General features: G+C 39.6%; 26 protein-coding genes and 1 non-coding gene across 38 annotated transcripts in view; 14 read left to right on the forward strand and 13 right to left on the reverse strand.

Annotated features, from left to right (window-relative positions):
• Positions 1-1,283: 1,283 nt before the first annotated feature.
• Positions 1,284-30,909, forward strand: LOC141784222 (active breakpoint cluster region-related protein). Its single transcript, XM_074661977.1, has 23 exons — positions 1,284-1,426; positions 4,877-4,967; positions 5,267-5,373; positions 5,671-5,775; positions 19,994-20,227; positions 20,865-20,972; positions 21,046-21,097; positions 21,171-21,223; positions 21,302-21,439; positions 21,527-21,648; positions 21,737-21,893; positions 21,987-22,082; positions 22,169-22,244; positions 25,511-25,606; positions 25,792-25,866; positions 26,009-26,106; positions 26,359-26,460; positions 28,498-28,661; positions 28,861-29,000; positions 29,236-29,370; positions 29,482-29,587; positions 29,679-29,820; positions 30,715-30,909. The coding sequence occupies exons 2-23, from the start codon at positions 4,916-4,918 to the stop codon at positions 30,814-30,816; spliced, it is 2,460 nt and encodes an 819-aa protein (XP_074518078.1). The 5' UTR covers positions 1,284-1,426; positions 4,877-4,915; the 3' UTR covers positions 30,817-30,909.
• Positions 7,651-15,022, reverse strand: LOC141784325 (multidrug and toxin extrusion protein 1-like). Its single transcript, XM_074662138.1, has 17 exons — positions 14,891-15,022; positions 14,697-14,798; positions 14,554-14,622; positions 14,324-14,472; positions 14,186-14,228; positions 14,065-14,109; positions 12,194-12,291; positions 12,005-12,102; positions 10,939-11,052; positions 10,789-10,856; positions 10,598-10,706; positions 10,435-10,510; positions 8,506-8,575; positions 8,267-8,399; positions 8,081-8,175; positions 7,946-7,997; positions 7,651-7,847 (listed from the first exon to the last, which is right to left on the reverse strand). The coding sequence occupies exons 1-17, from the start codon at positions 15,020-15,022 to the stop codon at positions 7,651-7,653; spliced, it is 1,650 nt and encodes a 549-aa protein (XP_074518239.1).
• A 6,601-nt stretch (positions 30,910-37,510) lies between the features above and the next one.
• Positions 37,511-57,668, reverse strand: ntn5 (netrin 5). The gene is made up of 7 exons (XM_074661824.1): positions 57,487-57,668; positions 50,630-52,074; positions 47,258-47,446; positions 44,641-44,790; positions 40,975-41,025; positions 38,644-38,724; positions 37,511-38,501 (listed from the first exon to the last, which is right to left on the reverse strand). The coding sequence occupies exons 2-7, from the start codon at positions 52,062-52,064 to the stop codon at positions 37,927-37,929; spliced, it is 2,481 nt and encodes an 826-aa protein (XP_074517925.1). The 5' UTR covers positions 52,065-52,074; positions 57,487-57,668; the 3' UTR covers positions 37,511-37,926.
• A 5,862-nt stretch (positions 57,669-63,530) lies between these two features.
• Positions 63,531-66,487, reverse strand: LOC141784563 (zona pellucida sperm-binding protein 3-like). The gene is made up of 8 exons (XM_074662408.1): positions 66,045-66,487; positions 65,813-65,928; positions 65,502-65,605; positions 64,425-64,599; positions 64,138-64,255; positions 63,965-64,047; positions 63,773-63,882; positions 63,531-63,635 (listed from the first exon to the last, which is right to left on the reverse strand). Exons 1-8 carry the CDS (start codon positions 66,420-66,422, stop codon positions 63,574-63,576), a joined length of 1,146 nt encoding a protein of 381 aa, XP_074518509.1. The 5' UTR covers positions 66,423-66,487; the 3' UTR covers positions 63,531-63,573.
• LOC141784561 (ubiquitin carboxyl-terminal hydrolase 50-like) lies at positions 66,117-78,915 on the forward strand. Of its 6 annotated transcripts, none has more exons than XM_074662405.1 (16): positions 66,117-66,194; positions 68,304-68,449; positions 68,543-68,646; positions 68,882-68,967; positions 72,486-72,520; positions 73,501-73,575; positions 73,699-73,820; positions 73,905-74,001; positions 74,599-74,714; positions 74,808-74,878; positions 74,992-75,117; positions 75,229-75,324; positions 76,046-76,174; positions 77,958-78,083; positions 78,181-78,250; positions 78,329-78,915. In XM_074662405.1, exons 7-16 carry the CDS (start codon positions 73,763-73,765, stop codon positions 78,901-78,903), a joined length of 1,464 nt encoding a protein of 487 aa, XP_074518506.1. In that variant the 5' UTR covers positions 66,117-66,194; positions 68,304-68,449; positions 68,543-68,646; positions 68,882-68,967; positions 72,486-72,520; positions 73,501-73,575; positions 73,699-73,762; the 3' UTR covers positions 78,904-78,915. The 6 variants fall into 6 exon arrangements, with proteins under 6 accessions (XP_074518506.1, XP_074518502.1, XP_074518503.1 ...); XM_074662401.1 differs by having other exon boundaries at positions 73,738-73,820; XM_074662402.1 differs by having other exon boundaries at positions 68,551-68,646; positions 73,738-73,820.
• LOC141784565 (E3 ubiquitin-protein ligase RNF19A-like) lies at positions 68,287-72,369 on the reverse strand. 2 transcript variants are annotated; one of them, XM_074662411.1, is made up of 5 exons: positions 72,262-72,369; positions 71,045-71,155; positions 70,757-70,857; positions 68,866-69,036; positions 68,287-68,739 (listed from the first exon to the last, which is right to left on the reverse strand). In XM_074662411.1, the coding sequence occupies exons 2-5, from the start codon at positions 71,139-71,141 to the stop codon at positions 68,287-68,289; spliced, it is 822 nt and encodes a 273-aa protein (XP_074518512.1). In that variant the 5' UTR covers positions 71,142-71,155; positions 72,262-72,369. The 2 variants fall into 2 exon arrangements, with proteins under 2 accessions (XP_074518512.1, XP_074518513.1); XM_074662412.1 differs by having other exon boundaries at positions 71,045-71,168; positions 72,262-72,327.
• Positions 78,916-84,874: 5,959 nt separating the features above from the next.
• LOC141784564 (putative E3 ubiquitin-protein ligase RNF144A) lies at positions 84,875-90,693 on the reverse strand. Of its 2 annotated transcripts, none has more exons than XM_074662410.1 (4): positions 90,604-90,693; positions 89,437-89,537; positions 87,732-87,905; positions 84,875-85,392 (listed from the first exon to the last, which is right to left on the reverse strand). In XM_074662410.1, the coding sequence occupies exons 2-4, from the start codon at positions 89,500-89,502 to the stop codon at positions 84,937-84,939; spliced, it is 696 nt and encodes a 231-aa protein (XP_074518511.1). In that variant the 5' UTR covers positions 89,503-89,537; positions 90,604-90,693; the 3' UTR covers positions 84,875-84,936. The 2 variants fall into 2 exon arrangements, with proteins under 2 accessions (XP_074518511.1, XP_074518510.1); XM_074662409.1 differs by lacking the exon at positions 90,604-90,693 and adding an exon at positions 89,750-89,909.
• On the forward strand, positions 85,267-91,376 carry LOC141784566 (uncharacterized). Of its 2 annotated transcripts, none has more exons than XM_074662413.1 (3): positions 85,267-85,347; positions 90,435-90,733; positions 91,193-91,376. In XM_074662413.1, the coding sequence occupies exons 2-3, from the start codon at positions 90,589-90,591 to the stop codon at positions 91,324-91,326; spliced, it is 279 nt and encodes a 92-aa protein (XP_074518514.1). In that variant the 5' UTR covers positions 85,267-85,347; positions 90,435-90,588; the 3' UTR covers positions 91,327-91,376. The 2 variants fall into 2 exon arrangements, with proteins under 2 accessions (XP_074518514.1, XP_074518515.1); XM_074662414.1 differs by lacking the exon at positions 85,267-85,347 and adding an exon at positions 89,386-89,464.
• Positions 91,377-94,853: 3,477 nt separating this feature from the next.
• Positions 94,854-98,484, forward strand: LOC141784513 (uncharacterized). The gene is made up of 5 exons (XM_074662352.1): positions 94,854-94,976; positions 95,064-95,192; positions 95,286-95,323; positions 97,011-97,051; positions 97,139-98,484. The coding sequence occupies exons 1-5, from the start codon at positions 94,854-94,856 to the stop codon at positions 98,482-98,484; spliced, it is 1,677 nt and encodes a 558-aa protein (XP_074518453.1).
• Positions 98,485-99,904: 1,420 nt separating this feature from the next.
• On the reverse strand, positions 99,905-102,729 carry LOC141784321 (E3 ubiquitin-protein ligase DDB_G0292642-like). Its single transcript, XM_074662134.1, has 4 exons — positions 102,411-102,729; positions 102,098-102,198; positions 100,787-100,960; positions 99,905-100,443 (listed from the first exon to the last, which is right to left on the reverse strand). The coding sequence occupies exons 1-4, from the start codon at positions 102,499-102,501 to the stop codon at positions 99,988-99,990; spliced, it is 822 nt and encodes a 273-aa protein (XP_074518235.1). The 5' UTR covers positions 102,502-102,729; the 3' UTR covers positions 99,905-99,987.
• Positions 102,730-115,099: 12,370 nt separating this feature from the next.
• On the forward strand, positions 115,100-120,286 carry LOC141784514 (uncharacterized). The gene is made up of 11 exons (XM_074662353.1): positions 115,100-115,405; positions 115,495-115,594; positions 115,685-115,794; positions 115,876-115,946; positions 116,295-116,417; positions 117,725-117,820; positions 117,937-118,068; positions 118,161-118,289; positions 118,383-118,420; positions 118,978-119,008; positions 120,242-120,286. Exons 1-11 carry the CDS (start codon positions 115,357-115,359, stop codon positions 120,284-120,286), a joined length of 924 nt encoding a protein of 307 aa, XP_074518454.1. The 5' UTR covers positions 115,100-115,356.
• LOC141784307 (uncharacterized) lies at positions 120,145-121,491 on the forward strand. Its single transcript, XM_074662087.1, has 2 exons — positions 120,145-120,282; positions 120,367-121,491. Exon 2 carries the CDS (start codon positions 120,381-120,383, stop codon positions 121,302-121,304), a length of 924 nt encoding a protein of 307 aa, XP_074518188.1. The 5' UTR covers positions 120,145-120,282; positions 120,367-120,380; the 3' UTR covers positions 121,305-121,491.
• A 1,015-nt stretch (positions 121,492-122,506) lies between these two features.
• Positions 122,507-127,620, forward strand: oxa1l (OXA1L mitochondrial inner membrane protein). The gene is made up of 11 exons (XM_074699402.1): positions 122,507-122,691; positions 124,456-124,590; positions 124,723-124,818; positions 124,899-125,193; positions 125,283-125,426; positions 125,503-125,588; positions 125,672-125,836; positions 125,920-126,024; positions 126,118-126,280; positions 126,372-126,452; positions 127,360-127,620. The coding sequence occupies exons 1-11, from the start codon at positions 122,581-122,583 to the stop codon at positions 127,464-127,466; spliced, it is 1,488 nt and encodes a 495-aa protein (XP_074555503.1). The 5' UTR covers positions 122,507-122,580; the 3' UTR covers positions 127,467-127,620.
• Positions 127,621-127,770: 150 nt separating this feature from the next.
• Positions 127,771-142,051, reverse strand: slc7a7 (solute carrier family 7 member 7). Of its 2 annotated transcripts, none has more exons than XM_074699401.1 (11): positions 141,903-142,051; positions 141,310-141,358; positions 136,868-137,488; positions 132,364-132,489; positions 132,116-132,260; positions 130,317-130,440; positions 130,138-130,241; positions 129,935-130,031; positions 129,671-129,820; positions 129,385-129,568; positions 127,771-129,294 (listed from the first exon to the last, which is right to left on the reverse strand). In XM_074699401.1, exons 3-11 carry the CDS (start codon positions 137,358-137,360, stop codon positions 129,224-129,226), a joined length of 1,494 nt encoding a protein of 497 aa, XP_074555502.1. In that variant the 5' UTR covers positions 137,361-137,488; positions 141,310-141,358; positions 141,903-142,051; the 3' UTR covers positions 127,771-129,223. The 2 variants fall into 2 exon arrangements, with proteins under 2 accessions (XP_074555502.1, XP_074555501.1); XM_074699400.1 differs by having other exon boundaries at positions 141,246-141,358.
• Positions 142,052-144,635: 2,584 nt separating this feature from the next.
• Positions 144,636-152,796, reverse strand: LOC141784556 (uncharacterized). The gene is made up of 3 exons (XM_074662396.1): positions 152,451-152,796; positions 147,498-150,832; positions 144,636-147,389 (listed from the first exon to the last, which is right to left on the reverse strand). Exons 1-3 carry the CDS (start codon positions 152,524-152,526, stop codon positions 147,159-147,161), a joined length of 3,642 nt encoding a protein of 1,213 aa, XP_074518497.1. The 5' UTR covers positions 152,527-152,796; the 3' UTR covers positions 144,636-147,158.
• Positions 152,797-154,909: 2,113 nt separating this feature from the next.
• On the forward strand, positions 154,910-156,942 carry ccnb1ip1 (cyclin B1 interacting protein 1). Its single transcript, XM_074661860.1, has 4 exons — positions 154,910-155,210; positions 155,292-155,438; positions 155,552-155,726; positions 156,600-156,942. The coding sequence occupies exons 1-4, from the start codon at positions 154,914-154,916 to the stop codon at positions 156,755-156,757; spliced, it is 777 nt and encodes a 258-aa protein (XP_074517961.1). The 5' UTR covers positions 154,910-154,913; the 3' UTR covers positions 156,758-156,942.
• Positions 156,943-157,051: 109 nt separating this feature from the next.
• On the reverse strand, positions 157,052-166,575 carry ttc5 (tetratricopeptide repeat domain 5). The gene is made up of 9 exons (XM_074661859.1): positions 166,059-166,575; positions 165,286-165,418; positions 164,991-165,202; positions 164,675-164,825; positions 164,468-164,559; positions 164,165-164,368; positions 157,758-157,972; positions 157,526-157,670; positions 157,052-157,436 (listed from the first exon to the last, which is right to left on the reverse strand). Exons 1-9 carry the CDS (start codon positions 166,119-166,121, stop codon positions 157,317-157,319), a joined length of 1,335 nt encoding a protein of 444 aa, XP_074517960.1. The 5' UTR covers positions 166,122-166,575; the 3' UTR covers positions 157,052-157,316.
• Positions 166,576-166,713: 138 nt separating this feature from the next.
• On the forward strand, positions 166,714-174,758 carry mettl3 (methyltransferase like 3). Its single transcript, XM_074661862.1, has 11 exons — positions 166,714-167,016; positions 168,109-168,305; positions 168,396-168,857; positions 170,166-170,341; positions 171,240-171,453; positions 171,531-171,718; positions 173,692-173,730; positions 173,809-173,917; positions 174,100-174,165; positions 174,240-174,352; positions 174,433-174,758. Exons 1-11 carry the CDS (start codon positions 166,914-166,916, stop codon positions 174,548-174,550), a joined length of 1,785 nt encoding a protein of 594 aa, XP_074517963.1. The 5' UTR covers positions 166,714-166,913; the 3' UTR covers positions 174,551-174,758.
• Positions 174,759-174,833: 75 nt separating this feature from the next.
• LOC141784136 (uncharacterized) lies at positions 174,834-184,316 on the reverse strand. Its single transcript, XM_074661861.1, has 3 exons — positions 184,124-184,316; positions 178,576-178,671; positions 174,834-175,680 (listed from the first exon to the last, which is right to left on the reverse strand). The coding sequence occupies exons 2-3, from the start codon at positions 178,658-178,660 to the stop codon at positions 175,508-175,510; spliced, it is 258 nt and encodes an 85-aa protein (XP_074517962.1). The 5' UTR covers positions 178,661-178,671; positions 184,124-184,316; the 3' UTR covers positions 174,834-175,507.
• Positions 184,317-194,336: 10,020 nt separating this feature from the next.
• tm4sf5 (transmembrane 4 L six family member 5) lies at positions 194,337-205,675 on the reverse strand. 2 transcript variants are annotated; one of them, XM_074661942.1, is made up of 5 exons: positions 205,197-205,675; positions 201,397-201,477; positions 199,245-199,384; positions 196,539-196,731; positions 194,337-194,636 (listed from the first exon to the last, which is right to left on the reverse strand). In XM_074661942.1, exons 1-5 carry the CDS (start codon positions 205,209-205,211, stop codon positions 194,619-194,621), a joined length of 447 nt encoding a protein of 148 aa, XP_074518043.1. In that variant the 5' UTR covers positions 205,212-205,675; the 3' UTR covers positions 194,337-194,618. The 2 variants fall into 2 exon arrangements, with proteins under 2 accessions (XP_074518043.1, XP_074518044.1); XM_074661943.1 differs by lacking the exon at positions 205,197-205,675 and adding an exon at positions 202,812-203,319.
• LOC141784202 (cytidine deaminase) lies at positions 205,253-207,788 on the forward strand. The gene is made up of 5 exons (XM_074661944.1): positions 205,253-205,293; positions 205,604-205,720; positions 207,157-207,268; positions 207,353-207,410; positions 207,650-207,788. Exons 1-5 carry the CDS (start codon positions 205,287-205,289, stop codon positions 207,761-207,763), a joined length of 408 nt encoding a protein of 135 aa, XP_074518045.1. The 5' UTR covers positions 205,253-205,286; the 3' UTR covers positions 207,764-207,788.
• A 333-nt stretch (positions 207,789-208,121) lies between these two features.
• On the forward strand, positions 208,122-210,910 carry fis1 (fission, mitochondrial 1). The gene is made up of 5 exons (XM_074661938.1): positions 208,122-208,224; positions 208,705-208,837; positions 210,200-210,276; positions 210,399-210,504; positions 210,596-210,910. The coding sequence occupies exons 1-5, from the start codon at positions 208,180-208,182 to the stop codon at positions 210,697-210,699; spliced, it is 465 nt and encodes a 154-aa protein (XP_074518039.1). The 5' UTR covers positions 208,122-208,179; the 3' UTR covers positions 210,700-210,910.
• Positions 210,911-220,293: 9,383 nt separating this feature from the next.
• On the forward strand, positions 220,294-225,552 carry cldn15a (claudin 15a). Its single transcript, XM_074662044.1, has 5 exons — positions 220,294-221,871; positions 222,109-222,273; positions 223,112-223,193; positions 223,294-223,401; positions 225,188-225,552. Exons 1-5 carry the CDS (start codon positions 221,655-221,657, stop codon positions 225,282-225,284), a joined length of 669 nt encoding a protein of 222 aa, XP_074518145.1. The 5' UTR covers positions 220,294-221,654; the 3' UTR covers positions 225,285-225,552.
• A 1,821-nt stretch (positions 225,553-227,373) lies between these two features.
• dnajc3b (DnaJ (Hsp40) homolog, subfamily C, member 3b) lies at positions 227,374-234,496 on the forward strand. Its single transcript, XM_074662043.1, has 12 exons — positions 227,374-227,904; positions 229,578-229,688; positions 229,829-229,953; positions 230,047-230,121; positions 230,210-230,353; positions 230,661-230,842; positions 230,937-231,056; positions 231,144-231,249; positions 231,332-231,452; positions 231,625-231,757; positions 232,397-232,545; positions 233,011-234,496. Exons 1-12 carry the CDS (start codon positions 227,820-227,822, stop codon positions 233,157-233,159), a joined length of 1,500 nt encoding a protein of 499 aa, XP_074518144.1. The 5' UTR covers positions 227,374-227,819; the 3' UTR covers positions 233,160-234,496.
• A 958-nt stretch (positions 234,497-235,454) lies between these two features.
• On the reverse strand, positions 235,455-238,167 carry naa38 (N-alpha-acetyltransferase 38, NatC auxiliary subunit). Its single transcript, XM_074661971.1, has 3 exons — positions 238,060-238,167; positions 237,535-237,712; positions 235,455-236,826 (listed from the first exon to the last, which is right to left on the reverse strand). Exons 1-3 carry the CDS (start codon positions 238,096-238,098, stop codon positions 236,702-236,704), a joined length of 342 nt encoding a protein of 113 aa, XP_074518072.1. The 5' UTR covers positions 238,099-238,167; the 3' UTR covers positions 235,455-236,701.
• A 641-nt stretch (positions 238,168-238,808) lies between these two features.
• On the reverse strand, positions 238,809-238,882 carry trnan-guu (transfer RNA asparagine (anticodon GUU)). The gene has a single exon. It is a non-coding gene; the product is annotated as a tRNA-Asn (tRNA).
• A 4,212-nt stretch (positions 238,883-243,094) lies between these two features.
• Positions 243,095-277,287, forward strand: part of chd3 (chromodomain helicase DNA binding protein 3) — a 41,258-nt gene continuing 7,065 nt past the window's right edge. Inside the window, exons 1-39 of one of the 2 annotated variants that reach the window (XM_074698880.1) lie at positions 243,095-243,537; positions 245,865-245,992; positions 246,079-246,267; positions 246,350-246,477; positions 248,756-248,994; positions 250,463-250,596; positions 250,702-250,831; positions 250,926-251,125; positions 253,488-253,763; positions 253,844-254,047; positions 254,190-254,413; positions 255,678-255,809; positions 255,921-256,032; positions 256,174-256,365; positions 256,448-256,648; positions 257,715-257,852; positions 258,134-258,255; positions 258,357-258,530; positions 260,269-260,410; positions 260,575-260,706; positions 260,835-260,952; positions 261,044-261,168; positions 261,253-261,484; positions 261,569-261,753; positions 262,699-262,876; positions 263,077-263,142; positions 263,472-263,557; positions 263,796-263,929; positions 264,023-264,167; positions 267,424-267,586; positions 267,704-267,855; positions 268,103-268,304; positions 268,392-268,508; positions 268,587-268,727; positions 270,260-270,368; positions 272,743-272,875; positions 273,381-273,576; positions 275,791-275,954; positions 276,264-276,390. In XM_074698880.1, the coding sequence (XP_074554981.1) occupies positions 243,375-243,537; positions 245,865-245,992; positions 246,079-246,267; positions 246,350-246,477; positions 248,756-248,994; positions 250,463-250,596; positions 250,702-250,831; positions 250,926-251,125; positions 253,488-253,763; positions 253,844-254,047; positions 254,190-254,413; positions 255,678-255,809; positions 255,921-256,032; positions 256,174-256,365; positions 256,448-256,648; positions 257,715-257,852; positions 258,134-258,255; positions 258,357-258,530; positions 260,269-260,410; positions 260,575-260,706; positions 260,835-260,952; positions 261,044-261,168; positions 261,253-261,484; positions 261,569-261,753; positions 262,699-262,876; positions 263,077-263,142; positions 263,472-263,557; positions 263,796-263,929; positions 264,023-264,167; positions 267,424-267,586; positions 267,704-267,855; positions 268,103-268,304; positions 268,392-268,508; positions 268,587-268,727; positions 270,260-270,368; positions 272,743-272,875; positions 273,381-273,576; positions 275,791-275,954; positions 276,264-276,390 (6,133 nt within the window). In that variant the 5' untranslated portion in view covers positions 243,095-243,374. Of the gene's footprint in view, positions 243,538-245,864; positions 245,993-246,078; positions 246,268-246,349; positions 246,478-248,755; positions 248,995-250,462; positions 250,597-250,701; positions 250,832-250,925; positions 251,126-253,487; positions 253,764-253,843; positions 254,048-254,189; positions 254,414-255,677; positions 255,810-255,920; positions 256,033-256,173; positions 256,366-256,447; positions 256,649-257,714; positions 257,853-258,133; positions 258,256-258,356; positions 258,531-260,268; positions 260,411-260,574; positions 260,707-260,834; positions 260,953-261,043; positions 261,169-261,252; positions 261,485-261,568; positions 261,754-262,698; positions 262,877-263,055; positions 263,143-263,471; positions 263,558-263,795; positions 263,930-264,022; positions 264,168-267,423; positions 267,587-267,703; positions 267,856-268,102; positions 268,305-268,391; positions 268,509-268,586; positions 268,728-270,259; positions 270,369-272,742; positions 272,876-273,380; positions 273,577-275,790; positions 275,955-276,263; positions 276,391-277,287 lie in introns of both variants that reach the window. The other variant, XM_074698879.1, reaches the window with a different exon arrangement.

The following is a 277,287-nucleotide window of genomic DNA, read 5'->3' on the forward strand; positions in this document are numbered from 1 at the left end:
AAGAGGCTGAGAATGTATGGGAGTGGATGATCCAACTCCGCACAAGCTGCAGCATTTGGGCCTCTCGACAAAAAAGGAAAAATTGTACAGCTTTGAAAATGTCATGAATGGATTCTTGACAAAATGTACTACCAAAATGTGTTATTTTCAGAGAGATTTGGCTTAAATTGTGGCATTTATGAGGAGGTGTTTCTGAAACTTCAGTCAATTTTACTCCTGAGAGGGGAGCAGTTGGTGATGATGTCACACACTAAGTAGGAGTTCCATTCAGCTGGTCACGTGACACACTGAAGGCGGGAAAATGTTTTGTATTTCAGTCACACAAATTATAAAGGGATGAAACCTTCACAATAGAGGTGAAACAGGCATGAAGGGACCATCGATAACGCGGGAACCGGTCGAAACTGCTTGCAGCTTTAATTCAACTAGTTTTCGGTAGAAATCTAAACAAGTTTTGAAAATACACTTCAACTCACTATAAAGATGTAGAGATGATGTTGAATGCATCCTTATGTTGCTCAGTATCTTATTTTATTTTCTTGAGTCAAAACTAAAGTTTCCTCTTATCTAAGACACGATATTGACCAAACATCTTCTTCTGTTGTTTACAAAGCTGAAAAAAGCCTCATTAAAACCACTAACAGCAGCAGGAATAGATTTGACAGGAAACATCTAGGGCTGTGTCTGTGTCTGTGGTTTCCTTGTGTTTTTTTTTTTTTTATTTTTTTTTTTGGTCGTGTCCAGTTTGCCAAGTGAGAAGAAGATGCAGTAAAAGAAAAATTAAAAAAACTCAGAAATCCCATGTCATAAAGAAAAATTAAATATATTCACACACCTGCACAAAGAGGTCACGGGATAAAGACTACGTTACCCATGAACACCTACAACCCACTGTTGAAAATTACTCGGGCATATTTGTTTTGAAGCAAATATTTTTTTTTACACTTCTTTTCTTAGTACAACTTTTTTCCCGACACAAAGTGACGAGGTAATGTGTTAATTTGTAGTTTCGTAGCTGGCTTTAGTTAGCACCACTCATGTTTCCCTGAAACCTGTTAGCTCAGTGTTTTTCAAATTGTGGTCCGCCAGCGCCCTCTAGTGGTCCGTAACGGCCGTGAGGAAATAGTGTTTTTTAATGGAACATTCGAGAAAGAAAAAGGGGAGAGGGTTGGCTGCTACACATATCGATAATATCTACAAAATTGTTTTTTTAAAAGCGGTGACGCAACAAATTTAATCGCCACTACACCGAGTCGCGCGATAATGACGTCCCTCCAGGAGCAGCGGAGCCGTCTCCGTCGCATGTAAACATTAGCGTAGCAGGGTGGAAGTGAAGTGAAGCCGCTGATTGATACACGTGGGATATCTAGCAGCAGAGAAAGCATCAAGGCCTAAAACTTCTTCAATGTGTTGGCGTTTACATCAGGTAAAACTAGAAAGTGTGTTAAAACAAACCGTGCATTAACTCTGTGGTCAATCACGGGTTTACCATAGTAATAAAACAACACCTGAGGAGGAGGGATGCTTAAATACTGGCAATTCAAAGTATTATAGAATAATATATCAGTAATGTAGTTATACTCAGATTTTCAGGTCCATTTTCTCCCTCATTCTAAAAGAAGATAACAAACCACAAGTTCACTTTGTTACTCTGTAGTCACTGTAATTGTAAAAAAAAAAAAAAGATTAGTTCTGAATATGTTTTAATTGAAAATAAAAAAGGCAGATTAATCAGTTATCAAAATAGTTGTTAGTTGCAGCCTTAGCAAGTTGTAACATGTATGATTCTAGTTTATAGTACATCCGTTTTTTTCTCTGGGGTGTTGCTCTGGGGCAACTTAGCCTGGTGGTCTGCGAGATTTTTCTGGGTGGATAAGTGGTCCTTGGTCTGAAAAAAATTGAGAAACACTGTCTTTGCTCGTGCTCTATCACTCTCCTGTTTAGCTTTCTTCTGCTCTCATGTCTTTTTCTGTCTGACAGTTAAGCTCTCGTGTCCACCATCACTACAAAATTAATCACAGAAATTGTTTTCAGCAGAGAAAAACACAGATCTCTGTGTTTTATCTCTTCTTACTACCAAACTTTGTCAGCAGACATGGTGTTGTCATAGAGAACTAGCCGTGCCATAAACCAATCCAATCCAGCTCAACCAGATCGGGAAGATAAGAGTAAGCAATTGAAAATAACCTTTAACCAGCAATATTGTTGTGATAATCTCATGTTAAAGTGTGGATTACGATCAGGCATATATCTAGAAGAGAGACTTTTTCAAGATTTCACTTTCAAACTCCTCACAGACCCTTTAAAGATTGCTGACATGTTAGACAACTATACAGACACAAAATTAAATCACGGGCAGATTTTTGGTGCCTAAAACAGTCAATTAGTTTGTAAGACCCTTTAATAAAAGTCATTTAATAGTTTCATCTACTCTCTGCATGAAAAAAGAATAAAAAAAATAAAAATGAATAAAAAAATACAGCTATAAACAAACACTAAAATAAAGGTCACAAAATGCATCTCTCCCTAATGTTTCCTCTTATCCGTGACACGATATTGACCAAGCACCCTCTATTGTTTACAAAGCTGAAAAAAAGCCTCATGAAAACCACAAACAGCAGCAGCAGCAGTAGATTTGACAGGAAACATCTAGGGCTGTGTCTGTGTCTGTGGTTTCCTTGTGTTCTGTCACATCACGTTTGCAAAGTGAGGAGAGGACACAGAGAAAGGGAAACAAAAAAATAAAAAACAAAAAAAAGCTCAGAAATCCCATGTCATAAAAAAAGTTAGAGAGGAAGGAGTTAAAGAAGCTAAAAAGCTGTAATGACCTCTCCCTTCCTGCAGGGTGCAGCAAAGGGCTGTTTAAAGGGGTTCATGGCTCCAACAAAATTGGTGAACAGTGGACACCCATGTGAGAACTTTTAACCTTAAAGACGTCTAATCTCAGTAAAATTGACTTTTTGTTCTTTAAATAACGTTTTCTATGGCTGCATGACTCTTACAATTGTCCTGCTGTCTGGTATAATGAAGACAAATATAATAAGCTTGATTTTCATAGGTTGTTTTATGAGATATCCTTATTCTAATGTATATACGGCAGCCCTAAGTGGACAAAAATACCTTTTCCAACATGGAAGCTGACTTACGTAGCCTAACACGCACCTCCTCCCAAATGTCATTTTCATCCAAGAGAAAAAAAAATCACACACCTGCACAAAGATGTGCTGGGATAAAGACTACATTACCCATGAACACTTGCAACCCACTAATGAGAGAGTGTTACTAACGCATAGCAGGTGAATGGAGAGCAATTTTTTTAACACTTCTTTTCTTTGTTCTGTAAAACTTTTTTCCAGACACAAAGTGACGAGGTAATGGGCTCTAATTTCGTGGCACAGTGTTAATTTCATGCTGCGCACCGCCGTGCGCTGCCAATTTGACAATTTGGTAGACCGTCTGCGCAGAGATGGGTGTGACTGCGCGCCAGGGGGAGGTGTCAGCAGATTCATGTTGGCGCAGTGACAATTTCGTGCCAAAAAAAGGGCGCTGAAAGCTCGCCAGCTCCAACCTGGTGTATCCTCGGCGCAAAGCGAAGTGCACCCTCCGCAGCTGTAATTTGGTGACAGGCGCACATGTGAGCACATGTCATTCCAATGTCCATTCTCCTGCTGCAGGGACAGCGGCTCTGACCATCTCCGCTACCGGGTCTTTCCAGCCAATCAGACGCTGCGCCTCGGCCGCAGCGCATTTAAAGGCGAGGAGAGGCGCTCATTTGATTGGTGAAAACAGCGCTGGGCTTTGTTAAACCCACTCACAGCTTTTCTCCTCCCTCTCTGCCATTTGCGCGGAGGGAGGCGTGGACGCGCACCTCTGCGCTCATCTGTGCTCCTCTGCGCTCCTCTGCGCTCCTCTGCGCTCCTCTGCACTCCTCTGCGCTCCTCTGCGCCTTGACTGAGCCTCTCTTGGCACTGCAGGAAACTTGCAAAGTGCGCCAGTCACGCCCTGTCCGCGTTTCATAGACCTGGCGCAAGGCAGGTGCGCCTGCACTTGCGCCAGGTCTATGAAATTAGAGCCCTATGTGTTTATTTGTAGTTACTCTGCGCTATTGTTTGCAACTTGACAACAAGCAAACTTTGTAAATGCAGTTTGTAGTGTAGTTTCATTGCTGGCTACTGTTAGCACTACTTATGGTCCCCTGAAACATGTCTTAGCTCATGCTCTATCACTCTCCTGTTTAGCTTTCTTCTGCTCTTCTGTCCTTTTTCTGTCCGACAGTTAGACTCCTGTGTCCATGATCACTACAAAATTAGTCAGAGATGTTTTTCAGCAGAGAAAAACAGCTCCATCTCCCCACTATATAACTTTGTCATGGGACTAGAGCTGTAAATAAATCCAGCCCCGTCCGACCTGAGATGAAAGCTGAGAAATAGCATTTAGAAACACCCTACTTTGGCAATAATAATCTCATTTTAGAGTGTTAATTACAACCAGGCATATATCTAGAAAGTAGACTTTTTCAAGGAACTCCTCACAGCCCCTTTAATATCAGAGTAAACTGTACCTCAGCAGTAACCTGTGACCTAAGCAGGGAATACCATCCTGAAGTCTAGTTTAGTTGTGAAATGTCAAAGTTTTACTGGTTTGTACTCTCTGCACGTGTCTACGTTGAAACAAACTCGCTAAGAGGAAGTACAGTGTTTGGATGGATTAAAAAAGAACTGTCAGGGCGCAGTTCTCATCGACATATAACTGGTTTCACCCAGGCAGGAAGTTGTATTTTCCCCTTTTGCACATCATTAACAGAAAGAGGAAGTTGTTTCGGTTTTTTTTCTCGGCTGCCGGCTGAGCGTGTTCACATGCTGAGATCTGATCTCAGTGCTCAGTCTGCTCTGTGAGGAGAAGCACCTGAGAGCTGATGGATGTGTACCAGGAGGCGCTGGATTATCTGGAGGAGCAGCAAGTTCCAGGTGAGGAGAGGGGGGAAGTGCTTCTCGTCTTTTGATCTGATGACACATTTTCTTTGTGTTTCCAAACTTTTCTGAAAGTTAGATAAAGATGAGTCAAGAAAACTGAAAGTGATTTAATGCATTTCTGTGGTTGAATTATTCTTTTATCTCCACTGAGGGTGTGACTGTTATTGTTGTGTGAAGGTGAATGAGCATGAGTTAAAAAACTGAGGGGGAAGTAAATATGGGAACTTATATGTAATTACCCACATACTTCTACATGCTGTGTATTCTGTGTGTGTGTGTGTGTGTGTGTGTAGTTGAAGCAGAGCCGGAGGTCCAGGATGAGGATGTGTTCCCAGAGGAGCCAGCGTCCTCTTTACTCTCTCCTCTCCACCCTGAGATCTGTGATTTTCCAGAAACGCCGGTGAGTTTGTCGTCTCTCTAATAAGTTAAAGAAAAGCTGATTCAGCTTTTTTTCTGACCTCAAACCCATGTGTGGAAATTTTAATGAAGACACCACGAACGTCACTAAACAAACACAGGTGTTTCACCAAGTAGGAAATTACAGCTGATGCCCCAACACCACAGATTTTTTTTAAGGCTAAATAAATTATTTAATATCTTTTGTACTTTTGTTGCTCATTGAAAAGAAAGCAGTCTGAATGTAAACTTTTACTGTCAAAAATCTTACTTAAAACCGTCTCTGCTGAATGTCCCTCAGACCTCACAAAGCAAGGAGGACATGTTGGAGCGGAGGCTGGTGGTCCTGAAAGGCATCCTGGAGAGTGAAGAGGTTTATCTCAGAGAGCTGGAGACCCTGCTCATGGTAGGAAAACCTATAAACATTAAAGCAACCTCACATCTTCCAAACTTTGAGGCTAAGATGTTAACTCATTTTTATTCCCTTCTTGTACCTCCTCTTCAAGTGTTCAGCTGGTAATTTCATCCTCATATTAAAGACATGGGAGCTCACTCTGTAGTTAGCAGTATCCAAGCTTTTTAGTTCATGCCCTATTGCTTTAATACCAACCAATTATTCATCGTCACAGCGAGCATCTTATTAGCTGAGGTTGAAATATATAGACTGCAAGCAAGACGAACAGCTAACCTGGCTCCACCTTAAATTAGCTTGTTAGCTTGCTGTATTTTGTGAGATTACGGTGTGTAAAGAAGTGTTAAAACGACTGTTTACTACTGATTGATGTGATAGCGTTTTTCACAGCTGGGACCAGTAAAGCTAGTAGCTTTTTTCTTTCATATTCATATATAGAAACTGCTCTTAGCCTAGGTCTCTATGACAACACCACGCTGGCTGATGAAGTTTAGTGAAGAGAAGAGATAACACACAGGGTTCTGTGTTTTTCTCTGCTAAAAATGATTTCTGTGACTAATTTTGTAGTGATGGTGGACACTGGAGCCTAACTGTCAGACAGAAAAAGGACAGAAGAGCAGAAGAAAGATAAACAGGAGAGTCATACAGCCCGAGCTAAAGGCTAATTAGCTGTTAGCTCGGGCTGTATCACTCTATAACACAGGAGCTAAACTGTTTGTGCTAATGTTCACTCCAACCCACAGTCAGCAGTTATTCTGCAGTGGTCTGTTCAAACTTGAGAGTCAATAAATAAATGAAGAGTGAGGTTACGTTAGCTCTGATTGGTAGATGACTGGCAGCACATAGCTAAACAGGATTTACTAACGTTACACATTACAGACTTTTCCTAAAGCACCGGGCTGTAAGCTGTGCTAAATATAAACGGCTACTAAACGACATACAAACTGACAGTGTTTACTTGTTGGCACGTTAGCCTACAGATACGTCAGAGCACTGGACTGCTGATAGTGCTACATATAGCCGGCTGCTACAATGTTTGCTTGATGTCACGTTTCAAACTGTAGCGCTACGTAACTGTATGAGTTCCTTACCTCGGGGCGTTGTATCCAGTAAAAAATTGTCTTGAACAAAGAACAAACACACGCCTCATTTAAAGGAAAAGGTGGTGAGGGAGTGCAATTAAAACAGATCCCCCTCACAGCATTTTAAATTAAAGTAATAGTTAAACATTTAAACCAGCACTTTAAGCATATGTTGGTATGTTTTAAAAAAGTAAAAATAACTTTGTTGCAAGTGTATTAGAGCTAAGCGTGGCTAGCAAACTGTTAGATGTAGTTTAGTATTAAATGTACAGACATTACCAATTTTAAATTTAGTAGCTCAGTGGCTAACCTTAGCTAGCAACAGCCCTTCAGTTAACCACTAGAAGAAATGTTATTTTTTTTCTTTACTGGTTTGGTGAAAATTAAATGAAGTTATAACAGGAGTTGGCTTGCTAACTTTTTATTGCTTCTGTTAATACACTTTAGAACCACACACCAAGCTAGCGCCAAGCTACATTCAAGACAACAACAGTTCTGTCAGGTATTTCAAAATAAAGGTGTATGTTTGACCAAAAAAATATGTCATGGTCAGACAACAAAACAACAGGGAGCCTTAATGCAATAGTGTACTGTAACATCCTGATCACACTGCAGGCACCAATTATAGTTTACATCAATAATAGTTTTACTTCCTTTGACCTTAAAATCTGAAACTTTAAATAAAAAGCATTATGTGGAAAACTTACGACAAAAATCCTGGAGGTCCCACTGATCTGCACAGCACTACTAACGAGTAACTTCACCTCACACACAAGACTTTCTGTGATCATGTGACTAATTTAGTGATTAGAAATTTCATAACAATTCCAGCAGCCAGGACGCAGAGCATGAGAGCCACAGCCAGACCTCGACGCAGGACCAGAGTCCTGAGAGGCAGCTCACGCTCTGCTGGTTTCACCACCGTCTCAGAGACAGCCTGGTCTGTGAGGCCTTGAAGGGTCTCTGGATCATCTGACTGGGAGCCTGTCGACACATCAAAGCTTTGTGTACATTCACATTTAACCACATTTAAATTCCTAAAAAAAGAAGCATCATTTGCTGAACAGGATCTTGTTTGCAGCTTCTCTTACTTGTATCCGTTGAGCTCGCCTGAACCCCTGCTCGAATTTGAGCCTAGAAGCAAAACAATTGATCAGGTTTTCTACTTCAAGAAAAAAAGTTGTTTAGAGTCTAAAGGTAATCCTGTGAATACCAACCTCCTCTGTAACTGTCCTCCAATCCATTCTCACCAGGTAGATGATCAGAAATGAGCACTGCAGAAACACGCAGGTAAACAAGCCCGTCCACAAACCTGAGGGGTCAGAGTTTCACATCTCATTTAAAGAAGAGCAAAGATATCGTAATTTAAAGAGACAGGAAACCAAAAGGTTGAATACTCTTACCTTTGATTCCCATCTTCGCTGCAAACATCAGAGGCACTCCAATAGGAAAACCAACAAAGTAGTACCCGAAGATACTGCAGATAGCCCCGATTTTCTGTTTACCTGCTCCCCTGATGATACCCCCTAAGGAAGCCTGGGCGTACAGACACAATAAAAAGATGTAGTGACGTGGTGTGGTTGAAAACTCAGTAAAGGCACGTCATGCAGGACTATGTCAAAAACATGGCGTGAGAACTTACAAATATTGCATCCAGGACGATAAACGGGGCATAGAGCGACATCACGTCAGCAACTCTTCCCCTGATTTGTCTGTCAAGGACATGAGGAATAACACCCGCTGATTTTACAGCTATGACATCATGTGTTTTCTATGTGTCACTCAGTGTGTTTACATGCACACAGCGGTCTAAGGTCATAGCTTGATCATAAAGTCTGAGTCCTTTCTTGAGAAGCAAAGCTTGCACATCGAACTGGTTCCTGTTGACCCAAAGAGAAAGCTACATTCTATCGATGGCTGAGCTGTAAAAATGCACCAATTTTTTTGTGTCTTCAGTGATATTTTCACTATTTTTGCTCCTGTGTTTGTCTGGAGATCCTACCTGCATTGTTTACATGTGAAATCAGCTGTTAGCAGCCTGTAGCATGTCAATGCTAACTGGTGCAATGCCGGATGTTTCCCCACAAGGTGAGGAGAAGGAGGTGAGGACGACGTGCTGGTTCTCAGGTGTGAGCTCAGAAGTGACCTCTAGTGAATTCTACCAAAAGCAGCCTCTGGACAAGACAGGTATAGCGCCGACTACAGGCCTGGCATGCTAACTGCAGTGTTTCCAATTCCCCAGCGTTTCTGTGTAAACACAGATTGTTTTCCACTGTGTTTTCACTGTGCTTTAGAGTTTTCAGATGAAAAGTTGACGTGTAAGTGAGGCCTTAGACCTGCCACAGAATCAGCAGCCTTTTCCACTTCATCCTCCCCTTTGTTGCCCAACCCCCTCATTCCCCAATTGTCAAAAAATGTGTGCTGAAGTGCTATTCTGGTTGGCAAAACACACTAAACTGCCTCTTGGCTGGTTAAAACATAAAGAACTGCTCTCTCTAGAGGCAAAAACATGAGAAAAAGTGCCCTCTTCAGTGGCAAGACCCCATTGTTTATGCCTTTTTTTTCCCTTTTGCACCTGCCCTTCAAAAAGTCTGCACACACCACTGTCAACATGTGTCGATCAAGCTTTGCTCAGTCTGATTCAGCAGTTTCCATTCGTTTTTACTGTACGGTCTGGTGCTGACTAAGCTCATGGTGAGATTTCTTGAGCTGCATGCAAACACACTGACTGGCTTATGATTAACCATTATACTGCTATACATCACTGGAAACACACCACTTACAAGCTTTGATCTGTGGTTAAAATGTAAATGACTGTGTGAGCAAAGTGCTCGGTAAGGCATTACATGAAATCATGATCCTTGTTTATTCGCTACACCTGTTACCTCCCAGAGGCAAGTAATGATATTGATAATAATTAGGGATGCACGATATATCGGTATCAATATTGGTATCGGGCAATATTTACTCATTGGCTTCCAACCATTTTTAGAGCATCTTGAACGATCTTTCAAGACTCAAATAAATTTTTTTTCTATGACTATGTAAACACCAAAACTACCTAAGAAGAGTGAACTATTTTCCTTTATGTCTCTCTTCCGGTTTTTGACCGAAAAAACAGACAAAATGTACTTCTTTTGATAGTGTTCATCTCAGGCGCTCCATCCTTTGATCCTCTCCATGGTCTTTTCTCACGGTTGTGTCGCTCTTCCTCTCTGAACTACCTCGACACATCATCTCAGATTGTTTTTTGCTTTTTTGTTTTATTTTTAACCAATATTAAATATTGGTTATCGGACATAACAGCAATATTAATATTGGATATCGGTATTGGCCAAAATTTTCACATCAGTGCATCCCTAATAAAAGCACTTCTATTTGTATAGCACTTTTCAATACAAGTAGCAAAGTGCTTCACAATGTACAGTACAAACAGGTAAAAATGAACCAGCAGACACTAAAAACCGACAAAAACAAACACTAAAAAAAACAATGGAAGCAAAACCAATAAAATCCAGATAAATAAGATAAAATACACTGTGGTTGACTAATAACAAGAAATCATACTCACTCGTCGCAGGTGAAGACGTAAGAAATATAGTGCTTCAGGCCCCCAACGATAATTGCCAGACACACAGACACTGACCCTGTAAACATGTGTAAAAGAACGAATCATCCTCAGACTGCAGCTTTATTCCTCCAATCACAGTAAAAGTGATAAACGACAAACTGACCTGCACAGAAAATCGTCAGTTTAGCGGACAGCTTGGCCTGCTTTGTGTCTCCGGCTCCCAGGGCATTCCCCACCCTCACGTTACCCGCTATGCTGAACCCGAAGGGGAACTAATGACAGACAGAGCCACGTTAACACGCAAACAAGAAGCGTTACTCTTTCAATACTCTGTTATGTTATGGTAGAAATCACCATGTAGGCAACATTTGCCAGTTGATATATGACTGACTGAGCTCCAATCTCAACCTCACTGATCAGACCTGTGGATCAGAAACAACAGTTTGAATGTTTTCCACTTTTACATCATTCACATCCATGTTTTACAACAGATGTGGACGTTACCCGCCAGAAAACTTCCAATCTCATTGGTCCACCATTCCACACACAACATGATCATGTTGGGAATGGCCAAGTTGATATAAGAGCCCCAGTCCTGCAGGCACTCTCTGGACCACCCTGTGGGAACGAAAGATGGATCAGTAAATCTTTACAGCTTCTAATGAGCTTCAGTATTTTCACTGAGTCACAGCAGCAATCAAGAAAACAAAAGTAAGAAAGTGTTTAGAAAGTGCAAAAAGGTCCATAAGAAAATAGATGATGTCAATTTGTCCATCATTGTCCAATCAGCCAGCCTCCACCTCCACAGGGTCCAGGACTGAGCTTCTTCAGCAGTCTGTTCAGTCTCTGTCTCCTGGATCCTGTCTGCTCACAGCAGGTGAAGCTCTTCCAATGTGGCGTTGGTGTCTGGTGTTAGCTCCATTAGCCATGTCTGTGAATAGCATGATGCTACTCTGCCTCCTGGTATTCCCTCTGTTGCTGGGTTAGCATGGCTAGCTCATCCATCTTATTAGAGATAGATCTTACGTTACCAATAACGATGGATGGAAGGACAGGTCGATGTCGTCACTTCTTAGCTCACACCTGAGAACCAGCACATCATACTCACCTCCTTCTCCTCATCTTGTGGGAAATATCTGGCCTTGCACCAGCTAGCATTGACATGCTACAGGCTGCTAACAGCTGATTTCACATGTAAACAATGCAGCCATGGTTACAAGTAGGATCTCCAGACAAACACAGGAGAAAAATAGTAAAAATATCACTGAAGACACAAAAAGTTTGGTGTCCACGACCAACAAATGAACCATACAAAGTAATGATCCACTCCAAATACAAAGATGACGAAAAAAGTTCTTCACAAGTGATCTGTACATTAACTCAAATCCTTGATGATTTTCTTATTTTCATCCTCACCTGATCGAACTTCTGTTTCTATGTACCGTATGTTTTTCAACCGTCTGAACGGCACAGCACTGAGATTTCCCTGATATCAGATTAACACATAATGATCTAAACTCTGGAGCCTCAGGTTGTATCCAGGGTCACGTCCCTGCTCTGATCATCTCACCTCCCCATGTCTCCTTATGAAGTCCTCTCCAGATGATGTAAGCACCGAGGACGGTAGCCAGGGAGTACTGGGAGAGCGTGTTAGCCAAAGCAGAACCTCTGCAAACAGAGACTGTTTCATGTAACTGGTTGGATGATGAAGGTAAATATCAAATATTATTACTTGAAGAGTTAAACAGGATGTACTCACGCCACTCCCAGATCCAGGACATATAGAAAAATGTAGTTGGTGAGGGCGTTAAAAAGGTTAACCACAATTCCTGTGACAACCTGTGGCCATATGATGCCCTGAAGGAGAAATGATATGTATTCGATATCCTCAAATCGACATTCAGGGGCAGTGGGGTGCACAGGGAGGACTAGGTGCCCTTTGGGAGCCAAACTTACATGACAGTGTCCCGTTAGTTGGCCAAAAACATGCTAAAACGCTTTCTTTGTTGTTAAAAACATTATATTGCCTTCTTGGGACCTAATATGTGCCATAAAGTGCCCTCTTGTGGCGTAAAATATGTGCTAAAGTGTCTTCGTGTGCTTTTTAATCCTTGATTGTGCTCAAGTGGCACTAACCGTCCTTCTTGGGCACCAAAACTGACATAAGCGCCCGAGCCGAGGTATGGGGCTCCGATTGTAAAGTTGCACAAGCTACAAATAAGATTTCTCCACATTGAGCCCTAAAACATCACTTTTAATGCAGATTCGGAGAAAGAAATTGACTTTTTTTTTTAACATATATTATATAATTTATCATATTTATATAAGATACCCTTTTCTAATGGCTGATTCAGCCTACTGTGTTTGACATTCTCAAAATCCTGCTTGGCTGGATCACTTCCTCAAACTTTTATTTTGGTGCTTCTGGTGGGCGGGAGTGTGAGTTTGCATATTAGCTAAATATTAAGAAATCCTACAACAATATGTAGAAATCTTGAATAAATATAAAGAAATCTCTGCTTAAAATTTATATATCTAAGCTAAATATTTGGTTTTAGCTAAATATGAAAAAAAAAAAAAAGCTAAAATTTTATGATAAAAACTAAATGTTGGAAAAACATGGCAAAAAAATAGATTTTTTTTCTATTAGAAATCTTAAATAAATGTTTAGTCTTAGCTATTTTTTTTCAATAACCTTTAGCTAAATACTTATAATGAAAACTGTTTGGAAACAAAGTTAATTATTTAGATTTTTTTTTTTTTTTTTGGAAACTTAGATAAATATTTGGTCATAGCTAAATATTTTAAAAACCTTAGCAAAATATTTCATCTTAGCTAAATATTTGAAAATCTAAGCTTAATATTTATATTGAAAACTAAATATTTATGTACCATAGCTAAATATTAAGATTTTTTTTAACTTGAGATATACATTTAGTCTATGCTAAATGAAAAAAAAAAGTTAAATATTTATTATGAAAACTAAATGTTTATGTAACATAGCTAAATATTTAGAAAATTTTGTTGTTTTAGAAATCTTAGATTTCATGTTTCGTTTTAGCTAAATATTTAAAAATCTTAGCTAAATATTTATTATAAAACAGCAAAATATTTAGAATCAGGACATTTATACCTAGCATTTAATATTTAGATATTACATTTTACATTTAGATAAAATATTCAACATTTTTATATATTTCACAAATATTTCTCTAAATATGCATTAAAAGTGACGTTTCAGAGCTAAATGTGGAGAAATGTTATTTACAGTGTGTGCAACTTTACAATCAGTGCCCTATACTGAGGAGAAACAGCAGTAAGTCAAAAGTCGACAATAACTTTACAGAGTATGTATTTAGTTAATCTTTAACTTTAGGCTTATAGGAGCTGTTCACTTTGTGGAGAACTGTGCCAACGCTGTTGGTGTTGACATCAAATCTAAAAGTAAAGGGTTAATGATCCAGGCAGTGGTTTATGTAAGGCAAATATTTAGAACTGGATATACAGGATGTACAGAAGTTTAATCTGACAATAGGGTTGGATTAATATGTAAAGCCTGTCCTGGTAATCTTAGCTGAGACTCCTTTAAGTCAGACATGAATGACTTTGTGTTATCTTTATTGAACTCACCTGGTTCTGTAGATACCTCGTCAATAATGCATACGTGAATGTGGCCTAAAGGAAAACAGAAAACAAAGATTAATCTCCAGAGAGGAGAGGATGAGCTGACTGAGCTGTTTGAGATACTCACCGGCAGCGCTGGCATGAAAATCTTCACGTACAGCTGAGCCAACCTGGAGAAAGAGTTGGAAAAGACTGTAAAGTCATTATTACTTCATCTTTCCTGACAAAAGCTGAAGATCGTGGGTCAGTCTTTGCCACAGCTCACCTGGCCACCTCTGGTTTCTGTTTGACCGCCAGCAGCAGGGGCTCTGTGTTGATGAGGACGGCCCAGCAGGGGAAACAGGCTAACATCAGGATTAAGACGGCCCTCTGCAGGATCACCCCGACTCTCAGGAGGTTACGTCCTCCATACGTCTGAAACAAACGTGAACCCTTTTGTTCATTTTTTACCTTTTTGGTATCACTTTGTTTTAAATATGGGCTGCCATCCTTTACCTGAGAGATGAGGGTATTACAAGCCCCCGCCAAACCAGCTCCTACAGATATTCCTGTCACGTTAATTACCTGAAGACAAATAAAGTCAGGTGAAATAATTCTGCTTTAGGTTGACTTTTAACTGATGCTTTCTGAGGACTTACTGCGATGGCTAAAGTCACTCCAGCCAGCTCCGTCGTCCCCAGGTGACCACAGAAAACAGTGCTGACAAAACCCACCGCCAGAATCAAGAGCTGAGCCAACAACTGGAGGAAAACAAATGAAAAGAGAAGCTCATTTATCTAAATTTGACATTAATATAACTGGGTAACTGACAGGAAACCAGTAGCCTACTCACCAGTGGACCCGCCAGTTTGCACAGCTCGATGATCTCAGCCTTGGATCCAACAGGGACCAACGTACGGATCCACTCAGACAGAAAACAGTCACTCCCTGAGGAGCGCGATGTACTCGATGAACTGCTCTCCATGATTCAGTCTGAGCTGTGTCCTTATCACTGAGAGCTGGCTCAGATCAGTTGAGGACACACCACTCCTCGGTAAACCTTGCAGGTGTTGTTCTAGTAATTTCTCAGCCATGTGGCTAAGAGCATGAACAGGTTAAATTACATAAGACTTGGGAGTTGTAATAAGTTTCCAAGCATTAAAGGTAGTATAAAGAAAATCTTGCTTTACTTAGACAGCTTTTTTCTCGTCTTGGGGGCCCAATGGGAAAAAAGTGAAAAAAGAAGACAAATAATATCAATGAAAGAGAAGGTCCGCCTGATGAGTAAGGAGCCAAGCATCAGAATGGGGAAGAAAGGTGATTTAAGGGACTTTGAACGTGGGGTGGTTGTTGGTCTGAGTATTTCAGAAACTGCTGATCTACTGGGATTTTAACCAACAACCATCTCTAGGGTTTACAGAGAATGGTCCCAAAAAGAGAAAATATCCAGTGAGCAGCAGTTCTGTGGGACAAAATGCCTTGTTGATGCCAGAGGTCAGAGGAGAATGGACAGACTGGTTGGAGCTGATAGAAAGGCAACAGTAACTCAAATAACCACTGGTTACAACCGAGGTCTGCAGAAGAGCGTCTCTGAACACACAACACGTCCAACCTTGAGGCAGATGGGCTACAGCAGCAGAAGACCACACCGGGTGACCCTCCTGTCAGCTAAGAACAGGAAACTGAGGCTACAATTCACACAGCAACACCAAAACTGGACAATAGAAGATTGGAAAAACGTTGCCTGGTCTGATGAGTCTGGATTTCTGCTCCACATTCAGATGGTAGGGTCAGAATTTGGCCTCAACAACATGAAAGCATGGATCCATCCTGCCTTGTATCAACGGTTCAGGCTGCTGCTGCTGGTGTAATGGTGTGGGGGATATTTTCTTGGCTCACTTTGGGCCCCTTAGTACCAACTGAGCATGGTTTAAAATCTACAGAAAAAGAACAAAAAAAGGGGGGGGGGGGGTAAAAAAAGAAAGAAAAAATAGAAAAAAAAGATAAAAATAGAAAAAAAGAAAGGAAAAAGGGAAAAAAGGAAAAAAAAAGAGAAAGAGAAAAGAAAAAAAAAGAAAAAAAGGAAAAAAAGAAGAAAAAAGAAAAAAATAGAAAAAAGAAAGGAAAAAGGGGAAAAAGAAAAAAGAAAAAAAGAAAAAAAAGGAAAAAAAAGGAAAAAGGAAGAAAAAAAAGAAAAAAAAAGTCCACAGCCTATCTGAGTATTTATTTATAGCATTGCTAGGCGCTACCCAAGTAGCTGCCTGTTGCAGCAGCTCTCTCGTCTTTGTCCGTTTCTTGTAATTTTTTTCATCTCTTTTTCGTCATCTTTGTATTTGAAGTGAATCATCACTTTGTATGGTTCATTGTCGGTCACGGACACCAAACTTTTTGTGGCTTCTGCAATATTTTTGACTACTTTTCTCCTGTGTTTGTCTGGAGATCCCACATGTAACCATGGCTGCATTGTTTACATGCGAACTCAGCTGTTAGCAGCCTGTAGCATGCCAATGCTAACTAGTGTAGGGCTTGATGATTTCCCTCGAGCTGAGGAGAAGGAGGTGAGGATGACGTGCTGGTTCTCGGGTGTGAGCTGGGAGATGACAACGTGGACCTGTCCTTCCATCCATCGTTGTTGGGAACGTGGGATCCAGCTTCGGGGGATGGACGAGCTAGCCGTGCTAACCCAGCGGCATCGTGCTTTTCACGGACGTGGCTGATGGAGCTGACATCTGACGCCGGCGACACATCGGAGGAGCTTCGCCTGCTGTGAGCAGACAGGATCCAGGAGACAGAGACTGAACAGACTGCTGCGGAGGCTCAGTCCTGGACCCTGTGGAGGTGGAGACTGGCTGGGCTGGAGAGTGGTGGACGGGAAGTCGTCATCTAATTTCTTATGGACCTTTTTGCACTTTCTATACTCTTTCTTACTTTTGTTTTCTTAAATGCTGCTGTGACTCCTGAATTTCCCCTCGGGGATAAATAAAGTATTTTCTATTCTATTCTATTCTATTCTATTGTTGCTGACCATGTCCATCCCTTTATGAGCACAGTGTACCCATCTTCTGATGGCTACTTCCAGCAGGATAACGCTCCATGTCATAAAGCTGGAATCATCTCAGACTGCTTTCTTCAACATGACAATGAGTTCCCTGGACTCAAATGTCCTCCACAGTCCCCAGATCTCAATCCAATAGAGCACCTTTGGGATGTGGTGGAACGGGAGATTCTCATCATGGATGTTCAGACGACAAATCTGCAGCAACTGTGTGATGCTATCATGTCAATATGGACCAAACTCTCTGAGGAATGTTTACAGTACCTTGGTGAATCTGTGCCACCGAGGATTAAGGCAGTTCTGAAGGCAAAAGAGGTCAAACACGGTCTTAAAGAAGTCAAAATGAGCATTTTTTTAACCTATCAAACCACCTTGACAGAAATTTTTAAAAAACATCAACTTAAAAACTGTCAACAGAAGAACTTTAAATAGCATCAGATGAGTTTTTTTTCCTGAGAGAAAGATTTTAATCCATTTAGAGAAGAAGGAATAAAAAAAACTAGCAATACTTTCGAAAATTTCTTCTTCCTCTTTACCGCATTTAAAAATAGCAACAGCACATCCTCACTTTTTCAGTCATATGCTTTGCATATGAGAGTTTAAAGGAGCTGACGCTGTTTTGTCTGTGCTGTGTTTTGTACACTGAGTGTTTCTTCTTCTTCATCTCTATCAGGGTGTATACACACGCTGCTATTTCGGTTTGTCTGGGTGTGCCAAAGTACACAGGCTGCTGACACACATGCAAAGGAAATGTAAAGATTGCACTCTGTTGGTTTCATTCTTTATGTGTACCTTTTCCTCTCTCTGTTTTTTTTCCACCCACATTGTTCAGTTGAGCCTCTCTTAACTGGGCCATGATCACCACAGGGTGACTCTGAAACTTTCCCATTTCCCCTCGAAACAGCAGAGACTTTCAGCTCAATTTCATGCTCATGGTATTAAGTAGATGTTATGCTGTTGGAAATGCTTATTGGTCAAGGTCCCACACTTTTTATAGATTAACTGTAAGCAGACACTGTACATGCACACAGTCCAATACGTCCACCCTGTCATGGACAGTTTCAAAGTAGAGTAAATACATAGGCTTGATTACCAAGTCGACACTTTAAGCTAGTGTTAGCATTTAATGGGCACATGGTAAACCTTCACTTAGCAACGTGGTTCAGTTTGCAAGTTTTTACACCAACTTTACACCAGTTTTCACCCCAACTGATGTTTTCCTTTGAGAGAGTGGAGTTTGACAACATCCAACTACACCCGCAATATAATAAAAATTATGAAACATAAGTGTAAATACTTACTGTGCAACTATGGTGTACAGAGACTTTTCACATGGCAGGGGTGAAAAGATAAAAAAAAGGGACAAACAGCGGGTGTTTTTGCCTCTCAAGAGGGACGTTTTTCATGTGATAATCAGCCAAGGTGGCAGTTTAGTGGGTTTTGCCAACCAGGGACAGTTTGGCGCACAAAGGGGTGGGAGAAAAAAAATCATGAATTGATGTATCGGGATTTTTTGTTTGACAGTATCAAAATCAGGATTCTTTGTTAAAAAATCTTTTTTTTTTAGATTCAAATTCTTCATTTCAGTCTTTGTTTAAAAACTGAATTGGAAAAAGTTACCACTTTTCTCCAGCAGAGGGCGAAATGTTACTCTCTGACTTACGTGATGTGCATTTTATGGGAAAATATGAGTGCTGGTATAGTCTGTAGACAATAACATCATCATTTTACTTATTCACATGGCTTGGTGTTAAAAAAAAAAGCCAAAAACTGCAAAAATCGCCAAAATGGCAAAAATCGTGAAAAACGTGAAAATCATAAAAATCGTAAAAATCAAACACTCGCAATTCAAATCAAATTAGCACACCAAAAATCAGAATACAATTGTGAGAATAGCATATTGTCCCAGGGCAAAGAGCAATTTTTCATTTTTAAGCAGCCAAGGTGGCAGTTTTGCTAATCAGGGCGGGAACTTTGGCATCCTTTCACCAGTGGTGCCTCACGATTTTTTCCCAGGGGTGGCCAGATGGGGCCATTGGAAATCTTGGGGTGGCAAACCAAACCAAAAAGCCATGATTAAGTTTTAGTAATTCAGTTATGCTGTTGTGGTACATCAACTAGTCCGAAACGATGGTGATATAAGAATCAGTTGCTGATATACTCTGGTTTCTTATTTCACAGTAAATGTTGCTGATCATCTGATTGCATTAAGTACTAATGGTGTTCTTAAGTCCAGCTTTTCTGTCTTTTTATACAAAATTTGAAGAAATGCACTGTTCTTTAAATAGTCTGATCTTCTTTTTAAAGGAGTACATTAATTGTAAGAAAAATTTACCTAGAAAATACCTACTCATACAGACACATCCATTTAAAAAAAAAAAAAGTATTGTATTTATAGACAGAAATTACAAACCAAGCAAAAAAATAAAAAAATAAAAAACAAAAAAAAGCAAAAACAAAAACAAAAAAACCCCAGCAAAACAACAAAAAAAGAACCTATCCCCGCCCCACCCCAAAAGGGAAAGAAAAAACAAAGTAACAAAAAAAGCACATCTTTTGCACTAACAACACATTAAATCATTAAAACCTTAACCTAAGCAGTTTTTATTGGAAAAAAAACAACAATAAAAAAATCTGAGAAAAAACAAAGACACATACCTGCAGCAAGATGGCACAACTAAGACACATAACATTGTTCTTTGCCACAAAGGGTCCCAAATCTTATTGAACACACTTCCCCTGTCTTCATTGGCATCTATCCATATAATTATTGGTATTCTGTAGAACCAGCTGAGCAAAACCTGGACATTTTAGAAAATCTTATAAAATCCCCTGAAAGCATGACCTGGTAAAAAAGGATGTATTATCATTCTGATCTGTTTCATTTCTGTGTTGAAACAGCCCATGAAGGCTCTGTGGGCCTCAGCGGGGACCTCCCAACCCGTCCTGTCCAGTCGTCAGGTCCAGACTGTTTTCTACCAGGTGCCCGAGCTCAGAGACATGCACCAAAGCTTCTCCTCGGACCTGAAGGACAGGCTGAGCGCACAGTGTCAGGCCGAGTCCAGGTCCAGTGAGGATGGGGAGATGGACCATCCAGGCTTTGAGCTGATGGTGGGGGACCTCTTTCAGAAAATGGTAGGTACAGTGTTGTTAAGCTAATGCTAAGTTGTTTTTTTTTTTATTCAGCCCTTAGACAATTTGAAAAGAAGAAGAACAAAACAAGTTGGCACAAAAGTGATCACAGGCTTTTTTATTTTTTTTACCCATGAAAATCAGGACTTAGAAGCTGGAACAGTTAATTTCTACTAATGTATTTAATTTGCCTTGGTGAGCATTTTAGCATCTTCATTGCTAACTAACTTTCTGGAAAACATTTTATCAGATTGGCAGAGAATGTCCGAGTGTATGGGAATGGCTATACACACTGTGATTGGCTCATTGTGTTTGGGGGCGGGGCTTAGTCATAGGTCAACGGGTGTCCTTGTTGAACTGCTTTAAAACCCAGTTCTTATTTTCATGCTGTGTCTGATTTTACCTGTGGCATATGTCACTGATGTGGATCTGGACTCCTGGGGGTCTTTGCTGCTGCTCCCCCTGCCTCGCTTTGAACATATGCACATGACATAGAGTGGAGGTGTGCTCTCCCTGCCCTTCCATGCTTTGGCATTCCACATAATCACATGGAAGGGCAGGGAGAAATCAGTCTCCTTGGTTTGGCTTTGCTTCAAAAAGTTGTTTTAAAAAGCAAAAAGATGGTCTCTTTTTGTTTCAGGTGAGCCAGATCGGTCTGTACGGAGGTTTTATTGAAAACTACACAGAAGCCGTTGAAGTCGTCAGAAAGAGTACACACTCAGATCATCGTTTCCGGACTCTGGCCGAGGTATTGACTCCTCCGTGATGAGCTGCACATGAGGTTGTTCACACCGGTCTAAATTTGTTTCTCTCTTTTTCAGAGCATGATGACTAACGGCTCTGACAAAACTCGGACTAGATACACACTGGAAGGTAAAAGCTCAAAATCTCTATTTCAGCAGCTTCATGCCTGAAAGTGTCTGACTGTTTTCTTTTATTTCTGCAGCTCTGCTCTACAAACCTCTGGACAGAGTCACCAAAACAACACTAGCCCTGCGCGTGAGTGGACTCAACTTTCCTGCTGCTCTTACTCAGCTTTGTCTCCTCACTCTTAACTTTCTGTCTCTGATCTCACAGGATCTCCTGAAGACGACGCCGGCAGAGCACCGAGACTACTCCTCTCTGCAGGAAGCTCTGAGATTGTCCCGCAGCTTCCTGTCTGGTGTCAACGAGAGTTCACTGAGCAAGCGCGAGGTCACGCTCAGTCACGGGATGGTGAGACTCTTAAGAAGCCTCAAATCCCTCAGATGTCTCATCTCAGCGGTAAAAAACATGTACGTGTGTTTGTGTTTGTTGCTTCAGAGGCGTCAGCTGATGCGTGACGGCTTTGTCGTCGACGGCAGCGACGGGGAGCGTAGCCTGCGTCACCTCTTCCTCTACACTGACCTCCTGCTGTGCACCAGATGCAAATATGCAGGCCGAGGGTGAGAGCCACAAAAGACAGCACAGCAGCCTCATGGGAAATGTGGTCTTACTTTGTTTTCAAGACATGTTTGATTGTGTTTGTTTCAGGAAACAGGACCAGTACAGGTTCTGCTGGTTTCTGCCTCTTGCTGGTTTGAAACTTCACTGGGCTGCAGAGCAGGAGCGTTCAGCAGACACACACCTGCGCTTACACTCCATCAGAATGAAGATGTACCAGCTCAGGAAGCAGCTGCGGCAGCACACGGTATATTTTCCTGAAATTAGAAGAAGAAATGAAGGATCAGCAGTTTGTTTTTGACCAATAAGATGATTTTTTTGTCTATTTGTTTAAACACAGGGCGCTCGCAGCAGAAAGAAGCTAGAGCAGATGGAGCTCATGCTGCTCACACTCTCACCTGTTTACAAACTGGAGATGCACAGCCCCAGTGGCAAGGTACACACACACTAACACACACAAATCCTGAAGCTGCCAGAAGAGACAACCAAAAAACAAAATTCTTTTCTTCCTCTCACTCACAGAGCCACAGTCTCCTCCTCTCCTCTCTGTACGAACTCGAGGAATGGAGAGAAGCCGTCCACAAACTCACCACAGACAGTAAGTTAAGAGGAAATACTTTGAGCCGTAGACTTGGTAAACATGAAGTGGTCTTTGTGACGTCAGACATTAGTTTCTGAAGACGCTGACTCAACCTCGCTGTGACCTAAAACAGAAAGCAACAAAGAGCAGGCAGAAGTTTGTTTTGTCTAACTTTGCACAATTCATCTTCCAATATTAAAAAGACGGGCAACAAAAATTATAATTATAATAATAATGATAATTAAAAAAAATCACCTTTTGTTCTTGTTTGTTAATCAGAGTAATGAGTTGCACAAACCCAAACCGTGTTTTATACCAGCAGACAAGCGAGTGTTCCTGTCTTATTTAAAGTAAAAAAAGACTTAACCTGAGCAATATTTACTGAACAAGTCTCATAAAAATGTCTTATATCAAGATATAAAAATAGAGAATATCACTTCTTTAGATTCTTGTAAGAAGGCATCATATGTTCCACTATTTACAAGAAACGAAAGCGTTATTTTGACTTTTTTTCATCCTGAAATGAGACATTTTTCATGACTTGTCAGGTGAATATGGCTCAGATTAAGTCTATTAAGGGGTGCAGATTACCTTGTGGTGTTGGTTGCGCCCTGTGAGGTTTGATCTCGCAGGTGGTCCAGGTTTGAGGATGGTCATTCCACACTCTTGCCCTGTTTCTGACACTATCTGCTGTTTGATCCTTTCAATTTAAGTCATAAAAGTCCCCAAAAAACAAATTAAAAAAAATAAATAAAATAAAATAATTTAAAGTTAAGTCTACAAAGTGACCCCCTCGCTCCCCTCTCCCCAAGAAAAATAAATAAATAAATATGTAAATGAAACAAAATAAAATAATAAAATAAAATGAAATAAAACAAAATAAAATGAAATTAAATAAAATGAAATAAATAATTAAAATAAAATAAAATAAAGTTAGATAAAATAAAATAAATAAAGGTAAATAAAATAAAATGAATTAAGTTAAAAAAAATAAAATAATATACAATAAAATAAGATAAGATAAAATAAAATAAAATAAAATAAAAATACAATAATAAAATGGTATGGTATGAACACTGAATCTACAAAAGATGAAAAAAATGCCTGAAAATTATGTTTCTTCAAACTGCTTTTAACACCTGGTTTCCAAGCTGGAGGACCCAGCAGTAAAATAAGGGGAAGCTTTAAAAGAATCCTGCACTGTTGACCCCCGAACATTACAACAGTTGTGACACATATATCAACAACATGACTCGTCTTATCCTGCCCTCAGTTTGACTTTCATCTCCCCACACTTTGATAATCAGCATGTTTCAAAAGCATTTTCAATCTAGTGTATTGTTCCTTTGAGTAGTTTTCATGTTGCAAACTCAGTATTTGTAAATTACTTCCGAGCAGACATGAATTTGTTAGCAAAGGACGTGTCTGTTAACAAGGTTTGTGTTTTTCTGCCTTACACAAACATGAATGAAAAAACATACAAAGCCAGTGTTTTATCAAAGAAACTTCGCGCACATTTGTCTCGCTCTGTGAAATGTGAAGACTGGTCAGGAAGCAGCAGTGCAGAGGCTTTAATAACCACACTGGTCTGTGAGCAGTGGAAACCACAGTTGTGTAGGTCGATGGTGTGAAGACGTGCTCTGGCTGTGACGAGCTCAACATTAGACGTAGGTAAAAACAATGTGTTGTTGTTTTCTTAAAGTGGTTAAATGTGTTGCATATAGCTGTTAGCTGACTGGGGGTGCTAAGTGAATAAGTGTACCTTAACTGCATGAAAGAAACCAAAGCTCCTGACAGTTTTCTCAGAAACAGAATTGGCAGCAGCCTCTGCCCAGTTCCTGTTTCTTGTTGGGTTTTGCTGCCTTTCTCATTCTGGTGAAAAAAAATTAGAGTGGATCCCAAAATGAATTATTTATGAGTGCTAATCCTAAGTATTGGTGGTCAGGTTGGACTTTCCCATAGAAAACCCAAAAGTTCACTCATTGTCACTTCCTTACATCAGTGGGTGATGGTGCTCATGGGAAATGGTGTCTTAACCCCTAAGATACTACGTTAAGATTCATTACAATAAGTATAGATCAAATAGAACAATACAATAAGAGTAACTTGGGGAAAAATATGTACATATAAAGCAAAACATAAAGGCACAAAATCTTCTGAAAGGTGTTAGACATGTTGTCCTTCTTAACTTGTCTGTTCAGTTTTGCTCTCCTTTGTCCTGTCTGGACCAGGAAGGTGAAATCCCTCCGATGTTAGCTCTGTTAGCCATGTCTCTGTGAATAGCATGATGCTACTCTTCCCTCTGGTATTCCGTCTGGTGCTGGGTTAGCACAGCTAGCTTGTACATCTTATTGGAGATCGCTCTTACATCCCACAGGTTGATGTTGCCTCTTCTTAGCTTGCACCAAAGTGGCACAGCAGGTCTATCCTCCTTCTCTTCAACTTGCAGGGAACATTGGGCATAGCACCGGTTAGCATCAGTATGCTACAGGCTACTAACAGCTAATCTCTGTGTTAACAATATGACCATGGCTACATTTGGATCTCTGGACAAACACAGGAACAAAAAAATATCAAAACACAACTGCAGATTTAAACAGTTTGGTATCAGTGACCAATAAATGAGACATAAAAAGCATTGACAGGCTCCAAATGCAAAAACTTCAAAAAAAATGGGAAAAAAAGTCAAGGAAGAGTGAATAACTTAACTTTGAATGAATTTTGAAAGATTCAACAAGAACAATACTGTTGATTGTGTAATGAGCACAATAATAACTCTGATTTTCAGCCAAAAACATGTTGATTTCAGCTTTAAAGCTCCTGTCCACTTGTTTAAATTTGCCTCATTTTTGGCGACCCCTGTGGACAAAGAAGCTTGTTTCATTTTTTTTCTACCAGAAGAGTTCAAAAATCCCCCAAAACCTAGAATTAGCTTTCTTTAACAATTAAATTAAAAAAATTGCTGACCTTTTGTGCATTGTTCCTTGTATCACACCCCATCAGACACCTACCCCCTAGCAACAGGTATTTAAAGCTATAGTGCTTAATTTTTTCTATTTGTCTCTATTTTTTTTTTTTTTTTTAGGTTTTGTTTTTGAGGCTCAAACGGAGGCACTGGTGTTAAATTCGCTCTGTTCCATGACAAGATAAAAAGTCAACACAGGAGCTTTAAACTGTGGGATACAGATATTATCAGTGTTAATCTCATGTGCTGTTTTTTCTTTCCATAACTGTTTTTCTGTGACCTCATTATTTTTTATATGTGCTCTGTGTTTGTTCACCAGACATAGAAACCGTCCCCCCAGACCTGCTCACCCTCACCAGCGCGTGTGTGAAACTGAGAATGACCCAGCAGCCACCACTGCACAGCTCCACCACCGGTATTTAAACCACCAACCCTGTCATCTTTTCCCTCGCCACAGAATCACATCCTGAGTCAGAAACACGACTCTTAACAGTCTTTAGAGCTTTTCAACCCTTCATTTATCTCTCATCCTGCTCAGTTTGTTCAGGATGATAAAGTCCAAAGAGTTTCAGGATGTTTTTGTCTTTTTTCTCTCACCAGGGGAGGACGAGGAGGGTTTGTGTGGGACACTGACTGTGGCGATCCATTCTGCCTGTGGCCTGCAGGAACCAGCCTGTTCGTTCACTGTTTAATCATTTAAAAGAAATAAAACAATCCACTCTTCTAATTCAGCGTCTGAATTTGCCTCTGCATGAAAAGGAGGAAGTTCTTGGTTCCTCTTGAAGCGACCTGATGTTTGGTTTTCTTTCTCTTTCAGGTGTGTATGTGTGTGTGGAAGTGGACGGGTACGAGTTTTACGACAAACAAGCCCAGACTCACTCGTCAGTCCACAGCCTCAGCCCACACTGGGATCAGGTTAGAGCCGATTGTTCTTTAAACTGATGTGAAAGGCAGATGATTCATCAGCTGCTGGTAAAGGACTTCTCCACGTCTAGACAGAACTCCACATGTCAGGATTTAGAGGATTTGAAAGTCAGATTTGGAGCAAGGCTTTAAACATGATCAGCAGTCAATCCCCCAATATATGACATGAGTCCTCCTGTTTCCAGCATTAAAGCTCCACTGTCTGTTTGACTACGTTAACGCTGCTTTGTTTCTGTTCAACAGGAGCTGTCGTTCCAGGTGGACAGGGCGAAGGAGCTGAGGGTGATCTGTGTGAGCCAGGGGGACGGTCAGGAGGACACAGTCCTGGGAAAATCTACAGTTCAGGTATACATCAAGAAAGAGTAAGGAAATCTGTGTTTGATAAATGATTCCTTTGTTGTAACGATGCTTCTTGACAATAAATCTTATAGCGGGAATATCAGTCTACGTCACCATAAAGATGTGCACGCATCTCGACCACAGAAGCAGCATTTAGCTCAATTCATTCAGACAAGTTAGTGTTTTTAAATTTGTTTTTAAGCAGACAATGGTCAATTTTTTTTTTTGTAAAGAGTGACTCTGAGGTGTGACTTTTGGTGTGTGGTGGTAGCTCCGTTAGCTCTGTTAGCCATGTCTCTGTGAATAATGCTAGTCTGACCTCTGGAATACCCCCTGTTGCAAGGTTAGCACCTCTCGCTAATCCATCTTATTGTAGATACATTTTACATCCCCTATAACGGTGGATGGAAGGACAGGGCCCTGTTCTACAAAGCAAGTTCAGCCTAGCGAGATAGCCTTGGAGCTACCTCGCTGAACTGAGCGCGGTAGCCGGCGGTCTCGCTACACGGTTTTACGACGCTGGTTATCAACCTCACAAGTGGATCCAGCTAGGCAATGAGCGCGTGCACAGATATAAGGCGGAGCCCGCTGCATCTGACCAATCGCTAACATGGAGCAGTCTGGAGCGTCAGAGCAGACTGGAGAGAGAAGGACGCATACTTCATACAGGAGGAGCAGGAGGTGATCATGAGGAAGTATGACGAGGTGAAGCATATAATTAACATTAAAAGCAGCACCGTCGCCGCTGCTAAAGCACGGAAGGAGTGCTGGCAGAAAATTGCTGACAGTCTAAATGCGTAAGTGTAGTGCAAAACAAATCTTTTGTGCCATTATCATCCTGAAATAGCACTGTTCACCATGCACTTTTACTGTAACATGCACCATACCTAATTTATTTCTTAGATGAATTTATTCATTTGTTCATTCCTATCGTGTTTACATTTTTTGTGAGACATGTAGCCCACATGAGCCCTACATGAATTCCTGTCACAATTTTAAAACGGGCAATAAAATATTGTCATGGAACAGAAGTGTTGGCATTGAAGATCTTACGGCAATGAGAGTTCTTCATTCCCTTTAACTACCTGTAGAAAGTGTCATGTACTACCAACCCCTCCCTGGAAAACCGGTACCTTTCATAAAGGTGGTCATCAGAAAAAGAGAGTGAATCGGGCTCCGATGTCCACGGGATCCTCTAAGAACGGACAACCCATTTTTCTGTGAGGGCTCATTGGTCAGTGGGCGGGGTTTTTATAGTCCGCGAGTTCAATCTGGAACCTAACCTGCCCCGGAGCAGGTTAGATGTTCAGCGTATGTTGCCATGGAGACTCGCCTCGCTGAGGAGTGATCCCGTGTCGTAGAACAGGGAATCCGGAACCTATCCTCAAAGCTACCTTGCTAGGCAGTAATCCTGCTTCGTAGAACAGGGCCCTGGTCGATGTCCTGTCTTATTAGCTCCACTACAGCACCAGCACAACATCCGCACCTCCTTCCCCTCAGTTTGTGGGGGAACATCTGGCCTAGCACTGGTTAGCATTGACATGCTTCAGGCTGCTAACAGCTGATCTCATGCCTAAACAATTCAACCATGGTTACACACATAGAATCCTCACAAAGGAGCAAAAAATAATAATAAAAACACCACGGCAGACGTAACTGATTTGGTTTTAATAGCAAACACATGAGACATAAAATGTAATGACGAATTCTAAAAACAAAGATGAGGAAAAAGACAGTAACGGTAGAAGATTTATTTCCAGGAAGCAACAATTAAACATTCTCTCAAACACTAATTGCTTTATTTTCTGTGCTAAGTGGTGGTGACCCAAAGTGGAGCAAAAGGGAGGTTAATAAGGTAGACAGGGTTTTGAGTCAGACATCATTTGATAGTTTCTGTTTATCAGTTTGATGTGAAAACAGGAAGTTTGTTAAGTTATTAAAGCGTCTGTAGAGGAGTGTAAGTGTCAGTGGCTCACCAAAACCCAAAGGGTGCTAAATAAAAGATATTTCTGTCGTGTTGTTTTCTCTGTTTCTGTCCATCAGTTGGACTGTAAAACCCTGACCAAGCGATGGAGGAGACAGACCCTACACCTACAGCAGGTGGAGCTGAGTCTTTCCCTGAAGTACTGTCCCCACCCGCTTGAACCGCCCAGCTCTACAACCCAAACACACCCTGTCTTCAGTGTCTCCATCGAAACTGTGTCTCAGTAAGTCCCAGTTTTAAGAAAGAGTTTTGATTTGTTCAGTCTAGACTTCAGGGGGGTTCAGGCGTGAAAATGAAAACTTCAGTTCAGTTTCGAGCTTTATTTCCTGTATGGAGAGTGAGCTGAAAGAGAAGCAAAAGTGTGGCAAGAGTGAACTTTCATAGTGGGGGATTTCTTTTTCAAGTTTTCATGTCATATCCAGACAGGAAGGAGTTCTGGTCCCTCATGTGGTGCGCTGCTGCGTGGAGGAGGTGGAGAGGAGAGGGCTGGACGAAGTCGGCATCTACAGGATTTCAGGGACTGCAAGTGAGATCAGCTCGCTCAAAGCAGCGTTCAACAGCAGTAAGAAAACACTCAACTAAAAAAGAAAATGTGAAAGTACAGTCATCAGGCTCATCCTCTGGGGAACACTGCTTTGGACAGCTTACATTTGTTAATCTGAAACTTTTTGATCACAAGTCAAAGAAAGACTAAGTTGGTCAAAAGTTATCATCACTGGTGCGACACATTGTCTCGAGCTTGAAGAGAGGAAGTGCCAAAAGAAGTTTACTACTGATGATTATCGTATGTTTCTCAGATCTGCGTGAAGCTGTGACCAGGCTGAGAAGTTCAGATGTGAACGCCGTCTCTGGAGTCCTCAAACTTTACTTCAGAGAGCTGCCAGAGCCTCTCATCCCTGCTGAGCTGTTTCAGAGCCTGGCTGAAACTCTGGGTAAGAGATATCCTTCATGGTCAGGTAGTGGGTTGTTTTATTTTTTAAACCTGTGAAGTGTGAGACAGTCAGACTCCTCACAGCCCTTGTGTCTTATTTCCTCCCCTGTAGACATCCAGGACATAAACTCTCGCCTCGTCACCATGTTCTCTCTGCTACAGTCCTGTCCTGACACCAATCGTCACACCTTCCTCTACCTGCTGCACCACCTGCAACGGTGTGACGACGACACACAACACGACCACAGAGTGAAACAGATTCTTTACCTCATTCAAAAAACTCATCAGTCTTCTCTCTGGTTTCTTCAGAGTCTCTCAAAAGCAAGAAATCAACAAGATGTCCCCCCTGAACTTGGCCACAGTGTTTGGTCCCAGCCTTTTGCGCCCCCCTGTGGCTGGACTGGGGCATGACGGGCCTATTGTGGATATCTCTCAGGAGGTGGTGGTACAGGTAGGAACAATAGGGTGAAAAAATACAAAATAAATAATGTCTGGTCATGAGGTTTGAATACAAAATAAGGTCTTTTTATTTTTCATTTTTTAGACCTAGATTTAACATTTCTAATCCAATCAAAACATTTGGACTCTTTTTTTGTGCAATTGCTTAATATTTTCCCTTTAGTAACCTGATTGTTTTCAAAATAGGGCATTTGTTGGAGGTTTTCTTCTCAGGAGAAACAAAGATATAACCTCAATTTATAAATAATTGAATTTCTAGGTGGTAAAAAATAATAAATAAATAAATAAATGAATAAATAAATAAAAGAAATTAATAAAAATAAATAAAAGAAAATGTTATCCAAATTCCAATATATAAATAACTGAATTTTTGTGTGGTAAAAAATAAATAAAAACAAATAAATAAATAAATGAAATAAATAAAAAATAAATAAAAGATAATATCTCAATTGAAAAAAAATTGTTTGAAAAATAAACAAAAAACTAGCATACGAAACAGAGCCATTTCAAACTCCACTCATTTGCCAAAACAATATAAAATTCTAATTATTAAAATGTAAAACACTACAGCAGTATGTGGTAAATGAACAACAACCCTAATTATTTATTAGTCAAATATTTATTTTTAATGGAATTACAGAAATTTTGCAAGAAAACCTTTTAGATTTGTAAAGAATACATACACTCATTCTTTCAGTAATGGGATTTAAATTAATTGAATTTAAAACAGAAAGTAATAGTAGAAACTTTGTTCTAAATCTAAAAGTCTACACTTTACACAATGTGTAAAATGATTCACATTCCTTTTCAATGAGTCTGAGTTTAGTTTAGTTTTTTTGTCTTACCTGCTCTCTGTGTTTGGATCCTCTCCTTGTGTGCGTTTCAGGTTCAGGTGGTTTTCAGCTACCTGCAGTGTGATAACCTCCCTGAAACTCGGACCTGTCTGCCACATGACACAGACGGTGAGGACGAGACCACCCACGTGTGAGACCACCATCAGGGCCAGACGCTGTGTAACAACAACACGTCTGAGCCAGGGCTGCTCTGACTTCATGTGACCTATTTATTGATTAAAGGATGGACTTCAGTCTGGGATTTCAGTATTTTATTTATTTTTTATTTCTTTACTTTTTGCCCTCAAAATATATTTTTAGGTTTTTTAAAATGCAACACTGTGTTGAAACACAGATTTTGATTGAAATATTTAAATTAAAAAATAATTAGATCTTATGGGCTGACAGCCTTAATATACCGATGACACCGTGTTATACCCCAAAATATATAGAATTTATTTAGTCATAAAATAATGACAAGAAATCTGATTTTATCGGCTTCTTAGGAAACGTCCTGCAACTTTTACACACTAACATTTTTTTTTTTTTTTTGCATTTTACATTTTTTTGGCCCATATTAATGAAAAAAGTTAAAGTTTAATTTTTTAATGAATTATAAACAGCACATAATTTACATTAAATTTGTTATTATTAACATCTATAATGGGATTGTGAAGTGAAATACAGACATTAAACACACGTGCAGCAGATGCTTAATGGCTGTACCTGTGAATCTAGACACAGCTGTTTTACAACTTATAGGATAATTCTTGAGAAATCGACTCAACTTTATTCAAACTCAGTCATTTCACTAAAGAAGTAAAACTTGACAGAGGAAAAGAGGAAAAAGAGGTCTTAAGTCAGAAGAAAGGGCAAAACAGAGAATGGGCAGAGAACGCTACAGAACCAGAACCTTAAGTTTTGATCGGACAGGTCGACACGGTGGCACAGGAAGAAATGTGAAGATGAAATATGTTTGAGAAGAAGTCAGGGGTGCAGATGTTGTCAAAAAACGGGGAAAAAAAAAACTTGGGGGTCGCCTCCCCAAGCCTGAAATCCTATCGGTCACGGTTCAAATCCAACTAGACGGAGTTCACCACAAGTGTACGGCCCATAAAAGTCTCTCATACACACACATGCTGCCCGAGCTCGACCCCTCCACACCACACATGTGAGCCTCTTTTCAATCACACCACCTGGGCAGCCTGGGCTAGAGTTACCCCCAACCTTTACATCAAAACACCCCCACCCTCTCTTTTGATGGCTAATCCTGGACCCTGACTCTCGCTCTGCGGTGCTAATAGACTGAGAACTGTGTGAAGACATAACAGCATCCAGAACAAGTCCTGAAACCGGTGGGTCTCCCTGTTGCCCCCTGCGTCATAAATCACCTGTCCCTTCTAACGCGGGGGCTGCCAAAATAACAGCCTCGCCTGACGACTACAAAGACAGAAAGAGGTTCAGACTACAAAGCAGAGGAAGGTCTGACACGTCGCAGACATCTGTGGCTGGAGCAGACGACAGGGCCACACCTGGGAGGTTAGGAACTCATTTAACAGGAGAGGTCGGGAGAGGTTTCTGGAAATGTGACACAATTGTTCCACACAGTCTGTTCTCCACATTCTCTCTGTGGTCACCAGCTGGATAGTTATTAAAAAACCCTTTCTGAAAGGAAGAAGTAATTTTTCCATGTAGGGTTAGAGGTACAGAAGAGGGTTAGGGTTCAGCACCAAGGTTAGGGTCAAGCATTGAGGGCAAGTCTGTGAAACACTGTTGCAAAGTTCTCCAGATAGACTGTTTCAGGGTAATAAGGGTTATGTGTAGCTGATGAAATGCATTTTATCCTTCATCACCCTTGCTGGTCAGAACAAGACACATTCACAAGAATACATACACACCAGGCCAAAACTAGTGGTCTAAGTTGTGGGCTCCATGAGAACAGACTTCATGGGTTGGCATGGGTTCGAGTCCAACCTGTGGCATCTTTCTTGTATGTCACCCCCAACTCTCACTCTTAAAAGCCTCAAAAACAACTTTTTTACATCCAGGTTAAATAAACCATTTAGGTCTGAATAGCTCATCTCCATCAGTAAACACTTATTCAAGAGGAAACATATTTCACAGCTCATTATGTTTGATTTTTTCAAACTTACATATTTGGATGTGTCCTGTAGCAGTTTTGCTTTTTCTTTAAGTTATTTATTTGGCGTTTTGTCTGTGTTTGGCTAGAACAGGAAAAAGCAGGAAACAGGGTGAGAGTCAGAAGTGACAGCTAGACCATACCAGCCAGCGAAGACTGATTGAATTTATTTCAAAAAAAGTAAACAACATGATAAAAGACTAAAAAAATGAAGAAAAAGAATCTATTTATTTTCATTTTAGCTCACTAATGTTTGTTTTTAGTATTTAATTAAATACTCTTACAATGACATCATATGGCTTAGTGTTTAAAATTTTTTTTTTTAAATAATTATGAAGAAAACAAAATCTTTTTTTTTTAACAATTTACTCAAACCCTTTTGGTCATCCTTTTTTTTAAATTTAACTTTATTTAAAGGTTTCATTTTTCCAAATCAGATTTAGAATCTTAATAGCTTTTATTTGACAAGTATCTCAAGAATTCAAGGAATTTGACCCTAGTTTGACCACACTCGGTATAATTATTGTAAATATACACTAAATATCACTAAATAGAAAAAAATAGAGCTTAAGTAGCAAGAAAGAAAAATAATAATAATAAAGTTAAAAATATAATAATAATAATAATAATAATTATAATAAAATATAATAATAATAATAATAATAATAATAATAGTAATAATAATAATAATAAATAACAATAAATAACTTTTTAAAAAGAAGAATACAAAAATACATATACATTCAAGTTGAAAATAAAAATAAAAATAGTGCACTGAAATGATGTTAGGAAAGCAAAGTGCTCCAAAAACACACAAAACTGCACAAAGTACGAGAGAGCGCAGTACTGAGGCAACCGTCCGTGGAGCCATCATGGCATAAGGATTTTATTAGATTGTAAAAAAAGGTAATAACATTATTTACCTTACACACAGGTATTAGTACAAAATTCAGTCTGATTTATTATCAGCTAAAAAAAACCTCCAGTAGAGCTTTGTTGTATGGAAAAAGAATCAAAAGAAGAGGTGTTTCTTCTCTTTAAAAAAGCAAACCCTCCTGCTGTCCACGTTTGAGAGAAGCACAAGTTGGAGTGTGTGTGTATGTGTGTGTGATGGTGTTGCTGCCCGGAGCTGTGCCATGCTTGATTAGTCCTAATCTTGCTGGGAGTCAGGTTGCGGTGTCGGCGGCGTGTCTGTATGGAAGGCATGTAGGCCGCGGATCACAGGGATTGACCCTCTGCCTCTCAGGTTAACAGAAGCCCTGTGAGTGTGTGTGAGAGTGTGTATGTGTGTGTGTGTCCTGGTACTTTCTGAACTTGACTCCTCTTGGGTGTGAAACAAAAAGTTAGAATGTGGGAAAAAATAGTTCCAGATTTAATAGAGAGCAAAGTGAAATTTAAAGTGTGTGATCAAGAAGAAAATGAGTGTGGTGTGTTCATGTCTTTGCGATGCTCTCGTTGGACTTTTGCTCTTGCAGGATTCACCTCTCGTAAAGCGTCCCCCTCGGCGGGTTGTAAACATAATACCACACACCTACAAACACACACTGCTGCGTCCCCAGCTAAAGAAGAGGAAGTTAAATCCTAGTTCCACTAAAACAGTAGAAGAGTGTGTCGCTGGTTTAAACTGAACAAAGCCGCAGATAACGTTACCTCCCCCTCCTCACCCCTCCTCACCCCTCCACAGAGCGAGCTGCGGGCTTAAGCTGTCTGTTAGTGTCTGTGTAAGTGTGTGTAAGTGTGTGTGTTTGGGGAGTTTTAGGATCAAACCCTCATGTCGACAGAGGCTGCACCCAGGAGACGACCGCTGACAGGTGCTTCCTGCAGCAATACAGCAGGTGCACAACACACACACACACACACACACACACACACACACACACACACACACACACACACACACACACACACACACACACACACACACACACACAGATATTTTACTGTGAGACAAGACACAGTCTTCCCTCTTATAGTTTTCTATCATGTTAGCTATATGCTAGCTGCAGCCGTGCTGTAGCCTCCATGCTAACATTTTTACACTGTCTTTCTGACATGATTTTTGTCTTGAGTTTTATTTTTAAGAAATATATTTTGACACCCCTTTGTGTTTTGTATACAAGCAGCTGAAATTTACTCTATTATGTAACTGCCATTTCAGTTTTTTTCTCAAGTTGGGCGTGCTAACGCTGTTTGCTAATGCTAATGCTAATCTAAACCTACCTCAACCAAGGGCTACTTATTCAGGGTTCCTAAAAAGCTACTGTCATTGACAGGACTTGAAAGATAAAAGATAAATTCTTTTATTTGGGCAGTTGTTGGTGTTGAAATATTTTAAGTAGTAGCCTAAGTTATTCTTTCCTAAGGCTCAACTGTTTCCACCAACTTCTGAGAAAAATGTCTTGTTTTGAAGCAGCTCGATCCTCTTTTGTAAGCTAACTGCTATAGCTAGTAGCTGTTTTAAGTTCAACTAAAGGTTTCAACTTCATTTATCTGACTCCTATTTTGATATAAAAGAGTTTGAACGATGAAGAAACGATCCGAACAGTTTTGCATGCAAACTGTACTCTTGCTAGCTGCTGCTATAAGTTTACCCGATGTTCTTTTTTTTACTTTATTAATTAAAGCCAATGCTAATGCTAAATTTAGCCTTTCTAGGAAAACTTTAAATCTGTATTAGCTTATATTTTCCAACACTCAGTGTACGTATCATCAAATATTTTACATGACATTCAATTAAAGTCAATGTTTTAGCTATTAGCAAACACTTTAAGCTAGTTTAGGTCATATATCTAATGGATTTGGCACTTTTTTGGTCTCCACCAGCTCCAAACTAAAATATTCAGGGCTTTAGAGGCGACATTCTCATGTGTGTGTTTAAAAGTTGTTTGCTTTTTTGCCTTTCCATTGATTTGGGCTCAAGAAGTGATGAACTTTGACCACTAAATAGCAACAATGACCTTTACTAAGACCACTAGTCATGAATAAAATTAAGTCATGAATGCAAATTAAACAGCGATGTAAGGTTTCAGATCTTGAATTATTTGGTTTTAGATTCTGTCTAGCTGAGATTTTACAGTACACAACTTTATTTTTCCACTATCACACTGTAAAGTCAAACCAGTTGTTTGTACAAGATTTAAATGATGTTTTCTCCTATTAAATAAAGCATATACTGAAGGTCTTGTGAACTATTCTGAACTTCTGCTGAAATTAGCTTTAGCCTCTTCAGTTTCCAATAAGAGCATAGTAAACAGGTAGGATTAAGGCTTCTTTTTCAACGAAAGAAATACAAATAGAGTCTACACGTTCGAAAGAGCCCATCACCCCCACTCTTCCTCACTCTACAGTCGTGACTGACCTTCAGTCAGCGAGTCTATTTTTCTCTTTTTATTTTCAATCTCAGGCTTCATCAGCATAGAAACAGCCAATCACTAACACCCCTGCTACAAAAACAACATGGCCGCTCAACAAATAGGAGCTCTCCCATCTGTCCTAATTTGCCCCCTCCACCTCCATCTCCACCGGCCCCAATCCCCACGGGCGATGACGCCACACCTCCGATATGGAAACACAAGTCATGACGTTATGTTGGAGTGATGCTTTTTAGATCCATATCAGAGCTCCTGCTGGATCCGAGAATTCTTGTTGGGTTAGAAAACGAGGCGGAGGTTAGTTTGGTCTCGGTGGCAGCTGTCCAAAACAAGAACAGATTGTAGATCGGGTCAGTTTCCACAAATAATGTAGATATAAGGTATATGTGTGATTCTGTATGTGTGTGTGTGTGTGTGTGTTTGTGAGATTGAGCTTGAATTTATATGACGCTAAATCATAAAGTAAAACATGTTGACAAACACACTTTAAAGGGGCTGTGGAGAGTTTGAAAGTGATCTTGAAAAAGTCTCCCTTCCAGATACATGCTTGATGGTATTCTACACTTTAAAATAAGATTGTCAGCAACAATATTGCAGGTTACTTTAAATTGCTACTTCTTAGCTTCCAGTTTGGGTCAACCAGGACCAGATTGATCTACAGCACGTCTAGGTCTTCATGACAACACTGATGTTAGCTCCGTTAGCCATGTCTGTGAATAGCATGATGCTACTCTGCCTTCTGGAATTCTCTTTGTTGCTGGGTTAGCACAGCTAGCTCGTCCATCTGATTGGAGATAGATCTTATGTTCCCAATAACGATGGATGGAAGGACAGGTCCATGTCGTCACTTCTTAGCTCACACATGAGAACCAGCACGTCGTCCTCACTTCCTTCTCCTCACCTTGTGGGGAAACATCTGGCCTTGCACCAGTTAGCATTGACACACTACAGGCTGCTAACAGCTGATTTCACATGTAAACTATGCAGCCATGGTTACATGTAAGATCTCCAGACAAACACAGGAGAAAAAGTAGTAAAAATACAAAATAATGATCCACTCCAAATGCAAAGATTACAAAAAAGAGACGAAGAAGAGAGAGCCGCTGCAAAAGGCAGCCATAGCTAACAGGGCAGTGCCTAGCAATTAATTATTTTATCAAAGAAATTCCAGTCTTGCAACATGGGATAAGCACCAATTTTCACAAAACTGTAAAGCAGTATATTTTAAAAAGTGTTTAAAGATTCAAATAAGATTTTTCCATGTTTTTATTACAAAAGAAATATAACATCACAAGTTGAATGGGCTTTTGTGTGTGTGTGTGTGTGTGTGTGTGTGTGTGTGTAGCATACGTAAAGAAACACATTGCTCACTAATAATTTGGTGAATCAGCAAGTTTTTGTATCTCTTGTAATTTAATTTAACATTCTGGTGTGCTACACGACCTGATCAAGAGAAGTTACGGCTCAACAATATTTTACGACAAACACTCCATGACATTTCAGTAACTTAAGTCAGACTTTTATTTTGAAAAGCCTCTTCAGTATAAAATATTGCAGCTATTAGTACATCACGTAGCACCAGTTTGGTTGGTGGAACTTTTAGATGTTTTAATAATTCCTGACACAGACTCTTGGATAATTCTCTTACGGTTGCGTCAGGTAACGTCACATTTTTAGACATCTCTCGACGCCTCGACCATCTGGAGAGTTGGACAATTAAAAAGTCTTTAATTTTTCTTTGTGGTTAAAGTTTTTCATCCTGGGCTCTGAGTGGAGCACACCATGGTAGGTGTAGTTGTTAAGAGGGATTTAACATCGCTGTGTGTGTAAGAGTGTGTGTGCGATGAGGTTTGAGTGTCCTCCACTTCCACAGAGTGTGTGTTCACGCTGTGACGCTTTGTCTGTGTCTCAGTCAGCAGGTGTGGGGGGATGTACCCAGTCTGGGGCCGTGTTTGCTCCCTGTGACTCTCCTGCTGCTGCTTGTTGGCTTTGGGTGGACAGCGCCCCCTCTTATCCTGCCCCCGGAAACCCCTCAGTTTGGGGCTCCAGTGTTCCCGCCACTGGAGGGCCAGAGTGGAGCGATCTGCCACCAGGCGACGCTCCTCGGGACCCCAACCACGCTCCCCTTCGTCGGCGCCAATCACGAGGAAGGTCCGGCCGACGTGGAGGGCGGGGCAGCCGCAGCTGAGGTCGCGATCTGGGACCCAGAGTGATTGAGGACCCCTGCGGACTCGGGAAGTGGACCCCGTGCGGAAGACGGTTTGGACTGAGATGGAAAACTGCCACCAGGGACCTGAACGCTCCATCCCTCTCACCTGTACCTTCAACACTGAGGTAAACGTTTCACAAAACATAACACATGTTGAAAATCATATTTTTTAATTTAAATGTACAAATATTGGTGCAAATCAATTTGTTGCATCAAAATCTGAAAAGTTATTTCAATCATTCTCACAAAATTTGATGCTTACCAAAGTCTTTGAGACAATAAGTCTCTAAGTTCATCCTGACTTTGACCTGAGAAGGTTGGCAGTACGACACACACTCCTCCGCTTTAACAGGGACAGAGAGGGGGAGAGGAGGAGGAGGAGGAGGAGGAGGGACAGCACATCAAATGAGAGGGTATCATTTCATAGCCAGCATATCAGCACATGTCTTTTCCCCTAATTACAATATGGCTGCTTGTATTTGTCATCACAGTATCCTGTGACTAACAGATGACTCCGAGTGCAGCAGGTGGGACATTCTGAACGCCACCACTAGGAGGGAGTGGTTAGCTGGTTTTGTTTTGATATATGAGCACACAGAGGTGGTTCGGTCATGTGTGTGTCATACATGAGGCAACACAAACATGGGTGGAAACGGTCGGTTAGAGAGTCACATGACATTACAGCGTTGGAGAATTCTCAATATTGAACAGTCTTTATTGAGATTTAACCCTTTCATATGACTTAAAACCACGACAGGTTTTAGAGTCTGACCGAGTGGTTCCCAAAGTGGAGGCTGGATCCTCTGTGTCATGAAACACTAATAGAGGGGGTCGTAGAATACTTTCCAAAATAAAAAAAACCCTATAAAAATATGTATATTTCATCTGTTATTGTGAAAACAAAATTGTAAACAAAAATATGGGTAAAATTTTATATTAAAATCACGTCGACCACATTTTTTTTGACCCTTTTTCCAGATTTCTTTGTTAGCACAAGACAAGGGTAGTGATGTTTTCAGGGACAGCAGATAAATTAACAAAACACAAGATGTGCTCATAGGTCATCCAGTTTCCCCAGATTAGCTAAATCAATACCTAATTTTTTTTTTTTTCATTCTTTTACATCTGTATTTAAATTGGCTTATAGTGGTAGGGATGGGTACCTTTCACATTTAAAATGATATTGTACCTGGTAATCAGTATTGATACTCAACAGTACCAATTTTGGGCACTTTTGTGTGTTTATGTGGTCAAAAAAATATCAATTTTTTTAATAACAAAATCAAAATTCTTTTCAATTTAACATATTTATTCTTCAATATATAACCTTGCAATGCTGTGTACAAGTCCAGCATGGAAAACCCCCTACTCTTTCAATCCCTCACAGACACAAGGATGCATTTAGGTACCTAAACATGGTACCTTTTAATTTTACGTGAATTGGTACCCGGTATTTTTGACAGAATTCAGTTGGTACCTATAAAAGTACCTAATTCAGTACCCATCCCTAGTAGCAGGGTGTTACTGGATATTTTTGGGGGTCGCAGACTGAAAAGTTTGGGAACACCTGCTCTGACACGTAAAACTACCTTGAACACAGTTCAGACGTCCTCATTAAACATCTCGTCCTATGTATCTTGAGGTCATGTTATTGGGATATGGCCTTTTATGGATCTTATTAAACATTTGAACAAAGTTACGATTAAAAAAAAATAAATAAAGGAGATGGAATTGATAAACAAAAAGTTTAAAAACTGACAAGCATACAAATTATTATGGCCAATGCTTGATATTAAGGTTGGGTGGCACCAGTTGTCAAAGGGTCCAACATTTCTTGCTATCATTTCACATAAATTTAGCACAAAAGTGTGTCTAGTGTCTAGTATTTGATAGATTAGCTCTTACACTGCAAAAAAACGAAATCTTATTGAGTGTTTTTGTCTTATTTTCAGTAAAAATGTCTTTTTAGACTAAATATGAGCCACATTTACTTGACCAGCCCAGAAAAGTGTCTTATTTCAAGTTATTTAAAGACAAAAATGAGGTCTGAATTGCTTGTAATAAGTAAAAAAAAATCTGCCAGTGGGGTAAGACAAATGTGCTTGTATTAAGACATTATTCTAATCTTGACAAACACATTTCTCTTACTCCACTGGCAGATTTTTTTACTTGTTTCAAGCAATTCAGACCTAATTTTTGTCTTTAAATGACTTGAAATAAGACACTTTTCTGGGCTGGTCAAGTGAATGTGGCTAATATTTTGTCTGAAAATATATTTTTCCCTAAAATAAGAGAAAAGTACTTAGTAAAATTTCATTTTTTGCAGTGAAGTTGTTCCAATGCTTCTTTACTTTATATCTTATATTTTATTTTGAAAATAAAAAAATATTCTGAATTTATTCAAATTCTTTTCGATTTTTTTTAATCCTGTCTATTTAAACTGTTCTTCCTTAAACATTAACTGGATCCGACCCTGATCAATCAAAAGATGTTTAACCATCAGGAAAAAAAACTTAAAAGCTTGACCTGAAACAGAGCTGAAAGTGTATGACATTAACAGGCTTGTGTCATTTCTGCCTGTTGGTCTGCTTACCTATGCTGTACTGAGGTTGAAACACTGGTGTTGGAGCGACCTCTTGAATTCCTGCAAACATAAACACAGTTTCAGACAGGTGATCGGAACACACACACAGACACACACACACAGGCTTCAACATACCCTCATGAGCCGTCAGGTTGTAGCAGACTGAACAAGTTTGTGTGTGTTATGTGTGCTATGCTCGGATGCCTCCCATTGCACGGTGGCATGTCTGCACAGAAGATAAGCAAGTGTCAAAAATGTGTGTGTGGTCTGTTTTTATGGGCGAGAAACACACGCTCTGAAAAGACACGGGGACCCAAACTTTACTTTTGGTAATTTAATAAGGTCGAAGCATCGCCTCTGGTATGGTTTTTGTCTCAAACTCTGAACAGAGTCTGGTAAACCTTGCTTGACTCTGTGCGTGTCTGTGAGCTTGTAAATGGAAAATGAACAACCTGCTGCTCCGTACGTATATTATCCAGGCCACTTGTAAAAGTGTGTGTGTGACAGCGCTGCCATATTTTACCAAGTTCACACTCGGTATCCCCGTCCGTGTCCTGTCCTCTCTGACACAACTGGGCCAGTGACACCCTACACCCCAACCCAGCTGGCTGCCCCCCTCTTCAAAAACCAGGAAGGTGCCATGTTGTTGGTGTATGTACATCAAGTACACAGTAAGAAGACGAGGGCTGTTGAATTTCTCAGTATCATAAATAACCTGAGTAATCAATTAAAATAATGTATAACTAGAAAAACACTCAGAGAGCACAGACCTCCGCCAAGCATATTGTGATTGTCTCCAACACTTTAGTCCGACTTTAATGTTATACTCCATTTCAGCAGACTGTCTGCTACAATTTGGTGTTAGTTGCAGGTTTGTATGATAATTTGTTTCCTGACAGTGTTGAAAATTATGATGACCCAGTACATATTTCATATTCCAGATCTCAGTATCCAGAATATTGCCAGGATCTGGATCGTACTTTTACATCTGTCAGAAATTATGGTGACCTTGTCTTGTATAGTTTTTCAAAGCCATCCGACCATTTATGGTGGCGTTATATACACGTATGGTGAAAACAGCCCTATCTCACAATGATAAAGAATCCTTAAAAACAATCCTGGATCCAGACAGTGATCCAGATCACCTCCAAAATTTAATCACTTCTTCCTTATCTCATTTTTAACATTCCTGAAAATTTCATCAAAATTCATTTGTTACTTTATGAGTCATGCAGTTCACAGACAAACGCTCCCAAAAACATAACCTCCGTGGCAGAGGTGATAATTCTATCTAAACTTTACCAAACAAAATCCTATTAAAGTCTAGAATTAAGTGAAAATTAATTCATAAAAGCACATGTGACCATTACACCTAAAACTCATTTAGTCATTTATTTTCTGGACCTGACTTGATTTATATAAAGAGAATAAATTTTGAATAAAACTTGAAATGTATTTATGTAAAAAGTTGCTGAAATCTAGTCGGCAAAATTATGTTAGCTAATTATTTAGCAAGCTTTACCCTACCCAAGCCAAGCTTTAGCTATCATGACCCACCTACCCGAGCTGGTGAAGCCATGTGTATAAATAGTTTTGTAATCAAATATAAACACCAAAGCAAGGCAACATAGAAGCTACAAGCCCAATCGTTGTCCTCTTTGCTACTGAAATCTTGTGAAAGGGAACAAACGAACAGACAACAAATTTAACGGTTTCTGCGAAAGTTATCAGATATGTCTCAACCATAAAAAATGTATAAATGTATTTTTAAAAACCAAATTAAAAAAACATCATATTTGTAGGACAACAGGCACAGTGGTTGTGTCCTTCTTCAGTGTTTTATGGTTAACGTCCATTTATTTTATTTTTGAAAGATGTTATTGTAAAGTTTGTCTCAGTGTGTTGTATGTTTTTATTTCTCTTTCTTAAATGTGATTGATTGTACAGACTGTGTGGCATTCTTGTTATTTTACATGTAAATATGTTTGTTTTTGGCCTGGACCCCAGGAAGACTAGCTCCAAATTAAATGGATCCAAATTAAATAAACAAACAAATAAACCAAGCGGAAACATCAGTCTAAAATGTATAGCCTGTTTGAAAGTGTTAAAACTATAGTTCCTTAAGTGTCCACTAGGGGCTGGCTGCAGCAACAACAAAAACCGCACACACACACATTCAAAAATGACTTTTTTTTTCTTGTTATTTTGAAAGGAAACTTGTTTGTTGTGTCCATGTGAGGGCATGGCTTACTTACTTTAAAGGCTGAAAAAAACTAATGTTACGATGCTCAATTCATTGATAACACCCTGCGCGTACACTAGAAGTATTCCCTCAAGAGAAGAATCAAATACTACTTGTAAAATATTATCTTCAGGCATAAGCATCTATTTTTGTCTGCTTAGCACAAAATTAGCACTAATTCCAGTCCAAACATAATCACAAGTTACAGTTACATAAATTTAAGGAGTTAGCTTTGCTAGCTAGGTCAGAAGTTATCTTTCCCTTCTTTTTATTTTAGCTAAGGCTAGTTTCTCTCAGGTTTTCTCAACCATTGTTGCATTCACCTACAGCCTTAATTAATTTTGAGGGTTAGCTAAAAGCACAAGATTGATAGATGAAAATAAAGATTAGCTTCAGCTTTAGCAAAGGCTACTCTTTTAGAAAGTGTATTTTTTTAAGTCTATTTATAAAAAAATGTAGTCAGTGCATCCTTTTCTGATATTCTGAGGTTTCTGATTCAGTTGAGGATAAAAAAATGAACCTGTAGCTAACTTCAGGTTTAGCATGGTGACTTATATCTGAGCAGAGTGGAGGATGAGGGTTGGTGTTCGTTGAGGTGGTGGGGGGTAAGAGATGCTATACATAGCCTGAGATGGTCTGGCAGTAAAAACAAACAAGGTTTTCTTTCACTCACTCCTTTCACTGAGAGAGTTATGAGTCTGGGCCCTGGGATGGGGGCGTTGTGAGCTACACGACAGGTGTGAAGCTCGCCGCTTCTGGCTTCCTATGTCACCTGATTGGGGCTTACACTGTGTCAGTGCCTGTGTAGTTGTCGGCACTCGTACGATTAGCCGGGGAAGCGCACGTGGATTAGCGCTCGGGGCTGGGGTTCGGTGCTGGCCAGACCCCGGGGTCAAAATATGAGAAGCAGCAAGCCACTTGATATGACTCTGATCCCAGATCAGCTGGTGATGAGGTTTCCTCGTAGGTTTCAGCTCATGTCAAGGCTGCTATGGAAACAGTCTCCAGGGATGATGAAAAGGGGACACGCTGCATGATAAGTCCAAATGACTCCGGACGGCAGCGGCTCCTTTTAAACCGAGCTACGATTTGATAAAGGCTTAAGAGCTTGATAGAAGGTTTAATCCATTAAGGCCAAACAAATAATGCTGAAGGAGAAATTAAAGAGATCACTTCGTCTTGACTGACAACCAACTATTAAAAAGTTGATTAGCTTCATGAGGATGGCATGTGTTGAATGCAAAGTTAACACTTCTTTAAGATTTGTAATCCCTCTTTAAACACTGTTGAACTGAAACAAAACAAGAGGCTGAATGATGACCTATACTTTCTGATCTGGTGCCAGGTTGGTCCTAAATGCCCTCAGAAACAATCTACCAACAAATATCAAACACAAGTGCTAAAGGTGTCTTACAAACTGTGGTTTGACTTACGTATGCAGGGTCGGAGAGGAGACCTTCCTTGTTTGAACCCCGGGGCACAGCGGTTACACCTGAGGCCGGTCACACCTTCTCGACACAGACACTGACCTGATGTTTGGTTACACCAGCGGCCCACTGCTCCCAGGGGATGGCACTGACACGCTGAGGGAAGGAGCAGAAGGTTGGGTAAGTGCGACAAATGTTGTAGTTTTACTGGACAATGAAGATGCTAACCAGAGGAAGATGTTTAATAGTTTTTGATTTCCTATCAAACACATGGTCTCGTATTACCATACTTTCAGAGAGTTGCTTTTCACTTAATTAATGTTTCATTGCTAATCAGCTGGCTAAAGGTGTTGTGCTCAGCGGAGGCACTCAGCTCTCCACAAGTTATTTTTTTAGGGAACGACAGACAACTTTCATCAACAACAACACGTTTAGGAAGGATCCAAACTTAACACAGGACATTTCCCCAGCATTGGATACAAAGCTTACAGAAAGTCCAGTTGGCACTGAGGTTACTGGATTGCTAACACATCTGCAGACCAGAAACTTCAGCACCATCTTCGTACATTTTCTGCCTCTGGACTGATTCTGACCACGTGGACATGGTTGTTTTTCACAATAAGAACAAGTAGACGGATAAACTGGGCCCCATGAGTCTCAGTGAGCCTTAGTCGATCGTAAACACTGCCCAAGATCAACAACAGAGAATACTTGAAGGGTGCTGGGAGATTTTGTGTTGACAGATGTGACACCGCTGGAAACTGAAATTGGTGGTGTTTTTCCGGGCTAAAGACTCCGTTTCCCATGAGCACCATCACCCACTGTTGTAGTAACTTGACTCTTGTTGTGCGTTCATTTGTACATGAAAGTCGGAATTTCTGATTTCTAAATGGGAAAGCCAAGCTGGGCACTTACACCACCTCCGAGTTCCCAGAAGGAAATTCCAAGTTCAGGTGTAAACAATAATTAAGCTCCTGTTTTCTTCTTTTATTTTAGAACTTCTGACTTGTGTTTGTCACAATAAATCAGAAATTCTGCTGTTATGGCAAGTTTTTCCGACTTGGCAACTGTGGAACACAGCATTACCAAGGCATGCATTTGTTTTGGAGTACAGGTCTCCCTTTAACACTACTTTTCTTTGTTCAAGACAACTTTTCCCAAAATGCAAAGCCACACCTTCATGTATTTATTTGTTTTATGTTGCGCTTTTGCTTGAAATGTGACAACAAGCAAACTTTGTACACTCAGTTTGTAGAGCCAACGTTACCTTACTCTACATTTTAGCTCAATTGTCCACCATTACTACAAAATAGATCAGATGGATCGTTTTCAGCAGGAAAAAGAAGTGCAACAAATGGATTTGTGTTCTCATAGGAAAACTCTGACCCAGACACAAGGAACTAAGAATTTTTTGTTTTAGAAATAACCAATTTTGTCCATGATAATCTTATTTTAAATCATAGATTATGATCAGGCAAAGATATAACAGTGAGAACATTTCTGAATAATAAAAAGTAGACTCGTTATTCTAAAAGTGAACATGTTTCATCACCGTACCAAGTCGTGACAACAAAGCAGCAACAAAGCTGCACAGAGGACAGCCAGGACAATAGACGGGCTGAGGAGGTCTATCCATCAATAAAGGAACCCAGGTTTAATCCTGCTTGACAGCCGCCGTCCTGAGGGAGGGAGCGTCCTTGAGCAAATATACAAGACCTCTACTAACGCCGTAAAACCTATTTTGTAGCTGTCGAGTGGGGTAAACAAAGACAAATTCCTCGGGCAGGACGCCATATGAAGGCTGAGAAGATGTTCACCACTTATCAATATGCGCCAGGGACGGAAAAATAAAGGCCTGGATTCATTTCCCTTCTCGTTGCATTTGTCACACGAGTCTTATAAAGATGGAGACAACTCTTTTATCTAAACTGATACACGTGATAAGTTCTTTTTTCTACTTTTGGATGAGAGAAAGTGTTCACTAACATGTTAGACCCAAAGAGAGGAGACACTCTTCTCACTCAGGCAATGTTTAGACAAATCCTAACAATGAATCTAAACAACTCGACTGCAAAAGTGAAAAATCGGTCTCTAAAAGCAACACAGCAACAATAAATCTGACCTTGAATGTGAGCTGGGGTGGTCGTAGACTTTTATGTGCATAAAAAGTGATAAAATGCGTCAACGTTAAATCATAATTCTTCATCCCCGCGTTCGTGTCAAACCTCAAAGGGAGCCCGTTAACTTGGGTAATATTAGGCCGGCAGTCAAAGCCTCACACAAGCATGCCAGAGTGTCACAGTCACTTAGGACATGTGACCAGTCAAAGGTCAAAGGTCAGCTTCCACATGCCGACCGGCGGTAAGTATGGGTGTACAGGTGGCAGCTCTGTGGGGTTTGTGTGTTTTTGTGGGACTAACAGGAATAGCTGTCCACTCTCACAATGTAACCAGCCCATAAACACTTCTGGGACACACACACACACTCACACACACATTTACTGAGTCAGACGCTACAATATCCGGTGGTACCATGACACTTCATCTGTATACGTTAGCTTTCAGTTAATGAAAATCCCGAACACTCATACAGTAAACACACACACACACAGGTGTTGACTGACGTTGGCAGGCCTTGCGGTGGTTCAGCGGTTTGCTGTGGTCACGCGTGTATCCGTTCTGGCAGTATTGACAGTGGCGTCCGGCTGTGTGGTGGCGACACTTCTGACACACGCCTCCACTGCGTCGACCTGACTGCTGGAACACCTCCATGCTGAAGCGACACTTGTTCGAATGGCCGTTACATTCACAGGCTGGAAAAGGGAAAGAAACAAAAAAACAGTAAGAAAAATGATCATCAAAAGATTCAGGGCAGCCCCTTAAAAGTTTTTAAAAATTATAAGCCAAGACAAATGCAAAAAGTAAGAAAACTTGTGTTTGGTAGTTTATGTCTTTGTTGTCACAATGCTTCTTGGCATAAATCTAACTCGGTCAGGAAGCCTGTTTCGTGTTTCCTTTCCTTGCCAGTGTCTTGTTTCTTATGACTTCAATCATCCAGTCCACCAAATATCACCAAACAAGGGTCAATAGTAGAATAAGCTGTTTGGTGTTTGTAGATTATGTACATTTCAAATCCATGTTTCTTACAAATTTGGCATCATTTAACAAGTTCTTTATTAACAAACAGGAGCCTTGATAGAGCTTGTTGGGTTAGCATTAGCAAGATAAATTTGTCTCTTTTTTGTTATCTTTGTATTTGGAGCGGATCATCACTTTGTATGGCTCATTTGTTGGTCGTGGACACCAAACTTTTTGTGGCTTCAGGGATATTTTTACGACTTTTTCTCCTGTGTTTGTCTGGAGATCCTACATGTAACCATGGCTGCATTCTTTACATGTGAACTCAGCTGTTAGCAGCCTGTAGCATGTCAATGCTAACTGGTGCAAGGCCTGATGTTTCCCACAAGGTGAGGAGAAGGAGGTGAGGACGATGTGCTGGTTCTCAGGTGTGAGCTAAGAAGTGACGACATCGACCTGTCCTTCCATCCATCGTTATTGGGAACGTAAGATCTATCTCCAATAAGATGGACGAGCTACCTGTGCTAACCCAGCAATAGAGGGAATACCAGAAGGCAGAGTAGCATCATGCTATTCACAGACATGGCTAACGGAGCTAACATCAGACACCAACACCACATTGGAAGAGCTTCACCTGCTGTGAGCAGACAGGATCCAGGAAGTCAAAATTATTTGCAAAACTCTCCTTTTGTTCAAGACACCTGTGGGAAACTGAATGTAGTTGTGTTAAACATTAGCACTCCTCAGTAGCCAACAGGTATTAAGGTTAGCTAAAGATGAACTGCCGCTAGCTTGTTTGATGGCTTAGCTAGCTTGTGTTTAGCTTAATTGATTCATGTTTCAAACCAAAAGCCAAATTGTCCTCGGGTGTCTCTTTTCTAATACAAATGGACTCAGTCTTTCACTTTGTACGCAGCTGTTTTAAATAAAGAAATTAGATAGCTAGCTTAGCTAAAGCTTTGAGGGCTGTACACTGAGCAATCCCTGGATCACTGGCTGATTAAGTCCCTTCATGTTAAAGTAATACAGACACTGACATGACTCTAAGCTTAGAAAACAAGAGTCTGGAAATGTTTAACTGTCAATTTAAACAAAGAAAACAGAACATTGTTTTCTCATACCAAAAGACCCTCTGACAGAATCCTTTTCAGGGCTGATTCTTTTCTAATGATTTCTTGGCAATCTTATTATTTGAGCCAGCAGCAAAAAGACGAGAAGGGAGTGACAGATGAGTGTATGACTGTGTAACTTCTCAGAAACTCAGATCCTGTTTGTTCAACATGAAGATGTAAAGAAGATGTAAATGAATTTGCTTATTTCAGCTCCTGTCCTTAGAGACGAGTGGTACAAAGAGAGTCCCAGTGTCACGGCATCTTCGTTGTCTCTAACACTATAAAACTATTGAGTTCGTGTGTGTCTGACTATCTCTGGTTAAGACCAGGTGTGGTAAGCCAGTACACACAGGTTCATCTCAGTTAATTAAAATAAAGAGGATAATTTATTTCACTTGTAAAATTAAAATATTGTGATAAAGTTGGTTAATGTAAATTAATAATGTTGTGCTCTAATCAGCTGAATAACTGAATATGCTGACACTGTGGAGCCAGCAAAGAAGCTAGCTGTTCACAAGGTGCTGTACCCAAAAATGTTACTAGAAACTTGAATAGAGAGAAAATGTATGGTGGAAAAAGTTGCAGTAGTAACAGAGATAAGCACAAGGAGCAAGCCTCTCATTCACTACTTCCTTGTGTTGTGTGAAAGGGTGTATGGAGGCCTATTTCTGCCAGGTTGGCTAAAAAAGGTGAGCTTTCGCTTCAATGAAGAATCAAAATTTTAGGTCAAATTTGTGAGATAATAAACCAAACTAAATTGATTTAAAACAAAACAACCATAAAGTAGTATTACTATGTGATATAAGCATGAATAGTGAAACAACAAGTCAGTTTTGGGATTAAACAAGTAGAAATAATGTGATAAAAGCCACAGAAATGGCATGATATGTCAAAAAAACAAGATAATAAATTAATGTTTTGAGATGTGAATCATAACGATGGAAAAGGAAATCCTAGTTATGGCATAAAAGAACAAAAATATTAGATAAAAAAGATAATTATTCATTATTATGGGAGAAAATTAAAAATTATGAGACAGTCAGTATTATTAGTTAAAAGCCAAAATAATAAGAAAGTTTAGTCTGGTGTGCATTTTTTAACTCACCTTGCTATTTGGGATGGGTAAGACCTAGTAAGTATAATAACTAAACTTTGTCATTTACAGAAAGTTTGATTATTTGTGTCATGAGTTCTCTATAAGTTGTTTGTTAGTAGTGTTATTAAACTTAAACGGATGTATATGTTGTGATTTTATCAAAACATGATGTGGGCAGTGTCCCTGAATGTGGCTAATAAGTCAAAGTTTTAAAACATAAAGTATCATGGGTCTGAGAGACAGGAATGTAATGTCCAAATGTGTGGACGCTGGGTCTTAAGAGGATAATATGACACAAAAAGACCAAATTATGAGATAAAAGCTTGTGACATTTTATCACATGATTATGAAAATCCTCATGTTGATCTTTCATCTCATATTAGGGACTAACTTTTTCATTATTCGACTTTTTATCACATTGTTTTGGCTTAAAATGTTGTCAAATCCAAGGCTTCCTCATTTTTTCAGTAACTTCTTTGCAACCTGGAATAAATTGGCTTAGTATAAATGTGTGACTGCAGATGCACCACCAAACCCTTTCTGCAGGTTTTTTCACCTTTCTTATCTTTGTCAGAGTTTTAGTTTGTTGGTGGCGGCCACTGAGCTTTTAGTGTATTGCATTTAATGTATTTACTCTCAATTTCTGGCTGATTGTTTTGTGGTTTGTGCCATATATCGCTGTCTTCTTACAATACATTGAACTAACTCACCAACACATGGATTTGGATGCGTTGGCGTCGCTCGATGCCACGGTCTGTCGCAGTAGAAATCCTCGCACACATCACAATCTGGCCCCGCTGTGTGGTGCTCGCACATACACACAGCCCGTCCCGTGTCGTCACGGCGACACTTGGAAGCATGTCCGTTACATTTACACCTGCCCCCAACCTGCAGGTCCGAGAGCGCCAGAGGAGCCCGGACAGCAGTCATATAAGCAAAGTGAGGGGCCACCTGTGAGTCCCTTTGTTTTGAATTCAGATTATTATTCCTCCTCTTCCTCAGCTCCTGTCCTCTGTTACCTCTACTCCTCCCCTCGACTGACCAGTTGCAACCTCCATTTGGACAAGGCAGCCATTGGCTGTCAGCTTTCTTGCGGCCACGCCCTCTGCCTTTCTCGCCTCTCTTTGAAGGCGTGAGGATGTCTGTACCGAAACCATCCCCTCTGTCCTTGCTCGTCACATTGTGTCCGTCTTCTTCCTGACCTTTGGATTGACTCTTTCTTCCATGTTTGTCCGCTTTGTTCCTCCCTCTTGTGTCTGAGTTTTTTGTCTCCCTGTCAAAAAACATTAACGTGTTTTCCATGTTTAACTTATCCAGCCCCTTGTGGCCCGCCCTCCACCTTGAAAACCCCGTCGTTCTGTCAGGCTCTACCTGGTCATGCCATCGTACTTCCTCTTGCTTATCTGAGGTCCTATCCTTGGCGTGTTTTGACACTTGGTGGAAAACTATGCGGATGTCTGTGGCTGTCACCCAGTCTTGGAGGGTGTGACTGTGGTCAAAATCCGGTGAGGATGGCCGGCCATCCAGGGTGGAGAAGGCTAGGACCATACCGCCCCTTTGTTTTTGTAAGGGGCGGGGATCTGAGCAGAGGGGCTCGGTTTCTTGGTGCCGACTCTGAGCCACTGTCTGCGAGGGAAGCCTGAAGTCTCGCAGACAATCATTGGAGTAGTGCTGCATCGGCCTCCACGTCCGACCAAAGTCCATCGACTTGAGGATGGAGATGGAAATTGGGTCTGAAGGCTCCCCCTGCTGGCAGAACTGCAAACTGATGTATGTAATCTCAAAGCGGCGTCCAAGCGGAAGCGTTAGCACCCATTCGCCACTGTCAGGATCTCCGTGAGCCATCCAGCAGGTGAGGTTGTGAGGGTTGTGGAGGTCTGTCAAGGTGGTGACATTGCCGTCATGGTCGGGCCCTTGCAGCGAGTGACTGGCGTTGACGGGGACTCCATATGCGGCGTTGATGAACTCTGACAGGCAGTGGCGCGGACGTCCGTCCAGGTGGTAGCACGGGTCATGGGGCGAAGTCCAGCTCAGAGGGGTGTGGGAAAGGGAAGAGGAGACAAGGGATGGAGGAAGGAAAAGGAGCAGGAGGTAAAAGGGGAAAAGGGAGGTGAAGGGGGGAGGGGAGAAGGGTAGGGTCATCATGTCATCCAGCCTGGGGAAGAAGAAAAAAAGATGGCTTTAAGAGAAATCCATGGGAGCTGGATCATAAAACAAAAACCCCACAAAGTGATTGATTTATCAGACTTGAATTCAAAGCCAAATAGAGGAGAAATCCAAGAGAGACCACCTGTGCCTTTATTGGAAACAGACAGTACCATCTCACCGCACCTCGTCGGCTTTCAGGTGATGCCAGTAAAGATCTCATCTTGTAAAAATGTAATCCCGATCTTCAAAATAGTGTTGGCCACTGGTTTGAATCTTTGACCCTGACAGCTCCGAAGAACATATCTGTCTTAAAACTCTTCCAAAGTATGAAAAAAGAGCAAGAGTGTGGGTGAAGAAGGGTGCACACCCAGCGGGTCTGTCTGAAATGACAAAAAACATGCCCAACAGCTGGGGCTCAACCCCGAACTGGACCACATCCATCACGTTTATGACTCTCCTTTTCAAATCACTTTACCACCGGTCAGTGCTGCAGGCGAGCGTGAGGTGCCTGAGCATGAGAAGTGCGATCGAGGGTATGAGAAACAGAAAATAAGGGGAGGGAAGGAAAGGAGTTGGAGATTAGCCTTTAGGATGGGAGCAGATGATTTACAGATCAAAATGTGTGTTCGGCTTGAGCCCCTAAATGGAAACTTCCGTGGTAAAGACAAATGCAGACTTGTGTACGAACAAATCCCTTCCCGTCTCTTACCGATGGTGACGAGTGTAATTTATTCCTCTGTCAGGATTTGATACGCAGTGTTAATTTTGGCATGTGGACAAAATGAACAATGAGTGTACTCTTTCTGGAGCCTGATTTATCGTCGCCCAGAGTCACGTTAGCAAACTTTTTAAACTTTCCTCCTTTGGATCCTTCGTGTTTTGTTCCTTCCTTTCTTACAGGACTGTCATTTCCAAACTACTTCCCCTTTGCTCTTCAGTCCCCCAGCTCATCTATCACCTGCCCCCTTCATTCTGCTCTGAGAATATTCTTAACTGCTGCGAGATTGATGATGTCCTAACAAGCGTTTGACACTGACAGCGAAGTCAGCAGGGCTGCATAAACCAAACCCGTAGGAGAAGACGGGGCTGAACGCCTCTACGACCTCGTCATCCCGCTCAATTAGCCGACCACCGAAATATGAGGCTTCCCTCGGGGACCACACAGCTCCGAGGGGCCTGTGAGCAGGACACGGCATTCCCTTGGCAGATTTGGACAACCTGACCTCCGGACAAAGAGAGAATCAACCGAACGTGGCCGAGGACAAAAGGAAGATCAGGCGTATCGTATGACTTTGTTTCGAAGTGTCGCTGCAGGAAACGCCACAAGCAAAGAGCGCCGTGATGAGCGGTCTGACTGTGACCCTGGTGCCACCAAGCCACATTCCTGGTGTCCAGAATGCCTCGGTTGGTCATTCCTGTCGTGTCGAGACATGCCCCACGGGAACCTGAACTCTCTGATAAAAAGCAGGACTTATACGTTGATCTGGTGATTAATTGGCTCTCTGGTTTCATAGGGTGTCAGTGTCAGAGATTATAAGGAGGGCAAAGGTTACCGGAGGATTCAGGAGAGTGGCGGATTGAGGGGGGACACACAAAGGGGGTGTTGGTTAAACATACCCGTGACACGCTCTTGCTCTTCTCTTTGTCACATTACACGACTAATTAAACATAACAAGCACTGTGCTGAATGGATGCTCATCCAAGAGAGCCCCCCTGAGGTTTTTCAAGCCCCCCACCCGGCCAAAATGAGACTCTGTCTTCTTCTGAAACTGGATCATCTGTCTGGCACCGCCACTGTAACCCACCGGATATGATTTCAACGGTTTTTCTCTGCTGCTTTCCAAAAATTCACACAGCTGGGGTGTCTGAGGAACCTGCTGAAGACAAGCGTGAAGACGTGCCGTTTGATGCGAGGGGACATTAAGACGATTTTACACCAAAATCTGCAAACAACAGAAGCTTGGAAGACGGCATCTCCATTTCTTCGGCACAGAAACCTCAAATTTTGAAACAACTTGGCAGCAATCTGTGTCTTTGAAAAAGCTTATACAGCCAAATAGTGGTAAGATGAGATCAACATCTCCGGCGGGTGATCTTTAGAAGCAGCTATGCTTGGCTGGCAAGGGGCTGGAAAAATACTTGCTGACAACCTGGGGGCATGTTTACAGCATAGTCGTACAGAGACCAACGCTCATGTTCATGCTTTGCAGACCCCCTTATTTTAATTCCCCGACTTAATCTCCGTTTATTCTTCATGAAGCTGCAGATTGAGTAACTTAAACGGAGGGAAACCAAAGCATTGTTTCACGACGCAGTAAAAACCGAAGCAACAGGAACTGGAGCAAATACGTCACCTATAAAAACCATCAACACCCACTAGAAGTTTTATTACCCTAAACTGTTGAATTCAAGAAAAATTTATTGGCTCTGAAGAAGAAATTTCTCAGTGAAATCATACGTTAACAATGTGATCCAACTTTACAGGAAATGTAAAACACAAAAACACTTGTTTGCTTAAATATTACCGCCCTATAAGTCAGGGTTTTATTGACGCGCACTGTATTTTAAGAGTATGGTGGGGACACTAGAGGGAAATGTGACCCCGTATGGCAATAAAACTGGGAAAATAATCTGCCGAAGTCACCGCAAGGGGACATGTGGATAAAATCTTTATTCGTACTTTTTGTACATGTGCTGCAGCGTAGTTTCCAGATTGGTTTTGAAATAAACAGGGAAATGTCTGTGTCTTGTTTTTATTTATGTGTTCTATACTTTTGGTTGTCTTTTTCAGAGGTCGTTGCGAGCTGAGAGGAAAAGGAAACCCGTAAAATATGATCACCGAGGAGAAGTCAAATGAGAATTTATCTGTTTTGACCGTTAAATTTTTAAGAGCTGTGGTGTTTGTTTGCGAACGAAAGAGCGCTACAGTTTCACAGAAGTATTTTTGCTAGTTGTTTTTGTATCTACACATTTTTTACATACATAAGTTTTATGTTCAGTTTGACCTTCTTTTGCTTGACACCAGCCTAATCTTTTTCTTTCTCCTTCCCAGTTTTTGCGTACAGAAGTAAATTTGTTGTTTGTGATAATTTGCACATAAAACTGATTTTCCTTTTTTCTTTTCTTCCTCTAAGTGGGATGTGAGGTCTTTATATCATGGAGTGCAGAGAGCTCTGGTTTTTGGTGTTGGGTCTGTGACTACCTGTTAACTCTCTCTGTCTGTTCACACTTTCGAGCTGCGGGCCTGTCTGGGTCTGGATCTGTTCTGGTGAGCAGATGAGCTGGATTTGGCCTGTCTCACACGTTTTAACATTCCTCGTCATGGGCAGCAGCTTCGGCCGGCGATACGGGGGCAAAGATTTGAAATTCAAATAGCGTTTCTTGCCTCTGTTGAGTTTTAAAAGACTTAAGTTGTTGTTTTTACAAATAAACACAAGACAGCAGTTAAAGGGGCTGCGTCGTGTCAGGGTGATTGTCTCTTGGAGGATTTCCCAGGGTTCAACACTGCTGCTCCGCTGAAGACACGCAGCCTTTAAATAAATATGATCAATTATACAAGCTCTGTGTTATAGGCCACATGTTTGACGCAGCACCAAAGCACCTGTTGGTGCATGTTACCACACTGACACCTTTGTTAATTTGCAATTGTCCTCAGTCAGCCAGAAATACAACACTGGAGAGAGGCTACGTATGCGGTCTGTAGGCTCAAACTGCATTCCTGCCAGCACAGTTGAAGCCCATGTGTGTGTTATTCCACACGGAGCGGATTCCAGGAGTTCTGTTTAAGGTGTAATAATCTAATTTTAGTGGAGCGGCCCAGGAGGTGAAAGCAACAGACAGCACAAAAAGGATTATCACTGCTTGTATCTTTAGCTGAAGCCCTCTGTCCGTCCCATTTGCACCTCAAACAAACCAATAAGGTGCAGGAGCCTGGTGCGCTTCCACGCTCGCACCGAGGGCGCCAATCTCTCCACCAACCTTTCTTTCATTTAACTTTTTTAAATACAAAAACCACATGTTACCCACTTGATATTTGAAAGCTAGTTTCCTGTCAACCCCCACCCCTCTTTATAACCTCATACAAGTTGGCAAAGACGCTCTCCTGCCGCTCGGGCTTCACATGTCGATATTAAAAAACAGATGGAAATGAAATCATGGTGATTCCATGTTAAAGTCACGCCAGAGGCAACCTCGGGCATGATGGGAGAAAAATGGGGAGGCCTCTACTTGTTATTGGTGTGAATTAAATCCACATAATGATGTACAGGTGGGCTTATGCAGAAAATGAGGCAGAAAACAACAAAAACTAAAAAAAAAAAAAATAATAAAGAGCAGCTAGATTTTTGTTGATGTGAACAGGTTACCAGATAATTATCAGATAATTATCAACGTATAAAGTCACCTCCTTTTTTTTTTTTTTTTTAATCAAGCACCACATCATCACAAATGATCTGTCTTTTTCATCCCTTATGTCATTTAAAACAATTAGCAATTAGCCTGCTATGTCTATTAAAGCAAGTGCGTTTTAGCCTCTTTCCTCCTGGGAAAAACGGATTTTTTAGTGGAGTAATTGCACAAAAGAAAACAGCCTGCAGTGACACGCAGGTTTTGGGTGTTGTAAATTGAATGAACCTCATGTTAATGACTCCTGCCTCGGTTCATTAAACAGAAAGGTTTGTCATATTTAGGATAGTTTGATTATTTTGGCATTAGCTAACAGCGGAGCCCTGAGGCTAATAGCCACAGTTCAGCACAGCTAATTACACTTGTTAGCCTGAAATTAGCTGCAGCTAATTAGCTTTATCTGCCAGAGAGGAAGAAAAATATTTACATTATGAGTCTATCACAGTTTGAACAAATGATTGATTTCTGTTTTATGTTAAAATACTCGTTAGTTGTTAGCCTGGTCTGTGTAGCGCTGAGGCCGTGTTTCGTGACATTTTAATGCTAGATTAAATTTACTATTCAACTTTGATTGTATCGTTCAAAATCACATATTACATACACCATATACATTAAAAAGATGGTAATAAAAATAATAATAAAAAAGTACGGAAAAATTATTTATGTAGAAATTCTATTTTGATAGTAAAAAAAAAAAACTTTTTAATTGAAACCGGTATGAACTGTGGGTTAACAGCCGTTAGTTTTGGCTCCACGATGATACAGGTGTATGCAGAAAAATAATAGACTTGTTGACGTGAAGCGAAAGGAGAAATACAGTGTTAAAATGCTGCAATATACAGTGAATTTGTAGGAATATTTCCGCCATAATTTTAAAAAATGACGGTTAACACATTCTCTTCTCAACGGCTTCTCTTGCGCGCGACTTCATCAGAGATTAAACGTCACTGAAACTTAAGCAACAGCCCGATTAGTACACATTTAAATTAAAAAGACGTTGATGATGGCAGCTCACCATGTGCGTCCCAGTGATCCTCCTTCTCCTTCCCTCTGCTCCAGCAGATCCTCCCGATCATGAAGAGAAGCGCAGCAAGTGTCCGGACATCCAAATCCTGCGCGTCTGCGGTGCAGCAGAGCAGAGACGGAGGACGAGACTGCCGGGAGGGGGCAACACACCGGGCACTGAGCGAGCAGGAGGAGGAGAAGGAGAGATAAATAAACGCAAACAGGTGGGAGGTGCGTCTCTGCTGCTTATAGAAAGTGAAGTGCGCCAAGAGTTCCCACCTCGAGGCGTAACATCCTGCTCCATGCGCTGCCAAGCGAGCTCACATGTCCGTCAAACTCAAACAGGGATCATCAAACTGTCTGTTAATCCTTAATAACATGTATTTATAGTTTTTAGCTGATAGGGGATTATCTTTTTGTTGATACTCTCTCAAGTCATCTTGTCATACACCTTAATTTTATTTTGAAATGATCCTCCTCGTCTTTGAATAGGAATGCAAAGTGTGCACGTGCAAGTTTTTGGAGAATTTATTAAAGCAATTTATCAAACTTCAAATTATCTAAACATACCCATATGCTATTGTCACTTTATTTACCTTGTTTGTGATTATTATAATTTTTTTCTAAATTGGTGTATTTTACCTCATATATCTTCTACAGTATGAAAAAAAAAATTGCTCACTTTTACTCCAAAAAGTTTCCAAGGGATTTAGACCAAAATACGGAAGCCCTAACTGGACACACATCAATTCAGTTTACCTGTCTTTTCTCTGACAATGACTTCGTTCTGGTTGTTGCTTTTCATTAAGGTACCATCTTGAAATAGCAAACCTTATTTTCTGGTGATACTTTCTGAGTATCCCAAAAACTTTTTTATTGTTTTTTACTCCCTAATTAAAAAAAAAAAAATCTAGTCAGTATTCAGTACTCGTTTGATGCATTTAAATTTCAAAGAACATATATTTTAAGTAAGTTAATTCATAACACAACAAACCAATTGATTTAAGGTACCATGGGTCCAGGGGTTGCCAAAATCACCCAAAAATGTCCACACAAAAGCTTTTAAAAGATGCTATTAAGTGTAAGGGATAAAATCATCAAAATGACAATGGTACCACTTTGTCACAGGGCGTCACATATTAAAAGATTCAACTGATATTATGTTGAAAATCAAGAAAATAAACACAGTTTCTCATTATCATGGGATAAAAAAAGTGCATAATACATATGAAAGGATGTCCACTTTGGGCTTCCATACAATAATATTTTTAAATTTTGAATATTTGAAAGTACGAGGCCACATAGGAGCTACCAGGTTCACTTTTAGACATGTTTGCCAAGAAACTAATTTTCAGTGATGACTCTTACTTTGACTAGATTTTTTGAATATTGTTATGATTTTAAATTCTCTGTGGTAAAATATTCTGAGTACTTCAGCCAGTTGATAAATTGTGTAACAGATTCAAATAAGAGGTTAATAAGAGGTTATAAAAAAGAAATGTTATATATCTGTAGTTTTTTCCACATTTGCAAATATTTGATAATATAAACCAATTTGAGAGGTAAGTTTGCGTTGTTGGTTTAGTAAGCGTTACACTCAAAGCTGTTGCCAGCAGTGAAGCAGTTGAAGCGTTGCTCAATCCTGATTGGTGCTTGAGGGCACGTGACATCATCTTGCTTCTCAGAAAGCCCCGCCCTCGTCCACTTGTGAAGAAGATCTCAGAAACATAAACACCAAAACAACCAGAACTATCTAAACTTTGTGGGCTCGTCTTGAGCTCTTGCAGGGTCTTGTTTCTCTGAATAAGAAGCTAATTGAAGAAACTGGTTTCCAAACCTTTGAAGTTAAGGATCTAAATACTTGATGTACCACAAAAGTAATACAATACATTCCTTTGATGGATCTGAAGCAGTGTATCATACATTATTTATCTGACAATAGACCATTGTGCTGTGTTTGTTGATACAAGCTCTGGAGGAAATTAGACACACCAATGATAACACACTCGAGGGGGAGAAAGTTCCTGAAACAGATTGATCTGTTCTTGGAGAGGCTCTTTTTTCTTACTTTTTTTTAAAGCAGGTTTTCTTTCTCTAAAGGAAACGAGAATTTTAAGCCTCAACACAACATTTCATGGCTTGTTAGGAACATTTTTCAACACCGTGTAGATCCTCCAGCTTCAGTTTTATTACAGCTGGCGGACAAATTGAGAGCACAGAGCAGAGCCAGTCGCAATCGTCTTATCTCCTATCTCTTCCCGGCCAAGATCTCACTCCCCAGTTTGTTCCAATTATCCCTCAGTGGAATAGGAAAAATGGTTGAAGTAAATTGGCTGGACTGGATTGTTCTCAGATGTGGACCAAAACTGATACAGATGGAAATATAAGAGAGAGGATCGAGGACGGAGGGAGGGAGGGAGGGAAGACGCTTGATTGGAGAGGAGGAAGCTTTCCCAGAGAAGGCAATAAAACTGATTGATGACTCCCCTCGAGGAATGTTTCCCCAGGTGTGCTTTTGTGAGTGTGTGTGCATGCTGGAGTGTGTGTTTGTGTATTTGTTACAGTACAGTTAAGCAATGCTATCCTTGGCCGCAGGACAAGCGCAATAAGGTAAATTGAGGGGTGAAATGCCGTGTTTATGCGTCAATATTGCACTCTGGCAGCATCAACACAAAGGCTCGAGAGGTTTCACTGAGCTGGGTTTAAGCTGAACTGATGCTATCTAAAGAATCAAAAATTAAATAAAGCAGTTACTTTAAAATCTGTCCTAAAAAAAGAGAAGAAGAAAATGTTTAAGTGCTCAATAAAACACTTCAGGTGGTCCGTGATTTTTGCTTTGACTGCAAATTTTTACACCCTGTGGCTAAGGGCGTGCTTCAAGACTCAAATAACAATAAACCAAATACCAGGCAGGTGTAATTATAAAAGTCAACATTGAGCCATTAAATGTGACAGAGTAAAAGCTTGTTTCAAAATACATGGGCGTCAGTTTGATGCATTAGCCAAGATAAAGACAGCACTTGATTTAATTATTAGGCATGATTGTGATGATAAAATATGCACCACTTAAGTTAACTTAAATGCACAAAAAGAAAGCGTCTATCGTGGTCAAGGTCATGGGGGCAGTAATATCATCAGTGAAGACCAGTGGCCCCTGTCCCCAGCTCCTCTGAGGGGAAACCAATGCGTTTCCAAGCCAGCTGAGGTATAATCTCTCCATCCTACCTGAGGATCTCTTACATGCCCGAACCACCTCATCTGGCTCCTCTTGATGCTGAGGCTGAGCCCAGACACGCTGTGGAGAAAGTTCTTTTCAGCCACGTGTACTGTCAATCTTGTCCTTTTAGTCACTACCCACAGCTCGTGGCCAGGGGTGAGGGTTGGAACATGGACTGATCGGTTAATTAAGAGTCTTGCCTTTTAGCTTAACGCCCTCTTCACCACAATAAACGAGTGTCCATATCACGGCACCTGTCTGACAATCTCACACTCATGAACAAGATCCCAAGACACCAAAAACTCCTCCACTTGGTACTTTGACTCTTCCCAACCTATAGCGGGCAGTCCATCACAGGGTTATTTTCTTTTAATTGTGCGCATGTGTAAACCTAAACTCTTAACCCTGAACAACCCAAAACTCCCATTAGAAATTCATTAGATTCTTTATTAAAATGATTAGGAAGCGCGAATAACAGCATTAAACAACAATAAAAAGCAAGTGATGGAATCAAAATAGCTGCTGCACTGGCAAAGGTTAAAAAGTTATAGGCATAAATTGGAATTAGAAAGGGGAGAAATGTATGACAGTTAAGTATTCTGGGGTATTATGTGTCTTTCAGGTGAATTTTTGCCTCCAAGGAACATCAGTCACGGAAAAAAGGTGTACCTCAAGGATCCCTTCTAGGTCCTCTATCATTTGCATACATCACAATTGTTGTTGTATGCTAAAGACACTGTTGCAATAAATTGTACTATGGTTGTGAAAATACAATAAATACAATATGGAAACTATAACATTTGCATAAACACTTTGGGAAATTACCATTTCCTCATTGCAGAAGCAAAGAAATACCTTGAATGATCTCTAAAACAATTCAAATGCATCGTCAAGCTCTGGTGATAACTCTAGGTTTGCACAGTTTTTGGTGCCCCCCGGTGGACACAGTGGATCATATCATTTTATCACAGATCTCAGTGGGATGGCAGTGAGAAACAGCAGTTCTTACTAAAGGCTCTGGCAATGAAACCTGGTTGGCAAAAAGAGCAAAGAGAGAAATTATCACGGTTGTCATGAAGTCAAAGTCAATGTTTTGTGTTTTCCAAGTTTCCCTCATTTGTCTCACCAGTGTTGACAGGCAGAAAAGTGAATCTGCTGCAGCATTTAAGGGTTGAGATATAAGGTCAGAGCACAACGTACAGAGTGCTTTACCTTCTGCTTAAGATAAAAAAACAGCATATGTAACCCAACTGCTACTCTTTACTGAAAAATCACTAAAACTAAGAGTTTTTCAGGATTTGGTTGCCCTAAGATCTGAAGAACAGAGCAGGGATCTTCTTTGGAAGAATAGCAACCACCTGTTTCTGTTTAATATGTTTTTGTCTCTGTTCTTCCTTTCAGACTGGCTTACAATAATCAAAAAAATACAGCCAGTTTCATTATTAGCTACAAACATATTCTTACATCTATTTGTTTCAGCATGCTAAATATGATGAAAAACTTTGTTTAATCAAAAATGAAAAGCTTCCCTCGGGGTCTAAACCACTGCTCTGGCCAACACCCAGTCAACTGCCAAAGTATAGCATCATAAAAAGACTGGATTTGTTTTGCTGTGATGATAGCTGGAGATTTATAACGAAGATGTTTCATGATTGTGTCCATTTTTCAATCAGATTTATTCGACAACAGATGTCATATACTTTTTTTTAAAAATGTTTTAAGATCCATCACGTGGTTAAATTTAGTATCAGAACAGTGGATAGAGCAGGAAACTGGGGAAATGACAATGACTTTGATATTTTACAAAGATTTGATTTCAACCTATTACTCTGTTGCAATTTTATTGGAGTTAACCAACTAAAACACCATAAGGTGGACCATAAAGGCTCAAATACATCTCGGGTGTGATTATGAGGTACCTCGGAGTGTCTCCTATGTGGTTTCTCAAAATTTTGCCTTTTTCTCAAAATTTGGAAACATGTTTTTTTTTCACAGGTTTTTCTCAAATTTCTGGGTTTTTTTCTTTTTTTTCCCCAAATATTGCAAAAACTCTAAAATATTTACCCTTATGGCTTAAATATTGAGTTCATTTTCCTTGAAAGAAATAGATAAATAAAATTAAAGTCTCATCATGCCATCTTTAAGAATTTAATCTATCACTTGTTAAAACTTTCACACGGTTAATTATGAGAAAAAAATATTGCCCATCTAGCCCATTGGTCACTTTGTCTGACACCTACCGCTCTGTTTTTTTTCAAACTTTGCAAACAGTTTTGTAGAAATGGTCACTCTTGTTAATGGACATGCTTCCTTTATAACAGGGGTAGCCAACCTGTGGCTCGCAAGCCGCATGTGGCTCTTTGCTTTTAAGTGTGTGGCTCTTCAATCCATTTATCAAAAAAATATATATATATAGTTATGAGTAGTGGTGTGCCGATCAATCTAAACTATATATATATAGATCAATCTAAACTATATATATATGGATGCCAACTTTGGGATCAGTTGGTATTGATGCTTAAGTTTCAGTTTCTCTTCTCTAGTACGAATTGAAACACACAAACACAGCAAATCTTGCTTTAAAAATTGAAAATGTATTGATTTTCATTTTATGACATTTCATTTATGTCTGAGAGGAAGTGTGTTTATAAAACCACGTGTGTGACGTACCACAGCCATTTTTGCGGCTCTTGGTCTCTGACTGGTTGGCCACCCCTGCTTTACTTAGTCCTAGAGAGGCATTAATAATAATTTCAGTTGGTTTCATAACTAACTAAAAAATAATCACAGGAGCTTTAATAAAAAGATACAAACCATAAATTAAGTTTAATCACATGTCACAGCTGTTTTTATTGAGCGCTGTTACTTTGACACAGAAAATCAGGCGTTTTCGGCTGTAATCAGAAATATCACTGGACCCAGCTTAGTTTCCTTTCGCAGCTCTGAAAGGAAAAAATCATGTTTCATTTTAAACACATTTTTTTAAAAACAAGTCAAAATTGAATGTTAAATATTTTTCTATGCATAAAATACTCAGCAAACAACACATGAAGTACTCCACATGTTTCAGATAAAGTACCACTCTGTCTGTGCTGTGTTTGGCTCCCCACCGCCCTCTTGTGGTTGGATTTAGCACTGCTGCTGTTGCATCCCTCACAGACACCATCATCACCATCAACAGACCTCCATCTGACAAAGTGTGAAATATTCCTGATCATATCTTTAAGTGACATATTTCAGGATAAGTTAAGCTGAATGGAAGTGAAACTACCTCCCGTTAATAAAAGAACAGGCCTTCTTCTTTGGGTCTTTGTTTGAAATGGGCTCAACGTCCAGTTTACAGGATACATAGATCTGCAGGACAACAACAACACACATTGTGAAGTGATTTGTTCAAATATTCACCATGAGACATATTTAAATTTATCAGAAATCAGTGCTAACTGTGCGTCTGTGGTCCTCTGGAAAGAGGAAAGACTGGAGCTGAATGTGAAGGATTTCATCTTTGATTCTTGGCAGGAAGCGGGAGCTCGAGCCATGCAGCTGTGAGTCTGTGAAACATCTGCAGAGAACAGACACACCTTTATCAGATTTGACCTCTGACCTCTGCGTTTATTACACCGCTGATCTGGATTCATTTTTAAAGTAACAGGATGAGAAACGAGGCTGATTTAAGTGGCTTTGATTTGGAGGGTTAATTAGAGGAACTGCTGTAGACATGAAAGACTCACCCCTGGTGGTCTATGAAGGGGTATCTGGGGTAGGAGTTCACATCAGAGGAAAGAGTGGCCACACAGCTGTTTACATACAGACGAAGAGGAAGATGATGATGATTCACAGAGGCCTCCATGTTGACTGTTTCACCCAGGATGTAAACAGATGACTTTCTCTCACTGCTCCAATCATCTGGAGAATAAAACAGAAACACGTTTTCTTAGTTTAACAGATGATTCAGGGAACATTCATCCTGAATGAATCCAGAATTCAATTCTCAGATTCATTGTACAGGCAGGGGCGTATTTAGTCGTTTAGGGGCCCAAGGCAAACCCAGTCAATGGGGCCCTCCATGTCCTTGTAACTTATCTTCCTCAGAGCTAGACTGGCCTTCCCTGGGTCCACTGTCTCTTTCCCAGAATCAAGGCATGAGACAGTGCTAATCTTGTACATGGTAACTTAACGCAACTAAATGCATTTCCTCAAGTTCTGTACTTTAGTTTGATTTAGAAAAAAGTGAATACATAATTTAGTCCACTTTGTCCTGGATTTGAAATCTTTTATGGTCAATTGACAGCTTATTTGTCCCACAGTGGGGAATTTGCAGAGTAACAGTAACAAACAAGGAATTATGAAGTGAAAAACATTACAAAAGGTAAATATTGAAAACAATATCTTAGTAAATAGAAATTGTGTAAATATCAAGCACAACATAAAACTGGAAAAAAAGAGGTGATATTTACAGTTACCATACTTTTTGGTACTATTATTTTAATGTTAATGTATTTTTATTTGACCCCCTGTCCAGTGAGTTATGTATCCAAAAAAGAGATTTTGTACAATAATGTTTATCACCAACTCAAAAAGTTTGATTTTGAGAAAATGATCCTGTTTCCTGGGCTAGATAAAGTCCTTAAAATCCTATAAGTCTCATATGTTTATCTCAGACCTCAGAGCGACATTGTTTTTATTTCCGACTTGGTTGAAAATAAGAAAAAAATGGGGGGGAAAAGTGTTTTTTACCACTTTCTTCCTGAATCAAATTTTCAGATGTGTTGTAACATGGAAGCTTGTTTTGATTGAAACAAACCCACCTGTCATGAGCCGAAGCTGTAAGTCCAGGTCCAAAAGCTCATACTGGGTGGTGATCTGGGGGCTCCAGGTTGGTTTCAGGGCCTTACTGCTCACTGTGTATCTCCTGCAGAGTGAGGGGGGATATAACCGGAACACAAGTTATTAAAACAAGTTTTTTTGTTGTTGTTTTTGTTTTTAGTAAGAAATTAGTTCAGAAGGTAAATTATCCAAATGATGTGTTGAACCAAAGGCAGATGAAGTAATGAGGGTAAAACTTCCGTTTTGGGACATTTTGGGGATTTGTGGCAACATTAACTGTGTGTGAATGCACCTTCTGAATTCACACTGAACTGGGACAGCAGCTCCATGTGCTTGCACAATGTCTCCATGTGATAGTGGAGGAGAGAACACCAGCAGGTTGTCGTACAGCAAAGCACCTGAGGTGAACTGCACATAAAGCATTGTCACAACAAAACCACTAGATGGTGCCACCAAGCTGCTATGATCTTTTTTCAACAGGTTAACACTTATTTTGTTTTTTGACTCTCCACAGGCTCACTCACCATCATGTGACCTCCACAGTCACTCAGTGGGGCTCTGATGACGTAATCCCCGTTTCCTGACACTTTGGCTTTGCAGTGATGTTCAGCAGCAGCACCAGCAGGTCCAAGGCTGATGTGATCGGGCTCCACAGGTAACTCTGGGTGGAGCAGGTGAGCTTTCATCACAACCTCGATGCTGTCTTCATGACATTTCAACACAAAATTCTTCTTCAGCTTGTGACCTGCAGAGTGGGAGTTTGGGTTGTTCGTCTGTTTTAAAGAGTTTGCTTCAAGTGCAGCCAAATCAGAGAAGGACAGAAAGAGAGGTGGGGTTTGGTAAGTGTGGCACAAAGATGTCTGGAAGAGAAGATTTGAAAAGAAGATGAAATGAAGAAGCATTTTGTTTGAAAGAGCTCTTTGATAGCTTCAAATGTGGCTGTCAGCAGAAACACACCTGACACTAATCACTCCTAATCAGTACCAGAGAAAAAAAACAGAAAGGATACCCAAAGTATAAAAAAAGTGTTTTATTCACACTGAAAACACTGTAGGTCTGCATACATAAATAAATAGAAAAACACTCAAAGAGCACAGACCTCCACCAAGCATATTGTGATTGTCACCAACACTTTAGTCCTACTTTAATGTTATACTCCCTTTCAGCAGACTGTCTGCTACAATTTGGTGTTAGTTGCAGGTTTGTATGATACTTTGTTTACTGACAGTGCTAAAAATTATGATAACCCAGTACATATTTCATATTCCAGATCTTAGTATCCAGAATATTGTCAGGATCTGGATCATACTTTTACATCTGTCAGAAATGATGGTGACCTTGTCTTGTATTGTTTTGCGAAGTAATCCGACCATTTATGGTGGAGTTATATACACATATGGTGAAAATGATAAAGAATTCTTTAAAAAATCCTGGATCTAGACGGTGATCCAGATCGCCTCCAAAATTTAATCACTGCTTCCTTGTCCCATTTTGAACATTTCCTGAAAATTTCATCAAGATCCATTTGTTACTTTTTGAGTTATGTTGTTCACAGACAAACAGACAAACTCTCCCAAAAACATAAACTCCTTGGCGGAGGTAACAACAATCTTTTCAGTTCACACAGATTATCATGCAGAAAATTGTCTAAAATATCATAAAGGCTTTGTTCTTTGTTTTATTGAAAAATACAAAAAAAAATTGCCCAATCAACCAAAAATGTCAGAGACCCCCTGCAGTACCTCCACGGACCCCTTAGGGGCCGCAGACCCCCAGTTGAAGACCTGTGCTCTAGATTTTAATATATTTGGCTGTAGTGTCCTTGGTGTCACATTTTTGTTTCTGATATAAAGTTTTGAAGCCTATTGTCAATGGTGGTAGTGCCTTTCTATAGGAATGGCTCATAGATTTCATATCTTTTGATAACAAGTTACAGAAAAAAAACTAGTAGAGTGTGTGTAAAGAAACAAGCTTTTCAGACCAAAACTATTTTTTTTTGAATAAGCTTGTTTTTTTGGTTTAGCGTTTATGTGACTTCTGGTGTTTCTGACGCCTGCCACCCTCAAGCGATTTTCAACACTTCAGCATCAGCTTCATATCTGTAGACTGGGCATTTTTGCTTTCTCTACCCACACTCAGTATCACAAACAAGAAAAATGACAAAAAAGATGTTTGTGTTTCATTCATCTTGAATGAAACTGCTGGTTTCTTTTATTCTTTATTTGATTTCCACATGACTAACTGGAAGAGCATGGGTAAAAAGTGTTCATAGTGGTTTGTATCTGAATCAACATGACATAAAGACACCAGTTCTCCCGTTCACCATTACAAAATACAAGTATTCATTGTAAAAGTAGCTTTGCATTCATGTGTAAAGAAAGCTTTAAAGGAACTGAAACACATTTTATTCTTTATAAATTAAAAAAAAAAAAGGAGAAGCAAGAGGAAAGAACGTTGCTGAAGGCACATTGTTGTGCTTACAAGAATCTGAGGCTACGTAACTGGTTTTGCTACTTCATTGCAGTAAAGGAGCCTTGTAGTGATCCATTAGATTTTCCTTTCTAAAAATCCCTTTTTAGTATTCCCTTGTTAGATTTCAGCACAAATGTTGTTCCAGGATTGCCGCTGCAATGATGGTCAAAATTAACCCATATGTGAATTTTATGTTCTAAAAAAGCAGCATTTCACACCATTCCCTGAAGAAACTAATCACATTGTGTGATTTGTTGTTGTTGCTGTTGTTGTTTGACTTAAAGGATTTTTCTTTCATCTTCTCCACTCAGGGATGGAGGTCTGTCTTGGAGCCACACCATCAGGACACATCTTGTACGGGGAGCTGGTTTTGATGCACACACTCTTCAGCTTCAGACAAACAAAGCAGAACGACACCTGGCAGCGAGGGCAGTGGATGTTCTTGCAGTAGTCTTGGGTATGCTCCACTCTCATGCCGCATGTAGGACAAGCCCGCACAGAGGGGCAGTTGGTGACCCCCTCCACCGCAGGCAGACTGATGCTTTTGCAGGTTTTTAGAAGGTGAAGAACCGTGTCGACGCATCCCTTGTTGTCGCAGCGATCCGACCGGGGGCCTGGGCCTTTCCACGTCTTCAGACACTGCCAGCAGAACTGGTATGTTTTCCCCTGATCAGCTGTGCAGATGCTGCACACCACACACAGGTTGGCTAGATCCATCCTCTCCACAATGGTTTTGCACTGTGGACACTGATGTAAAACAGCAGAACACAATCATGTGAAATAAATGCTGTCACTTTTTTTTTTTTTACTTAACTTAAAATATTCCACTCAAAGTCAAAACACAAGGCCCACAAAAACCACTGGACTCCTTACTTGCTTTATTTCACAGTAATCTGCAGCAGCCAGGCGAGCCATGGTCTCTTCAAAGAGCTTCATTTCCTCCACGGACAGATCTGCCAGTCTCCTCACCTCCTGGTAGGACCACTGTTTGTTGCACACTCTGGTACCTTCTATCACTACAGGGCACCTGAATTTGTATTTACCCTGTAAACAACGAAAGAAGGATTAGTTTCAGATCATAGAAAACAAATAGACAAACATAAAAGCATTTTATATCCACCTCAGCAAGTTTCCTAACTTTTCTGGAAGTCGACTTAAATTTTTTTCAGGGCTGATATTAATTATTTGTAAGTCATGATATTAAGAACAACAATACAAATATTACTGGGCTTCCTAACTGGTCTACTGGGGTGTAAGATGCTTACTTCTGATTGGTCAAACCCTCAGATGACTTTTATTAACTTTATCTATTATGAGCGACAGACTCATCACTTGATGTTCAAATAATTCACGGGAAGGAGCTTCGCCATATTTAGCTTTTGCTTGTTTACAAAAAAAACCCCAACAACATATGGATGAGTAAACGGTTAACTTACTCAAGTAAACAATGTAGCTAAAACATTAGTTTTGGTTAGCATGCTAATTCAGTGAGAGCAACTTAACCATGAGCAGGGTGGTGACATCAGCAGTGGTAAAACTTGTGACAATTTGTTTATTTGTGTTCATTGATCATTTTTAAAAAATCATTTAATGATTGTTTCCTGCCAACGTGTTTGTATCTTAAGTTACTATCCCGCTAACAAGTGGGAAAATGTTCAGTTTCTGTCTTATACTAACTGCTATCCATATGTTATCCCATATACAGCAAATGTATGGTGAACCCAAATTTTAAACATCACATTCAGGAGTCAAAAGGCCTAGAAATTTTGTAAATGTTGTTAAATTATTCACTAATTCATCACCGTTAATTGGCCGAGGCTGATAATTAGATGACCTTTTCCTTATTTTTTCATTTTTAAGTTTGTGTTCATTGCTTTGTTAATACAACTTCAACCATCAATCTTATATTTATATATTTTTCATTCCTAAATCATTGGTTAAAAAAAAAAAAAAAAAAAAAAAAAGCCATAAACATAAATATCAGTATTCCAAACACCTGTTCTTATCACTGTCAGTTCCTCTTCTATTCATGTGTGTCAGTGTCTGTGTCTGCCTCAAACCCTCTCCTCAGCCTGTATGTTGATGTTTTGGTTGTGTTGGGATGTATTTGGGCAGAGGGTAGGCGTGGTTACATCAGCCAATCACAGCGTGCCAGTGCTAAAGTGATTTTGCGTACTGATGATTCGCAAAGTTTATGACTTGGCATACAAACATGCCAAGATGATGCTACAGGTGGTTGCTTGGCTAGTGAGTTTGTGTTCAGACAATCGACTGTAAAAAAAATGGATGTCAAGTTGCTTGGATCGAAGTGAGATCTCCACAAAAACTGCTCCCCCTGGTGGCTGGCTGCAGTATAGGTTAAAAAATCTGGCTTTCCATTCATTCCATATGGGCTGTGGTCAAACTTTAAAAAATTCATATACCTCGTAGAAATGTTTCTCACATCTGATTGTTGTGGTGATTTTTTGGCTGCCCTGCATTCAAGTCCTCTTTTTTTCTGAAAAGTTGTGTTTTCATTAGTTATACAAGGTTAAAAACGCAGACTCTGACTGCTCAACTGCTGCCAATGGCGGGCCTGTGATGGGGGTATTTTGGCTTTAAAACCGTACAATGGTAAATGGACCCATACTGTCCACTCTATATACAGTCAATGGTTCAGACAGTCACAGTAGGAGGCTGTGGGTGTGCGTCGAAGAGGAAGAACCCAGTTTCCAGTTTCTTGCAGACCCTACCTTTAAAAAATGTATACTTGTGTGTTAGATACCTCATTCAGCTGTCTGACACACCACTGAGTCAGAGAGTCTGGAGTCACAGCGTGGCCGCAGGACAACTCTGCTGTGAGTTCACTGTCACCATCACCTAAAGCTGAAGTTACACAGTGGGGCCAGAGTTAGCCTCAGTTGTTGTGAATCATAGTAATGTTAGGACACAGAGAAGCTTTAGACGTGTGAATAAAACCACAGCAAACTTAGGAAATACTTGTCAGTGATAAAGTGAAAACAACAGCAGCTGTCTGTGTTTGTTTCACGGTGAACAACATAAAACATCTTACACACAAAATCCAGGTCGTCCACTTTGAAGGCGAACTTCATGGTGGTATCCCGCGGGTCAAATTTCTTCTCTGCTTGTTCCTGTCCTTGAAGATTCATATTGATTCTCCTCACTGGAAAAAAAGTCTGATGATGTGGCAACTGATAAATAAATTATAAATTATAAATTAACATATTATTAGCAAACAAATTATCATAACTAGTGAATTTATACAATAACAACCATAAATGTATTTAAATTCTTGTCATAGGTAAAATATGCTTTAACCAGAAGGCTCAAACTCAAATTACCTGAGTTTCTGTTTTATTTTATGTGTTCTTTTTAATGGTCAGTAATGACTTAGTGAAAGATATGACAGCTCATTAGCGTTAGCATCAGAGTTTAAAACCTATGCGTTTGATAGAAAAATAACTGTTTTTGGTATAAGGACAAACCCATAGCCTAAGCTATGACAGGACCAAATGCCAGAACTCCTAAGTTTAATAATTCTGAACAACATTAAAAAATAAATAAATAGATAAATAAATCCTGCAAGTTTGATTATTATTATTACAGAATAAATTAGGCCCACCAAAAAAAATCCAAATATGTCTATTTTTTTTTACTATTATTTATTTGGAAAACAAAATCTGATTTAAATCTCTAAATTTAATTCTGTGAAAGCATTTTGGCTTGGTGTGTATGCTGTGTCTTGTTTTTCTGTGGCCAGCCTCAAGTTGAATCTCAAAGAACTGCAGATTTTTTGACACATGGGCTTTGTATATTTTTAGAGTTTGGCCACTTGCTTTAGGCACTCTGACAAAGTTTAAGAGAAAGCATAAAATATAAACCATGCTTAGTATGAAACTATGTAGATATCATAAGTTTAGTTTCACGGAAGTTTATTTTCTTGACGAGAAATCACGGCTGTAAACATGTTTACCAGTATAACTGAGCTTGTAAAATGAAAATAAATCGGAGCAGAAACTTTGGGAATTCCCGCGGTGACTTCCTCCTACACTGATGTTTGTTAAGGGACATGACGTTTTCGCTGCAAGCTGTTGGTTCACGGTTAAAAAAAAAAAAAAAGAAAGAAAGAAAGAAAAAAAAAAAGAAAGAAAGAAAAAAATCTTACCTTTATTTAATTTTAATTTATTTTCTATCACATTTCAACGTTTATGTTGATTCGAAAGCAGGGGATAAAAAAAGTTTATCTTTTTAGAGGAAGTAATGTCTTACCCGATGAGAGCAGCTTGACTGGCTTTGTTTTCTTCCACTTCCTCTTCAAGTGTTTCAACACCTGCGGAAAACACAACTCGAGAGACTGAAGCTTCTCTTAGTTTAGCTAAATACTCCACAGTGTGATGATGAGTTCAGTTAAATTGTATCTCTGTGTCTGTCTGTTCCCCTCCTGTCCGTGGGATTTTACCCGGTTACTCCCTCCCACTCGCTTTTATCGAAAGTGAAAGAAAGTCATCCTTAATAACCACGCTGTCAGGTGAGTGCCTGCTTTTTGACTGCTTTATTATGAAATGTGTTACCGCCCGTGTCGCGTGAGTTTAAGTGCACGTGCATCCATTACTTTAGCCTACGTTTTACTACTGATTGTCCACTTTTGTCGTTAAATCTTGCTGTGTCTACAGTGATGCTTGGATTTCCAATGACACCTAAACACAACATAAACTGACAGCGTTTTGTTGTTCTTAACGTCCACTTTCCTTTACCTTTGTGTTTGTACGGTTTAAATGTTAGTCTGAAGGTCCAACGTTTCTTAAAATATCAACGTGCATCAGTTTTATTCACACAGAACTTGGTGAAATTTCTGTAAAGGTAAAAATTACATTCGTAAAAACTCGTGTAGTTTAATGATAGTGGTAGCTTGTATAGCAGCTGCCTGTTTCAAACTGCTGTAGTAACGGTTGCTTTGCTAGTCCACTACTCTTGTCCCCACTTTGGCTTTTGGCACACTAAAAAGTACATAGAAGGGAAAATATCAAGAAAAGATGAACAGAATAACAGTGTTGGAAAAACATAAAAAGGATTTCTTTTATATGTTCATAAACATATGTAAACATGCCCACATATCGCCTTATTGAAAAGTCTAAACATCTTAAAGTCATTTTCTTTCAGTTAGAGTGTTTTGCAATGTCTCTTGTGTTCAGGGCACAGCTGGTCATAATTTTTGGGACTCAAAACCTTTTCATCAAATGAATTCACGAGTGATACTAATACTAATTTTTGCATAAAATAAAGGCAAATAGTTTTTTTCAGACTTTTTAATGATTTAGTTGGTTAAATTAGGAATGTATTTGTTGACAGCCTTTAAGGAGAAATATTTCAGTAAGTGACAATGACAATCTAATTTTAAAATCTGGTTCTGGTGTATACAAGCTTTTAATGTTTTTGATAACCCTGATCATAGACTGGATAATAAATGTTTGCAGGATCTCTGACATCATCCATCTGTTTCTGATACAGAGTTTTGAGGCCCATCGTCTTTGGGAGTCACATTTAAAATGCTAACCCGAAGAGGCACACTTGTATGTCCGTCAGGTGAGCTGTGCCTCTGGTACTCTTAATATCTTTTGAACTGCTGAGTTAGACATAAAAAGTTATAAGTGCTTTGTGGTGCAAACCTGCTTGTCTTGATATTCTGCTTTATGTTGTGTTCAAAAGGCTGAATCTGTTCACCCCCTGAAAACTTTTGATCTGAAGATGTCAACATTTGAAAAGCATCACAATGAATCAGGACTTGGTGAAAATATTCAGAAAGAAACTACGCAGCCTAAACATCTCAGGTGAATAAGAGGAAGATAAACACTCTGCCTGGTTAATGTGTCAGATTAGTGTCTTAAGGCACTCTTCTGTTGCTGTTTTTTTAGATTACCATGGACTGAAGAGTCCAGGTCTTACCTGCTATTTGAACTGCATCCTTCAAGTGCTTTTTATGACTGACGACTTCAGAGAGGCCGTAAAACGGTACTAAAACTTTTCTTCGTTTAATCTCTAGCTTTTTGCTTTTTACACTTCTTCATCTAAATAGTTTTCATTTCGTGAAAATGCTCCTCCACAGTTTTATTAAGAGTTACAGTACATGAGGAGATCAACACCACTCTTCTACCTGCACTTTGAGTATAGAGCCAAATCTAGAGGGCTGTAAAAACAAAGAAATAAAGATCACAACAATAAACTTAAAACATTATGACTCAAATCTGGTAACTTAAAAACTTAGTACTCCTAATATAACAACTTTTATTATTGTACTTCAATCTCGTAGCAATGCATTTTAATCCTCCTGAATAATAACTTGAATCTCATACGATTCAATGTGAGTAGTATTATAACTTAAATCCAGTAAAATTATGACTTAATTTCATGTATATCACAACTTCAGTCTCATAAAATTTAACAATTTGACTTTAATCTTGTAACGCTACAACTTCATTCTCGTAACATGGCGATCTTATATTAGTCCAAAACTAAGCAGCTGATAGTTCACGCTCTATATTTTGCTGAGCTGAGTGGTAGTTTCCAAAATGTTTGGTAAATTAAAATGTCCTTCTCTCTCTGTCAAAGGTGTAGCTGTCAAGATTCAACGACTTTTGACTCACATTTGGCCGATCTGTTTGCTGCCTTAGAGAAAGAAATGGCAAAAACACATGCAATCATAAGAAAACTGGGCATCACAAATGGTAAGTGTGGATTTCAGACATCACAACGCTCAATAATACATGATATTTTTATTGTCTTACATTTGTAGAACTGTTTTTAATCCATTCATTCAGTGTATGAGCAACGAGATGCTGCTGAGTACTTTGAGAAAATCCTGTGTCGGACAAGTCAAGAGGCATCAAAGGTAGAAAACGATTTTAAAATGTGTCTATACAGGTTTAAACTCCAACTCAAACGGTTCTTTTCTGACTGGTTAAAGCAGGACTTAATGATCCACTGATGTGTCGATGTTTCCAGATGTTTAAAGGAGAACTGAACCACAGGATCAAATGCCTCAAGTGCAAAAAGACGAAGGACAGCAGGAGCTTCTTTTGGATTCTGCCTCTTGTGGTGGAAGATTCACGTCACCAGACCTTCAGTGTGGTACTCAACTTTCCCTTTTAAAAATACAAGAGCTATACTGTGTCTTTCTCTTTGAGAGGAAATTAAATGAGAATTTGTGTATTTTTGATTTTTTTTTCACTCTATTTACAGAAGGAAGGGTTGGAGGCTTTCTTCAAATGGGAAAAAGTCTGCGGGGAAAACAAGATATTTTGCAGCCATTGCAAGAAAAAACAGGATGAAGAATTTGTGAGTACAGAATATTTAGTTTTTAATTTTTTATCAAAATGTTAACTGTGGTATTTTGAGTCCACTGAATTTATCTCTGTTATGAAAAACAAACTATTACAACATTCAATGATAGCGATGGTTTTCATGTCTCAAAAGCAAAACTACAGTGGCCAGTAGGTGTCAGACACATTCAAAGAATGCAAAAGCAAAAACACAAAGGAAGTTAAAGGAGTTTAGTTATTCCAAAAGACACAGAAAAGCTGTAAAAGTAAGTAAATGATTATCATTTTTAACTTCAGCTATGATAAATGTAGTTTTGTAGAGGTCTCACCTTGTGATATCCTACATACATAGTATTTTTATTTCTATATTTACCACTAAAATGTCATCTTATAGATAGTTTTATGAATCAGTCATGTCATAGCGTTAGCATTAGAGCTATATTTATCATAACTGAAGTTCAAAAAGACGACAATCATTTACTTTCATAACTTTTCTGTGTCTTTTTGGATAACTGACCTTTTAACTTTTATTGTGGCTGTACTTGTGTTGTGTTGTGCTGTTTGCAAACCGTCTGGCTCCCACAGGCCACCGTACAAAATCAAGACAAGCAACAATACCTCAGGAATTTTATGTCTTTGTTAAGAAACTAAAAACAAAAAAACATTAGAAATGAATTTACCACTGATTTTCCTGAAGTTACCAGTTTTAATTCTTCTGATTTTGTTGTTTTGTTCAGGAATGTGAGATTACACAGAGCCCAGAGGTTTTGACGCTCCTGTTGAAGAGATTCAGTTATGACTATGTGTTCAGGTGTTACATCAAGCTTCACTGCAAAGTGGAGATACCAAAAACTTTACATGTGGCAGTAAGTTGTTACGTATTTTTTTATCTTATAAATATTTTAATTGAATTTCCCAAATGTGGTGGTTTAAAGAGGGGGATGTTCAGACGAAACATGAGCAGATTTTCAAATCACGACATGTTCATATATTGTAGAAATCTCTGAATCTGTCCGTGAACTACTCAAGATGGTATATCCTTAAAGCAACACCTGAGTAGATCATAACCTGGTGAAATGATGAGGACATTAGGATATCTTAACTTGTTCATAACACATTAGAGCAACAGTCTTTGAACACCGACGTCTGCCTGTAGCTCTGCCCTCACCTGGCCCAATCAGAGGGAAGGGGGTTTGTGGAGTGGGGACCTTTAAAGAGACAGTAGCTGAAATGAAGCTTTTCAGACAGAGGCTTAAAAAAGGTTTGTCTTAAACACTAGTCTGTGAAGAATTTAGATTTGATGAGCTGTTAATCATCTGGGGGCCAATTGTTCAAAGAATTTAATCCAGATCAAAATGATCCGGATTTGGAAATCCCATTTCTTGCTATCCAGGGTGAGGTAATCCCTTTTAGATTTATGCCAGTTTTCAAAGCAGCATTGGATTGGCTCACCCAGATCCGGATACACAGTTTTTAAGATTACCAAATCCGGATTACCAGTGCTCTAAATGGGACAACATATCTTAATGTGGGCTACCAGCCCTGTAAAGAACAACAGGTAGAAGAGCCAACATGGGATCATTGTAAGTGTTTTTTTATTTTGAGGAAAAAATAAACATAAACATCCACTTCTAATTTTAATTTCTTTTATGACCCCTCTTGAAAAATACAAAGTGGATATTTTGTCTAAAATGTTTTTTAAAAAAGAGTCTAAATGTCCAATAGTTAGCAAAATAAAACAAAAGAAAATGGTCATGATTCTTCATCTGTAAAGGAGAGTCCAGTATTTTTAAGCTCTGCTTTTAGAAGGCTGATCTGAAGTTTTTCTTTGGTTTGCTGCAGTTTGGTCAGCATGATTCATTCCTCTGCCAGGAGTATCTGTGCTTCTGCTCTTTCAGTTTCTCTTTGTTTTACTTTGCTGCACTGAAAGGCTTCATTGGTAGCTTTATATAGTTAGCTTTATATGCTTTATCTCTGTAATGGTTTAACAAGTCAAGTGCAAAATACAAAGTAAAGTATTGACACTAAATTGTAAACTGATGCATTATTTGACTAATTTTAAAGTTTTATGACATTTTCTTCCTGAAATTCACTTTGAAATCATACCCCCTGTTTGGATCAGGATAATCCTGTTTTCTGGATCAGGGTGATCCAAATCTTACTGAAATGATTTGAACAACACAAACTGAAGGGTTGATCCAGATTAAAACTAGGATTGGATTAAGTGATCTAATCCCAGTGTTAATCCAGATCAAACCTTCATTTAATTTTGCTAACTATTGGACATTTAGCCTTTTTTTAAAAAAACATTTCAGATGTTTTCAAAATATCCACTTTTTAATGGATATTTGTTACTTATTTGTTGTGGCTCAGATGAGGGGTTATAAAAGAAATTTGAAATATTTATGTTTTTTTTGTTTTTTGTTTTATTAAACAAACGCCTACAATGACCCCATGTTGGCTCTTCTACCTGTTGTTCTTTTCAGAGCTGGTAGCCCACATTATGATCTGTTGTCCCATTTACAGCATTTTGATCCAGATTAAATTCTTTAAACAACTTGCCCATAAATCTCCAAGGCTACCAGAAAAGCAGTTTAAAGCTCAAAGAAGTACAATGCCCCCTCTTTAAAGTTGTTTTTGTCTCTACAGAATTGTACATACGACCTCTATGCTGTAGTGGACCACTTTGGTGAGCTGACAGGAGGTCATTACACCGCTCAAATCAAATCCTTTGAAACTCAGTGCTGGTACAGCTTCAATGATGAAAGTGTGAGGGTAAGCTCATCCTGCTTTAAACAGTTCAATGCTACAAATCTTAGCACTTTGCAGCGAAACAGTGAAAACACTGACTTTGATATTTTCACTACTTCAGGTTGAACGTACAGAATCGAAGGCGGAGTGTTTGAGGTCTCACACAGCGTACCTCCTCATGTACAGGAAAGGTAAGATTCCCAAGAGTCAGTGTTAAAGTAGAAACCAGGCTGTGTTTTTAACAAGCTTTATTTTTTCCTTCTCCAAAGTGAGCAAACATCTTGATGGTAATGTGGACGCCTTCCGCTCAAACTTTGACGTTGAAGCCAAAGTAAAACTTGATGGAGCTCAGAGGGAGGAGGTGTCTGCTCCTCATTATGGACTAAAGGATAAACACATCCCAAAGGAGAACTTTAAGCACATGAACGGTGAAATAACAACAGAGAGAGAGATCCATGGTGATGTTTTGAAAAAGCAGGCAAACTTTTCAGAGAGCCTGGGAAATCCATTTGAAGAGGTGATCCAAAGAAACGGAGCAAAACATCCAACATTGTGCTTTAAAAACTTTTTATTAGAAAACAAACATGAAACTAAAAAGAAAGGTCTGCTGGGGAAGAACACTAACTTTGAAACACTGAAGTCCACTGCTACAAAGACTAAAAAAAGAGAAACTGATGTTGGCCTCACAGGAAACAGAGTCCAACCTGCAGTTAATAAAGTCATGAGAAACAAAACAGAGGATGACATCAGACACAAAATGTCTACCACAGGAACTGTGACAAGGAGCGAAAGAAGACTTGGAAACACTGCAAAGAGCAGAGTCAAAGGAGAGCCATGGAGGTGATGAATTTATAAACTCGTCATCTTAAAATTTATTTTCAAAATAAAGTTTTATTACATTTGATTCAGGAGTCTAATCTTGTTGCCTGTTTGTATACATTTTCTCTATTTTTACGCATATCATCAGCTCTTTGATTGATTTACATCCTCCTGACCTCCTGACTCACTCCTCTTATTTATTACTTTTATAATAAGATGATATTTTTACTATTTTTGCTCCTGCATTTGTCCTGGGACCCTACATGTATCTGTGGCTGCATTGTTTACATGTGAAATCAGCTGTGTCAGTTTCTGAGAACTGACCACAGAACAACTGGACATCTTTATGTGGCTTACAATTTTAATTAAAAGGGGAAATATTACACAAAATCCACATTTATATGGTTTACTGACAGAAATATGTGTTACTGGAATGTATACAACACCACCTTCTTAAAAATCTCTTTTTTGAGAATACAGACACACATGTTCAGAACGGAATGATGCCTTCATGTCTGGCAGTTTGTTTGGTTGTGCTGAAGTTGCCATGGTAACGGAACGCTTGGGCTCCAGACTGCTTCCTGAAGGGGTGGGGTTAACTCAAGCTCATTTGCATATTCGATTCCAGAGGATGAAACGGCTCACAGAGAAATGCTGTGAAACAGAGGGATTTTCAGAAGGCCTGACTTTATGAACATACTGTTCTTTGGGGGGGAAACGCCACATATATGATTTGGGGACATCAAATTTCTAAATCAATTGACTTTCGAGTTTTTTTAAAAGTATAATATTTCACCTTTTATGTGCAAAGAATGCAAACTTGTCTGAATGAACGGAGCCTTGTGTGTTCACACCAACATTTTTGGCTGCTTGTCATATTACTGATGTCAAAGTAAGATTGCGCTTGTCATTTAAAGGAGCCGCACGGCAGAATTTTTCACGGCGGTAGCTGCTTGCTGTTGTTCAACATCAGTTTAAAGCATGGCACGAACATAATATAAAATCACCATCTAATCAGTCACAAGTGGAGCAAGTGAAAACCAGGTCACAGGCGTTTGTTCAGATCAATGGCACACAGTCTGGTATGAAGCCATCCATGGAAGAATCCAGCGGGAGACTGATAATAAAAGTAACCTGCGCCCCCCGGCGCAAATCTCAGTGTGTTGCTGAAAAAAGTTAGTCTGGAGCCCTGGTGTCATCTCATTCAGATGAAGCAAGAAATGCTTGCATGTTAGGCTAGGCTACGTCTTTACCACAGACTACACTTTTCTGCTATTTTTGCACAGTTTTTTGAACTCACCAGAACAATCTACCACCTTTGCGACATGATCCCTGGCAACATTTTTTTGTTGGTAGCCAAAAAGGTCGGACATTAAAAAGAACAGGATGAGTCTGAACACAATTTGTAAGCTTTTTGGTATCCATGATGGAACTAGGAACCAAAGTTACATGCGTTGTCCTTTAGGGCCCGCTCGGCCAAAGGATATCTCTACTTGATTGGTTGCCATTGCTTGACGCTGAACTGCGTCATAGACAAGCAGCAACCTCCAGTCTAAGAATATGAGACAATGCGGAAGTGCTAAAATCTGCCGTTTCTCGAGTGTCGGCTTGAGACTGGCTCTGGAAGTACCAGAAGACACATACACACCAAGCCAAAAAAACACATTTTCAAAGCAGAATTTAACCTATTTACAGCCTGGTTCAAAAAACATCTCCTGTCTGAGTCGCTTATTTTTCTAACGGCTCCCACTGTACGGGGGTGATTTTTTTTCTAACTCGGCTGTTCAGAGGATATTAAGCTCACTCGTGAGCTCACCCAATCAGAGGCACAGCTCAGGGTCACGTGACCGACAGGCGCCCTTTAGCTGTACGCGAAGCCCTTGCCACTAGCAATATGGCCGCTTTAGCTGATGTGCTTTATTTTTCTGTTTCAGAAACAGACAGGTGACGTCGGGGAGACTACGTCCATGTTTTATACAGTCTATGGTCATAGCTAATTACCATAAACTTTTCATCTGATGCCGCTTTTGATGCTTTGGCCGCTCAGGACACCGGGCTCTCATTGAAAATTGATTAACTTCCGGCGTGCTTGTCGCTTTTGCCTCTCTTGCCTCTTTTGGTGTGAACAAGCAGCTTCTGTTGCCAAAATGCACGTGCATATCATTGTTGACTCTGAACACGTCAATATGTTTTTTATTAGCCTCTTGCTAACATGTATTTAGCCATGGAAGAGGGCCATTTGGTTTTTATTTTTGCTGAACTAGTTACAGTTATCCAGAAGAGAGTTGTTGTTGTGTGTTAACAGCGGGACTACTCCTTGATGTCTTCCAGGACTGTTCTCTGTGTGTTAGTTGTAGTAGGGATTAAAATAATAAAAATAATGAGACATGTGGTCCCACATTTTCTTTGTGAGTTTACTGAACTTAATTACACTCAAGCCCCTTGGCCAAGCCCCCCCCCCAAAAAAAACAAAAAGCACTGGAGCTCTCTTTGATCCCATTGAATCTTTAATCTTTGATCTGTCATTCAGAATGACAGTGTGACAAACAAGATCTTTGCTCTGTCTGTAAATGAACGTGATTCAATCAAAATAAGAAGTAGCTGTGAACAGACCCTGGAAGATAAGCTCTGGGACCATGTAAAAGGGGGAACAGTGTGCTTGAGTGAGTAGCACGGAACGACTTGGAGAGACGCTACGCTCACAAGAACTCATTACACTAGTTTTGATCTGATACGGATACTCACCTTAGTCTACCCCTTTCATCCGGACTATCTGAGCCTCAGAAGATCACAAACATCACCAAAATGTTGATCCATGTAATAACAATATCTGGAAAAATTATCCAGTTATTCGTGGACGAAACCAGCTCGGTGGAAAACTTAAAGATGAAGCTACGGGATATCGAAGGATATCCAGGTAGGATATTCCAGGTATTCAGTCTGCTAGCAAACCTGCAGCCTACATGTAATACTTCTGGTTGTGTCAACACCCTGACAAAGTGAAGTGAGCCTTCTTTATCTGAAAATGACTGTAAGGCCATATATTTGACAGGTGGATGACTGCTGTTTATTGTGGTAGACGAGTCTTTCTGAGGAACAGTTGATCTGTGCTGATATCTGGCTATGAGAATTAGACAAGCCAAAGGAGACCGGGGACAGTTGTAACCTGTTGGACATTTCTGTCTTTGGCTTTTTACTCCTTTAACCCAGTGTGTTGAAACTGCCTTACAAGCTAGCTTTAAGTGCTCCAAACAGCAGAAAGCCTGTTATATCCAAACGTGTAGACATCTTCAACATCCTCGATGGAAAGGATCGACAGGCATACGGTCCTCCAAGTATCCCAGGAGTCGATCGTATACCCAGCTGCAAACGTTCCTGGCTCCCCTTTGCCCAGTTTCCGTGTTGAGAAAATTTGATCAATTGCATTGAGAGACCAGCCGAACAAATCCATGATTTCAGGTTTCAGGTTGATTTCAAAAAGAGGCTCTGACAGTTCAGACAGAGATAGACCAAGAGCAAGCAGGACAGATAGGGAGGAGGGAGCTAGAAGAAAAGTGTCCGCCTTTATTGAAAGCAGGAACATAGAGGTTTTAAATCTCTCTTTCTGTGTTGTAGTGGACCAGCAGCGACTGATCTTTGAAGGCCATCAACTGGAGGACATGATGGTTCTACGTGAAACTGGCATCAAACAGGGGTCAGTAGTGCACTCAGTCTTAAAACTTAGAGGAGGAGGACTTCCTCAGGATGATGAAGGTGGACTGGGTGACCGAAACGTCCAAAACAGGAGTATGGAAGAGCTTGCTAATTTTAGTCACTTACCAGAGGAAGGCATTCGTGTGGATGATGAAGAAGGTGATGGGCGTCGGAACAGCCGAAACAGGAGTGATGAACGACCCAACCACTCTTGTTGTATGCAGTAAAGTATCTGTTTCCCTGCAGGTTTGAATCCCACACCTGAGGCCAGCTGGATTTTCTCTTGGCAAGGTCTTTTCAGGCTTCATTCACTGAGTTGATATCCAGCCTTGTGGTACCACTTATCAGGACTGTGAATGACCTGTGAAATTCCTTCATTAAGGACACATGTTTTTGATTTTTATGCAGAGACTTTATCAAATTTCTAGTTAAGAAAACCCATCAAGGGGATTTTTGTTAACTCACGATATGGACACTAAAACGTTGCTGAATACTCAGCTTTGTTTTTGAAAGGCAAACATCAAATTGGTTTGTTCACAGTGAAACCAATTTGTTGTTGTAGAGGATGTTAATTGTGCTTCCTGGATTTGTCTCAGCCATAGACTGTAAAAAAAATGGACGTCATCTTGCTCGACTCAAAGTGAGGTCGCCACAGAAACTGCTCCCCCTGGTGGCTGGTTACAGTATAGGTCAAAAAATCAGTCTCTCCAGTCATTCAAGATGGGCTGTGGTCAAACTTTAAAAATGAATACTCCTCGTAGAAATGTTTCTCACGTCCGATTGTTGTGGTGATTTGAAGATATTATTTGACTGTCTTGTATTCAAGTCCTCTTTTTCTGAAAAGTTAAGTTTTCATTAGTTATACGAGGTTAAAAACGAGGTTTTAAGTCACGTTTAACGATGATTGGCAGCTGCCGTTCTTGTGTATTTTTTCCGGGGATTGTAAAATATGTTGGGAGCTAGAGTCAAGAAGAGATTAGACTCTAGAAAGAAAAAAATAATGATCATTTTTGTCCCCCGGCTCCATTCACATTCTCCCAGAATCCCTCACAGTCTCTACTGCTTCAATGGCGGCGCCTGTGACAGGGGAATTTTGGCTTCAAGACTGTACAATGATAAATGGCGAAGACACCCTGTTTACTCTGTATACAGTCTATGGTCTCAGCTAAATCTAGGGAGAATTCTTTTTTACGACTTTGTATAAAAAGACAAAAAGTTTATGAACTTAACTAACTTTTGAAACCTTTAAAAGACTTGAAATGTTTTTATTATTGTTATCATTCGTGTTATCAAATACTGTATTATTGTTTTGAATTGACATCTTTTTAAACTTGTCTTTGACGTTCATCAAACCTTTGCACATGTGGATTTAATTTGTTGATTTTATTATTGTCCTGTCTTCTTATTCTGTATTGTTAAGTGACCTTGAGTGTTTTTAAAAAAAACATCTACAAATAAAATGAATCATAATTTTATTATTACAATGTCAATGATGAATATATTACATTTTCTGGGAACTTGGACCTTTATTTAGTATGGTTTTTGTTTGACCTCTAGGTGGTGCTAAAGCTCCTCCTGACCTCTGCTAAACTAACTTTAAAGTCTAAATGTGTCATGACAGATCATCCAGATTTAATCACTTTATAACCAGTCAAGGAAAAACTTTACAATTTTTAGTTTCACTTTCTGATTTCACGTCAGACATTAATATGTTATGCTGAATTTCACCAAGAATGTGGCTTTTTATCACTTTTTAATCCTGCCTTACAGCTTAGCTTAGAACATGATCCCTCAATCCAGTGTTGTAGCCTTAAGAGTTGGTTTCAAAGGATGTTTTTTTTTGTTTCTGAGTGACAGGCTCTCACATGTTTCCTGTTCTTAAAGGTAGGGTCTGCAGGATTTTTCTTTACTCATTAGTAAACACAACATTCAAACTGGGCTCCTCCTCTTTGGTTCAGTGACAGCAGCAGCACACACCCACAACCTATGACCCACTCACCAGCCCAGCATCCCAACCACCTGCAGCATCGCATTTCAGTGAGTGAAAGTCGAGCCAAGCTTCACCTTCGTTTAGGAGAAAGGTTTGTCTGATTGGCGTTTCATTTCACTTTGGTTGTGTTTTTCTTTCTCCATGCTACGTCCAATATACAGTTGTTACTTTGATATGCAGGAACCTGTTTGCATAAGAAATCCAAACAAATCACTTTTAAATGCAGTGAGAAGTTTTATTACTTAAAGAGATTTAACAGAAACCTGTTAAAACTTGTTGCTGCAGTGCAATAAAATCAAGAGGAAGAGTAGGTAATGTTTTTTTTAAAAGCTCTAAGCTACAACAGGAGGAATAAAAGCATGTGCTGGTTTCTCTTTAGTTTCTGTGCCACACAGGTATGGAGGTTTGTCTAGGAGCCACTCCGTCAGTGCAGGGGGTGAAGTAAGAGCTGGTCTTAAGACACACAGGAGTGAGCTTCAGACACACGAAGCAGAACTCGATCTGGCAGCGAGGGCAGATGATGTTCTTACAGCCCGTTTTGTCATGCTCCACCCTCTGGCCGCAGGTGGGACAGGCGCGGATGGAGGGACACGCAATGAGCCCCTGCACCTGAGGCAGCATGGTGATCTTGCAGTCCTTGAGGAGCTGGAGGTCGTGGTTGACGCAGCCATCGTTGTCGCAGTGGTCAGAGCGCGGAGCCCGGCCCTTCCACAGCTTCAGACACTGCCAGCAGAACTGGAACAACTTCTTCTTGTCAGCTGTGCAGACCGTGCACTGCACGTTGAGGTTAGTCGGGTTCTGTCTTTCCACGAAGGTTTGGCAGCCGGGGCACTGTGGGACAGAATATGAGGAACAAACCGTATCAAGGCTTGTTGTCCTGCTTTACACACATGGCTGTTTGAGGTGAAAAAAAAAAAAAAAAAAAACAGGGTCAAAAAATCAGATCAGAGGAACTTTTCCCAAGAAGAACTTTTTGACTGATGGAACCATAGACTGTATATAGAGTAGAGGCTGTGAGGGATTCTGGGAGAATCTGAGTGGAGCCAGGTGACAAAAATAATATTTTTTTTCATTCATATGTCTAATCTCTTCTTGACTCTGCCTCCCGACATATTTTACAATCTCCGAAAGAAATACACAAGAACGGCAGCTGTCAGTCATCGTTAAACCTGACGTAAAACCTTGTTTTTAACTTCTTATAACTAATGAAAACAAAACTTTTCAGAAAAAAGAGGACCTGAATACAAGACAGCCAAATAATTTCTTCAAATCACCACAACAATCAGAAGTAAGAAACATTTCTACAAGGTGTATTAATTTTTTAAAGTTTAACCACAGCCCATCTGGAATGACTGGAGAGACAGATTTTTTTTACCTATACTGCAGCCAGCCACCAGGGGGAGCAGTTTTTGTGGCAACCTCACTTTGACCTGAGCAAGATGACGTCCATTTTTTTTAACAGTCTATGACTGGACCTAGGGTCTAAATTTGGTTCTAGGGTAATAAACCCTGACCTTCTCACATGTAATCAGAACAAAGACTGTTAAAAAAGACGTCCTCTCACTTGGCTCAATGAGGGGTCGCCACAAAAACTGCTCCCCCTGGTGATTGGTAAAAAAAAAAAATCTGTGTCCCTAGTCATTCCAGATGGGCTGTGGTCAAACTTTAAAAATTAAATACACCCTGTAGAAATGTTTGTAACATCAGTATGCTGGAATGGTGCGAAGATATTATCAGGCTGAGTTGTGTTCAAGTCTTTTAAATGAAAAGTTTAATTATTTTCATTACATGGGGGTAAGAAGAGATTGGACCCTCAAAATAAAAAAAGGAAATTACTTTAGTCACCTGGCTCCACTCAGATCCCCCTCTTAGTCTCTACTGCGCAGACTCTGGCTGCACAATGGTGGCGCCTCTGACGGGGCATTTTAACTTCAAAACCGTAAAGTAGTAAAAAGGAGAGCCCAAGCTGTCCACTCCATGTATAGACTATGAATCAGAGCTGTCTACTGTCCTATCCTCTACCTGAATAAAATCAAATAAGCCAAGAAAAATATTTTTGAAAAATGAGTGAAAGATTTATTGAGGAAAATAAACTCATTGGCCTTGTTGTTGGTATAGATAGAATAACCTCCCAGATCCTTCTTGTAAATACTTAGCTTGAGCTAGCATACCATTTAGCCTCACTTTGCATCTTCTTTTTCTTTGCAAAAAGTCAAATACCTGGGGTACATTATCAGAAGTATGCACAAGCTAATTTATTAGCATGTAAATTTCAGATGAATACAGAAAATGTTAAAGCGGAGGTTTTTATAGCCTGCTGTACTCCATTGTACACTGCTCATTAATGGTGCTACTGCAGTAAAGTAAAAATGAAAAAGTTACTGGTAGCTTATAATGATGCTTTTAAAATATTTCTTAAATTACCTCGATGGATGAGTGCAAGTCACATGTATGTTTATAACAATGTGCCCATATTTTACGCTGTTCTTAGAAACTTCATGCTAAAATTCATAGGTCAATTGGTTAATTCACACAATGAAATAATATATCACTTACTCAGCTCTCAATGAGTGACACAAGGTTTACATCCTGCTACTGGAAACATTGGTACAAACGTCTCTTTGTGTTTTAATTGCTGTCAAAATATGAACTGTGTTTTTCCATTTTTTAATTTTCTTTTTATTTATTATCTGTTGTTTTGTTATTGGTACAATTATATGGACAAAAGGGTCTGAAATAAAGTATAAAGTAAAAGTCATCTGTCATAAAGTAACACCACAAAATGACTTTTTTTTTTATTTTTAGCATTGCTCTTTTATGTGCTTAACAAGTCTATACCAAGTGGTTTAAAGATGCTAAAACTGGCACCTTAGCGCTAGGCTAATTGTTTTGAATTGTTAGATTAAGTAGGATTAAACTGCCCACAGCCTCCACTCAGTATATCATCATTACTATCTTTTTCCTGGCTTATTATGTTTTTACTGAGCAAAAGACGGTGGACAGGAAACAGGCTAAGAGTAGAGAGTGACATGTGAGGAAGAGACCACAGGTCTTCAAGAGCTAGCCTCACAGGCGCACAACCTAGCTGCTACACCGGCTAACTATTTAAACTAACAGTCTCCTTCAAACTCTAAACAATACCAGTCTGTCGCCTTTCAATGCCAACTCACAGCTTTGAAATCACAGTATTCAGCTGCAGCCATTCGGGCAATGTTTTCTTCAAAGTACTGCATCTCTTCTGCCGTTAGCACAGCCAGCCGGCGCACTTCCTGATACGACCACAGGGCGTCACACTTTTGGAGCGTCCCCTCAGCCAAAGCCGGGCACTTGAATTTGAACTGGCCCTGGAATTAAAAGACAGATCATGTTACGCTGGTACGAAGCTAGGTGGCAGCAGGTGGCGCCAACGCTACAGTAGAAAGTAGTTTCAATACAGCGGAAATGGGGTTAGTCAGAGAGGAGAGGTTTAGATTTGATGCTGCAGTAATCAAGGAAAGATCAAAGGTTCCTGGTATTCTGTGTTAACAGCAGGACTACTTTTTCATTCCTGTAAGACTGTTTCTGTTATGTTTTATTTTGATTGAAGTTTTTGGTAAAATAATACAAATAAAGAAACCTAGGGTTCCACACTGTCCTTCCTACCATGATAAACAGATGAATAAACTTTATGAGCTTACCATAACCTTATTTAAAAACCTGGCAGCTGAAAATGCCTGAGATTTTTGGTGATCATTCTAGATATATTTATCAATATGAGCAGCCCTAAGGAGGAAAGATTAAATTTTACTCAATAATAAAATGTAAAGGCATGAAAACATAGTTCAGGGGTCTGCAACCTATACTTTTATAAGAGCCATTTTGCCTCAGCTCACCTGGATTACAGTCATTAAGGAGCCACAAATCTGATTTATCTTCACAACAAAGACAAAAACGTGTATGAAATTCTTTGCATTGTAGAATTCTGAAGAATTTTATCCAAGCCGGAAGTTTCCCTGTGTTTATAAAATTGTATATGTGATGTCTTGTTTTTTAGTTTTAATAAATTTGCAAATATTTAAAATGAATTTTGCTAACTTTATTTTTCTTAAAGTTAAAAATAAGCAAAAATTCCAAAAATTTAAAATGTCAAAATTTTGCAAAAAAAAAAATTATTTATATATCATTGTCATTTATAAATTTAAATTTATATATAAAAAATGTTTAAAAAATAACAATAAGTTTAAATAATTTGCAAAAAAAATGTAGATATTCAAAAATTGTGGACATTAAAAAATAAAAAAAAAATTTGCAATATCTCCAAATATTTTAAATTTATTTATTAATTTTCTTGAAAAAAAAAAAAAGATGGTCAAAAAAATTGCTGAGTTGAAAAAAAAATAGCAGGAGGGGATGCATATTTAGTTCAACAAAATGTAATATTTAATGTTTATAGAATTTTACATAAGAGACACGACCTGTAACACTTGTTTTGGAAGAAAATGTAACGCTTGAAAACAGAATTGAATTGACAGAGACACCCTGTATGCGATATGCAAATGTATGCAAATCGCGTAATATTGGCCCCTCGCCTTCCTCATTGCAAAATGGTAACAAAAAGTCGAAACTGAAAAAATACAGAACAAAAATATTCATCAAAAAGGGGAATATTGTGACAAAATTGTGGACCGTTATTGTTAAAACGGTCAAATCCACAAACAACATTCGGTGTCTCTGGTTTAATCTTTATGGAAACGTTACCATGCCAACGGCTGTTTTGATGCCGTTTCAATTTTAACAATCCAAGTGTTTATATTTACAATTTTTATTTTTTTAGTACCAGGGTGTGTTTTTGTTCCCAATACCAAACGTAAAAGTCTTCATTTCGGCTCCAAGTACCTGATCTAGGAGGCTGCGACACCACCCGGTAAGAGACTCAGGAGTAACGGCGTGTCCGCAGGACATCTCCGCCCGGAGACACTTGTCTCCCTCCTCAGGGGCTGAAAAGCACACGGGCAGACATCGGACGCAGCATTACGGTGATACACGAGCAAAAAAACGCATTGAAATTTTTAATGTAACCTTCTGTTGACTGATCATAAGACTGTGCTATTCAACGTTCAAACTTGCATTGATTTCATCATAAGCATCATTGCCAATACAATTTGGAACTCAACAGGAAGTTTTAATTTAAGGATATCTTATGACTTACGAAGTGGATCCAGATCATCCGGCCTGTTGACGAATTTGAGAGTCGTATCTTTGGGGTCGTAACTTTTCTCCCCTTGACCCTGTCTGCTCATTTTGTTTCAGCTCTGTAGACAAACTCCGTCTCTGTTGACCAGAACAACTACCTGCTGCCTCCGTGCTGCCTTCACTGACCTCTCCTAGATTTGTTTTTTTCTGTTGTTGCTTTCAATTTCCTAGCAAAGTTCACAGAAGTCACTTGTGTTTGCAGAGTTGCAGGTCTGGATTCCTCGTCAATATAAATGATCTAAATTTACTCTCAAACACAGGCTTACACAACATGAAGGAACTGACAGACAAATAAATACCGAGCTGTGCTGAAAGTCAGGGGATTTCCAGTAGATGTAAAATGTGTTGAAGGAAATGCATTTGTACAATGCCTTGTTTTTACGATATAATTTTATTAATTAAAAAAGAAAGAAAGAAATGTATTTATTTAGAATTCACTAGTTTTAAGAGATACTCGTTAAAACAGAAAATATTTATTTTTAATTTTCCTGTTCCGAATTTCCCATGACGCTCCGCTGCATCTTTTGCTAATGCTAATCAGAGGTGCAGGTTCCCTTTAGTTTTTGTATGACAACTTTTCTCGTTTTGTTTTCCTTTTTTAACCTCACATTTTGTTCCACCCTGTTTGTGAAATATTTCAGTTACCATTGGCCTCCAGTTGAGACGAAAGTGAAAGTATTTCCTGATCAACTTAACAGCAACACCCTGAACTAAGGAGAGGCATTTACCTCTCAGCCTCAGAGCCGAAAGCAACACCTCCACTTGCAGTCTTTAGAAACAGAAAAACACACCATCATGGGAAAAACCTACCAGGTCGTGGTTCATGGACCGAGAGGGGAGAAGCTGCTCATCGATCTGTGCAACACAGACGAGCAGATGAAGAGCATGACGGTCTTGCAGCTAAAGGAGAAGATAGCAGAGAGGCTTCCAGAGACCGCAGGTACAGTGAACGCAACCTTTGAATTCAAGTTTTCTTTGTCATTTTTCAGGGTAATATGTTCTACTTTTGCCTGTAAAGCCCTGATTATAGCATTTCATTCAAGTAACCACAATTTATATACATGGAGTGCTTCAAGTGAAAAAATAGTTTCTTATTGTGCTTGATAACTCCATATGTTAGATATGGTATATGCTGATATGTCTTGATATGTATGCTGAAGATGCAATATTCAATTAAAACAATAACTAATCAAGAGTTGTTTAAAAAAAAAAAAAAAAAAAAAGTTAGTACTGAAAATTAATTTTGTCCAATTTTTTGATACTTTTTAACTGTCATGATTCAAATCACAGGGGGTGTTTTCATCTACATTTCTATTTACAGTCTGGTAGATGATGACCTTTAACTTTTTCTATGTGTGTGTGTGTGTGTGTGTGTGTGTGTGTGTGTGTGTGCGTGCAGGAGTGGAGGCCATGCGTCTGATCTTCACGGACAAGGAGCTGAACAATGACTCTGAGAAGTTGTCCACCTACGGGGTGCAGCACATGTCAGTCATCATGATGGTGCTGCGGGTGAAGGGAGGACTAACCGCCTGACAGAGACCAGCTCCTCCTCCTGCTGTTGTTCCTGCTGCACTCATGCAGACTCCTGGAACTGTTTGCACAGATTAGTGCCAGTGTTTGGCAATTACACTTTTGATATTTTTGTGTTTTTCTCATGTTTGAAAAGTCTGTTTTTGTTATTGTAAAAATAAAAACTCTAAAGTCATGTCAGTGATTATGTTATAGCTGCTTTTAACACACTTACAAATAACATTTACAGCCATTATGGCCACTTACATTGTACTGTAGGGGTGTGGGCACCAGGGGCTGATCCCAGGCTCACTTACTTTCTGACCTCAAACTTTTCCTTGAAAAAAAATCATTAAAAAAATCATTTTAAAGAGAAAAATATTACAATTTTATAACTATATGTTCATTTTCTTATTGTTAGATGCCCTGCTTTTTTTAACTGAGCCTAGTTTGGCAATCTTTAGCCTGTTAGTAAAAAAGTTGATACCTTTGAGAGCCATTGCCATCTGTTGCACTAACATTTTGTCAACTATTCAAGTATCAATGCAGCCAATCTGCTTTAAAACATACATAGTAACAGCACTATATTTATATTTATTTAGTAATAGTTATTCAATAACTTTTTAATTAAAGGCCCACCAAAAATTGGTTTGGAGGGTTGAAATCCTGGCTGAGTAGTTTTTATAATTTTTTGATACATATTAAATTGTTTTGTTTATGTTATAAATAATCCCATTCCATCATTTATAACAATCAATGTTTTTAATACACTATTATCATACTGTTTACAGCTAGTAATAAAAACGACACACTTTCTTCTCTAAACTGCTGTATTCTGTGAAATCTGTTTATGATTTACGCTTGACAGGGAGTCAGCAAAAAAAAATAAATATGTGGCCAGTTTAGTTTTCGTTTCCTTGTCAGTCATGTGAGGCATCTCTAAAGTTCGAAAACTCCGACGCACCCTGAACGCAGCATTCCTAGCTAGGCGACCGTTACGTGAAAGAGAAAGTGTAGTTGTTATTTTAAACAGATGGGTTTAGTTTGAAATAAATAAAAAAAAAAACAGAGTGAAACTTGTTGTAGGATGAGTCAGAAAACTGACGTTCGCCTCTAGGGTTCTAATTTATTTTAGTTTTTCAGTTTTTACATAGTGGTTGATTTCTGGTCAAATCCTCTGCAGACGTTAGAAGCACAGATGCTAATTGAAAAGACACCGGTAGGAGGATAAAATGAGTTACTTCAGGAAGCCAGGTAACATTCCTCCAGTAAAATGATAAAATAATGCACTGAATAAAGAAAGCTGTGTTATTTACATGTGTTAAATCTTTAACAGTTAAGTACAAAGGCTTGATAAACCAGGGAGCGACCTGTTACCTGAACAGTGTGCTGCAGGTGCTTTTTATGACCGAAGACTTCAGAGAAGCTGTAGAAAGGTTTGTTGCACACACTTGTAATACCATAAATATTTCAAATTACTCAATTTAAGTTTACTAACCACTGTATCTTAACTTTATCAAGGTACACTGAAACTAAGTTCATCGATTATAAGCTTAAAAGCCTGTTTGATAAATTGAAGTATCAAACCACAGACACCACTGACATCACCAAAAAGCTGGACATCAAACAAGGTAGAGATCAACACAGAGAGTAACAGAGGCAACCAAACGTTTGTTTTTAAAAGATCTGATCTGCTTCTTCAAAAACATAATGTGAGCTTTATAACCTGGTGTTTCAGTGAATGAGCAACAAGATGCTGCAGAGTACTTTGAGAAGATCTTAAACCTAACCAGCCGTAAAGCATCAAAGGTATCCTTAATATTAATTTAAAACAAACCCACAATGTATTCTATTATTATTATTATTATTGATTTGTTTCTGGGATTTGTCTGTTTCAGATCTTCCATGGACAGCTGACTCACAGTACTTTATGTTTAGGATGTGATACACGCACAGACACAGACGGGAAGTTCTGGCATCTTCCTCTAACTCTGGCTGACTCCTGGGGCGAGTACAGTGTGGTATGTGTCTTAACGCAGGAGTAAATCAAGTTTTAAAGGCCTGTCTGTTTGTCCTTCAAGTGGTGAAATTGTTCATTGAGATTTGTTTTGGTATTTCATGGCATTTGTTGTTTTTGATGCTCTGGTTTTATCAGGTGAATGGCATCAAGGAGTATTTCAAAGCTTCAACTTTCAGAGGAGAAAACCAGATATACTGTGAGCAATGTGACGACAAATGTGATGCCACTATTGTGAGTAAGGCTTAAAGCAAAAACTGTTAGCTCTTTTTTTTAATGTTTTCTTTGAGTCATAATCTGTTTTGATTTCCTTTTTGCCGGGTTGATTTACAAGGGGTGGGAGAAAAAAATGGAAAGTCTATTTATAATTTTTTTTTTTATTTGACAATATCAAAATCTGGATTCTTTGTCATTTTTTTTTTTCAAAATTGAAATTATTCATTTCATAGAACTTTTAATAGAACTTTATTGCCATTGAAACAAGTACAATGAAATTGAAGAATAATAAAATATTAAATAATATTTCAAAAATATTAAAATAATAATAATAAATAAATAAATATAAAAATAATAAATTTATAAAAGCAAATAAATATACACCAAATAAATAAAAATAATGAATTTACAAACTGGATTTTAAAAAAAAGTCACCATTTTTCTCCAGCAGGGGGTGAAATGTTTCTCTCTGACTCACATGATGTGTATTTTATAGAAAAATATGGCTCCTGATATAATCTGTAGACTTTATTATCATCATCATCATTTACCCTTTTCCCATGGTCTGGTGTAAAAAAAGCAAAGTAAAATCGCCAAAATCGGAAATATTGAAGAATCACAATTTAAATTGAATTCGCACCCCATGAATCGTAACAGACTTGATTCACGAGAATAGCATATTGTCAGGAAGTGTTCAAAATGTGATAAAGAAAAAGTGGTTAAATTTTGGAGGTGATCTGGATCACCGTCTGGATCCAGGATTCTTTTAAAGGATTCTTTGTCATTGTGAGATAGGGCTGTTTACACCATATGTGTATATAACTCCATGATAAATGGTCGGATTGCTTTGCTAAACAATACAAGACAAGGTCACCATAATTTCTGACAGATGTAAAAGTACGATCCAGATCCTGGCAATATTCTGGATACTAAGATCTGGAATATGAAATATGTTCTGGGTCATCATCATTTTCAACACTGTCAGGAAACAAATTATCGTACAAACCTGCAACTAACACCAAATTGTAGCAGACAGTCTGCTGAAAGGGAGTAAAACATTAAAGTAGGACTAAAGTGTTGGTGACAATCACAATATGCTTGGTGGAGGTCTGCGCTCTCTGAGTGCTTTTCTAGTTCATGATACTTCTGGTATATGACCTTTTGAAATAAAAGCATCTATCCTTGTAAAATAATTTGAAGAAGACAGCAGAAGACTCTTCAAAGTAACCTCAAATCAACAACAGCAAACTGTTTGAGTTACAGTTGAATTCTGATATTGTTTCCCTATGATTCTTTTTTTCTTATTAAGCAATGTTTAATGAAGCATCATCCAGAGGTTCTGACTCTGCTCCTGAAGAGGTTTGAGCTCGACTACGATTCAATGACTTACTTCAAAATCAACTGCACTGTCCGCATCCCTCACACCTTACAGATACCAGAGGTAGGTAAATCTATACCATTAATGAAAAGCTTTTTGGATTATTCTGTCTGTTCCTTATTTAAATGTGTTGTTTCCATCGGTGGTCAGAATCAGACGTATGAACTGTACGCGGTTGTGGAGCACTTCGGAGATCTTGAAAGTGGGCATTACACTGCGTGTATCAAGTCTCAGGAGGAGGACAGATGGTTTAAGTTCGATGATGCTCGGGTCACTGAGGTGAGTCTGATTTCTTTGAACTCAGTGTTAGCTTAGGTTGATCATTACGCTGCAGAAACTCCTCGTCTCTAATGACATTATTTTCACTTACAGCTTGAATTCCAGCCGTTCCAGTCACAAAACTTTGAGAGGTGAGTCTAAACTATCTGAGTGAAAAGGTATACGTCCATCACTTAAGTATACCTGATAGGTGAGGATGCAGAGTTTATTTCTCTGTGCTACGACCACAACTTCAAGGTGATTCTCTTACTCGGGCCGACAGGAAATCAAGTTTACATCATAGGCTTGTGTTATCATCACTCGTCAACAAACGTAACTGACTTATAATAAAAACTTTCTTTCCAAAAGGGTTTGATAAAAACAACAAAACACTATCTCAGTTTAAGGTTAGAAACCATCTATCATCTACAGCAGTGATTCTCAACTGATGAGTTACTGGTCATTTCCTTAAAGGTCCCATATTCTGCTCCTTTTCTTCAGTTGGATCATTGATGTCTTCATGAAATGGTAGTAACATGTTTTGGTCCAAAAAGCCAATAAATCAAGCACAGCAGCATTGTTTCCAGGCTCTCATAGCCCCTCTGTTCAGAACGCTCTGATTTAGTGGGCGTGGCCTTCATATGTAAATGAGTCACTGCTGATCCCGCCCCACTCTTCAGCGTCACTGAGAGCGGCGCCACGAGCTCTGAGTGCACAATGTTTAGAAAACACTGGGCTCGTTTACTGTAACATTACAGGCTAAAACAACAGGCTAACTGCGGCTAAAGTTAGCATCCTGAAGCTAACACAGAGACAGGGGGGACACTGAGGAAAAGCTCTTACATATGCTCCACAGCACACAGCATTTAAAATACTCACATTTCCAGGGTCTGAGGTTTGTTGGTGGATGGTTGGTAATGCGCCTGGATTCAGGACCAGTCTATTCACTAGCCCTCTGTTGTACTGTCCAAAGTTGGAAAAGCAGTCGGCCGTGAAGTGACTAGCACACACATGCACAGTTTTACTGAGTGTAGCTGGAACATTTCCTTGATAAATGAACTCTAGCCACTTAGTCTTGTCTTCTTCCGAGATGGGAAGCTTGTGCATGGAAATATGTGGCTGTTTACAGCCAAAAACAGAGCAGTGATGGCTCTTCAACTTTGGCATTCTCCTCCCCGCTGCTGGAGAGGGGCTATGGGGGTATCTGCTCCATTGGACCAATCAAGTCCTCTATGTAGCCAACATGGCGACCATTGAGTGTGAGAAGTGTCCAGTGTCCAAACACAACTTTTTGACTGTTTTGAGTTTGCCAACTGAGAAGTCAAAGTGCAGTGTGTTTTTCTATCCTGTCAGTGTGAATGCACTTGACTCAAAACTGCAAATGTAAGTACAAAAGAAAGGGGAACAGCCTTCGCTTTCATGTGCTATTTTAGCACAGCGAAATGCAAGTACAATATGGATTTCTCAAACTGAGATATCAATTTGAAATTTTTTTTGCAAAGTCTGACCAGTTGAGAATCAGTTTACTACTGCTCTCCAGTCCATTATATCTTTAAAACCTCAAAGGACCAGGCCCTCAGGTGGCACTGCATTAAAAACAGGCTTGACTCTGTAGTGGAAGTCACTGCATCGGATCAAATTTGAATCCAAAAGGCAATTTGGTGCTGCATCTACAGACTGTGGTCAAACTGTAGCGTAAAAAGAAGAAAACCAAATATGATCTAGCAAAAACCTCTCTTTATCCAAATTTGACATTCTTTTTGGAAATCATGGATGTTACTTCCTCTGTAGCCAAGAGGAGCAAAATTACCTTTCATCCTGCTCTTTCTATCTCTACAGATCGGACAGTGCTTATCTCCTCTTCTACAGGAAAAAGAGCGGTAAGATGGCAAATCTTTCGTTTTATGAAGTGTCTTTAGTATGAAGAGAGAATGAATGAATTTATGTCACTGTCAACTCTTTCCCAGTGCCTCCTCCAGAAACTCAGAGACCAGAAAACATCAGGGAGGAGTTCGCTCCTGGAGGCTGTTCACCCTCAACCAGTGATGTCGACCAGCGTGAGGACGCTGTCATGGTGAACGGAGGAGAGGAGACTGAAGAGAAAGCAGAACCAGGGATCAACATGAAAGTGGTTGACAAAGACAGAGTCAGTGTTTGCTCTGAGGAAGAGGTGAAACTGCCTGAACCTCACTGTCAGGACCTGGAGATTAGAGATTATTTCATGCAGGGCAACCATGAGGAGAATGATGAAAGTGATGATTCCCATCTTCAAATTCAAGACAGAGAGAAGGAAGAGGTGAAAACACCAGATGAAGAGGAGGCAGAAGAGAAAGACCACGTGTCTGGAGAACGTCCACGTGAGGAGAGTGAAAGACAGAACGTCAAGATAATGAGACAAGGGTGTGCTCAAGAAGTCTGTGTGAATACGCTGATAGAAAATGAAGGGAATGCAATGGAGGGAAAGAGGGAAAAGGACAGGAGAGGATGGGATCAGGGCATGAGAGTAGATCCAGCGGGAAAACAGGAAGGCGGAGGAGACACCGAATCTTACAGAGAAGTCAAACAGGAAGCTGAGAAAAAGGTGAGAGGAGAAGAAGTAAAGTCAGGACCAGATGAAGAGGAATCAAGGAGCAGGAAGCCGTTGACAAAGTTAGACCTCGATGAGAAGATCCAGGACAAAGGAGCACAAAACAGGCCAAAAGATTACCAAGGGAGAAGTAGCGGATATGAAAGTCGTGAACAACACAGAGTAGAGAAGGAACATAAGTCACACCAAGCTACAGACGAGAGGAGCTCAGATGATAACAGTCAGGAAGGCGCATACCGTGTGCGTGTATTTGTTTCTGCAGCAGAGACGCAGAGGAGGAGACACTCTGACGCTCAGGACAGAGGCAGGTCTTCTCACAGTCAGGGAGCATTAGTCAGGAGCAGAAGTTTACCAGAGAGACAGAAAGAAGTCAGGAAAAGTGAGAAACAGGTTGAACCTGATGGAGGTATTGAGGAAGAAAAGCAGCATTTAAAAGAGTCGGGAATATGTAAAGAGGAAGAGGAGAATAAACCCGAGGTAGAAGAGATGACACTTGAAACTCCAACAAGAGGAAACAGGAAAAGAAAAAGTACCACTGATGTGTTGGAGTTATTTCGATGTATTAATTTACGCTCAAAGCCCAAGAAGGTAAAAATAACACCAGGTGTTCTGAGGCATGAGAGAAAAGCAAAGAAACGCAGCAAGGATAAAAAAAAACGTGTTAAACCTCGGCCGTTTTTTAGTTGCTCAAGGAAAAACCAGACTTCAGAGTCAGAGTCGGACTAAGACACAGTTAATTCATGACCTTGGATTGGGAGATCCACATGGTCGACTGTGTTTGTTTTTATGAGTAAACTTAAGCGGCTAACAATCTGTTAGCAATCCAGTAGCATGAGCTTAGCATGTTGTCTCCATTTATCATATTAAAGTGCACTACAAAAACTTGTGATGTGAAAATCTTGTCTATAGGTTGATTTAAATACTGACCCACCAAAGAGTGACACCACCCAAGTCCTCATTTGTTTTACCTGTTTAATTGGACTTTAAGGGGACCATACTCCAAAAACAGCTGAGCTGAAGACCAGATACTCACTGTCGTAGGGTCACCCTGCGCTAAAGGCAAATTAGCCTTTAGCTCAAGCTGTATCACTCTATAACACAGGGGCTAAACTGTTTGTGCTAATGTTCATTCCAACCCACAGTCAGCAGTTATTCTGCAGTGGTCTGTTCAAACTTGAGAGTCTATCAATAAAATGAAGAGTGAGGTTACGTTAGCTCTGATTGGTAGATGACTGGCAGGACATAACCAGGATTCACTGACGTTACACATTACGGAAATGTCTTAGAGCACCGGGCTGCCAGCTGCGCTAAATATAAATGGCTATAAACTACTTACAAACTGACAGTGTTTACTTATTGTTACGTTAGCCTACAGATACGTCAGTGCACCGAGCTGCCGATAGCACTACATATAGCCAACTACTACAACGTTAACTTGATGTCACGTTTCAAACCGTAGCGCTACGTAACCGTACTGATAGATACCTTACCTCAGCACATTGTATTCAGTAAAAATTTGTTTTGATCCGATCTCATTAAAAGTAATTTGCAACAGTGTGGAGACTCCAGGCCACAAGGTGGCGACGGAATGCAATTAAAACAGATCCTCCTAGTACTATCTTTAATTCTGCCTTGGAGATTTGAAAATATGTTAAAATTGAGGTCATATAGCATAGTATGTAATCTCACAATCCAATGTTGGAGTACAATTTTTCAGAGTCAGTTACAAAGGATTTGGTTTGTATTTAGAAAAAGGCTCTTGTATATTTTTTATCTTAAGGAGGGAGTATTGTGGAGATTTTTAGTCTATTTGCTGTACTTCTACCCCTACAGCTGCTTTACTTGATGTACAGCCAAAACAAATCTGTGTTTTTCTCATAATGGTGTTTCACAAAATCAGTCTGAAACACTTCATCAGTCTAGTGAGGACTGCTTGAATATCTTGTAAAGATCTTGTCGTATTTTTAGAATGGACTGTCAAACATACAGAGATTATTTTCATATGCAGGAACCTGTTTGCACAAGAAATCAAAGCAAATCACTTTTTAATGCACAGAGAAGTTTTATTACTTAAAAACAACTTGAACGACAGTGAAAAAGAGATTTAACAGTTAACTGTCTGTTAAAACTTGTTGCTGCAGTGCAATAAAATCAAGAGGAAGAGTAGGTAATGTTTTTTAAAAGCTCTACGCTACAACAGGAGGAATAAAAGCATGTGCTGGTTTCTTTTTAGTTTCTGTGCCACACAGGTATGGAGGTTTGTCTGGGAGCCACTCCGTCACTGCAGGGGATGAAGTAAGAGCTAGTCTTAAGACACTCAGGAGTGAGCTTCAGACACACGAAGCAGAACTCGATCTGGCAGCGAGGGCAGATGATGTTCTTACAGCCCGTTTTGTCGTGCTCCACCCTCTGGCCGCAGGTGGGACAGGCGCGGATGGAGGGACACTCAATGACCCCCTGCACCTCAGGGAGCACGGTGGTCCTGCAGTCCTTGAGGAGCTGGAGGTCGTGGTTGACGCAGCCATCGTTGTCGCAGCGGTCAGAGCGCGGAGCCGGGCCCTTCCACAGCTTCAGACACTGCCAGCAGAACTGGAACACCTTCTTCTTGTCAGCTGTGCAGACCGTGCACTGCACGTTGAGGTTAGTCGGGTCCTCTCTTTCCACGTAGGTTTTGCAGCCCGGGCACTGTGGGACAGAATGTGAGGAACAAACTGTGTCAGGCTTGTTGTCCTGCTTCACTTACATCACTTACATGGCTGTTTGAGGTATAAAAAAAAAAAAAAAAAAAAAAACAGGGTCAAAAAACAGATCAGAGGAACTTTTTTTATTGGGGTCTAAATTTGGTTCTTGGGTAATAAACCCCGACCTTTTCACAGGAGACCCTGTAGTTTAATAATTTAGGAATTTCTTTCTGAATATAGTTTTTAAGTAATTTTTCTAATCAATTTCTTAACAGTTGTCTTTAACCTGCAATATGCCCTTTAAACTCTAAACAATACCAGTCTGTTGCCTTTTAACACCAACTCACAGCTTTGAAATCACAGTATTCAGTTGCAGCCATCTGGGCGATGTTTTCTTCAAAGTACCGCATCTCTTCTGCCGTTAGCACAGCCAGCCGGCGCACTTCCTGATACGACCACAGGGCGTCACACTTTTGGAGCGTCCCCTCAGCCAAAGCCGGGCATTTGAATTTGAACTGGCCCTGGAATTAAAAGACAGATCATGTTATACTGGTACAAAGCTATCAACTGCTTTAACAGCTGCAAATACGCATCATGAGCCAACACCACCTATGACGTCAGCTTTTAGGACCTCCGTGTCATATTTTTTATGCTTTCACCGCAAATTTATGGAGAAGTGAGAGTGCCAAATTACAAAAATAAATCTATAAAAGAAGAAAATTAATAAATGAGTAAATAAATAAATATATATAAGAATCTATAAAAGAATAAATAAATAAATTTAAAAAATATAAGAATCTGTAAATGAATAAAAAAATGAAGTAAAAATAAATTAATAAAAAAATATATAAAAGAATCTATAAATTAATAAAAAATGAATCAATAAAATATATAATAATCTATAAAAGAATAATCAAAAAAGAATCAATAAATACATCATATTAGAATTAATAAAATAATTAAAAAATGAATTTATAAATAAATTGTATAACCCTTCTTTGTTTCTTTCTTTCTTTATTCATTTACTTATTTATTTATTAAGCAATTTCCTATTTTTTTTATTTTTCTTAATATTTCTGTTTTTATTTGCCTTTTCTTTTGTGGATTCTTATATAATTTATTTATTAATTCATTTTTTATTTATTCTCTCATAGATTCTTATATATTTTTTATTTATTATTTCATAGATTCTTATATAATTCATTTATTCTTTTTATAGATTCTTATATAATTCATTTATTTCATTTAGAGATTTATTTTTGTAATTTGGCACTCTCACTACTCCATACAAATTGCCACACAAGAAGAAATTGTGCTAAGACCAGCAGGTGGCGCTAAGCTTCGGTAGAAAGTAATTACCATAGAGGGGAAGTTGGGTCAGTCAGAGAGGAGAGGAAAATTGTGTTTATGTGTTCAGACTTGTGTTTAAGAGTTGGAAAAGTTAAAAGATATAGCACACATGTCCTAAACAAGCTGAATAGTTTAACAGGAAACACCGGTGAAAATTTGAAGGCTGTTTTGATGCAGTTTCAATTTTTCATAATCCAAGTATTTTATTGCCAATGTTTCTTTTCTCAGTTCTAGGATGTGTTTCCACCGCTAAAATTGTATTCAATGCCAAATCGAAAAGTCAGAAGTACCAAAAAGTTCATAATTACCTGATCCAGGAGGCTGCGACACCACCCGGTAAGAGACTCGGGAGTAACGGCGTGTCCGCAGGACATCTCCGCCCGGAGACACTTGTCTCCCTCCTCAGGGGCTGAAAAGCAGAAGGGCAGGCATCAGACTCAGCATTACGGTGATACACGAGCAAAAAAACGCATTGAAACTATTAATGTAACCTTCTGTTGACTGATCATAAGTCAGAGCAGTTCAATGTCTCCATTTGCGTTAATTTAATTATAATCATCATTGAAAATACTATTTGGAACTCAACAGGAAGTTTTAATTTAAGGATATCTTATGACTTACGAAGTGGATCCAGATCATCCGGCCTGTTGACGAATTTGAGAGTCGTATCTTTGGGGTCGTATCTTTTCTCCTCTTGACCCTGTCTGCTCATTTTGTTTCAGCTCTGTAGACAAACTCCGTCTCTGTTGACCAATATAACTACCTGCTGCCTCCGTGCTGCCTTCACTGACCTCTCCTAGATTTGTTTTTCTGTTGTTACTTTCATTTTCACAGAAAACTTCCCAGAAGTCACGTGTGTTCGCAGAGTTGCAGGTCTGGATTCCTTGTCTATAAAGTAATCTAAATTTATCCTCAAACACATGATGTTTGAAAAAAAAGTAGCTTTTGGCTGGGCTCACACAATGTGAAAAACCTGTCAGACAAATAAATACCGAGCTGTGCTGAAAGTCAGGGGTTTTCCAGTAGCTGTAAAATGTGTTTAAGGAAATGCATTTGCACGTCAGTTAAAACATTTAAAAATGGTTGTCTAAGGCAGGTAAACTGTTTGTCTACAAGGTTGTTTAGGAAAGGATGATGATGTTTAGAATCTGAATAAAACAATATTTGTTTGTTTGGTGCTCTCTGCTAAATCAAACTCGTTGAAAAATAATGCCCTATCATTTAAAAAGCTTAGCTAATGTGATCGAAGTGAAGTGCTTTGCTAAAGAAAGTGAGTCAAGCTATGTAAAACAAACCTCAGCCCAAGTCACCTGGGTGAAACTGACGCCAGTAGCACTAAGCTAGCTAATTTAACCAAGAACCAACAAGCCAAAGTTACCTAAAGTAAAGTAAATAAAGCTACAGCGCTCTCGGCTAAATTTAGCTAAACCTGTTGCCCTCTGATATACCAACATAAGTTTAAATGATCAAAGCAAAGTACTTATGCTAGGCTTAGCTGTGTTAAAATAAGCTATAACCTAAGACTTTAAGCAAGGCTAAGCTAGCCTAAGCCAAAGTGACTGTAGCTATTTAAATCCCTCTGCTAAATTTGATTAACTTTAGTGCCCTATGATTTACAAATCTAAGCTAGTGTGATCAAAATGGAGTGCTTGAGCTAAACCTAGCCATGCTAAAATATGATATGTCAAACAAACTGAAGCCCAACTGACATGAATGTAACTGACCCCAGCACTATCCTAGCTAATAAAACCAACAAAGCTAAAGTGACATTGACTATTCAATACACTCGGCTAAATTTAGCTAACCTTGGTGCTCTTACTTGCTTGATCAAAGCAGAGTGCTTGAGATATACTAAGCTATGCTTAAGCAAGCTACAGCAAATAAACCTCAGCCCAAGTAAAACTGACCTTAGCAATACTAACATAGCTAACTGAGCTAAAGCTTCCCAAGTGTCAAGATTTTAAGCTAAGCTTAGCTATGATAAACCAATTCTAATTTTTGTTTGTTTTAAGTGCATATGAAGCACTTGTGACTAAGAGTCTAGAGAGGGTTATCTGTTGAGTTTTACTTACTTTTTTTCGGAAAATTAATTAATTTATGCTACAGTGATAAAAGCTGAACTCGCTGAAACTAAAGTCAATTCAACTGCTGCATACCTTATTTTTAAAGATGCTATATATTTTAGCGACATCGTTAGCCTGGTGCGACGACGTATCTGGAGGCTAAAGTGTCAACAAGTAAACACTGTCAGATTGTAAGTTGTTTAGTAGCTGTTTATATTTAGCACAGCTGACAAGACATGTCTGTAATGTGTAACGTTAGTAAATCCTGGTTAGCTATGTCCTGCCAGTCATCTACCAATCAGAGCTAACATAACCTCATTCTTCATTTTATTGATAGACTTAAGTTTTACGTTAGTAAATCCTGGTTAGCTATGTCCTGCCAGTCATCTACCAATCAGAGCTAACATAACCTCATTCTTCATTTTATTGATAGACTTAAGTTTGAACAGACCACTGCAGAATAACTGCTGACTGTGGGTTAGAGTGAACATTAGCACAAACAGTTTAGCCCCTGTGTTATAGAGTGATATAGCCCGAGCTAACAGCTAATTAGCTTTTTTGTACTTTTATATTACCTCTTGACATTTTTTACCCTTTCTCTTTTACAACTTTCTGCTGTTGTTTTTAATGTCACATTTGTTCCACTCTGTGAGTTCTTTCAGTGAAAGTGAAAGTATTTTCAGACCATCAACTTAACAACAACACCCTGAACTAAGGAGCGGCATTACCTCCCAGCCACGAAGCCAGAAACAGCACTGCTACTTGCACTCTTCAGAAACAAGAAAACACACTATAATGGGGAAAATCTATCAGGTGTTGGTTCATGGACTAAAAGGGGAGAATATACTCATCGATCTGTGCAACACAGAAGAGCAGATGAAGAATATGACGGTCTTGCAACTAAAAGAAAAGATTGCAGACAGGCTTCCAGGTACAGTGAATGCAGCCCTTGATGTAAAGTTTTCATTTTTCACTTTTTTAAGTAAAATAATATAAAACTCGGTGGGCTTTTGTGCTATTTTAAACTCTAACAGCCCATTTCAGTCATGTATAACTACAGTTTATATTTGTTTCAATTACAAACATACAGCTTCTTCTTTAAAGTTTAAGACCTTTTAACAGTTAACAATAAAATTCCAATTCACAGAGAGTATTTTAATTCTTAAACCTTCACAGTATTTTTATGTTTATTCACCTTTATTTTGATTTTCCAGCGGATTATGACCTTTAATCAGTTGTCATTTTTGTCTGTCTGGGGTCTGTGTTTGTGCAGTATTGGAAGCCGTACAGTTAATCTTCACAGACAAGAGGCTGAACGATGACTCAGAGAAGTTGTCCACCTACGGGGTGCAGCACATGTCAGTCATCATGTTGGTGGTAAAGGTGCCAGGAGGAGTCACCGCCTGACAGAGACCAGCTCCTCTTCCTGCTGTTGTTTCTGCTGCACTCATGGAGACTCCTGGAACTGTTTGCACATTTTTAAGCCTTTTTTTGGCAATTACATGTTTAATATTCTTGTGTCTTCCCCATGTTTGGAAAGTCTGTTTTTGTTCATGTAAAAATAAAAAAAAACTCTTAACTTAAGTCATGTCAGTGATTACGTGAGCAGATATAGATGTTATAAATAAACTTACAAATAATACCACATACATTTTACAGTACATGTTAATATGAGTGCACACACAATACACTTTTTATGGTACAAAATAAAATGTATATGTTGTATTAATGTGGTAGGTATTAAGTGTTATCAAAAACAACAAACTATACTTTAAATGCTTTGTATTATCATACTGTTTACAAATAGCTATTCACGTGATGCACTCAACAAAAGCAAATGCCATGCAAACATAGTTAATACTCCATGAAGCTTTGTTACCTGACTTCCCTAATAAATCCTGAATCAAATATGCTACGTCACTGTTTCCCAAAGGCTTAATAACACACTAATTTTGTGTTTGGTTATTAATGAACTGCTGTATCCAGGGGCGTAATTAGTCGTTTGGGGGCCCAAGGCAAACCCAGTCAATGGGGCCCTCCATGTCCTTGTAACTCATCTTCCTCAGAGCTAGACTGGCCTTCCCTGGGTCCACTGTCTCTTTCCCAGAATCAAGGCATGAGACAGTGCTAATCTTGTACACGGTAACTTAACCCAACTAAATGCGTTTCCTCAAGTTCTGTACTTTAGTTTGATTTTGAAAAAAGTGAATACATAATTAAGTCCACTTTGTCCTGGATTTGAAGTCTTTTATGGTCAATTGACAGCTTATTTGTCCCACAGTGGGGAATTTACAGAGTAACAGTAACAAACAAAGTATGAAGTGAAAAACATTACAAAAGGTAAATATTGAAAAAATAATAATTTAGGAAAGAGAAAACATGTTAATATCAAGCACAACATAAAACTGGTGACATTTACAGTTACCATACTTTTTGGTGCTATTGTTTTAAAGTTAATGTATTTTTATTTGACCCCCTGTCCAGTGAGTTATGTATCCAAAAAAGAGATTTTGTACAATAATGTTTATCAACAACTCAAAAAGTTTGATTTTGAGAAAATTATCCTGTTTCCTGGGCTAGATAAAGTCCTTAAATCCTAAAAGTCTTATATGTTTATCTCAGATCTCAGAGCAACATTGTTTTTATTTCTGACTTAGTTGAAAATAAGAAAAAAATGGGAAAAAAAAACACTTTCTTCTTGAATCAAATTTTCAGATGTGTTGTAACATGGAATAGCCCATTGAATAAGAAGGGAGGGGGAGTACCCAAAACCATCATTAAAGATTAAGCCTTTTGATGTATTTTGAAGCATGTGAAGTCAGATTTAGAAAAAAGAAATGCTTTCAAGAGAACTTCATAAATCAGCTTTTAAGAGATGCTTTAGGGGCCCCTGGGAATCTTAGGGCCCCAGGCAACTGCCTGTGTTTGCCTAATTGTAGCTACGCCCCTGGCTGTATCTTGTGTCAGCACACAGAAAGATTTAGAGCTTTAAATACTTGATCGGGAGTCACCACTTAAGTTTTCGTTTCCTTCTCAGTCATGCATCTCTAGTGTTCGACAGATTTCGACGCACCCTGAACGCAGCATTCCGAGCCGGGCAATGGTTAAGTGAAAGAGAAAGTGCTGGTGACTTTTTTTTTTTTTCTTAAACAGAGATAAATTCAGTCCGTGGTTAAATAAACAGAGAGAAACTTGTTCGTTGTACAGTGACTCTGAAAAACTGACGCTTAGTTTGTTTTACTGATTTTAGTTTTTTTGTATTTTGGTTGATTTCTCGTCAAATCCCCTGCAGCAGACTCCAGCAGAGAGGCGGAGTAAAAAGACACCAGCAGAAAATCAAAATGAGTTTCCTCTGGAATTCAGGTAAGATATCTACTGTTAATTTATATCGTCATGGATTAAATAAAGACAGCTGTGTAATTTTGTTTACAAGTATTCTGATTAACCACTAACAGTTAAGTACAAAGGCTTGAGAAACCAGGGAGCGACCTGTTACCTGAACAGTGTGCTGCAGGTGCTTTTTATGACCGAAGACTTCAGAGAAGCTGTAGAAAGGTTTGTTTCATGACTTTTAATACTATATATATATATATATATATATATATATATATATATATATATATATATATATATATATATATATATATATATATATATATATATATCAAATATACTTGATTTAAGATTATTTAAAGCTGCAGTGCACCTTTGGGTATTTTTTTATAACCACTGTGTCTAAACTTTATAAAGAGATCCTGAGTCTGAGGAAATTGATCCTCAGCTGAAAAGCCTGTTTGATAAGTTGAAGAATCAAACCACAGACACCACTGACATCACCAAAAAGCTGGAAATCAAACGAGGTAGAGATCAACACAGAGAATAACAGAAGCAACCAAACGTTTTTTTTTAAAGATCTGATCTGCATGAGTACTGTTCATAAAACTGCCTCTTCAATAATATAAAGTCGGCTTTTCTAATTTGGCGTTTCAGTGTATGAGCAACAAGATGCTGCAGAATACTTTGAGAAGATCTTAAATCTAACCAGCCATAAGGCATCACAGGTAATCTTGATATTAACTCAAAAAACACAATATATGTATATAATAACTCTTGTTTACTAGTTTCTGGGATTTGTCTATTGCAGATTTTTCACGGAGAGCTGACTCACAGCACTCTTTGTTCAGGATGTGATACACACACAGACACAGACGGGAAGTTCTGGCATCTTCCTCTAACTCTGGTCGACTCCTGTGGCGAGTACAGTGTGGTATGTGTCTGAAAGCAGGAGTAAATGAGTAAAAAGTCAATCCCTGTCAGCTTTAAAGGTCTGGCAATTTCTCTTTAATGTGGTGATACTGTTTATTAGATTTCTGTATGGCATTTGTTGTTTCTAATGTCATGTTGTGTGCTTTGGTTTTATCAGGTGAATGGCATAGAGAAGTATTTCAAGGCTTTAACATTCAGCGGAGAAAACCAGATGTACTGTGAGCAATGTGATGACAAACGTGATGCCATATCTGTGAGTAAGGCCTGAACACATTTCCTTATTTTTCTTTTTTTTTTTTTTTTTTATAGATGCCTTTTTATTCCTTTTTTATTATTATTATTATTTTGTGCGAAGCATTGCAGAGAGGTTGTGACACAATAGTGATGAAGAAATAAAAAAAAAAAAGGAAGAAAATAAAAATAAATAAATAGAAAATTAAAAAAATTATATATAAAAAAAAAAAAAAGAATAATATATAAGAGAAGAAAAAAAAAGACATATAGAAGTTATACTTTGGTAAGGCAGAATATCATGTTCTGGGGTGTGTGGTAAGAAAAAGTATATTGAATGCATCAACCGGAAAAAAATATTAATGATAAAAATAAAATACAGCAGGAACTTACTAAATAATGATATTATTAGTGTCTTCATGAGATAATATTTGTACATCTTATGATATGATGAAGTATTTATCTAAGTATGCTTATGTAGCTGAAAAGGTTAAAAAAAAAAGACAAGATGAAAAAGTAAAAACCTTTGTTTTGGTTTACCATAACTATTTGATGTAGAAAAAGAAAAGCCACATACTCAAAAAATAAAACATTTCCTTTTTTGATGACGGAACTCCTAATTGTTGCTCTTTGTTCTTTGTATTCTGTTTATTCTTTGTGTCATCCTCTGTCTTTGATTCCCCTTTTTATCCTTATATTTACCTTAGTTTATTTCAGGTTGACCCTGAATCTGAAATGATATACAGTAGCCTATATATAGCCTATATATTAATTGTATTATCCCTGGTTAATTGACCATTTGAGTCTCAGACATGATGGTTTAAAATGCTTTATTGTAATTCCCTTTAAAGGTCCCATATTCTGCTCCTTTTCTGCAGTTTAATATGGATCATTGACGTCTTCATGAAATGGTTGTAACATGTTTTGGTCCAAAAAGTCAGTAACTCAAGCACAGCAGCATTGTTTCCAGGCTCTCATAGCCCCTCTGTTCAGAACGCTCTGATTTAGTGGGCATGGCCTTCATATGTAAATGAGCCACCGCTGATACTGCCCCGCTCTTCAGGGTCACTGAGAGCGGCACCACAAACTCCAAGTGCACAATGTTTAGAAAACAGCGAAGCTCGTTTACCTTAAAATTACAGGCCAAAACAACAGGCTAACCACAGCTAAAGTTAGCATCCTGAAGCTAACACAGAGACAGGGGGGACACTGAGGAAAATCCTTTATAGTATAAGAACACTTAAGGGGCTAAACTGTAAATCAAATGCCCACTGGTACAGAGTGCTGTTAAGTTAATCAAACATGAATGACTTCTTATTTCTTCAAATACATTGTCTTAAAAGTTGTAGCATCCCTGCTAGCTTAAACCTGTTAATGTTTTTAGAAAGTGTCCTGAGATAATGTTTGTTATTATTTGATGCTATGTAAATAAAGATTGAATGATTGATTGATTGAGAAGAGCTGAAGAAAGCTAAACAGGAGCGTGATAGAGAACTAGCTAAAGGCTAAAACACGAGCTAAAGGGGCTAAACTGTTTGTGCTAACGTTGATTCCAACCCACAGTCAGCAGTTAATCTGCAGTGGTCTGTTCAAACTTGAGAGTCTATCAATAAAATGAAGAGTGAGGTTACGTTAGCTCTGATTGGTAGATGACTGGCAGGACATAACCAGGATTTACTAATGGTGAATATAGCTGGCGACTAAACTATGGTTCAAACTGACAAAGTTTGCTTATTGTCATGTTCAAACAACATCACCCAATAACTGTTGATAAATACCTTACCTCTACTTTTTAACCGTCATTTATTTGCTTTGTACATGATGTTTTTAACTGCTTTGGTACTCACTATATATCATCTTTCATTAAAAAAAAACAACAACAAATAAAAGCATTAATCTTTGTACCATAACTTGAAGGAGACAGTGTTAGTTTAAGAAGATTTTTCAAAGTTACTTCAAGACAACAACAGCAAACTGTTTGAGCTATAGTTTAATTTTGATTTTGTTTCCCTATGATTATTTTTTTCTTATTTAGCGATGTGTCATGAGGCATCATCCAGAGGTTCTGACTCTGCTACTGAAGAGGTTTGAGCTCGACTACTGTTCAATGACTTACTTCAAAATCAACTGCTCTGTCTGCATCCCTCACACCTTACAGATACCAGAGGTTTGTACATTTATACCATTAATGAAAAGATTTTTGGATTATTCTGTCTACTCCTTATTTAAATGTGTTGTTTCCATCGGTGGTCAGAATCAGACGTATGAACTGTACGCGGTTGTGGAGCACTTCGGAGATCTTGAAAGTGGGCATTACACTGCGTGTATCAAGTCTCAGGAGGAGGACAGATGGTTTCATTTTGATGATTCTTGGGTCAAAGAGGTGAGTCTGATCTCTTTAACCCCAGAGTTAGTTTAGGTTGATCATTACGCTGCAGAAACTCCTCGTCTCTAATGACATTATTTTCACTTACAGCTTAATGTCCAGCCGTTCCAGTCACAAAACTTTGAGAGGTGAGTCTAAACCATCTGAGTTATTACATCGATATAAAAAGGAACATGTCCAACACTTTAGTACACCTGATAGGTGAGGATGCTGAGTTTATTTCTTTGTGCTGTTAATTCTCTTACTCACAACCAAAGCAGAGTGTCTCACCACTCTGAGAGACTGTGTGAGCAGTTTCAGAATCATTCATTTTTGAATAAATCTCAGTTTAAGATTGGAAAGGATTACGTCTCAGTACAGCTCACATTTTGTGGTGTTTCCACTGACTAATCCGGGACAGATACCTAAAAAACTGAGACAAACTGTCCCTCTTTTTGGGACCCTTTCATTGGGGTGCAAGACATGCCGATATGACCCCAGAAGGTGGAGCTATAACACTGCAGTCCATGGTCAAAAGAATCATCACTTACAGCGCGACGGCAACAAAAGTTGATTGCACTTTGTAACAAAGAGCTACATGTCAATCACAAAAAGACAAATTGCTGGATGTCTTCCATAGTTTCCCTTTTTTACTGTGTCGCAGTTTTCTTCTCCAGTCCATTATGTCATTAGAAACTCAAAGGACCAGGCCCTCAGGTGGCACTGCATTAAAAACAGGCTTGACTCTGTAGTGGAAGTCACTGCATCAGATCAAATTTGAATCCAAAAGCCAATTTGGTGCTGCATCTACAGACTGTGGTCAAACTGTAGCGTAAAAAGAGTAAACCATCCTCCCTTGATACAAATTTGACATTCTTTTTGGAAATCATGGATGTTACTTCCTCTGTAGCCAAGAGGAGCAAAATTACCTTTCATCCTGCTCTTTCTTTCTCTACAGATCGGACAGTGCTTATCTCCTCTTCTACAGGAAAAAGAGCGGTAAGATGGCAAATCTTTTGTTTTATGGAAGTGTATTTTGTATGAATGGAGACTGCATGAATTTATGTCAACTCCTTCCCAGTGCCTCCTCCAGAAACTCAGAGACCAGAAAACATCAGGGAGGAGTTCGCTCCTGGAGGCTGTTCACCCTCAACCAGTGATGTCGACCAGCGTGAGGACGCTGTCATGGTGAACGGAGGAGAGGAGACTGAAGAGAAAGCAGAACCAGGGATAAACATGAAAGTGGTTGACATAGACAGAGTCAGTGTTTGCTCTGAGGAAGAGGTGAAACTGCCTGAACCTCACTGTCAGGACCTGGAGATTAGAGATTATTTCATGCAGGGCAACCATGAGGAGAATGATGAAAGAAATGATTCCCATCTTCAAATTCAAGACAGAGAGAAGGAAGAGGTGAAAACACCAGATGAAGAGGAGGCAGAAGAGAAAGACCACGTGTCTGGAGAACGTCCACGTGTGGAGAGTGAAAGACAGAACGTCAAGATAATGAGACAAGGGTGTGCTCAAGAAGTCTGTGTGAATGCGCTGATAGAAAATGAAGGGAATGCAATGGAGGGAAAGAGGAAAAGGGACAGGAGAGGATGGGATCAGGGCGATGAAGGAAAAGATGAGGTTGGAAAGAGCATGAGAGTAGATCCAGATAGAAGACAGGAAGGTGGAGGAGACACCGAATCTTACAGAGAAGTCAAACAGGAAGCTGAGAAAATGGTGAGAGGAGAAGAAGTAAAGTCAGGACCAGATGAAGAGGAATCAAGGAGCAGGAAGCTGTTGACAAAGTTAGACCTCGATGGGAAGATCCAGGACAAAGGAGCACAAAACGTGCCAAAAGCTTACCAAGGGAGAAATAGCAGATATGAAAGTCGTGAACAACACAGAGTAGAGAAGGAACATAAGTCACACCAAGTTACAGACGAGAGGAGCTCAGATGATAACGGTCAGGAAAGAGCACATCCTGTGCATGTATTTGTTTCTGCAGCAGAGACGCAGAGGAGGAGACACTCTGAGCGCGCTCAGGACAGAGGCAGGTCTTCTCACAGTCGGGGAGCGTTGGTTAGGAGCAGAAGTTTACCAGAGAGACAGAAAGAAGTCAGGAAAAGTGAGAAACAGGCTGAACCTGATGAAGGGACTGAGGAAGAAAAGCAGCATTTAAAGGAGTCAGGGGTACGCAAAGAGGAAGAGGAGAAGAAACCCGAGGTAGAAGAGATGACACTTGAAACTCCAACAAGTAGAAAAAGACAAAGGGAAAGTAGCACTGCTTTGTCTGAGTTATTTCGTTGTTTTACTATTCACTCAAAGACCAAGAGGGTAAAAATAACACCAGAGACAGAGTCAGAGACGCTTGAGCAGGCAGCTGTTCTCACAAATGAGAGAAAGGCAAAGAAACGCAGCAAGGAAAAAAAGAAACGTGTTAAAACTCTGTCATATTTTAGTTGCTCAAGGAATAAACAGACTTCAGAGTCAGAGTCGGACTAAAACACAGTTAATTCATGACCATGGATTGGATGGATGGATGGAACTTTAGCAGCTAACGATCTGTTAGCAATCCATGTAGCATGAGCTTAGCATGTTGTCTCTGTTTACTATATTAAATTGCACTACTAAAACTTGTGATGTGAAAATCCTGTCTATAGGTTGATTCAAATACTGACCCACCACAGAGTGACACCCAAGTCCTCATTTCTTTTACTTGTTAAACTGAACTCCATGGGGACCACACCCCAAATACAGCTGTGCTGAAGACCAGGGACTCCCTGCTGAGAGGTTACACTAGTTGGCCATTCCAAAAACAAGCAAACACAAAAAAGCCTAAAATGCTTTTATCAGCTGGTCAGTAGAATATCAGGCTACCTATGTGCACATATTGATGATTTCATCTAACAAATCTGTTGTCACTGATGTTGTTATTTTCCTGGTTCAATCACATCCGTGGACTTCATCAAAGAAAAATGAAAGATTACATTTTCCTCTTTGTTTCGTGTATGTTGTTGAATTAATGGATGGAATACAAAACTGTGAATTGATTTTGGAGAATATTACAGGATCCGTTCTTTGGAAAAAAAACTGCTAAAATGGATTGAAACAGAAGATGTGAAAACGTGATGTTTTTTTCTTTAAGCTTTTCAGTTTCTGCATTTTGTGATCAAACAAAATATCAGCCCAACTTTTCTGTTTTTCTGTTGTTTATTTTGATTTTTTTTCCTGAAATGTAAAAACATCTGATTTCTTGATTGTTTTTCAGTGAGAAGCAGCAAATTCTTAGGTTAGAAAAAGACAGTGAATGAAACTTATGTTAGAAGACAAATTGTTATATATTAAGTTAAATTTAACTGAGTTGATTTGTTAGGCAGAGGTGTGATTATTGACAAATTTTGATGGATAATGTTAAATGATTATCATAACTGATGATGAATCATGTTACATTGATTTTATTGAAATATGAAACTGAAAGAAATGTCTGGTAATGGGGCTCTGAAAGAGGAAACATTGTTGTAAAGATTTCTAGGAATGAGGTGATCAAGCTTTATTCATTCAGCACTTTTTACACAAAACAAATGCAATACAAAATCATTTTCTACGGTAAACTAGAACAAAATGATAAGAAAATATAACAAAAGACAAGCACCAATAGCAATTGAATTAATGTGATAAAGAACAAATATCAATGAAAATTAAGAGGGAGCTGTATTTTCAAAATGGAGAAAGGAGGACTTGATGGTCTAAATGTTTAAAGTTGTGCACCCATTTTTTTTTTTTATGGGGTCTCATGGAATTATAAAACTGGATGTCATCAGCGTAACACTGGAGGAAAAAAGTTTGTGATGACTAGGAGACCAGGTGGGCTACTGAACTCTGGGATGCCAATGTAAATGAGCTGTTATCAATCAGAAAGGTAGGATTTAAACACAGAGTGCTGTGGCAGTGTCATTGAATCTGAGCTCTAGATTAGCGAATAGTGTGGTTTATGGTATCTAAGCAGCGAGGTAATTAACGACACAACAAATAGCTATAAAAATCAGTTGTTAATCAATGAACAAGTGATCAAGTAAAAGATTAAACAATGAAACAAGATCAGAAGTAATAAAAAACATTTTAAAAAATGGGTCTTTAGTTTAGGTTTAATGGAGTATTTTATTTATATCTTATCACTTAACTGTTAAAATGTTGTGTTCATGTTTAATCTCTCAAGTCCAGCTTTAATGAGACCGTCCTACTTTCACTGAAAAACAAAAACCTCCTTATCTCGAACAATGAACACTTTTTATGGTTTTTGTGGCTCACCCTTTTACTACAGTCTACAAAAACATGCCTGACCAATAAATTTTTATTTCCTTGTTCGTCATGTGTGACAGATGTTTATGTAAAAAAAAAATCCCAGCACGCCCTGAATGCAGCATTCCAAACGGCGGCAAAGGCGTTAAGTGAAAGGGAAAGTTTATCCAGATTTTCTCCATCTTAGCAGATACTGTTGTGGAAAAGAGAATAATAAGGAAAGTTTTCGGTGAGTTTTTGTTTCCTCTGTGTTCGGGGTTGATTTCATGTCAGAGATCTGAGGTCAAATTCTTTGCAGCTGACCGAAGCAGAACAACCAGGGCGTCGGAGTGAAAAACATCAGGAGGGGATCACAATGAGTCAGCCGTGGGTTTATGGAGAACAGTTTTCTTTCAGTCCTCCAGGTAAGAAAACTGTTGATAGTCTGTATTATGCGCTAAATAAAATACAAATGTGTTATTTACACGTAGCTTTTCTGATAAATCTCTGACAGTTAGGTACAAAGGCTTGATAAACCAGGGAGCGACCTGTTACCTGAACAGTGTGCTGCAGGTGCTTTTTATGACCGAAGACTTCAGAGAAGCTGTAGAAAGGTTTGTTTCAAAGTTCATCCAGTTTATGTGGGTTTATTTGAAGCTGCACTTTGGATCTGTCTGTAACCACTGTGTCCTAACTTTATCAAGGTGTCCTGGGTCTGATTTCATCGATTATCACCTTAAAAGTCTGTTTGGTAAATTAAAAGATCAAACCACAGACACTTTTGACATCACCAAAAAGCTGGACATCAAACGAGGTACACATCAACACAAAGAGGCAACATTTAAAACAAATTATTATAAAGTGAGCTTTCTTGCAAATCATCGATTTCTCTCAGTGTACGAACAGCGAGATGCTGCAGAGTACTTTAAGAAGATATTAAACCTGACCAGCCCTGAATCATCACAGGTAACTGAATTATTTATTTAAAGAGGGGGTATTCTGCTCCTCAATATTTCAAACATGAACACAAAGTGAGAAATGCTGGGTTACAGTATCTCATATGTCATAGAAATAACATAAGGATCTCTTTAAAAAGAATGGACCTTAAACACTGAGGTCTGACAGGCCTCCAGAGGACTGGCCAATCACAAGGAAGGGGGTCTGTGGAGTCTTAAAGAGACAGCCACTAAAAAAAAATATCACATGCTTGCTTCAGAAAGAGGCTGAAACAACGATTTTCTTAAACACTGAAGCTGTAAATTATGATCAGTACCCCCTCTTTAAACACAAATTAATTCTGTATTTCCTCTTCAGATCTTCTTTGGGAAACAGGCTCACAGGACTGTATGCTCAACATGTCAGACACAAACAGACACAGATGGGAAGTTTTGGCATCTTCCTCTGACACTCCTGGACTCCCAAAATGACTTCAGTGTGGTATGTTTAAGGAGTGAAAAGTACATTCAGACTCCTTTTTCTTCTCTGTTTTGTTTTCGTAAATGATTGTAGCCTCAAACACCATGTTGTCTTAAAATACAGATATCATTTATGGATGTTTGTTGCTCATCGATGAACTAAGTTTCATATATATGATCAATATTTTTATATTTCCCTGTTCATTATGTGAGGGGGGTACCTAAGAAATAGTTTCATTATCTCTCTGCTTCGTTACACCCTTAGTTAGCTTAACATAAATCTGATCAGAGGTAGTTTATAAAGTCTTCATTTTCTTTTATGCCATTAACTTCAGGAACCCACCTTTAGCGCTTTACAAGACATAAGCCGCGTTTCCACCAAGCAGACCGGTTTGGTTCGTCTCGGTACAGCGCGCATTTTACGGCATTTCCACTGACTTATCCCGGGACAGATCCCTAAATAACCAAGACGAGCCGTCCCACTTTTTGGGACCCTTCCGTATGGGTGCCAGACTGAACCGATCCACTCTCGGAAGGTGGAGCTACTACACTGCAGACCATTGATTGGTCAAAAGATTATTGATTTTTATGATTAATGATTCCTTTTTTTTATTTAAGTCCTTTATTTTAGTCTTTGTTTATAAGCTGGGTTGAAAAAAAGTTGAGTTGTCAGATCCCCTCAACGAATCCTAAAAACTGACTCATATGTGATGTTTATTTTATGGGAGAATATGGCGACAGGTATCGTTTATAGACATCATTCATCTTTTTTTCTGTGGTCTGGCGTTACACAAGTGAACTAAAAATCGCAAAAATCAGAAATGCTGAAGAATTGCAGTTTAAATTAAATCAGCTCCCCAAAAAATGTAAAAGAATCTAATCGGGAGACAAACATGTCGTCCCAGCCCTAATATTATGGGTCTCATTTCACAAAAAGCCAGACCAGGCTGAGCTAGCCTGAAGCAGCTGCTGGCAGCCAGTGCGGCAAGTGAAAACAAAGACAGTTTTAAAAATTAAACAAATGTTTGAGAACAAAGAAATATCAAACCCCACAAAGTAAAATCGGTGTGTTGTTTCCACTCTGTCTTTGGCACTTTTTTCTACAGTTGGATAATTTTACCCACCTTTTTTTGTTGTCTATATCCAGTTTTGTCAGGTTTACACCTTCAAAATAAAATCCCACAAAAAAGTATCCAACAATGAACTCAAAAGCAGAGAAAACTAAACCACAGATCAAAGACGTGACATTTAAAAGAGATAAACATGTTAATCATCTTGAATCTGTTGACACTGTCTCTCTTGATGCTCGTCTTTCTCTGGTTTCATCAGGTGAACGGTTTAAAGGACTATTTCAAAGCTTCAACATTCAGTGGAGACGAGCAGATGTACTGTGAGCATTGTGATGCTAAACGTGATGCTACTTTTGTGAGTAATGCCTGAGCAGATTTTTTCAAAATGACAACATGAACTCTGTAATAATTTGTTGAATTCTATGATTTTCAAGAAATAAAAATCACCTGTGAAAAATGTTTACCCTCTAGGAATTTGTGATAAAGCGTCATCCAGAGGTTCTGACGCTGCTACTGAAGAGGTTTGAGCTCGACTATCGTTCAATGACTTACTTGAAAATCAACTGCCCTGTCCACATTCCTCACACCATACAGATACCAGAGGTTTGTACATTATTATTATTATTATAAACTGACTGTTTTTAAAATAAATCCCTCTGTCAGTTCCTCAGTGTAACGTAAAGTTGTTTGGTCAGAATCAGACGTATGAACTGTACGCCGTCGTGGATCATGTTGGAGACCTCAAACATGGACATTACACTGCCTGTATCAAGCCTCAGGAGGAGGACAGATGGTTTAAGTTTGATGATGCTCGGGTCACTGAGGTGAGTCCGATCACTTTAGCCCCAGAGTTTGTTCAGGCTGATTATTACTCTGCAGGAAATCCTCATCTCTCATGGTGTTTTTTTCACCTACAGCTTGATTTCCAGCCGTTCCAGTCTGATAACTGTAAGAGGTGAGTCTAAGTCAAAGACACCTGTTGGAGGATGATGTGGGATATGAACTTGGAGATAAAAGTGAGGACATTTGTGAACAGCAGCATGGGCTGTTTGGCATCGGCAAAGAAGATTTGGCAGATTTTTCATGGGCACAACCCACATCCTCCGCTCTGCTGCTCATCCCAAACTGAGCGTTAGTGATAAGTTTTTTCTTCATGTTGTAACTACACCAGTGGCATGCTCTGACTCTTCGAAGGGCAGGGTGGTGAGGAGAAAAAAAAGGCACATAGAGCATTTTTTTCACCCAGGAGGGCACATTAGGGTGTGTTTTGTCTCCAAAGAGGGCACTTAAGCATGCTATTTTCTCTCTATAAAGACGCCTGGTGCTCCCAGCCCGGCGCAGCTCCAAATCTCTAGCCGGACTCTTCTCTTCTGTTGTGCCCAAATGGTGGAATGAATTACCAAACTCAATACGATCCACAGAGTCCTTTTCTACTTTAAGAGATGTCTGAAGACTCATCTGTTCAGGGAACACTTTAGAATTTAATCTGAGCCTTCTCCTCTTTGTCCTCAGGGGAAGAATGAGTCAGAAGGTCTTAAGACAAGTACACACTACAGGACGCCATGTGTGATTTTCCTGTAGTGTGGGGTGGTTAAGAGTGATTTCTTGTCGTCGGAGCCGCTAAGAAGGCCTTTGATTCAGAGGTTGTAGATAATGGACATGTTTAATATTCGCAACTAAAATTTCTGTAGTGTGTGGAGCGCTCCGAGAGGAGTCGAGCAGGTACAGCGTGCAATGTCACATGTACCGGAGCAAAGTCAATCAAGACGCGAGCTGATTCAGCTGACTGATCGAAGAGGAAGTAAGAAATCTATCTGTAACTCTTAAAACGACTTCACTCACCAACAACTCTCATTGTTATCCATACACAACCATAACCTTTTCCATAATCCTTTTTCTTTTGTGTGTTTTTTTTCGACTAGATTATTCTAGAGTTCAAAAAACACATCTTTGCTTGTTCCCGTTCATCTGTCATGTTTGTTTACGCCAAAGTCACATTTTACTACGAGAGATTGTGCGATCTGTCTTTTGATATCATCAAGTGTGTGCTCTCTAAATGTGTGAAGTTTTGGAGAATCCTGTAATGTGTACCAACATTAAGACTCAGCTCTAAGTGAATTTTCAGCAAATATTACTGAATGTTGTTGAAGGTTGAAGTATATTGTTGCAGCAATCAATTGTTGCTTGTTGGCTAAAATATTCAACATTATTAAAAAAGAAACAGCTCTTAACGGCAGCACCTGCAGCCAAATAACTTGTAGCACTGTTGTCGCACTAACTAGGTTTTCCTTCTGTCTAAATTTTTGCTTGTGTTGTACGTCGCTTCGGACAAAACGTCTGCTAAATCAAACTGTACGTTAGCATACATTTCATTCCACCTAAGCCTGTATTGTGGCTCCCAAGAGGGCACAGTTGTGTGGATTTTGGCTCTGAAAAGGGCACCTTAGCACTTTTTTCTCTTTTCTTTTTTTTCTTTTGTATATATATTTTTTATTAATCTTTCAAAACTAAAATAAAAATGAACATACACAAACAAAAGCAAGATAGAACAGCTAAGCTCATGGCTTCAAAGTCAAACAGATAGGTGGAAGACTCAGAATTTACGCATAATATACAAATAAATACAGCTACACACAAACATTAGCACTTTTAAAAAAAAAAAAAAAAGAAAAACAACAGGGCCATGAGGGGGCGCTAAACCTCCCCCCTGAGCACACCACTAGACCACACCTCCATGTTGATTCTCTAACTCACTCTTCTCTATTTCTCTCTACAGATCCGACACTGCTTATCTCCTCTTCTACAGGAAAAAGAGCGGTAAGATAGCAAACATTTTTCATTACTCACCTGTCATTTGTCTGCATGAATACTGTGTGAACTTATGTCACAAAACTTTTCCAGAAAACATCAGGGGAATGTCTACTCCCGGAGGAGAGTGTCAGGAAGCTGATGTGGTGAATGGAGAGCATCAGAACAGTGGAGAGTCAGATGAAGTTTGGGAGAGCATCAAAGCAGATGCAAAGGGACGACAGGAAGGAGCAGACACTGAATATTACAGAGTAGAGAAAAGGGTGAGAGGAGATTTTAAGGCTGCTTTAGAGGTAAATTCAGGAGCAGATAAAGTGCAAACAAAGAAGCTCCTGACAAAGTGGGACCTTGTGTTAAATTCAACACGTGATGATGTAGAGGTTGGCAGTAGCATGAAAAAGATGGTGAAAGACGACCAAGTGTTGGAGCGAGGCAGCAGCAGCAGGTATGAAAGTCAACAGAGGAGAGCGTTGATGACAAAACCTGAAGGAGAAACAGACGAGAGGAGCTCAGATGATCAGGAGAGGGTGACACATCCTGTGCAGAAAGTTAAAGAGAAAGGAGACTCTCAGTCAGACAGGGACAGCTCTGCGTCTACTCCATCAGCACAGACAGAGACTGAGGGAGAAGTAGAAAAAACTCAAGCGAGGGCTGAATCTGAAGCTACAGTGGAGGAAAATCAAAGCTCAGACAAGTCAGGGACATGTATCGTGAGGATATACGAGGATGAGAAAAGAATAACCCCGAGTGTTATCGTGAGAAGCACAGAGAAGATGGACATAAAACTCAAAACTCTGCAAAACTTACTTAACAGAGAAGGGAGTTTGGAGGAGAACATGAGAAAAGGAGAAAACTCTGTCACAGTCAGTGGTGAGTTTTTTCAGTTTCCACCCTCCCTGGAGCAAAACAAGAAAATCAAACTTGACGTGCGAACTCTGTTGGCAAACTTCTCACAGGAGAACATGTTTGAGATACGATGTCAGAGTCCTGCTCTGCAGAATAATGTAACACTGCACGAAACACGAGTGTAAAAGGGCTGTAAGTTTTAAAACACAGCTTTAGTTAGAGTTGATTCACCACATTATGAGTTTACATAACTCTTACACAAAAAATTAATGTGTGGGGTGATTAAAGCTCTGATCAGTCATTAGTGTTATGTCCTGTGTGTCCAGAAATCTGTCTGATCACCAGAAACTTATTTTTCGGATGATTTGAATTACCCAAAATGTAATATTGTACTGAAGTTTCATATTTCATTTTAATGTAATTTGTGTTTTTTATATCTTGTGTTTTCATACCTTTACTTTGTCTGCGCTCTGCTCTTGAAATAAATAGAAAGAAATAAACAATGTCTGCCTCAATTCATTCTACTTCTTCTTTATTCTATTTTATATTATTTACTTTATTTTTATTTTATTAAATTATTTTATTTAGTGTATCTATTTTATTTATTTTATCCATTTATTTTATTTATTTAATTATTTTATTAATTGTATCTTTTTATTTCATTTATTTTAACCATTTATTTTACTTTTTATTATTAACAGGAGAATCTTTGTAATTCTGACTTTATGCCCAGAGATGGTACATTTGTTTTCATGTTCCTTGGTACAAATGCATGTTTGATTCTTAATTTGTGCAAAACAGATTGCTTAAAAGCAGCCCTTTAGGGGGAGTTATGTCCAAAATAAACATTTTTGAAACAGAAATACCATTATTTGCCAAAAGAGTACAAGGATACTGACTCTGTTTTATAACCTTACACTCTCTGCACAAGCAAATTAACAAATACTAAGTATCAAACAAAAAGGAATTAAAAAAAGGGTTAAAAAAATAAAAATGAATAAAAACTATTGTTTTGTATTAATTTAACTAGGAATGTACCATATGTTTGTACAGAGAATGGTTCAACTCAATTTTAAAAATAACAGTGTATATAAAAAAAGTCCCAGAAGCCACAAACACTCAGAGTTGCGAGTTACGCCCCTCTAGTGGTGAACAGGAAAATAACATGTATTTACCCCAAAGATAGAAAACAGCGTCATCTGGTGGAAAATTATAAAATTACGTATCAACAAAGTATATCAGTGTTACTTTGGATTTTAAATCTTGAGAACGTATCGATCAAAATGACGTGTCATGCAGCTTAGCTTAGTTTAGCTTAGCTTTAAAAAGTACATTGTCATATATAAGCATATGTACTCACTTTTAGTGGATAAGGTCCATGATAGACCTGTAGACTCTTGCGTTTCAAACGGCCACGAGTTTTGTCTTTTCACGCTTTCCGTAGCTTGCTCATTTTCCATCATGGCAGCCATCAGGAACGGGGTGACTCCGTGTTGCCTGGTGAGGTGTTTTCTGAGACAAACTGGAAAATCAAGAAGCGACAGTCACCATTTTTCACACCAGTTGAATCACGTAAGTCTTCTTTACAGTTTCTCCTCTAAAAGTTGAGCTCTGCTTCTCAGACGAGGACGCAAACACGGACTGGCTGAAGCTAACCCGCTAGCCGGTTAGCATCCGGACGACGCAGTTATGAGTGCGTGCCTTCTGCGTGACTTTGACTGGAGCAGAACGGAGAGCATCATCTGAAATCTGGCAACAAATACGGATTACACCGATTTATATGAAAGAGACGTGCAATTTGGTACAGGTAGTTTGGAGGCCCAGCTGCTATGTTGTGCTATTACTGCAGTTATAGACCTTTGTTTTCCTCTTCGGGGTTTTTCGGTTACTGGGGCAAAAATAAATATAAAGTTAAAAATGTTTGCAAATCCTTATTCCAATAAAGATGAGGCACCGTGTGAAATGGTAAGAAAACCGAATGTGAGGATTTTCACATTTAATTAAATTACTCTTCATAATTGAAAGTGATGCTGAAACTGAAAATTTGTGTCTGTTTATGAACAATATGCGCTCATTTTAAAATGGATGCTAGCAATAAGCATCAAAATTGTAAAGTGGCAGAAATGCCTTTTCAAACAACGATGTTGTTACCGATGTTTTTTTAATCGATTCCTGTATCAGTTCGTCCTGGGAATTTCCTGGGTACAAAAAGTCTGCTTTACAGGTTTTCTGTGTCAACAGCATGTTATTGAGTTTATGTTAAAGTTAGTACGAAATTGATCACTGGATCTGGATATCGGTTGGCATAAATAAATAAATAAAAACAAGTGAAAATCTTTGGACACAACATAAGGTCTGTATGGTCTAGTTCAGGGGTCTGCAACCTTTACTGTCATAGGAGCCATTTTCCCTCAGCTCACCTGGATTAAAGTCATTCAGGAGCCAGAAAAATCTAATTTATCTTCACAATAGGGACAAAAAGTTTAAAATCTAGTGAATAATTATCCAAAAAAAGGAGTTTTTTGTCTTTATAAAATTGTACATGTGATTTCTTGGTTTTTCATTAAAAAAGAAATGACAGTTTAAAAAAAGAGAGAAAAATTTTAATATCTTAAATTTCATTAATTTACAAAAGTTATAACATTTCAAAAAGTTGCTAAATTTTTCTTTTTTTTTTTAATTTAAAACATTTGCAAAATTCTTCAAAAAATAAAATTTAAAAATGTGCAAAAATTCCCAAAAAATTCAACTACCAAAAAAAGTGGTCAAAACTATCATAAATTTGCAAAAACAAAAATTTGAAGTGAAAAATTTGCAATAATTATATAAAAAAAGAAACTTAAATAATTTGCCAAACTTTCGGAAAAAAAAAATCTGCAATTAAAAAAAAAAAAAGAAATTTGCAAAAAACATTAAAAAATTGAAATTACCAAAAATTTCAAAAAATGTTTTCTTAATTTGAAAATAAAAAACCCAGAACTTCCAAAGTTTGACAAAAACAAGTAAAATTGCAAAAATCTCTTTAAAAAAAAAATCAAAAGCTTTATTGCAAATTATTAATCATCAATACCCTCTGTAAGAAAAAATAAAATTCTTTATTTCAATAATATTTTTTTAAGCTATAAGGAGCCACTGCAAAGGAGTCAAAGAGCCACATGAGGCTCTAGAGCTGCAGGTTGAAGACCCTTGGTTTAGTTCTTAACCAGAAACGTGTGTAAGATATGAACACATAAACACATAATTTATGATTTAGCAACATAAGTAAGCAGCTGCTGTTATCAGGGTCTTAATGGTAAATGTTTGCCAGGCTGACTTTGTCACTTTGTGTACAAACAGCGGTTTCTCCAGAGAAGCCATCTGCACACAATATCTGAATGTCGCAGTCAGACTGCCAGGACTCTGCTGGGTCGACGACAGCAGGGGAACTTCCTCTGGGTGAGCGCCGTGGCGGTCAGGCACAACAGCTCACAGGTGAGTTGGCTTTCAGGGGAGGAATCCAGGGTCAAACGGTTTTAAAAATCTATTCAAATGTAACAACAAAACTGGGCCCTATTGTTCAAAGTTATTCTAAATCCATCTGAATGTTTTTGTGAATGTTTCCAGATCCCACCAGAGGAAGGAAGCATGACAGCTCCAGTAGTGGAAGCGTCTCTACGCGCTGACCCTGCCCCTACCGTCACACAGCCAATCACAGAACAGGTACCCATAGCTTCATTAGAAACTGAACCAACTGTCTAAGACCTTTAAAGTTGAACTGTCCTTTCATTTTAAAACTGTAGATCCCAATGGAAACCATAACAGCTCCTGTTGTGGATGTCGCTCCTTCTTCACCAGTTTTGGTTGCCCCACCTGAGCTCTTGTCCACAGACCCCGCCCCTGTTTTAACACAGCCAATCGTGGAACAGCTCACTGACGCTGCACCTACTGCAGTGGAGGTCCTGCAGGCTGCGGGTGCAGAGATGAGTTTAGCAGAGCTGGGATTGGCCGGACACACCCCTGTGGGGCTGATACAGAGCCTTTTAGAGTTCATGCACGTAGATCTGGGTTTGCCGTGGTGGGGGGCCATCGTTGCAGGTAAGTCCAGATCTAGAAACAAGTCTCATTTGATACTGATGTAATGTTTACAGCGTTAACTTCTTCTCCTTTTCTTCTCCTCCTCACAGGAACAGTGTTTGCTCGTCTGGCTGTGTTTCCTGTCATAGTGAAGGGCCAGAGGGAAGCGGCGAAGCTCAACAACGTTCTCCCTGAGATGACCAAACTCACCAACAGGATGAATGAGGCCAAACAGAGCGGGAACAAGTTTGACTGTACGACTTCTTTTCTCTTACAACTCTAATTGCAGTGTTTTTGTTTTGTACTGAGCTGTTTTATTTCTTGTTACAGTTGCCAAAGCGTACTCTGACCTGAACCTGTACCAGAAGAAGCATGATGTGAATCCTCTGCGGGGCTTCCTCGTGCCGCTGGTGCAGGTGAGTTTGTTTCTCTGTACCCTTTCCTGAATCAGTTTAAAACCCACAAAATGGTTGTATCACCTTGCTGTCTGCTCCCACAGGCCCCTGTCTTCATCTCGTTCTTCATCGCTCTGAGGAAGATGGCCTACCTCCCAGTGCCCAGCATGCAGACAGGAGGCGCACTCTGGTTTCCAGACCTGACGCTTGCAGATCCTTATTACATCCTGCCTCTGGCCGTCACAGGAACCATGTTCTTCATCCTGGAGGTCAGACATGTCAAAACAAACCTGTGGAGCAGCAGAGATTCCTGGTGGGATGCTCTTGTTAATGGCTCTATTTTTCTTTATAGTTAGGAGCAGAATCTGGAATCGATAACCCCAACCTGCGAGCCATGAAGACCGTCTTCAGAGTCATGCCCTTCATCATCCTCCCCCTCACGATCAACTTTCCCACAGTCAGTCTGACACATTAGTTTCTGTCTCCCTCCAGAGTGTAAATCTGCGTTGGTTGTAGTTACCAGTGTCTAAAACCTTTTTCTCCTCCTCAGGCCGTCTTCACCTACTGGCTGACGTCAAACCTCTTCTCCCTCGGGCAAGTGGCCCTGCTCAGACATCCACTCATCAGAGATAAGCTCAGGATCCCAGAGAAGATCAAACACCCGACCTCAGCCATGCCTAGCAATGACGGCTTCATTGGCAGCATGAAAAAAGGTTTGTGTTCAAACGTTCATCCAGTAGCATGAGAAACTTACAGGCATTCTTTAAGTTTGATCACAGAAATGTTTTCTGGTTTGTGTCTCAGGATGGAAAAATGCTCAGCTGGCACAGCAGCTGGAAGAGAGAGAAAGAAGAATCAAGAATCATCTGGACCTCGCTGCCAAAGGTCAGTCAGACAAGATTAGACCAGCTTCAAGATGAACTTTTAAATTCATTTTAAGATTTTCAGCAGAGTGCAGCAAACAGCTCTCTTGAATTTGACTTTTGGTCAATTTTAAAGAAACATACTTTAAAAATCCTCAAACAATAGACTGTCCAAATAATTTGCTTGAAGAAAATGATAATATTCAACAACTTTAATAATGAAAAAGAAAACTAGATTATTCCATTGATGAAATTCAACATTTTTTTCCTTAACTATTTCTTACTGATTATGATCATGTCAATAAAACACTTTTTGGCTGGTAAGGACTGTAAAAAAAATAACAATAATTTTTTAACATATCTTCATAATTGTGACCTCGATTTCAAATTTCTATGATAACTGAATTTAAAACTTGTGTCTCTAAATTCTGGCTTTATTCTCAGAGTACTAATAAAGAGAGTGTCAAAAGTACAAATAAATAAATAACATTAAATACTTACTTTTATTCTGGGTTTATTGACACAAGTCATTTTTCACATTATTTAGAAAACTTAGAAAAATGTGAAAAAAATGGTTTTTTTTTACTGGACTTATCTACCTGAAAAAAACACGAATTTGCAAGTTCAATCAAAATGTCTCGTTTTTTTATTGTAGAATGACTATAGTGCCCCCTTCTGGTCAGAATCAGTCACTGCATCTATAAAACTAGATTTGATTAGTGTCCTTAGAGTAGTTCAGCTTCTAATTAAAAACTTTTAGAGAGACTAAAAAGACAACAACAACAAAAAAATACATCATAAAATAAACTTTCTTTAAGAAAATTTGAATTAAAGAGTATAAATCATTTTAACTGTTTTCTCTTGTTTAGGCATTTTCAGTCCATCTTACTTCTGACAAATTTCTTTATCTCTCTTTATTCACTTCCTAGGTCCACTAAGGCAGACTTTTACCCACAATCCCCTCCAGCAGAGTGCTGCTTCAAAAACCAAACCAGATGATGGCAAAGCCAGGCCATGGAAGGACACGATTGGATAAATCAGATCGTCTGACAGAATGACAGTGAAATAATTTGTGTAAATATTTATGGATTAAAGAGAGATCATGGTGGAAGATGGCTGTCATTGTGTATTTAGTCTGATTAAATTGAGAAATATGCCTCGAAACAACCACATCTCTGTGTCTCGTGACTTCTTAACACACGTTACTCCAAAACAGAATCAGAAAAATAGTCAGTTTAGTTGTCAACATGGAATTTTATTATAAAAACAGCTTCAAGTGGACAGTCTGTGTTTAAGTCAGACGCTGCAGAAAAACAGTAAGTTGAAATGTAAAAAAAAAAAAACGAAAAAAAAACAGCAGCCCTTCAGTGGCCTCCAAATCATACAGTGAAAACAACTTGTGAATGATATTTTTTGTGAGTTTTAGAAATAAAACCAAGTCTCTGCAGTGCTTTTCCTAAACTCGCCACCGACGTGTTTTTTTTTTTTTACATTTATGACCGCGAAAACCTTGACAACAAGCTAATACGTCATGGGATAAGTGAATGATACATTGAAAAATCTGAACCAACGGTTTTAACGGTTCGTGTCGTCAACGAAGCTGAATGTGCCGGAACTCGTTTCTGCGGATTGATTCGATATGACGTCTTATCAGTTCCCTCTGATGTGGCTTAGTAACCGTCGTCATGAGGTTTTGGCCACAGACTCTTCGATCCATCGACGCGGTATCCGTGACGTCACTTATTTATTTTTGATATGGTGTTGTTGTGTGGGCTATCGTCGACGGAGCACTTTTGAAAATGCTAAACTGGACGTTAGTTCGTTTGAGTTTGGTTTTGATGACGCAGAGAGGCGGGGTTTAGCCTCTACGCATAAAGCTACGGGGTCAGTCAAAACTCGTACGTTTAATAACTTTGAAAATGACGAGGTTCAAAAAAACATATTTAGTATAAATACAGACAAAAAGTATTCAATACAAAATCATTATTTGAACATATTTATTTTTGCTGTAAAAACGTCATTTTTTGTGGTTTCTGGTATTTCTGTGGCTAGCTTTCAGAGCAACAGTTTTTAACACTCTGGCACTTACATATTTTTATGTATGCCATTTGGGATTTCTATAACTGTCAGCTTAACAAACATTATCCCTTACGTAATGGGGTGAAAGAGTTACAATTCAGGCTGCTTTGTTGCCCCAACTTAAAAATTAGAAAGACCTAAAAGAGTCGGGTTTGTGTAGTAAATGGATTTCACTTCAACCACAATTCATCTTACTAGTAGGGGGTCATATCTGACCTGTTAGCCTCAGCATACGACATACTGAATATAAAATTTGCACTTTCTTCATTTAAGAAAGCTGTCCATTCTAATTTAGTCACTGTGTATGCTAATGTTTGTGTTTGCTTTGACGTGAAGATGTAAAACTGTGAAATCTGTGCATGTGTGTTTAAATATATTCCATAACAGTACAAATATGTTTTTTTTTTTAAAAGGATGTAGTACATTTCTGTAAGTTAATTATATATTAATTAAATAAATCTACTTAAAGGTTTCTTAAACAACAGGTGTAGATTTCTTCAGGAGTGACTTCTTCTATGTGACGAAAATCAGGCACCCGTTTGCCATCATCTTCACTTTTCATCAACGTTATCATCAGCTGATGATGGGTCAGATAGCCGAGTCCAGCTCAAATCCCAAATGTTTCGTTCATCCATCGGCAACAGCAAAGAGCTACGATGAGTTCAGGTTTTGTACTTTGTGCGTCGTCAGTCTCCGCTCAGATTGTGTCAACACCTACTGGTCTTTGTTGTCCATTTCAGTCAGGACGGAGTAGCACACTTTCTGAATCAAAAGGCTGGAATTAGCTGGAAGAGAAGGAGAAACGTTTATATATTATGAGCCTCATTCCAGTGAAACTTAATTTCAGGCCAACAGTTTTAGATAAGAGCTCTTACCGATAGCTCTCCGTATCCACAGCGGCCTCTTGCTGGCTGGAGTGTAGCAGCACAGGAAATAAACAGGGACTCCTGACAGGGCGATGCCGATGCCGATCAGGGAGTTGATGGTGTCACTGTAGAGCGGTACCACCACCAGGAAGACGGTGAGGAGACAGAAAACGATGGGGTAGAAGAGGCTGAGCTGAGGGAGGAAAACACATCATGAGTTAAAATTAATCTTATGTAGGATAAGATAGCTTCGTTTCCGACTTGTGTTTATTTGCAAACAGTCTGGCACAGTTACCTTTAGTGGTCTTTTTCTGTCCGGCTGCTTCCAGCGCAAATACAGCTGCCCCAAAATGGACAAACCAACAAAGAACCAGTAGCTGAAGCTGTAGTAGTTGATAAGCCTGAAGACGTCTTCTACGCACAGGTATACCAGAGCCATGATGCCCTGCAGAGGAGAAGAAACATTTTAAATCTAACTGTGGAATGAGAGTTGACCAAAAGACGTGAATGAAAAAACAAATGTGAAACCAAACAAAGGACAACAGGGTGGTGGACTGACGTTGAAAAGCAGTGCAGGGACGGGTGTGATGCGATGGACATGGACCATGCACAGGGCGTCTGGCAGGTGACCCTCTCTGGAGCCTACAAAGAACAGCCTTCGAAGACACAAAGAACATGCCACAGAGTGGTGATGAATGACTGACAAAGGGTGGAGTGATGGAGAGCTGAACCGTACGGTTTATGACAAACTGGATCCCTTACCTGGAGGAGGCAAGGATGGAAGCGTTGAGTCCTCCGAAGCAGGAAAGAGCCACAGCCAGGGGAATGGTCCAGTTCATCATCCCAAACACCTGGTCTGCAAAAGTCTGGAGAGAGAAGATGACGTGATGTAAACCATATAAAACCTCCAGAGCAAATCCTACAACCTTACAAGCACTTACCACAGCCACAGCATCGCTGTCTAAGATGGTGTTGATCGGCAGCACGGTGTAGTAGGCCACGTTGGTCAGGATGTAGATCACTGTCACTATGGGCATGGATATTGCGATGGCCAGTGGCAGATTCCTGCAGTTCACACAAACAAACAGCAGAGGGCAGCAGAAGAGATGAGACACGAGGTCGATTTGCTCTTAACCACAAACTCCTGAGGAGGTAGATTGTGATAGGTGTGAGTGTACGAGGGGAGTGGGGTGCGCATGTTTGTCACCTAATCTGCCTGGGAACTGTGGGAGAGGCTTGTGATCCAGTCACATGAGTAATCTTCAGAACTGGAATGTAACTAAGTACATTTAAACATGTCTTTACCGAGGAACATACTACAGGTTTCTTCCAATAACATCATACCTTAGCTACACTGTCAGCGCCATAACTCCCAAATATGAGTCATTCTGAAAAAATTACAGGATCAAGTAGTTCCTTATTAGGAGCTGACCCCCCTTGTATTAGCTGGATGAAGAGTGGTCAGAAAGCTGGAAAGGAAAATGTTTTACAATCATAAAAGCAGGGATGTGGCAGATAAAGGCTCAAACTTACCAACATTTCAAAATCCTGAAAAAAATCTTCAAATTTAGGGGTAAAAAAATTACAAAAAAAAAAGGAGAAAGACACTTGTAGGGCCTGTTTAAGGATACACTGGGTGTCAATAACCCCTCGGCGTACAACTTTCCCCTTTTTTTTTTTAATTCTAAAAAATTACTAGAAAAAAAAACAAAAAAGGTTGAACCCTTTGTTTTCTTTAAAATTTTGAGAAAAAAAAAGAAATTATGAAAAAGCAATAAATGAAACTCCTAGGGCCATTATATCATACCACTCGGGGAATGAATTCCTCATTGTTCATCATTTGATGTTTCTACCTACTTTTTATAAAATAGTGTTAGTAACACGGAAACGTTAAACCCTTTGGCTTGTTTTTGTCCAGAATTAAAAAAAAAAAAAAATTAAAAAAAAAAAAACACTGGGGGCACACCTATAACCTTTTTCAAAGTTACCCTTGGGGTTTTGTTTTTGCTAAGCGCCTCTTGATTGGCAGCTCATTGCAGCAGCTCTCTCTTCATCGTTCTTTTTCTCCTTTCTTAAAAAAAAATCTTGTTATCTTGGACACCAAACGGGTTGCATTTGCTGTGGTGTTTTCACTTTTTTTGCTCCTGTGTGTCTCTGGAGATCCTACATGTAAACATTGTAGCACTGTTTACACACAAGATATCAGCTGTTAGCAGCTTGAAGTATGATGATGCTAACAGGTGCTAGGCCTAATGTTACCCACAAGCTGTGGAGAAATAGGTGAGGATGACGTGCTTATGAAAATAAGTCAAAACTCTGACAAAAAGGCTAGAGCTTAAAAGAGGACAAAATAAAATTAAAAAAAATCAGAAAAAGACAAAATTTAGAAAAATTTACAATAATAATTTTTCAGAAATTTGAAAGTCGTGTCAGAGTTTTGAGAAAAAGGCAGATTCCTGACAATGATGTCGAATTTTGACAGTAAAGTCTAAATACCAATGAGTAAATACCTTCACTTTAATCTTAAATGTATATCAGTCTTTTCTCAGATTCCTAACCTTTTACTGAGTCAGTACGTATGATTCAGTCTTTATCTCGGCGTTCTGAGGTTTAAGTCAATAGTCTGACCTTTGAATACTGAGATGAAAGTCAGAATTTTACCTTTCTGATCCTTCTTCAGTTCATCTCAGCATCACAATGATAAAAACAATACTGTTTTGATCTTTTTTTTTTTTTTTACCTCTCAGGGTTTTTGAGCTCCTCTGTCACAAAGTTGAGTGTGTCCCATCCTGAGTAGGAGAACAGAGCAGAGTACAGAGCCAGGGCAATGTGTCCTGGATCCTGAGACGAACCCTCAAAGAGGCCCTCGAAGTTCTGTGTGTGGCCTGTAAAACACCAACAAAGTTACAAAAAGGCAACAAACCACCAAGAGAGTCTGTAACTTTATCTCAGTACAGTAAATTTAGGATGAATGAGATGTTTAGGCACCTTGTCCAATCTTCACCAGGCCAGTGATGATGACTGCGATGAGAGCGATGACTTTGGCATAAGTAAAGAAGTCCTGGACCCTGGTGCCCCACTTCACATAGGCACAGTTCACAAAAGTCAGCAGACCTGTTTGTTAACAAACAAAGAGCACAAATTGATTAAACTTATAAAAAAAATACTTGTTATACGCGCACACACAGAGATAAAAAACGTTTTACAGCCACGGTGAGTGACATTTGCTCTGTAAAGGGATTGCATGCCAGCATGTTTCTGTGTCAGAGTACGACAGCTTTAAGGAAACGCTGCTGCTGACTCAAGCACACTGGCCTGTTGTTTTTCAGAGCAGGAAACAGCTGAGTGCAGCATGAACAACCTCACACAAACACACACATGCTAACCCACACAGGTACAATCTTGGAAGTCAAGCGCACTTTAGGAAGCTCTCAAGGATTGGACAAAAACATTTCTCCTGGATGTCCTGAAAAAGTAAAAGTGGTCTTAAGAGCTACTTTACTTTTTTTTGGCCCTCTGTCACTTGAGGAAGCGCTGAGGCTCTTGGGAAACATGTTTTTCATGCTTTGTTCTGTGACTTATCTGTCCATGGCTTCTTATCATCAGCAGATAATACTAAAGCTCATAAAAAAAGAAATAATGAGATAAAGGAAATCCACTTCATTGATTCAGTTGTATTATCTGTGTTATAGTATTGCTCTATAGTATGTGAGAATGTGGGTTAATATTGTTCAGTGAAACAAGATGCCAATTGCCAAATGACCAATTCAATGCAATGATACGACAGGATATGATAAACTTTGATGCAATATGATGCATTGTACACTGTATGATAAGATGTGACACAATGTGGCACAATACAAAAATATGAAACAATATAATTAGATCCAAAACAATGTGATGTGAAACAGGATGATCATGAGCACACCACAAGACTCAACATGACGCAGAAAGACAGTGCAACACAAAAAGATAAATTAAGCTATACCTCTATAAGGTATAAAAGGAGATGATACATTATGATGAAATGCATTTTAATACAGCATTATACATTAAGCAGCATCACAATACCTTAATGCTATAGGATACATTAAGATGCGTTAAGATTAGTGCCGTCAGACAATTAAAAAAGGATCTGATTAATTACAGGATTTGTAATTAATTAATCTAATTAATTACAAGATTTGTAATTAATTAATCTAATTAATCACATTTTAATCTCATATCTGCTTAAAGTCCCCAAATAAGGAATTTGAATTCTTGGACATTGCAAAATTTTAGTGCCATGACAAATCAAATGAATACATGAAGAAGAGAAGATTTCCAACTCCGCATTTTTATCAACTGGCCAATACTGAAATGTTCGTGTTCGCTGCCATTGACGTTGTGTAACAATACGTTTTGTCTGTTTTTTGTACCAAAAACAGAAAGAGAGACATAAAAGAAGAGAGTCCACTCTTCTTCGGTAGTTTTGGTGCTGACAAAGTCAGAGAAAACAATAATATTTGGGTCTTGAAAGATCGTTCAAGATGCTCTGAAAATAGCAGGGGGCCAATGGGTAAATTTTGCGTTAATTTGAAATCGAAAACTTTACGGTTTTCAACTCAATCTCTGGCGACCTGTTTTTGCAAATAATTTTCCCATAATAAGGATGAAATCTAAAAATGAATGTACACTCCTCATGTTGTTATCATTTTTAAACCTCACTGATCTTTCCTGTTCTGTTGATGCAGATCTACTAAAGTCTGGTTGTGCTTGAGGTGTTTTACCTGATAAAGTGGGAGTTTTTACTGTTGCTGCTGAGTGTTTACTCATTCCTGTGTCATAGTTGAGTTTCTTTGTCTATTAACAAAAAGTACAGTTCAGACCTGTCATGGCTTTTCAAGAACTGAATTAATACAACAAATGAAACTGACGGTTAAAGAAGCAAAAAAAAGGAGTTGTGACAACAGTGTTCAGGTTTCCTTTGTTAAATCTATCAAAAATGTCAGGACTTAAAGAAAACCAGCTGAGCGCACGTCCAGTTTGGCACAGATTTATCTTAGCGAGTCACTACTAACCTCCACATCACACGGACATTTAAAGAGAAGTCCAAAACAAGGATTACATCACAACCCTCTCTTCCACATGGACTACCAGAGGCTAACAGCGAGGGAAGGATTCACAACGCTATCATCTTCCACTGCAGTGACAGGTCCTGGATCAAAACAGGTCCCTTCCCAACAGGAGCTCCGGTCTAACACAACAAAAACACAACACGCCGGACGGAGGCGACCAGTGCGGATTGACGGAGAGGAGAGTCCGCCACACAAGGAGTAAAGGAGTGGTGTGTTGACAGTGGAAGGTTAGAAGGGTGGGAGGTGTGAGATCAGGTGTGGAGGTCATATGTGGTTCACATGTGCAGGGAAACAGAGATCTTCAATAACTAATTCAGATACTCACAGAAAACTCTCGTGTTCCCAGACTTTGATATCTGGAGTTAAGTATCAACTGCTGAAACATCACTTTAAATTTTAGATCATTCAGTTATTTTAAAAAGGGGATTTTTGACCCTTAATGTAAATATTGAAAGCTAAAAGAGTTTAAATAATAAAAAGTTAGAGTCCACCAGAGGCTGGCTGCAAAAGACTGAGAATCCCGTAAACTGTGAAAAAAAAAAAAAAAAAAAAAAATTGGACGTCATCTCACAAAAACGCTAAAAGGCAAAAAAACTGCTCCCCCCAGTGGCTGGCTGCAGTATAGGTTAAAAAATCTGTCTCTCCAGTCATTCCAGATGAGCTGTGGTCAAACTTTAAAAAATTAATACACCTCGTAAAAATGTTTCTCAGGTCCGATTGTTGTAGTGATTTGAAGATATCATTTGGCTTTCTTGTATTCAAGTCCTCTTTTTCTGAAAAGTTTTGTTTTCGTTAGTTATACGAGGTTAAAAACGAGGCTTTCCGTAAGGTTTATCGATTGACAGCTGCTGTTCTCGTATATTTTTTCGGAGATTGTAAAATATGCCCGGAGGTAGAGTCAGGAAGTGATTAGACTCTCGAAAGAAAAAATATATATTTATCTTTTGTCACCCGGCTCCACTCAGATTCGCCAAGAATCCCTCATCGTCTTGCTAAAACTTGAATTGGTGTGTATTTAGTTTCTGTAATTTAACAGCCACCCTCCAGTGGACACTTGATGTATTGCAGTTTTTGATACTTGTGCAATGGCTTTGTTTTATTGGACCAGGAGTTACTGCTTTGCTCAATCACAACCCAAGAAGAAGAAAGGTTTAATTTGGTTGATTGTTATTATTATTATTTTCTTTGTAGTAAGGTGTTTAATATGTAACAGAAACGTTGTAACTCAGACTCTAACAAAAGGAGATAATAAACAAGATTCTATTGTTTATGTCCCCAAAGCTGTTGCCCCTTTTTTCTTACTACAGTGTTTTTGCTTTTTTTAATTAAAAAAAACATGGCAAAAGCAGGCCTTAATAAAAGTTGACCTCTTTTCAAAACTGAAACCTTTCCAGGAGACTGAGAAGGAAACAGAATGTGAACTGTATTTATTGAAAATGTTTAATTTTAACCGTTGCAGTGTGACCAAAGAGCAGAAGCTCATAATCCTGACTTGAAACTGACACTGTTGTTGCTGAAACTCTGGTGTACTGTCAGGGTTTATTTGGCAGCAGAGGAGCAGTTACTCTGTGAGAGTGAAAGTTCCCCCGACAGGAAGTGTATTTAGTTTAGTGTTAATCCTCCCTCCTGTGCTGAGCTGTCAGTAGCCCGTTAGCCTCTCAGGTCAGAGTCTCCCTGCAGGACTTTACCTCGCAGCTATCAGCCCTCCTTCCCTGAACAAAGCTTATCGGTGCATGCCTTCAAGTGTGTGTTCATGCGTGTGTGCCTCTTAGGTGAATGAGTGAGTAATATTTATTGCAAAAGAAGCACAATTTGTATGTTTTTATCTGGATTATCAGGGCTTGACTGCGTGATATCTCCTTTTCTCTGTCCTTGATGGCTTGCTCTACGACCTCGTTGCCTGAGCGTTGGTATTTCAGTTGCCACAGTGAGCAGTTTTGTGAATTTCTCACTCGTAAGATTAAATCAGTTTGTCAGCTTTGCTCTTTCAGTGACTCGGCCCCCCGCTGTGTTTTAGTTACCTCAATGGTTCCTGGTGCATCCTCGCACTAAGGTTACCTTTGAATTCATGAATCTCTTCCTGTTTTCTCACAGATAAAAGAGGTGACATAAGCGCTCCTGTGTGGGCTTGGATTTCTAAATCAAAGCTGAGATTGAGCAAAGTTTTTTTGTCGCTTTTCCTCACGGCTGCATTAGTTTTGAGGGTCACTCAGTTCCTGTTTCGGTTGCTTGTCTGAGTTTTTCCGCCTCAGACCTGCTGACTGAAGCAGTAGTGTCACCAATTTTCACTTCTCCAGTCTATGACGCTCACGTGCTTTCCTACACACTGACTCATACGCACTGTTAGCAAATCACACTTGGGTTTGTCTACTTACATATACAAGCAGCAGCCAGCAGCCTGTTGGCGATGTACGGCGCGATACACGTGGGGAAGATAGGCTGCACCATGTAGTTGGAGAACGTGATGGCGATGATGGCCTGGCTGGTCGGCTCTATGATCAGCAGCGACGTCCACAAGCGGATGAAGGCGAGGAAGCCCCCGAAAGCCTCCAGGATGTAGGCGTAGGAAGCTCCAGACTTGGTGATTGTGGTCCCCAGCTCGGCGTAGCACAAGGCCCCGAACACGGAGAAGATCCCCCCGATGGTCCACACCACCAGAGAGAGGCCGTAGGAGGCGCTGTGGATGAGGACACCCTTTGGCGAGACGAAGATCCCTGACCCGATCATGTTCCCCACGATGAGGCAGACTCCATTAATGAGGGAGATCTCCTTCTTTAGGTTCATGGACTCATTGGACCCGTCAGACTTCACAGACTGGGGCCCACCGTTAGTTGCTTCTTGCGTCGGGGCGGGGCTGTAAGACGCCATTGTTCGTTTCTGTTTGATGATTTCTTTATTTGAGAAATTAGAAAACGTCCTCCCGAGAGGCAAAAATAGAGAGTTTTTTCTGGCTTGAGAACGAAGACTTGAACTCTTCAACTATCCTCTCCTGCCATCTGAAAAAGAATCACAGCTCATATCAGCGATGCTCTTATCATGGGAACATGTTAGTCACAGCAGAAAAGACCTTTTTACTCAATCCTGACCACATCCAGTCACATATAGTCAATTTTATGTCTCACAGGCTGCAATGCAGAGATATACATGCATAAAAAATGACATAATAGCACATAGGTACACACGCGATGCACAGTTTTGTAGATTGCAGAACCATTAGCCGGCACGGCAAATAGCCTTTTAAGGTTGAGTGTATTGACAGAGAGGGAGAGGAGCAAACATGCCTGAAAACACCAGCTCTTCATTAGTAACCAAACGTGTGGCTGAGGCAGAATCACAGACTGACACACACACACACACACACACACACACACACACACACACACACACACACACACACACACACACACACACACACACACGAAGAGTGAGGGAGTCAGCACCGTGGTTAGTCACATGTTTTTCAAAGTTCATCATGCTCAGCTTGAATAAAACAAGGTAATGACACACACACACACACACACACACACACACACACATGTTGTGTTCAAATTCCTCTATGAGTTGCTTTCACCACTTTAACCCACTTTGTGAAGAACTTACGTTACAAACTGTTTTTGAGAATTCAGGGGTATGATGTTATTAAGTTTCTATGTATTATCACTCAAACAACACATTCTGAGTGTGAAATAAAAGGAAACAAATAAACTGTTAGAGATATTTCGACTTGTTTGAAAGTGAATCTAAATTTTGACTGAATCTTAAATTTGAAAAATATTTGCTTAGCATGGCTGAACGTGGAATCTCAGAATCTACGTCTAATTTTGCTAAGTGTGGCTAAGGTTAGCAGAGCTAGCACCACCAGCTTTACGTCCCTTGCAGGTTAATATCTACATGCCTGAGCTCCGGCTGACACAACCTTCTATCTAAACCAAAACACAACCAAACATACAACGGGTCATCCGTGCAAGTTTACATCATTTACTTCGTTACAGTAGAGAATGCTAGCATCATTACAGAAGTTGCTAACTAAAGTAATAAAACACATTTAAAGCATTAATACTATTCAACAACTAGTCATCAGGAACTAGGGATGGGTACCTTTCACATTTGAAACGATACGGTACCAATGCCCGGTACCCGGCAATTGGTTCCGGTACTCAACGGTACCAATTTCTGGTACTTTTTTGTGTTTATGTGGTAAAAAATATCAATTTGTTTAATAATAAAATGTATAAAAAAAAATTCAACTTCACATATTTATCCTTAAGTATATAACCTTGTAATGCTGTGTTCATGTCCACCATGGAAAATTGCTTGCTCTTCCACTCTCTCACAGTCACAACGATACATTTAGGTACCTAAACATGGTACCTTTTAGTTTTACGTGAATCGATACTCTGTGAAAGTACCTAATTTGGTACCCATCCCTATCAGGAACTTCTTAACAGTTGATTAGAAGTCACCAAGATCTATTCAACAATGGAATGAACAGGAACTAGGCGCTATAAAACAAATGGCCGACACATCACTGGGAACTATCTGATGATTGATCAAATGGACAGCAGGAACTTTTTACCACTTAAACAACTAGTCATCAGGAACTATTCTACAGTTAATCAAAAACCATTTGTACTTCTCTGCGATTAATCGACCAGTCCCCTGAAACTATTAAATGATCATTGTTATAGTCACTGGGAACTAGAGATAGACCGATATGGATCTTTTGGGGCAGATACCGATTTTTAGTAGGCAAGGAGGCCGATAATCGATAATTGAAGCCAATATTCATTTGCAGTCAAAGTGAAATTATTGGCGTAAATATTATTTTGAACAATACAAACTCCAACACTTAACTGCAATCGAATGCCTTCAAGCATATGTTTATCCAACAGCTCCCATTTAACTTTAATAAAAAGTTAAATTAAATTTAAAAAAAAAATAATTAAAATTTAAATTAAAACTTAAAAAATAAATTACTTCAGTTTTCTACAGTAAATAAAGTTTTCAAAAATTTTTATGTAACTGCAATAAAACTGGACAGAATTGAGTTTGTGCTGCCTTTTAGAGGCATGTAATACAGTTGAATTAATTTTCTGTTTGGTTTTACATGACTGATTTTAGATGTTTCGACCATCTAGGGCTTCCACAGAGTAGACAAGGAGAAAATCTGTGCAGAGAAGCATCAGAGCCAAAACAACACAGTTTTGTATGGGTTTCATATCGGCTGTCGGATTTTAAAAAAGGCCGATGCTGATATGCCCCGAAATACCAAACATCGGCCCCGATACTCGGCCTATCTCTACTGGGAACTATTTAACAGTTAACTGAAGGGGAACCAGGAACTTTTGGGGTTTAATGGAATAGTCAAGGGGAACTATTCAACAATTGATGGACTCGTCACTAAGAACTATCAAATGATTAATGTACTGAGCGGCAGGAACTATTCAGCAATTAAACAACTAGTCACCAGGAACTATTTGGTACCTTTTACCAATGAGTTGAAGAGTCATTAACTGGATGATCACTTGAATAGTCACTAGGAGGAGTTATTCAACGATTGATCAAATAGCCACTTGGAAAAACTGGATGATTAATCAAGTAGTGCCCTGGAACTATTTGATGATCAATCCATCAGTCTCTTAAAGTGTTGTGCAAGTTTGATCCCAACAAAGTTTTTTGGTCAAAGAAATTCTTCACGAAGACTTTTAACAGCTGACAGTCACTGTGGTTTCCTTTGGTCCTCAATCTCAAATAACTATATTTTCTTTACTTCTACCTGGCATAATGCTTTCTTCTTCTTTTGTTTTTCAATGACAGCTTTCTGGGGGTTGGGGGCAGAGTTACAGTGTGATAGTTGTACTGTCAGGCTTTGATGTAGAAGTAAAAAAAAGTTTTTCAAATGTTGCGAAGTAGTCACATGACCTTCGATCTTTGAATATTAACGACTAACGGAGTCACCATCACTTATTCCTTAACTACAGCAACAGTATTAGGAAGCATCACATAGCCATACAACAAGTTTGACATATTGTAAGACTGGCATTTTCAAGCTTTTAAAAAATATATAACATCTTTGAAATCAACATTTAGGACATTGAGAATTCATAGAGAAGTCAATACATTTTTGTACCAAAATGGTCATGTAAGGCCAAGTTTGCAGTGATTTTAAAGTGTTAAGTCGTTAAAGAACAACCCATTGGTTTCTCATGAGGCATCACAAAGCCCAAAGATGAAGGTCACCCAATTGAGAATGCTGATTAGTCATCTTTTTAATCTGTAATAATATTATCTTCCCGCCATATCTTTAACCTTCACTTTCCTGAGTGTCCGGCTTTGATCAGTTAATGTCGCTTTACTGAGAAACTGCCTCAGAGTGAAGTCAAAGTCAATGAAGTTTTGAAATTAGAAGGAAAATGCAATCCAAGAAAATCTGGTGTCCATCTAAATCTGGTCAAAATGCATATTTTAAAGGTATGTTTAAAGATGATCAAGATATAAATGAACTGGCCCTAGCATACCCAAGGTCTAGCTTCAGTGGCTTTTCACCCTAAAAATGCTGTTTAAAGATTTCTTGATAAGCAAACTGCACAGGTCTAAAGAGCAGAGGTAGGAAAACAACCCTTAGATAGACAGACAGAGGTGTATGGATGTAAATTGATCTTAAGATAGGAAATAGAAGAGACCAAATGAGTCATTGAAGATTGGAGATAGAGAACAGACACAAAGGAAAAATCATTAAAGAACCTGAGTTACCTTAAAGAAATTGATCATTAGAGACAAATATGTCAGAGGTCAGAGTGACTGAGAGCCCAGATACCTTCGGGCAGCAGCAGATCAGCAGCACGTGGGTCGACGTAGGAGTGACTCTAAAGGAGGAAAGACAGTAGATGGAGTGTTCCTGCATGTGATCAAACGCCTGCTAGAGACACAGAGAGGTGAGGCTATAACAGAGGGAGAGCAAGGTCCAAAAAGTGCTGATAAGTAGTTCTTCACGAGCTGGGTTTCTCAAGGTTACATCCTGGATCCTTACACATTTATCTCTGAGTCTTTATTGTCTTACCACTGACATTATTCCATCTTAATCTAAGACATGAATAAGAGGAATAAAGTGGTGGGAGCACATGATAGGCTCCTATCTACAACATCTAAATACAGCAATTTTAATTTCTCATCTTAAAAGAGCTTTTTAAAAGTCTGAGAAAGCTTTATTTGATTCTACAGGAAAGATAGAGTTTATATTCTGGGAACAAAATTACTATCATGTACTCGTGGATGGACATTACAAGTTAATAATTGATAGTTCGTGTTATAAATTTCACCTGTCTTGCACGAGTTTCCACCTGAGTGACTGGTGGCTGTAAACTCAGAAAGCAGAAACTGTTGTTTTATGAAAAATAAGCAAAAACACACCTTTTCCTGCCGTGTCAGTCGTGTGTTCAGTGAAATCAGGCTCTGACTTCTTCACCTTCCCCGCTGAGCTCGTGCTTTCATCGCTGTCTCACTATCACAGCCAATCGGACGCGCGCTCGTGCGTCTTCTTCTTCTTCCTCCTCCGCCCGTTTCCGCTTGTTGTGACTGAGGAGATGAACTTGTTGCTTTTATGCGCTTCTGCTGTCTGACGTTTACTACTAAGGAAACGAGTCAGAGGAGGAGGGGGCTGTGTTATTTTGAGCGAGTTTCGATCGAAAAAAAAAAAAAAAAACTGGTGGGGTGGGTGGGTAATTAGCTGTTAACAGAATCACTTTGATGAATAAAAGGAGACACAGCAACATTTTTGGACACGTAGAAAATGCTAACATAACGACAAAATAAACGAATCATCAAATTCGTTAGCTTTGAAAGTCACACATTTAGTCAGTTTGCACTGATTTGTTGCTTCGTCTTTACGATTCATTTTTAAACTATCACATGATAGCACATAATAATAATAATAATAATAATAATAATAATAATAATAATAATAATAATAATAATAATGATAATAAATTTTTTTAAAAAATAAAATAAAAATTAAAATAAAAAAAAAATATTTTTTTTTTTTTACTGCAACACATTTTCAACTTAATTTCTCCAAAAATGTCTGATAATGATAATAATAATAATAATTTCTAAACAGTTATAAAGTGACTAGGTTGGATAAATCCAAGTTACGTTGTGTCAACCTGGCTTAATCAATCGATAACTGACTACCGTAAATCATATACGATAGCGCCCTCTTGTGTATTTAAAAAATACTGCAAAGAAACTAGAAAAAAAAGAGTTACTGTGTCTAACATGGGTCAATACCTGTTTATTTCGAGGTGTTTGTTTGGGTCAAAGATGGGATATTTACAGTGGTGCTAATTTTTACTCCTTTTTTTTTTTTTTAGACCTTATTTATTATCCCTCCCAACAAACCTCCAATTAGGGATATGTTAAATGTCATAAAAAAAAGTATTAGATAGGGTAATAATCTTTGATCTTAGCTATTTTTTTTTTAATCTTAATTATTTGTTCAGTTGGTGAAATGAAAACTTTAAAACTTAATTTTGTATTAAAGCTTAAATACATACATGAAAACTTTCAGGATAGTCACATGACAGGAACTCACAGTTTCAGTACCAAAACAAGCTTTATGTTATATCATCATACTTCTGGTTCTGTTTTGCCAAAGAAAAATGTAGATATACTTCAAGTTTATGAGAGCCCTGTTTTTCTAAGCACCATTTTAAATTAAAATTTTGTTTATCAGCAACAGTGAGTAAAGAAGAGAGACTTGTGTTTTATTTAGGATGACCAACAGGAGGAGCTAAAGTTGTTGACATGAGAAATGGACACCAAACCTGCCAATATCCACCTTACATTGTCCACAAACCAGGTGTTAAAGCTTGGACAGGTAAATAGTTTGACATACGTTTTTCTGAAATAGTGCTCATTGATAAGTTATTAATTAATCCAAATTTGCTTGATAAACATCTTTAGAGAATCCCAGCTCACCACTGTCTGTAATTCACAACACATTCAGTTTGTTATCAAGCTATAATCATCTAAATCACCCCCCATTAACAGCCAATACACAACCTCTTTGTCCTGAAAAGGTTGTTGATCTTGTTTAATTGTGCTTAATGTGGAGATCACATGACTGCGAACATCTCCACTAACATCTGTCCTACTTTAGAAAAGACAGGCGACGCCCAAAGGAGGTTGATTGATGTGACTGATTAGAAATCAATGTGTTAGATGTATTTAAAGACAGGTTCAAAGATGACTTCTGAGGACTTTTGCTTTCACTCTCATCCTGTATTCAAAATGAAGAATCAAAATCAAAAAGACTTCCTCTCCTTCGTCTTCTTTTCTTTCTTTCCTTTTTTTAATGATTGAGACACGTCCCTTGTCGCCTACGAACGCATGTGGACAAACTTCTCACACATGGCTCCTTTCACTCCTTTTGTCCTCCACTCTGCCCTGAGCATTCTTTTCCTTGGTTACTGGTTGTCATGGTTTTGGGAGCCCCTGTAGGCTAAAAAACTGGAGGGATTATAGGCGGCCATTTTGGGGACAGCTGGGCCAGGTTGGTCCCTGTTGCCCCCTGTCCCGCTCCCAGTCACTTTGGGGGGAAGAGGGGTGGCATTGTGTGAGGATTAGAGCTTCCTGTGTGTCAGCTCATTACATGGGGTGGGAAGAGGGGCGGGAGAGTACAGGGGTGAGGGGGTGAGCAGAGACAGGGAGAGAGGGAGAGGGGGAGAGAAATGAAAGAGAAAATGAAAGAGCGTATGACACAGAGAGGGGAGGGAAAGGCAGGGGGGGGAGGAAGGTGGCGGCCTCTACAGCTGCACCCTCAATCACACTCATACAGGCTGTGATTATCCTTTTCACACATACACATGCACGCACACACACGCACAATCACACACACACAGTGCTGAGAAACTGAAACATATTAAAAGACATTGAGAATTAGGAGACAGCAAGCCCAGCGCCCGCAGACAAAGGGACCCCGATCCAGAGCCACAGAGAGCTGGAGCAAACAAGCCAAAACTGACCAACAATGTACACACAGAAGAAGAATCATGCTCACAGAATACGTAAACAGATAAACTAAGTCACAGACAGAAAAACAACACCAGCTTTAAAAAAACACACATATCCCCGACTCACGTTGTCTTTGTTTTATTTAACTTTTATACATAACATGGGAGGCATGGGAACATCGCTCCAAAAAAAGGGTTCACAAAGGGAAAAGCAAAGCATACAAATACTAAACTGGGCAAAGCAGGAATGCTGTGAGCGTAGACAATTTCTGCCGGAGCAGAAAACTCTCAAGTGCTTTGAGAGAGGAGAGCCAGGGGGGAGGGAAAAATAAAGGAGGGGGCAGTTATAAAAGACATGGTCAAACGTTGTTGTGGACCTCCACAGCAAGGAAGACGGTTTACAATCATAGGTAATCTGCTGCAAGTTTACAGCTACAAACACAGGAATGTTTACAAAGATACTGATAATACATCATCAGCAACTCAATCATTAGTGTCATCGTGGTTATAGGGCCACTTTGGAGAAGAAAAAGAAGATTTTAAGAATAAAGACGCAACTTTATGGGAATAAACTTTAAACTTAAGGAGAATAACTCATAGGTACGTTAGCTTGTAAGTTCTCGCTAAATAAGGAGAGGAGAACATCTGGAGGAGTTATGTTTTCATATGACTGCAAAAGCTGAAATCTAGGTGAGCGTTTGTCCAGAAAAACATTTTGAGGCTTAATATGAGCCACAGTCACCTGACATGTCCAGAAAACTGTCTTATTAGATTTTAATAGACACATTGATTGAAATTAGAAAAACTAAAGCACCCACTTAGAGCATTGGAAGACCCTGCTTGTAGTTATTATAACAGTGATACTGTCATTATTATTATTATATTCTTTTTTTGTGGTTTGCTCCTTGTTTTTGTTTCCTATGTTGTTGAAGCTTGTTTGTTGTACATTTAAGTTTTGTTTTATTTTTCCTTGTGTTATTATTGTTATAATTATTCCATCTTTTTTCCTGTTTTGTGTTATCTAACTTGTGCAGATCTATTTTTTTTTCACTTGTTATTGAAAAACCTCTAATCAACAAAGTTAAAAAAAAATAAAAAAAAGACACAATGATGCCTCAGTTGCCTGAAGAAAAAACTGCCATTGGGTACAGAAAGTTATTTGTCTATCTTGAAATAGGAACAAAATCTTATTACAAGAAACAAAACAATTACATTTTACCCTATTGGCATTTTTTTTACTCTTTACAGGCAATTCATTTGTTTATTATTGCCTGAAATGAGACATTTTTCCGGACATTAAGGTGAATTTGACTCAAATTCACATTTCTTTGTTTTTGCAGGCATGGGTTTTTATAAATAACTGAAAACTCAGTCTTTAAGCCCATCAGCACCTCATTGTAAGACGGATCCTAAATAGGCTGGATAACGTTGAGTCTACCCTCACGAAATGATCCACACTCCTCATTGAAGGATATCCTCTTTCGAGTTGCCAAACAAAGCCTATCACCATGTATTTTTTTATCGTTAACTCACGACTTTTCTTTATCTGACGACACTCCTGTCATAAAATTACGACTTTAATTCAATGAATCTCAAAAGTTTTCCCATCCACATGTGGCCCAAAATCCACCAAAGTAAATCATTTATTCAATTCACATTGTGATCATCTTCCTCTGACATCACAACCAAGGTAAAAAGCTCAATTTTGAGAGGAGGGCGTTTCTCTGTCTGTTTGTATCAGTTTATGGTGTCATGTTTTGAATTTAATGTTAGCATTCAGAGAGATTGAAGGGAATTTCAATATTCTCATTGCTATTACATCACACAGGATTTAAGCCTATTCAAGCTAATGTTTCAAGAGGCTAGGTAGCAGCTAGCTAGCTGTTTGAAGTACAGTTTGTCATTTATGTTGTTTTAACTATAAATAAAGTCTGGTTTTGCAATTTTTTTTTCAAATGCTAAGCTATTCAGATGAAGTGATATGACAATACTTGTTAGGTATCCAACATGTACACTGCCTACACCTCTGAAGCTAACAGTATGCTATTAAACCAGTTTTTGAGCTGCCCACCCTGAATATAACCTCAGAGGAAAATGGTCGCTAAGTCGCTATCATCTTTCTACAAGTTGATGTTTCGGCAGCACAGGACACAGTGCAACTCACAGTGCAACGCGGTACACCAGAAACATGCTTTTAGCAGCATGGCATTAAAAAGAAAGTCAAGAAGAAAGTAGCAAAGGCATGAAATGTACCGCAGCTTGTATTTACAAATACAAATGATGGCCGTTATTAATTTGGCCTGTTTTGGTATGGAGTTCATCTTGTCAGATTCTGGACTGTCTTCTTTTTTCAACTCAGCTTACACTGGTTGTTTGATATCGTACAGTATGTGCTAAAAGAAGCGCAAACAATTAATTCTCATTGTAACAATGCTATGAAGTGGGAAAGATAAGGCCTCACCGTGGTCTTTGAAATACAAAAATACATCTCTAAGATACTACATTCACATATCTCTGTTCAAGTTACTAGAATAGAAGCTAAATCTATCTTCCTAATACAAAAAGTAAACATGAATTAGAATTATTGACTCCAAAACTAAATCTTCCATTGAAAAAATACATTCCCTTGTCAGGACCTTTTAAAATGCTAACTCTTCTACACAGTAGTGTCCATAGGCTCATCTGCCACACTAGAAACAACACTGACTGGAGGAGGCTCTGTGCTGTCACCTTTCTGAGGAGATTTAGTCAATCCCGGCTCTCCTTCCTGCTTTTCCTGGTTGTTACTGGCTGAATGTGAACTGGGATCCTCTTCAGCCTCATTGTCATTGGTTTGAGCCTTGGAGGGATTATTGGTCAGTGCTCCAGGGTGAGTTTTCATGTGGCCCTGTTGAAGATGACACAACACAAAAGTTGAGAAATCTAAGAAAACAGTTTACTGTTACTAAATCAAGGCACAAGAACAGGTGGAAATAGCCTTCTTTACATCTCTTACCTTAAGTCCGCTACGGCTGGCATATGCCTTTCCACACTCAGAGCAGCTGTAGGGTTTGTCAGGACGAGGGGGCTGGGAGTCTTGTGCTTGTGCTGTAACAACGGACTCTGGTTCCCCTGAAGGCTTCTCTGGCACGTTGCATCTCTCCTCCGCTTGAATGTCCCTCACTACCTCTGGCTCTGGATCCAACACCGGCAAAGACTTTCTGGGTGAGGTGGTCTCAACCGTGCCGTTGCTTTGGGGAACACCTCTGTCTTGTGCCTCCTGTGAGTCACTTCCAGAGGCCTTCTCTGCTTCAGGGACAGCTTTGGGGCTGGTAGGAGGGGTGAGTGGGGCAGAAGAGCTCTGACTTGATGAGGGTTTGTTTTGAGCGCAGTCTTCATTATTCTTCATCCCTTCATGCAACGTGTCATTTTCTTCTGCAGGCTTGGAAACACAGAGGGAAAGAGGTGCGTCATCAGACTCTGCATCTCCATTCACAGCTGAATGAGAACTAGCTGTGGCCACTTTGTAAGGGCTGTCCCTGCCCTGGTCAGTGTGGGGCTCATCCTTAGGGTACACGGCGCTGTTCATGGGGCTGTCATCAGCCAGGACATTGTCTCCCAGACGCAGGGGGTCCTCAGCTCCTACTGAGGGGGGATCACGGGTCAGGGTTGGGCTAACACTGGGTGTTGAGCCCTCTGATTCCTCTGTCTTCACAGAAGTAGCATCAACAGCTGTTGATTGCTTTGATGTAGACCCTGAGCTTGACGCATCAATTGAGGACTTGGAGCTTGTCGTCAAGGCGAGTGGAAGGATTTGTGCCGTTGAACCAGTGGAGTCATTCTCGCCATCGTTGAAGATGGGGTTCTGCATTTCTGTGCCATCCTCAGGAGGCATATCTTCATCAGGAGGCAGTTGTCCTCCTAGATGCAAGCGGATGTGATGCTGAAGAACCAAGGCATTGGTAAACTTGCGTGGGCACAGTGGACAGGAGTTTAAGGCACGGGAGTTCGCTGGTCTTGCACGGTGAGTGGCCAGGTGAGCCCTCAGGCTGCCCTTTGTGGAGAATGAGCGACCACATAGCTTGCAAGGAAACGGGCGCTCTCCCAGATGTGTGGCCTGGTGTAACCGTAGAGCTCTTGGGCAGCTGAGGACTCGCAGACACACTCCACATTGATTAGCAGCCTGAGCTGTAGGCAGAGAAGGGGTAGTTGTTGTTCTGGTGCCAGAACCTGAGGCTCCCTGGCTGGTCACCAGTCCAGCAGCATTGGTACTCGGGCTTAAGCCAAGAGCAGCTAACATTTCCCTGCGATAGGCACTTGAGGTGGTGGACAGGTCATGGCCATGAGCATCCCCGTTGGCTTCAGCAGAGTTTGATGAGATGGAGGAAGAAGAGGCACCTCCCTGTGGCTGCTTTTCAAGTTTCTGTACCAGGCGTTGCAACTTGGAGGTGTCTGAGGTCTGACCAGCGGTGGTGGTAGAGGATGAGGAGGGAGAGGAGGTTGATGGTTTGGGGAAAGGGGGGAAGGGGAACGGTAGCTGATGAGGAGACGTGAGGTGGGAAGTGGATGGGTGGCCAGGGGGTCGTAGAAGTGCAAGATGGTGAGGAGAGGTACCTCCAGGGAAGAGGATCTTGGGGAGTTGAGCCAGTTGGGAGTATGCAGAGGTTGTATGGAGGGTGGAGTGTGGAGGTGTGTTTTCATCAAATCGCTGCTGCTTTGCTCCTTTGAACTGGCCGCCCATAGAGGAGGAAGAAGAGGATGAAGAGGAAGAGGGCAACACGGGGCTCGATGCACTGGCAGCAGATGCAGCTGAAGCTCTGTTTAGCTGCAGCAGTGAATGGGCAGTGGACAGCAGCGCCATGTCCACCGATGGGGGCAGAGGTAGAGAGGAAGGTGAAGGCCGAGTGGAAGCACTGGACAAGAACCCCAGCGCCATGTTGTCTGCCACTCCAGGAATGCTTCCCTTCACTGCATTAAATGACTCATCATCATCCGCCCGACGTTTTCTCCTCCTCTGGATGGCACCAGAGGAAGGGGCGCTCTGTGTTTGCTCCGACAGCGCTGGAGGCAGCAGGGAGAGAGACAGCTCAGGGTTCTGCTCTCGATGACGCAGGAAGTGAGCTTTGAGATTCCCTCTAGTTGTAAAACGGCTCAGACAGACTGGACACTGATAGGGCCTTTCACCTGTGTGTGATCTCAGGTGAATCTGAAGTGATGAATCACTGCTTAACACCTTCCCACAGAACCGGCACACGTGTTGAGGCCGTCCTGAGGAGGACGCAGAGCCCAGAGAGGAGCTGGGCTGAAGATCCTGGGGATGGCTGGTGGTTGGAAGAGGGGGAGTTGGGAAACTGATACCATTGCTGTGACCAAAAGAGGAAGTGTTGGATGATTTCTCATGGAGGTAGCGTGGCGGTAAGCCTAAGGATATTGACAGAGGGTGTAGGGATGCAACAGTGGAGCTGATAGAAGATGCGAGAGATGAGGAAGACAATGAAGAAGAGGTAGAAGAGGATGAAGCTCTGCTGCCATTAACGTGTGAGGAACCTGATTTGGGAATGGATGACTGGGGAAAAAGGGATGACGGGAGGCCACTTAGGAGTGATGACGCCGTGGTTACTGGAGTGGCAGTGGAGGGATGTGTTGGTGAGGATGATGCAGTTCCTGTAGATTTCTGATTTGTGTCTGAACCACCTCCTTGTGTGTTGCCCTCTTCGCCAAGGATAGCCCCTCCAAGCCTCAGGACATGCCTACAGATCTCCTCTGTTATCTGCATCTGGTGGATTTGCCTTTGCTGTAAAACTCTCAGCTCCTCAAGGAGCACTGCCAAGGTTGGTGGCACCTGTAGCGGTCCCTCCTCCACTGGGGAACTGGAGGGCTGCCGCTGCCTCTGGCTTGGACTGGAGCTGTCTCTGTGAGGAGGCACACATTGAGAAGATGAGGAGGAGGAAGAAGAGGAGGAGGTAGTGGTTGTGGCTGAGCTGCCCATCGGAGGGGAGGTCATGGTGGAGTGAGAGTTTCCTTGGTGGGGCAGGCTGTGGGAACCCGAGTTTTGACTCAGGGGAGGAGGTGAGTGTGTCTGGGATGACAGCGAGGGGTGAGGAAAGTCTGGCGAGAGGGAAGAGTGGGTGTTTGGGAGGGATGTGGTGAAAGGGGCAATGTGGCTGGGCCAGTGGGGAGGAGGCGAGCTCTCGCTGGGCAAGGAGGGCGCGTGGAGCCCACCAGGGGATGGGCGAGGGGCCAGAGGCGGCTGGCAGTCTTGGAGCGAAGTTGGGGAGGAAGAGGAGGATCCTGATGAGGTCACTTCTGAGCCAAGAGATGTGGAGGGTGACTTCATGCCCAGGTGTTCATCTGAGAATTAAAAAAGAAGGAAAACTTAAAAACAATCATCTCCAAACTTTATTATCAAACCAGGCATCTTGGTGCATAAATTATCTTAATCTTTAAGCTTCAAGTAGAGTTTTACTTTATTAGTTCTGTTTGTTAACATGTTGTCTGCAGGTATACAAACTAAAAAAGTCTGTGACTTCAAAAGAAATGCCTGCTCTGAAACCGCTCTGAGCATAAAGGACAAACAAGTGGAAGATCCTCTGCAGTCTATGAGTCTTTGTAATGTCTTGTCTCAATCTGTGCTCTCTGGAGCAAAACTCCTCAAACATCTTGCACACACAAAAAAGCTTACAGACCACCTTGCTGCTATGGCAACACATTTTAGGGGACAATGGGCATCACCAAGACAACCCATAACCCCTCTTAACCCACCCCCTCCTCGGTGCAGTTACGTCTTTCATCTCTCTATTCACCCTTCCCCCCTTACGTCACAGTGGAGGTCAAGGGTCAGGCCACGCTAAGGGTTCTGGGCACTGTCCAGACACTCTGATTGGTCAACTAATCTGACCTCTGCAGCTCAGGGGTCAAATTCTTTCAGAATCTTGAGCACAGAGTGAGAAAAGGGTAAAAAGAAAAAGAAGGGGGGAGGGTCACAACAATGGAGAGACAAACTAACTATTCCCTCCTGGAGAGGTATAGTGATGGAATGAAAGACTGTACCTCTGAGAAATCTCTCCCCTATGACTTATGATTAAACCTGAACCTGAGGAACATAAAGAATGAGCTCCTGGAGTTCACGCCCATTCATAAATCATGATTTAAAATTTACCTGCAGAAAGATTTAGGTGCACGCAACTGATAAGAAAGAACATTGCAACTCAGAACAAGTGCGAAAGCAATCCCTTTTTTTCCTCATCCATCTGAGCCCCCCCCCCGAAGTGTGTAGGGGTATACAGTCAATAGGACTGGGGGATGAGAGAGACGGAGAAAGACAAGGGGGAGGGAAGAACTGAGAATGTGGAAAATGGGGGAAGAAGGGTGCAAAGAAGAGAAAGCTGTGGACTAAGAGTAAAAGACGACTAGAATAGAAGGGTGGAAGATTAATCTTTGCCAAAAACACTGCCTCCCCCACTCCCCCATGCACCTTATTGTTAACAAATAAGAGAGAGCTCTATACTGATCAAAGACCTCCAGCAGCCAGCGTTAAGCAGCCTGTAGGTTTCCTGCAGCACATGAAAATGGCCACAGATGTATGTTAGTTAATCCTACTCTATTCACTTCACAGGGACAAGTTTATTGGCCCCGGCTAGAGTGCCTAAGGCCTCCGTTTAGTGGGGCCCATAACATGAATGACAAAGCAGGAGGGGTTTCTTCAGTTGACAAACTTTTTTAGATCAGTAAATCAGGTGTTTCTGCGCGATTGTGGCCATGAATAGCAGCATAAATAAACTTGACTACACAATAACTCCACAGCACAGGGAAGCCATCAACACCAGCACTTGCGTTAGTAAAGTTAAATGAAAAGTTTAAGAGTTACAGTTAATTCACTTTGCAGTGAATTAAGAATGCAAGGTGGTCAAAGTATCTAAAGATATCCAAAGATGAAAACGCATGCACACTCGTTAAGATGTTTACTCACCGTGAGATAGCAGCCGTGGGCCCCCTGGATCTGAGTTAACGAGATGCTGGGGTCTCTTCTGCTTCCGGCGTGACATGATTCACGGCGAGTCAGACAGAGAGGGGGGCATCAGTCGGTCGAATGGCACTAGGCACGTTTTTGCGCACTGGGAAAGCGCTCCAGAAAACATCCACGCATTTAAAGTTCAGAAGTCAAACAATTCCGCACTGACTCTGATCGAAAAGTAAATTTCAAACAAAAGTTTTCAACGTCAAAGGACTCCAAAGGATAAACATCGGTGTCTGGAAATCCGCTGAACAGCAGTGTCATATGAAGCCGCAGTGAGTGCGTGTGTGGCTGCTCTAAAGTCTCCTCTCCCCCCCACAAAAAAAACTTGTCCAAATTTGCGCCCCTCCTCTCCCACTGCTGCTCCGCTGCATGCACATACAGGGAGCACACAATCATGCGCACACACACACTGACACACACTCACACACACACAGAACCACTCCTTGTTCTTCAATGATATTTGCATTTCAATGGCGTGTAACACACAGCCTCCCTGGTTCTCTCTTTCTCTTTCTCCCCAGCTTTAGTTTTTCTTTACACACTCTTAGCAGCTATAAACTTTCAATAAAACACGACAATAAGGTGTTACAGCTGTTGAATCTTAGAAAAGCATTTGAAATGACGTGATATTTACTATTTTGATAAAGATAGCTGCATTTTCTCATAATTATGGAATTAAATCAAATTAAATAGGATGCAGTCATATGTTTTAGAAATACCCAACAGGTGACTTATTGATCACGTGATAGCTGTAAGGGTCCCTAAAAATGCACAGCACCCCTGCAAGCTGGATAATAATGACATCATGGTGGTGGTGTCCCAAGAGTCAAGACTACAGCTAAAGTGATGGATGGGTGATATTTCCTCCCTTTGGTTATCATAGAGCCAATTATCAACAGCTCTGCAGCGAGTGGCCGTTGTGTGCGAGAGGGGCCACACAACCATTCCACATTCATGCATGTATTTTGTGTGTTATCACTGTGAGTGCATAATATCCCCCCCTCCTACTCCCCCTCTCAAAAAGCATCTTACACTGGAGCTCTATTTAAAAGGCAGAGAATAGATGGGAATCTTTGACAATGGCGTGCTGGACACAGTTGAGTGAGCATCTCCCCTCTCTCACTATGAACCCCCGGATCCACTGCTGCACTGCACAATGCCCCTCTTTCACCCCCCGCCTTTACTCCTGTACCACGTGGAGAAATGGATAAAAGAGGGAGAGAGGGAGAAAAAGTAGGAGGTGGAGGAGGAAAAAAGAGGAGGGGGGCCATATTTAAGTAGGTGTCTCACATTATACTTACATTCACTAAGGTTGGTCAGGGAACGTAATTTGTTTTGAGGGGAGAAAACTGTCATGATTGTCTTAACGCTCGCATTCATAACCCTTGATATCAAAACGGAAGTAGTTTAGTCGAAGAGTCAGGAGTAACTAGCTAGTAATTAAAAAAAAAAAAAAAAAAAGTGGTCATAAACTATATTCTTAAGTATGTTCGCATATTAAAGTGAAAATAATTAACTTGGATTATTTTGGCGTTCAATAAAAGCGCAAACACTCACTAAAACCGTAAAAAAAACCTCGCTTTTTGTCAGTTAATTCAAACTAACAGATCAACATATCGATCGCGAGGCCTTTCTGATATCAACCAATCACGTTACAGTGTTCATTTGCGTCATCTGTAACCACCTGCGGAGTGAAGGCCTCAAACTATTAAAAATAACGAAATACATGTGAGTTTTGTCTTTATTTTATTACCATAATATTAAGGTTTGCGACAAATTTTAGCGAAATAATGTGTTCTTAAAATTCAGAGCTCGACATTTCCCAAAGCAGCCGTTAAACAAAAACGTAAGAATGCTGGTGCTAGTACGTAACGGTCGTACACGTACGCTAAGCTAGCTGAGGCCAGGCTTGTGACGCACTTCTGTATTCGACCAAGAATGTTAGCCATTTATCTATCCTAAAGTTAAAGCTCTTGTACAAGTAGAATGTTCTTTTTTTTCTAGAGAGCTTTTAGACAAATAAACAGTTACTCTAATTCATACTTTTAAAAATATAGCTAGAAATTTTGAATTTCTGTCTTCTAATGACAGAGCTGTAGGGTAGCCTACAAATGACACTAATTTTTAAAACTGTATTCATACGTTTTAGAGCCTATGAGGACATTAGATGAACATAACATATTCTGTTGTGTTTTGACTCAATAACTAGTCACAAAATAGTTCAAAATAGTTAGCTATTTTAACCACTAATTATTCTTGAGCTGTTAAGTTTCCTCAACAAAATGTTAAATCACCTATGATTCATTCTTTAGTTAACTCTGACAGAATTGAGACTGTGGTTGCCAAATAGGAAAATGAGTCTTACCTCACCTTTTACCTTTAACTGAAGCTCTTTTCTATGTTTCAGCCCCAGCCATGTCCATCTGCGATGACACACTTTTGTGCAACTTCCCAAAATGTCGCACCAAGCTGAGTGGCTTTGCCTGGGTCACAGCGTGTTCACACATTTTCTGTGATCAGCACGGGTCCGGTGAGTTCAGCCGCTCTCCCGCCATCTGTCCGGCCTGCTCCTCTGCACTCTCCGGTAAGCTGGACATTGTGAGGACGGAGCTGTCACCCTCTGAGGAGTACAAAGCCATGGTGCTGACAGGTCTACGGCCAGACATTGTGTTGGACATCAGCACCCGTGCTCTGGCCTTCTGGAGCTATCAGGTCAAATATGAACCTGTCTCTATGCATGTGATTATAAATATGCACCTTTGCATCACTCTTATGTGTATTTTCCTTTTTCAGGTCCATCAAGAGCGGATGTATCAAGAGTACAGCCTGTCAAGGGCGGAGGCACAGCTGAAGCAGATGGATAAGGTGTTGAGCCAGCAGAACCAGAGCAGAGAACTGGAGCTCACTGCAATGAGGGGGGAAATTGCCTCCCTGAAGAAAGTTAGGCTCAATCTCAAACTCAAGTGCAGCTTTTGAGAATTCAAGTCAAATCTTTGCTGAATTGTATTTGTGAGCAGGAAAGAACATTAACAAATGTCTCTCCTTCTTCTCAGGTGATGGATGAGTACAAGAGGAAGTACAGTGAGGTGTCTGAGAGGCTGATGGAGAGGAACAGACAGTACCAGAAACTCCAGGGGCTGTATGACTCACTGAGGCTGCGCAACATGGTGGTGGGTGTGGGGGAGGGAGACTCGCTAACAAAACCAGGACTCCAGGACTTCAGCAGAGGTGAGCAAATGAACTTCAAGTAATGCTTCTACGAGTTTACAGGTATATTGGATATTTGATTAAAGGTGTGTTTTATATTTTCTATTGAGGAGGTAAGGTATTATGACTTATTATGAGCCACACTCGCATGACAACTCCAGAAAAATAGAGTTTACATTGAGTGTCCCTAAAGTTTTTTGAAGTGATGTTTTAATACAAGAAACTAAACGAGTACTTTTTCCTTTTCTTACCCTACTGGCATTTTTTGCTCTTTATATTGAATCCAGGTGTCATATTTGTTTAAGTGAAAAAATAACCCTTACCGCCTGAATTAATTAACAATTACAAAAAGATTGTTTTTATGTGTTTTTGCATTCTTACGGAAGTTAAATTAAGTGGAGATTGTAGATTTGAGTATAGTACACACAATATAACTAATTATATAATATATACTGACATAAGAACTTCCCCTGACCAATATATTGTGACATAGTGGATTTGATACTATCTTTGGTGTAGAATATGAATCAATAGGTAATAATGAGATACAAAGGTCATTTCAGCTGCATCAAGACCTGACAGGGTACATCGCAAATTTGCGACAACAAGCATCAAAGGGTTCATTTAATTGAATAATAGTGATACTTAATTGAAAGTATGCCTTCTCCTGAGAACTGAACACTTGTAAGTACCCACACTGCTGAATGAGAATAGGTAGGAAGCACCAAAAAGAATCAGGTTGAGTTGCACAAAAGAAAATCCCAGCTGTAGGTGTCTGTAAGGAAGTAGTCATCAAGAAATAACAGTAGGAGTAATGAGCTGATTGTCGACATAATGGAATTTTACCTGCTAGAACAATGAGAGGCATCCATCTTCTCTGTTTGTGTCACCCAGGGGTGCCTTGGCAGGGGTCTCCTCCGAGAACCCCTCAGTTCCTCTCCGACGGGGAAGGACGATTGTTCTCCTGCCTGGAGACTGATGGAGCCAAGACGTTCTTCCAGTTCAGCTCCCCCACCAAGGAGAAAAGCCAACGGATCATCAGGAAGCACTGAGACGACAGCAGGTTTCGGACTGCGATACAATCACTCAACTTTAGTTATTATTTAAAAAACAACGTTCTGGTGTTAACGGTTTACGCAATGGTTAGCCTTGTGGCTCTGGTTGTTAAATTTTCAACAATAATAAAAAATGGTCTAAAATTAAATATTTATGATACAAAATAATAACTCTCTTGGCATGAGACTTCTTCTTCTGGAGCTTCCCCGCTACAGACAGTCACAAAGTGAAAACAGACGTTTTAAATCACCACAAAAACGAAATATTTAAGACCAAAAGTTTTTTTTTCAGGGTAAACCGTGGCATCTCATTCTCATCAATACAGGTCATTTTCATTATCAAAAGAACTTGATGATGTACCAACGAAAACAAAGTTACAAAAAAGAAAATATAAATATACACAAAGTGTTTCTCTACGGATAAAGTAACGAAGTGAACTATTTACAAACAGATCAAACAGGCACAAACTTTGGACATCTCATCTTCATCTCAATAATCATCCAGCTGATTTTTTTTTTTTCAAAGTTCAACATTTGGTCCTGCCTCTCGTTTGGCTCATTCACTCTGTGGTTTGTAGCTGACAGACGCAGCGATCTGACTGTGGACGTTCTGCTTCTTTCCGTTGACGATGAGGAGCAGAGGAGAGTCCACGCGTATGCTTCTGAAGTCAAACGACTGCCGGAAAAATAAAAGATATGAATCAGACCATGAACAGTAGATGATCATTATCTGAGCTTCTCGAACAGCAACTATAAAACACTGACCTCTTCTTTATGTGTTATGCTGTTTCGTTTGACCTGAGGCTCAGGAATGACCACAGTGTCTCCGATCAGAACGCCCCAACTGTCTGCCGTGTTGTAAACCATCACCACTATACACGTCTCCTCGCTGTCCACCATGCCAAATGTGCTGCAGAAACAAAGTGGAGAAACTTTACAGCACCACTCCAAAAATCCAGATTTTTTTCTTCTCAATCAAACTGATGATTGTACTCACAAAGCCATACGCCCCTCAGAGGCCAGACTGAACACCACTTTGCCCATCGCAGCCACCCCAGGGTGGTACCCATGTGTGAGTGAGGATAGAGTCCGTGGCTCCAGGCTGCCGACGCGGCCTGATGGGGAGCGGAACTGAGGGGAGGAGCAGGGCCCCAAAGCAGACGTGTTCAGAGAGGAGAGCATCGTCCGTAAGCGACGAGCTTTCACCTTCCCCTGAGAGATGAAACAGACTGAAGGTTAGAGCAGAACACCATGTGCTGCTGCCATCTAGTGGTCGTTAAGTGAATCTGGTGTAGTCTTCAGTGTGACATTAAAAACTCATGCAAGAAAATGGAAAACAGAATAAGAAATTAGAAAAAAATAATTGGAAAAAATAGTAAACATAAAAATTGAACACTTTTAGACTTTTCCATGCTTCAAAACAAGCATCTGCAACATTTTTAAAAAGTTTTTCTTCACAATGAGGTTTGGTTTGTGAGAAACTGGAAAACTATTGAGCTGGAGTTTGGAATAAAACTGAATATCCTCAAAACAATAAAAAAATACTGGTTACTGAACATTCCTTGTCTTCATTATTCTTTTATGACTTCTAAATATTTTATTTTATATATTTTTTCTTTAATTTGGAGTTTATTCTCCATTCTTTTTACAAAAAAAAAAAATCAGTCTCTTTCCCCAGGTTACAGATTTTCTTCTTCCAATACTCACTTTTTCTTCTCAAAACTTAAACTCTCCTATTGGTCTTCAGACTTTTTTTCTCATTAATCGACCGTTTTTTTTTTCCAGAATCTTGACTAATCAAAAGGGAAAATTTAACTTTTTTCTTCAGTTTCCAAAATGTTTTCATTCCCATTTAAATTTGTTATTTAATAAATTAATCAATTAATTTGTATATTTGAAATTCCAACCTTGGTCCCCTCAGGTTTTGGGCTTTTTCTGTTAATTTTTGTCCCAGAATTTTAACTGCTTTTGTCTAAAAATATTTTTTTTTTTCAGAATTCACCCCAGAAACCTTTTTTTTTTTCAAAATTCAATCTTTTTATCCTCAGATTTTGGACTTCTGCAACATTTTTAAAAAGTCTGATGACTATCACAGGCTTCTCCAGAAGATAGCAGTCCTGGAAACAAAAAAAATCCTCCGGCTTGAAATGAATGCGGAGGTAAATGGACAATGTGGAAATGATACTACTCTTCCGATGACCCAAGGCAGTGGACAAGAGCAGGTCAACAGACCGCTGATAAGCTACAGCACCAAGATAGAGGACACCTGTTTAAAAGGGAATAAATCAGCCTGTAGCCCTCCCTGGAATCTACTTGGGGCAAAACCAAAGAGGGATCTGGGAAGAAGGCTAACAGGCAGAATCCAGAACCCAGAGATTTGTGATGAGACTGGCTGGCCTGCACTACCATCCCACAGGAGTGCTGCTTCAACTCCAGTACCAAGGAGAAAACAGTCATGGACAGTGGCTACAAAGAAAAGTAAGAGCAAACCGAGCCGAGACTCTGGGATCCAGCTAAGAAACAGGTTTGCTCCACTTCTACAAGACCAGGACTGCCCCAAAGAATGCACACCTTCTGACACCAGAGAAAGGTACGAAGTTAAATCACACAGTAAAAAGCTACTGAAAGGGTTAACCTCTGAGCCTCAAACCCTGATAGTGGGTGACGGAGCTGTGAATGAGATGAAACGCTTTTGCAGCCTGAAAAACACCAAAGTACTGTGTTTTACCAATGACATGGTGTCTGATATCTCAAATAAAATTCTGAAGATCGCTGCTGAGCATCCATCAGTGAAATCTCTCATCATACACACAGGAGCCCGTGATGTTGCAAAGCAGCAATCAGAGGTACTGAAACGGGACTTTACTGATCTGCTCAACAAAGTTCAATCCCTTAAAACTGAGGTGTATGTGAGTGGACCCCTGCCAACAGTACGACGAGGAGATGAGAGATTCAGCAGGCTGATGATGCTGAACAGATGGCTGAAAGATACATGTGCTAATCGATCAGTGAACTTCATTGACAATTTCTACATTTTTTGGGAACGCAGACACCTCTTTAAGGCGGATGGGTTCCACCTTAACAAATCAGGAGTACAACTGCTCAGCTCCAACATTTTTTATTTTCTGCGTCAGACACCAGTAGCCCCTGCCAAGGACAAGAAGCAAGACAATCCAAAACAACAGATAAGACGGCGCTCTGGAGGACTGCTGACCCAGACAGAGGCTTCAGCTTCACCGTCATCATCCTCATTTCAACATGTGGAATCTCCTTCATCCCTCACAGCTCAGCAGCAGGAGTTTTCCCTGCCCCGAACAGGAGGCCTTCAATCTCCACCTCAACAGTCCCCACCTAGCCTCCAACTGTCTCCATCCAGTCCAGACTCCCCACTCTTGGATTTCACCGATAGGATGAAAAACCTTGTCAATATTGGAATTCAGCTGACACCACGTCCAACCCCCACACTCTCTCCCTTCAGCCTCCCCGATCTTTCAGCCCCCCCAACTCCACCACGCCTGAAACCTCCGTCAACCAAAAGTCACAAGGCTCCCCCACCCCCCCTGAATCACCACGTCTGTGAGTCTGACTGATATGTGCCGGGTCCGGGCTGTAACACTGATATCAGTAATGTTTTTATCCAGAAAAAGTCAGGGCCCTTTGGAATTCAAGGAGTCTTTCAAATCCCTGTGATAAATAGAAGAAAACAGAGGACTCTGATGGAAAAAAGAAGAAACATGTGTAGATACGTAAATTTATCAAATTTGGTATCCATTTCCTGTGAGTCACAGCTTGTCACAGGAAAGTGTGATGAGGCCCCAAAAGCACTAAAAATGGCTTTATTAAACATCAGGTCTTTAGCAGGCAAAACATTTTTAATTAATGACTTTATTACTGAGCACAAACTTGATTTTATGTTTTTAACTGAAACTTGGTTGAGTGAAAATAACAGTGCAGCTGTTCTTATCGAGTCAACCCCTCCAAACTTCAGTTTTATCAGTGAAGCCAGGGCTCACAGGAGAGGAGGTGGAGTTGCAGTTTTATTTAGCGACTCCCTTAAATGCAAACAGGTAACTTTTGGAGGTTTTGAGTCTTTTGAATATGTTGCTCTTCAGCTGAAGTCCACCTCCAGAGCCATGATCATAACTATTTACAGGCCACCTAAGTACTGTGTGAGCTTTTTTGATGATCTAAGTGAAATGCTGTCTACAATATGTGTTGAGTTTGATGATGTCATTATTGTTGGTGATTTTAACATTCATGTTGACAACCCCCAGGACAGAGGGACCAAAGAACTGAGTTTTACTCTGGACAGCTTTGGGCTGACTCAGCATGTGACAGAGCCCACACACAATAAGGGCCACACTCTGGACTTGCTTATCTCCAAGGGTCTGAACATTTCCAAGGTTGTTGTGACTGATGTTGCTCTGTCTGATCATTCCTGTGTTTTCTTTGAGAGCACTATCTCAGTGCACACAAAGATTCAAACAGAAATAATCCACAAAAGATGCATTACTGAGAGCACCAGTGAAATCTTTAACCAGGTCTTCTCCTCCACAAGCCCCCTGCCCTGTAGCAGCTCAGTCAATGAACTTGTAGACAACTTAAGTTGTAAAATTTCAAGTGTTATGGACTCCATTGCCCCACTGAAGGAGAAAGTTATCTCAGGAAAGAAAAGATCTCCATGGAGAAATGCTACACATGTAAGAAATGGAAAAAGAGAGTGTCGAAAAGCTGAACGTAGGTGGCGAAAAACAAACCTTCAAATTCATTATGAGATTTACAAAGAACAAATTCAAATTTATAATTCACTACTGAGGGATGCTAGGCAATCTTTTTTCTCTGACATTATTGCCAAAAACCATAACAACACACGTGCCTTGTTTGCTACTGTTGAGAGACTAACCAACCCTCCTGTGTCAGTAAGCCTTGAATTTCATTCCAGTAAGGCCTGCAATGATTTTGCCTCATTCTTTACAGAAAAAATTGAAAAGATTAGACAAACAGTCACTTCCTCTATATCAGGTTTGGGATATGAGTTGTGCCCACCTAGAGCCCATCTTAACATCATGACGCAATTCTATCCTATAAACCATAGAAACCTGGAGGACATTATACATAACTTAAATTCTTCCTCCTGTTGTCTAGATATCCTGCCAACAGATTTTTTCAAAAAAGTCTCAAAAATCATGGCATCAGATCTGGTACAGATTGTAAACGTGTCTCTTCTCTCAGGCGTTTTCCCACAAGCCCTGAAAACTGCTGTGATCAAGCCTATGTTGAAAAAGAACAATTTAGACAAGACAGTGAAAAACAACTACAGGCCCATATCCAATTTACCATTTTTAAGTAAAATTATTGAGAGAGCAGTTTTTCAGCAATTACATAACTTTATGACACTGAACGACTGTTTTGATGTCTTCCAGTCAGGTTTCCGGCCTCATCACAGCACTGAGACTGCACTGGTTAAGGTGTTTAATGACATCCACCTGAACACAGACAGTGGCACAGTTTCAGTAGTTGTGCTGCTTGATCTCAGTGCTGCTTTCGATACAGTAGACCATGACATACTGTTAAACCGACTAGAGAACTGGGTGGGACTTTCTGGCACAGCACTTAATTGGTTTAAATCTTACCTGAAGGACAGAGACTGTTTTGTGTCTATAGGTAACTGTACATCTGAGCGGACAAAAATAACATGTGGCGTCCCCCAAGGATCCATCCTGGGGCCTCTGCTGTTTAACATTTATATGCTCCCATTGGCTCAGATTATAAAAAACAACAAAGTCAGTTACCATAACTATGCTGACGACACACAGTTATACATTTCAGTATCACCAGGTGATCATGGCAGCATACAGGCTCTGGGTAAATGTATTGAACAGATCAATGATTGGATGAGCCTAAACTTCCTCCAGCTAAACAAAGACAAAACTGAGGTTGTTGTTTTTGGAGCCAAATCAGAGAGAGTCAAAGTCAGTGAGCAGCTCCAGATGTTACAGTTAAAAACCACTGACCATGCCAGAAACCTAGGCGTGATCATGGACTCAGATCTGAATTTTAACAAACACATCAAGACAGTTACAAAGTCAGCCTACTATCACTTAAAGAATGTGTCCAGGATTAAAGGACTGATGAGTCAGCAGGACCTGGAAAAACTGGTCCATGCTTTTATCTTCAGTAGGCTTGATTACTGTAACAGCGTCTTTACAGGTCTCCCTAAAAAATCAGTCAGACAGCTGCAGCTGGTTCAGAACGCTGCTGCTCGAGTCCTCACGAAGACCAAGAAAGTGGATCACATCAGTCCAGTTCTGAGGTCTTTACACTGGCTTCCTGTTTGTAAGAGGATAGAGTTTAAAACACTCCTGTTGGTTTACAAAGCTCTGAATGGACGAGGGCCAAAATACATCAATGATCTTCTGGTCCCTTATGAACCACCCAGACCACTTAGGTCTTCTGGATCAGGTCTGCTTTCAGTCCCCAGAGTCAAAACTAAACATGGAGAGGCAGCATTCAGCTTCTATGCTCCAAATATCTGGAACAAGCTGCCAGAAAATATTAGGTCTGCTGAAACTCTGAGCTCATTTAAATCCAGGTTGAAGACCCACCTTTTTACAGCTGCCTTTTATTAGAGCATTTTAACAAATCATTTTAATATCTTGTCTTTAATTTTGCACTGCAAATTTTATCTTAAAATCTGTTTTTCAAATCTGTTTTAAAATCTGTTTTAAAATCTATTTTAATCTTGTTTGTTTGTTTTTTGTCGTTTGATTTATTGTATCTTTTTAATTAATTTCATTTCTAATTGAATTTTAATTGTTTTCTATAACTTGTTTTGTCTGTAAAGCACTTTGAATTGCATTGCTGAAATGTGCTATAGAAATAAACTTGCCTTGCCTTGCCTTGCCTTCTGGTTTCAGAATTGTCAGAATTCAGGAGACATTTTTACTTATTTGAACCTTGTTTCACTGAATATGATTGATTTTTTTCAAGTAATTCTTCCTGTTTTGCCTTTGAGTTCTTTGATTTAAGTCAGAATAAATCAAAAACAAAGTGAGAGTTTCTTGTTATTTTTCTTACTTGTCTGGCTTTGATGATAGTTTTTTGCCCAGTGACCCTGATCCTTTTCCTTAGCCCCCACTTTCAGAGTATGTCTATATTTTTAAAATGACGTTTGCAAGACAAAATTAATGAAAATGGAACATGTTGAAAAAAAATCATGTTTTGGATGTCTTTCATCATCTTAAAGGAGTAAGTGATAGCAGGCCTGAGTCACGAGGGTTACAGTATCTTCTCAGATAAGTGGTGCAGTCCAACACTGTGGTCTAATCACTAAACCTTTAATATAAGACAGTCCCATCTTTTTCAGCTGTGACAGTCATACATGGGAGGTTAAGCTTCTCTTACCTTGTTCTGTATAAGTTCTGTGACTTTTCTCAGATACTCCAGCAGCTGCTTCTCTCTCTCTGGTGGTTCCTCCCAGCCTGGATCGAGAGCTGCTGCTCGGCTGTAGCCACCGAGAGCAGAGCCAAACATCTCCTCGTACTGAAACAGAGTGGATCTGTTGAAATGCAGCTCTGGGTAACAGGAGGCTGCTCTGTCCACTTTCTCCTGCAAATCAAAGAAGAGGGGAGTAAATCAGTGAACCGTGTTGTTAATATTAGCCCTGACTGACCTGAACATGTACATCATGTTCAACTGAATACTCACAGATTGTGCATAGGCACTAAGAGCTTGTTGTGACAGCTGTGGATTCTGTCCACAGGAGAAGAACAGGGACACATAGGCATTTCCAAGGATATCTGGGAAAAACACCAAATAAATACTTTAAAAAATCACATCAGAGAAGTGGGGGAAAAAGTAACCCTTGTTTCACAGAATGCATATTCACTGCAAGTATTTTGGCTCACTACTTACACCAGGATGTCCCATCTGTGACATCCAGCTGCACCGCCTGTCTGGCCATGTCCACGCTCTCCATCACCTGCTTTCCATGTGCTTCCCTGTCCACAGCTGGCAGCTGTCTCAACACCATGGACAAGTTACGTAGAGACACTTTGTTCTTGCTCTGCAGAGGTGGAATCAAATAAAAGATTGCTTAGTTAGCAAGCAGACTGAAAGATAGACACTAATTTGGTTAAGCAAAGACAGTACTTATCATCTTTTATAAACACACTTGGAGAGATGTGTTGAAGAGAAGCATAGATGCAAAAATTCACTCTGTCTTCTCTACCTGTTGCAAAGCTCCAGTGAAGCAGTTCTTGGCACCAACGAGGTCTCCTTTTTTCCAGTACTGCTCCCCTAATGTGTTCCAGCCGTCCACCAGGCCCGGCTCCAGCTTCACAGCCCGAGAAAGGCACTCCTCTGCTTCGGTGCTGAAGTCAGGAGCTACGTTAAGACACCTGCCCTTCTGCAGCAGGAACTCTGCTTTGTGTTTTAAATTGCCTTTAAACACAGAGAGACAGTGAATGTAAATAATACACCACAAGCTGAAGTTTGGAGTGCTGATGTGTCTGTTTGACTCTCACTTTCTTGCTCCTCCAGCTTCTTCAACGTGTTTTCCATCTCCTGTGCGACATCGCTTTGTTTCCTCCCAGCTTCCTCCACTGGGTGAGTCTCAAAATAGCAATCTCTAAATTTATACAAGTCATCCACAAGCTCCTGGATTTAGGGAATGGAAGAAAAGAATGTGTGCCTGAGAGACTTAAAATAGATCAATGGCACATTTCTCTTTGTTGAATCAAATTTGTTGTACAATGCTGAGTAGGTCTAAAGCAGGGACACACCCAACACCTGAGTTATCCCCACTTTTGTAAAATTATCACAATTTTTATTCCAAAAACGTCTCAAAAATCACACCCAGTCTGGATTTAAACGTTAAAACCTGCTGCAACATGATAATCCAGTGTCCGCACTTCATGCATTATAAATCCCAAATTGACATTTTGATGACTCGGCAAGAAATAGGATGGATGCGCTCAAGGCATGTAGTTTGACGTTTTGAGGGCAGTTAAGTGCAACTACAGAAATTTAATGGATCTTTATACGTCCAATAAGAGAAAAGGGAAACTATAGGTCACGTTACATCCAAAAGTAATAGTCAAAAAACAAAGATAAGTGTGTTAGCCTGACAGTTGCAGCCTGTTGTTATAGTAACGAGTATTTCAGCACATGACAAGTGAGTTAGCTTAACCATAACACACACATAACACATCTCTAATAGCATTAAAACTTAACAAAATTTACAAGCTAAAACTACCTTTATAATGATTTATTTGTTTGAAAAAATCAAGGTAAATACCTTTAAAATGTCCAGCTCGTTTTTGTCTTGCCCAGGCTCACCACTCTTCTCTTCATCCGCCATCTTTGCATTAGGTGTCTAAAAGCAGCAAAGTGCAGAAGAGCGGCTGCTGAAGGAAAAAAAAATGCTCAAAGCTATGAAATAAGCGCTAAAACAAAATATATGATATCCTATGGTGGCAGAAGACGTTATTTTCTTCGAAGAGATGGCCTAAATTCACTACATTTTAGCCCGCAGGTAAAAGGCTTTTAATTTCAGTGCGTAGGTGTTTCGGTACAAAGCGTGACCACATTCAGTGGCGCTCTTTAGCCGTATGCTGTCGTAAGTACAAACTGCTTCAACGTTGTGAGCAATTTTTTTTCTTTTTCAGATTGTAAAAATTATTAACAGTGGGTGTGTCTGTGATAAACAACTGATGAAAGGAGCTTTATGAGGACGTTTTTGACAGTTGTATTTACGACAACTGACATAAGTCGCTAGTTAGTGGGGTCGCCTTTTATATCTGAACACCGGAAAATGTTCGAAGTCCGTTACTAAAATTAGTCCGATAAACAACCATTCTTTCAACGCGACAGAAAGTTTTACATATTTTCCTTTTTACTCTGAAATAAATAAAAAAGGAAAACAATATTTTTTATATAGCTAGAGTTCGGATTTAACTGAAAATAAACGGGTTGGACTCAGAAAATTGGGCGGAACCTTCAGTCTCCCAACCAGGATGGCAGTTGGGGACTTTTCTTGACTGTGTACCATACAATCTTGGCTCCAAACAAGGCGGACGGCGTTCAACTTTGTGTACAAACTGTACATTGAGACCAGTTTTGGGATTGTTTGGGCTGCAGAATTCGTCTCGTTATGTCGGATACATGGAGCAGCATCCAGGCGCACAAAAAGCAGCTGGACTCTCTGAGGGAGAGGCTGCAGCGGCGGAGGAAAGACCCTGCACAACTGTCCGCGGGTTCGTTCAGATCAATGCGCAGAGATTACTGATCGTTTCAGTTCAGCCATAAGTTAATAATGTAGCAACAGTGCTGGAAAGAAGCCCCTCAAAATAGAAATACTCTTAGCAATCTTGCAAATATTCAACTTCCAAAACTTGTTGGTTACATACCAATCAATTGGTTAATGACACGTTTAAAAATTAGCTTAGGAATTATGTATTTGGATAAAATTTTTACTTCCACGGTTACAAATTAACTAAAAAAAATGCGACTTGTGCTTTTCTACCATAACATTATTAATTCATCAGCCTAGCTCTTAAAAATACTTTATTGCTATTTACTTTTTTGCACAACCATATAAGTAAATGAGCAAACAAAACAAAGGAACGGAAGCACATATTGGTTGATAACTCAACTCAACTCAACTTTATTTATAAAGCACTTTAAAATAACCTCAACTGAAACAGAGTGCGGTACACAAAGTAGTGCAGGAATAAATAAGTAAATAAAACAAAGGCGCACATAGTAAAATAAATTGTGACATTGTTCTAAAAATAATTTAAAACAATGAAACAATTAATTAAAAAACTAAAACAAACCGTAAAAAAAACTAAAACATGAGCAGAGTCTCAAGCTGAATTGAAAGCCAAGGTATAAAAATAGGTTTTAAGAATTTTTTTAAAACTTAATTTACAGATTTAATGATAACTTTTTTGCTTTGGCATATTACCTTTCTATTTTTAAGCATTAACAGAGTTAAATTTTGTGTTTAACTCATCTTATTTTATCTCTAATAGGTAGTAGGAAGACATTTAAACTGTTGTTTGTGTGATATCAGCATTGATAAATAGTCAAAAACAATTCTGTTAATTTCATATAGCTGTTTTGTTACCCCATATCCCAGTTAAAATGGAAGATGAGCCACACACATTCTTTAAACCATGATGTCCTGACTCCAATTAGACTTCAAAATCCCCAGATGACAAAAAATGACTTAACTTATAAAGTGATTCTTCTATGTTTATTTGCCTAAACACTACTTTAGCATCTGCATGGTTCGAAAAAAGAAGTTTGAAGTTGGTTGTGTTTCCTGTTGTGTCTTTCATCAGATGCTCTTGGCAGCAGCACTGACAGCTCCGCAGCCCGTAGTGAAAGCCCGGCGCCATCCGCACCTTTACCTCCTCAAGAAGAGACGGAAAAACCACCAGACCCCGAGCTGGAGAAGAGGTTGCTGGGATATCTGTCTGATATAAGTCTATCTTTGCCCATTGACTCCCTTGCCATCACAGATGACCTAAGTGTGAGTGTTTGTCTTGTGCACAGAATAATGATGCTCATAATGAAAAAAACTCATGTGTTTGCGTTGAATCCTAAAAACTTCTTTCTTCTCTCACAGTCTGAATCAGCTGTCAGTCACGCTTGCATCCAAAGTCTTCTGCTGAAGTTTTCCGCTCAGGAGCTCATCGAGGTCAGACAGCCCAGCTCTTCCTCTACTTCTTCATCCTCCTCCTCCTCCTCTTCCTCCTCATTGGTAATATCAGTGGACCACACGAAACTATGGGCCATGATTGGATCTGCAGCTGGAGCCCGCAGCGGGGTCAAGAGGAAAGCAGAAGATCAAACCCAACTCAAAAGAGCTGCGGGCTTCTCTCCCTCGCTAAAGACCTCTGCTTCTCCTCCACACTCCTCCTTCTCCTCTCTGACGCCAGCCGTGTCCTCACAGCTGGCTGGGACTTCTGCTTCAGGGGGCGGGGCTGAGAAGAAGGGCAGGAGCAGTAAGAGTCAGTCGTCACATGTGGACATGGAGATAGAGAGCCTGCTCAACCAACAGTCCACAAAAGAGCAGCAGAGCAAGAAGGTAGGAAGACAACTTTTAAATCCTCAGCCAAAGGAGGAAGAATCTCATTAAATTAAAATTCATTTCCACATAAAATTAGAATATAACACAAGAACAGCAAAAAGTTACATTCGAGTACAGAAATTTCAGCCTTTTGAAATGTACATTAATCTGTAATCACTTAATATTTGGTTGGCGCTCCTGCTGACTAATGAAACCAGCTCCTCCACTAAGCTTAATTCTCATCTTCTGCTTAACAACACTCCGCAGATTCTCTATGGGGTTCAGATTTCCGTGAGTTTGCTGGCCAGTAAAGCACAGTAACATCAGGGTCATTTAACCCTATAAAGCCCAGTGTAGCGCTGGTGCTCTGTGACAAACCTCAATTGAGTTTATTAGTAAATGAAAATATGACATGACCAGAGTTGGGTATATAACTACAAGTAACGAACGTTACAAGTAGTTAAATTACTTTTGATAGGAACGAGTAGTGTCACGGCTACTCCTCCTTGATTAGTAGTTAAACTAGAGTTACAAATGAAATGCCACGATCGTTACTTTTACAATGACTGCAAATAGAGCAACCAAAATATTACTATTTAAGTGGAGTTCTTTTTATTACCACCAGTAGATTGAACGGTGGACATACGAGCAACTACTCGCTATCTCTTCCGGGTCAGGGCTGATGGAACTGTCACAGTAAAATTGGTTGCCTTATATAAATCTGTGCCCCACTGACAACACTGCACTCCCTCTCACTGTAAATGCCCCTTTTAAAGGATAATTTCGGTTCATACAGCTTTTACATTGTTTATAGAATGAAGTAGAACAAAATAATCACCCAGAAGACTTTCTTGATCCAAAAAAATTTTGAGTGTTTTTTTTAAATAAAGTGAAAAATAAAACAATTTAACTGTTAACTCTCCCCGGTTCATTCATGTTGTCTGTACAGGACCTGACGCACATTTGCCGTGGAGTTAAACCACAAGTAGTGCCAACTACTGGCAAAGAGGAATTAGTCAATGTCAAATTTTTTTGCCTTGCCTTCACAAACACCGATACCTTGAAAAAAGGCTGGTATCGGCCCGACACCTGATACCATTACTTGCCCATCCCTAATATCAAAGGATTAAACTATTTCTAATTCATTTTTAACAGGAACTGATACCCATCTCTAGTCATGAGATTTCTGTATTTAGAAAAGTGAAGATGAACCTCTCAGTGTCCAAAATTAGAGCACTCACATCTTCAGAAAGGCTGAAAAGTAAAATGAAAGTTAAGAGTGACTTTATTTTGGATTGTAAGGAAATATTGTTTTTCCTCGTCAAGGTGAGCAGAGAGATCCTGGAGCTGCTCAACGCCACGACGGCGAAGGAACATTCTATCGTGGAGAAGTTCAGGTCCAGAGGCCGAGCTCAGGTTCAGGAGTTCTGTGACCACGGCACCAAAGAGGAGTGCGTGCGCTCCGGGGACACGCCACAGCCATGCACTAAACTACACTTCCGGTCAGTGTCTCCCTGCGTAGTCTGAGAAATCTTTTCCTACAGAACAGAAATAACCACACATGGGTTCTGTTTTCTGATCACTACAAAGAAATAATGAATCTAAGTCAGGATGCAATGTTTCTTCACCTGTCTGACATAAAAAGCCTTAACTCTAGGAAGGAAGACGAAATTCTCCCTTTAGCCTGAAGAGGTCACTGTGACGCAGGTTTTCAAGCATTATTCCAACCACAGCACCAAATGTAGCTTTAATCAGAATCAGGTTTTATTGCCAAGTACATTTGCACATACAAGGGATTTGTCTTTGTGTGTTGGTGCTAACAATTCACAAGACAATAATGAAAATGCAGATATAATTTAGAAAAAGTTAAGATATACGATTTTTAAATATGTAAAATATGATGAGAAAATAATAATGATAAAATAAAAATGATAATAAAAAAAAGGGAATATTTACAAAAAAATGAAATAATAATAAAAATCATAATGAGAAACAGAGGATACAAGGTGCAGCTGGAGCTGTGCAATTACTCTGTTTTTAAGAAAGAATTTCCCTTTCCTGTTAACATAAATACATCTTTTTATATCTAACTACATTTTATTATGGGGTTTTTAATTTGAACACTAAAACAATAATAATAGTAAAAATAAACTTTATTTATATAACAGTTTCCAAAATAGGGTGACAAAGTGTTTGTTAAAATAAATTAAAGTAGAAGAAAAATATTAGAAATAAAAACATATGTAGGGGGAGAAGAGGAGCGGCCTGAGGACCGACCCCTGAGGGACTCCACAGTTCAGCTTAGCATGAAATGATCTTTTGTCTCGTTAAAATGTTTGTAGAGTAACTTCATGTACTTTCACAGCTTGTTGACTTTCCTCCGCTTATGATTTTCTTCAGTCGCATCATCAACAAGCACACAGACGAGAGCCTGGGCGACTGCTCCTTTCTCAACACCTGCTTTCACATGGACACCTGTAAATACGTCCACTACGAGATCGACAGTCCTCCAGAGGCCGAGGGGAGCCTGATGGGGCCCCAGGAGGGATCCACAGAGCTGAGCCTGTGTACGGGAGACACAGACAGCAACGTGGGGAAACTGTTCCCCTCTCAGGTGAGGCTCACATAATGAGAGGACATGTTTTATTCATTCACAGGTTCTCAAACTGACACGCTTTGTCCCCTCTGCAGTGGATCTGTTGTGATATCCGATTCCTGGACGTGTCCATCCTGGGTAAGTTTGCAGTGGTGATGGCAGACCCTCCGTGGGACATCCACATGGAGCTCCCTTATGGCACGCTGACAGACGACGAGATGAGAAAACTCAACATTCCCATTCTGCAAGACGACGGATTTCTCTTCCTCTGGGTCACTGGCAGGTAATTAAAAGGCCAAAAACAAACAAAAAAAAACCTAAAATACTCCACTGGTAGAAAATTAAACTACATGTGTTCACATACTGCTGTGTTTTCTACATCCGTCCATAAACATTAACCTCATTGTCCTGGTGAGTCATCCCAGGGCTCAGAAAGAATTGTAAAAAAACAGATCAGAGACTTTCTTTTTGCATGTTTTAGATAAAATTAAACCTCTATGGTATTTTATATTTTTATAATAATGGACAAAAAAATTAGTTATAATAGTTTTTGACCAGGAAGGCATTTCAGATTCCTCCTGTCAGTCTGACCCCAATCTGGGACCCACTGACCTGGAAGGTTCATGTGTCTCATGCGTGTCAGGGTTGTATTTTGGTGCTGAGCCACAGAAATGAATCCTCTGGTCCACAGTCATGTTATCATGTGTCTTAGTTTTTGTCAGGACGCTTTAGTTTAATTTTGAAAACACTGAGCAGCTTGTTTTGAGTGTTCTGTAAATAGAGTTTGAGGAGAGGTAATCTAATCTGTGAGAAAGAAACATGAACCAGCCTCTCAAGGTCTGTCTTTGACATCATTCCTCTGACACTAGCCGTGTTTTTTAAAGAAAAGCAGAGGATGTGATGCTACACTTCAGAAAAATTATATCTTACCAAGTGTTTTGTCTTAATTTCAGTAAAAATGTCTCTTTGAACCAAATATGAGCCACATTCACTTGACCAGTCCAGAAAAGTGTCTTATTTAAAGTTATTTGAAGACAAAAATGAGGTCTGAATTGCTTGAAATGAGTAAAAAAGTATGCCGATGGGTAAGAAAACTCGGTAGCGGCCGATGTCGGCCATTTTTTCAACATATGGGTATCAGCCAACATTTACTCATTAGCTGCTGGCCATTTTTTCAGAGCATCTTCAGCGATCATTTAAGACCCATTTAACCATTATGCCTTTGTTTTCTCTGACTATGTAAACACCAAAACTACCCAAGAAGAGTGGACCCTCTTCTTTTTCGTCTCTCTTCCGTCCTTTTTGATCCAAAAACAGAAAAAACTTACTTTTTGATCACGCTCATCTCGAGCGCTCCATCCTTTGATCCTCTCCATGGTCGTCTTTTCTCACGATCGCACCACTCTCTCCCTCTGAACTACCTCGACACATCATCTCAGATTGTTTTTGTTATTTATTTATTTTTTTTACCAATACTAATAATCCGAAATCCGTATAATCGGTATTTGCCAAAATTTTCATTTGAGTGCATCCCTAATCAAGACATTATTCTAGTCTTGACAAGCGCATTTTTCTTACCCCACTGGCAAATTTTTTACTCATTACAAGCAATTCAGACCTAATTTTTGTCTTTGAATGACTTGAAATAAAACACTTTTCTAGTGTAAGGTGAATGTGGCTCATATTAAGTCTAAAAAGACATTTTTAGCTGAATTGAAACAAAAACACTTGGTAAGATTTCAGTTTTTTGCAGTGTAGAAATGTAGCTGTGAGTCCAGGATAGCGTCAAGATTTCACAAGAACGTACGTAGGGATGCACCAATACCGACCCAGCCTTTTGGATACTTGATTTTGAGTGTTACCTTTAAAGCACTTTAATGTTTCTTGCTGAATTACCAGCATACAGGGTAAAAAATATTACACTTAAATATTTCTGCACATTCTGAAGCATGGTTTTTACCAAACTGATGGTAAACATTTAAATATTTTATAGTTTAAATAAATATTAACGTCGGTAACTCCATATCCTTTTTTTTTTCTTTACTTTGCTTTACATTACCATTCTTATACCTCAGAAGGGCATGCAGGTTATCATTAAACACTGGTATCGGATCAGTGTCTGTCGATACCTAAAACCCAGATATTGGTATTGGTATTGGCAAACAAGATTTGGCAAATTTCCCATTGGTGCCTTTCCTCAAACTTGACGTCCTCACTGGTCCAAACTCCTCACCTTCTTACCTTCTCCCCCTTCAGGGCCATGGAGCTGGGCAGAGAGTGCCTCAGTCTTTGGGGGTGAGTTTCTCCTCTGCAGAGCTTTGTTCATCACCTTATTCCACTTTTTCTTTTTTAACCACTTTTCCTTTCCGTCAGCTATGAATGTGTGGATGAAATCATTTGGGTGAAAACCAACCAGCTCCAGAGAATCATCCGCACGGGGAGAACCGGACATTGGCTGAATCACGGGAAGGAGCACTGTCTGGTAACTTCTCCTGGGATCTTTCATGTCAAATCGTTAATGCCTGCGGGAGTTTTAGCACGTTCAGGCGCGAGAGACGCTGCCTTAAAGCCTGGGGGTGTTTTGAAGCAAGCTGCTACACATTGATCGTCAGTGAAATAAAAATACTAAAGTGTTAAAACTTGGCGTGTGATTTCGTTTTTCAGGTGGGCGTGAAGGGGAACCCTCAGGGCTTCAACCGAGGATTGGACTGTGATGTCATCGTAGCAGAGGTAGAGGATGAATGATTGTTGATATGGGGTTCATTCAGCTGGAGGAGGTTTTCATTCCAGGCGCTGTGTTTCAGGTCCGCTCCACCAGCCACAAACCAGACGAGATCTATGGCATGATTGAGAGACTCTCGCCCGGCACGAGGAAGATCGAGCTTTTCGGTCGACCCCACAACGTCCAACCCAACTGGTAACTTCACATCAAACTTTAACCCCAAATGTTACACTCACCTACGTCATGGATGCTAATTTTTAACCCTTCTCTTGTAGGATAACTCTTGGAAACCAGCTGGATGGCATCCACCTCTTGGATCCTGAAGTTGTTGCCCGATTTAAGAAGCGTTACCCAGACGGGGTCATCTCCAAGCCTAAAAGCATGCCTCAGTGAAGACCTCGGAGGTTTGGAGTCCATAGACTGATTATTTTTATACCTAACTTCTCACATCTGACGAATCGAGACGCAACACGTGTGACTTAGTGAAGAAATCACACACGGATATACTGTAGATCACATCTGCCACTTTTGGTCTTCGATTTTTTTTGCGTCTACAACAAAGAAAAACCAGGAAACAGTTTCATAATGTACTTTTTTTTTTTGTTATTGTGTTAGCAAAGAATAAAGAGTTCTTTGACATACAGAGGTTTGAAAAGCTGACGATGTTGAAGTTTTAAATCCAGCAGATTTTGACGACAATTCATGCAAAACGCTTTCCTGCTGTTTGGTCAGGTTACTCAAAACATCAGAGCAAAACAAAAATTTAGTTTTATTACAAAAATATACAAATGTAAGAAAGTAGAGCGCAAAAAAAGGCAGCTGCAGAGCATCCTCTAACTTTGACTGCAAATGTAACACATCCTCGTGAATCAGGACGAGGATCAGGGAGTTTTAAGCAAGAGCAGAGCTGTGTTTGTGTTTTTTTTTTCCCAAAGCAGGATTAGAAAGTAAATCCAGAAAGAAACGTCAACATCAGGTGAGGAGATGTGATTCAGCACTCGCGGTAACAACGAGGATCGGATGGGGAGATGTATAATTACACTCCTGAGGGATTCGTCTAAACATCTATAATTAATAGATCAAAACATCATAGGGTTTCTTCACAGAGGTGGCCGAAAAACTCATAAAAAAGTATCCAAAGGAGAAAAGTTAAAGCACTTTTTGGCTGAGAATGCGGTAAAGAAGTCTCTCTCATGTCCGGAAACATCTACAATGTCAGTTTAAGAACCGAGTTCCCTTCAGTTCATGTTTCTCTGTTGATGGCAGCAAGCGAAGAGGGGTTAAAACTACTCTTGATGTCAGAAGCATTTTTCTCTCAGGCTCCCAGATTGTCCTTTTAACTCAGCCGCCTCAGTACGTGGCGTCCACCGCGTTGATGTTGCTGTCCAGCTGGTGTCTGAATGACAGCCGGGCCTTTGTGGAGAAATATAACTGTGAGCCGCGACTCAGGCTTCCTGCTCCTTCGCTGTCGCTGCTCCAGGATGTGGTGGAGGAAAGGCGAGGCTTCATCTCTTCAATGGGGACTGAGCGGCGTAAAACAAAGAGAAAGTAGCGTTAGACATGGCGGTACAGGAACAAAATGGCTGTTTGTTTGGTCAGTTTGGCATTAGGTGTGAACGTAAGCTCGAACAAAACACCGGGCAGGATCTCAGTGACCTCAACACTTGGCTTCTGAAGAGCCATTATGAAGCCCAACAATCAATCTATGAACTGGCAACGACGTGAAACCGAGATGGGCCTTTGGCTGACCTTTAATGAGTGGACTATTTCTTTAAAGCCTCTTATTTGGCATCTCAGCGTCATTAAAGTCGTCATATTTAACCACACATTGCTTCAGACCTGCAGTTCCCAAACTTTTCAGCCCACAACCCCAAAATAGCCGATCCTGAGACTTGGAAGTCCTGCTGTGGGAATACATAATGGGCTAATCCAAAATAGACTGAAATCAACAAAAAAATCTGAGGTATTTCATCTAGCTGATAGGTTAAAAGTTTAACTACCTACGTGCACGTAATGCAGTGGCTGCTGTCATTATCCTGGCTTAGCGACCACTTGGCTTTTGTGGCGACGAAGAAATGTGAAAACAGCTCAAAGGTTTTCTGTTTGTGTTGCTTTGTGTAAATTTTTAAGGTAATCACCCCTACTTTAGCTGAAACTTACACAACACTGGATGACATATGTGTGTGGACAAAGTTTTTAATCTTAAAGACATTTAACAGCCCCTCCATGAGGGGGTCCTGACCCCTTTTGTGGGAACCAATACTCAAGACCAGTGGTTCCTAAATCCCCCTTTTCTATCCATTTTCCTAAGAACTGGTCAGGTTTTTGATGGGGCTGAATGATTTTGGAAAATAATCTAATTGCGATTTTTTGGAACAATTTTGCAATTGCGATTTAGCATGTGATTTTGTTTGGGAGGGACATTTATCTTCTGCATTATTCACTGTACAGAAGCACGAGTCATTCCATAGCATGACCAACATGACAAAGGATATTGTCAAAATAGAAACATTTCTTTCCTGCAATTTTTGATTAAAAAAAGAAAAACGGTCAGTGGCCCCTATTCCTCTTCCACAGAATTCTGATTTTTTTCTTCGATAAATTAGTAAGAAAAAAAAATGGACTTTTTTTTTAAATTTCTTTTTTTTTCAGTGGCCCTTGTCCCCTTTTGTAGGGTATGGCTCTGCCAGCCACGGTCATTCAATTGCAGATCTCTGTACAAGTTACTGTATTCCCTACAGGTCTGTGTACATGAAACTCTTTTTTTTAATTGCAGCCTTTGCGATTTGAAAATTGCATTACATCATATTGAGATGTCGGTTCCAATTCGATTAATTATTCAGCCCTAGTTTTCAATCACCAAGGAGCCAAGCTGGAGCCACATCATTGCATCACTGTAAAACGTCAGTACGTCCCTGCATATGTAGCCGTTAACCAAAAGATTCTTACGCCATATTGAAAACCTCTTTCCACTGCTGATCATTGGTCACGGTAACGCCACTCCCAGCCCCCCACCTAGGCCCTGTTTACACAACAACATTTCATTTGAAAATGCTGAAATGCAGTGAAAAAAAAACTGTATTTGCACAGAAACGCTGAGGGACTGAAAACGCTGTAGTAAGCATGCCAGGCCTGTGGTTGGCGCTGTAACTGTTTTGCCCGGAAGTGGCTTTTGGTAGATCACCACTAAAGTAGAGTTGAGCCGATCATCTGGTAAACAACAGATGCACATTTTGTTGAAAAACAGTCAGCAGATTCAGCAGATGAAGCAGCATAAGCATAACATGTTAATCGTAACAAAGGTATTGTTGTATGACATCTGCGTTCCCACTAAATGTTTACACGGCAACGGTGTCGGCAGCGTTTCAGAAAAATTCCTCTCTGGAAGCTGTTTTCAAAAGTTAAAAATGCAGTTTCTGTGGAAACGTAAAAAAAACTTTTGTGTTTCACCCTAAAACTGTTGTCGTGTAAACCAGCGTTTCTCAAATTGTGGTTCGTGGACCACTAGTGGTCCGCCAGTGCCTCCAAGTGGTCCGGAATGAGTGTGAGGAAATTTGGGGTTTTTTCTTTGAGCAAGTTTTAGGGCTTCTACACAAATTGATAAAATCTATAAAAATGGGTCCCTAAAAGTACTACCGATTTTAGCCGTGCGATTATTATGTCCCTCCCTGAGTAGCGGAGCTGCCTACGTGGCATGTAAACAGGCCTTAAACTTCTTCAATGTGTGGGCACTTACATCAGGTAAAGCTAGAAAGTGTTGTTCTGGGGCTATTTAGCTCATGGTGGTCCACGAAATTCTACAGGGAGGATAAGTGGTCCTCGGTCTGAAAAAAAATTGAGAAACACTGGTGTAAACAGCCCAGTAGTCAGTGCTTCTCTCTGGCCCAGCAAATAGTTGGTGCTTCCTCAGTACCAGTTTTGAGCACTTGGAGCAGTGGACCAGTGATTTGTTGATGGAAACAAATCACCTGTGCTTTATTAGGCATTTGCCCGAAACTAGCACTAGCCTCAGCTCCTGAAAAGGGGTAAAAGTGGGGGTTGGAAACATTGAAAGAGGGTGCAATGTGTGCGTTTTTTCTCTGTTTTAGTCTGTTTTTTTGTTTTTGCCTTGTGGTGTATTCCCATAGCAGGAGGTCACCTGCTGTTTTCTTCATCTGGCTGAAAAGTTTGGGAACCCCTGCTCTATACTGACAACAGGTTGTCACAGCTTAAAAGATACCTAAATTTCACTTTAAATTAGATAAAGATTTTCAAAACTAAAATTATGCTTTAATAAAAAAGATAGAGTCATTTTCTGATAGCCTTCTATAAGGTAAGAGGTTTTGGACCTGGTAGCTTCCTCCACTTTTTGATAACTGTGGTACATGAGCAGCCATTGGTCCAGATGTGCTGTAATAATCTGTGTAGGTGCTGCTCACCTGCTGCTGGGGGGCACTGCCGGCTCTTGCAGCGCTCTTTACAGCGCCTGTAGAAGGGAAAACACTGCAGCATCTTCACTCCCATGGCAGAGACGTCTGTGGAGAGAGGAAAAAGGATGAGTGTGTGTGCAACATCTCAACATCTCCTTGACTTTTTCCTCGAATCCCAGCTTGTGCTTTATCTGACATCCTGTTCTAGTGTCACGGCCTCCTAACACTCCTCGTGTCTCTACAGGGTCACACTTTAATGGAATTATGTTCCTGCTCCTCGGTGACCTGGTGGTCTAATTTAAGCCGACAATTTCACTGAATGGCAGCGTCCTTGTACGCTAGGTGATCAGTCATTTATACCGTGCCACTGTCATCATCATCATCATCATCCTCACCGGTATCTAATCCCTGGGAAAGGACGTCAACGGGCAGTAGCAGCCAGAGGAATTATTAAACTACGTCCAGATTACACAGAGGTCACCTGATGTGTGCGAGTTATGACTAACACGCAGGCAGACAGGTGTGCACAGCAAACAAAGCCACAGTAGAGCTACTTTAAAGCCATTCACAGCTGCTTCTACCCTAAATACACTCAGCATGTACAGCAGATCAGACTCATTTAGAAAAAACCAGACCAAATCCTAATTTCCCTCAGGACTTCCTCTATCTATGGGACCTCCACATGATAAGATAAAGTCAGGGCCACAGCCCCGCACCGAGCTCTATTTACTTAGAATGAAAAAAAACGTATTTATTTTAGTTTAATCAGGTTAAAAAATGGGTCAGGTGACTCGGACCAGAGAGGAAGGTCACTGTTTCTGATACTAAGAGTTATCACAGCTGTGAGGCTTTAATGCTGCAGCTGGAAATGAGCAAATCTTCAATGCGATGGCTGTGACAAATCAGCCATCAAAAAGTATATGAAGCTCTTATGGCAGGGCTTACTTAACTACAAAGAAAAAACAGCCACAAAGAATCGCAAAGAATTGTCATATACTTGTCAAAACAACAGGATGATGTGCAATATAAAACAAACTAGGTTACAAAAACTGAATCTGATAAATGCATCTAAAAAAATCAACAACAAAGAGACTTATGACTACTTCAAATAAGATGCAAAAGTGCAGAAAATGGTATTGAATGACTTCACATTCCCCAAAAGAAAAAAAAACTACAAATATTTTTGCAAGAAAAGATGAAAAGTGACTATAAAGAGATGAAAAACAGCAGCAAGAGACAACACAAACACTTAAAAAAAACTACAAAGGCATAAAAAAGACACTTCAGAGATGCAAAACAACAACAAAAAATAATAATTTGCAACAAAGACTCTTGATGACCCCAAAAAGATAGAAAAAAGAAAAAAAAACATTTTTAAAAGAAAAGATGAAAATTGACTATACAGAGATGAAAAACAGCTGCAAGAGTCAACACAAACACTTAAAAAAAACTACAAATATTTTTGAAAGAAAAGATAAAAAGTGACTATAAAGAGATGAAAGACAGCTGCAAGAGTCAATACAAACACTTGAAAAAAACTACAAAGGCGTAAAAAAGACACTTTAGAGATGCAAAACAACAACAACAAAAATTAATTTGCAACAAAGACTCTTGATGACTCAAAAAAGATAGAAAAACTGCCAAAAAAAGGTACAAAAAAATATTTATTAGGCTCAAAGAGATTCATATTTGGGTAAATTAGTTCAAAAACAGGCACAAAACTGCAAATACATAAAAAAGACAAAGATACAAAACAACTATCAAAACAAAGCTATATAAGACGTGAAAAACAGAAATCCAAGAAGTAACTTTGCAACATAACGATCACAAAGAAACTTGAAGTCCAACACATCCCTACACTAATACAAAACAACAACATAGCTGGATGTACAAATAACTGCAGAATGGCTAATGCAGCAAAAAGACCTTTAGAAAGATGCAAAACAACCACAGTGGACCCCAAAAAGATCCCTTCTACAGCACAGCTGTTAAAAAGATGCAAAACAACTACAAAGAAATGAAAAGAAAAAGATAAAAAAAACAGATACAACATGAACCAACTGTAAACTCTGGTTGCAACATAGCAGCGTTTGGCTAACACATTTCCCTTTTATTTCACTGTTTACTGCTGAGCGCTCACGCTGCCCCCCTCAGTGAGGCAATTTCATGGAGACGTGACAGCTCACACATACACACCGAGTCCCAGAGCTGCCCTGACACATCCCAGACAAACCAGGGAGGAGACGTGTGGTCACTTCGCTTCGACTTTCTTCATCTTTGATTTTACACACTTGCATTCAATTCTGGTAAATTTCCTGAAAAAGGAGCCAGTTTTCTTTACCAAGACTTTTTTTCACTTCCATGCAGGTGTGGCTGTGAAATCCTATCCCAGTGACAGACACAGTGAATCCATTATGTTTGGTCCCATTCAGAGCTTCAGGTGGTTAAATGAGAAGCTGCAGCACAGTACACAATGTGTAGGACAGAGAGTATGGACGGCATTGACTGATTAAAGTAACCCTTTAGTTTCACTATGCTTTAGTAAAGATTATGGATTAGTTTTAAAGTCATACACACTTTTTTTCCTGAAGTTCCTCACAAACAAAACTGAAGACCTGGTCAGTGGTGAGGAATTTGGGCAAAGATCATGATTGGCTATGGGGGCCTGGCAGCACACAGCAGCCCGGGGGCCTGGAGGAGAAAAACAACCTCAGATGGCAAACACACTCACTCACACACACACACACACCCTGACAGCACAGACGGTGCTCATATTGACCACACAGTGGAAGGAGAAAATTAGAAGTAAAGCAGGAAGAAGAAGAGACAGGAGGCAGAGGACAGGATAGGAAAGATTAGAGGACACAGTCGATAAATGATGGAAACAAAGCTCAAGAGCACATTGGAAAATAGCAACCTCCTTTCTGAGACATTATCCTTTTTCTTTTAATAGATACAGATTTTGAAGTCCACTATCAATGTCAACAATAAAGCAAAAGCTTGACTGAAACTAGCTTTTTGGCTAGCTACAAGGTGCCTAAGTTTTTTAATACCCCCCTATGTGCTGACAGAGAACTGAGCAATTCAAACCCAAGCTGTGAACAAGGCTGTTAACATCTTTTTTGTATAGTAAGTATGTGGTTTCAAGGCCTTTGCAGCAAGCCCCAAGTGGGCACTGGAGGAACTGCATTTTTTTTTTTAATATGGTATGCCCTTAATTATAGAGGACAGGACAGTGGATATATTAAGAAACTCAGTGGAAGTAGACGAACCTGTGCCAGCCCTATAAGGTGCGTGAACCATCCCTGAACTGAAGCTTTTAATACTTCCTTAAAGGCTTCATATCTTAAAGACTGGAAATTACCGCTTGTGTTTTCTTGGAAATAGAAGCCCCAGCTTGTCGGCAGTGAAAGCACCTGTGTAATGTGGTAATACCTGTTCAATCAGTGGATGCTCACTTAAGAGTTGCCCAATCCTTGCAGAAGCCATCCCCAGGGGACTCTTGACTTGACATTTTCATAATCCTCAGTGCATGTTTGTGCATGTGTATGTTTACAGGAAATATTTTGCCAGAGCTACTCTAACATGTTTGCGCAGCCTGATCCCTCCATATTCTCCACTCCCGAGCATAAATGAGACTTTTCTGCCTGCAAACTCCCTTCACCAGCCTACACTCAGCCTCTTATCGACTGTGTAAACAATGTTAACGCTAGCAGCAGAGCACAAACGCTTACAGTAACATGATAACAATCTTCCCACTGCTCCACATTTCCTCTCAAGCTCCCCTTCTCCACTCAGTCCTCTGGGCTTTCAAGAGAAAAGCTACAGTCCTGTGTTGCCGCCTTCAACACAAAGCTTAACACAAATCTGCCTGGCTGGATGACGCACAGACTCTGAGAATGTATGCCAGCATGCATCCACCTTCACTCCTTTTCATCACAACTAAAAGCTAAAGCAGCTTTTTAAGGTGTTTCTAAAATCTTTCAAGCAGATGACACATTAATGTATGGTTATAATGTTTGGTTTTATCAGTTGTACACAGAAAATATGTCCTTTTATTAAACTATTTGCTGAAATACAGCTAAATGGGACTTGATAGTTTGGTTTTCAGCCACTTACTACTTATACTTTGGTATACCCTAGAGAAGAATGTACTCTTAAAGACACCCAGCTTAGTTTACATTAAATCTTTTGTTTTACACTACCTGGTAAATTATACATATATATAACAAAGATTAAACTATTCAAATTTTAAAAATGCAGATAAATTAAAAGTGTGTATGAAGATGTAATGCTGTACATTGTATAACTATGGTTGACTTTTAGGGAAAGTGGGCCAGTTACTTTTCAAACTATTTAAATGAATGTTTTTTGAGAATATTGTTGGAAAAAACTACAACCCAGACTTTAAACTCTTGAAAAAAATGGAAACAACTTGTCTAAACTTAGCTAAAATTACTGTTCAATGTCTTATGCATGCTGCTATTGCTTACATACCAATTTAAACCTTGGCAGATACAGAGATAGAACGGACGTCTTCAGTATTTGGGAACCAGCACACTTGAGTAAGAAATTGTGCAACAGAAAGTGTTCCTTTAGTTTCACTACTTATTTAAAAGATATAAACAGACAGATATTATTTGTGACAGCAAAATTAACATGTGAATGGGTCGTTTTTTACAGTGTAAAAAGTAAATTCTAAAACGAAAAGATGAAATATAAGATGTAAACCACTGAAAAACAAAATTAAATTATATTTTAAGTAGCATATATTGCAACAGTCAGCTAGCTTAAATAATAAACGCAGAAAAAACTTGATTTTTAATGAACAAAAAATGTATCCTCCCCGTTTTCTACTTCTTTACCCTTCAACAGTGTGCAAAAAGCCTCTAACTTGTTTTAACCGTAGTAATATCAAAGAAAAGTCGATTTAATTTCATCGTTTTGCACATTTTCGATTCATATTTAGCTAACAACTTTTTAGCTAACGCCTCGCGCGCTGGAGCTCGAAGCCTCTGCGCGCGTGCAGGTGAAAGGTTGAATGAAACGCCAGACAGGATAATCTGAGCTCTCATTTAGATCACTGCGGGTCGTTTATCTCCCCTGTGTCTCAGTGAATAATCTGTGAAAGACGTGTTTGTTTACATCATGGAAGTCGAGGAGCTGGAAACGCTCTTACCTGTTCATTTAACGGTGTCATACAGCATTAAAATGACCCATTTGCGTCGACATTTCGACCCACTGGCTGCTCAGTTCATGGTCATTCGGTCGTTCGATTTGACCGTTAGAAACAACAGTTAGTGACGTAATGAAGCGTGAAGAATAACGTTTGACAAGTAACTGACAGCTAAAGGTATCTGCATCACAAACAGGCTTATTTGGGAGCACGAGCCCACCAACTGACACACCCCCGGCCCCAAAAACTCCAAAACAACACCTCAAACCAACAACTCACCCTTTTAAGGTTTCTCAAACCTCTACTTTCACTTATATCCTGCTCAAATAGCTGCACTTTTAAACACTTTTTCATTCTCGGTGTAAAAGAAACAGCTCTTACCTGTAGAAATAAACCTGCAGACTTGAAGTCAGGCACTTCAAATGGGTTTATCTGGATGAGTTTAGTTTAGAAAACGTCTATTCTCGCTTTTTTTGCGTCCTCCTATCGAAAAAGTGGTTCAGCAGAGTGTGTCCTGCTCGCTCTTTGCGTCCTCATGCGTCCTCGTTGGCAGCAGAGAGAGATTTCTGTGACTGAACTTTAAATAGCCAAATCCCCCCGTGGTGAGTTACTTACTGAGTGGACACGCCTTCTTTCTTTCACCCCCTCCCTTCTTTCCTCCTCTCCTCCTGTCTGAGCCTCACACTCCTCCTTTCCCTATTTGCTATCTCACACACACATATACACACACACAGACACACACCTCCTGCGTGCTTTGCTCTGTTATGCCTCCACCTCATTCATGCTTTGTTGGTACTGATAACACGGAGTTTAATCAGAAATAACTTTGTGTGTATAAATAGCTTGCTGACATAAAGAATGTAGTCATGTGTGCATGCAGAGAAGGTCACAATAAGTAGTTAAGATCATAAGAAAGGGGATTTAAACTCTTTGAGTATGACCAGCGAGGTGTAATTACATTCTAACAATAGACTCATTGTTATCTCAAAGACTATTAAGCAAGGGATATTATGCAGTGAATGAGTTGTTCAAACTGTTAGGACAGGGTTCCTCTGCTTTGCCATGTTATTATCCAGCTGATTACTTTGTCACGTACTGAAAAAATCATTAATTTTACCCCAAATTCTGATTTAAAAAATATTTTTAAATTAAAAAAGAGTGTTTTTTCTTTCAAAACATTCTCATCCTCTTATAGTTGAAGCTACTTTCACAAAAAGTGTACATTCGGTCCTCTAGCATTCTCCTAAAGGCTGATATTGTTTTTATTATTTGCATCAAACTCAGCTGACAGTTCAGAAACATGCCTCTAGGGGGCTCGCCACAGGTCTTGCCTGTGATTTGCAACAATAAGCCACTCCCAAGTGGCAACCTTTAACCTCAAGTATCAAAACTAATTCAGACCCCGTTTACACGTTTCATCCAAAACACAGTGAAAAAAAAAATCAGTGTTTGTTGAAACGCTGTAGTAAGCATGCCAGACCTGTAGTTGGTGCTATAACTATCTTGTCCAGAAGTCGCTTTTGATAGATCTCCACCGAAGTAGAGTTGAGCCAATCATCTGGTAAATTGGTGAATGCTAAGTGCAAAAGTGGAGCAACAGATGCACATTTTGTTGAAAGACAGTCATAAGATTGAGCAGCACAAGCTCAACATGGTAGTCTGCAACGATCGTAACAACGGTAATGTTTCAGAAAAATTCCACTGGAGGCCATTTTCAGAAATTTGTGTTTTAGGTCGGCTAAAACGCCTTCTTCATGTAAACCAGGGGCTGAAACACGACAACCTTTTTGCTTTTCACACTAAAACTGTGGTCATGTAAACAGTCCCTCAGAATTGAGGAAAACTGCAGTTCCTCCACTCTCCACTAGGGGCTGGCTCTGGAAGTACCTGAAACAGTGAACACACCGCTTAAAAAAGTTGATTTTTACAGGAGAGAAGAAAAAAAAAGGAAAAAAAACCAGCTTGTGTTTAAATGAGGAAAAGAGGCAAACTTTGAGACCCTTTACATCCATAGGGTTCCCACCTGTCAGTCAGCTGAGTCAGCCATGCCCTTATATGGGCAAAAATTGTAACCTCGGAAATAATTAGATAAAAAATTGTCAAAATCCCTCAAGTTTTTTTTTTGTACCAGGCTGTAAATGTGATTATTCTCTGACACCAAAATTATGTTTTTTTCAATTGGTGTGTATGTGGTTTCTGGTGTTTCTGCAGCCAGCCAGTGAAGAACTGCAGTTTTTAACACTTCTCCATTTGCTTTACATTTTTAGACCAGGGGTTCCCTCTGGCTGCCTTTGGCCGTCAGATTGACGTGTTGCCACACCGTTAAGCTGGTGTTATGTTTCAAAAATGCATAGTTTAAGTCAATGTCATTTTAAGGAGATTATATGAATTTATATACAGGCTGTGAAATAGCAGAATTTTATAGCGATTGCAGGTTGGGCTGTGTTTGTTTCTGAAAAATATCAAGAGTTAAATAAAAGTCCCAGCTCTGGGGGGTATCTTCACTGATCCCATCAGAGCGAGAGAGGTTTTAGTCAGAAGAGGATCAAATCTTCCAAGAAGAATTAACAGAAGCCCCTCGAGACCCACAGAGCTCCTGGCGTTCACTTTTGAAAACATTACTTTTCCATTCACAAAACTGATGAACACTATTTTATAAACAGACTTAATAAGAAGTAATCTTGCCATTACTTGTGGCTGTTTCTTGACTCCCGTCCTGAAAACTACGAGGAAATTAGTTTTATGTTTCATGACCTCACACTGGAAGTCGTGCAAGGTGACAAAGAGCATAAACACAGTTGTTTGTGGAGGTGAGATTATGTTGTCAGTGAATAAAGGTGTGGATGGCTCTGATCTAGCTCCAGTGAGTCACACAGAGGTGGTTACAGGCTGTTTTACTCTAACGTCAGCCAAAACAAATAACTATACACTGCATAGACAAGACTCCAGCCTTGTTTACAATCACAGATGAAGCCAGGATGTAAGACGGTAAATGTTTGTGGACTTGATGATCGATATTCAACATAGACAGACACAGGCTTAAGAGATGGACACAGGAAGCTCAAGCTCCTTTTGGCCTGTTAGATACTTTACTGCAGCTCATTAGCTCTAAGGTCTGGGTTTATGGCTCACTGAGGGCATTTCTCTGGTCGGAGGGATTTGTCCGAGTGGAAATTTACCCAGATGAGTTCTCAGACTGAGTCTGCGCCTGCTGGTCAGAAATCACCCAGGAAACAGTCTGTGTAGCAGCAGGCACAAAGCTGATTCTGCAGCAGGGAGTTTCTTATGAGCCTCACTCAGCTCATGGAGAAATGTCAGATTGTAATCAGGTCAGGTGGAGAGAGGTCATAAAAGTCTTATCTCTAACATGTTTTTACAGCAGCTCTAAAATGTCTGCTTGATCGTACACACTTGATGTGCACGTGTTCTCATTTCATATGAGCACGTGCACACTGACATGGGTAGACTTACACCTGCAGATGTAGGTGAAGGACTGACGTATCTCTGTGGGACACTGTCTCTAACCATTTTCTGGTTATAGTTTCATGACTGTTGAATGCTTTTGTGTATTTTGTGTTTTTCACTTGCACTGGCCCCAAAATTTCAACCTGTTGAACTCGACCTTTGTTACGTGATACCTCTGGACTGTTTCAAGTCACAGTCCTGTCAGGCAGACAAAACTTATGACACCAAAGGACGCTGTGACAACACCAAACATTTGAGCTTCCCACATAAGAGAATATGGGCCATGAAAACAGAAGGTGGGCCATGAAAACAGAAGGTGAGATTAGTAAAAGATTTTTATTTTTGTACCTGAGTTTTTAAAAACTTGGAATCCTGACTTTTTTCTGGTATTGAAGTTAAAATTCTGGCTTTGAACTCAGAATTTCAGCTTCTTTGTCAGAATTCACTTAGAGTTCCATCCTTAATCTAAACATAACTGTGACTGCCACCTTGGGTTTGACTCTAAGGTCCCATATTCTGCTCTTTTTCTGCAGTTTAATATGGATCATTGATGTCTTCATGAAATGGTAGTAACATGTTTTGGTTTAAAAAGCCAATAAATCAAGCACAGCAGCATTGTTTCCAGGCTCTCATAGCCCCTCTGTTCAGAACGCTCTGATTTAGTGGGCGTGACCTTCATATGTAAATGAGCCACCGCTGATACTGCCCCGCTCTTCAGCGTCACTGAGAGCGGCGCCACGAGCTCCGAGTGCACATGTTACGGTAAACGAGCTTCGCTCGTTTACCGTAACATTACAGGCTAAATCAACAGGCTAACTGCAGCTAAAGTTAGCATCCTGAAGCTAACACAGAGACAGGGGGGACACTGAGGAAAAGCTCTTACATCTGCTCCACAGCACACAGCATTTAAAATACTCACATTTCCAGGGTCGGAGGTTTGTTGGTGGATGGTTGGTAATGTGCCTGGATTCAGGACCAGTCTATTGGCTAGCCCTCTGTTGGACTGTCCAAAGTTGGAAAAGCAGTCAGCCGTGAAGTGACTAGCACACACATGCACAGTTTTACCGAGTGTAGCTGGAACATTTCCTTGATAAATGAACTCTATCCACTTAGTCTTGTCTTCTTCTGAGATGGGAAGCTTGTGCATGGAACTATGTGGCTGTTTACAGCCAAAAACAGAGCAGTGATGGCTCTTCAACTTTGGCATTGGAGTGGGCCGGGAGTGGGTTTGGGGGTATCTGCTCCGGTGGACCAATCAGGTCAGACTTGCTCCTGATTGGTCAAAAAAGGGAATCGCTGACGTCGGCAAATCCCCAAAATCTAAACAACTCGTTTTAGGTCAGGATTTTACATTCACAAGCACTACTAAGTACAGGTTTTGTCATTAAATATCACATTTTGTGGGCTGGGAGGAAAGCCAAAGACCCACAAATTTCACTAAAAGACTTAATAAAATGATTTTTTGCATAATATGGGACCTTTAGGAAAACTACATCATGTTATGTTTGGCTTTATGAATCTCTAACGTTAGCATTAAAGCTATATTTATCAAAGCCATAGGTAAAAAAGAAAACAATCATTCACTGACTTTCTCAACTTTTCTGTGTCCGTTAGGCTAATTGTCCTCTTAACTTCCATTGTGTTGTATCTTTTGCATTTGTGTTGTTGCTTTTGCAAATCAACTGACACCTACCAGCCACCGTAGAATAGTCTGAATTGTAGGATAAAAATCAGAGTTTTGAAATTATAGACTTTATTTCACTTCAATCTCCAAATTTTGACTTTTCCAAGACTTCAGACTTTAACCTCAGAATAAGAAAAGGTTTAAGAGGAAAAAACAAAACAAAATTCTGATATTAAAGTTGAGTATTTTTTTCCTAAATATTTCAGCTATCATGTTATATTCAGACTTTTCCTCAGAATAATGACAAATTTGAATTCTGAAACGTCTTGTAATTCTTAATTTTTCTCTTCATACTTCTGACCCTAATCTCAGAATTCACTGTCTTTAAATTCAGATTTAAAAAGTTGTCTTCTGAACAAACAATAAAAGTTTCAATGGTTTTAATCCTCTTGAGAAGCTTTGAGCCATTTAAAAACTCTTTTGAACTTCCAGCTTCGACAGTTTCACAGTGTAGCATTCGTCTGGTGGTGTTGCAGCAGCATCTTTAGCTCATTAAGCTGTTCTTCAGAGCTGTTTTCACTCTTCACTCCAACACACACTCTTTAATTCTTGCCTTTCTTTTAACCTTTCACAGTGGTTTCAAACTCTCATCATTTCACAATCTGAAATCTGTGGATTACAGCACTGCCCTTCTCCCTTTTTTATGCAACAGTTTCCAAACCTGCAGGGACAGTCTCATCGTGCCTCTGCAGTGGAGTCAAGTGCTCCCTGTGCAGTGTCACCACCTCTGCGTTCAGTCACTCGTTCCTCTCCTTGTAAGGCGACGAGTGTCCTGCCAATCTACCGGCGGCCTGAATACAATCATGAACAAACACAGCAGCTTCCTGTGGGCTCACGTAGAGATCTGATTTATTAGGAGCTGAACAACACCCACTGTCCCATTGGCCCAGAGTGCCACCTCCATATCAGACACTTCTAGGGGGCGAGAGGACTGACTGGGTGGCGAGTGGAAAGTCACATAGTCACAATACTGACATCATCCCCTGTGAATTTCTGCCCCGCTGGTAATTGAATCCCTCGGTAGTACTGCTCCAGTGGCCCAGAGACGGAAATAGAGACGCTGCGAACGTGCAGTGAGGACGAAGATAGAGACAGAGAACAAGAGGGTCAAAAAGAGACACCGTTATTCTTAGAGCAATCAAGAGAAACTCAACCATTCAGGATTATTTGGGTGAAAGCTTTATCAGGTAGCAAAGCAAAATTCTTGTTTCCATTACTTTTTTGCCAGTCTTTCAAAAAAGAGGTTAGAGAAGAAGAGTTTATGATCTTCCCAATCTGCTTATGAAGTCACACCTTCTTAATGATCTCTAAATCCAGGTTGATGTGCCTCCCTGAGGGTTAAATTAATAATTTTGTGATTATAAGACCTTGTTTTTATCCACTCATACTGCACCTAGCTTGATGTTATGTTTCAAATAATACTTTCCAAACCAGAGCCGTTAAAATCCTGCACAAACAATGAAAACCAGGTCAATCTAGTCTCCTCTGAGAGTGTTTACTGATCTCAACTGTTTACAACTCTCTGTCCCTTGTTCCATCCCTGTTCCCTCAACCCCCAGACATTCCCACGCCCAGGATTTGTTGATTTTTACTTGATGTTGGCACTCTTCTGTGGAGCCGGGCCCCGGGCCCATTGAGGCTGGCTGAGGTCACTTAAGTTCCCTAGTCTTCGGCCGGCTCCCCTGAGACTCAGTGCGTAACTTATCTCATGGCTCTAATCAAGAGGCATCCAGAGGCTCCTATTGTTCTCTGTGATTACATCTATCCTGAAGTACAGTACACTGAGAAGAGACCTCACTGTTGTTTTACCCCATTCTACTCAAATGAGCTGATAATACTGAGCATTGTGAAGAGAAATTATTTGAGTAAACAGCAGAAAAAAAATATATATATATATATAAATATATATATATATATATATATATATATATATATATATATATATATATATATATATATATATATATATATATATATATATTTATATATATATATATACATGGCAGGTGAAGTTCTTCCAATGTGGCGTTGGTGTCCAGTATTAGCTCTGTTAGCCATGTCTGTGAATAGCATGATGCTACTCTGCCCTCTGGTATTCCCTCTGTTGCTGGGTTAGCACAGCTAGCTCGTCCATCTTATTGGAGATAGATCTTACATTCCCAATAACGATGGATGGAAGGACAGGTCCATGTCGTCACTTCTTAGCTCACACCTGAGAACCAGCACGTCATCCTCACCTCCTTCTCCTCACTTTGTGGGAAACATCTGGCCTTGCACCAGTTAGCATTAACATGCTACAGGCTGCTTACAGCTGATTTCACATGTAAACAATGCAGCCATGGTTACATGTAGGATCTAGAATATACAGGAATTTATAAATAATAAATATAAACTGTATTGAATAAACAGTCACTGATCAAGTTTGAGGTTTAATTCTAGCACTGTTTTAGTCCAGATCAAATGAATTGCCATAGAAGGAGAGCGCAAGTATCAGTGACTATTTATATATGACACCTATGAAATCAGACACAGCATTAAAGGAGGAGCTGGAAGGAAGGTGGAGTTATGCTTTTTGCACACTGAATGCATAATCATATCAGCTGTATGGGGTCTGTTGTTAAGATCTGTGGGCGGAGCTTGACTCTTTGGTTAAATCGAGGAGGACATTTGAGATAATGCTTTCAGAGACAGGTGAAAAGTAAAGTCAATCATAAAATACATGAAAGGTAGAAAAGCTGTTTAAAAATGAATAAATTTTCAGACTTGCTGACCGAGTTGTAAACAAACTGCTGAGTGCTCCTGACTGTCGTCTTTGTGGCCTGGCTCGGGTCATTCATAATGTGGTTGGCGTAATTATTGGGTGGTAGACACTGCTGAGTTATTACGTACGTGTGTCTGGGTTTGTGCCACTCGTGACAACACGGCTGCTGGCCCCTGAACGAGGCTGCGGTTTGTTGGTGTACTGAAGGGATTTTCAGCTGGGGCTCAGATCTGAACAATGAAAACACAGCTCAGCTGCAGGACTGTAAAAAAATAACTTCATTAACAGTGTTTGCCATCTTGGACAGGTCGTTCTGTCCCAGTATTGAAATCCTGCTGCAGCTGGTCTGGTCTAAAGTCCACTTCTGCTTCATTTCACATTTTTGGCCTCCTCTCAGAACAGGGAGGCACAATTTCGGGAAATGGGTGCACCTCCCAATAAAAGTTTCACCCCAAACTGGAGCACAGTTTCACGCTCCAGTAGCCGTCTTTGATTTGTTGTTGCGACAGAGCTATTTTTTGTGGGGACCTCATTCTGTCTCTCAAGTCTCCCTTTGAACACTGGAGCTTACATCATTGTTTATCCAGCACACCATTAAAAATCACTTTCTTTGACTCTCTGGATTCTTTCAAAGGGGCAACGATTTGCATGAGAAGTAGCCAAGAAAGGGCCCCTTCCCGTATTCCTCCTTCCTTGCTTTGTGCTGTGCATTATATAAGAGAGCGGCAGAACACCGGCCAATCAGCCTGTTAATGGAGTCATGGCATAGGGCATAGCTTCATTTGCACTGCTGCATCATTTCCCCTGTCATGACGTTTATCACAGGTTTAAATCAAACCGAGCTCTTACTAAAATCTAAAACTTCAGGATTGAGGCCACTGATACTCCTCTCCATGTATTTATCTGCATAGTCACAGACTTTGTCCTAAGCTCTGAGCCACCGCTTCGTGTTATTTGGCCTTTTCTCAAGTCACTGTGTCTATATTTACCTGGCTGCCGCTCTGCAGCAGGCTTTCATCTTGAACGTTAGGTAACAATTACCAAGAAGAGGCTCCACAGCAACAAAAGATTATGAGCTTAACCTGGACCCATGCTAACAGGCGCTGCTGGTCCAGATTGTGAAGTGTTGATGCAGCTGCAGTGTCCAAGAGCTCCACAGGGGGCGATCTGACCTTTGACATCCCCCTGCAGAACGCAGTAATCCTGTTAGATCTGGCTGTCTGGCTGCTCGGACACCGCACGAGATGAGTAATTGGTTGTGATTCATAAAGTTTTTCCCCTGGATAATGAGAGTTTTGGAGCTTCACACTGAGTTCACCAGTTTCTTTAAATATACACCACAAATCAGAGTTTTAAATTAGAATAAAAATGGCTTATTAGCCTTAATATGAACCACGTGTACCCGATAAGTTAAAATGTCTTATTTCAAGATACTTGTTATTTTTTTGTATCAAGAAGTTATTTTTATTTTTAATTTTTTAAATAAACAAGTAAATTTCTTGAGTCAGGTTTTTTTCAGAGTAAATAAGCAGACTTAGGTTTTTTGGGAAAGAGCTACAACTATGCTACTAGCTGGTTAGCTCGGGACACATTACAAGGGACAGTTAGCCTAGCTTAGCTGTTCACCTTTTCGTGAAAGATGCGTAGGCTGCTCATTTTTTGCAACAACATAGCTGAGAATGTTCTCCTTACACCATGTCTGTTTTAAAAATCAAAGCTAAACAAGTAGCTGCTTAGCACAGGGGACAGATTGAACAAATCACTGTTGTTAATGAGATTTTATGTGTAATTTACTAAAAAAAACTTTGTTTTTATTTTTTGTTAGGATGTGAGAGTGCATGTTTGTAACATTTTGAGCCACAGCTAGCAGCTAGTTTGAAAAAAAATGAAATTGAAAAAAATGGTTAGCTCATATTAGCTACCCATAGGAAATAATCTACAATTATTTTTTGTCAAATTACTAACAGATAAAATTGGGTAAAACATTAGCCTAGATATAAACAGAAACTTCAATGAATTCTTCTTGGTAAAAAAACCCCTTTAAAATACACTTTTTTTAAGTTATGCTAATTTCCCTTAGCTAAAGACAGCTATGGCTCAGATTTCCATTAGACAAAAGAAAGTTAGCCTTGTAATATCTGAAGGAAATAATCTAACATAGCTCAAACAGATCAACCATTAGCCTGAAAAAAATGTTTGTAAATCCATAAATAGCCTAAAAAAGACTCTAACTGAAATTTTTTAACACTTTGATGCTAACTTTTTAAATATTTTTTAAAGTATTTATTTATATATTTTTTGTAAGAATGTGAGAGTTAACGTTTATAACTCATAAAACAGCCTAAAAAAAGACACTCAACACTTTGATGCTAAATTTAAGCTAGGCTAGCGGGTGGTTAGCATAGTACTTGTGTTTTCAGAAAGGTTGAGGGCTTTTCTCTCAGCTTAACATGTGAATGTGACCCATATTAAGTCTACTAAGATTATCATTTTTTATTAAAATAAGACATAAACACTTAAATTTTTGTTTTCCAGTGTAAATGTTTATGGGGCGAGGTACAGAAGCGCAACTAATCAAATTTCGGAAAAAGTAATTCCAGAAGCTACACAAAAAAATACAGTCATAAGAGCAAAGATACAGGGTGAAAAACAGTTTTATTTATCTCTTTATTTTTGAGCTCTTGTTTTCTTGTCAAATTTGCCCGACACACAAAATTCTAACCGTTACGCTCCCCACCATAACACGACAGTAAAACTTTGATCTATGATTTGGATTGTGTGATTACATATCTTGGCCAGAAAGAGTCAGGGAGTACATTAAATAACTTTCATAAAGAACACAATTCATACAATAATGGACCCAAAAAAAGAACATAAAAACATTATTTCACAGAGATTGTTGAATCAGGAGCAGATGAGACGTCTGCGTTTTCCCTTCTGAAGGTGAGTAATGATCTTCTTCACTTTCACAATCCACCGTCATCCTGCAACAGGACAGAAGTCACAGGTTTATTCCTGTTCTCCACAGGAAGCGAGCGCACACATCACTAACAGAGCTGTAAATGAGTGTGAGTCACATCAATGTGTGACATTTGTTGATAAAACACACACCAGGATGTGTCTTTATTTCCCAAGAAATGTAACAAAAGAAGAGACAGGAACATGTCAGTGTTACAGTTTGTATGATTCAGTGTTGATAACTGTCTGTAAACCTTTTTAATGTGAAAACATAGAACATGTTTAAGTCAGGGGACGAGTCAGCAAAAATTTCCTCAGGAACCATCACTATACGTTAAACCATGTGCTAAACCTGGGTTTAATTTTCAAGCTGTGGAGGTTTTTTTGGTTGAAGTCACATGTTCAGAGTCACATTTTCCTATTTCCTGTTTACTTTTTCAATCCCCATAAGAAATTAGCTTTTTATGCATTTTTCTTTACAAATGTTTCAAGGCTGAGAAGAAAAAATAGTTTGTCCCTGATTTAAAAAGTGGTTGAAGAGCATTTTCTGGATGTGAATGTGTCTCTGGGTTATGAGTCACTGACTGATCTTTAACCTTTTTGGTGACATGCTTATTTTCTTTCTTGACATTAGTTAAAAATTCATTAGCAGCTAGCTAGCTAAACTAACATGATGGACAGTTAGCTTGGCTTTATTACAGACCCTAAAAAAATCAGACTGCTTTAAAAGAAATTTAAACTTGTCTTAAAAAAATGAAGCCTACTAGCTTCCTTACAACAACTTGTTTCGGAATAAACTGTATCACTAAAGTCTGTTTTCAAATTTTAAGTTAAGCTAGTAGCTGCTTGTCTCAGCACAAAGACTGGTCAGATGATTGTTGTTGAGAGGGTTTCAAACATCAATTCATTAAAAAAAGTTTAATAATAAGTATTAAATTGCATTTTTTAATGTTTTTTTAGCTATAGCTAGCGGCTAGTTAGCATAGCTTTAGATATATGGCTAGAGAATGGAAGAGAACAGCCAACTTTAATTAGTCCAGATGTCCTAATATACAGCTCTAGCATTAGCATAATCTTTTAGTGAGTTGCTAACAGTTAGCTTAGCTTTAGGTTATTAATTGGGTGGTAGATTTAAGTTATAGTAAAACTTTAATTGAACTGGAATGAAACTTAAGATACATTTATTTTTGTTGGCTTGTAGCAAAAAGCTTTGACTGGACTCTCCAAAAAGACCAAAAAGTAGACCAGAACGGTTAGCATAGCTTTGTCCAATTAAGTCAATCTAGAAAGAGTGGCTTTAACTTAACATGAAACATCTTTTCCAAGCATAAAAAATGACTCAAAACTCTTACATTTTTTAAGTTGTATGTGTGTATGCTAAAGTTACACAAATTGTTGTGTGCCTGGGTTTGAAGAAATCATTTATAAATTTAATATTATCGAAGCTAAAGCTGTAACACATTTAGAGCCAGAGCTAATAGTGACAATACAAATTTTCATAGTGTCTAAAATCTTGATGATACAGCTTGTTCTGAGCAAAGAGCACTTCTAAATTCTTTGTTTCACTAAAAAGAGATATAAAACGAAATATTCCTTAAATTTTTTGTTTTCAGACCATTTTTCTGTTTATTTGCAGTATCAGCCAGTTCCTACTTCCTTACAAACATATTAAGAACATGGAGTTAAAACTGCCACGTTTTTCTTTCCTGTTTTCCATCAGTGTAGGGCCTGATGGTAAAAAAATCCTCACTGAGGTTGTGTCATTTAGTGGATGGCCTACTTTAAAGGAACCCAAACAGAAAGCATCCAACATCCACCCTTTGAAACCACCATGGACTCTCTCTAAGAACTTTATCACCTCCTACATACTTTGTTGTTTCAATCTGAGTGTCTCTCACACTTTGAGATTTCAGAATTTGTCCACCTACATCTTTGCTGTCGCGACAGTCTCCACAGATGCAGCCCATGCAGCCGTTGACCACCTGGATGCCACAGAGCACCAGCTGCAGCACCCCCATCCCCAGCAGGATGGAGAACAGGACGACGTGCCACATCACCGCGTTCTCTGGGGACTCGCACAACGTCCACATGGTCTGGTTTATGAGGTAGCTACCATTAGCCCTGCAATGGAGAACAGCAGCAGAACATGAGGAGAGTCGAACACTCACAAAGAAGCATTAACAAAAAATGTGTAGCCCGCCAAGTTTAGGAGTGCAGGAAGAGAAAGTGTGATGACTAAGGTTAGGAAAAATGTGGCAGTAAGAAGGTGGATGGAACAAGTGAGGAATGGAGACAGAAACAGAGGGAAAACAGAAGAAAAGACGAGAAATATGTTGAGTTTTGCTAGAGACACCCCAACTGTTTGACTTTTTACCCTTTCCCAACAAAGAAATACCCATTAAAGCTAAGATGTTATTTTTACCAGTGTCCTTCCATATAAAAAAACATTGCCTTTTTATTCAGGGCAGGATGACACTTGCTGTTGTATTTTTGAAAATAAGATTAATGGCTGCAGCATTAGCTTTTTTTATTGGATAGTCATCAGTGATGTCAAAATACTTTTACTCTGGGGAAAAATCTGTCACCAAGAATGGTATTAAAACAAAAAAAATAAATAAAAATAAAACTTCCAACTCTTTGATAAGAAGTATTTGAAATGGTTTTCAAATTGTAAAAATATGGGTGTTGTTAGCCTAACGCAGGGGGTAACCAACCTGCGGCTCACAGCGGTTTGCCTTTTGGTGTGCGTGGTTCTTCGATCCATATGTCTATAGTTATGAGAAGTGGTGTGCCAATCAATATAAAGAATTGATATATTGATGCCAATGTTGGGGTCAGTATTGATCAGTACTAAGGTGATGAGACTGATACTTAAGTTTCAGTTTCTCTTCTCTACATAGATAAATACATAGATAGATCGATAGATAGATAGACAGACAGATAGATAGATAGATAGATAGATAGATAGATAGATAGATAGATAGATAGATAGATAGATAGATAGATAGATAGATAGATAAATCCTACTTTGAAAACTGAAAATGAATTGATTTTCATTTTTCGTCATTGCGTTTATGTGTGAAAGGAAGAGCATTTGCAGCTGCATTTCTCCTGGCTGCACACAGACTTCTCTGAAACAAAGCTTGATTGTTCTTTGTATCAAAGAGCTACATGCCAATCACAGAGAGGACGAAATGCAGCATGTATTCCATCTGTGCTCTTTGTTTACTGTGTTGCGTTTTTCTTCTTTGTTGGATTCATTTGCGGGGTAAACTGTGTCGCGCTGCTACAGCGTCACGCTATTGTTTAACAGCTGCGGTTTTCAGCATCCTACTTACACACCTCCTACCACGAGAGGGCACAGTTTGCTGTGGAAACACAAACGGGATCAGGCTTAACTGTGCCAAACTGAGCCAAACTGAACCAGACTGCTTGGTGGGAACGCAGATTAAGGGTGTGATCTTGTTTGGGGGGGCAGCAGCCCCTTGTCTTCATTTAAAGCAGCACTAAATTACACAGCTGTTGTCCACTGAGGTGTATCATGGTTTTGAACTTTGTTTTAAGAATTTTTGTCTGCTTTATAATAAAGAGATTGGCATAAACAACTAAATATAGTTTGATGTAGTTAACATCGGACCAAAGACTGTAAGACCAAAAACAAGACGAGGTGCCTGATGAGCAACTGATACATCACTTTTTCTTCAATGAGCAATTTTGGCTTAAAAATGGCTGGAGACCAGACAACACATAAAAACTGTTGGAAACCTTAAAAATATGTCAACACTACTAGGTAGGTCAACAAGTACTTTCTTATATAACTCACAACTGCTCTGATAATCTGGATAAATGACTGTTTTGTTCCAACAATAGTTCAAAACCAAACAATATTTTTCTGCCTTTAACACTATAAAACACACTAAATGACTGATAGCTGTGTCTTCACTCTGACAGTGATAGACAGGAGGTTAAATAACACAGCTCAACTCTGTGAAACAGAAACAGAGAAAAGAGGAAACTGTGGTTTTTAGGGGGAAGGACAATCTCAGGGTCAATATTATTTTTCCACCATGCTTCCCTTTCCTGTTGGCCTCTGTGACCTTCAATCTGCTGTCATCAGGAACAACAATACATATTAACAGCGTGATTTTATTTATTAACAGTCGTCTCAATCAGCTGATGGGTCCCTCATCAGCTGACTCAGTTTTTCCTGCCTAAGCTTGTAAAAATGCTCCAGTGGTGCTAATCCCTGCGCATTATCACTCTCTTTGGGTCTCATGTTGATTTGGGGGCCAACAAGAAGACAAAGTATAATAGAGCGATTGTTCCTTAACTGCAAAATCCAAGAATGCTAATCTGTAGCTTAGCAAGGCCTATGATCAAGCTAAAAAAAAGTCCAAGCATCTCCAGCATCTCTTTAAACTCAAACTACAATGACACAGAAATGACTGGGTGGACTAGTCTGCCACCTGCTGGATTAAAAACATAATGCAACTTCTGTTTCATGATGAAGAACTGACTTCTCTCTGCTTCTTTAGCTAATGGAGACAACAGAGTAGAGCAGATAAACCTGAAAAATAAGGAAGGACTCTAAAGGGGATGATAAGCAATGAGAGTAAGGGTTGATAAATACTTACGTGCCAGAGTCTTCAAAGGGGTACTGCCATTCTCCATCCACCAGACACTTGGGTCCAATAGCCATGCCAGCCGAGGCGACACTGATACAGTAGATCGAGCCGACCAAGCCAAACGCAGAGCAGAACACAGAGTTCAGCATCTGAGGAAGGAAACACAGAGGAAACTCATTCAGTTGTTATATAAGAATTACTGGTTCCTACAAGACCTTATACTGGTCTTTCCTTTAATGCTAGTTTTGATCTTTTCCTCTCAATTTGTTTTCATTTCTTGTATGAAAATGACCTTGGATTCTTTTTTAATGTAAACAATCAAGCTGCATGACTTCTTTATAGTTAGGTAATATTCTTTAATCTCATTACATCAAAAACATCTGGATTCAATAATTGGTAAATGAGAAGCCATATCCTAAAAAATGTAATGCACTTTGATCTATTTTGTTTAACAGAGACGACATGCAGAAACATTAACTATTTTTAGTAATAAAAGTAAACATTAAATGTTGAAAAACAGTTTATTTGCACATATCCCAAGATGAGAGGTTTGGGTTTTGTTCCATTTAATGAAATAACAGCACAAAAGTGTTTAATTGCTAGGTGCCATTTGTTGGTCATGGACACCAAACTTGTCCAAACTTTTTGTGGCTTCAGTGATATTTTTTCTACTTTTTCTCCTGTGTTTGTCTGGAGATCCTACATGTAACCATGGCTGCATTGTTTACATGTGAAATCAGCTGTTAGAAGCCTTTAGCATGTCAATGCTAACTGATGCAAGGCCGGATGTTTCCCTACAAGGTGTGAAGAAGGGGGTGGGGACGACGTGCTGGTTCTTAGGTGTGAGCTAAGAAGTGACGACATTGACCTGTCCTTCCATCCATCGTTATTAGGAACGTAAGACCCAGCATCAGAGGGAATACCAGAGGGCAGAACAGCGTCATGCTATTCACAGACATGGCTAACAGAGCTAACATCAGACACCAACGCCACATTGGAAGAGCTTCCCCTGCTGTGAGCAGACAGGATCCAGGAGACAGAGACTGAACACACTGCTGAAGAAGCTCAGTCCTGGACCCTGTGGAGGTGGAGGCTGGCTGAACTGGACAATGATGAACAAGCTGCCATCATCTATTTTCTAATGGAGAGTTTTGCACTTTCTATACACCTTCTTACTTGTGTTGTCTTGATTGCTGCTGTGACTTCAATTTCGTTGTACTTGTTAAAATGACAATTAAGTTCTATGCTATTCTATTCAATTCAATTCAATTCAATTCTATTCTATTCTGTTCTATTCTATTCTATTCTATTCTATTCTAACCCTGTGGTCATCTGAAGTTAATGCGCTAAAATGTTTCACGAACTCTTACAATGTACTTCATAGTTGTCTCAGGCAAATTAAGTTTTCCCAGAGTTTATTTAGGCACAAAACTTAGTTAACAAACTGAACAAGCGCCATCTACTGGTCAAGGCCAAGAAATGTGGCTGGAAAATCAAGCAAATGTGACTTCAAGAGATAGCTTAGTTTTAAGGAAGTAACTAGGACATTACTAGACATATTTGATCCTGGGGATTGACTGCTCATTTTCCACAATCTATCTTGGTAACATCCCTACCCACTTGTCAAAAAAAGATTAGTAACTATTAAAGATTTTATTAGCAGCTAGCAAAAAAGCTGTTACATGAAAATGGTTGCAACTCGATCCTCCAACAAAGACTGACTGGATCAATATTGTGTCTCAAATTGAAGGTATAGAAAGATTGGCTTTCTCACTAAACCTAGGAGCAGAAACTTTTTTGCAAAAATGGGAAAAATGGATTGTGTATCATACACTACTGTTCGAACTGACTTTTTTTTTTTCCTTTGTCACAGTGACATTAAGATGTATGGATGACTCTCTGTTCATTATCTGTAAAATAAATAGATAAATAAATAAAATAAACTCTCCACCATGGGCACTTAAGCGCTCTACTTCCAGATTAAAACAGGGAAGTACAAACGTCCATACTTCATTTACTGCATGTTGCTGAAGTCCATATGGTGTGCAGCTTTAAAACGTTTTTGTTTGCCCATCCATCTTTGATATAAGGTTGCCCTCTTACCATCGATCCTTATCACGCCGCTCTTTTCACTGAAAGTCTCTCAGATGACTTTACTCACCCGGCAACGATTTCCACAGCAGCCTGCTCCACAGCAACCCTTGCCCCCAGCTCTGATAGCTGAACAGCTCGGACACAGCATCTGGAAAACAAAAGACATTTTTACTCCCAGTTACTGAAAGCGTTACCTGTAATGCCTTATCTTCAGAGGCCGTTAAATGAAACAACAGGAGAGTCCTTTCAGCGTTGATAGAGGCTATTTTGGATTCAGTGTTTTTGTGTCTCATCCGTTATCTCTTTAACCAAATATTTGTGAATCCTCAGTCAAGTTTCACTCTTCTCCCTCCTCGTCCCAGCAGAAACACGGGATATTCATTATTTAAACAATCATAAAACAGTGATAAAGGTGTTTCCTTTAACAGGACTCCAAGGTACGTGAGATCCATTAATGAGACACGTGTTTGTATTATTTATTGTCCCTGTCACCTTCAACATAACGCTGTCACAGACTCGTCTAATCATATCAGGGTGGAGTCTCAATATTTTAACCGCGTCAAAGTTCCTCCTGTAGAAATAGTGTGTAGACACTGTGTCTCGTGTACAATATGCTGTCATTTTCACTTCCTGTTTGAATTTTAAAAGAAACATCCGATAATTTAACAAACAATTGTCTTTAATTAAAAGTCTTGAAAGTGTTAAAACTCATAAAGTTTGAACGTTTAATGGCAAGCGTACCTCAATCAAGCTCTTTATCTTTACACAAATTTACAAAATAATTCAAAATAAAGTAGTCTGTGCATACAAATGAGTAAATATAGAAACTTTTTCTTGAGATTAATGGCATTATCAGCGCTTTAATGTTTACACAAAGTCAGAGATAACTCCAGTCATAACTTTTTGCACCTTACAGGAAGTTTAATCAGTAACTGTTTATGGTTTATTTGTGTTTTACATAATAATACTTAAGTTTTATTGCATTGCAAGTTAAAAATTGATATGGTGGAGTAAAAATATTTATTACTATCTCTTAAAATCATGTGGATTTTATGTATTAAGTGGCATCAAGTAGGTGGAATTCAGCAAAAGTTAGTTTTGTTTCTTTTATGCCCTTTATATATATCAGTTTGATGGAGACAAGAGTTCTCAGTAAAGATTAAATACGACTTATTTTGATTCACAGCTCAGTTTTCCTGTAAAAATTATAATCAACCATAGTTTATGAGTAAGATAAAGACAGTGGGTTGTTGATAATTTGAGTTGACAAAAAATAACAGATAAAAACCCAAGAAATGAATTTTGTATTTATGCAAGAAAGAGAAAAGAAATCGAAATTTAAATGCTGTTAAAGTCGATCAAAGCCACAATGAGATAATGTAGTTTAACATGGAGTTCAACTGATTTATTACTTTAAAAATAAACAGACTTTAATTAAAATTAAAAAACCTGACTTTACAGATCTAAATACTTCATACTCACAAAGAGGCCTCCTCCAATGAGTCCCCCCATAAGCCAGACCTGCGTCGAGATCTGGTAATTTTCCAGACTTTCCCCGTTAGGGAAGAACAGCAGCAGGTTTGAGATCATGCAGACGAACGCGGACGGCAGCAGGATCAAGCCCACCAGGCGGGCACATTTCCCCGTACAACACATTTTATTTTATTTTTCAGCTTTTTTCTTATTTTCTCCTCTGTTCCTATTCTGTTTCTGCTCTTGCTTCGAGTATGTTTGAGCCAAAAAGGAGGTAGAGCAAAGCGTAGGAAACAACACACCTCCCCTTTCGCACTGTGAAAGTCAAATAAAGGCAGTGACAGAGCCTCAGAAAGAAGGGGCAAAGGCTGGGCGGTGGCGTGGCTTCACTGTCATGTGATGTCACCGCTGTATAACCAAAAAAGGGTCTCTGATAAGAAAAAGGGAAGCTCTAACAAGAGAAGAGGCAACATAGTTTCAATGGAGGTAAAATATAATCACACCTAAAAACAACTTCAGTAAGGGAAATGAAGGGGTTTCTTTGTGAGTGTGTGTTCAGGGGGGTCTAACGTGGACTTCAGCGCCCTTTGGTTCCTGTCGATGAGTCTATTCTATTTATGGCCCTTTTGTAAACACAAGAGTGGGAGCGGCTGATGGATTGGTTCAATAAAATAAGAAACATATCTGTAGAGTATGAGGTGTAAATTCATAGGTTTGTTTTTGGTGCTTTTGGGGACATTTTCTACAGGGGGAAACACCTTCATCAGGACCAAAGTCATTTCTGAGGTCCCAGTGAGGATTTTAGGTTGATTTAAAAAAAGTGTGAGTCTAATTGATCTTCTGAATAAAACCAAATCTTATCAGCAAAGTAAGGAGTGTAAATTATTTATCTGGTTTATGATACTTAAAGGAGACTTTGACTGGTGTAAAATAACCCTGTGGGGACCTTTAGACTACAGACAAATTTTGAGGTTCTGGTAATCAATTGTGATAAAAAGAAAAGCCACAAGAAAAAAGATGTTATTTTTAGGAGAATAAAGTCGTAACGTGGCTGAAACTAGGGATGGGTGCCTTTTACATTTCAAAGGATACAGTACCAATGCCCGGTACCTGGCAATCAGTACCGGTACTCAACAGTACCAATTTTTGGTACTTTTTTGTGTTTATGTGGTAATAAGATATCACCATGTGTAAAAAAAAAAAAAAAGTATAGTTTTTATTTTTTTTTTGGTTTGACATTTTTATTCTTCAATATATAAACTTGCAATGCTGTGTTCATGTCCATCATGGAAAATTACCTACTCTTCCACTCCCTCACAGTCACAAGGATGCATTTAGGTACCTAAACATGGTACCTTTTGTTTTTAAAGCCGCGTTTCCACCAAGCAGACCGATTCAGTTTGTCTTGGTACGGCACACATTTTGTGACGTTTCCACTGACTTATCCCGGGACAGATCTCCAACAACCGAGACAAGCCGGCCTACTCTTTTGGGACCCTTTCCTATGGGTGCCAGACTGAACCGATCCGCTCTCAGAAGGTGGAGTTACAACACTGCAGACCATTGATTGGTCGAAAGAATCGTCACTTACTCCGACAGCGGCTGCATTTCTCTTGTAGGCACACAGACTTCTCTGAAACAAAGCTTGATTACACTTTGTATCAAAGAGCTACATGCCAATCACAGAGAGAACGAAATGCTGCATGTCTTCTATCTGTGCTCTTTGTTTACTGTGTTGCGTTTTTGTTCTTTGTTGGATTTATTAGCGGGCTAAACTGTGCTGCGCTGCTACAGCGTGCTGTGGAAACGCAAACAGGATCAGGCTTAAGTGTACCAAACCAAACCAAACTGTACTGAACAGACCCGGACAGCTTGGTGGAAACGCTGCTGAAGTTAATTGGTACTCAGTACTTTTGACAGAACTCGGTTGGTACCTACAAAAGTACCTAATCTGGTACCCATCCCTGGCTGAAACACAAACACATTATTATTATTATTAAAAGATATGGATATTCTTGAGTCTAGATGATAATTACATCAGTGGTTTCTGGAATTCAATAGAGTTAACAGTTAATAAGAGTCTTTTTTTTTATGTCTGATCCCACAAAAATCCAGGAAATCCATTTGATGTCGTCCCTTTTCCAAATAAGACCCTCACACTGACATACCCCTTTGGCAAAAACACGACAACAACAAAAAAAATCTTTACACCCATTCATGATGAACACTTATTTGCTCAATATGTTAAGTTTTCATATTTAAAAAACAAATGGAAGAGTTCAACTTTCACTTTCTTTTTGTTGTTTACAGATTGAAAAACTTCACGCTGTGCCACTCCAAAATAGAACAACCGGATCTTCCTGCTCAGTATTCATACCACTTTCTAAATCTCACCTGGTAGAAATCCATGCCGTTCCCGTAAACGCCTCAGGTTTTAGTTTTCTCTTCAGACTCGGTGTTCAGGACGAGGGAGCTTCAGCTGGAATGGCTGGTAAGTTGTTTCTCACATAGACACATTAAGTCTTGATATTCTGTTATGTTTAGCTTGCAGCTCTTAAAGTTGGTGGTTTAATGAGAGCTTAACAAATGCTGGATAGGCAGCCAATGAAAAACATTAGCATGCTAGCATGCAAAATTTTAATGATGCAACACTGGGCCCGCACAAATCTTCTACCATGACAGGTAAGCCTCAACTGTCACCTTTCACTGAACTTTTAAATTTTATAAACGTTTCCTGTGACGTCACCTTTGTTAAAAGCTAATATATTTTCGTCAAACGTTGCTTTTTCTGACACGCGCAGATAAAATTAAAGAGCTCGTGTCGAAATGCCTGCAAGCCCGGGAAATGGCATACTGTCCATACAGCCGGTTCCCTGTTGGTGCAGCCATATTGACAGCAGATGGCGCCATAGTTACAGGTAAAATATCTCCAAAATGCATCAAAGACTAACCCATAAACATTTTCTCCACAACGTAAGTTCTAAAGTGCCTTTTACTTTTAAAAATAGGATGATTGTTGTAATTATTTTATTTATTTTCTTATTTGGGTTTTTTATTTATTTGATTTAGTTCATTTTAGTTTAGTCTGTCTTTATTTCATTCTTGATAACATAAAAATTATAAGCACAATACAAAATAAATAAATAAATCTTAATATAAATGAGGAAAAGAAGAAGAAAAAGTCTTATGGTATCTGCCCCTTCCCTCACAAAATGATTAAATAGACACTTGATCAGACAACCAAAAACATTAGGCCAGCATGCCTTTAGCTTTGCAAAAAAATAAAAAAAAAATAAAATAATGATAAAAAATAAAAAATATAATAAATATAATAAAAAAAATTAAATTAAAAAAAATAATAATAATGATAATAATAATAATAGTAAGTATAACAATCATATTCATTAGTATGCAATATGCATTTATTTTAAGTGCAACTAACATTTAAAAACAAAAACCTCCTGAAAGTTAGCTTCTACATGCTGCTTCAGACAAACACGTTGACAACATATTTTGCATCAATATAAGTTGCAAAAAATAGTAAATGTGCAGCATTATATAACAAAGCGTACAACTACTCTGGGTTTGTTAACCTTTATGTGCTGCTTACACTGCAGTCTGCAAACACGAGACATGTTAGCTTTTAAATTTTACTTCCCCATGGGTTTATTGCTCGTGGATCATTTAGTGCTCTGTCCTTATTTTTATGCTGCATTTTGTAAATAGTCAACACCCCGAGTGTTTGGTAATCTTCTTTTTATAGTTGTATGTCAATATTTTGCATCTGTTCTTTTCATTTTGCTTCTTATCTTATCTAACAGAGCTATTCAGAGGTGAATCACAGCGCATCATTAAAGTCAGTTAACCAGAAAAATGCACCAGAATATACACGAGATGAGAACGGAGAAGTCTCACTGTGCTTTGTTGCTGCTGTAAAACGCTTTCATCACATCAGCAAAATACTCTGTAGATAACGTCATCACTACATGGTTAAGTATGTTCTTTTTTTTACAGTAGGATAGCCAAGAGATGAGGCAACAGCAGAGAAGAGGATTTTAGAAAATTGTAGATGGTGCCTGGAGAATAATGTATAGTAAACAGGTCGTTATCACAGAGGAAGAAAAGACTTGCACTCACCCTGTTAAGATTCTGACTTGTAAAAAACTGCTCCTTAAACATTGAAATTTGTGATTTTAAAAAGAGAAATACAGATTTGATGCCTGGCAACAGTGGAGGAGGCTTCTAGAATGCCGGGTTAAGTCACTCCAAATTAAGCATTTCAGACAGTGGCTGTAATTGAGGTATGAAAGACACCAGAGCCTGAGCCTGATCAGTTTGTCATGTGTGTGCTCAGGCTGTAACGTGGAGAACGCCTCCTACGGTCTGACTGTGTGTGCCGAGCGAACCGCCATCCAGAGGGCTGTGGCGGAAGGACACCGCAAGTTCACTGCTATTGCTGTAACATGGTGAGATTTTTAGTCGACATTAAAAGTGCTGCCTAGTGCATTTTATTTTGCTTTCTTTCATCTGCTTCTGTTTTATATGTGTAGTGATATCAAAGACCGCTTTGTTGGGCCGTGTGGAGCATGTCGACAGGTTCTTGTGGAGGTGAGTTAGCGCATGTATTATCCTGAGATTAGCAGGAGAACATACCAAATAATGTATCACAGACTTATGGAGGTTTAGCAAAAATGATAAACCATGATTTACGAAATTTTGATTCTTTTATTGGCTGATTTCAGTGTTTTTATACTCAAAGTGAAAACCCTTATTTAGTAAACTGAAAGTAAACAAAAATAACGACAAAAAGAGTTTGAAATGCATGTTTTCACTTTCTCCCTTCACAGTTTGGAGCAGATTGGGTTGTGTACTTGACGAAGCCTGATGGATCTTACAAAGAAACCAGCCTCAGTGAACTGTTGCCTCATGCATTTTCACCTGAACACCTGGCAATAAAATGAGAAGGCGTAACAGCATCATTGGACATCAGTGTTTATTGATTTAAAAGTTGTTGTTACAAAAAACATATGAGTTGTGTTACAAAAACACTGTAAATTCAATGAATAATATGATAAAATAAAACAATTTTTACCTCTCTAAGTGCAATTTTCTTTCATTTTTTATTATTATTATTATTATTTTATTTATTTTTTATTATTATTATTGTTATTATTAATATTATTATTATTAATAATCGTGGTGGTGCAATATTTTCATTATTATTATTATTATTATTATTATTATTATTACTATTAATGGCGGTAGTAGTTGTTGTTGCGTTATGTAACAGAGAACTCACCAGAGATCTAAAGGAGACGTCTCCAGAGGACAGGTCACGTGAGGAAAGTGGGCGGGTCAGGAATTCGTTTCCGGAAACATGGAGGCTGTAGTGAGCGATGTGGTAGCTCCCGAGGACCTTTTAGTAAGTAAAGAAACGTTTTGAGGTGTCTATTTTACCTCAAATTTGTATAATATTTTAAATAGACATTTAAAACACCATTAAAGCTTATTTAGTGTCATTAACCGCTGAAACTGCGGTGAAATATGACGTGTAAGAGGAGACTGTCGCGTGACCCAGGGAGCTAAATGCTAATGATGTTGTTTATGATTGAAACCGAGTCTCCGTGGTCATTGTAATTGGCATTTTTAAGATAAATATGAATCATGAACATTCCAGTTTTCTGTTTGTGTGTTCTTTTGTGATATTAAATCCATATCGGAAAAAATGAAAGGTTATTTCCGCTTTTGTTTACACAATGTTGCTCTTCACCTGCTACAAGTGACGCAGAGTTGAATGCGACACAGTGCTCATGAATCAGTCTCTTTGCGACTTATTACATCATTTTTTTCTAGGGAAAGTACACTTAACTTCATGTGTAACGGTTTTTATTATTTTTGTCAGAAATTCGAGAAGAAGTACAACAGTGAGCTGGCGAAAGGAGCTGTGTCCAAAGAAACGAAGTTTGAGTATGCCTGGTGTCTGATCAGGAGTAAATACTCAGACGATATCAAGAAGGGAATTGTGCTCTTGGAAGGTGAGCTAATTCTGATACGTCAATGTGATGTGACGTCGTTAAATATTACTGACTCCTATAAAAAGCTAAATTGAAATGGCTATCACGGAACATTAAAACATGTGTTAATGTAAATTTCACGTACTCTACATTGGATCCCAAATAAACATGTCCAGTATTTACTAGCTTTTGGATGATTTGACTCACAACCATCAGGCAGATAAAGATATCGCTGGGCAAAATGTTTAACAGAAATAAAAGCAAAGAAATGACAACTTTATTACTCTGGATAGAAGACTGCCCCCCTTTTTTAAAGTATTACTTATTTGGAGCATGTGCCAGAGGTAGTGTTCATTTCAGAAGCTCTTTTAGATTTAGTATTGATGAAAACACATTTTGGTCTTTTTTTACGTTTAAAGTTTTATGGCCAGTTTTAGTTGATAAAAATTCATATCATTTTAGTTTAGTTTCAGTCAACATACATTTTTTATTTACTTTTTTTTCATGTGGCGGTTTGGAGAGGTTGTTCCAAGTGTTTAAATTAGGGATGTACAATATAGCCGTATCGATATCTGTATATGCCGATATTTACTCATTAGTTGCCAGCCGTTTTCAAAGCATCTTGAATAATCTTTCAAGACCCAAATAATATTGTTTTCTTTGACTTTGTAAACACCAAAACTACCTAAGAAGAGTGGACTCTCTTCTTTTATGTCTCTTCCTGTTTTTGATCCACAAAACAGACAAAACATACTTTTTTGATCACCTTCATCTCGGGCGTTCCATCCCTTGATCCTCGTCGTCTTTGGTCGTCTTTTCTCATGATCGCGCCGCTCTTTCTCTCTGACCTAACGCAACACATCATCTCAGATTGTGTAGATGGGTTTTTTAATTCTAATATTGATAATATTATTAAATATTGGTTATCGGCCATAACAATAATCTCTCTTTTTTTTTTCTTTTTTTTTTGCCTTTTCAACAAATATCTGTAATTTAATTAATTTGTTTTATATACAATTATTTGTTATTTCACATTTTAAGGATTGTACAAGGCATTTGACAACAAAAACAACAATGAAGCTGCTCCCTCACTCAGAGGGGAAACAAAGTTAAACAATGCACATTCCATTTGCTTATCAACAAACATATAATCCATTTTTATTTTATTTTTTTTTCCATTTTTAAATAATAATAATAATAATAATGATTAGAAAAAAGCCATAACAATAATCTCAATATTGCCACAAAGACTGTCGTTTCATGGTCTTGTTGATGTAAAAAAATAAATAGATAAATAACCTACAGTCATCAGAGCCCTTCTTAACCCCTTCATCGAGCTGTGTATAATCAATGAATGCTGTGTTTTGTTTTTTGTTTTATCAGAGCTTGTCCAGAAAGCATCGAAGGACGACTCTCGGGACTTCCTGTTCTACCTTGCTGTGGCGTACTACAGACTCAAAGTTAGTGTCTGCCTTAAGTGACTGAAGGCTTTATACATCAAGCTTCCCCTCTTAAAGTTAATGCAACATTTAAAATGTTAACTCATCTGAGAGCACTTTCCTCTCTCCTTTTCTCCGTCCAGGAATATGAGAGAGCTCTCAAGTACATTCGAACTCTTCTGAGAAACGAGCCGGGGAACAAGCAGGCGATGGATCTGGAGAAACTCATCGACAAGGCTTTGAAAAAAGGTAACGGCACATGTATGAGACGTAACCTGCTTTCATGAGATGTTTTAGTGAACAAAAACAAAACTCTTGACGCTCGCTTGTTGTCGTCTAGATGGCCTGGTCGGTATGGCAATTGTCGGGGGGATCGGCGTGGGTGTGGTGGGTTTGGCGGGTCTCATCGGCTTGGCTGTGTCAAAGGGAGCTGCAAAATCCTAACCCGGATGTGGGACTGCGTGTCCTCATGTTGCTGGACTGACACACTGATCCTTCCCACGCTCAAAAGATTAAAAGCTTGTGTCAAAAGCTCGAAGAATTCCTGCAGGATTTTGTTTGAGGTTGATTATAAATAATACACCTTACAGGGTTTGAATAATAACCTGTTTTCATACTTTTACATGACGTTCATTCATCATATATACGCCATTACCGAGCTGTCTATTCAAAAACAAAGCCGTGCACTTTTTATTATTTCTGTAAATAAATTAATTAACTAAGGTGCAGCTCACATTAATTAAACTTCATAGCTGCTCTGCACCTCAGCCTCAGCTCCCGTCGTTACAGCAAACGTTGATAGAGCAGCAGATATTTTTCTGTCACTGTTATAAAGTTAGAGAAAGTGTTGTGGCAGCAGTAGAAAGTTTAGCTCATCATGCCAAAAGCAACAGACTCACAGAGTGTTTTGTTTCACAGAGGTTGTAGTGTTTGCTGTGCTGCCGCCGTGGAGGTGTTGAAGTGATGTTTGCATTTATTTGAAACCAGAGTTTTCTGTTTTTCTGAATACTGCTCTAAATTAAGGGAGGAAACGCACTAGAAATTAATCACTTATTATGTAAATTGCATCGTTTTATTTACCCGTGTTGCATTTAATGGGTTGTGTTTAAATAAAATAATTTTCAACTGAATTGAGATTTGTGTGATTTCGAAGTTAAACGCAGTGAATGCTTGATATGAATGCTTAAAAAAAAGGACCATAACACTCACAAAATGCTACAATTATCATAAACAGATTTTTATGAAAAAGACATGGGTATTACCACTACTTGGTGTGTTTTTTTTCTTTTAGAAAACATTCCCAACTTTTTTTTCTGAATGATAAAAGTTTCAAAAGAAGTTTATCAAATTATTATTATTTTTATCATTATTATTTATTATTATTATAATTAGTTTTATTATTACTAAATTATTATTTTTATTATTATTGTTATTTAAAAGTTCCCAAACATTTTCTTAAAATCCAAGAAAATCAGAAAACAGTCCCTCAAAAACTGAAATTCCTTAAAAAAAAACAGATAATAAATAGAAATGTGTGCTTCAAACATATTTAATTAAGTTGTGAAATTTCCAAAAATAAGTTTTGGAAATATTTTTCTAAAGTCAAGAAAATGTGATGATATTATAAAAAATATTGGATAAAAGACCATTAAAAATGTTATAAATACTTCAGTAAATTTTTAAAAAAGAGTTCAGCAAAAACATATTTGTTATGATACTTCTAAATTTTTATAACTTTCCCTGGAATTTTTTGATATTTTTGGATGCAAAAATTCATGAAATTACATTAAAGTTTTGAAATATCAGTGTGGATAAGTTTAAGAAACTTGATTTTTTTAAAAAATCTCAAACATTTTGTTAAATCATTTAATAAAATTAATAAGCCCTTCTTTTTTTTAATCTTATAAAAATTATGGAAGTTCCTAACTTATAAAAATTTCTTATTTCTTGAGTTTATAAAATGTTTAAATTTCTTATCAGTCCTGAAAATGACAGGAAAGTTAAAGAATGCCATTTTCCAAATTCTTCTAAAATACCTGAGAAAAATCCAGAGTTTCACATTCTTCTTAATATTTTTTGAAATTTTCCAAATTTGTCAAAAAGTTCCTCCACAATTATTTTTTTTCTTGAGCCAGATTCCCTTAAAGTTTTTTGATGATGAAACTGATTTTCCTTTAATCAAACCTTCAGTCTTTTATTGACATCATTTCACAAGACGCTGTCACTGATCGCTCAAAGTCCATATTTAATTACATTCTTATCAGCGTCATTTATCGACACTATTAAATGTTCACTGAGCAGAAGAGCACTTTCTGATCACTATCCCAGTTCGTCTTCAGCTCACAGATAACGCCCTGCCTGTCTGAACAAAACGTGCCTGCCCCACTTCAGCTTCAGCCGATCGTCCTCACATCTTGACCCACGGGAGGACTCATGTCTGTTTTACAGCGGCGCGGCTCAGGGAGGCTATCAGTGGAGCGCGGTGTTATCAGTCAGTGTTAATCATTAACCGACCTAACGGGACCGAAACTACGCAGGGATGGATCGATGAGAACAATCACCTGCTGCGGTGTGAAAGAGGTGATCGAGTGGGTGGAGGAAAAATGGAAATCAGATAAAAGTCTTCAAAAACTGGATCTGGGATTCAAACAGAGGGCAGAGGACAAACGTGATGATTAACCAGCGCTGTCTTTTAGATGCAGTTTTACAAACTTTAACATCAATGATTCCTCAAAGCTGGAGTAATTCAGGAACGCATCACTGGGCTTCAGCTCCAAAGGCCAATGTTCATCAAGCACCGTCTGATTTAAGAGCATGTCAGAGAACATGGTGTTTTTGGGAAGTTACACCCTGTTTTCATGTCATTACTGTAATATGAAGTTACTGTTTAATCCAGATTTATGCAAACGCCTGAATCACACAGACAAAGGCAGTTTATTTTTATATTTCCTACACAAGCTTTCGTCATTTCCTGCCTTTTTTCATCAGCCGATGTGTTTTGGCATCGATTCCTGAGAGAAAAAGAAAAACACGTCTTATCTTTATCGATACTGATAACGAACATCCCCTGAGATCTTATCTTTAATACAGTCACGTTTAAGTATTTTGTGTTTCTCCTGGAGGCTACACCAGCAGCAAAAAGGGCGAAAAATTTCTCAGGAATTCCTGATGAGTAGAAAAACTAAAGATTTAAACATTTTGGAATTAGAAATTTTTGGGGGTGCTGAGGGATAAGGAATATGCTTTTTTTTTTTAAACTTTTCACTGTGCATGTTTTTTATTGTTCTGGGAAAGAAACCATTAGAGTTCTATAACTAATTACTGCCATTTATACACGTCGTATCAGGCAAATTTGCATGTATGTTTTGCTTATGACAAATATTTATGCCTATATTCACATCAGTTAGTCTCTCTTAGGGAGAATTTCCAAAAAATCCTCTTAAAATTAGGGGATGGGTACTTTTACTGACTGAATTCTGTCAAAAGTACCAGGTACCGATTCATGTAGAATCAAAAGGTACCATGTCTAGGTACCTAAACGCATCCTTGGGACTGTGAGGGAGTTGAAGAGTAGCTGATTTTCTATGCTGGACATGAACACAGAACTGCAAGGTTATATATTGAAGAATAAACATGTTAAATTAAAAAAGAAAAAAAATATTATTACAGAAATTGATATTTTTACCACATAAACACAAAAAAGTACCACAAATTGGTACCATTGAGTACACGCATTGGTACCGTATTGTTTCAAAATTCATTTTCAATATCAGTAGACGCCATTGCATTAGACTTGTTTGTAAGGTGACCCTGAGGTGCAAAACACAACATTCAAAAAAATGCAATGACAATGGCCACCATGTGTTTTCATGCAAGTCTGCGTATAGCAAACCAAAACATTTAATATTTGTGCATCATTTGGTAAAGGTTGGTAAATGCAGTTGATATAAATTCCCTGAAGTTTCAAGTTTATCCCCGTTAATTTCTGAAAATTCCAATAGAAAGTTTCCAACTTCCAAGAACATAGAATTTCCTAATTTGCAAGAATTTCTTAAATTCTTGCAGTCCTTCTCCAGAGCACACACACAAAAGGGTGTGGAGCTCTATTTGCTGCTCAGTGGAGAGAGGACTGAGGAAAGATGAAGGATCAGAGGAGCAGCTTGTGTGTCACGGAAATAAAAACTGAAATCTTGAAATAAAGTGGAAAAAAAGGAAGGAAAAAAGGGGGAAAAAAGAAAAGAAAAAATGAAATCTTGAAAAAGAAGTGGAAAAAGGAAGGAAAAAAATGAAAAAAAGAACAACTAAGAAAAGAAAAAGTGGAAAAAAGTAAGGAAAAAAAAGAAAAAAGAAGAAAAGAAAAAAAACTGAAATCTTGAAAAAAAGGTTAAAAAAAAAGAAAAAAAACCCTGAAATCTTTTCAAGTGTTATTGTCTTATTTTAAGTAAAAATCATCTTGTTAAACTCGACTTGAGCCACATTCAACTGATCATTCCAAAAAAAATGTCTTCTTTGAAGTTTTTTAAATGAGGTCTGAATTGCTGGTAACAAGTATAAAAAGATATGCAGATGGAACAAGAAAAATTGCTCGAAATTTGCTTAAAAGTAAAATAATGTTTTGACAGGTTAGTTTCCTCTTATTCCGTTGGCAGATTTTTTTTACTCGTTATGACTCAGACCTAATTTTTCTCTTTAAAAAACTTGAAAAAGACATTTTTCTGGATGGGTCAGGTAAATGTGGCTCATATTAATTAAAAAAAGGTATTCTCGACTTAAATTAAGACAAAAACGCTAATTGCTGCCAGATTTCACTGAAAGCTTTACTGCTCCTTCCACTTTTTCAGAACTAAACTATTTTCCTGTAGTGCTTCGTGTTCTTATTATAAATAAACCAACACATCAGGACATGTCTGAGTCATCAGTTGTCCACTCTGTTCAGTCGTCTTTACGACTCCCTGATCTCGCCTCTCTTTAATGAGTTGTTCCAAGAAAGTGAATGAAATAGTTAAAAGCTTATCAACTCTTCCTCAGATCACATAAAGTTTGTTTTCTCTGCCTGAACCTCAGCGATTCTCACGTCTAATAACACAAACGAATCATCAACACCACGGTCAAGTGAGCTGTAAAAAACAGACTTGGCAAACAGCTCTGCCATAAAACAAAGCATTTATGGAGGGATGGGATGGGAGACCTCAGGTGAGGGTGACGCAGGCTAAAAGTGTGGATTACAAACTTTTATTTAAGAAGGAAGAAGAAAACAGAACAGTCTTCTGGTACTTTCTCGTGACTCACATAGCAGCCCTATTTGAACTTTTTACTTGTTGAAAAGTTGTTTGTTTACTAGGAAGCAGACCCATTATCAGGTTTTAATCATGTCACAGAGTTCACCCTGCTTCACCCTTTTTGGCTCAGACTGACTGACAGTTGAGTGCTTCCTAAAGATTTGAGGCCCTGAGTTAAATATTCCTTAAGATAAGCAGTAATGCGTTGCAGCTCAAGGTTATTGAGTGATCTATAAACTCAAGGCAAAGCTTTATAATCTGCGCTTTATTCTCATTCAAACTGCGGTGAAAGTTATCTGAGAGAGCTAATGTCTGATAAAGGGAAAGCAGTCTGGAGATGAGGACAGTAGCTTCTTTAAATCTGAACCTTTGGTACTGTTGTGGTTGATCCATCTTTGCTGTGATGTTGACGCTAAAGCTCAGATCTGAATTTGTTAAAACACCCAAAATTTTACTGACATTTCCAGGAACAGAGCTAATCGGGATGTGATTCCTAAAATAAAAAAGAACAGTGAATGTTGGATTTCAAGACTGATTGGACTTAGCCAAAGAGTACAAAAATACACCAGAGTGTCATCTGCGTAACAAGTAATGTTAGCCTATTTTTTGACTACACAGCTAAAAAGTAATTGGACTTTAAGTTTCACTTTCTTTGTGGTAATTATGGTAATCTGTTTTTGAAGAGCAGGTATTATGCTTCTTTTTATTTTTTTTTTAATATACTGTCCCTTTTGTACCCCTTTGGTAGCTTTACATAATAAAAAAGATACTGTTTCCTTCTCACTAATGTTTCATGAAAAACCTTTAGATGTGAAAAATGTGTTAGAATCTGGTGGCTTCCAATTCGGATCAAGCCTTAGTGATTTTGAATAATCATGGATTTGCTCAGGGTAATGAAAAGTAGCAAAATATGCTAGCAAAGTGCCCGGTTTTGAATGGATGGAAAGATAGATCTTATGTTCCCAACAAAGATGGATGGAAGGACAGGTTGATGTTGTCACTTCTTAGCTCACACCTGGGAATCAGCACGTTGTCCTCACCTCCTTCTCCTCGCCTTATGGGTAATCATCTGGCTGTGCACCAGTTAGCATTGACATGCTACAGACTGCTAGCAGCTGATTTCGCCTTTACTTCAGCTGCCTGAAACACTTTGTGTTTTAACTTTAGCTACTGTTTCTTTAAGGCTTCCCGCTCCACAAACCTCCACCCTCTGATTGGCCAGCCCTCTAGGGGCAGGTGTTTGAGGCCCGTCAATTCTTACTAACCCATGACCCAGTTAGCTCGATCTTGATGCAGCGACCTCATCGTTTTAACAAAATCTTGTGAAGATCTTGTGCTAATTTTGGGAACAGACCATTTCCAGCAATTTACATAAAGATTTATGAATTTCATCAACATATAAATACGAGGTGGTTTGAAAATCTGCTCATATTTAGTGGTAGCATCCAGATTTGTTACATGTTTAAAATATGAGAAATCATAAGACTCTCTGCATGTATTTAGCAGGGGGTAATGTCATGTATTATGTGAACTAAAGGCATGGAAGGTGAAATGTAGTGGTCCAAGAATAGAGCCCTGAGGAACTCCAAATGTCAACGTGACCCGCTAAGCGTTATAATATCTGATGGCAACAACACAGCAGCTACCTTTGAGATATGATCTGAGCCTGAGCCCAAGACTGTATCAGATAATCCCAACCACTGTTTTAGTATGTCAGGAGGCAACTTATAGTCCAAAGTTTTGAAATTGCTCTGATTGAGAAACACACAAACTGAAGTTGTTGATAAGTCAAGTGTAAATTTCAGTCTTTTGATGTGGCAAGAAAGAAATCTGTGTCAGGGAAGGGTTAGAGTTGGAGCAGCTTTCTCAAGAACTTTCAAAAGTAAGGGATAGATTTATTATCATGCTATGATTCAGGAAACCAGTGGAGCACAATGTCCTCTAATTTTATTGTACTGATAACACTGAATTCTGCTCAATTTTTCCGACATTAGTGATAGGGTCTGGTTTTTCCTTTGCTTTCTAGTTTTCCACTTTCAGCAATAAATTTGAAGTTATGAGCTACTGATTAAATAAAAGCTCCTTAAAATATTTTTTCAGTGAGGAATCAGGTATCCGGCAGAGCTCCAGGTGTAGAAATACTAGAAGAGTCAGAGTCTGTGCATGAATTAGTAAAAAATAAGACAAGCAAGCTGGATTTAATGACTGATGTGCTATTTAGTGCCTTTAAAGATATGAGAAAAACAACAAAAGACAACACATCATGTCCAGTTCTGTCCTGGGAACATTCATGAATCACATTATTTTTTGTGGTCTTGTCTCTGCAGATATTTAGTGAGACTTTGATGTGTTTTATCAACTATCAGAAGCGGAAACTGAACATACTGTGCTTTTATCAGACTTAGGAAATAGAGTATTATGATAAAGCTTGCAAAAGTGGGTAGTAAATGTCATGACTGATATATTAGCTGGCTGATGAGATGGGCGATAGAGGAGAAATTTACAGTAGGTCACTCTCAGTGACTATCAGCTCTTTACAGTCAGATGAGGAGCGAAGGCCGGTTTGAGTTTGAAAGAAATGTCTGGGTTTTTTTTTCAGAGCCAACAGACCAGTGACACAGTGAATTAAAAGTGTAAAGTGTAGTAGTTTCACTTCTGAGTAGATAAAGATGTCCAACTTTGACGGTCTGCTCACTGCTAACAAGCTTCAGCTAGGCTAATGCTAGCTTTCCAGTCAGAGTGGTGACACAGCAAAAATGCTTCTGATATTAGCTGCATTTTGTACTGCAGACAAAATAAATGTGAAATAATCTGGTGTCCTACATTTCAGATCAAGCCTTAGTGATTTTGAATAACTAAGGATTAGCTCCGGGTAATGAAAAGTAGCAAAATATGGAAGTACACAGGGGGAGACTCTAAGTATTTTAATGGTCATAGCTTGATTTAAGCACTTTAAAACAGAATGTTTTGGCCAGCCTCCACCTCCACAGGGTCCAGGACTGAGCTTCTTCAGCAGTCTGTTCAGTCTCTGTCTCCTGGATCCTGTCTGCTCACAGCAGGTGAAGCTCTTCCAATGTGGCGTTGTGTCCAGTGTTGGCGCTGTTAGCTATGTCTGTGAACAGCATGATGCTATTCTGCCTTCTGGTATTCCCTCTGTTGCTGCATTAGCATGGTTAGCTCGTCCATCTTGTTGGAGATAGATCTTACATTCCCATTAACGATGGATAGAAGGACAGGTCCATGTCGTCACTTCTTAGCTCACACCTGAGAACCTGCACGTCGTCCTCACCTCCTTTTCCTCACCTTGTGGGAAACATCAGGCCTTGCACCAGTTAGCATTGACATGCTAAAGGCTGCTAACAGCTGATTTCACATGTAAACAATGCAGCCATGGTTACATGTAGGATCTCCAGACAAACACAGGAGCAAGAATGGTAAAAATATCATTGAAGACAAAACCAGTTTGGTGTCCATGACCAACAAATGAGCCATACAAAGTAATGATCCACTCCAAATGCAAAAATGATGAAAAAGAGACGAAAAAATTACAAGAAACGGACAAAGAAGATAGAGCTGCTGCAACAGGCAGCCACAGGGGGGGGGTGGCGCCTAGCAACAACAAATCTGTTGAAAAAATAATCATAATGATCAAATCTGCATTACCAGGTCTAACCACAGGGGAACCACAACCCAATAGTTTCTTACTCTTGCTTCTATTTAACTGCTTTCCAAATAATAACCTCAGTTAGTTTGCAATACAGCAAATGTAAAATACAAGATCTACTTCTGTAGTGTCACAATGACAGCAACACGTTTACAGTCTTAGTACAAGAAAACACCAGAAGTAACCTCAACGTCAAACAACGATTGTTTCATTTAACCATTGTTGATATTTAGTTTAATTTCCATCAAACGGTGAACTGCTGTCTTGAGAAACGAAGCCAATGTGGATGTTTTTAATACCGCAGCATTTGGAAACGTGCTGCATAGACCACAACACATTGGAAAAACGTGCTGTCACCATAACACGACAGAAGTGTTTCCAGAGGAAACGTAAAAGTGATGCACATGTCCAGACACGCATGTTGCTGATGTAGATTTTCAGTCACAGTGATAGGCTAATATCTGAATCATGCAATCACAATGTGAAATAAATCAAATACACTTTATCTCATTTTCCTACAAGCTTGCCAGGACTTGTGCATCACATTTAAGTGTCCTCTGGAAACACTTCATTTGTGTTGCAGCATGTTTTTCTTATGTGTTGTGGTCTTTGCAGCGTTTTTTTCTAAATGCTGCCCACGTCTTGTCAAATTGCTGAAGATGTTTCGTCTTGTTGCATGTGTTTTCTCAAGTTGCAGCGCCATGAGCTCTCAGGGCCACTGTAGTTTAAGGATGTAGTTCCTCAAATGTCCACTTGAGTCTGGCTCCAAAAACTATGAAAGTCACATACACACTTTTTAAGAAAAACTATCTTTACAGCTTAGGTAAACATAAACGTGTTTACAGCCAGGCTAGACGCCGCATTAACTGCTTCTTGCTAGGTTGAATTTATCAGGTTGAGCTCATCATTTCCAATATTGCTACTGTTGACAATGGGCTTCAAAACTCTGGCCCAGAAACCAATTGATGACATCACTAACACATCCATGTTTTATGCCGTCTGTGATTTTCATCCTGTAAACTTAGTGCAATTTATTAAACCTATTAAAAACATTACGATACATGAGTCTATATATAAAAAAGATTGAGGAAAAAACTGTTGTGAATATTTTCTTCTTTTTGGACAAGATTTGATCCAGTTGGTTTTCTGTGTTACCTAACACAAAGTCTGTTTTGGAAATTTCCACTGGACTCGTCCTGTGAATAGAGGTCACATCATATCACAACATGAACAAACTTTTATTGTTATCTCTGAAAAGTATTGTAATCTGGTTTTAGTTTCTGTCATTAGAGATTATTTCACAACAACAGCAGCTTTGTAATATCTTATTAGCAGTTTACTCATGGTGGAGCTGTGTCTGTAAACACTGATCTATACAGTAAAACAGTTATACAGTGTTCCTGTATTTCACTTCCCCCTTCCTTTGTAAACAGAGTCATCCTTTCAGATTAAGACGCTTTAGGGTGTAAAAATCGCCTTTGATAAAGTTTTTTTGTAGTAAGAGATGATTAACAGACTTTCCTTTAAAACACTTCACCTTTCACTCACATCTTGGATCAGTCTTTTTATATAATTGAGCTCCTGTGTTTCTATTTCTGGCGCCTCATTCTTGACCTTTAAACAAATCCTCCCTCGTCTCTAAACCGACAGCTTTGTCTGAAATGCAGGTTAAGATTTATCCCCATATTATCAGCGTGTTGAACTCTGTGTGCACTGGATTTGGCAACGCTGACCCAGCAGCTATCAGGAAGATAATTAATGAAGACACACAAACACAGAAACCAAGGGGACGCGCTGGCTGGCTAAAGAGCTTTTGTTGAAGCGTGGGGGCTTAAATCAGACAAATTACACGTTGGTAGTTCTCCAAAAGATTTGAAATAAAAAACAACGGGTGTGTCGCTCGCTGTTATGACCTTGGCCTTGAAGTTTTCTAATAAAACAATAAAGCTCACAATGTGTATTTAAGCTTTGTATAGAAGTATTTTCACCTAACCTGAATCAAGAAGGAGAAATTATATAAAAACAGCATATTTTAGGATTATCTTTTTTTAAAAATCTGACGAAAAAAGGTTTAAATTTGCACACGAGTCAGATGAAACTCAGCTCGTCTTGTGTTCACACATATTTTGAAGGAAACATACAAACATACACAGTGCAGTGTCATTAGGAGCGACACATGACCATTGGACCCTGGGAACCAGCCGATAAACACCTGTTCAGTTTCAGGGGTGTAAAATGAAAAAAAAAAAAACAGGATGGAGTTGGTGTGTGAGGGGAGGAGGGAGGAGAGAGTCATATAAATCATTATACATATCTGTGGAGCTGGGCACACTCACACTGGCAGACGAGACTCACTGACACACACACTGCCCTCAAAACAACAGATCTGATTTTTGCATCATTTTCGAAAACTCACAAATTTTAGGATCTGGATTAAATTTTTTCACGGAGCGACCATGGACCCAATTGTGGAAGTAGTGGCTTTTATTTTGGGCTTCATCGGCTGGGTGATGGTCGGGGTTGCCCTTCCGAACCGGTACTGGAGGACCTCCACAGTAGACGGGAACGTTATCACCACCTCCACCATCTATGAAAACTTGTGGATGTCATGTGCGACGGATTCTACGGGGGTCCATAACTGCAGGGAGTTCCCGTCTCTGTTGGCTCTGAGCGGTACGTGGACAAAAACAATCACCTGGAAATGAGTTTGGAAAAACGTGTTCGAGAATGTGATTACACCTGTTTCATAAGTGAATTTTATTGTGCTTTGTACATCCTGAGAAATCTTTTTATTGAACTTTTCACATCTATAAAAAAAGTGCTTACAGGCCTCATCAAAGCCACAGACTCTTTGGAGTCACATGATGGTTTGTAGAAAAGCTTACAAATTAAGTTTGGCTTCACTTCCAGGCTACATCCAGGCGTCTCGTGCCCTCATGATCACATCCATCGTGCTGGGCACCTTTGGACTGGTGGCGGCCCTGATAGGAATGCAGTGCTCAAAGGCTGCAGACGGCAATGTAGTGCTCAAAGGGAGGATCGCTGGTACTGCTGGAGTCCTTTTTATTCTGCAAGGTAACAAAAATGAGGGGACACGAACAGAAGCACAAGTTTCTGAGATCAGACCCAACACTGTAAAAAAGTTACGCCCTCTTAAAGACTTCATTAGACATTTCTTTACTCTTCTTATCTTGAGTTTTTTTAGTGCATTCAAATTAATCAATCATTAAGTTCCTCTTGGTTCCTTGCAAGACTATGGGATCTTTCTAGAAGCTATCAACAGCTGTTCAGTGACATTAGAAAAACTTTTTTGGAGGAAAGACCAACAGAAGTATAAAACTCAGACTTCTGACTTAATTTTTATTTTTTTTTAAAAAAAAGGTCAAAATAGTGAGATTAAATTGAAAAATTTAGACTTGATGAGAAGTCTAAGTAGAAGCCTGACTTTTTTTTTTTTTTTTTTCAAATTTTGACACAAAAGTCAAAATCCTGAACTAAAACTTAAAAAGTCTGACTTGAGTTAGAAAGGCCAAACATTAGTCTGCTTCCTTTTTTTCCCTCAAAACCTGGTTTCAATCCCACAGAAAATATGATCATAAAGGCAGAAATCTGGTTTAGGACAGAATTCCACTTAAAAGTTGTCAGAATTTCCACTTTAAACAAATTTTAATTCAGTAAAAAAGTCAAAATTCTTGAAAAAAAAATCAAATATTCATAATTTTGTCCCAGAATTTCAGCTATTCCCACATTTGTTGACTTTTTTTTCCTCACAACCAACATTTAAAGTCTGATTTTTTTTTTTAATCATATTTTGTGTAACCTCCAGAAAAAAATGTTCCTTTAAGCGGCCCTAATCCTCTTCCCTGGCTTGATGATAAAAGAGTGTCTGATTGTTTTTGTTTTTCACCTTAAGGTGTGTGCACAATGGTCTCAGTATCCTGGTACGCCTTCAACATCACTCAGGATTTCTTTGACCCGTTCTATCCCGGGATAAGGTGAGACTTTGGTGTGTTGTGTTGTCATCGAGGAGAGGGGGAGGGGTAGAATAAAGTCTGGCTTTGAGGTTGACGTGAGAAACTGTTGTGTTTATCTCAGGTATGAAATCGGAGAGGGACTTTACATCGGCTGGTGCTCGGCTGTGCTCGCCATCGCCGGAGGGGCCTGTCTCACCTGCTCCTGCAGACTGGGTCGAGAGGAAAAATAGTGAGTCGATTTTTGATTCCATCCGAGGTCACACTCACATGTAAAACTCTGAAATGAAAGATAAATATCTTATAAGAAATCTGACCCAAAAAATAACAGGTTCTTTAGGGAAGTAAATAATAACATGCAAATTATCATGTGTTTTTGTTTAGAAGTGCTTTGGAGGACCTCACACTTTTTAAAATCAACACACTCTGGTGCCCTCTAGTGGTCAAATTCATCAACACATTTCTTGAAGTTTTTAGTAGGTAGTATCACCTGAGCTAGTTGGTAGTTTCCTTCAATTTAAGTCCAATTTTCATGCCAGATAAAAGATACTGTCACAAAGTGTGCTCTGTCAAAAGCCTTGACTGAAGAAAACACTGAGTAACAGGTCTGGATATGATCACTGTGCTTTATTGCAGCCTGTCAGACAACAGTAAAAATGTAACACTATTTTCAAAGGGTGGGGATGTCTGGGTTGTTAAAAGCCCAGTGAGAGTGGTTAGATTTACTTTGAGAGAAGTTGGAGTTTGGCACCCCCTAGTGGCAGGTTGAGCTATGATACATCATGATCTCCACCTGATACGTGAAAACGATATAATACAAAATTACATGATGTGATATAATTCATCACATACATGTCCATTTAATGTTACAATAGTGTAAATTACACAAAATGACACAACAGGATATGATACAACATGATACAATGGATCAAAAGTGATACAATTCAATAAAGGACAGCACATTTGTGTCATGAAAAATGTAAAAGTTTGATGTAATGCAATGGGAAACAACACAACATCTATATATCAATAAGATATAAGATGGTACGGTCAGATGCGATTTAAATGAGGCAATATGATAGTGTGTTTTGCAATGTGATATGATACAACATGATACGATCTGATACTACAAAATATGAAATGACACAATGCAACATGATACACAATACAGCACAATACAAAATACATGATATGAAGTGATATACAATAAAACACAACACAATGCATGTTACAACACTATATGACATGATTCACAATACAATATACATAATATGTGATACAGCATGATCGAAAATGATACAATGCAAAACGATAGATGATACAATATGATACAATATGATACTATGTGATACAATACAATACCATAAGATATGGTATGGTGCGGTACGATATGACATGATACAGTACGGTACAGTGTGGTACAGTATGACATGGTACGATACGGTATGATACGGTACGGTACGGTACGGTACGGTATGGTATATGTGGTATGTATGGTACAATACAGTACAGTACGGTACGATAGGATACAGTACTATATTGTATGGTACGGTACAGTATGGTATGGAAATGGTACAGTCCGGTATGGTATGGTGTGATATTATACTGTACGGTACAGCACAGTATGGTAAAGTGAGGTACAGTATGACAGGACGCACAATACGACATGATACATAAGACAACATACATGATACGTACAACATCATACAACACTATACAGTTGAAAGTATACAATGATATTCGATATGATACATTACAGTGTGATGTAATACGACACAGTGTCATACCATCGAAGTGACACAATATGATATGATATAGCTATGTGGAAAAAATTAACAACCAACATAAAACATTAAAAAACAATCCACATGTAAGCAGAGAAGCGTATGTCAAACTAACTAGCAAATTGTCAAAGTGATAAAAGTTTATGAAATGCTTAAGAGATTGTTGAATGGAGGATATAACTTGAACTGAACAGGAAGTGACATTAGTTTCTGTTTAACTCTCTTGTTTTGCAGCCCTTTGCCTTATCAGACCAGGGGAACGGTTTATTCTGGACCAGCGCAGACCAGAAGCGTGGCCGCCAGTACCTATGGACGAAACGCTTATGTCTAAAACCACAAACCTGATCTGTCACAAATGCTTCGAACTTTTTACCACTTCTGTTTTTGTTCATGGGTTAAACACACGTTTGTGTTTGATTTTTACACCTCAAGTGGAATTTTTTTTCCTACGACTGTGTAAAGCGTTTGTTAGATATTCACAACTTGATACAACATAAACCAGGAAACTGTTTATTCTGTACAAAAGAAAGCATCACACATCGCACTAACAAACAGTACGCTCCAAATGTATCTATTTATGTTTCTCTGATGACATGAGCGCACACACATTTACACACATTCACTTTTTCTAAAGGTTTTAATCATGTAATAACCTGTATACATTCTATTTTGTTGACTTTTAGTCAGAAACTGAGATGATTTATTATTTGAGTTTGTGTTTGTACAGTTTTATAGAAATTTCTTCTAAAGGAAAGGGGTGTACAAGTTATATGCATTGTTTCTTTTTTGTTTTTTTTATACAGTTCTACACAATAAAATGTTTTATGCTAAATAAATTGTTTTAACACTGTTTGTGTTGTTTACAAAATTCAAACCCCTTTTTAAGTGGTTTAATTGATAATACAGATTGGAACATTTGATTCTCTGAGATAAGAATGTTAAGTTAGTTAAGTTTTTGATGCAGCAATCTTCTCTTCTAAGTGGGACAAGTTCTACAAATAATGTAGAGACAAGTTCATTATAACAATACATGGGCCAATAACTTGATCTGCTTTAGACTTAAAAGATTTTAGGTTATTCAAACATGCCATTAAACTGTGTCCTGTCAGTGTGGGAGAAAAGAAGTGTCACTGAAAAATAAAGTTTATATGTAAGGCCAGTATAGTAATAATAAAAATAAAAAATAAGTCTAAATTTAAAGTCGGGCTTCTGAGATGTTATGTAATGTATGTTGCTCATAAACTGTCTAATAAATGTAATCTCAAAGTATATTTTAAATATTTTATTCCTAAACTTTGTAATATGATACAGTGCAAAATGATAGATGATACAATATGATACTATGTGATACGGTACAGTACGATATGACACTATACAATATGGTATGTGTGGTATGTACGATACGGTACGATACGGTACGATACGGTCCATACTCATTAGCAGCCATTTTCAGATGATGTTTCAAGACCGAAATAATATTGTTTTCTATGAATATGGAAACACCAAAACTACCCAAGAAAAGTGGACAAGGAAAACAAGTTTAAAAATAAAGGGAGATACTGAAAAATTCAGTTTGCATGATCTTAAGTATGTTCACAATTTGATCGTCTCAGATTGTTTTTTTTGTTGTTTTTTTTGACCAACATTGACAAAAAAAGATATATAATATATCAGTTATCAGCCATAACAGTATTATTAGTATCAGATATCTGTATTGGCCAAAATTTTCCCATTTGTGCGTCCCTAAAAAAAATACTTCTAGGCTGCTTCACACAAAAACATACTGAGTACATGAATCATGTTATCAAAATTTTCAAACTTCTATTATCTAACAATATAAGTTATCATGTCATTGCTTGACTAATTTCATGAATGATTTTTCTGATTATAATGTGATAATTGTGTGTTGTAATAACATGAAAATATGTAGTCGTAAAATAAACTAAATAAACTCTATGGAGGCAGCAACACGCCTCCATTGATTTGGTATATGGTTGAACTCTCTGGCTTTACACCATTGCTATAATTGTCTTTTTTCAAAAACCCTGGCTGTTAAAAAAAAAAAAAAAAAAAAAAAAAAAACAAAAAAAAACGCTTATTTGAACTTCTCTCTGCACACATACACCTCGGTCATCAGAGGATTGCTTTCGGTTTTCTTTTCTGTGAAATTATGAGACTGACAAGCGCAGCTCTATACCCGTGCTAGAGGGGGCATGGGAGTTTGTCCAACCTGTCCACATGTGCTGTGTAGACTTGGAAAAGCCTGATTAATTTGGTCAGTAATTCATATGTAGAGTAATGACCTGCGCTGTGGTTGCAGCTCATACCTCTCGCCTGGTCCATGCAGGGACATGGGAGCATCAGTGCTGGTTAAAATAGGCTCTCCAATGAGAGCAGCCCACGTTTCTAGATCAACACGGATGCGCGCTGCGTGGACCAACCACGGGTATGTAGGACAGAAAGGGAGGGGACGACGAAACCGGAGACAGAAAGGCTTCGTGTACGAATGTAACAGGCCGTTAGCTTCTCAACTTCGTTATCAGGATGTTATGTGAAGGTGATTTGGGTTAAAGTAAAGACAGCGGAGCCGCCATCAAGGCAGGGAAGTGCTGTAAATCTTTATCGGTGAAAGGGGAACCTTCAGGCTGCGGGCTTCATTCCCACTCGGAGTACTGTAACACTGGGACCGTAAATATAGCCGTTGTCGTAGATGCCTCTGCCGACCGACCGACCGGCGGAGGGAAACGATGGAGAGCCAATAAGTTAAATCACCGTTTCAATGACACGGATCTGTAATTTCACCCGACTCGAAAGCAGAGCCGCAGAGTTCGCAGGTTCCGGTGTGGAAAGGTAAACAAGTTCCGGGATGGATTCGTGTCGACGGGCAGGACTCAGCGGGGTCCTGTGCTCCCTGTCACTGCTCTGTGTCATCCTGGACATCCAGCTGGATGGTAAGTCTGGCTTTACGTTCAACAAGAAGCTTTTAAAAGCAAATTCAAACTCACATACAGACTTGAACAGCTTATTTTTTAAACGCTGTGTTTCCACAAACGACTGGTTGCTTCATTAGCTGACGCCCCTCTGAGTCTGTTTCTTTAAAGCGTCTCTCTGACTGTGAATTTAACACCAGTTATTATAAAAGTTCATCAAGTCGAGTATTTAAAGTTTACCAGGACAACAAACCTCAATTGTTACCCCAGATAAAACAGTGTGTGTCAAATTGACGTATGACATAATAAAAATAGTGACTGGTGCTGATATTGTAACTAATGACGTCACTACACGTTTTAAAGAACGCATCTTCTCATGTCACGTGGCGGCTACGCAACCGTCTAAACTCGCGTAAGTCAGATAACTAAAAGAAAAAGTTCCCTCCATAATATTCTGTGTTCACCAATAATCTGTCACACAAATGGCACTTGATAAACCAAGTTACTAAGAGAAGCTTTTAATTTATTTCAAATTAAAACTGACAGTTTTACTTTAAAAGTTATTCCCAAAAATAAATTGGCAAACTATGTAAAAAAAATGAATTTGAGGAGTTTGCACGTTTTTTTTTTTTTTTTTTTTTTTACGTCGTACAGTGTCTTGTAACACTTGTGCCTCTGTTTTCTGTTGTGGTTGTTCATCTGACACCTACAGGCTCCCATATGCACCCCATGTACAGAAAGTATTGATGCAGTCAGTGTTGAGTCATATAAAAATAACGATACAGCAATAAATCGGGATACTTTGACCTGATAAAATATTGATATCTCAACTCTTTATATCAATATTTTTGTAAAAATATCAGTTAATATTTTTGCTGAGTTGAAAGTGGAATAATGACTTCCGCGCCTCCACTGGAGTAGATGGCGCAGAAGAGCTACTCTTGCTGTATGTTGCTCATAAACTGTATAATAAATGTAATATCAAAGCATATTAAAAATGTTTTATTCCTACACTTGATGATGTGGGTTTTGATGCTGTAAACATCAGTGTTTCTCTAAAGTTTAATTTTTACAGTGTAGTAGACTAATAAAATAAAAATAATAGTCATGTTTTGAGCAATTTTAGATTTTTTTTATGAAACATTGTTTACACCAATTGACATTTATCAGTTTTACTAAGTGACCATGTCTTTCAACCAATAATTTTTTTTGCGATATTAGTTTAATGTCACAGTAGTTTAAGTAACAATCTTGACACACTTTATGTTTTCAATTTAAGTGTATTTATGAAACACTGCATCTGACTTTCATTATTTCAGACACAATAAGATAGCAAAGTTGTTTTTAATCAAACAGTTAACTGTGTAGAATATCGCAATGTATCACAATACTGTGATATATTTTTGCCAATACTCACCCCTTCACTGAGTCATTAACGACAATTGAAAAGTAATGAGATGATAATAGTGGAATAACATTTGCTACCCGCTGAAAAAAACTGCTGAGAGATGGTATCACATGAATATGTCATCAGACTCTTTCAATACAAATATATGACCCAACATATAATATAGTACAACTGACAGAAAAGTTGAAGTTATACAGCATGAGGGCCCATGCTGCTATATTTTTATCGCTGTCTCTTTGTTCGTATTGTGTTTCCATCCCGACTAAAGCTCCATCTTACGTTTCAGGTGTCCTAGGAGCAACCCATGTCGAGATAGAGCACCACTTGGAGATGGGCCGCAAACTTTTGGCGGCTGGGCAGCTGGCTGAAGCCTTGTCCCACTACCACTCAGCTGTGGGTAAGGTTACGCGCAGATGCACACTGACACACATTTATGCTTCTGTTGCTGGCTGACACTTAATTTCTTTGCTTCAACCATCCTCTTCAAGACATTGGTTTTGAATTTAAATGTATTTTCATGCACTTATCATTTCACAGAGGGAGACTCTAAAAATTATTTGACCTATTACAAGCGAGCTGCGGTGTTTCTGGCCATGGGTAAATCTAAATCAGCGCTCCCAGACCTGACAAGAGCCATTCAGCTCAAACCTGACTTCTTGGCCGTAAGTTGAGCTAATCACAACCAGAAAAACGAGTGTAACTGTTTTTAGTCGACGAGGTAATCATGCCTTATCTTTTTGTTCGTGCTCTTTCAGGCTCGGTTGCAAAGAGGAAATATCCTGTTAAAGCAGGGCAACACCGAGGAGGCTGTGGATGACTTCCAGGCAGTGGTGAGTGTAGCTCCAAAAACTTTTAAGTGTGCTAAAATAAGTTAAAGGTTAAAGGAATCAACCTTTCTTTTTTTAAAAAATTTCGTAGTTACTGCGGTCCCCTAACCACGAAGAAGCTGAGGAGCAGATGAAAAGAGCCAGTGAACTGGTGGAGCTGCAGGAGGAGGCGCATGCTGCGTATCATCAGGGAGACTACAGCACAACAGTCGCTGTGCTGGAAAGAGTCATTGAGGTGAGTGAGGGATGAGATTGAATTTAAAGCCATTTTCATGCTTTTCCAGGCATCTAGAGAGGCGGCCAATCAGAGGGATGGGGGTTGTGGAGAAGGGAGTCTTAAAGGGACAGGACCTAAAAATAAAGTGTTTCAGTTTTTGAAAAAACATCACTGTGAAGGAAAAAAGTGTAAACTATATTAAGCTACTACAGGTTACCAAGGGGAGAGTGTAAGCCTAAAAAGCTGAATACCCCCTCTTTAGTTTCAGAAGTCTTAATTGACAGAAGCTACACATACAAGTCTAAATTTTGCTGTTTTTCGTCAGATCTCTCCCTGGGACCCAGAATCGCGGGAGCTCCGAGCAGAGTGTTACATTCGAATGGGCGACCCTCAAAAAGCCATTCAGGATCTCACGCCAACCACAAGGCTCCGCAACGACAACCGTGCAGCCTTCCTGAAGCTCAGCATGCTGCACTACAGCCTCGGAGAACACCACGAGTCCCTAAAGTGAGTTATCAAACAAACAAACCTCTGAGTCATGCAAACCAGGCTGATTTTTATCTCATTTTGAAATCTCAACGCTTTTCGTGCCTCTCCGCAGTCACATCCGAGAGTGTCTGAAGCTGGACCAGGACGACAAAGAGTGTTTCAGTCACTACAAGCAGGTGAAGAAGCTCAGCAAACAGCTGGATGCAGCAGAGGAGCTCATACACATGGACAGGTCGGTGCGCTTAACTTCAGTTTGAAAGTAAAAAACGTTCAACTTTACAAACCTAATCAATCATCTTAACTGAACTGTCTTGACTAGGTTTGAGGAAGCCATTGAAAAATATGAATCAGTTATGAAGACGGAGCCAAACGTCCCGTTCTACACCAACCTGGCCAAAGAAAGGATCTGCTTCTGCTTCGTCAAGGTGCGTTTTAGATGGTTCAGCATTTCTTTTAACTTTTGAAAAAATTAAATCAAACATGATCATTATGTTTTCCCCAATCAAGATCAAGCTGGTTCACGAGGCAATAGACGTGTGTTCAGAAGCTCATCAAAGAGACCCACGAAACGTCAACATCCTCCGGGATCGAGCCGAGGCGTACATCCTCAACCAGGACTACGAAAAAGGTAGAGTCTGTGGGAAAGTAGTTACATTCTCTTAAAGGATAAATTAAAAGGTCATAGAAAAAAAATGGATCAAAGAATTCAAAACAGCATTTGATATCGTCAAGCTTCAAACCTTTCCCAATTGTTTGTGACTGTTCATTTTAATTGAAGTATTTCTTTATATTTGTCGCAGCTGTGGAGGACTACCAGGAGGCACGAGAATTTGATGGGGACAGCCACGATATCAGAGAAGGGCTGGAACGAGCACAGAAACTACTAAAAATCTCAAGAAAGAGGGACTACTACAAAATTCTTGGTGTTAGCAGGTGATCTGTTGTTTTTAAAATATGCCAGAATAACTGTACCAAATATCAAAAGATTTAAAAATAGAAGATGGTAATGTCAGGAGAGAGATTCTTTAAAAATCTTTTGAGAATTTCTTAAAACTTTAAGGTTAGATTTTAAAAGAAAAATCCTAAATGTAAATTCTGATTCAATTTTAGATTTTTTAAATCTAGAATTTGAATGGATGGTCTCCAGACTTTTGCATACTTTTCAATGAAGACTCTAAAAAGGTTTAAATATTGTGTGCACAATTCTCAATATACAATTTTTTTAACTTTCTGATTTCTCTTATTTTGTATATTTTAAAAGTTTGGGGTATCCACTGTGGAAGTTTGCAAGAACTTCAGAAATTGTCCATTGAACTTTTTGAAACTTTTTAATGTTGTTTAATCAGTGTGAATTTTCAGTGCAATGTTCCTGAAACTTGTTTAACTTGAAAAAAAAATCGGAAAAAAAATATTTGAAATATTTTAAGTTTTCATAATTTTTTGTCAAAATTTTTGGGATTTTTTTTTTTACAATTCTATTGATGTTTTTTGATTTTTTTTTACAGAAATTTCAATTTCATGTCAATGACTTCAAACCCTCTTATCTGAAAAATAAATATCTTTTTTTTTCAGGAGTGCAAATAAGCAGGAGATCATTAAGGCATACAGGAAACTGGCACAGCAGTGGCATCCCGACAACTTCCAGTCTGAGACAGAGAAAAAAGAAGCGGAAAAGAAGTTTATCGACATTGCATCAGCTAAAGAAGTCCTTACTGACCCAGGTGAGGAACTGACGACACTATTACAATAAAATCAACTTGATAAATGCTGTTTCAGTGTACTTTGAATAAAACTTGTGAGAGTTTGATCTCTAGTTTGTCTTAAGATGAAGTGGTACAGTAAAACAAGTAATTTTGTGCTTTTTAACAGAAAAGAACACTTAGAGAGTTGTGAAAACTGTCTCATCTATTTGCCCAGATTTAGACGTGAAGAATGACACCCCACTTGGGTCTGTTTGTCAAAAGATTAAGACTACAGCTAGCAGATTGCTAACTTAGCTTAGCATTCTGGAAAGAGAAAGTAACAGCTAATGTTCTCCTTTACAAAAGTAAGGGAATAGAAAGCCTAGATTATCTTCATATAACACTGTGTCTTCAGTATTTCACGACAAAACAAACAGAAGTATGAACTTAAGTGTGACTGTGAGCAAGACTTCCTGACCGTTCTGTTTGCCGTTTTCCTGACAGAAATGAGGCAGAAGTTTGACGCTGGAGAGGATCCTCTGGACCCAGAGAACCAGCAGGGCGGCGGGGGAGGAGGAGGACAGGGCTGGCCTTTCCACTTTGACCCTTTCCAGTCTGGCGGCAGCTTCCACTTCAAGTTCCACCACAATTAGAACAAAGAGGAACACAGGAACTCAGCTAAATTGTGGAGAAGTCTTCCCAGGAACTTTATGCTTTGGCTTGGACATGATTTAGTTACTTGAACATTTTTTTTTTTTTACATAGCAGAAGCTTGACCTAAAATTTGTGACCTCTGCGGACAATAGTGACGGACCTTACTGTGGCTTCTGCTGAGGAAAGAAAATGAAGTTTTGTGTCAACACTTCAGAGCCTTTGGAATGGAAAGTTTGGGACTGAAAGCGGTTGAACATCTGGAGTGTCTGCTCATACTTTTTACTTTGTGCCATTTTTTAAGGACTCTCCTTTTTTAATGCAGTGGCTGATTTTCAGACATCACACAGGAAGACTTGCAGTCTGTCGGTTTCTGCTTTGCAGTATGCGTAATGAGGAATCGTGTTTACGGATTTTAGCTCTTTTTTTTTTGCTCATGTCAGACCTTCTCTTTAATTGGAGAGCCAAGTCTTTTCTACTCAGCAACAGCATTGTGGGGATTTGAGACTTGGGTGCCAGAAAACAAAACTCGGACAGCTTTGAAATCCTATGGATCTTAAATGAGAGCCACTCTGTGATTGTCTTAAAGATACTTTAGAGCTTGTTTTTTACTACTACCCAACAGGAATAGTGCGTGAAATCTATATTGTATCTTTTAAAGGCTATGTATGCAGTACCAAATGTCACTGAATCAACTCGAACTTGTTCTAGGTGAAAACAGTTTTTCTTTCAGGTTAACAGCGTAGCACTCCGACTCTACAAGAGATGATTTTTCCTTTCACTCTTTTCATAAAGTTTTTTTTTTTTGAAAACTTGCACTTTTATGAGATCACTCCACATGTTTTCCACTCCTGAGTTGTTACTGCGGGCTTTTAAAAGCCTTTCATTGACTCTTTACAAACCGAGTGTGTCTTCTGTAATTATTAGCTTCATTTAACGGAGAGTCTTACAGAGGAGCTGTAATCAGAGCTGTGCATTAGTTATAGATCCAACCAACTGTGCAGCAGTTTGGTGGAGGACAAACAAAGGCACAGTTTACGACCAGTATGTTGCAGGGAAAAAATATCTTTTTAAACATAGAAAGACACACAAATGATGCTTTGTTGACAGGACATGACATTTGAAGTTTAAGTTATTCTGAATCTTTTCGACTGCTTGACCGTGTGAAGCGAATGTGACAGGCTCTTTGTATTTAAATCAGCTCAGATGAACTGTTTGGGTTTCTGGGTTTCTTATTTGAGTTGTTGTTTCTTCCTGTTTGTGGCTTCGATTTTAATGTTGCCAAACTGAATCAGCCGATATGCTAAAGCGTATAAAATATTAAAACAACTATACTTTGTCTGAATTTGATTTCTTCTCCTCTTTTTCTTTGTATTTATTTATTTTTAGTTAAATAAGAACTACTTCTTGTGTGTTCCTCATATTTAAACCTGAAAGCTATATTACCTGCTTTGCGTTTCAGCTGCTAACTTTACATTGAGTTTCGAGTGTATCAAGCTAGCTTAGCAAGGTTATAGCCTCGGGCTATTAACGTCGAGCGACGGCGGGGAGAGCGCCAGAGAGCTCTGGTAGAGCTTTTTGCTTTTATTCAAAAATGAACGAACAAACAAAAACACACTTGTACGACCAACTTGGTACTCTCGGCCCTCCGGGCTTTGAGACACGTTCCTGCTAGGTAAACGAGTGATTTATGGTGTTTTCATGTCTAACGGTTGGGCCGTCATTCACGTTAGCAACAACACGTTACTTTACTGGGAAGTTCTTTTAGCTAGACTTCCGAGAGACGGTGTTCCGTCAAAATTCGCTACTGTTTATTTTTTTTTTTACCGTCGCTGCGTTTATAGCGTAGTTTTCAAGTAGTGCTTCCAGTACTCAATTCATGAATAAATCGTGAAATTTTCCCTCTAAACCCCTGTGTTATTAAACCCAACTAGTTTTGATGAGTTTTAACCTGTACTTTAGGCCCCTGTCCTTCTTGACTCATGATTTGAACTCAAGCATTGACGGGGAGCAAAAAAATTACGGCCGTTAACACAAATGCCGTAGAGCGCATGTGCAGAACCACAAAGTAGCAATTTTCGATGGGTAGGAGAATCTGATAGAACACCTACTGTTTCGGCTCCTGAATGGCCCCTACTTCAGTATTCTTTCTAGCTGCGTATTTAAGCCTAACCTGACAAATATGGTTTGTGTATTGATAAACCCTTTTGCATTCAGTGTTTTTTTTTTATTTATTTATTTATTTTTTAATAAAACGCCTCATTTTGAGCATTTGGTCTATTACAAGAGCAGGCTTTCTTAGTTTTGTTTAATACTTGACCACAACTTTTTTTGCTCAAAAAAAAAAAAAAAACAACAACAAAAAAACAAACAAATGCTGATCCTTCATTTACGGGTCATTCATATTTATATTTATGTGTTCTCATGACACAGCCTTATTCACCATTGTCAGCTGTCTCACTCACTGAGGACGAGGCACACCCGACAGAGCGATCCCCTTTCTACTATCACAATCAAAACAAAGTTGTGCCAGCAGAGCTGAGCAACAAAAGGAAAGAAGTTGGAAGCCAGCTCTACTGATTCACTACAAAGCATTGGCTCTTTTGAGCATGACACATCACTAGAGTAAACATGGGTTCCAATATAGTCAGCCACTTGCACAATTAACGTCTTAATATGTACATAGTACTGTACATCAGGTACGGCTGAGGCAAAGGGATATATTCGCCAATTTGCAGACAGCTTCAGAGTGCCTGTTTTGGAAGCCATGACACTAAGTAGATAAAACTTGTAAATTGAATAGCTTTGAAAATAAAGGTAAAGTTATTGATAAGTCAAAAAATTCACCCATGTTCAGTGTATTTCATTAAAGAAATGAGCTGTTCAGAGCTGTAAACATGTTCATTTCAAGCAGAGGTTGTTGCTCACTTTTATCCATAAAATCAACATTTCAAAATGTAAAAACCCTGTGTGTTTACATTCATTTCTGTGATGTGTACACAGGTTTTTGCGCTAAGTTGTAACTGTAATTTCTGTCCTTGCCATGATTCCACATTTGGCTTCCTATGAAACTACAAAAGAACATTTTTAAGTATTAGAGTATCTGTCCTTTAATAAACACGTTTGAAATATGGTCATAGCAGGTGATACAAAACTTACAAAGGAGCCCAAATCCCAGCAATAAGTCATCTTTCTTTCCTTTGTTTTGTTAGTAACAACAAAAGTTTCAAACACAGGAATCAGTTTGAAAACAAAATGACATTTACTGACACATCACTGAAACATCCACACACTCACATGTAACTGCTGTTTGCTCACACTTATCCACACATAGCACACCCAGGCAGCTTACAGACACACACACGCACTCTGTATTGTGCAGTCATTACTGCCAAAGGACACATCTTCATCAGAAAACTGACACAAGAGTTCTGTGTCTGCAGAGGTGAAATGGTAAAATCCTGCAGCAATCATGCCGAGTCTATCCGGAAGTCCGTCTCGGCTGTGTCACTAAGAAACAGTCCTGCTAATGTGCAGGGTGTCGTCAACAGTTTGCTCCAAATCCTGGCGTGTCCTCCAGACTGTCTGCCTCCACCTCGATAGATACAACGTGGTGACCAGGGATCATCGCCAGGCCCAGGACTCTGGGTTCACCCTGGGAGAATGTGTCTGTGAAGGAATAAAAAATGTTATTATGTGTATTTTTTTTATAATGTACATTCATTTACGTAGGCTATTATTACCTTGTGTTTGATGTTCTATTCTAGGTTTATTGTTTTGAAAAGAAAGCAGTTATAACATTGACTCAGATGCTCACTTGAAGTTTAGTCCCACTCCTTGTTGTCCCAATGTGTAGGCAACAAGTCAGATTCGTTGCCTACACTATCATGCCAAAATATTTTTCATATATTTAATCTTGTGTTTTATGTTTTGTTGCTGTTTGTTGACAGTTTATTCAAAATATATATCTTTGAAGAATAATCGAATTTAATTTGGTTACTTAATAAAACATTTCTTCTAGTTTTAGAACTTGAGAGCTTCCAGTTCTTGTAAAGGTGCTGTAGTGATGATCAGACCAGTGTTTATGGGAGCGAAGAAATTCTGTCAAATCACATGTGGAGTACTTGATCACCCAGTACCACTCTTGGAATCCCTGGCTTAGCATACGAAAACCTGAATGTGGACTTGTAAGGAACAAGCCAAAAATAAAGCATTCATCTTTATTACATCCCCAGGAATCACTCCCTGAAATACTGTCTATTTCCCCCTGTCATGCTTTGAGTAGGACTTGTTTTTTTACTTGAAGTAACTTTTGACAGAGAATAATATTTATGTTATTTTCTTCATCTTGTTGTATGTTCTTCAGTTTTACTTTACCTGTAGATTTGAGGAACTCCTGAGCTGATCCCAGGATGACGTTACAGTCACGGTCCGTGCAAAGGAAGAGACCCACTAGAGTCCGTCCATCTGTCATGCGGATCCTCATGTTTTTGTTCAGGAGACCCTCAAGTTTCTGCCTGGCCTGGGACGACGAGGAGGACACAGCAGTCTGCTCCTGTGTGCGAACAGAAGGGTAACAGAGTCAATCTCAACGTAGAAAGCACAACAGTTTACACTCTCAGCTGTGGGATAACTTAAACAGCATGAATCGACGTTAACTGGGGAATGTTTCCGAATTCAGTCTTGCAAACAAAATCTCACAATAAGGATAACGTTTTAGAGTTATGGGATACAACATTTGACACATCAGCTGATCTACCTCAGACGTTAGCTGCCGGCTAATGCTAAGCTATAACATGTCGCACCTTAACCCTGGAATATTTTTGGAAACGTGAGTCAGCGCTTTGACACGGTAAATAATATAAATAACCATGTCAAATATTTAAGCGGAATACAACATACGTGAGACGAAGGACCGTTTTCCTCAATCATTGTTGCCATTTTATCACCTCCCTCCCACACGTTTGCCTACGGAGCAATTTAGCTGACGGACCAGCAGAACCGGAAATGCAAATTTTATTTTTTTCACCTTCCAAAGAAATTACGAAGACAGACCATATATGGTCTTTTAGTTTTTATAAATGTATACAATTATAAAGATGAATAATATAGTTAGAAAAAGACAACTGCTGACATATAAAACAATAAACAGAAGGGATAGAGAACGACGTTTTATTTCAGCAGAAAAGAAACTGCACCCATAGTTCCAAAATTTAGTTGCATTTAGTTCATGACTAAAGTAGTCGAACCAATCCGGCCGTATATCTGTTATTTTTAGAATATATCCCAAACCTTATATTATATTAAACAAAGTCGCCATTTGCTCAATAATTCAATTTTTAAATCCAATTGTGATGTGTCGTCTCCTTGATGAGATTTTCCTGACAACACATGTGAAATTCATACAAAATATCTTATCCGGAAGACAATGTTTAAATTTTATAATCATATTGCCTAAAAGCTGATTATGCTAATGTGAGTACGTGTGGCCTGTATTTCCGATGTATAACTATTACCAGTGTGGTTTTAATCTGTATTGTGATGGAATATATTCCTCAAAAATTAAGACACACAGTTTGACGCAAAACTGTTGTACTCATAAAACGTAATCAGTGTTTAAAGATCTATCGTTGTGAAATGGAAAAGTGTATCGTCCCTGGGTGGGCTCGAACCACCAACCTTTCGGTTAACAGCCGAACGCGCTAACCGATTGCGCCACAGAGACGACGGTAAGAGGTAAGATGTGATTGGTCAATTTCCAATGTGAGATTGGAGCGATTGGCCTCGCTCCAATCTCACATTGGACAGCGAGTATCACGATTGGAAGATGAGATTGGAAAGTGACAGCCGATCCCAGAGACGACGGTGGCTTGTAAAGGGGCGTGTTGTAATTTTTACCACTACCCAATATGATCTTTTTGATAATTCCTTCATATTATATTGTAGAATCTTACTCTAGACGTTATCTTCATATCTCACACACGTTCTCAGATGAGAAATGACTGTCAATAGACTCATTAGGCACATTGCTGGCGTCTTGATAACTCATATGTTTCCACTAGCAACTATATGTGCAGTTCCTGTCGAATTACAAGTTGCGGATAGGTCATGATATACACCTAAAGTGCGAATTAACAGCACACTAGTCACACTCAACGTTTACATGAAGATAGTCAGCAAGGATACTTGTTGATTCCCTGATGAAGTCCGTTCATAACAGTGGGTTCGAGACTGGAGTATTGCGGTACCGAAATCAGCATGGTGTGTTCAAGTCCTTCAGTTGACAGGAAAAAAATTCCGCAACCACTAAATTAAATTTCCAATGTATAAAATTGAGTTAATACTGGAATAAATACAGTTACATATGTTTAAATTCTGATTTAAGTGCCAGCATTCTAATCTTATTTTAACTGATTGTTTTAACTTGACAATTAAAGCCAGAAGTCAAAGATCAAGGTCAAAACTTGGACACCAAAAGCACTCACTCCTACAGCTCTTCAGAGTTCTGAAATAAAAGTAACAATTCTTATAAAAATAAAAATTCTGAAAAAATTCTAACATGTAAATCAAAATCATTTTCTAAAAATGAGATTTAAGTCAAAATTATTATTATTATTATTATTATTATTATTATTATTATTATTATTATTCTAAAATTTGACATTGAAGCTTTGACTTTGAGGAAAAAGACAGATTTAAAAATTCGGAATTCTGAGTTTTTCTAAAAAAAAAAAATAAAAAAAAAAACCTCTTTGGATTCTGACATATATGTTATTAAGTGTTTTTTTTTTTGTGTATTTGAGTCATGAGGTGTCTGGTGTTCTTTCATTTTGAAGGACTTCCTCAGCTGCTCACCCCAGTGTGGACTAAACAGAGCAGGAATATCATACTTTCAGTTCACCAACATTACATCAGCATTCTCTTCTGTCTGGGCTGCCAGGGATTCAGAAAACTCAGCTCTGAATGCAACACAGGCGCCGGTGTCTTCTCCGTGTGTGTCACACTGCATAAAATCTGGGTTAGCTGGAGTGCAGCACCCAGGGGAGGCGCTTTTCCCCTCTCATCCTCTCATGTCTCCCTGCCAAACGGACACGAAGGGGGGTGAAGTCACAGCAGAGTAGTGCAGTGTGTCAGGGCCTGCGGCGGACCAGCGAGAGGCCAGGCTAGTTTAACCCTAGTGTTTTGTTCAGACAGATGCACAGTCATGAATACAGACACCTCACATACACACACATAACTGCTGGGTTCATTGTCACTCTGTGCATGTGTGTCACTCTTGGATCAAGCGCTAACAAATTCCTCCCCTCTTGTTTGTGGGAGACCAGAGCAGCTCAGACACCTGTTGCAGCAGTGGATAGATGGAGAGCTTGCTTTCACTCATTATGGATAAATTATGGAGGCGTTGCAGATGGCAGGGTAGGATTCATACACTAAGTAGCTAAAAGGTAAAGAAAAAAAATACAGGATTACCTTTAAAATTTAAGATTGTTCTGGTATGTTTTTGATACAGTGTTTCAAGAAAGTCAGTCATGTTTCATCAGTTATTAACAAAAAGAAGGGAACTTCTTAACCTCAGCTTTAAGACATTAGTAACCTCTCAGTTTCGCCATGTCTTGTTTACATCCTAGATCTGCAGTAGTCATATGCAGTCTGCGCCTTAAAGCCTGCCTCTGGAGCCAACCTCCATTAACATTTGTGGTTCAGAGTCAAGTGCTGAATATTTACTGATATACTTAAGGGCCTGTCTCCACTGACCACATTTCTTACTGTTGGCGATGTCAACTTTCTAAATGAAGTTTTACTGGCGCTGAGAGTCCTGAGCCTCTTTAGTGCACATGGGGTCAGCTGTTGTCTGTTGCTAGGCTTAAGACCCTATCAGTTGAGGTCCCATCACTGTCACTTTAATCACCCACCAATCAAAATCATCTTTACAACAACAGTGGTAGAGGTTTGTATAAAAGAGACACTAATCACACTTGTTTTTAAGTACATTTTACAAAGTAAGCTACTGACTAAAGCTATTTTATGTTTAACAGTTGTTTCTCTATTTTCTTCATAAAATTCAGAGCATGAAAAATGCTGTCAGTGGACACAGGCCCTAAAATGTAGTGTTTAGCATTGATTAATAATTGCGCTATTTCAGTTTTTTTTTTCAGCTTTTTCTGTTCTTATCTTTGACAAAAAGCTCTAGTGAAATATTGTTCAAAGATTGACCTTTCTGGGCTTCCGTAGAAAACCCCAAATATTCTGTGGATACATTTTTGAAGGAAAGGAATTTTGTGTAATGTTAACTATATGGATAGCTTGACTTGAAGTGTGTTCCTCTTAGTTTTTAACATCAAGTCAAAAATTTTGAACACAACTATAAAGCCGTTGACCTCTGACCTTTTACGAGTTTATTGACATTTACATTACACCTGTTTCATAGGTAGGATTTTAACACTACACACATGTAGGTCATGTAAGCGAGCGAATAGTTGGAGTAGTTCCACTTTAGTCATATCATGTTGTTCTTAAAGCCTGCTCTTTCTCATATGATACACCTGATTTTCTTCAATGAAAAAACACCTGTTGAATCTTCCGTTTAGTCCCACTCAGCATTCAAAGCTTTCAGACACCATCGCCTAGTCTTTTAGTTTGCTATGAGCACTATTTCAATCTCCAGGATCAACTGTAAGTGGTCCTTTTACTACTTTCATTTTTTGATTAAACTGTTTTCAGGGTCAAGAGCAAACTTCCAGCTGAAGAGAATTAAATATTTCATAACTGAAGCACTATGTTTTTTTATAGCCAGCTTTCTGGTTAAATAAGGTTTTCTTCAGCTGATTTCATGAGATTTCAACTTTTATGTTGAGATAACAAAGCATATTTTTTTTGCCCATATTAATTAGGTAAGTTAAACCTGTTTAAGTCTGTTTTGTCATTTTGCAGCTTTAACTAAGTTGATATGTGTTGTTGCAAGAAAACTAATTAAAATGTACAGATGCATGTCTGCTAAGGGCTTCCGTACACTTTTCTTCTGCCCTTTTTCCTCATTCCTGGAAAACAGATTTACAATGTTGGATAAAATAGCTACTTCTTGCATCCAAATACTGTTCATTTTTCATATTTCATCTGCCAGTTTCTCCAGTGTGACCTCTGTTCCAGCTTTAACCGAGGTTTAAATGTGCTATGAGCTGCAAATCAAAATTCCTTTTGTCAAAACAGAAAGCGCCCAGAGCAGCCACTCAGGGCTGGATGGGGATCTCGGGACTCCCATGGCCTTACTGCCATCCAGCTGACACAGCCTGCAGCTTCAGATTTTACAGTAAGTGTGCACAAAAATACTTGTGTTTGTGTTCAAACCTCAGTGGCAGAGAGGAGCCGTGCACCCTGAGCTGTTTAATGTGGTGGTTTACGGAGAGGGGGGTGTAGTTTGCATATTCTGAATTGTTTTCATCCCCACCACAAGTAGTTAATTTTTAAGCAATACAATCTGATGTAAGTCTGGGCATGGCTGCGGCAGATTTTCCCAACCCCCCTCTCTCGATCCCTCCCCAGCACTCACACACATAAAAACACACACGCACATACACACACACACACACACACACACATACACACAACCCTGCTGCTCCAAAATACTTTTTTTATACAACGGTGGGGGCTCCGGAGAATCTAAGGTGGCCATATTTGATAGATTTGTGTCGGGCTCTGCAATGCAGAAAGCGAGAGTTGTCGCGTGTGATCTTGCAAGTGACAGTGACACCAGGCAAGTCTGTCGGATTCGTGACTGATCCGGACTTGGGGAGCGAGAGAGGGAGCTAAAAAACAGAGGGAGGGAGGGGAGCAGACAGAAAAGAAACAAACAACTAACAATGTAACTTACATGCAGCCACACACCCCTTTTTTCTTGTAACAATGTGTACGTTTTTAAGGAGGGAGGGGGCACGCGGAGGGAGAAAGAGAGACGGAGAGAGATAGAGAAAGGAGGAGGGGGGTGCGTTCTGAAATAATATAGTCAGCCATTTTTTATGTAAGGGGATTTTTTCTTATTGGGGGGGTTGTTAAAAAATAAATATAAGAGGGCGGCCATCTTTGTTGCTCTGCCTAGTGTAAAATATTTCAAAACGCCCCCCACTTTTTTCTGTGCCGATTTGAATATTAAATAAATATCACACATTCGAGCAAGAATACGCTTTTTTGCATACAAGGACGGACCCAATGACAGGAATATAATGTCCTCTCCTCTCCGGTCCTGTGAGGAAGACGAGGGCATGGTGGTTAATTCCGAGGGAGGAGATTTTGATGAAGAAGACGACGACGGAGACCTAGACGAGAACGCAAGCGACATAAACTCGCCGGCGGCGCCTCGGGAAACTGCAACACCAGCCGCGCCAGGTACAGTAAAGAAAACTGGCGGACAGGTCGGGAGCGCGCGCACGGGATAAAAACACTTACTAGCTCTAAATATGTGGAGGAATAGCTCGTTGGAAGTAGCCGCAGTTTGTGCCCCATGTCTGCCTCTCCACGTACAGTATGCCTACTGCGAGGAGTCGAGTGCGCGTAAATTACAGAAACATACTTAACAGTCGAGATTTGAGACACACAGGCAAATGTTTCAGCTCATTAAACCGCTACATGTTTCCGTTATTCCACCTTTATCCCGCGAAAACGACGAGCGCGCGCTTTCAAAACACTTTGCAACAAACTAAAAACAAATTCAAATCCGGTCCCTAAAAAAAATGTGAGTCTTCTGTGTTGTTTCGGCTCATTTTCTCCTGCTCCACTTCCTCCTCACCTCCTGCACATCCCAACAAAGTTTACACCAACTTGCCACGGCTGCTTTTTTTATGTTCCCCAGCATCAAAAAAAGTTGTCCCTTAAATCTCCTTTGACAGCTCCCAGACATGTCATGACATGCAAATGAGCTCGGTCTGCGGGGTAATAAGGTCGCCCTGAAGGGTACAAAGCTCACGGCGGGCACAAACATGGACTCCGCTGGCCGCAGGCTACATATATTTGATACCCATCACGGGAGGAGATGATACGTTTTGCTGTGCAGACATGAAAGCTGGTGTGAAATCGCGGCGTGAGACAGAAAGTTGCCCCCTCACTACCCTCATTGTCTCCATGACAGGTCAAAATAGGACACTGCTGCTGCTGCATGCTCACGCTCAGGCCAGGAAGGTGTGACTCTTCAGCAACCTTTTATTTTAGCCTAGCATCTCAATCAGCTATCTACCATTCTTATCATATAACTGTTTCCCATAACAGGGCTGCTGCAGGAACTGCTTCATCTGCAGTATTGATTCCGTTTGAATATGATTGACTGGGTGTCATTCTGGAAGTTTCTGTGACAGTGAAGCAGTAGCAGAAAGTAGGTTGGTTAACCACTGAGCTTCAAGTTAAAAAAGGCAGTGCGGCAGCCTTATGGTTGAAGTTCGTTTAATGAGAACTTGTAATTTTGTGGTTTCGATGTATTTCGCAGACAAACTTCAAAGTGAGACTGCACATGTAATAAGAGAGATGACATAAGGTTGTGCTAAAACTCATGAGACTCTGGTGTCATTTGTATTTGAATAATAGTGTTATCATCCATTGTCTGAAAGCTTAATTAGCAGCACTCTAGATTTGCCGCCATGCCGGTCCCAGACAGATAAATTACACTCCAGTGTAATTCACTGGAGGACCTTTTATTTAACCCCCCGTCGACCTCCAGCCGCTTTGGTGGTCGAGGTCCCGTTGTGGGAATAGCACAGCGGCAGGGAAAGTCGTTCCAGTTCGCCGCACCGTCCCGCTAGCTGGCGGCCTCTGAATCACCGAGCCCCGCGTGCGTGCTGCCGCCGCCCCCGGCGTGTCTTCAGCGGCTGCGTGCTGTACAGACACGCGGGGAGCGGGGTTGTTTTACAGGACGGGGGTGGGAGCGAAAAGAGGTGGTGGTGGAAGAGGAGGAGGTGTTGGGGGGCTGTTACTGCTGCTTTCTGCTGCTGCTGGTGGGTTAGCGCTCAACAACAAAGGCAGGCAGACAATAAAATCAGAGAAATCGCAGGCTTTCAAACGGACTGGTTGCATGGCGGAAACCGCAGCCTGTATTTCAGCTACGCTCTAATGCTCTGCTGCAGTTAGCACTTTGAAGCAGAGAGCCGCTGCTGAATCTCTTTAATACTCCAAAGCCAGGTCAGGTTACAGGTTAAATTGCTTTTCTTGTGGTTCTGATATTGCACAGGCACCATGGGGAATAGCTGGCCTGATATTTTCACATCATCTTCCCCTGCAAGCAGAGAGATCATTTCTTTTTAGACACAAAGTGCCACAGTCTGATATGAAACAGGAGTAGAGACCAAAACTACAATTTTCCTCAGGTTGTATCATCTTGAACACAAAGTTGCCTGTATTCAAAAGCTAATATTGCCTCCCTGAGATACTGGTCACACTTTTTCCTCACCATAAACCAATTATCTCTGTTCTATAGCAAACCAGCTGTCAAATCTACTTACAGCCCCCTGACAAACTGTATCTAATTTAGCATGTGTCACAATTCAGGAGAGGTCAGAGGTCGCGGAAGCCACAGTGGCTATCACGCAGCTTTTGTTGTGTGTAATTATGTTCAGCGGGGATTATCGCAGGGTGCTTGGAAGCATTTGAGAAGATTATCATCCGACTGATCTTTCTTCCTCGCCTCCTTCATCCCCCCCATGTCTCTTCTCTGCTTTTTTCCCCCCCAGAAGAAGAGCCGGGGTTATCAGACCAAGAGGTCCCGATCAGGAAGAAAGGCCGACCTAAGAAGAAGAGGGAGACAAAGAAGAAGGACAAAGAAGGGAAACCAGTCAAAGCAAAAAAACGCAAAAAGATTGTAAGTTTGTTAAGCTGTCATGCTTTGAGTTTAAAGATATTAATACTTCATTCTTTTCAAGTGTCTCCCTCTTTTCTTATCTCCAGGACAGTGATGTAGAAAGGGACTCAGACAGAGAAAGAGACTACGGAGAGAACTCAGACAGTGTAGCCAGCGACTATGGCTCTGGAGAGAAGAAGAAGAAGAAGAAACATAAAGAGAGGAAGGAGAAGAAAACAAAGAAGAAGAAAAAAGACGATGGAGACCGAGATAGCAGTCAGGAGGAAACAACAAAGGTAAAAGCTCTTGAACCATCTTTGTTAAGCTCAGTCCTCTTAATCTGTTATCTTCCTGCGCTGATTGTTGTTTCTCTGGCAGCAACCGATAGAGCAGAAGACCTCGGCCCAGCTGGCGAAGGAGTGGGGTCTGGAGGATGTTGATCATACCTTCACAGAGGAGGACTACAGGGAACTCACCAACTACAAAGCCTTCAGCCAGTTCATGAGGTAGAGGAGCCGCAAAATCTACTTTTTCAGACTTAAATGCCTTTAATTGGAGAGGATAACCTATTACCTATTATGTTTTTTCCACATTAAAGTATTGGCTCAATTTTCTTTAAATTATAACTTGGGGCAATATGACTTTTTACCTTGAAACCGAACGATTTTAATCTCATAGCATGACGACTTTTGACTCTTATCACTGCGATTTCCATCTTGTAACATTGCAATTTTTTTTTCAGTACACAACAGAACTTTAATTTTGTTGCCCCAAACTTTTTTCATGAAACATTACAAATTTTTTGTAACATTAAAACTTTAATGTTGCATTATGAATTTTCTTTTGACACTATGACTTTGGTCTTAGATATTATGACTTTTATTACAGAACATCACATTTTTTCCTAACATAACGACTTTAATCTTACTTTTTTCTTGAAGCATTATAACTTTAATTAGATTGCATTATGACTTTTCTTGAGATATGTGACTTTATTCTAGTACTTTAATGACTTATTTCAACAGTACAACTTTAATCTCTAAGCATCAGGACTTATTTTCTAGAAAGATTACAACTTTTTCTTGAAATTCTATGACTTAAGGCTTTTTCACTTAATCAACAACTGTTTTTTCATAAGATTTCACTTAAAAGGTCCGATATTCTGCTCCTTTTCTGCAGTTTAACATGGATCATTGATGTCTTCATGAAATGGTAGTGACATGTTTTGGTCCAAAAAGCCAATAAATCAAGCACAGCAGCAATGTTTCCAGGCTCTCATAGCCCCTCTGTTCAGAACGCTCTGATTTAGTGGGCGTGGCCTTCATATGTAAATGAGCCACCGCTGATACTGCCCGCTCTTCCGCGTCACTGAGAGCGGCGCCACGAGCTCCGAGTGAACAATGTTTAGAAAACAGCGAAGCTCGTTTACTGTAACATTACAGGCTAAAACAACAGGCTAACTGCAGCTACAGTTAGCATCCTGAAGCTAAAACAGAGACAGGGGGGACACAGAGGAAAAGCTCTTTTAAATAAAAAGTATTATTATTATTATAACGTAATTTAAACTTGGCAAGTTGGTTAAATTATGTCAAATGTCTTTTTGATGCATATTGAATTTTTCTCATAACCACATTTTTCTGGTGACGTTATCCCTTTAATCTTGTAGTATTGCAACTTTTCCACTTTTCGTACCATATCATATTTCTCATAGCTGTGCAACATTTTCTTGAAACATTACAAATTAACTCCTCAAAATTTTAATTACATTTTTCACGTGGCTCTAATCCTTCAATGTGAAAAAACGAAGCACACTACGCCAGTGTACGCATTCATCAGACATCTTCAGAACAATGTCCTTATAATATTTAAGTCAAGATACAATGATGTCACCAACTTAATCTTTTTTTCAGTATGCATTTAACATTTTGTAAACATCCTGTATATCTGTGGACAAAAACAAAAGGCGTGTTATTGATGATTATTTAGTATCAGTATCTGTTCTATCTAATGAGATGGGGTTTAAAGTCTTATCATGCCCATCTAGTTTTCATGCTGCAAAACAAAACAGCCCATGGGTTAAATCATGACCCTGAACAGAGGCTTTATTCCTTGTTGCTCTCCTTTGCTGTCTTATCCACTGTCTCCTCATACTCTCTCAGATCCTCTCACTAAAAGTGGAAAAAGCCCAAAAAGAAACAATACAATTTTTTAGTTGCTAGCAACCAGTTTGTTTTTTGTATCACTTTAAAAACAATCATGTATCTGTCAGGCTGTTCTTCAGAGCCACCACTTGTCACACAGTCGTGCCTTTGCTTCAGTGGCAGCTCCGTCAACAACAGCACTTCCTTGTGGAGCTACAGGTACAGGTGTCATGGATTCAAACCGAGAGCACTGCTTGTTCCTGTCCTCCTCCAGCAGCTGCATCTTTATCATCGCAGCTGGTTTCTGTATTCCAGCAGCAGGGCTGTCAGCGGCAGCCTGAGCCTCGGCTCGTGTCTGACTCATACCTGCTCTGACTCTGATAACATTAAGTAATCCATAATGTCTGCTGCATGTTGATGTCAGGAGGTAATTGTCTGTTTCCGCTCCACTGGCAGACAGAGCGGCAGAGGATTAATAAACTCTGCTCCGTTGTTCTGCGGGTTATACAAACCACTCCTTGATATAGATCTAATTAACAATTGGTGAAAATAAAACAAGTGTTTAACAACACTCATAGATTTCAAGATTTCTTTGTTGTCTCTGTCCAGAGCATTTTAACAACCATAGTTCTTTGTCTCTCAGGCCGATGATCGCCAAGAAGAACCCTAAGATCCCCATGTCCAAGATGATGACCATCCTGGGAGCCAAGTGGAGGGAGTTCAGCTCCAACAACCCCTTTAAGGGCAACGCTGCTGCTGTCGCTGCTGCGGCTGCGGCTGCTGCTATCGCTGTCGCTGAGCAGGTCTCCGCAGCGACCGCTTCGCCTGAGCCGCCACCTCAGCCGCCGCCGATAAGAAAGGCGAAGACGAAAGAGGGCAAAGGTCAGCACATAACTTTTTTCAACGGCTTTTACAGGGTTTATTGGCACGTCACTTTCAGATACTGGTCCCTAAAGGGAAACAATACACATACTTAAATAAGTTTAAACAGCTGTAAACTCACTACTTACTTCAAAATATGAACAAATATGTTATAATTTCTACATTTTCTTTTGTGTGGCCTGAATCTGCATAGTTAAAGACTGAAAACCTAAAACAAGCTAGCTCCATGTCATCACATTTTGCTAAAAAAGTGACACTGCTCTTTTTTTGTAGTTTGTATAAACTCACTTGTTCCAAAAAGTCAATCTAAGGCTGTGAAACACATTCACACGTTACACCCAACACTGAGTGCTGTTTGTGAGCTAGCCTTGGTGGCTAACATTAGGTTTTTTGCACCACACAAATGCAGGTTTGCTAGCTATGTTTGACATATTATCTAATTCGCAACTGTTTTGAAAGGGAAAAAGGGAAATTTAATACTCTGTCCAGAACGCTCTGATTTAGTGGGCGTGGCCTTCATATGTAAATGAGCCACCGCTGATACCGCCCCGCTCTTCAGCGTCACTGAGAGCGGCGCCACGAGCTCTGAGTGCACAATGTTTAGAAAACAGCAAAGCTCGTTTACCGTAACATTACAGGCTAAAACAACTGGCTAACAGCAGCTAAAGTTAGCATCCTGAAGCTAACACAGAGACAGGGGGGGGACACTGAGGAAAAGCTCTTACATCTGCTCCACAGCACACAGCATTTAAAATAATCACATTTCCAGGGTCTGAGGTTTGTTGGTGGATGGTTGGTAATGCGCCTGGATTCAGGACCAGTCTATTCGCTAGCCCTCTGTTGTACTGTCCAAAGTTGGAAAAGAAGTCGGCCGTGAAGTGACCAGCACACACATGCACAGTTTTACTGAGTGTAGCTGGAACATTTCCTGATAAATGAACTCTAGACACTTAGTCTGTCTTCTTCAGAGATGCGAAGCTTGTGCATGGAACTATGTGGCTGTTTACAGCCAAAAGCAGAGCAGTGATGGCTCTTCAACTTTGGCATTCTCCTCCCCGCTCCTGAAGAGATTGAGGGGAGTAGGCAGGGAGGGGGTTTGGGGGTATCTGCTCTGTTGGACCAATCAGGTCGGACTTGCTCCTGATTGGTCAAAAAAGGGAATCGCTGACGTCGGCAAATCCCCAAAATCCAAACAGCTCGTTTTAGGTCAGGATTTTACATTCACAGGCACTACTTAGTACAGGTTTTGTCATTAAATATCACATTTTGTGGGCTGGGAGGAAAGCCAAAGACCCACAGATTTCACTAAAAGACTTAATAAAGTGATTTTTGCATAATATGGGAGACATGTTTAAAAGACATTTAAAGACATTTCATATCAGAAAACTGTAGTGACTGACATCTTTATTTCCCTCTTTGTTTGTACTTTATCACACTTTAATGTCAAATTAATATCACACCTGTCCAGGTCCTGGGTATAAGAAGCGAAGTAAAAGTCCTCGAGTCCCCGACAAGAAAAAGGCTCTGGCAAAGGCTAAAAAGATGGCCCCCATTCGGATCAAACTGTCGCCTATAGGAGCCAAGAGGAAGAAGAGTTGCTCTGTGAGTGCAAACCCGCCATCATTTCTCTCCCGGCTCTATTTCTCTAACCTGTCTTCACCTTTTTCTTTGTTTATTTTTCCTCACCTTTGTTTGGTTCCCTGTCAGAGCGAGGATCTGGATGAAGATGAATCGGAGCAGGAGGACTCCAGCGTTCACAGCTCCTCGGTTCGCTCTGACAGCTCGGGACGGGTCAAGAAGAATAAAAGGGGACGGCCGGCCAAAAAGAAGAAGAAAAGTAAGCTGAAGTTTGCATGTAAATTGTTGTGATGTAGTATCTGTCTCTAACCTGATTTCTTAACCAAAATTTTTTTTTTTCATGCGTGTTGTAGATGTTTCTGTGTCGCTCCCTCAAGTCCCAGGTGAAGAGGAAGGGGACGGCTATGAAACAGATCATCAGGACTACTGCGAGGTGTGTCAGCAGGGCGGAGAGATCATCCTGTGCGACACGTGTCCCCGAGCCTACCACCTCGTCTGCCTGGAGCCCGAGCTGGACAAAGCCCCCGAGGGCAAGTGGAGCTGCCCGCACTGTGTGAGTACGACCAGTCAGAGTCACGCCAGGTCTCTGCTTTCCATGTTTGACCTGATTCACATATTTACACGTCTGCATCAGTGAAGCCGCGGTTATAAGTGTCTTGTGTTTACTTGCTGGGAGCAGCAGATGAAAAGCAACTTTGTGGCTGCATCACAAATCTCAGTGGAGAGTGCGCCGCAGTCACACAAACGCAGCACAAAGACAGATACCTGAAGGGCTGCTGCTGGTGTAAATCTACTCAGTAATAAAAGCCAGAGCTCATTTTATCTTTCCATGACACGGTGCTTTGTCTGAGGTTAGTCAGCTGAATCAGCGCTTCCAGGAAAGATGCTTTATTCCACGTTATCCGGATGGCATCAAGTTTTGTTGGTTAAATAGAAGCGCAGTGCACATTAAAGCAGAAAACTAAGACAGAGAATCATTTTTCAAACACATGATTTGTGCTCCAGATTTAGAAACATACGATTCATTGGTCTGATTCACAATGAGCTGCTTGTTTCCTGTGGTTTTTGCTATTGTACGTATTATAAACACTCATTTGTGGACTCACGTTCAGCTGCCAAGCTTTGATATTTAATACTCCTAACTTTGACCTTCTTACCAGCAAATCTCAGCTGTGGATTAAATAAGATCATCGCTTCAAATGTCAATATTTATCAGACTATTGAGTCATTCTGTTCTTTCAGATCAATTATTGTTTGATAGAAAAGCTTTGATGCAGTTGCAAATCTACCGTACCTAAATCATCTTCTGATTAAGGAAGAAGATTTAGGTCTCTGGTTTTCTTTTAATTTAAGGTCAGGCCAGAAAAATGATAAATTCCTGACATTTCGAGTCAGAATTCTGATAGTAGTGAAAAAGCTCCAAGTTGTCACTTTAAATCTCAGAGTTCTTCCATAAAAATAAAAAAATTCATACGTTTTCTTTAACTTCTAGGCAGGATTCTGGGATTTGAGTCAAAGTTTTAATCTCAAAGTCAGACTCAGGGAGTTTAGTCCACTAATCTGAGGAAAAGTTAAAATCTAATGGCTTTTGAGATTTAATCAGAGATATAAACTTTGAGTCTTTAAACTCTGAGATTTAAGTCAGAGTTCTGACTTTTCCTTAAAGGAGCTGTGAGGAGTTTGAAAGTGATCTTGAAAAAGTCTCCTTTCTAGATATTTGCCTGATCATAATCCACACTTTAAAATGAGATTATCAGCGCCAATATTGCTGGTTAGAGCTTATCTTAAATTGCTACTTCCTAGCTTCCAGTTCGGGTTGTCCAGGCACGTCTAGGTCTCTTAACAACACCACCGGTCGACGAAGTTTAGTAGAGAAAAGGTAGAAATGATTTCTGTGATTAATTTTGTAGTGGTGGTGGACACAGGATCCTAACTATCAGACAGAAAAAGGACAGAAGAGCAGAAGAAAAATAAATGGAAGAGTAACAAAGTGGTCAATCTGTTTGTGCTATTGTTCACTCCAACCCACAGTCAGCAGTTATTCTGCAGTGGTCTGTTCAAACTTGAGAGTCTATCAATAAAATAAAGAGTGAGGTTACGTTAGCTCTGATTGGTAGATGACTGGCAGGACAAAGCTAACCAGGATTTACTGATGTTACCCATTATGGACATGTCTTAGAGGACCAGGCTGCCAGCTGAGCTAAACATAAACAGCTACTAAACTACTTACAAACTGACAGTGTTTACTTGTTGTCATGTTAGCCTACAGATACGTCAGAGCACCGAGCTAGCATATAGGCGGCTGCTACAACATTAGCTTGATGTCAGATTTCAAACTGTACTGATACATATCTTACCTCAGCGTGTTATATCCAGTAAGTTGTCTTGAACAAAGAAAATTTGTTTTGATCTGATCTCCAATCTGATCTTTAATTCCAAAAAAACACACACCTCACTAGAAGTAATTTACCCACAGTGTGCGGAGACTCCAGGCCACAAGGGGGCGAGGGAGTTCAATCAAAACAGATCCTCCTCATAGTATCTTTAAGATGTGGAATTCTGACTTTTACTCACACTTCTAAGGGGAAAAAGTACAAAGCTGAAGTTTTTTTTTTTGCCAGAATTTTGATATTTAATCGTAAAATTGTAAAGTAACAATTCAAACTTTTATAGTATTGTACTTTTAGGGTCAGAATTTAAACTGTTTGCCTGTGTGCTGAATTCTGAACTGAACACCTGGATTACTTTTCCCCATCGTCTTGGGTGTAGACTTAAAAAATAATAACAAAAATAGTCAGACTTCTTTTTTCGCAGGACTCCATGGATTATAAATACATCATACTGATTCTTTAACTTCATTGCTGGTTTTGCTCAGAAACAAGAGAATTCAGACTTTTACTCAACCGTTTTTACAGGAAAAGGAGGGAATCCAGTGGGAGGCTAAAGACGAGGACTTTGAGGACTTTGAGGAGGACAGCGAGGACAGAGTGATATCAGAGGTGTGTGCGGGGATCCCCAGCAGGGAGGGCGCAGAGGAGGAGGATGACGACCACATGGAGTTCTGTCGGGTGTGTAAAGACGGCGGGGAGCTACTTTGCTGCGACACCTGCACGTCTTCCTACCACATCCACTGTCTGAATCCACCGCTGCCTGAGATCCCCAACGGAGAGTGGCTGTGTCCACGCTGCACGGTGAGACGTCGTTTGGAGGTCTCGTTAGAAAACGCAGATTAAAATGTGCGATGAATTAGCGCGAGTTTTTCCTTCTTTAGTGTCCACCAATCAAAGGCCGTGTCCAGAAGATCCTCCACTGGAGGTGGGGTGAGCCTCCACCTCCTATCCCTGTCCCCCCAGCCCCAGACGCTCCACCTGATGCTCCTCCTCCACCTCCGATGAAGGGCAGAGCTGAGAGGGAGTTCTTCGTCAAGCTAGCTGGGCAGTCGTACTGGCACTGCACCTGGATCACTGAGCTGCAGGTACGAGAGTAACGAGAACTCCAAACCTCACATGATCACAAATCTCTGCTCATATTCAGACTTTGTTCATATCATTTACTAAAAAACCTCCATTAACCTCCAATAAGAGCTTCAGACTAACTTCCTCCTCCTCTTCTCTCAGCTGGAGATCTTCCACTCGGTGATGTACAGAAACTACCAGAGGAAGACGGACATGGACGAGCCGCCCAGTCTGGACTACGGCTCAGGTAACGAGGATGAAAACGGCGTGGGGAAGAGCGAGAAGAGGAGGGCCAAAGACCCTCAGTACGCCATCCTGGAGGATAAATACTACAGATACGGAATAAAGCCCGAGTGGATGATGATCCATCGCATCATCAACCACAGGTGACCACTTCCTGTAGGGTCAGAGATTTTCACAGTTAGAAACGTTACCTATCAAACCTGATTTTATCCTATTTATCTTCTATTTAATTTTATTTAATTGTTTAATTCTTGTTTTATTTATTTACGTATTTATATTATTAATTGGCCCATTTCAATTTTTCTTTTCAAACTTTCCATATGACATTTTTTCCTTTCTTTCTTTTTTTCTTATTTCTTTTTTTTCATTCTCTTTCTTTTCTGTCTTTTTTCTTGATTATTTTTTCTAATTCATTTTTTATTTCTTTCTTTTCATACCCTTTTCCTTTCTTCCTTTCTTCTTATCTTTTTTATTTATTTTTGTCATTTTCTTTTCTTTCTTTTTTCTTATTTCTTTTTTATTCATTTTTTATTCTCTTTTTCCTTCCTTTCTTTTTTCTTATTTCTTTTTTATTTATTTATTTTTATTCTCTTTTCCTTTCTGTCTTTTTGTCTTGTTTCTTTTTTAATTTATTTATTTTTCATTCTCTTTTCCTTTCCTATTTCTTTTTTTTTTTCTTAATGCTTTTTTCATTCTCTTTTCCTTTCTTTCTTCCATCTCTCCTACCTCTTCTTTCCTTTCTATCATCTTTCTTCTTTGTTTCTTTTCTTCCGCCTTCCCTTCTTTCCTAGTCTTTCTTTCGTTTGTTCTTTCTTGTTCTTTCCTTAGTTATTTTGTTTCCTTTATTCTTTTTTCCTTTTCTTTGCTGTCTTTCCTTTAGTGTATTTTTTTCCTCTACCTTTTCTGTTGTCTCCCCTTTTTTTCCTTTTTTGTGTACTTCTTTCTTTTAATCCTTCCTACTCTCAATTTTCCCATTCTCATGTCCTTCTTTCATTCTTCCTTGTTTTCTTCTACCTTTTCCCATCCTTCTCTCCATCTTTTTCTAACTTTCTCCTTTCCTTTTTTTCACTCCTTCTTCCTTTTTCTTTCTTTGTAAATTTATTCATCACAAAGAAAAATCTGAGGTTTTTTTTTAAAATCTCTGGTATAAAACTTGTGATCGCTTCGGGTCTGTTTCATTTTTCTTGTCATGTTTTTATCCGTCCTGTCTCTAACACAAGCTGAAACTCGCAAACATTCTCAGTGTTTGTTTTTTTTCTTTTAACTCCAAACGAGACAAAGTGATTGACTCCAGATTGAATTAATTGGATCTGAATGACGTGTTTCCAGTTGAATCTGATCAGGAGATTATTCTGATTTTAAGTGGTCTTTGTAAACATAATAAGTGTTACGTGTTTTTCTATCCAGTGTGGATAAGAAGGGAACATATCACTACCTGGTCAAATGGAGAGACCTGACCTACGACCAGTGCACCTGGGAGAGAGACGACATGGATATCCCTGAGTTTGGGATTTACAAGAGCAACTACTGGAGGCACAGGTCTGGTAACATGTCGAACCCTCATTGACTTGGTTTCAAAGAAAACTACTTTTCTGTAGTTTTTTCTTCAACTATTATCATCGGACTGACTGAAAACTTTCTTCTTAACAGAGACAACATAATGAAGGAGGACCTGGACAAACCGAGGAAGATCAGGAGCAAGAGCCAGGATGGAGAGGAGGAGGAGGAAGAGGAGGAGTCTGTTGCATCGCCAGTTACTGATGTGAGTTAGAGTTATCACTTAATCTTTACAAGAAAAGTTTCAGAGAATCTTTTAAAACTATCACTAAAACTATAGTTGATTCTGTCCTGAAAAGCCTTTTAAATCTTTCCTAAAATCTTTCCCGCCCTTTCGTCTTCCTAGCCGACGATAAAATACGAGGAGCAGCCGGACTTTGTCACATCAACAGGGGGAACGCTGCACCTCTACCAGCTGGAGGGTCTGAACTGGCTCCGCTTCTCCTGGGCCCAGGGCACCGACACCATCCTGGCAGACGAGATGGGCCTCGGCAAGACCATCCAGACCATCGTCTTCCTCTACTCGCTCTTCAAAGAGGTTCCCTGGCTCTGCCTCGCTAACATTTCTCATTTCCGCTCCTGGTGAAAGCTGGTGCTGACAGATTTCTCTGAAACTTTAGGGTCACACTAAAGGTCCGTTCCTGGTCAGCGCTCCACTTTCTACCATCATCAACTGGGAGAGGGAGTTCGAGATGTGGGCGCCGGACTTCTACGTGGTGACGTACACGGGGGACAAGGACAGCCGAGCCATCATCAGAGAAAATGAGTTTTCCTTTGATGACACGGCCGTCAAAGGAGGGAAGAAGGCTTTCAAGCTGAGGGTGAGGGTGAAAAAATGTTTGTTAATGAAGGGTTTGATGATAAACAAACACCATCGCCTCCATATAATGAACAAAAGCTTGTGATCCCAGCTTTTTCACAGATTTTATGCTTTGTGGCGTCCCTCAGGGTTCAATTCTCGGCCCACTAACTATTTCTGTTTTTATTCCACACTGAGGTTGTTTCATCCATTATTTTATATATGATCATGTCTTAGTTTATTCTTATAATAAGGACTCTTTTCTTTGTTTAAGCTCTTTTCTTTGTGCTAATGTGCAGCACTTTGCTTTATTTAAAATTTGTCACTAAATTCATTTTTCTAACAAGTTTAACAGACCTGTTCATGGGAAAAACCATGAAAACTGTTCTTGACCGCAGAAGCAGCATTTAGCTCTATTCATTCAGACGAGTTAGCGTTTTTTTACACTAAATTTAACCTGTTATCAGCATAAAAATGTACTGTTGTTCTGTGGTCAGTTTATAGAAACGATACTATACAACAGAGCCAACGTCTATCAAGTTTTTACCGTCACAGAGCAACCGGTGTTTTGGAGTAAATAGTGACCATGCTAACTGGTGCCTCTCAGCTGACAGTATCAATGATTAACAGCTGAGAGCCACCAGTTAACAGGGTCACATTTTACACTGAAACACCAGCAACGTCTGTGGGTAAATAATTAACCCTGGACGTAGTTTTCTGGTTCTCTTCCTGGTCTGTCACAGTCTGACCGTTGTGTGTTTAAATTCCTCTCTGGGTACACGCCAGATTTCTCCTCTAAAATCGTCTGTCCACCTAATATCTGTCCACTTGCTGTTTACCGTCCGTATAAGTGATGATATTTCGTTTAAAAATGTGTTTTTCAGTGGTTAACTCCTCCACAGCTGTTGAAAAACCATTAAACAAATAATCCCTCTATGATGATCTTAACTAGATTTGTCCTCCAAGTACAGAAGATCTGAAGAAACGCATGAAGAGATTATTCTACAGGATTATTTTTACCACTTGTCAGTTCAGTATCAAACATGAAAGTGACACAAAATAATATAATTTCTTCTTTTTTTCTTCAGAGAGAAGCTCCAATCAAATTCCACGTGCTGCTGACCTCCTATGAGTTAGTGACCATCGATCAGACGGCGCTAAAGTCCATTGACTGGGCCTGTCTGGTGGTGGACGAGGCTCACCGTCTGAAGAACAACCAATCAAAGGTAGCCTGTCGGTATAAATACACCCTGAGTAGATATAATTAATTCACATTCTAATGTGGATTATCAAAGACTGTATGTAGAAAGCTGACATCTTTGAAGCTGAAAAATTAACTCATGGACTCCCTCTGGTGGACAGAAAATGTAACGACAACAGAGTCAATCTGTCATGTCTTGTCAAAAACAACTGATGTATCTTGATTTTTTGTTATATATTCATTATTTATTAAACCAAATCTTTGATGTATTAAAAAATATGCTGAATTTTTTGTTTGTGTGTCTAGTTTTTTAGGCGTCTAAACGACTACAAGATTGACCACAAGCTGCTGCTGACAGGAACTCCTCTGCAGAACAACCTGGAGGAGCTTTTCCACCTGCTCAACTTCCTCACACCCAACCGCTTCAAGTAAACACACACACACAAAACACACACTACATTTAAAAAAAATTAATCTGTTTGAAACAGATAGTCTGAAAGTCTCTCTCCCGTGTCTCATCACTGCGCAGTAACCTTGAAGGCTTCCTGGAAGAGTTTGCCGACATCTCCAAGGAGGACCAGATCAAGAAGCTGCACGACCTGCTGGGGCCTCACATGCTGCGCAGGCTGAAGGCCGACGTCTTCAAAAACATGCCGGCGAAGACGGAGCTGATTGTCAGAGTGGAGCTGAGCCCCATGCAGAAGTATGAGTTTTTACTTTTTGAAGCAGATTTATATCCTCAAATCAAAGCCCTCATGCAAATATCATGAATATTAGTTTTTATTAGCTTAAGCCTGACCACAGGATTGATGAAGAGGCCTTCTTGAAACACTCTTCTCCTCCCACTTCTAATACTTGTTTGAGGGTCTTAACATGTTGCAAAACACAGTCATGGTTAAAATCTATAAATACAGTGTTTTCGTGCTAAGACATACCAAAAAATCTTGTATCAGCATTGTGAAATCAGAAGGAGATGTTTGGAAATTTGAGTTAAATGGTACGCATTTTACAAAGAGTCTGACAATTTTTAAAATTAAAATTCATTATGTGTATGCTAGACTCATTGACAATAAAAATTTATCAAAGGATTTTTTATAGGTACCGACTGAATTCTGTCAAAAGTACCGGGTACCGATCCACATAAAATCAAAAGGTACCATGTTTGGGTACCTAAATGCATCCTTGTGACTGTGAGGGAGTGGAAGAGTAGGTGATTATCCATGCTGGACATGAAAACAGCATTACAAGGTTATGCATTGAGAAATGAATATGTTAAATTGAAAAAATGTTAAATTTTATTTTTCAACAAATTGATATTTATTACCACACAAACACACAGAAATACCGAAATCTGGTACCGTTGAGTACGGATACTGATTGCCAGGTACCGGAATCTGTACTGTATTGTTTCAAATGTAAAAGGTACCCATCCCTAGTTAGTGAGGATAAAAATTAATCAGGGTCATTTTTTGTGGCTTGGGGGCGTAGCCGCGAATGTTTAATTATTAACCCAGTAATTAATTGGGTGGGCGGATTAATCGGGTTGATTATAGCCTGTCACCGATTAATCAACATTGGCCATTGATTTTAAAATTTTTGCTCCGCGGAGATTCTGTCGCTCCTGCTCCTGTGTGTTAATTAATATAAGGCTACTACACAGCGTCTCACTTTATAATGCCATGCAGGATTAACCTGGGCTTTTAAATTCACAAGGTATTGTCTTTGTTGAATAATTTTTGACAATTTTTCAATGTATTTAGTTGTAATTGTATTTATTGTGTGTTTTGAAAGCAGCTACATTGTTACTTAACATCTAGTTTAGGCCCATGCATTAGATGGAAGATGGAACTTTTCAATAGCTAGTAATAATGTGTCTTCATATCCTGTATTTATCCTGTGTTTATCAATGAATTTATTATATATCAGACGATATATTGGATATCAGTAGATATATCGGATATCGGCTTCTTTTTGCCCCCAGTATCGGCATCGGCCCCAAAAATCCCATATCGGTTGGGCTCTAGTGCTAAGATCTGCTGTTTCTTGAGTGTCCACTTGAGGCTGGCTCCAGAAGAACTGAAAGTCACAAACACACCAAGCCAAAAAAGCAGAAATCAACCTGTTTACAGCCTGGTTCAAAAAACGTCTTCTGTCTGAATCGCAAATTTTACGCTCGGCACACACTGTACGGGGGTGAATTATTTCCTAGTTGCTAGTTCAGAGGATATTAAGATTACGGGCTCGCACAATCAGAGGCACAGCTCAGGTCACGTGACTGATGAACGCCCTATAGCTGCACTCAAAGCCCATGTCACTTCCAATATGGCGGCAATTGCTGATCTGCTTCAAAAATCTGTTTCAGAAACAGACAGTTAACGTCAGGGAGACTACGGCCATTGATTTAGTTGTGGTTTCTAAAATTTTTTGTCTTTCGAACACAGGAAATACTACAAGCTCATCCTTACAAAGAACTTTGAGGCGCTGAACTCAAAAGGCGGAGGAAACCAGGTCTCCCTGCTCAACATCATGATGGACCTGAAGAAGTGCTGCAACCATCCCTACCTCTTCCCCGTTGCCTCCATGGTGAGCTCTCTTTAAAACAGACCTCTGATTAATTTAACAGACAGGTCAATAGAGGTGAAACTCCAAACTGCAGCACACTGACCCCTTGTGGTGAGGTTCAAAGGTGAAAATCTAAACATAGTCACAGGATATTTGTGATGAAATGTTGTTTTCTGTCTCTGTAGGAAGCACAGAAAACCCCCAGCGGTGCATACGAAGGCTCCGCGCTCACTAAGGCTTCTGGGAAACTGACGCTGTTGCAGAAGATGCTGAGGAAGCTGAAAGAGCAGGGACACAGAGTGCTGGTCTTCTCACAGGTACACACTGACACCTGATTCACACTCCTCTCCACAGATGGTGCATTATTCCCACCTCAGCCCTGATTCCAGCTGCTCCTACAGATGAAAGCATCCAACCATCTGTCTCTGTCTCCTTCTGTTTGCAGATGACTAAAATGTTGGACCTACTGGAAGATTTCTTGGACCATGAAGGTTATAAGTATGAGAGAATCGATGGCGGCATCACAGGAGCGCTGAGACAGGAGGCCATCGACCGCTTCAACGGTGAGGGCTGAGAATAGAAGATGAATAAAACAAATCACAAAAAAGAGATTATCAGATTCTTATTTCCGGCTGTTTGTCTTTCCTCGTGCAGCTCCTGGTGCGTGTCAGTTCTGTTTCCTGCTCTCCACCAGAGCCGGAGGTTTGGGCATCAACCTGGCCACAGCCGACACCGTCATCATCTTCGACTCCGACTGGAACCCTCACAACGACATCCAGGTACGGCGTCACCTCACATAATGAGGAGGAAACAAGGTAACGTCACACAAACTGAACTTTTCCTCTCTGTCCTCCTGCGCTCAGGCGTTCAGTCGCGCCCACAGGATCGGGCAGGCCAACAAGGTCATGATCTACCGCTTCGTGACGCGAGCCAGCGTGGAGGAGAGGATCACACAGGTGGCCAAGAGGAAGATGATGCTGACTCACCTGGTGGTTCGACCAGGCCTGGGATCCAAGGCGGGATCCATGACCAAACAGGAGCTGGACGACATCCTGAAGTTTGGGACGGAGGAGCTCTTCAAGGACGAGGGAGAAGGTGACGACAGGAAGACTTTTAGTTTAGCTTCCTGAAGAATAAGAAAAGTAATTTCACACTTTTTCTTCCTCCTCTGTGACTCAGGGATGAAGAACAATGCTGGAGATAAAGCCGAGGACGAGGGCAACGTGATCCACTATGACAACGTGGCCATCGAGAGGCTGCTGGATCGAAGCCAGGACGCCACGGACGACTCAGACGTGCAGAACATGAACGAGTACCTCAGCTCCTTCAAAGTGGCTCAGTACATGGTCCGAGAGGAGGACAAGGTGAGGGAGGTTTGTCTGAAGTGAAAAAGAAAAATCAAAGCAAGCGGTTACATCTGTTAGTACGTTTTATTTGACTCAATTTGAGCCAAATTCAGTCCAGGATTTTTTCATTTTCGTGAAAGTAAGAAAACTTTGCACACCAAGTTTCTGGTACTAAGACATTCATATTTAAAAAAAACTGAACACTGAAACTTTTCTTGTTTATGGACTTGTCAAGTGAATTTGGCTCCTATTGATACAATTTTTACTTAAAAGAAGGCACAAAATCATGCTTCCTAATTTTTTTAATTTGTAGTGGAGAAATTCACTGCATGTCTCGGTTACACTGACAATTTTGGCAGCTATTTCACATTTTGCCTCATTTTTAATATGTTTAATGAAACTTCTAATTTAGTTTTTAGTTTATTCACATTTAAGTCTTTTTTTTCAGCTTCTTTGGTTGAATTCTACAAAAGAGTCAAAGTTCTTCCAATGTGGCGTTGGTGTCTGGTGTTAGCTCCGTTAGCCATGTCTGTGAATAGCATTATGCTACTCTGCTTTCTGGTATTCCCTCTGTTGCTGGGTTAGCACAGCTAGCTCGTCCATCTTGTTGGAGATAGATCTTACGTTCCCAATAACGATGGATGGAAGGACAGGTCGATGTCGTCACTTCTTAGCTCACACCTGAGAACCAGCACGTCGTCCTCACCTCCTTCTACACACCTTGTGGGGAAACATCCGGCCTTGCACCAGTTAGCATTGACATGCTACAGGCTGCTAACAGCTGATTTCACATGTACACAATGCAGCCATGGTTACATGTAGGATCTCCAGACAAACACAGGAGAAAAAAAGTAAAAATATCACTGAAGACACAAAAAGTGACCAACAAATGAGCCATACAAAGACACACAGAGGGGTAAATATTATGGATTCAAAACGTTTGATGATCCACTCCACATTCAGATTGAAGAGATCGAGCGGGAGATCATCAAACAGGAGGAGAACGTGGATCCGGATTATTGGGAGAAACTGTTGCGGCATCACTACGAGCAGCAGCAGGAGGACCTGGCCAGCAAACTGGGGAAAGGGAAGAGGAACCGCAAACCTGTCAACTACAACGACGCTGCGCAGGAGGACCAAGGTAAGAACGGTCTCAGTGCAGGGTTTGGATCGGAGTCTGATCTTTTTGGGTGGATTGTGGAGATTTACTGCAACTGTTGAGATCTTGAAGGATTCTGGCTGATGTGTCTCTGAGTTATTGCTTGCACAGTGGAAGTGAATGGGCCTGGCCTATTGACCATCCACCATGTGCTGTTTCAGAGTGGCATGCTGACATTTCAGATAACCAGTCCGAGTACTCAGTGGGCTCCGAGGAGGAGGACGAGGACTTTGACGATCGACCAGAAGGTAAGAAGAGACAAACAAAAACGCAGCAAACAGAAAAAACAGAAGAAGCTTTTAGTAGCACACGCTGAGCCAGGTCTGTGTTGAATTACAGGTTGAAATTGATTTAGCTTTTACAGTCGCCTGGCAGACATAAAGAGTTAAATCGCCAAAAATGCGTCCCAGCATCCATCTCTTCCTTTGTCCTCCATAAAGTTAGGAAAAACGCTTGAGGCTACTTTAACCGCTCAACAAACTTATAAACTCAGTTTTTAGAAAAGTCAGGAAACTTTACAAAATAAAACAAACATTTGTCCTTTCCTTTAATTTTGTATTCCTCTGTGTTGGTTCAGGTCGACGGCAGTCTCGTCGCCAGCTTAGGAATGAGAAGGACAAACCTCTGCCTCCTCTCCTGGCCAGAGTCGGTGGAAACCTTGAGGTTTGTACATCTCTCTGGAAGCAGTTCCTCCTTTTTATTATTCAAAACTTTTTTATTGTGAAGTCTGTTTGCTTTAAGTGAAAAAGCCTCCAATAGATCTGAGCCACTCCAAGCTTTTTCACTCATGATAATGTTGGATGTGACTGTTAAGTAAAAGCACTCTTTTTTTTGCAGTTTGGAAGTTTTGGAAACACAGGGAGTCTAAATATCTGAAATATTCTGCTGTTTTAATCTGTAGGTGTTGGGTTTTAACACCCGGCAGAGAAAAGCTTTCCTAAACGCAGTGATGCGCTGGGGAATGCCGTCTCAGGATGCCTTCTCTTCCCAATGGCTCGTCAGAGACCTCAGAGGGAAGACGGAGAAGGAATTCAAGTAAGTACGAACTGCTCACCCTCTATGTCTGCAAACCTACATCATCACCTCTTCTTCATCTTCATCATTCGTTTCACTCTCCTTTTTTTCCAGAGCTTACGTGTCGCTCTTCATGCGCCACTTGTGCGAGCCAGTGGCTGACGGTGCAGAGACGTTTGCAGATGGCGTGCCAAGAGAAGGGTTGTGTCGTCAGCCCGTCCTCACTCGCATTGGGGTGATGTCGCTTCTCAAGAAAAAGGTCAGTGGTGGCGTGTTGAACTCAACAGTTCAGGTCCGGTTTAATCTGTGGTAACAGTGTTCGCCAAAGACAACGAAAGATAGATGAAAAGGTTTTTCTGCAACAATAAAAACGCTAGATAACGTCAGGAAGATAGAATGGTCCGTCTGGATGACGTCGCAACCTGATGTCCAGATGGCATCCAGATGACTTGGGAATGTGTCGATCAGAGGAAGTCAGAACCTGACCTGGGAACCTTACATCCCAATGACGACTAGATTACTTTGGAAACTGATGTTTGATTGACATTGGAACAGGATAATGTCCGGATGTAGTCGGAACATTTGTCTTTCATGATGACATCAAAACCTGACGTCTGAATGAAGTCCGAACCTGACCTGGGAACCTGAGGTCAAGATGCAACGAAACATGATATCCAGATTATATCACAACCTGAAGACTGGATGACATTGGAACCTGACGTTCAGTTCAAGTGAGAACGTGACTTGAGGATGACATCCAAACTAGACAACGAAACCTGACATCTAGATAATGTCAGAAACTGACATCTGCATGACACTGGGACACGATGTCCAGATGTAGTCAGAACGTTTATCTTTCACGATGACATTGCAACCTTAAGTCTGAATGAAGTCAGAGCCTGACGTTGAAACATGATGTCCAGATCACATCGGAACATGACGTCAGGATGACATCGACACTTGACGACGGAACCTGACGACTAGATGATGTCAGAAACTGACATTGTGATGGTATCTGAACACGATGTCCAGAATTAGTTGGAACATTAGTCTGTCATGATGACATCACAACCTGACGTCTGGATGAAGCATAGACTGTAAAAAAAAATGGAGTCCACTTGCTCGGCTCGAAGTGAGGTCTCCACAGAAACTGCTCCCCCTGGTGGCTGGCTGCAGTATAGGTTAAAAAATCTGGCTTTCCAGTCATTCCAGATGGGATGTGGTCATGCTTTAAAAAATTAATACACCTCCTAGAAATGTTTCTCACGTCCGATTATTGTGGTGATTTGAAGATATAATTTGGCTGCCTTGTATTCAGGTCCTCTTTTTTCTGAAAAATTTAGTTTTCATTAGTCATACAAGGTTAAAAATGAGGCTTTACGTAACGTTTAACGATGATTGACAGCTGCTGTTCTCGTGTATTTTTTTCAGGGATTGTAAAATATGTCGGGAGGTAGAGTCAAGAAGTGATTAGACTCTCAAAAGAAAAATTTTTTTTAATCATTTTTTCACCCAGCTCCACTCAGACTTTCCCAGAATCCCTCATCGTCTCCACTGCTCAGACTCTGGTTCCAAACTACTATAATGGTGGCGCCTGAGACGGCGATATTTTGGCTTCAAAACCGTACAATGATAAATGGCGGAGCCACGCTGTCCACTGTATACAGTCTATGAGCTGTACATGAAGCCCTTACTCCTACCAATATGGCCGCTATAGCCAATGTGCTTCATTTTCCGTTTCAGAAACAGATAGTGACGTCGGCGAGACTACATCCATGTTTTACAGTCTATGATCGGAACATGATGTCAAGATTTAGTCAGAACATTAGTCAGAACATTAGTCAGTCATGATGACATCACAATTGACGTCTGGATGAAGTCATCCGAATCGGAACCTGATGTCTAGATGACGTCGGAACATGACATAAGGATGGATTAAGCCGGGCATACACTGTACAATATTTTCAATCGTTTGACTTAGCTCCATCTCTAACTGCTCGACTAGATCGCTGAGTTCAAAAGTCTACAGCCCTGGAATTATGGTCACACTTTACGACCTGATGCTCTGATGCGACTTCACTGCTCACATGTCAATGGATCCAACTCTGTATCCTTCCTCCTCTTCTATGGAGTTTGGGAGCTGGGCTTGTGTATTCAGCTCTGCAACATCAAAAGGAGGTGGAGAAAAAAGGCAAGTCGGCCCGTGGCACTGCTTCTACTGTGATCCTAATACCCTGACAAAGAGCGATCAGGATTTCAAACATGTTTGATTTTCTTGTGATTAACGGATTTGTGATCTGGAGCCCGTTGTGAGGTGTCAGTCTCTCCTTGTTATCCCATGTATACTACAAGAGGCACGACACACGATTGAGCTGAAATTCATCCAGATTCAAAAGATGGTCCAGTGGCAAATTGGCTCTAGGTGCCACCCTGTTGTGGCTGCCTGTTACAGCAGCTCTCTCTTCTTTGTCTGTTTTTTGAATTTTTTTCATCTCTTTTTCTTCATTTTTGTATTTTGAGTGGATCATTACTTTGTATGGCTCATTTCTTGGTCATAGACACCAAATTGATTTTGTCTTCAGTGATACTTTTACTACTTTTTGTCCTGTGTTTGTCTGGAGATCCTACATGTAACCATGGCTGCATTGTTTACATGCTAACTGGTGCAAGGCCAGATGTTTCCCCACAAGGTGAGGAGAGGGAGGTGAGGACGACGTGCTGGTTCTCAGGTGTGAGCTAAGACGTGACAACATGGACCTGTCCTTCCATCCATCGTTATTGGGAACGAAGATCTATCTCCAATAAGATGGACGAGCTAGCTGTGCTAACCCAGCAACAGAGGGAATACCAGAAGGCAGAGTAGTATCATGCTATTCACAGACATGGCTAACAGAGCTAACATCAGACACCAGCGCCATGTTGGACGAGCTTCACCTGCTGTGAGCAGACAGGATCCAGGAGACAGAGACTGAACAGACTGCTGAAGAAGCTCAGTCCTGGACCCTGTGGAGGTGGAGGCTGGCTGAACTGGACAATGATGGACAAGATGGACCTTTTTGCACTTTCTATACACTTTCTTACTTTTGTTTTCTTGATTGCTGCTGCATAAACACCATGGATCAGACCATGAGTTGGACAAAAACAAGATTTTCTGGATAAACATCTAAAAAATGACAACAACAACCCCCTTTGTTTGTGTTAGAACTGGAGATTTAACAAACATGATTTTGGTGCTATAAAAACATCAGAGTTATCATCTTTAACATCTTGAAAGATGTTCAGATTTCCTCTCTGCCGCCCGTTTGCCAGTTTTCTTACTTTCATCCAAACATTAATCCGGTCTTCAGTCCGACTTGTTGAAACCCGCTGACATCCTGATCTGTTCCCTGCGCCAGAGGAAATAGATGAAACAGAGCCAGCAGATAGTCGTGTGGGTGGTGAGTTTAAATGGGGAGCTATTAGGTAAAATGAGTGTTTGCCAAAGTTTTATCTCACTGTGTGTGTTTCGTGTCCAGATTCAGGAGTTTGAGCACATCAACGGGCGCTGGAGCCTCCCAGAGCTCAAACCTGAGGTCAGCATCGACAAAACCTCCTCCAGGGCCTCGTCTCCTGCTGTGAAGACCGCCACGCCGACTCCAGATGCCAGCTACAACAACACACCGTGCACCTCAAAGCCAGGTATCCACACACACACATGCAGAGTCATCCTCACGTCATGCACCAGGGGGCGATCTATTCAAAGGGGCAAGAGATCAGTCCTCACTTGTGTGTTTTTTTGTATTTGCACTCTTACAGCGACTCCTGCTCCTTCAGAGAGGCTGGAAAAGAACGGGAAAGAGGGAGAGAAGGAGGAGGAGAAGGAGGAAGGAGAGGCAACATCGGACAAGGAGAAAGGGAAGGATGAGGGGAAAGAGGTGGAGGGAAACAAGGCGGCAGATCCTGAAGAGGTGATTTAATGGTTTCCTGAGAACAGATAGTGTGTTTTTAAAAACTAATGACCACTTGTTTCAGTTTTTGAGTGGCTTGTCAATTTTATAAAGTGTCGATTCCAATTTTTTTACTTTTCAAATAAAGAAAAAGTGTGGTATAAAGTTGTTAATTGTAATCGGTTGTTCTACAGTTAATCAAAAGCTAATCCCTAAAGATTTCTCATTCACAAGAAAAGGACATAAACTGAGGTTTGCTTTTCCGTAGCTGTCTTCCTCAACAAAAGACACATCACAAACATCTTCCCCTGGTCAAAAAACGGACAGCAAAGAGGACACCAACCTGAAAGAGGAGGAGAAGAAAGAAGAAACTCCTGCTGCTGCGACGGAGGAGAAGAAAGAGGAGAGCAAAGACGAAACCAAACAATCAACAACGAAGCAAGACGCAGACGTCAAAGAGGAGAAATCAGGTAAAAGTAAAACTTTAAAATCTCATCACTCGTGAGGGAGGGAAAGAGAAAAATGTTTATTAATCAGAAGTTTTTTTTCTCCTGCAGAGGGAGAAAAGTCTGTGGAGGAAAAAGAAAAAGACAAAGAAAAACGAGAAGAGACGCAGACGGCAGCAGAAGCAACTGACGCGAAGGATAAGAGCGAAGCAGCTGACGTGAAGAAAGGTACGTCAAACTGATCCAGATGTTTAACTTTGAGTTTATTTGCTGCTTAAAACCATCTCTGTTTTTCCTCCATTACAGAGGAAGTTAAAGGTGAAAAGGATGCTGGGAAAGAAGTCAAACCTGCGAAGGAGGAGATGCCCGTTCCTGCCAAAGGGAACGGGAAGGCTCACATTGAGCGGCCTCGCTTTATGTTCAACATCGCAGACGGCGGATTCACAGGTGAAGATGGTTTGATTTGATTGGTCATTCAGATTTCACAGAATCTCTCTGATGCCAGAGATTAACAACTTGTTTGCAACATTTAATCTTTCTAATGGACACATTCTTTAATTTTTGTAACCTAAGGTTGGATCCTTTACTTGTTTTTAATCTTTGGATTTACAGTATAACCATAAATTCAGCATGAACTTGATTATCTAAATAAGTCACAGAATATTAAAATTCAGTAGAAAAGCTATATAAGCAATGGAAGTTGGTTGAAAACACATTTTTACAAGGTAAAAGAGACATACAAATGAAACCCCAACTCTTGACATGGTTACACATGCTAAGGCCCTTTAATCTAGGCAATTATATCACTCAAACTATATACTTTGTCACAAAAATACTTAATATAAAACAGAAAATGTCTAAATCATGCTTCTCTCATACTGTGCCATTTTTTTACATCAATTACTGGTATTTTTCTTGTCCAAAGGCTTTCATGTGTTAAAACTAAGTTTATTGTAAGAATAAAATAAGACTTTTTTTGTTTATATTAAGTATATTTCTCTTAGTATTGTGCTTCAGGAAGTTTTCTTCTTTTAACATTTGGTAAAACTTATCAAGGCCAATTTATTTCCTGTTTTAAAATTCTTATTTCAAGACAGCATGGATGGATAATTTACCTCGTTTTCAGGAAAATTCTCTTCAAGTTTAGTGTCTCATATTGAGCCTCTCCTTTTATTTGCAGCGTGAATTTTTTCTTGGTTTTTAGTATAAAAAAGGCTTTTTTTTAACTTTTCACCAGTCAAACTAGAACTGATCCATCATGCCAGATGTCTTGGATATTATTGTTTAATGTTTATCACAACATACATTCATTACATGTTAACTTTTCATTTGTATTCATCATATTAAAAGTATTCAAGACTTCATCTGACATCCCTTTGACATACAAAAAAATGGTTGAACCTACCCTTTAAAAAAAGTTAACCAGATGTTAAATGAAAATAAATCCTTAAATTTTCTTAAACATATATATATTTTGTCTGGATTAACATGAACGCACCTGTCAAGTTGTGAACTCTGAATATTTGGTAACTCAAAGATTACTCGATTAGCATTTAAGTATTTTTAACTAGAACTTCATTGTTATGCATCAGAAAATATTAGAAGAAAGCAGTAAAACAGTTCATTTAAATCATAAAGAATAAATAATTTTAAGTAAATAGGTGGTTTTTTTGCACTCCTCTTCCTGAAAGAAGAGTAGAGAAAGGTTAAAAGGTGAAATAACCCTTTAAGTCAGCCAAACAGCCCACTAAGCAGTCCAAACATCATTCAATTCACCTCCTATATAAAAACATAACACCCCCCCCTGACTTTTTAGAGTTTGTGTACCACAGCAGCAGGCAGCCAGAACCATCTCCACCTGGATCATAAACCTAGAAAAGCTCCCCGAGCCGTGGAAACACCTGCGGCCAGGTTTCAGCTAGCTAAGCACTTTGAAAACAAACCACATTTTTTAACCTGTGTTGGCTTCACCCCCGCAGAGCTTCACACTCTTTGGCAGAATGAAGAGCGGGCTGCCATCTCCTCGGGGAAGATGAACGAGATCTGGCACCGCCGACATGACTTCTGGCTGCTGGCGGGGATCGTGATGTATCCTTGACAGCAGTTGCCCAAGCAATGACCCCCGCTCTGTTTATTTTTCTGTCAGCCCGCAGAAGCCGAGCGTAATAAGTCAACAACCCAGCAAGAGCTCAGTAAACAGCAAGCTGTGTCTGCGAGAGTCTGATGCAGTGGGTCATTTGGTTCATGCGGTTCTTTCTATTATGGTAATGAAGAGCATGTAGCATTCACATTAAACTCTGTGTTCATTATGCTGAAAGTTAGCGCTCAGGGCTAGTTTGACCGAAATAGAAAGAGAGAAATGCTTTGATTCAGGAGCTGCCTGAAACCTATTCAAGATAAACTAACAGCAGTGTTTTATTTTAGGACAATAAAGAGTGAAATCAATCTTTGTTCAGGGAAACAGTGGCCCTAAATTTTGGGATATAAAACTTTTAACAACTGAGCCAACTGACTCAGAGCAGGGTAAGACTGCTAGCCAGACACTGTTAGCGATTTAAAACAGCATAATAAGTTATAGTAGCTGCTGAGACATGTCTGTTTTTCATAAAATATATCTAAATGATTAATACATGGTTCAAAAATAATCTTAAGTAGTGTTAGTAGCTGGATTTGTAAAGACAAATTCAGGCTAACTGTTTCTTGTTCTCATTTTTCATTGTAAGCTAACTGCTCTCATGCTAATTCCTTATAAAATTAATGAGTGATACAGGCCTTTCTGTAATATTTCTATAACCTTAAACTATTTTGGCAAGTAGTGAGCTGGCCCTTTAAGGTGCTAAGCTAAAATGAGCACAAAGAGTAGAAAACAGCTAGGTAGCTAGCACTATTCCCAAAATTTCAAAAAACATGAATGAAACGCTGTCTAAAGCTAACCTCATAAAACAATTCTTTTTTTATCTAAAAAAGGAATAAAATAAAGGTAAGTGTGTTGTTAGGTGACAGACTTTTTTTTGCTCACAGTTGTAGTTGTTTTATTATCCCACCTCAAAGAATTATTTCACGAAAACGCTGAGTCATGACAGTTCACCGAAGACCTCAGATAGTCTTTATGTTTGTCATTGAAACAAATCAACAAAAGACACAAGTTATAGACCTTCAGTTCTGGTCAGACTCTCTTTCAAGGTTTGAAAAGAGGTAGGCTAGCTATTTTTTCCCTCTTGATAGCAGAACTTGGCTACCTTGCTAATAACTACATCTCTTTAATTTAAATTGATTTTTTAAACAAATTTCACTGTTACAAAAGAGATAAAGTATACTCACAGTAAAATTATTAAGAACTTGAGTATTTCTCTAAACTTGAAACTGTTCTGTTGGCTGGGAAGCTAAAGCTGCTAGATGTTTGGAATTAGCATAAAGACTGAAAAGAGCGGGAAACGGCAAGCTTTGCTCTTTCTAGCTATAGAAACATGAAAAAGTACTTTCATTGACAAAATAACTTTATGGAAGTAATTTCTGTAAATAATTAAAAATTTAAATGTAGAAATGACACTTTGTAGTTAAATCATGTTTCTCCTTACATGAAAATGAATACTTGCTAACCCGGCTGCTTCAACAGGGAGCTAATCCACACATAGTGACATTTACCACCTGAGAGACTCAACTTGTCTCTATATTTCCAGGTCTAATAAGAAAAAAATACTCCCATTTTGTTAGCTTGAGATGTGTTGGGGTAAACTGTCTGGATTAAGGCAGAGCAAGCTAGCTAATTTTTCTGCTTAGTCATGCTAACCCTGCTCTGGCTTTTACACCTTACTTGCTGCACAAGGTTTATGTAGCCTCAATCTTATCAACTAAATTTGATTATCTAAACTACAATTTATGATTATATATTTCTTATTGTCACATGAAGCTTCTTACATGTTTGACATTTGATGTTTTTGAGTTTAGCGTAAAGCCTGGAAAGAGAGGGAAACAGCTAGCTTTGCAACTCTTGGTACTACTGAAGCTGTCCAATTAGCCTCACATTTAAAGTTTATTTCATAATTTCAGAAATATAAATGTAAGTATAACAATTTGGCTATCTATCTTTGCTAACCTAGCTTCTATAGAAAGCTAATCCACAACATTTATCAACAGAAGACTTGAATTTTCCTTTAAGAAAGAAAATTTCATTTATTTATTAACCCATGATGATTTGGAGGGGTCATTGTCTGAATTTAAGATTGCGCCTGGCTAGCTATTTCTTCTTGCTCTCCAAGCTATTTTTTTTGCTAAGTCATGCTAACTGAGCCCTGGCACTTTGCTCTGTGCACAAGTTTTATTGTAGTTTCAATCTTATAAAATAACTTAAAATATTTGCTCACAAGGTGAAAACTAAACTATCAATCCTCCTAATTTTCCTGTTTGGCTTCTCTGTACCTGAATTGTTACACTGTTATATCACCCTTGACCTCTCTGCTAGTCACGGCTATGCTAGGTGGCAGGACATCCAGAATGATCCCCAGTTTGCCATCGTCAACGAGCCTTTCAAGTCGCAGGCGAATAAAGGGAACTTCCTGGAGATGAAGAACAAGTTCCTGGCGAGACGATTTAAGGTACATGCTGTTTTATGTTTTTAACCACATGTGTGTTAATTCTTATTTTATTTTAGCTTAAGTTTTCAGCTGACATATAAAATAAGTTTGATCATGACTACTCAAAGCCAGTCTTTCAGCTGTGGACATTTTTACTGCTCAGACATGTTGTGGTAGCCGTTAAAAAGCCTCAAGGTTTAAAACCCAGCCCTCCTTCCATGCAGACAAACTATTTCAGTCACAGTTGTGTCTTCAATCACCTGACTTGTTTGATGGTCGGATGACGGATGCCCCTAGACCCACATATTGGCGGGTTGGTGTTGCTGACCGCTGCATTTCTGGAAACACTCTCATCCTGTTTTGACCGGCTGACATGTTTCAGATCCTGCCTTCAACATCCTCATTTATTATATCTCCTTCTCCCTCTTCAGGTTTTTCTTTCATATGCTGTTGAGAAAAAACAGACATCACATTTTTTTTTTTGAATGATTAACTAACGCTGAGCATTTTCGCTCTCCTCTTCCAGCTGTTGGAGCAGGCGCTGGTGATAGAGGAGCAGCTACGGCGAGCAGCCTACCTAAACATGACCCAGGACCCCAGTCACCCAGCCATGGCCCTGAATGCTCGCTTTGCAGAGGTCGAGTGTCTCGCCGAGTCCCATCAGCACCTCAGTAAAGAGTCATTAGCAGGGAACAAGCCTGCCAACGCTGTACTGCATAAAGGTGATGCTCTGATTCTCTCTTTTCTAATGTTCTGTCATCAAAATCCAATAAAACAAACTTTAAGCAAGAGAAACAAACCAACAGAGAGACTCATGAAAGATTAACAGGCAGACAGACGCATAAAGTGAAGAGATACACAAACTCTTTTCACAGCTCTGTTGTGCAATCTCTCTGTCACTCTGCCTGAAGCTGACTTTAGCAAACCATGCAGATAAGCTTGTGTAGTGATAGCTCCAAATATTCACTCACTGGCAGGCTTGTATAATACTTCTGTTGGAATGTTTGACACTGCACTACTTGTTCTTGATCAGGTCTCAGATTTTTCTGAACAAAAAGCAGAGTTCTCATGGGTCGTGGAAAACTTGGAGAGCAGTTTACCAATTTTCAAGTCATGAAATTTCCTGGAAAACTGTGTTAGCAATCTCCTGATTTTATCTCAGAGTTCTCCAAAATATCCAACAGTATTCTGAAAGGGATGAAATGTGTCAGGTTAAGGGTACAACCATGGTACATGAAACTTTAAATGATGCAGTGAAATATTAAGTGTCATAAAAAAAACTTAAGATTTGTTAATAAAAAATAAATCAAGGAGAAAAACTTGGTCTTTTTCAGAGTTGATTTCAAAGAAGTAAGTCAAAGAGAAGCTTCTGTACGATTAACTACTTACAGTGAGACTGAGACTCACTCTCACTCTTAGTAAACTGAATGAGAAGAGTAAGAGAAAGTCTTGGCTTGCAGTCGCTTTGTGCCAATCCCTTTTTATCCAGTGTTTCCAAAGGGTATTCAGTCTTGTTAATCAGGTGTTTACAGTGAAACTGAGACTCATCAAACAGATTAACAGACACTAGGGGGTGTAATAACCACAGCATTGCCATTTGGTGCTGACCCCATGTTAACCAGTGTTAATAATTTTTTAGCATTCATTCTGTGTAACTGATTATTTACAATGAAACTGAGACTCCTCTGACACAGATAACAGAGAGAAAACATTATAATTGGTAGAAGCCTTGGCTTAAGGTCATTTAGTGCCAACTTCTGGCTTAAAAAAGGTAACCCAGGAGTTAGAATCCATATTTTAATAACCTTTTTACAGTGAAACTGAGACCCACTCTCACTCTGATACTCATGAATGGGTGCTCAGTCTTCTTGTGAACCAATAATTGCTGGAGTCATTTTAGGCAGAAGTAAACAATGTGTAAGAGGAAGTCATAACTTGCAGTCGTTTAGAGCATTTCCCGTATTGTCCAGTGTTTCCAAGGGTAATTATTCTTTGTAATCAGCTGTTTACAGTGAAACTGAGACTCATCAAACAGATTAACAGATAATAGGGGGTGTAATAACCAAGGCGTTGCCATTTGGTGCTGACCCCATGTTAACCAGTGTTACCAAATGTTTAGCATTCATTTTGTGCAACTGGTTATTTACAGTGAAACTGAGACTCCTCTGACACAGATTTACAGATTTAAAACATTATGTGGTAAACTTGGTGGAAACGTTGGCTTAAAGTCACTTGGTACCAACTTCTGGCTTAACAAAGGTAACCAAGGAGTTAGCCTCCATTCTTTGAGATTACCTATTTCCAGTGAAACTGAGACTCCCCAGATAGATATGCATAAATGGGTGTTTGGAGTTAAAGTTAACGTTCTTGGAGAAGCATTTTTTGCATGAAAAAGGAAGTTTTGGCTGGAACTCATGTAGTGCCATCCACTTGTTACACAGACGCTATTAACACTCACTATTAACAGTGAAACTTAGACTCTTTTAACCAGACGAGCTGACACTTAGAGGTTTAAAAACCAAGAAATGACGAGGTTTATTTGGCAGAAGTAAACTGTAGAAAGGCTTGCTAGATGTAATTTTGTGGGAACACCAGAATTACTGTGAAACTGAGACTCACCAGAGGTAGATAAATTGGTGAACAGTGAATGATAAAGGTATATTTGCAGAAGTTAATGACTTGAATAGGAAGCCATTGCTGGAAGTCGTTCAGAGTTATCCGACGGCTACACCAGGATTACAGAGAAGTTGGCATCCTCACCCAGAGGCTTTTATCAGCAACAGACGATGACAGACGATAATTGCTGATGGGATCTGAGATTGGCACTAAAAGTAGACTAAGTACCAACAAGCTCCTAAACCTCAGACATATTTTCCATCCTTATCAATGGATCATTCAAAACAACATCAGCTGAATATTTGTTGTTGTTGCTGCAGTGTTGAATCAGCTGGAAGAGCTGCTGAGCGACATGAAGGCAGACGTGACCCGGTTACCTGCCACGCTGTCCCGAGTCCCACCCATCGCCGCACGCCTGCAAATGTCCGAGAGGAGCATCCTCAGCCGACTGGCCAGCAAGGGCACTGAGACGCACACACCCCCGGTCAGCAGCAGCAGCCTTACTTTACCTTTCCAAACTCACACACACGAATACAGAAACCTCCATAGGCTCAAGTCAAAACCTGTTTGTGCTGCAGTGGAAAAATAACAGCTGGAGGGCAGCCAAGGAAAATAAAGAACCCATTATGTTGTCACCCACCTGTGGTTTATTCACTCCTCAACTGTTTAGTCAGCAGATTTTTTCATTGTCAGTTACGTAACCTTTAAGTGTCTAATTCTGTCTCATTGTTTTATTTTCTATTTCCATAATTCACATAATGCCTTAAAGATAAACTTCTTTTCCTGTGCGCAGCCCATCCCTCCAGGACCCTACGCAACCCCTCAGAACTACGGCGCCCCCTTCACCCCTGCACCCCCGAGCGCTCTGCACATGGGAGGGGCCAACTACAGTCAGATGCCGCCCGGATCCTTCATATCAGGTCAGTGTTTGATTCTTCGATTAAAACTTTGCATGAAACAGCAAACGTTTTTTTTTCTTGATATGCTTTTAATTTGAAGGGATACTGCAAGAATATTCAAAGATACACTTTTGGGAAGATTAGTCTTTACCTACCTATGCAGGATGTGAATCTGTGAGTGTGTGAGAACAGAAAGGTGTGTGTCGCAACCAGTCATAAAAAAATCATAGGTATTAAAGCATCCGTGATTATAGTATTGAGGTTGATTTACTCAACAATAAGAGCATGTTTGATCTGTGTGGCAGTGTGCAAGCTGGCAATTTAAGCCAGATTAGGCTTGAGCTGGTGAAGGATTCCCATTTATATCCTGTTATAATCTTGTTTACTTGGTGATAACACGTCTATAACGGTTGTAAAACGTTTTCTGAAGCCCTGGGTGAGAAAATAAACCTGGTGATGTCATCAAGGTTGTTTTTTCTTGGGCTCAAAGATGAAGAGTTTATAATAAGAAGTCACATTAAGACTGAAGGTAAAGATGTTTTATACCTGTGGAGGTTCGAATTAAAGACTGGGTTGCATTATGGGAAATGTAGTTCACTTAGTTTTTAAAGCTTGGTCATTTTTTTTTGGAGAACAAGCTGAGAACAGATTGTGCTGCTTTGATTTTGACCATACCTTTTTTTTTTTATCAGAGTAAAGTAAACATTTCATGAAGAACAGTCATACCAGAAAAGGCTTTTGAACGCAAAACAAACTTGACTACATAACAAAACATGAAGCACTTCATGTAAACCATTAACAATCTCTACGAGCAACAGTAACCTTAAAACATCTCTTGAGTTAGGGCCTGTGTCCATTTACAGCATTCAAACAAAAATTGACATGAATAAAAAAAATAATAAATAAAAATTAAAAAAT

Source organism: Halichoeres trimaculatus, unplaced genomic scaffold, assembly GCF_033239565.1.
Source record: "Halichoeres trimaculatus isolate MK-OKI-2021-1 unplaced genomic scaffold, fHalTri1.1 fHalTri1_scaffold_22, whole genome shotgun sequence".
Lineage (NCBI taxonomy): Eukaryota > Metazoa > Chordata > Actinopteri > Labriformes > Labridae > Halichoeres > Halichoeres trimaculatus.

What these genes read in the sequence shown, in the direction of transcription:
- LOC141784565 (XM_074662411.1), bottom strand. Translation starts at nt 71,141, where the DNA reads ATGAATCTTCAAGGACAGGAACAAGCAGAGAAGAAATTTGACCCGCGG. An exon ending in GTGTCAGACAGCTGAATGAG is followed by an intron (nt 69,037 to 70,756) that starts GTATCTAACACA and finishes CGTTGTTTACAG; the next exon opens with GGTAAATACAAATTCAGGTG. An exon ending in ATTACTGTGAAATAAAGCAA is followed by an intron (nt 68,740 to 68,865) that starts GTAAGGAGTCCA and finishes GTTTTACATCAG; the next exon opens with TGTCCACAGTGCAAAACCAT.
- LOC141784513 (XM_074662352.1), top strand. Translation starts at nt 94,854, where the DNA reads ATGAAGCATCATCCAGAGGTTCTGACTCTGCTCCTGAAGAGGTTTGAG. An exon ending in ATGATGCTCGGGTCACTGAG is followed by an intron (nt 95,193 to 95,285) that starts GTGAGTCTGATT and finishes TTTCACTTACAG; the next exon opens with CTTGAATTCCAGCCGTTCCA. An exon ending in CTTCTACAGGAAAAAGAGCG is followed by an intron (nt 97,052 to 97,138) that starts GTAAGATGGCAA and finishes ACTCTTTCCCAG; the next exon opens with TGCCTCCTCCAGAAACTCAG.
- LOC141784202 (XM_074661944.1), top strand. An exon ending in ACTGCTATTGCTGTAACATG is followed by an intron (nt 207,269 to 207,352) that starts GTGAGATTTTTA and finishes TTATATGTGTAG; the next exon opens with TGATATCAAAGACCGCTTTG. An exon ending in GTCGACAGGTTCTTGTGGAG is followed by an intron (nt 207,411 to 207,649) that starts GTGAGTTAGCGC and finishes CTCCCTTCACAG; the next exon opens with TTTGGAGCAGATTGGGTTGT.
- dnajc3b (XM_074662043.1), top strand. Translation starts at nt 227,820, where the DNA reads ATGGATTCGTGTCGACGGGCAGGACTCAGCGGGGTCCTGTGCTCCCTG. An exon ending in TGGATGACTTCCAGGCAGTG is followed by an intron (nt 230,122 to 230,209) that starts GTGAGTGTAGCT and finishes AAAATTTCGTAG; the next exon opens with TTACTGCGGTCCCCTAACCA. An exon ending in GAGCTCATACACATGGACAG is followed by an intron (nt 231,057 to 231,143) that starts GTCGGTGCGCTT and finishes TGTCTTGACTAG; the next exon opens with GTTTGAGGAAGCCATTGAAA.
- ttc5 (XM_074661859.1), bottom strand. Translation starts at nt 166,121, where the DNA reads ATGGCGGATGAAGAGAAGAGTGGTGAGCCTGGGCAAGACAAAAACGAG. An exon ending in TCACTGGAGCTTTGCAACAG is followed by an intron (nt 164,826 to 164,990) that starts GTAGAGAAGACA and finishes CCACCTCTGCAG; the next exon opens with AGCAAGAACAAAGTGTCTCT. An exon ending in TCTGAGGGGCGTATGGCTTT is followed by an intron (nt 157,671 to 157,757) that starts GTGAGTACAATC and finishes TTGTTTCTGCAG; the next exon opens with CACATTTGGCATGGTGGACA.
- naa38 (XM_074661971.1), bottom strand. Translation starts at nt 238,098, where the DNA reads ATGGCAACAATGATTGAGGAAAACGGTCCTTCGTCTCAC. An exon ending in AAAACGGTCCTTCGTCTCAC is followed by an intron (nt 237,713 to 238,059) that starts GTATGTTGTATT and finishes GTTCGCACACAG; the next exon opens with GAGCAGACTGCTGTGTCCTC. An exon ending in GGAGTTCCTCAAATCTACAG is followed by an intron (nt 236,827 to 237,534) that starts GTAAAGTAAAAC and finishes ATTCCTTCACAG; the next exon opens with ACACATTCTCCCAGGGTGAA.
- LOC141784566 (XM_074662413.1), top strand. Translation starts at nt 90,589, where the DNA reads ATGGGAAAAACCTACCAGGTCGTGGTTCATGGACCGAGAGGGGAGAAG. An exon ending in GAGGCTTCCAGAGACCGCAG is followed by an intron (nt 90,734 to 91,192) that starts GTACAGTGAACG and finishes GTGTGCGTGCAG; the next exon opens with GAGTGGAGGCCATGCGTCTG.
- fis1 (XM_074661938.1), top strand. Translation starts at nt 208,180, where the DNA reads ATGGAGGCTGTAGTGAGCGATGTGGTAGCTCCCGAGGACCTTTTA. An exon ending in GGGAATTGTGCTCTTGGAAG is followed by an intron (nt 208,838 to 210,199) that starts GTGAGCTAATTC and finishes TTGTTTTATCAG; the next exon opens with AGCTTGTCCAGAAAGCATCG. An exon ending in CGACAAGGCTTTGAAAAAAG is followed by an intron (nt 210,505 to 210,595) that starts GTAACGGCACAT and finishes GTTGTCGTCTAG; the next exon opens with ATGGCCTGGTCGGTATGGCA.
- LOC141784561 (XM_074662401.1), top strand. An exon ending in AAAAACAGGATGAAGAATTT is followed by an intron (nt 75,325 to 76,045) that starts GTGAGTACAGAA and finishes TGTTTTGTTCAG; the next exon opens with GAATGTGAGATTACACAGAG. An exon ending in TCAATGATGAAAGTGTGAGG is followed by an intron (nt 78,084 to 78,180) that starts GTAAGCTCATCC and finishes TCACTACTTCAG; the next exon opens with GTTGAACGTACAGAATCGAA.
- oxa1l (XM_074699402.1), top strand. Translation starts at nt 122,581, where the DNA reads ATGGCAGCCATCAGGAACGGGGTGACTCCGTGTTGCCTGGTGAGGTGT. An exon ending in TTTCACACCAGTTGAATCAC is followed by an intron (nt 122,692 to 124,455) that starts GTAAGTCTTCTT and finishes GTGTACAAACAG; the next exon opens with CGGTTTCTCCAGAGAAGCCA. An exon ending in CATTGGCAGCATGAAAAAAG is followed by an intron (nt 126,281 to 126,371) that starts GTTTGTGTTCAA and finishes TTTGTGTCTCAG; the next exon opens with GATGGAAAAATGCTCAGCTG.
- slc7a7 (XM_074699401.1), bottom strand. Translation starts at nt 137,360, where the DNA reads ATGGCGTCTTACAGCCCCGCCCCGACGCAAGAAGCAACTAACGGTGGG. An exon ending in GCTGGCTGCTGCTTGTATAT is followed by an intron (nt 132,490 to 136,867) that starts GTAAGTAGACAA and finishes GTTAACAAACAG; the next exon opens with GTCTGCTGACTTTTGTGAAC. An exon ending in GAGCTCAAAAACCCTGAGAG is followed by an intron (nt 130,441 to 132,115) that starts GTAAAAAAAAAA and finishes TGTGAACTGCAG; the next exon opens with GAATCTGCCACTGGCCATCG.
- LOC141784514 (XM_074662353.1), top strand. Translation starts at nt 115,357, where the DNA reads ATGAGTCAGCCGTGGGTTTATGGAGAACAGTTTTCTTTCAGTCCTCCA. An exon ending in TTCAGAGAAGCTGTAGAAAG is followed by an intron (nt 115,595 to 115,684) that starts GTTTGTTTCAAA and finishes AACTTTATCAAG; the next exon opens with GTGTCCTGGGTCTGATTTCA. An exon ending in CTAAACGTGATGCTACTTTT is followed by an intron (nt 117,821 to 117,936) that starts GTGAGTAATGCC and finishes TTTACCCTCTAG; the next exon opens with GAATTTGTGATAAAGCGTCA.
- LOC141784307 (XM_074662087.1), top strand. Translation starts at nt 120,381, where the DNA reads ATGTCTACTCCCGGAGGAGAGTGTCAGGAAGCTGATGTGGTGAATGGA.
- tm4sf5 (XM_074661943.1), bottom strand. Translation starts at nt 202,985, where the DNA reads ATGTGTTGTACGGGGAAATGTGCCCGCCTGGTGGGCTTGATCCTGCTG. An exon ending in TCATTGGAGGAGGCCTCTTT is followed by an intron (nt 201,478 to 202,811) that starts GTGAGTATGAAG and finishes TTTGTTTTCCAG; the next exon opens with ATGCTGTGTCCGAGCTGTTC. An exon ending in CCCTTTGAAGACTCTGGCAC is followed by an intron (nt 196,732 to 199,244) that starts GTAAGTATTTAT and finishes TCTCCATTGCAG; the next exon opens with GGCTAATGGTAGCTACCTCA.
- LOC141784222 (XM_074661977.1), top strand. Translation starts at nt 4,916, where the DNA reads ATGGATGTGTACCAGGAGGCGCTGGATTATCTGGAGGAGCAGCAAGTT. An exon ending in GTGATTTTCCAGAAACGCCG is followed by an intron (nt 5,374 to 5,670) that starts GTGAGTTTGTCG and finishes AATGTCCCTCAG; the next exon opens with ACCTCACAAAGCAAGGAGGA. An exon ending in TCCATCGAAACTGTGTCTCA is followed by an intron (nt 28,662 to 28,860) that starts GTAAGTCCCAGT and finishes TGTCATATCCAG; the next exon opens with ACAGGAAGGAGTTCTGGTCC.
- LOC141784136 (XM_074661861.1), bottom strand. Translation starts at nt 178,660, where the DNA reads ATGGGAGTGAAGATGCTGCAGTGTTTTCCCTTCTACAGGCGCTGTAAA. An exon ending in GCAGTGCCCCCCAGCAGCAG is followed by an intron (nt 175,681 to 178,575) that starts GTGAGCAGCACC and finishes TACGCCGCTCAG; the next exon opens with TCCCCATTGAAGAGATGAAG.
- mettl3 (XM_074661862.1), top strand. Translation starts at nt 166,914, where the DNA reads ATGTCGGATACATGGAGCAGCATCCAGGCGCACAAAAAGCAGCTGGAC. An exon ending in TGCACTAAACTACACTTCCG is followed by an intron (nt 170,342 to 171,239) that starts GTCAGTGTCTCC and finishes GATTTTCTTCAG; the next exon opens with TCGCATCATCAACAAGCACA. An exon ending in ACGGGAAGGAGCACTGTCTG is followed by an intron (nt 173,918 to 174,099) that starts GTAACTTCTCCT and finishes TTCGTTTTTCAG; the next exon opens with GTGGGCGTGAAGGGGAACCC.
- LOC141784325 (XM_074662138.1), bottom strand. Translation starts at nt 15,022, where the DNA reads ATGGAGAGCAGTTCATCGAGTACATCGCGCTCCTCAGGGAGTGACTGT. An exon ending in CAGAAACCAGAGGTGGCCAG is followed by an intron (nt 14,229 to 14,323) that starts GTGAGCTGTGGC and finishes CTCTTTCTCCAG; the next exon opens with GTTGGCTCAGCTGTACGTGA. An exon ending in TCGTCCTGGATGCAATATTT is followed by an intron (nt 8,400 to 8,505) that starts GTAAGTTCTCAC and finishes CTGTACGCCCAG; the next exon opens with GCTTCCTTAGGGGGTATCAT.
- cldn15a (XM_074662044.1), top strand. Translation starts at nt 221,655, where the DNA reads ATGGACCCAATTGTGGAAGTAGTGGCTTTTATTTTGGGCTTCATCGGC. An exon ending in AGTCCTTTTTATTCTGCAAG is followed by an intron (nt 222,274 to 223,111) that starts GTAACAAAAATG and finishes TTTCACCTTAAG; the next exon opens with GTGTGTGCACAATGGTCTCA. An exon ending in CCGTTCTATCCCGGGATAAG is followed by an intron (nt 223,194 to 223,293) that starts GTGAGACTTTGG and finishes TGTTTATCTCAG; the next exon opens with GTATGAAATCGGAGAGGGAC.
- LOC141784556 (XM_074662396.1), bottom strand. Translation starts at nt 152,526, where the DNA reads ATGTCACGCCGGAAGCAGAAGAGACCCCAGCATCTCGTTAACTCAGAT. An exon ending in CCCACGGCTGCTATCTCACG is followed by an intron (nt 150,833 to 152,450) that starts GTGAGTAAACAT and finishes TTTAATTCTCAG; the next exon opens with ATGAACACCTGGGCATGAAG. An exon ending in CCAGCCGTAGCGGACTTAAG is followed by an intron (nt 147,390 to 147,497) that starts GTAAGAGATGTA and finishes CATCTTCAACAG; the next exon opens with GGCCACATGAAAACTCACCC.
- LOC141784563 (XM_074662408.1), bottom strand. Translation starts at nt 66,422, where the DNA reads ATGCTTCTTCATTTCATCTTCTTTTCAAATCTTCTCTTCCAGACATCT. An exon ending in ACTGTGGAGGTCACATGATG is followed by an intron (nt 65,929 to 66,044) that starts GTGAGTGAGCCT and finishes CTTTATGTGCAG; the next exon opens with TTCACCTCAGGTGCTTTGCT. An exon ending in AACACAGCACAGACAGAGTG is followed by an intron (nt 63,636 to 63,772) that starts GTACTTTATCTG and finishes TTTTCCTTTCAG; the next exon opens with AGCTGCGAAAGGAAACTAAG.
- ccnb1ip1 (XM_074661860.1), top strand. Translation starts at nt 154,914, where the DNA reads ATGTCCATCTGCGATGACACACTTTTGTGCAACTTCCCAAAATGTCGC. An exon ending in TGGCCTTCTGGAGCTATCAG is followed by an intron (nt 155,211 to 155,291) that starts GTCAAATATGAA and finishes TTCCTTTTTCAG; the next exon opens with GTCCATCAAGAGCGGATGTA. An exon ending in AAATTGCCTCCCTGAAGAAA is followed by an intron (nt 155,439 to 155,551) that starts GTTAGGCTCAAT and finishes CCTTCTTCTCAG; the next exon opens with GTGATGGATGAGTACAAGAG.
- LOC141784321 (XM_074662134.1), bottom strand. Translation starts at nt 102,501, where the DNA reads ATGAGCAGACAGGGTCAAGAGGAGAAAAGATACGACCCCAAAGATACG. An exon ending in GGATGATCTGGATCCACTTC is followed by an intron (nt 102,199 to 102,410) that starts GTAAGTCATAAG and finishes TCTGCTTTTCAG; the next exon opens with CCCCTGAGGAGGGAGACAAG. An exon ending in AATACTGTGATTTCAAAGCT is followed by an intron (nt 100,444 to 100,786) that starts GTGAGTTGGTGT and finishes TCTGTCCCACAG; the next exon opens with TGCCCGGGCTGCAAAACCTA.
- ntn5 (XM_074661824.1), bottom strand. Translation starts at nt 52,064, where the DNA reads ATGATGACCCTACCCTTCTCCCCTCCCCCCTTCACCTCCCTTTTCCCC. An exon ending in CCACCGCAAGGCCTGCCAAC is followed by an intron (nt 44,791 to 47,257) that starts GTCAGTCAACAC and finishes TCCTTCCCTCAG; the next exon opens with CGTGTCAGTGCCATCCCCTG. An exon ending in TCAACCTCAGTACAGCATAG is followed by an intron (nt 38,725 to 40,974) that starts GTAAGCAGACCA and finishes TCCCTGTTAAAG; the next exon opens with CGGAGGAGTGTGTGTCGTAC.
- LOC141784564 (XM_074662409.1), bottom strand. Translation starts at nt 89,840, where the DNA reads ATGAGCAGACAGGGTCAAGGGGAGAAAAGTTACGACCCCAAAGATACG. An exon ending in GTCGCAGCCTCCTAGATCAG is followed by an intron (nt 87,906 to 89,436) that starts GTACTTGGAGCC and finishes TTTTAATTCCAG; the next exon opens with GGCCAGTTCAAATTCAAGTG. An exon ending in AATACTGTGATTTCAAAGCT is followed by an intron (nt 85,393 to 87,731) that starts GTGAGTTGGCAT and finishes TCTGTCCCACAG; the next exon opens with TGCCCCGGCTGCCAAACCTT.